We start from the raw sequence: 249,826 nt of genomic DNA, 5'->3' as shown, positions 1-249,826 counted from the left end.
CGACCATTACCGGTGTAGCCTACGAGAGGACGTTCGTCGTGAGCTGGCCTGCAGGGACACCAACCTATCCTTCGACCAGTTGGTGGACATCTCCATCCGTCTCGACACCCTGCTGGCTACCCGCGGACGTCCCGAGTGGGGGTCGTCCATTCCACCCTCCAGCACCTCCGAGCCGATTCCCATGGAGCTCGGAGGTGCTGGCGCTAGAGAGAGGAGGAGAGAGAACCCGAGAGGGGCCATCCCCTGCACCAACTGTGGCCGTGGAGGCCAGGTGCTGGGGAGGGTCTCCTGGGAGAGGAGACAACAGGTCACGCACTGGGGAGTCATTTCAGGTGAGTAGGCGCCCCACTTACCCAGAGCTCTCTGTTGGTCACATGAGTATACCTGTGAGATTTCCACAGGTGGCACCTCATTCCCAGCATAAGGCGCTAGTAGATTCAGGCGCAGCTGGGAATTTTGTTGATCGTGCATTTTGTTATAGGTTAGGCATTCCCCTTCGGCCGGTAGAAGCCCCCTTTCCTGTTCATGCCCTAGACAGCCGGCCGTTGGGGTCGGGGTTGATCAGAGAAGTCACAGCACCACTTAAGATGACGACGCAGGGGGGTCATGAGGAGATCATTCAGTTTTATCTGATGGACTCTCCTGCGTATCCCGTGGTGCTGGGGCTTCCCTGGTTAAGCACCCATGATCCTACCATTGCGTGGCAACAGAGGGCTCTTATGGAGTGGTCTGCCCAGTGTGTAGGGAGATGTCTAGGTGTTTCCTTAGGGGCGACCTCGGTAGAGAGTCCGAACCAAGTGCCCGCAATGCACATTCCCCCTGAATATGAGGATTTAGCACTTGTGTTCAGCAAAACGAGGGCAACACGGCTACCACCTCATAGACAGGGGGATTGTGCGATAGATCTCCAAACACGAGCGGCACTTCCACGGAGCCGTGTGTATCCCCTGTCTCAAGAGGAGACAGCGGCTATGGAGACTTACATAGCCGAGTCCTTGGCACAGGGATACATACGGTCCTCCACTTCCCCGGTTTCCTCGAGTTTCTTCTTTGTGAAGAAGAAGGACGGGGGTTTGCGCCCGTGTATTGATTACCGTAGTCTCAATCAGATCACGGTTAAGTACAGTTACCCTCTTCCACTGATTGCGACTATGACAGAATCATTACGCGGAGCGCGGTTCTTCACAAAGTTGGATCTCAGGAGCGCGTACAATCTGGTGCGCATTAGGGAGGGGGATGAATGGAAAACAGCATTTAGCACCACCTCGGGTCATTACGAGTATATCGTCATGCCATACGGGTTAATGAATGCTCCTTCAGTCTTCCAATCCTTTGTTGACGAGATTTTCCGGCACATGCATGGGCAGGGTGTGGTAGTATACATCGACGACATCCTAGTGTACTCTTCTACACGAGCCGAGCATGTAGCCCTGGTGCGCCGAGTGTTGAGGAGACTGTTGGAGCATGACTTGTATGTCAAGGCAGAGAAATGCTTGTTCTTCCAGGAGTCCGTCTCCTTTTTGGGTTATCGGTTGTCCGCGTCTGGTGTGAAGATAGAGGTTGACCGTGTGTCGGCCGTGCGTAATTGGCAAACTCCAACCACTGTAAAAGAGGTGCAGCAGTTTTTGGGTTTTGCTAATTACTACCGGAGGTTTATCCGGGGCTTTGGACAGGTTGCAGCTCCCATTACGTCCCTGCTAAAGGGGGGTCCGGTTCGCTTGCAGTGGTCAGCTGAGGCGGACAGGGCATTTGTCAAACTGAAAAACCTGTTCACCTCGGCTCCGGTGCTGGCGCATCCAGATCCCTCTTTACCATTCCAAGTAGAGGTAGACGCGTCCGAGGCCGGTATTGGGGCAGTCCTGTCGCAACGGTCCGGCACGCCACCTAAGCTCCGCCCCTGTGCGTTCTATTCTAAGAAGCTCAGCTCGGCGGAGCGTAATTATGACGTAGGGGACAGGGAGCTGTTAGCTGTAGTCCAGGCCCTAAAGGTGTGGAGGCATTGGCTTGAGGGGGCTCAACACCCTTTCCTCATTCTGACTGATCACCGTAACCTGGAGTACATCCGGGCAGCTAGGAGATTGAACCCTCGTCAGGCTAGGTGGAACATGTTCCTGACCCGGTTTGTTTTTAAGATCACATACATCCCAGGGTCCCAGAACGGTAAGGCAGACGCCCTGTCCCGGCGGTATGACACAGAGGAGAGGTCCATTGAGCCTACTCCCATACTGCCGGAGTCTTGTCTGGTGGCTCCGGTGGTGTGGGAGGTCGATGCGGAGATCGAGCGGGCACTGCGTACCGACCCTACTCCCCCCGAGTGTCCTGTGGGGCGGACGTACGTTCCGCTCGAGGTTCGTGATCGCCTTATTTATTGGGCTCATACATCACCCTCCTCTGGACATCCAGGTATTGGCCGGACAGTGCACTGCCTTAGTGTGAAATACTGGTGGCCAACGTTAGCTAGGGATGTGAGGGTTTATGTCTCCTCCTGCTCGGTGTGCGCCCAGTGTAAGGCGCCTAGACATTTGCCCAGGGTAAAGTTACATCCCCTGCCCGTTCCACAACGACCATGGTCCCACCTCTCGGTGGATTTTGTGACCGACCTACCCCCCTCCCAGGGGAATACCACCATTTTGGTCGTTGTGGATCGGTTTTCCAAGGCCTGTCGTCTCCTCCCGATGCCGGGTCTCCCTACTGCCCTACAGACCGCTGAGGCCCTATTTACCCACGTGTTCCGGCACTATGGGGTGCCCGAGGATATAGTGTCTGACCGAGGTCCCCAGTTCACCTCCAGAGTCTGGGGGGGCGTTCATGGAACGCTTGGGGGTCTCGGTGAGCCTTACCTCGGGGTACCACCCAGAAAGCAATGGGCAGGTTGAACGAGTCAACCAGGATGTGGGTAGGTTTCTGAGGTCCTATTGCCAGGGCCGGCCGGAGGAGTGGTCTAGGTATATCCCCTGGGCAGAGATGGCCCAGAACTCTCTCTGCCACTCCTCCACCAATTTAACACCTTTCCAGTGTGTTTTAGGTTATCAGCCGGTCCTGGCACCATGGCACGAGAGCCAGATCGAGGCCCCTGCGGTGGATGAGTGGATTCGGCGCTCGGAGGAGACGTGGGACGCTGCACATGTCCATCTGCAGCGGGCCATCCGTCAACAAAAGGCGAGCGCCGATCGCCACCGCAGTGAGGGACCGGTATACGCACCGGGAGATCGAGTCTGGCTCTCGACTCGAAACCTGCCCCTCCGCCTGCCCTGCCGGAAGCTGGGTCGGCGGTTTGTGGGGCCCTTTAAAGTCCTAAGAAGATTGAACGAGGTGTGTTACAGGTTACAACTGCCTATTGAGTACAAGAATATTAACCCCTCGTTCCATGTGTCTCTTCTCAGGCCGGTGGTAGCTGGCCCACTCCAAGAACATGAGATAGGAGAGACCCCTCCGCCCCCTTTGGACATCGAGGGGGCCCCGGCGTACAGGGTCCGGACCATCTTGGACTCGAGGCGCCGGATGAGTGGTCTCCAGTATCTCGTGTAGTGGGAGGGGTACGGTCCGGAGGAACGGTGCTGGGTGCCTAGGAGGGACATCCTAGATCCATTCCTCCTGACGGAGTTCCACCGTGGGCATCCCACGCACCCGGGTCTGCGTCCTCCTGGCCGTCCCCGAGGCCGGGGTCAGGGGGGGGGGGGGGTACTGTCACGGATTCTGCCGAGGCTGCTCCTCCTCCTAGTTCGGGCAGGCTTCGGCGTTCGTCGTCCCCGGAGTACTAGCTGCCACCGTTGAATGTTTCTATGTTTGATTGCTTTTGTCTGTCTGTTACACCTGTGTCCGTTTGTGTCTGATTACGTGTTCTATAAGTTGCCTGTGTTGTACTGGTTAGGTTGTGTGTTGTTTTCGCCTGTCCGTAGTGCTGCGTGTTTTTTCTCTGTTTTGTTGTTTTATTGTTTTACGCATGGTTTGCGTAATAGCTCGCCTCTGTTTTGTTTTGAGGCCGATCGTTGTATCTTTGCCTTGTAGTTCACAAGTAAACTTTGTTGGACTAAACTTCGGTGTCCTGCGCCTGACTCCCACACCACATACACCTCAGCCTTGACACACGTTCATCTGTACCAACAATAGTACGCAAGTATAAACACCATGGGACCACGCAGCCGTCATACCGCTCAGGAAGGAGACGCGTTCTGTCTCCTAGAGATTAACATACTTTGGTGCGAAAAGTGCAAATCAATCCCAGAACAACAGCAAAGGACCTTGTGAAGATGCTGGAGGAAACAGGTACAAAAGTATCTATATCCACAGTAAAACAAGTCCTATATCGACATAACCTGAAAGGCTGCTCAGCAAGGAAGAAGCCACTGCTCCAAAACCGCCATAAAAAAGCCAGACTACAATTTGCAACTGCACATGGGGACAAAGATCTTACTTTTTGGAGAAATGTCCTCTGGTCTGATGAAACAAAAATAGAACTGTTTGACCATAATGACCATCGTTATGTTTGGAGGAAAAAGGGGGAGCTTGCAAGCCGAAGAACACCATCCCAACCGTGAAGCACGGGGGTGGCAGCATCATGCTGTGGGGGTGCTTTGCTGCAGGAGGGACTGGTGCACTTCACAAAATAGACGGCATCATGAGGAAGGAAAATGATGTGGATATATTGAAGCAACATCTCAAGACATCAGTCAGGAAGTTAAAGCTTGGTCGCAAATAGGTCTTCCAAATGGACAATGACCCTAAGCATACTTCCAAAGTTGTGGCAAAATGGCTTAAGGACAACAAAGTCAAGGTATTGGAGTGGCCATCACAAAGCCCTGACCTCAATCCTACAGAAAATGTGTGGGCAGAACTGAAAAAGCATGTGCGAGCAAGGAGGCCTACAAACCTGACTCAGTTAGACAAGCTCTGTCAGGAGGAATGGGCCAAAATTCACCCAACTTATTGTGGGAAGCTTGTGGAAGGCTACCCGAAACGTTTGACCCAAGTTAAACAATTTAAAGGCAATGCTACCAAATACTAATTGAGTGTATGTAAACTTCTGACCCACTGGGAATGTGATATATAATAAAAGCTGAAATAAATAATTCTCTCTACTATTATTCTGACATTTCACATTCTTAAAATAAAGTGGTGATCCTAACTTACCAAAGACAGGGAATTTGTACTAGGATTAAATGTCAGGAATAGTGAAAAACTGAGTTGAAATGTATTTGGCTAAGGTGTAAGTAAACTTCCGACTTCAACTGTACATGTAAACCTAAACACAAATGTAAGGGGGAAATAACTTAAATAAAATAAACATAAAAATAAAATTCCCCAAGCTTCAATCAGTTAAACAACATTGTTTACTTGATTAAAAAGTGTAGCAAATTTAAGACAACAGAACAATTGTAATTCATGTTAAATAATAGACAACAAATAAACTCATTTGAGACCATACTTATGTAAATGATGAATGCATAACAAATCAGCATTCAGTATTAGAGTACAACAGACCTATAACCTCATTCTAGCGGTCCTCTCACTGAAGCTGTAAGTCTGGCTAAGCGAGATGAACTGAACTAAAACCATAACTCACCTGTCTGGCTCACTGATGATGATGATTATATTAGTCATTCTAATCTTTGCAGTAGTTAACTAGCAGTGTAGCAGTATAATACTATTGTTCTAAAGATGCTTGATGCTTCCTCTCTAAATTCTAGCTTCCTTGTCTCAGAGAGAGAGACAGAGAGAGAGAGAGAGAGGCAAAAGATAAGTGACTGTGCATCTCTGAGGTCGACCACAACTGACCAACAAGGTGAATGAGACAAAGAGAGAGCAACAGCAGCAGTGACAAAATACACACCAAGCCAGAGACACACCAAGCCAGAGACACACCAAGCCAGAGACACACCAAGCCACACCAAGCCAGAGACAGACCAAGCCAGAGACACACCAAACCAGAGACACACCAAGCCAGAGTCAAGGTATTGGAGTGGCCATCACAAAGCCCTGACCTCAATCCTACAGAAAATGTGTGGGCAGAACTGAAAAAGCGTGTGCGAGCAAGGAGGCCTACAAACCTGACTCAGTTACACCAGCTCTGTCAGGAGGAATGGGCCAAAATTCACCCAACATATTGTGGGAAGCTTGTGGAAGGCTATCCGAAACGTTTGACCCAAGTTAAACAATTTAAAGGCAATGGTACCAAATACTAATTGAATGTATGTAAACTTCTGACCCACTGGGAATGTGATGAAAGAAATAAAAGCTGAAATAAATCATTCTCTCTACTATTATTCTGACATTTCAGTGTTGACCCTTCTTTTTCAAGACCTCTTCAATCCGCCCTGGCATGCTGTCAATGAACTTCTGGGCCACATCCTGACTGATGGCAGCCCATTCTTGCATAATCAATGCTTTGGAGTTTGTCAGAATTTGTGGGTTTTTGTTTGTCCACCCGCCTCTTGAGGATTGACCACAAGTTCTCAATGGGATTAAGGTTTGGGGAGTTTCCTGGCCATGGACCCAAAAAGTTGATGTTTTGTTCCCCGAGCCACTTAGTTATCACTTTTGCCTTATGGCAAGGTGCTCCATCATGCTGGAAAAGGCATTGTTCATCACCAAACTGTTCTTGGATGGTTGGGAGAAGTTGCTCTCAGAGGATGTGTTGGTACCATTCTTTATTCATGATTGTGTTCTTAGGCAAAATTGTGAGTGAGCCCACTCCCTTGGCTGTGAAGCAACCCCACACATGAATGATCTCAGGATGCTTTACTGTTGGCATGACAAAGGACTGATGGTAGCGCTCACCTTTTCTTCTCCTGACAAGCTTTTTTCCGGATGCCCCAAACAATCGGAAAGGGGATTCATCAGAGAAAATGACTTTACCCCAGTCCTCAGCAGTCCAATCCCTGTACCTTTTGCAGAATATCAGTCTGTCCCTGCTGTTTTTCCTGGAGAGAAGTGGCTTCCTCGCTGCCCTTCTTGACACCAGGCCATCCTCCAAAAGTCTTCGCCTCACTGTGCGTGCAGATGCACTCACTCACACCTGCCTGCTGCCATTCCTGAGCAAGCTCTGCACTGGTGGTGCCCCGATCCCGCAGCTGAATCAACTTTAGGAGACGGTCCTGGCGCTTGCTGGACTTTCTTGGGCGCCCTGAAGCCTTCTTCAGAACAATTGAACCTCTCTCCTTGAAGTTCTTGATGATCTGATAAATGGTTGATTTAGGTGCAATCTTACTAGCAGCAATATCCTTGCCTGTGAAGCCCTTTTTTTGCAAAGTAATGATGACGGCACGTGTTTCCTTGCAGGTAACCATGGTTAACAGAGGATGAACAATGAAGCTCAGCTGGTAGAGCACGGCGCTTGTAACGCCAAGGTAGTGGGTTCGATCCCCGGGACCACCCATACACAAAAAAATGTATGCACGCATGACTGTAAGTCGCTTTGGATAAAAGCGTCTGCTAAATGGCATATTATTATTATTATTATTATTATTATTTTAAAGCTTCCAGTCTGTTATTCTAACTCAGTCACCATGACAGAGTGATCTCCAGCCTTGTCCTCGTCAACACTCTCACCTGTGTTTAACGAGAGAATCACTGACATGATGTCAGCTGGTCCTTTTGTGGCAGGGCTGAAATGCAGTGGAAATGTTTCATGGCAAAGAGGTATTTTGCAATTAATTGCAATTCCTCTGATCACGCTTCATAACATTCTGGAGTATATGCAAATTGCCATCATAAAAACTGAGGCAGCAGACTTTGTGAAAATTAATATTTGTGTCATTCTCAAAACTTTTGACCACGACTGTATATTTGGCCTGGCGAAGCTGTCAGAGACCGAGTTGAGACCGAGTACAAATGTATATGACACCAAGTCAAGACCGAGACACTTAATATGTGGTCTTGAGACCGGATTCAAGACCGAGACTGGTATCGAGTATACAACACTGGAATAAACAATCACGAATTGTTATAAAACATTTATAAATATACCCCTCAAATCAAGGAAGGGCTCACCCCCAAGGTTGGGAAAACCTGGACTAGAGGGTATTTATCCCAGGGGCGTTCCATTTATTTCAATAGACTAGAGGGTAGTTATCCCAGCAAACATGCTTATCCCAGAAAACATTCTCATCTTGAATAAAATATATATTGTGCAGTATTACGCAGTAACATGTAAATGTGACTATGTTTGAAGTGTAAAAACAGGTATATCTAATTGTAGCATTGAATTATCTCCTAGTTATTTCAGATAAGGCTTTATGATCAGCTGCAGTTTATCTGACATTCACTTGAAACGATTGGTTGATAACAGCCGAAGTACATTCGTTTGACCCAAGAAATAAAATGTGTGGTGAAAGTAATCTATTTAAAGGCAGTGCATCTGCTGTTAGATTACCATACATAAACAACGTTTTTAGTGCTGAAAAGTCATGAAGATGAGGAGCATGGCCTTTTGGAGGTTTTAAACACGTCGCTGGTGGTTTCTGTATCCTGCCATCTGGTGTTGTTTGTGTTGCGCTGTCCCCTAAGGAAAGCAGAGAGAGGCTTGGGTGAAAGATGTGAGCTATTGAGACAGGGATTTATTGGGAGTTACTCTGAAAATGTGAAGAATCATCATAGATGACCACCCAAAATTGACCTTTTTCTAAGTACATCCTTTCCTTATAACAAGGGGCCACATTCCCCCTTTGGACCACTGTTGAACCTTTGCTTTGGGCAGTGATGGGGACACTGTAATGGAAGACAGGTGTGCTTGCATATGAGACATCCTGATTATGACCCCAAAAAGGGTGTTGCTCAATAGCGCTATGTACCTCCAAATTAACAGCTCCCCCAGATTAAATAAATGTTTAAATTTTTATTCTGTAGGTGTTCTAATTTCATGACAATTTGAAAGCTCTGTCAGCTGTAAGCATAAGCTCTTCCAACATATTGTTCATTTTGTATTCAGCATGAAATATATACACTATTAAAAACAAAAAACAATGTTTTAAGTGAGAATAGGCAGTGGCAACCCATCATGCCCCCCCTCAGATTAATTTAAGGACCAAAGGATTGACAGCCGTCCAATATAGATAGCAAAATAGTTGGGAAGATATTTTTTGACGTATCGATTCCATGGCATAGTGTTTATGAACTGAAAATGCAAAACGATGCTGGATTCAAAACTTATAATTTTTCAATTTCAATTATTATACACAATTCCTGCTACCAATAGAATGTATCCCCCATATAAATAACAATCTTCCTAGCTCTGCAGATTTTGCTGCGAAGAGACAGAATCATTAGATCATTTGTTTTGGTACTGTCCATTTGTAGCTTGTTTTTGGTCACCGGTCCAGGAATGGCTGAAGGATTGCAATATTTACCTGGCGCTAACCCTGCAGATAGCACTACTGGGTGATCTGAAAAGTCATAGTCAATCGATCAATAATATAATAATACTTTTAGCAAAAATGTTTATTTTCAATTTACAATCTGTAGAAACAATGAGAATAGAAGGGTTCAGAACTTTTATGAAACATCACAGTACAGTTGAAAAATATATGGCATATAGAAATTCTATATGGATGGTGTTAAGAGATAGATGGGAGGTGTTGAATGGACTGAAGGATGGGACTAATAACAACTAACAACAACAAGATAACTAATGTAAAGCATACTGTGTCCATAATACGTTTATAGGTTATAGGTTGAGAGCTTTTGTGAAGGAGCATAGTAAGAAAGATATGGCATATAGAAGCAAACCAGATGGACATCATGAAAAAGATCGGAGAGGTTGAGGGTAGAGGAAGTTCAGGAGTAAAAACAAACCAAACAGAACTATTGTAAAATTGTCCATAAAATGTATATAGTATGTATAAGCTGGAAGTAGAGGCCTAAGCATTGTTGTTCACTAGTTTACTCCAAATAGGGAAGGTGTGGTGGGGTTGGAAAGTAATAAAGGGACATCTTTTTTTTTAAAGGATATATGTATGTGTGTGTGTGTATGTATATATATATATATATATATATATATATATATATACAGTGAGGGAAAAAAGTATTTGATCCCCTGCTGATTTTGTACGTTTGCCCACTGACCAAGACATAATCAGTCTATAATTTTAATGGTAGGTTTATTTGAACAGTGAGAGACAGAATAACAACAAAAAAATCCAGAAAAACGCCTATGTCAAAAATGTTATAAATTGATTTGCATTTTAATGAGAGAAATAAGTATTTGACCCTTCTGCAAAACATGACTTAGTACTTGGTGGCAAAACCATTGTTGGCAATCACAGAGGTCAGACGTTTCTTGTAGTTGGCCACCAGGTTTGCACACATCTCAGGAGGGATTTTGTCCCACTCATCTTTGCAGATGTTCTCCAAGTCATTAAGGTTTCGAGGCTGACGTTTGGCAACTCGAGACTGGCTAGGCCACTCCAGGTTCTTAATGTGCTTCTTCTTGAGCCACTCCTTTGTTGCCTTGGCCGTGTGTTTTGGGCCATTGTCATGCTGGAATACCCATCCACGACCAATTTTCAATGCCCTGGCTGAGGGAAGGAGGTTCTCACCCAAGATTTGACGGTACATGGCCCCGTCCATTGTCCCTTTGATGCGGTGAAGTTGTCCTGTCCCCTTAGCAGAAAAACACCCCCAAAGCATAATGTTTCCACCTCCATGTTTGACGGTGGGGATGGTGTTCTTGGGGTCATAGGCAGCATTCTAAGGGTAGAGCTCGACAATTCAAGCCCTTTGAGTGCTGCCATAGAGTTACATTAGAAGTGCCCATCCAAAAAGGCTCAAGGTCATTGGCCACAGATAAAAGGACGTCAAATCACGTTATATCTACAGCAGCTTTGATTGGACTGATCATTTCACATCATACCTTCAAAATCTTAGCTTATTTTGGTCTCATCTGACCACAACACTTTCACCCAGTTCTCCTCTGAATCATTCAGATGTTCATTGGCAAACTTCAGACGGGCCTGTATATGTGCTTTCTTGAGCAGGGGGACCTTGCGGGCGCTGCTGGATTTCAGTCCTTCATGGTGTAGTGTGTTACCAATTGTTTTCTTGGTGACTATGGTCCCAGCTGCCTTGAGATCATTGACAAGATCCTCCCGTGTAGTTCTGGGCTGATTCCGTTCTCATGATCATTGCAACTCCACGAGGTGAGATCTTTCATGGAGCCCCAGGCTGAGGGAGATTGACAGTTATTTTGTGTTTCTTCCATTTGCGAATAATCGTACCAACTGTTGTCACCTTCTCACCAAGCTGCTTGGCGATGGTCTTGTAGCCCATTCCAGCCTTGTGTAGGTCTACAATCTTGTCCCTGACATCCTTGGAGAGCTCTTTGGTCTTGGCCAGGGTGGAGAGTTTGGAATCTGATTGATTGATTGCTTCTGTGGACAGGTGTCTTTTATACAGGTAACAAGCTGAGATTAGGAGCACTCCCTTTAAGAGTCTCTCACTGTTCAAATAAACCTACCGTTAAAATTATAGACTGATAATTTCTTTGTCAGTGGGCAAACATACAAAATCAGCAGGGGATCAAATACATTTTTCCCTCACTGTATATACAAAATAGAAAAAAAAAAAAAAAAAAACTGGCTATTTACACGAGGACACTACAGAAAACACGACCGCACTCCTACGCCATCTTGGATCTTACAGCTGCTGGCTAGCTACATAACGTTAGCTAATCAAAATAAAACCACTTTCAGCTCACAACCGACCCATTCTTCATGTTGGACAATTATCTGTATGCATTTATTGATTAACCTCAGTTTGAGTACCAACATATAGCTATCTATAGTAGCCTAGGTTTGTCCTCAACCACTTCTTATCATGGCTGGCTGGTGCAGGCTGTGAGCTGTTTGTGTTGTCAAGTTGCTGGCCCGGTTTTATAGACCTCTGAGATCCAGCTAAAAAATATGTTAGCATTGTCAGAAATGCTACAAAAATGTAGCAAATTGTTGTTTCTTAATGGTCGGAAATGTGCACGTGAGAGCGATACATTATAAATTCAAGGAAAACTGTTGCACCTTCAAATTTAGTCAATCAGGTATTTATTAATCCAATGGTCACTTTATGGACGCTATAGTCTCGTTTTAATCCGACATCTAGAATTTGAGCTAGATACCCAGCTAGCAATGAGGAATCGGCCCAGAAGCTGCCCTCTTCCGGGTGGCCGGAACTGATTGAATCGGCCCGGTGTCGGACTCGGCCTGGAATCAAAATGAATGACTGCCCAGAATCGTCCCAAGTACATCGGACCGTTTCCGTCTACCGGAGTTCAGCCGACCTTGCCGGCATTTTACCAGAATCCCCCCAGAAGCGGCCCGATGCAAATTTTTATAAATGTATACAAAATTACCCGATTTAGTAATTTTAAATATTACTATTATACATTTTATACATACAAATTATACCCATTCACAAAGTTTTTAATGCTGATCAATTGCCTTGCACAAAGTATCAAAATACTAAAATACTACTTAAACAGGAAATACTCTTATTTTTTTTATCACAGAAACAATGAGAAGTAGTTTGATTTAGTCTATTTAAGCTTTCTTTCTATTTAAGCTCTGGTAGGCATTCCGTTTTCTCCATCACTCCTCCAAGGTCTGGTCACTTCTCACTCGCTCTCTCCTTTGTCTCCCTCTGTCCCTTTCAGGGGCTAGCTGCATCCCTCGTTTTATGTATTTTTCTATCTCCACATCAGGAACTTCAGAATGGCTGCGAGGCACAGCACCTTTGTAAATATCAGAAAGAGAGAAAATTGAACACTTATTGAAATACTCCCTGAAATATGACTCATAGTTTATGCAACTCCCCCATCCCTACAAAATAGTTTTATCAATGGCTTTTTGTGAAATACTTCCTGCCTTAAACTGTGTTGTAATAAAGAACTTCCCTGCTGACAATCAAATTGACATTCTGGCCTGTTTTATTTAATTAATAATTTCCGTGACATTATGCGCCTCTGCCCCATGCAGTGGCCTTGAAAGCAAACTTACCAATAACAACTATTTTATTTTAAGATGTTCAAAAGCCTGTTTCCGATTGGCCCCTCTCCAATTCGTTTTCATGGCCAGGCCATTTGTAAGGAGTTTTGAGAGGATTCTCCACACACTCTCCTTGGTGGGCATCTCTCCAGACAGTCACAAATATATAGTCTGAAAAACAAACTTGTATATGAAGAATATAATACTATTTTGAAGAAAGCTCGAATGGTACTCTGGGTCAGATTGTGGCTTGGTTGATTACTTTTCAGCAATACATTTAATGATATCTTGTCATACATGGTTATTTTTTAAGTCTTGATCTGAAAGTTGGCCCTCAACTCACCTCAAGCTTTTGCTGTTGCTTAATCATTTCAATGGAGATTAAGATCTCACAAATAATTGCTGCAAAAATACAAAACAGAACACAGTTGTGTTTTATCCCTCACATTCTTTCAGTAGTTAAAGTTATAAAGGATAATAAATATAAACAACATAATCAACACAATCACATTATAGATCAGGGGTGGGCAACTTTGATGTTGGTGGGGGCCACAATATGTACCTTACATGTAATACTTACGATCACACACTGGCTGCTGCTGTTGTTGAATGTTTGGCTCAAGCCTTGTTGGCCTATCAGAATTCCCAGGTGTCTCTCTTCTGTCCTCTGGAGGTCTGATAACTGGTGCAGGTGGCAAACCCTTAGAGGTGTTTGACTGGCCCTTTTCCTTTCAGTGGCACTGAATATTTGCGTATTTGTGCCCCTGATGTTAAAAATATAAGGTTATTGAACTCATAAGAACAACCAGTGAAGTAAACATATGTTGGATATTTAGGCCATCCACTGAGATGTAAAAAAAAAAAATCCTATTTGTTATAGTTATACCTTCCTTTTTTCTTCATATATGCGGGGCGGTCATCCTCCTCCTCAGTCTGAAGATCAGATTGGACCACAGCCATAGGAAACTTACGGCGAGCCTCTTCATATGTGTCTGTAAGGGAATATGAATGCATTGTGTTTAGATTGCAGATACATATTGTTGTCTCAGGAGGTTGATGTCAGTTAAAAATAATTGACTGCAAGTGTAACATTAACTCACCTGTAGTGTATCTGACGTTCACATCAAACAAACCCCATGTTTCGTCAGGTGCTTCTTGACGTTTCACTGCCCTTGTGCAGCGTTCTGTGGATATATAAGGGGACCAGTAGTTCATGCCATCCTGGACCCATGATGAAGGCACAACTTCAGTCTCCTTCTCCACGGATATAAAGTCCACAATGTGAAACATGCTGTGCAAATTGAGAATTAATATGCATCATTTATAGTATTGAAAGTAAGACTCTCATAAGAGGACTTGCTCTGCTGACCAGCCAAACGCAGGCTGTGGTGTTGATTGTAACCGCTGACCCCTCCCACATTTAGCCCACTAGATTGTGTATTGGTGTCATGGTAATTTTTGTGTTTTACTTTTCCATACTAGTTGGTGACTTATGTATGATCACAGGTTTGTAGTGTATATTAATTAATATTTCAATATGATATGAATGATGTAGTGCTCATTACTTTAGACACAAATTCATGCACTTTAAAATACACATTTGTATTTAGAATAGTTCAAATACTTATATATTTCACACTTTTTATACAACCATTTACATACTGATGTTACTAAAAACAATTTCTCAGCTCTGGCATCCAACCAAAATGCAGCAGTTTTATATATTATGTTTGTAAAATACAATCAAGTATCTGTCAATATCTGTTAGATTACATTTTAGTCATTTAGCAGACGCTCTTATCCAGAGCGACTTATAGTTAGTGAGTGCATACATAATTTTTTTATATATATTTTTTCCCATACTGGCCCCCCGTGGGAAACGAACCCACAACCCTGACATTGCAAACGCCATGCTCTACCAACTGAGCTACATCCCTGCCGGCCATTCCCTCCCCTACCCTGGGCCAATTGTGCGCCGCACCATGGGTCTCCCGGTCGCGGCCGGCTACGACAGAGCCTGGATTTGACCTCTGCGCCACTCGGGATTTACAGATTGCAGCTGTTAACCTTCAACCAAATGAAGAAGCGGCATACCCACAAATTAATTTTTAAATGGCAAGAGCACATACTTTAGAAGGCTTTCATCTACCTTGACACATTTCAGATTCAAAGACATATCTGACAGAAGGAAGACTCCCAACTGTGATTTCACTGGGTAGTCAAAAAAGTATTTGACAGAAGTGAACTCATTATATACAACATAGGGATCCCCTTTAATCGAAATTATATTTCTAACTAAACCTATACTGTCTTTGCTTTTGATGCACTTGTCACCAGTGACAACCTTGATGCAGAAATTGGCTTGATATATTTCCTTGTATTCTCTGACTGGACAGGTAACATGTTGTGGAATAGGACCATCATTGTGAAATTGTTTCACTTTATGGTAAGAAATGTCACTACAACCATCAGAGGTCATATGTTCCAACTCTGATATCCGTCTTATAACTTGTGCTACAGGAAAGTGAGGGAAAAAAGTATTTGATCCCCTGCTGATTTTGTACGTTTGCCCACTGACAAAGACATGATCAGTCTATAATTTTAATGGTAGGTTTATTTGAACAGTGAGAGACAGAATAACAACAAAATAATCCAGAAAAACGCATGTCAAAAATGTTATAAATTGATTTGCATTTTAATGAGGGAAATAAGTATTTGACCCCCTCTCAATCAAAAAGATTTCTGGCTCCCAGGTGTCTTTTATACAGGTAACGAGCTGAGATTAGGAGCACACTCTTAAAGGGAGTGCTCCTAATCTCAGTTTGTTACCTGTATAAAAGACACCTGTCCACAGAAGCAATCAATCAGATTCCAAACTCTCCACCATGGCCAAGACCAAAGAGCTCTCCAAGGATGTCAGGGACAAGATTATAGACCTACACAAGGCTGGAATGGGCTACAAGACCATTGCCAAGCAGCTTGGTGAGAAGGTGACAACAGTTGGTGCGATTATTCGCAAATGGAAGAAACACAAAAGACCTGTCAATCTCCCTCGGCCTGGGGCTCCATGCAAGTTCTCACCTCGTGGAGTTGCAATGATCATGAGAACGGTGAGGAATCAGCCCAGAACTACACGGGAGGATCTTGTCAATGATCTCAAGGCAGCTGGGACCATAGTCACCAAGAAAACAATTGTTAACACACTATGCTGTGAAGGACTGAAATCCTGCAGCGCCCACAAGGTCCCCCTGCTCAAGAAAGCACATATACAGGGCCGTCTGAAGTTTGCCAATGAACATCTGAATGATTCAGAGGAGAACTGGGTGAAAGTGTTGTGGTCAGATGAGACCAAAATCGAGCTCTTTGGCATCAACTCAACTCGCCGTGTTTGGAGGAGGAGGAATGCTGCCTATGAACACCATCCCCACAGTCAAACATGGAGGTGGAAACATTATGCTTTGGGGGTGTTTTTCTGCTAAGGGGACAGGACAACTTCACGCATCAAAGGGACAATGGACGGGGCCATGTACCGTCAAATCTTGGGTGAGAACCTCCTTCCCTCAGCTAGGGCATTGAAAATGGGTCGTGGATTGGTATTCCAGCATGACAATGACCCAAAACACACGGCCAAGGCAACAAAGGAGTGGCTCAAGAAGAAGCACATTAAGGTTCTGGAGTGACCTAGCCAGTCTCCAGACCTTAATCCCATAGAAAATCTGTGGAGGGAGCTAAAGGTTCGAGTTGCCAAACGTCAGGCTCGAAACTTTAATGACTTGGAGAAGATCTGCAAAGAGGAGTGGGACAAAATCCCTCCTAAGATATGTGCAAACCTGGTTGCCAACTACAAGAAACGTCTTACCTCTGTGATTGCCAACAAGGGTTTTGCCACCAAGTACTAAGTCATGTTTTACAGAGGGGTCAAATACTTATTTCCCTCATTAAAATGCAAATCAATTTATAACATTTTTTACATGCGTTTTTCTGGATTTTTTGTTGTTATTCTGTCTCTCACTGTTCAAATAAACCTACCATTAAAATTATAGACTGATAATTTAAAATGTAAATGTACATGTAATTTCTTTGTCAGTGGGCAAACGTACAAAATCAGCAGGGGATCAAATACTTTTTTCCCCTCACTGTAGGTGTGTCCAAACTTTTGACTGGTACTGTATTTCCGTTGCTTTCTATTTGTGTTGTGAGGAAGGCACAGAAATTGCAAGCCTGTTGAGTTTCGCAAAACATAGATTAACACACACACACACACACACACACACACACACACACACACACACACACACACACACACACACACACACACACACACACACTGAGGCTCTGTAACAGAGTGTGCTACAACCTGGAGCCCACAAGCTGATCTTGATGACAAGGGAGTGCTGGGGTGATTTACTCCCCCTACACTCTAGAGTTCACTTATCCATGTCACTGTTTGACTTTTGGGCTGTGGTCCAATGGTAGAGTTAACGCACAAGGGTATTTTAAACACGGCCAGGTACGTTCTTCCAGTCATAGCTCAACGGGTGTGCTGCCCCTGACACACACACACACACACACAAACACAAACACACACACACACACACACACACACACACACACACACACACACACACACACACACACACACACACACACACACACACACACACACACACACACACACACGCACACACACACGCACGCACACACACACACACACTCAGAGGACAGCCAGAGGAAGGAGAGCTGACTGAGCCCCCCTTTTACATGTGTCCTCTATTCCCCTTCTGGGTTAGACACAGCACAAGCCATGCACAGCTACAGCAAATTGAGTAATTTTACCTGGAACGGAACCATAAGAGAGATGGGTAACTACTCCTGCAGTGGTAAGCAAGATATGCATCCTTGATACAGTATGCATCCTTGATACTGTATGTCTTGAATGTGCTGCTGAAATCCCTCACATTTGACTTTCAAAGTTCTTGGTTTTGTGCAATAATATTGCAATAATATATATTTTTTGTATCAATGCAGGCATGGATCCCAGCATAGGTTTGAATTTCACAATGTTAGCTTGCATGCTACTTATATCTGTGATTCTAGTTCACTGATGGGTTCAGTTTTATTAGTCTGCATGCCATTGCCTCTCCCAACTTCTGTCTCCACAATAAACTGCAACCAGCACTGGTCTTGCAAGATGTTTAGCTTACTGAAATCTTCCCAATTAGAGTTAATTCCTTAATGAATGAGGTGTGTTGGAAGGTAGTCTTTTCTATAAAAAGCAAAGTTGTTCTTCATTGTCTTTCCTGTTACCTATAGGAACAGATTGATACTCTAAGACATACTGTATTAACAGGTTGAGAGCTTCAAGTTCCTTGGTGTCCACATCACCAACAAACCATCATGGTCCAAACACACCAAGACAGTTGTGAAGAGGGCACGACAAAGCCTATTCCCCCTCAGGAGACTGAAAAGATTTGGCATGGGTCCTCAGATCCTCAAAAAGTTATACAGCTGTACCATCGAGAGCATCCTGACTGGTTGCATCACCGCCTGGTATGGCAACTGCTCGGCCTGCGACCGCAAGGCACTACAGAGGGTAGTGCGTACGGCCTTGTACATCACTGGGGCCAAGCTTCCTGCCATCCAGGACGTCTATACCAGGCGGTGTCAGAGGAAGGCCCTAGAAATTGTCAAAGACTCCAGCCACCCAAGTCATAGACTGTTCTCTCTGCTACCGCACGGCAAGCTGTACCGGAGCGCCAAGTCTATGTCCAAAAGGCTTCTTAACAGCTTCTACCCCCAAGCCATAAGACTCCTGAACAGCTAATCATGGCTACCTGGACTATTTGCATTGCCCCCCCACCCCACCTCACCCCTCTTTTATGCTGCTGCTACTCTATTTATTATCTATGCATAGTCACTTTAACTCTACCCACATGTACACTACCGTTCAAAAGTTTGGGGTCACTTAGAAATTCTTGTTTTTTAAAGAAAAGCAAATTTTTTGGTCCATTAAAATAACATCAAATTGATCAGAAATAAAGTGTAGACATTGTTAATGTTGTAAATTGCTATTGTAGCCGGAAATGGCTGTTTTCTAGTGGAATATCTACATAGGCGTATAGTGGCCCATTCTCAGCAACCATCAGTCCTGTGTTCCAATGGCACGTTGTGTTTGCTAATCCAAGTTTATCATTTTAAAAGGCTAATTGATTATTAGAAAACCCTTTTGCAATTATGTTAGCACAGCTGAAAACTGTTGTGCTGATTAAAGAAGCAATAAAACTGGCATTCTTGAGACTAGTTGAGTATCTGGAGCATCAGCAATTGTGGTTTCGATTACAGGATCAAAATGCAAAACACCAGTCTCAACGTCAACAGTGAAGAGGCGACTCCGGGATGCTGACATAGGCAGAGTTGCAAAGAAAAAGTCCAGTGTCTGTGTTCTTTTGCCCATCTTAATATTTTCTTTTTATTGGCCAGTCTGAGATATGGCTTTTTCTTTGCAACTCTGCCTAGGTCAGCATCCTGGAGTCGCCTCTTCACTGTTGATGTTGAGACTGGTGTTTTGCGGGTACTATTTAATGAAGCTGCCAGTTGAGGACCTGTGAGGTGTCTGTTTCTCAAACTAGAGAGACTAATGTATTTGTCCTCTTGCTCAGTTGTGCACCGGGGCCTCCCACTCCTCTTTCTATTCTGGTTAGAGCCAGTTTGTTATTTTAATGGACAAAAAAATTGCATGTCCAGGCCCGTCTGAAGTTTACTAGAGTGCATTTGGATGATCCAGAAGAGGATTGGGAGAATGTCATATGGTCAGATGAAACCAAAATATAACTTTTTGGTAAAAACTCAACTCGTCGTGTTTGGAGGACAAAGAATGCTGAGTTGCATCCAAAGAACACCATATCTACTGTGAAGCATGGGGGTGGAAACATCATGCTTTGGGGATGTTTTTCTGCAAAGGGACCAGGACGACTGATCCGTGTAAAGGAAAGAATGAATGGGGCCATGTATTGTGAGATTTTGCGTGAAAATCTCCTTCCATCAGCAAGGGCATTGAAGATGAAACGTGGCTGGGTCTTTCAGCATGACAATGATCCCAAACACACCGCCCTGGCAACGAAGGAGTGGCTTTGTAAGAAGCATTTCAAGGTCCTGGAGTGGCCTAGCCAGTCTCCAGATCTCAACCCCATAGAAAATCTTTGGAGGGAGTTGAAAGTCCGTGTTGCCCAGCGACAGCCCCAAAACATCACTGCTCTAGAGGAGATCTGCATGGAGGAATGGGCCAAAATACCAGCAACAGTGTGTGAAAACCTTGTGAAGACTTACAGAAAACGTTTGACCTGTGTCATTGCCAACAAAGGGTATATAACAAAGTATTGAGAAACTTTTGTTATTGACCAAATACTTATTTTCCACCATAATTTGCAAATAAATTCATTAAAAATCCTACAATGTGATTTTCTGGATATTTTTTTCTCATTTTGTCTGTCATAGTTGACGTGTACCTATGATAAAAATTACAGGCCTCTCTCATCTTTTTAAGTGGGAGAACTTGCACAATTGGTGGCTGACTAAATACTTTTTTCCCCCACTGTAAGTGACCCCAAACTTTTGAATGGTAATGTACATATTACCTCAATTACCTCGACTAACCGGTGCCCCTGCACATTGACTTTGTACCGGTACCCCCTGTATATAGCCTCCCTACTGTTTATTTTATTTTACTGCTGCTCTTTAATTATTTTCTGTTCTTATTTTTTCTGATCTATTTTTCACTTAACACTTTTTTATATTTTTTCTTAAAACTGCAATGCTTGTAAGTAAGCATTTCACTGTAAGGTCTACACCTGTTGTATTCGGCGCATGTGGCAAATAAAATTTGATTTGATTTAAAGTATATATACAGTATGGTGTCAGCTATTATGCCTTCTTGGCAATATTTACAGTAACATCTGCTACTTAATTAACTTCCTGTTGGAACCCAAGATGTTGCACAACAGCAGTATAATTTATTAGGAGATACACTTCGGACTATATACAGAATCTCCCTCTAGCACGCTCAAGTATAATGGATATGAATGGAAATGTATATAATCTTATCCGGTATCTTTACAGGCCCATGCATTATAGGAAATATCCACTCAAAACTATATTTTGGTATTTTTTCATTAGTCCACTGTTAATACGCGCCCAAAATGTTTTGCATGTCAAGTTTTCAAGATGTAGGATTTTCAAAAGCACTTGCCACAGTTTTCCTTTTAAAGAGGCTTCTGTGAACTCATTTCACTTGGAACTCCGTTCTCAGATGCACCTGATTAGCAAGCTATCCACGTCAGGCTTTGCAATATAAATGCCCTTACTTCTCCTTTCCACCCAGTTACTCCTATGAGTAAGAGCGAGAGAGTGTGTGAGAGAGAATTGTTTCTTATTAATAGCAAATTATTCACAGGGCCATAGTTATCCCTCTGTGTCGTTCTGAGAGGAATCAGTTTGATGACAGATGGGTCTTTCTGGCACTATAAGACACAGGACCCTACGGTGTTCACAGAGCACTTTGTACACTAAAATGTCAGTCGGAACCGGTCCAGAACCACTCAAAGTCCGCCATATACAGTGCATTCGGAAAGTATTCAGACCCCTTCCCTTTTTCCACATTTTGTTACGTTACAACCTTATTCTAAAATTGATTAAATAAAACATTTCCCTCATCAATCTAGACACAGTACCCCATAATGAGGGTCTGAATACTTATGTAAATAAGTAATTTCAGTTTTTTATTTTTGCTTTGTCATTATGGGGTATTGTGTGTAGATTGCTGAGGATTTTTTATTTTTTTTAATCCATTTTAGAATAAAGCTGTAATGTAACATAATGTGGAAAAAATACTTTCTGTAGGCACTGTATTTCCTGTATCTCCAATACCAGGTTTCTATGACACTTTATCACAACAGATTACTCTCTTTTCATTGGATCGCCCTGTTATCTCCTGTCTCCTTTTAATGTCATTTTTTCCCTTTGAATAAGGGATGTAATTTGGCAAAGAATAGTTTAATATCAATCCACTCCCCTCAGGTTCATTGTAGGTTCATACAGGTTTCCTTGACGTGAGAAAAAGTGTAGCTGGCCTCCTTGATGTGAGGAAGAGCGTGTACCTGGTCCGTGCTCTAAAGGCTGCTTACGGTGTAATAAAGTTATATCTGATCCTAGCAGCTGGCTGCTCTCCTCTCTGGTTCCTTCTCGGCCCAGCCAGTTTCATCTCCCTGCCAGTGGGCTGCTGTCCTGGCTTGTGTCATCAACAGGGGTGCCAGGGTGAAAAAGGCATGGCTGACTTCTCAACCTCACTGGCATCTCCATTCTGACGCCACCAACATGTACAGTACAGGAGGCCTATACATCAAGCACATATAAGCTATACACTTACAAAAACACCTGCTCTCTCTCACACACACACACACAGACATATATCACCCTCTCTCTCCCCCTCTCCCTCAGATCCACACACGTTTTGGAGCTGGCCTTTCTTTGGCTCATTTGGCATTCGGCAGTGGCTCATTTCTTTTCCATCTGTTTGCCTTCATTCAGTTATTTTTGATTTATTGATGCATTTGCAAGTCAGTGGCTGGCGAGGTTACAACCGTGCACCTACCTTCCATTAAAGAAAGGAAATTAGCTCTTTATTTCATCTGATTAGCGGTTGCATTTCACGTTTATGTTTAGAAACGGCTTACAGCTAGATAATATTTCACAACAGCTTATGTGGTTTTTGAATATGTTAAAATGTGATGAATGGATTCTATATATAGGCCTAGTTATACACTGAGTGTACAAAACATTAGAGACACTGTTGGGAGTGAAAATCCCAGCAGCGCTGCTGCAGTTCTTGACACACTCAAACCAGTGCGCCTGGCACCTACTACCATACCCCATTCAAAGGTACTTAAATATGTTTTCTTGCCCATTCACCCTCTGAATGGCACACATACACAATCCATGTTTCAAGGCTTAAAAATCCTTCTTTAACCTGTCTCCTCCCCTTCATCTACACTGATTTAAGTGGATTTAACAAGTGACATCAATAAGGGATCATAGCGTTCACCTGGATTCACCTGGTCAGTCTATGTCATGGAAAGAGCAGTTGTTCCTACAGTTTTGTACACTCAGTGTATGTGATCTATGTACAGTAGAGTTCTATCCACCCTATTTCTTATTCATTCTTATTCAAGCCCTGTGTCCTGCCCTTCAGCCTGACCCCCTGTGGTCTTTGAAGCCTTGGCTCTCTCCCCTTCTTCCCTTTCCCACCTTTAATTGTTTGCTGTCACCCACCCAGCTTACTGCCAACTCTTTAGCCCATGAACTTCACAATGCCCTTTGCTTCCCCGTTAAAAGTTCACAGCGTTAATCCCAACCTGACATAATTTAACCCATTCTGTTCTGCCCAAGGAATCCTGTGTGTCAGAGTTTCCCTGCTATGGGTCCAACAGGCAGTTGGGATTGGTCTCTGAAGACAGTAAAAACATGGCTGTGGCTTAGCATAGCGGAGAGAGTATTTTAGCTGTGTGAATAATATGAACTGTATCTGTTCCCCTAGCAGCAGGTCAGCAGCACGTTGGATTTAGGGAGCTATCTTTGATGGGTTAGTTAGTTGAATGGTTCAAAATAAAAGGGGGGTGTTGTGGGTTATCCATTGTCTTTGGGACGAGTCTAAAAGGAGGTTGATGCAGGAGGCGGTGGGGGAGCTGTATACCCAACCCTGCTGACCCCAGCAAGGCCAGGAATTTCTCTGTACCGGATCATTTCGATCAATTCATATTAATTTCCTTCTAAGCTAAGCAGCAATATTTTTATATAGATTATAAATCCAGAGCCTGGATTTGAACCAGGATCTCTAGTGGCACAGCCTTAGACCACTGCGCCACTTGGGAGATAAGGCTAGAAATGCTAACGACAACTCTAATGGTGCATAGAGTTGTATGGTTTGTTAAACTTTTGCAATCAATGGTTTTTGTTTGGAATACATTTTGATACAAAGTGAAAATATGAGTCCATTATCGTGGAATTGCCCTTATGCTCTCCAATGACACATCAACAGTAGACCTATACACTGAGTATACAAAACATTTAGAACTTTGCTCTTTCCATGACATAGACTGGCCAGGTGAATCCAGATAAAAGCTATGATCCCTTATTGATGTCATTTGTTAAATCCACTTAAATCAGTGTAGATGAAGGGGAGGAGACAGGTTAAAGAAGGATTTTTAAGCCTTGAGACATGGATTGTGCATGTGTGCTATTCAGAGGGTGAATGGGCAAGACAAAATATTTAAGTGCCCTTGAACAGGGTATAGTAGTAGGTACCAGGCACACCAGTTTCTGTCAAGAACTGCAACACTACTGGGGTTTTCATGCTCAACACGTTCTTGTGTGTATCAAGAATGGTCCACCACCCACAGGACATCCAGCCAACTTGACACAACTGTGAGAAGCATTGGAGTCATCATGGGCTAACATCCCTGTGGAACGCTTTTGTAGAGTCCATGACCTGACGAATTGAGGCTGTTCCAAGGGCAAAAGGGGTGGGTGCAAGTGAAACTCAATATTAGAAAGGTGTTCCTAATGTTTGTTGTACTCTGTGTAGGTTGTTAGATATCTCAAGAAGTCAAAGGCTTTACACTCAATAAACTCAAGGCTAAATACTGTCCTCTAAATCCTCTCGCAACACTCAATAACACAGCAAATGTGAAAATGAGGGCACTGAAAGGTAGAAAGATAGTGAAGATGGTGGCATGCTAGTACGTTTCAAAGTGTCAATGCCTCCCATTGTGCCACATTTCATCATTTACAGTCAGGGCCGGTTCTAGGATGATATGTCTGGGTGGGCAGTTTCAAGCTTGCTCACTGTAACATGACATTTTGGGTGGGCAATGCCCAACCCTACACCCCCCTATGGTCCTGTTCTGGTTGTGTTTGTGTCCTAGGCCGGGTGAGTGGGACTTCCGTTGAACTGATACCAGATCAGTATTATCCCCAGAATTCCATATATTCCTACAGAACGGACACCATGTTCAATTCATCCATTATGGCCAGAAAGTTCCTCCTGACCTACCCTGCTGTCATCGCTCATAATTTACAGCCTCTCCTGTCCATCCTTTCTCTAATCCACATGGTAGAAATAGCCCAGCTCATACATACTCACTGCCTTACTCTGCCTTTCTCTTCACTGTGGGGTTTTGAGGAGGAATAGGGTCCATAACAGTGTTGTCATATGATTAGATGAAACACTGTCTTTATATGATCTTTTAATGAGTACTTAATAAAGATGAGCCAGGGCTTGGGGAGGATGGCCCATGTCAGAAGGATAAGATCCTCTTACTGTGGGCCTCTAAAGGGAGTTATTTTGGAAGAAGTCGGTGTGTATGATTTGAGGCAATGATTTCTGTGTTAGCCCACCAATTGGGCTTGAGTCTGCCTTTTTGGCATCAGGTTCCCTCCCCTCCCCTCCCCTCTCTCTACCCAGACTCTGCCCTCTTCACAAGGGTCTGAGCCAAAGACCTGTCAATCCCAACCACTATAAACATAAGGGAAACCTAAAGAAGAAGAGAGGATCAGTTTTCAAAAGCAAGGACACTTCATCTTTGTATGATCTTTCTCATGAGAGCGTGTGTAGCTCAGGCTTTCGTAACTGTATCCTCACTGATGTCCCTGCTGGCACTGACCACTTGTGGAACAGCATTTAGCACTGAATGTGTTGCTTGAAACATTTCTTAAAGCAGAAAGTTCTGTCAATTCCTGTGTGCGGCGTATTAACTGGGTCATTCCTACTGTGCGGTGCCTTTTCTGTTCCCAGGAAATGTTGCTTCTTATTTAGTGCCAAATGTTGATTCCAAAAGGCTTTAAATATAAGGTCAGGTGTCCTTTACCTTAAAAACAAATTAAATATGGATCTTGAAAGGGAATTTTATGCATTTTGAACACTTTTCTTTTTTAGTGGATGTAGGTGTTTTGCCATGTCCCTGGGTGTTATTCATCAACTTCCACAAGAAATATAAGCCATAAAGTAATACAATATTTAAAATCTTTCTTCATTGTTTTATAGTCCTAGTTAAATTCTCTCTCATCAGTAACGTATTTTCTTCTCATGATTATTGTGTTTATTATTATTTTATTTAAGATTTTCTGTGAGTGCCTAATTTCCACCCTGTTAGTTTGTTGTAATTCTCCATGTAAGAAATCAACCCCTTCCTACAATGACACCACATTCAGGAAGTGTCATAATTTATTTGGTGGAAAAACAATGGTGCAAAGTTAAATAAATATAAACACTCAGTTGTATCTATTTTTCCATGTTTCATGTTGATATTCACTCATACATTTCTGCCTTGTTAGGATAAATTACAGAGAAAATTAACAACATTTCAAAATGTTAAAATATGTTTGATAGAGAAGTTAAAATCCTGTTCAAGCGTTCACCATTATGTTAGCTCAATCTTGTTCACTCACAGAGCTATGGCTAATTTAGGCTCCAAATGTCCACCCTGTTAGGTACCACCCTCTGGCGTAACACAGTTTCTCTGGTCCCCCGCAAGGTTGGAATTCGCTGTCCATGGTGCTGAAATTGCGGCATGTCTATGCGGCTACATGCCTATCGAATCGATGATAGGCTTTGTGTTGCAAGTGCTTAGCTTTGCTTTAGCTAATTGATAAATGTTTATTGGTAGGCCTATTTGGTTGTCATTTTCTCAGTAATAAATGTTCAATGCAACAGCATACTAATCATCTACCATTTAAAAAATATATATACACCTGTCCTTTATAGGCTACCTGAACCTGCATGACATGAGCCATCCTCACACTCTCTCCCAGCTTGGATAGAAAGTTGTGTGTAAAACCAGTCCGCCCTCAAAACTCTAGCTTACTAGGGATTGTTTCAATTTGCAGTGTACTATCTATAGCTATATACCATATTTAGCTGCTATTTACAAACGTTTTATAAAAATGACACATGAAATAAAAAAAGTAGTAGACAGTCTTTCCTGAGACATTGTACATTATACTGTATGTCCATTGCGCTGCACACAATTTAAACTTAGTATTGAATGATGCATGTCAAGATATACCAGAGATAAGGGACTGTTGATATTGCAACCACACAAATCAAATGCCGGTTCACCAGTATGAACAAAATGGCAAACAGCTTTTTTTGTTCATGCCCTCAAAAACTGTTGTCTGCTAAAGATGATGATCTGTTTGCATCTGCCAATTTATTGGCTGCCGGCAACTAAGGAGAATGAGAGGCTCAATTAAAGCTGTTACAGAACTGCTGTATTTGAAACACAACTCCCTTCTGCCCAGTTTTCCTGATGTTGCTACGGCAATCAAGCTGTTTTTACCATCCCTGTAACTGTCGCTTCTGCGGACCGATCGTTTTCTAAACTAAAACTCATAAAGAACTAGCTAAGAAGCATTAAGCGCTCGGTCTGAAATGAGCTTTTGAACACCTGAGGAAGCTCCACTCATTGCACTGGCGCCATCGTAGCCTTGACCACGGCATTTGTTCACTGATATCTGATATCCCCTTATACTTTTAATTAGTTTATTTTTATTTTTTCACTTTTTCAGTCACATTCCTGAAGCACAAGAAACAGACACTTAGCTTCCTAGAACACATGGAAATTAAAAAGGTTTATGAATAACTTTTTGGAGGGTTACTGTCAATGATTTATATATAAAAATTGACATCAATGACAGGCGCATGGGCCCCCTGCCTTGCGGGGGCTGAGGGGGTGTCCAGTACGCCAGTGGTTCCACCCTGTTAGAATTATGTACCTAACAGGGTGGAAAATGCACCTAAAATAAAGTGCTTGACCAATATGTTTTTCTGAAAGTTAAACGTCTTTTTTTCTGATAGAAGGAACCGCATTACAGGTTGATACAAGCATATAACATTTGAATCAGGTCAAAGGAATGTAACACAGCAATGGAAAACAATATTGAGGAATAATTTTCCTTCATTGTTGATTTCCCCTACCTAACAACTATCTTTAATTTAAGCAGATTATTCATTTAATGAACTATCTGCTACCGTTATCGGATGACTGTCATTCATATTCCATTCACCCAGCTCAATGTAACATAGATAGGTTTAGGCTTCAATATGACACTAAAATGTTTCCTATACCCATCATGAGGTTTCTACAACCTGACCTAACGTAGGTGCACAGGTCGAGAGAAATTTTAGTAATCAAGGTGACAGACATTGACACATTCAATACCGCCTTGCACAATCTTGCCTGCATCTAGCTGATCTAGGGTGTAATCATTAGTCAACAGTTGCAAACGAGAGTTTCTATTGGACAAATTCCGGTGTGTTTATTCCTGTTTCGTTCCGTTTGCTTCCGTTTAAGAAACATTTTTCAACAGAATCGGCGGAATGAATACACCCCTGATCACACGAAAACACAGTTCACTTTCATAGCAGCCACATACAAACAGCATGATACCTTTGATCGTTAGATAATTCCTTCTCGCATCTACACGCTCTCATCCTCTCATCTTTTCCCTTTGCTTGTGGACTTCAGTGCACAACACATCAGCTGTATGTAACCAGGCGAAAAGACTTTCCAAGCCAAACCTTATTATAACCGCTAACCGCTACACACAGCCTACATCATTGTCACCATATTAGCTAACGTCAAGTCAGCATAGCTACTAGAACTAATGCGTTAGTATACCCGCTACAATCATGCAGTAAAGTGTTAACAAGCAGTTTAGCAGTTACACCGGCAGGTCCCAGTGGCAATAAATTAATAAAACCAAAAGCGTACCTTGACTTGGAAGAGTGCCAGTGTTGGATAGCCATAGCCAGCTAGGTAGGAATACCTGGGATAGGATAAAGTAATCCTTCTACCCCCCCTTACCCCACCCCCCCCAAAAAAAAATAAAAAAATAAAAAATAATAATATTGTAAAGTGGTTGTCCCACTGGCTATCATAAGGTGAATGCACCAATTTGTAAGTCGCTCTGGATAAGAGCGTCTGCTAAATGACGAAAATGTAAATGTAAATGTAGGTAACATAGCATCCCTCTCTGTTTGAGCCAGGTGTCTGAGTAGGCTAAACTAGCTAGCTGCATTCGCTAGCTAAGTAAGTGAAAGTAAAAAAAAAAAAAGAAATGTAGCTAGCTCTCGCTCTCTCTCTCATTCTCTCTTGCTTGTCCTTCATTTTTGAAGAAATTAAATTTGTTCAAAACTATTCAATTATTGTCTTTCTCTCTCTTTGAGTCAACTACTCACCACATTTTATGCACTGCAGTGCTAGCTAGCTGTAGCTTATGCTTTCAGTACTAGATTCATTCTCTGATCCTTTGATTGGGAGGACAACATGTCAATTCATGCTGCAAGAGCTCTGATAGGTTGGAGGACATCCTATGGAAGTTGTCATAATTACTGTGTAAGTCTATGGAAGGGGGTGAGAGCCACAAGCCTCTTAGGTTTTGTATTGAAGTCAATGTACCCAGAGGAGGACGGAAACTAGCTGTCCTCCGGCTACACCATGGTGCTACCCTACAGAGTGCTGTTGAGGCTACTGTAGACCTTCATTGCAAAACAGTGTGTTTTAAGCAATTATTTGGTGACGTGAATATATTAAGTATAATTTTATCTAAAAAGGGTAACTTTTTAAGTGTTTCACTATTTTTATGAAATTCACTGAGTAGGATGGTCCTCCTCTGAGGAGCCTCCACTGGTCCCTATCCCATTGAAGTTTACATTTAAAATGGTTGATATAAGGATAGGGTTAGGAAGGGTTATGGTTATGGTTAAGGTCAGGGTTATCGTTATGGTAGGGACGTCCCAAGAATCCCAGATAGCACTGACCCATTCGCTACGCCACTCTTTCCCCATGACGCCAATCACACTATGCAATATTTCCCAAACACAAACATCCCTATGCCAATGACACTATGCATGTGAAACATTTTAAATAATACTGCATGTGAGACATTTGAAACGCCATTATGCATGTGAGACATTTAGCCCCTGTAAGTGTGAATAGATCATTTACATCATTCTGCCCAAGAAGGCGGCATTGTAAGCAGTCAAATACCGAATGTGTTTCTTATGAATCCTCAGTGTGTTGGTTGTGTGCTGTTTCTTAAATATTTGTTACCACTGGATGTGTGTGACATATAATTCATACTGTAAGTGTTACAAAATGGTTAACAACACAGAAGCTTTTACCATAGGTTAAAAGTGAGAGGGTAGTTGTATTGTCTTTCATGTTCTTATTGTGTCATTCATGTTGACTTCTATAGTTACTAACCTACAGCCTAAAAGTTTTTCATCTGACGTAACACTAACAACAAAGATAGATGATGACACTCGTGTATTGTTTTGTTTCCCATTTGCCAGTCCAAATGTCCACTTCCTGCCCCCCCCCCCACACACACCCCTCCACCAAAACATAATACACACACCCACCCACTCCTCTCTCTAGCACCTGTGTGTTTCCCTAAATAACAATGGGCGGACTGTGGAGTGAGGGGCTCTGTTTTATCCCTGAGTCTTGTCACGCCCTTTTTATAGGAAACTCATCTCAACGTCCAGCAACAAATGGAATACAGGGATTTATCCGTGGAGATTGTCACGGTTCAGACAGACGACCAGAGGACCACAATTGCGTCACACCAGAAAGTTTATTAAACTTAAGGGAAAAGGGAAGTAGGGAGTGAATGAAGGCTCCAGGGGTAACAGGGATCCCGTCCAATGCGCTGGGTCTGTGCCCCCCCCAGTGGCAGCGATGCGTCCTATGAAGCCGGTGGTGGGTGGTCCAGAAGTCCTGGGGGGGGAGACACAGACACAACAGGGCGGAATGAAACCAGGCAGCAGTACAGTTCAAGGGAAATCCAAAATACGTAGTAGCGAGGCAGAAGGCTGGTCAGAGTTACCGGGATTGAAGAGTAGTCAGGAGTCGTAATGGCAGAAGCAGGTCTGGATCTCCTGAGGCAGATGAGTATCCAAAAAACAGGCAGGTCCGGGGTCACAAAACCAGGGTGAGCCAGAAGCGCGAGCAAACAGGTTCCGGGTGTGAGCTTTGCAGACGATCTGACACCGGAGAGCTGAAAGACAGGGCCTTAAATACTGGGAGAGGTAGTGGGTAATGCAGCGCAGCTGGCAGAGTAATTAGAGCAGAGCAGAGCAGGGACAGGTGGAGCTAGTTAGGCTGAGTAGAGAGAGTGGTGAGCAGAGTGGAAGAAAATTAAGGTGGTAACCCGGTGGAGTGAGAGGCCCATGACAGAACCCCCCCCCCAAGGGACGGCCCCAGAAGTCCCAAGAGCAACACCACGCCGGGCGGGAGGAGGGGAGCCGGAGGAGGGCTAGAACTCCTCCGAACGGTCCGAGTGAACGTCCTCATCCTCGGAGGAAGCCGGAGGGCCGTGGTCGGGAGATGGGACAGGTCCCGAGACAGGATCAGGCACAGGACAGGAAGCCGAGCGGGCCGGACGGTTAGGGACCCCTCTGGGGCGGCCCCTACGGATTGCAGGTTGATCAGGATGCCGTTGGTGGAAAGCGGTGATGAGAGTCCTATCCACAATCCGACTAGCTGGCACCCAGGTCCTTTCCTCAGGTCCATAGCCCTCCCAGTCAATGAGGTACTGGAGACCCCTACCCCTCCGTCTGGACCGAAGCAGGCGGCGGACGGTGTAAACCAGACCACCATCGACGAGCCGTGGAGGAGGAGGACCAGGCGCAGCAGGGACCAGCGGACTCTCATGGATGGGCTTAATCTTAGACACATGGAAAGTGGGGTGCACCCTCAGGGAATTAGGCAGTTGGAGCCGGACAGCAGTTGGGCTAATCACTCTTATGATAGGGAATGGGCCAATGAACCGAGGTGCCAGCTTCTGCGACTCCACCCTGAGTGGCAGGTTCTTCGATGACAACCACACCCTTTGACCAACATGGTAGGTGGGAGCAGGAATTCTCCGACGGTTGGCCCCGGTAGTGTAGCTGGCAACGGATCTGAGGAGTGTGGCTCGGGCTTGTGACCAGGTGCGGCGACATCGACGGGCAAAAGCAAGTGCAGATGGGCAAGTAACCTCCTCTTCCTGGCTGGCAAATAGAGGAGGCTGGTATCCATAAACACATTGGAAAGGGGACATACCGATGGCAGAGCAGGTCAGAGAATTGTGTGCGTACTCCACCCATGTCAATTGCTGCGACCAGGAGTGGGGGTTGCGTGAAGTCATGCATCGCAGTGCCTTCTCGAGCTCCTGATTAGCCCGCTCTGACTGCCCATTGGATTGGGGATGGAATCCGGAAGTCAGACTGACTGTGGCTCCCAGCAGGTGACAGAACTCCTTCCAAAAAGCGGAGGAGAATTGTGGACCACGGTCAGAAACTACATCCTTTGGCAGTCCGTGGATCCGGAAGACGTGTTCCAGGACCACCTGGGCGGTCTCCTTGGCGGTTGGGAGCTTGGGGAGGGGAATGAAGTGTGCCATCTTGCTGAAACGGTCAACGATGGTGAGAATGACGGTCATGCCACTTGAAGGGGGCAGCCCCGTGACAAAGTCAAGGGCGATGTGAGACCAGGGACGTCTGGGCACAGGCAGGGGCTGCAGCAATCCGGCTGGGGGCTGGCAGGACGACTTGTGTTGGTTGCAGATGGGGCAGGCTTGGACGAATTCCCGTACATCCTTCCTCAGAGAGGGCCACCAGAACCTCTGGGCGAGCAGGTTGTAAGTGCGGGTGGAGCCAGGGTGACAAGCTAGGCGGGAGTCATGTCCCCACTGAACGACCTGGGACCTCAGGTCTTCGGGGACAAAAAGGCGGTCAGCTGGGCAAGTGCTGGGACCTGGCTGGTTACGGAGAGCCTCCAGCACCTGTTCCTCAACAGCCCAGGTCAGAGCTGCAACGATGCAGGGACTTGGCAGAATCGACACAGGGTCCTTGGAGGGGGTGTCATCCTTCTGGAATTGACGGGAGAGGGCGTCTGGCTTGGTGTTGCGTGATCCAGGCCGGTATGACAGAGTGAAATTAAACCTGGTGAAGAACAGGGCCCAGCGGGACTGCCTGGAGTTCAACCGTTTGGCCGTGCGGATGTACTCCAAGTTCTTATGATCGGTCCAAACGAGAAATGGAATGGTGGACCCCTCCAGCCAGTGACGCCACTCCTCCAAGGCAAGCTTCACAGCCAGCAGCTCACGGTTCCCTATGTCGTAATTGCACTCAGAGGGGGACAACCGACGTGAGAAAAAGGCACAGGGATGGAGCTTCCTATCCTCCGCAGCCCACTGAGAAATCACAGCACCAACTCCCACATCCGAGGCGTCCACCTCCACAATGAATTGCCGGTCCACATCAGGCATCTGGAGGATGGGAGCGGAGGTGAACCTCACCTTGAGGGTACTGAAGGCTTTGTCGGCTGCTGGGGTCCAGGTGAAGGGTTGCTTGGTGCTGGTTAGAGCAGTGAGAGGGGCAGCAACGGTACTGTAGTTCCGGATAAACTTCCTATAGAAGTTAGCAAACCCCAGAAACTGTTGCAGCTTCTTTCTGTTCTCCGGAACTGGCCATGAAGTGACTGCTGATACTTTGGCAGGATCCATTTGGATACTTCCCTCTGCCACTATGTACCCCAGGAAGGCCACTGTCTTGACGTGAAACTCACATTTCTCTGCCTTGGCGTAGAGGGAATTCTCCAGAAGACGATGAAGGACTTGCTGGACATGGCGGGTGTGTTCAGACAGGTTTCTGGAGTAGATTAAGATGTCATCCAGGTAAACGAAGACAAACTTGTTTAACATGTCCCGCAGTACATCATTCACTAGAGCCTGGAACACAGCAGGAGCATTGGTGAGGCCAAAAGGCATAACCAGATACTCGTAGTGGCCTGTTGGTGTATTGAATGCGGTTTTCCATTCATCTCCCTCCCGGATCCGCACTAGGTGGTAAGCGTTTCTGAGATCCAACTTGGTAAAAACAGTGGCTCCCTGGAGCAACTCAAAAGCAGAGGTGAGCAGAGGCAGAGGGTAACGGTTTTTCACTGTGATGTCGTTGAGTCCCCTGTAGTCGATGCAGGGGCGAAGAGATCCGTCCTTCTTCCCCACAAAGAAGAAGCCAGCACCAGCAGGAGATGAAGATGAACGGATTAATCCTGCGGACAGAGAGCCATTGATGTAGTCCTCCATGGACTTTCTTTCAGGAGCAGACAACGAATAAAGACGACCCTTTGGAGGAGCTGTTCCAGGGAGGAGGTCGATGGCACAGTCGTACGGTCGGTGAGGGGGCAGAGATGTGGCTCTTGCTTTGTTAAACACCTCTCTGAGACCATGGTAGCATTCTGGGACATTGGAGAGGTCAGGAGCGGAGTTAGTAGGTACTGGCCGAGGGGGTAGTGCGGCAGCAAGCAGGCAGGTTCGGTGGCAGTCCTCTCCCCACTCCCTGATCACCCCGGTCACCCAGTCGAGCTGAGGATTGTGCCGGCGGAGCCATGGGTAACCCAGGATGAGGGGTTGGCCTGGAGAGGGGAGCAGGTGAAACTGGATAGTTTCTTGATGGTTTCCGGACAGACCCATCGAGACCGGGGCCGTGACATGAGTGACCGATCCGAGTAAGTGTCCGTCCAGTGCCCGGGCAGGAATAGGAGGTGTCAAACGGAGGTTCTCCAGTCCCAGTTGGCGTGCCAGCTTGATGTCCATTATGTTGGCTTCGGCGCCAGAATCCACCAGAGCAGCCAGGGTGTGAGTTGAGTCAGCGAGGCGGAGGTGAACTTGCAGCAGGGGTTTGCGGTCGGAGGACTGGATGGTCATTGAACTCAACCGGACTCCCCCTATGCCCGGTGAGCTTCGGCCCTTTAAAGGGCAGGTTACCACACGATGTCCATCACCTCCACAATAGAGGCAGAGGTTTGAGGTGAAGCGGCGCTGGCGCTCTGCAGGAGTGAGGGAGGCTCGCCCAATCTCCATAGGCTCAGACTGATCAAGCTGACCTGGGTGAGTGGCAGTAGATGACAGGAGCCCAGTCGGATCTCTCCGAATGCCGGTAGTAGGTGGACCTTGGCGCCCCCTCTCACGACGACGGGTCTGTATCCTTCTGTCGATCCTGACAGTCAGTGCGATGGCTTCATCAAGAGTGGAAGGCAGTTCATGGGAGACCAACTCGTCCTTGATATAGTCAGCCAAACTATGGAAGAACGCGTCCACCAACGATGGTGTGTTCCAAGAACTTCGTCTAGCCAGGGTTCGGAAGTCGATGGAATGGTCTGCGACTGTACGTCTGCCTTGTCGAATACTGAACAGTTCACGAGACGCCTCTGCGGTGGGTGAATCCAGGTCAAACACCTTCAGCATCTCCTCAGCAAACAGGTCGAAGGTTGCACATGCGGGGGTTTGACGTTCGAACTCTGCTGTTCCCCAGAGTCGAGCTCGGCCCGTCAGGTGAGTGATGGCATACCCAACTTTAGCCCCCTCCGTGGCGAAGGTCCTTGGCTGCAAGGAGAACTGAAGTCGGCAGCTAGTCAGGAATGGCCGGACCTGGGTTGAATCGCCGTTGAACCGCTCGGGGTTTCCAATCTTGGGTTCCGGAGCAGCGGCTGCAATGACCGGGGCAGGTAACTCGGGGGCTGGGCTGGTGGGCAGACTGGCTGGGGTAAGGTTGGTGAGGAGTTGAATGATCATGGCGAGTTGTTGTTGCTGCTGCTGGAACTGCTGCTCATGCTCATCGGTTTCCATGTCGGGGAAAGTGTGCGCTGAGTCCATAATGGTCAGATCGTACTGTCACGGTTCAGACAGACGACCAGAGGACCACAATTGCGTCACACCAGAAAGTTTATTAAACTTAAGGGAAAAGGGAAGTAGGGAGTGAATGAAGGCTCCAGGGGTAACAGGGATCCCGTCCAATGCGCTGGGTCTGTGCCCCCCCCAGTGGCAGCGATGCGTCCTATGAAGCCGGTGGTGGGTGGTCCAGAAGTCCTGGGGGGGGGAGACACAGACACAACAGGGCGGAATGAAACCAGGCAGCAGTACAGTTCAAGGGAAATCCAAAATACGTAGTAGCGAGGCAGAAGGCTGGTCAGAGTTACCGGGATTGAAGAGTAGTCAGGAGTCGTAATGGCAGAAGCAGGTCTGGATCTCCTGAGGCAGATGAGTATCCAAAAAACAGGCAGGTCCGGGGTCACAAAACCAGGGTGAGCCAGAAGCGCGAGCAAACAGGTTCCGGGTGTGAGCTTTGCAGACGATCTGACACCGGAGAGCTGAAAGACAGGGCCTTAAATACTGGGAGAGGTAGTGGGTAATGCAGCGCAGCTGGCAGAGTAATTAGAGCAGAGCAGAGCAGGGACAGGTGGAGCTAGTTAGGCTGAGTAGAGAGAGTGGTGAGCAGAGTGGAAGAAAATTAAGGTGGTAACCCGGTGGAGTGAGAGGCCCATGACAGAGATAGAGTTTCAGCCTACAGCTGAACGCCCCTCTCTCACAGCTCCACTGGGTTTCCTTGTTAAGTAAAGCCACAGGAAGACTGTGTCGATGCTGCTGCTGGTGGTCTCCTTGGCATGGCTTGATGGCTGTGTGTGTGGTTAAGGTGGGCTTGGCTCTAGTCTGATCTTCCTTTCTGTTTACCTCTGTGTGCCTCCAGAGCGAGTACAGCCCAGCATGGCAGCCCCTGGCAGCTCCAGCGGACTAGAGGTTCTCCTGTCTACGCTGCAGGTAGGAACGCCCAGGGTCTGGGACTGGGACTGTATGTGTGGCTGTGCCTGTGCTGTGTGACTGTGTCTCTGTTTATTAGGGTTCCCTGATAAGGCAGACTAAAATGGAATACTCCAAATAAAAGTGGGCAGCGGTGCTGCTGACGGACGGGACTGGGACGCTAGGCTAGCAACAGGCACTTCCTACGTAGAGCTGAAAGAGGAAGATAAAAGGTGATAAGTATTCTCTCAACACCCAGCATCTGGAAACATGTTTACAACTTTCACTTGCTGAACAGTTACTGTTCGACAGATAAGCACAGGGCATAGATCACTCTAGTATTACTTGGACAGCTAGTGTAATTGCTATAATTCCTTTTGGAAACAGAAGTGTATTCTTTCTGTCCCTGACACTAAAACTGAAACTAAATAATATAAAAACGAAATTGAAATGTTTTTATAAAAATTTACTCGTTTTTATTTAGTTAAAGTGGATCTGAAAACTAACTGAAACTAAACTGAATTTCAAAGAAAAATCTTAAAACTAATAGAAATGAAAACGAATATAAAACACCAAACTATAATAACCTTGCACCCAATGCCTTCCTTATGGTTCTTTGGTTTTTCCAGTTTCTGTGTGGTCCGTTTGTCTGCACCAAGTTTAGTATAGTTTTGTGTTTTTATATTCATTTTTATTTAGATTAGTTTTAAGATCTTTATTTGAAGTTTAGTTTCAGTTAGTTTTCAGATCCACTTTACTAGTTTTTATTTAGTTGAAGTTTTATGAAAACATTTCTATTTTGTTTTTATATTATTTAGTTTCAGTTTTAGTGTTAGGGACACAAAGTAGCCTATGTGTGGGAGGCTAGGAGACATTAATGTGTTGTATAATTGTTGTGTTTTTGAGGATGTCACTTCTTGCCACTGAGGGGCAGTAATGCATAAGCGGATGGGTCAGGTCATAAGTAAGGTTAGGTTTAAAGGTAGACTCAGCGAGATGACAGTAGTAGTGGGTCAAGTAAACAGTAGTAGTGGGTCAAGATCTTTTCTCCCCACAGAATGCAGGGGACATTGAGAGCGCCCTCAATATCCTCAACGTGCTGGATGAGCTGCTTTCAGCTGGTGAGTCTTCGTTGTTGATTCCGATTCATAGTACAGATTCATAGTCATTCCATGCAGATATATAATGCTACAGTCCTCTACTCTCCTTTGAGATCTACAGTCAATTACCCTTCTTTGGTTTAGTTGCCTTTAGTCAGTGTGTGTGTGTGTGTGTGTGTGTGTGTGTGTGTGTGTGTTCCAGGCACAGACAGACGGATCACCTACATGATCTTGAAGGGTGGCAGCGAGGCCCTCCTGAGCTCCCTGATGACCACAGTCAGGACTTTCTCCCCCAACTTCACTATCCTCCTCCCCGTGCTGTACCTCCTGGCCAAGGTCGGACACAGAGGTGAGGCTCCGACTGAATGATCGGAATGAAAATATAGTTTACAAGAACGTGAAATGTTACAAAAATAGAGGTATCGTAAGTGGGGTAATTATTTAGCTGTTGTTATATAAGTACAGTAAATGGCTATTTGTCTCAATTATATGTTGTAGTGAGAGGTTGTCAAATGGTTCGTAGATCCTAACCTTTCAAAACTGTGGGTAGCTTGATTTTCTTAGCTTCCATCTTAGAATGTCAACACGACAAATAATGGAGACCTCATGGTGTTCTCCTCATTGGCAGAGGTATCAGCTTTAAATAGAAAGGCCAGGCCAACAGGTCCATCTGACTAACAAACCATGTTATCCATTATGTGACAAAGCTTCCCTGACATGGATGCATACCCTCATATCTTCATTAGTGACATGTGGCCACTAGTAGGAATATACATTTTGCATTACATTTTAGTTATTTAGCAGACGCTCTTATCCAGAGCGACTTACAGCGAGTTAGTGCATTCATCTTAAGATAGCTAGGTGAGACAACCACATATCTCAGTCATAGTATGATAATGTTTCCTCAATAAAGTATAGCTATCAGCAAAGTCAGTGCTAGTAGGAAAAAGTCAAGTGTGAGTGTAAGTGTTAGTTTACAAAAGGCATTTTTTGTTGTTGTTGGGGAGTGAGGGGGGGATGCTGTGGGATAAGCTTTCTCCATTCATATTCATTGAAATGTTTATTCTAACCCACACTAATGAAGCATTTATGGTAACTGGTATCAGCAGCATAAGCTGGTCTCTAAAATATAATTTTGGTCTCAAGCTATTTCGACAAGAATGAGAAGCAACGGTCAAATTTCAGCGCTGGGTTGTTGTGACCTAAGTGATCTTTCCACCTAATTCATCAGCAAAATTAGACATCCGGGTCAAAGGTCCCCAGCTGGCTTTTGGGAAATACATTTGTGTTTCCACTTGAGAGCAAGGTCACATAGAAGCAACAGTCGATTTGATATGGTGCTGTGCGCTAAAATTGATTTATGAGCTTGCATTACTATTTGCATTAGATCCCAAATCACTTTATTTTATTGCTTTCATTATGTTATTGCTAAACAGCACATATTGTATTTATTGGTCTCATCTGCATTACAATGAAAGGAAAGCTTTGCTCCTTACTTCAAGGCCTGATGAGCCTGTTCTGTCTGCTCTCCAAAACATACAGTACAGTCATCTAATGAATGCCTTTGACGGGACACTTTATATTTAATGGGTGTCCTCCGATCATAAATTCCAGCTCTGAATATTTATGCACAAGGCATTATCCAATAAAGCCATTGAAGCTTTTTCCACACTAATTGCTGTGATATTTGTTCAAAAACTAGGATTGCTGTGCCTGGTTAAGCAATCTATTCCACTCCTCGGACCGACAGGCAATTCACATGTGTAAAAGCACCAAGAAATCATTCAAGCAAATTGACAATTTATGAGCATTGGCATTGCATATCATTCAGTGCAAAATTTGCCCTCATGCTACCAAGCAGCATTTATTAATGTGTTCATTTCATTATGGTAATTCTCACTGAGAAGTGTTTTCTTGTTATTTTAAGTGGCGGATGAAATATTCAAAACACATACACAAACTGTTTTAATTCCACTGATCAAATATTTATCTTAATTTGCTTGATCTCTTTTTCTACCTCATAGAATTTTCTCTGAAAAATAACTATGTGAACATTTGCACCGGTGCAAACAGTGTCAGTGGTGTTTTGTGTGTCTCGATCAGTCCGTCGTATTGGGATGAAGCCAGAGAAGGCGGAGGCTGTGCTGCTGACACTCACTCTGCTGAAACAGAATATAAAACATACCAGGAGGACGGCAGCCTGCCTTTGGGTACTCCAGGTCTTCTGCTCCTCTGGTAGGTAAACGGCCAAACTCCTTAAAGCTTCAATCACACTTTACTGCTTTGTCCATCTGATTTACTCTCAATGTCAACAGTATCCAGAAGTAATACAAATATTTCTATGGAACTCTGTGAGTTCAGGGAATATGGAGGAGGTCTACATTCTGACGAGGCACGAAACATTTGGCTTGAGTATTGACATGTGCTGGTGCCCTTAATTTAGGATAGTAATGAGGATTTATTAAAAACATACTCTATCTAAATGTTGACCAGTGAAATGGTAAAATAACATGTCTGAGGTCACATGGTCAGAGCTGAAGCAGCTTTAAGTCTGATCATTTTTACAATGACTATAAACTGTCAATGAAAAGTATCGTCTGTACGCATACTGTACCTAGTTTATGTGGTTGAAGTTTGAATTTTGGTTGAAGTCTATTGAAATTCCCATGAGGCCAGTAGATTTCCACTGTGGACTCGTAAGAGATCGGACAGGGAGAAACATCATCAACTAGCACTAGCCAGTAAAAATGAAATACTCAAAGGGCATTAATATCGACGTGAGACTTTGTTTACTTTTGTATCTTTCAGTCACCACTGCTACGCTGCTAGGATAAAACCGAGGCCTGGACGTTATATTCAGACTGATACCCCCTCATACTACGAGGCACATACGCACAGTGAAGTGAGTATCGTATATCATGTCTATCTGTCATTGGCTGTGCCAGAGGCATGCCACAGCTACAGCCAGAGCTCAACAGTGTACTCACCGCTGCATGCTCCAAGTGCTACACATAACACGGACGGATCAGCTCGCACTGAAAATGAGACTAACAAGTGCTGGGTGAATCAAATACCGCACTCTATGTGATTTATAGCCTGAGTTTTAAACATAATTTCTACAGAATTGTTGTAAATTGTTCTTTGTAGTTAGCCAATATTTAACATTCCTAAAGCCCATACCAATAGGCTTTGGCCTAATACATTTTTGTCGCACGAGGGGTATAATGTGTCCCATAAGATTGACTGGCAATCTTAAATGTCAATCAAACCACATGGAGACCACAAATGTGTCTTATTATCACTTTTTATCATCTCATTTGTTCACAGACACCAGTAGGTCTAGTACTGCTACAGTGAGGGAAAAAATAATTTGATCCCCTGCTGATTTTGTAAATTTGCCCACTGACAAAGAAATGATCAGTCTATAGTTTTAATGGTAGGTTTATTTGAACAGTGAGAGACAGAATAACAACAAAAAAATCCAGAAAAATGCATTTCAAAAATGTTATAAATTGATTTGCATTTTAATGAGGGAAATAAGTATTTGACCCCCTCTCAATCAGAAAGATTTCTGGCTCCTAGGTGTCTTTTATACAGGTGGTCCTCTGTAGCTCAGCTGGTAGAGCACGGCGCTTGTAACGCCAAGGTAGTGGGTTCGATCCCCGGGACCACCCATACACAAAAAAAATAATAATAATGTATGCACGCACGACTGTAAGTCGCTTTGGATAAAAGCGTCTGCTAAATGGCATATTATTATTATTATAACGAGCTGAGATTAGGAGCACACTCTTAAAGGGAGTGCTCCTAATCTCAGCTTGTTACCTGTATAAAAGACACCTGTCCACAGAAGCAATCAATCAATCAGATTCCAAACTCTCCACCATGGCCAAGACCAAAGAGCTCTCCAAGGATGTTAGGGACAAGATTGTAGACCTACACAAGGCTGTAATGGGTTACAAGACCATCGCCAAGCAGCTTGGTGAGAAGGTGACAACAGTTGGTGCGATTATTCGCAAATGGAAGAAACACAAAATAACTGTCAATCTCCCTCAGCCTGGGGCTCCATGCAAGATCTCACCTCGTGGAGTTGCAATGATCATGAGAACAGTGAGGAATCAGCCCAGAACTACACGGGAGGATCTTGTCAATGATCTCAAGGCAGCTGGGACCATCGTCACCAAGAAAACAATTGGTAACACACTATGCCGTGAAGGACTGAAATCCTGCAGCGCCCGCAAGGTCTCCCTGCTCAAGAAAGCACATATACAGGACCGTCTGAAGTTTGCCAATGAACATCTGAATGATTCAGAGGAGAACTGGGTGAAAGTGTTGTGGTCAGATGAGACCAAAATCGAGCTCTTTGGCATCAACTCAACTCACCGTGTTTGGAGGAGGAGGAATGCTGCCTATGACACCAAGAACACCATCCCCACCGTCAAACATAAAGGTGGAAACATTATGCTTTGAGGGTGTTTTTCTGCTAAAGGGACAGGACAACTTCACCGCATCAAAGGGACGATCGACGGGGTCATGTACCGTCAAATCTTGGGTGAGAACCTCATTCCCTCAGCCAGGGCATTGAAAATGGGTCGTGGATGGGTATTCCAGCCTGACAATGAACCAAAACACACGGCCAAGGCAACAAAGGAGTGTCTCAAGAAGACGCACATTAAGGTCCTGGAGTGGCCTAGCCAGTCTCCAGACCTTAATCCCATAGATAATCTGTGGAGGGAGCTGATGGTTCGAGTTGCCAAACGTCAGGCTCGAAACCTTAATGACTTGGAGAAGATCTGCAAAGAGAAGTGGGACAAAATCCCTCCTGAGATGTGTGCAAACCTGGTGGCCAATTACAAGAAATGTCTGACCTCTGTGATTGCCAACAAGGGTTTTGCCACCAAGTACTAAGTCATGTTTTGCAGAAGGGTCAAATACTTATTTCTCTCATTAAAATGCAAATCAATTTATAACATTTTTGACATGCGTTTTTCTGGATTTTTTGTTGTTATTCTGTCTCTCACTGTTCAAATAAACCTACCATTAAAATTATAGACTGATTATGTCTTTGTCAGTGGGCAAACGTACAAAATCAGCAGGGGATCAAATACTTTTTTCCCTCACTGTATTACATTTACATTTGAGTCATTTAGCAGATGCTCTTCTCCAGAGTGACTTACAGTTAGTGCATTCATCTTAAGGTAGCTACTGTAGGTGGGACCACCACATACCACAGGCATAGAAAGTACATTTTTCCTCAATAAAGTAGCTATCAGTAGAGTCAGAGCTAGAAGGACCGCAGACTATGGAGCTCCACTAAATTTGAACATGAACAGAGTTGAGTACGATACATGCATTTGAGTATACTTGGACAGTCCAATTAATGATTTAACACTAGAAGCGCCGAGGCACTCCGTCCATACCTTTTTCTAAATTATTCTATTTAACAGATATGTTGTTAAAATTTTGATATCACGAACAGAATTTGCGTTATAAGCAGTTTTAAGAGGACGTAATTTTTTTCTCAGAAGTGCCAAAAGGTGACTTTCAAATCCTCCTACAGTCACATCCATGTAAGACGTTTAGATTTTTATATAGTATCAGAAAGAGGTTTCCAAAACACTTACCTTTGTCAAATAACTCTCAAAATGTAAAAGAAATACCTGCTGTTCCTTTGCGCTCCACACGTGAGCACACGGCAGCAGATCGCCTACAGTAACATAAACTAATGTAAATGCTATTCTGTTCTTTGAAAAAAAGTATCTTCGTATTCTAATGTTACCCAAGACCTTCGTAAACACAACCAAAGGATTATTTTTCTATAGCATACACTGAGTGTTCAAAACATTAAGAAAACCTTCCTAATATTGACTTGCACCCCCCCCCTTTTGCCCTCAGAACTCGTCGGTCCATGGACTCTACAAGGTGTCAAAAGTGTTCCACAGGGATGCTGGCCCATGTTGACTCCAATGCTTCCCACAGTTGTGTCAAGTTGGCTGGATGTCCTTTGTGTGGTGGACCATTCTTGATACACACGGGAAACTGTTGAGCGTGAAAAACCCAGCAGAGTTTCAGTTCTTGACACAAACCGGTGCACCTGACATCTACTACCATACCCTGTTCAAAGGCACTTAAATATTTTGTCTTGCCCTTTCTTTTTTTTCTTCTTTTTTTTTTTGTTGGGGGGTAGATCAGCTTGAATATTGCAGATAGATTGTAACTTCCATAAATGTAATTGTCTGCATCACTTCCAATCCCCCATGTTTATATATACAGTGGGGGAAAAAAGTATTTAGTCAGCCACCAATTGTGCAAGTTCTCCCACTTAAAAAGATGAGAGAGGCCTGTACTTTTCATCATAGGTACACGTCAACTATAACAGACAAATTGAGAAAATAAATTCCAGAAAATCACATTGTAGGATTTTTAATGAATTTATTTGCAAATTATGGTGGAAAATAAGTATTTGGTCAATAACAAAAGTTTCTCAATACTTTGTTATATACCCTTTGTTGGCAATGACACAGGTCAAACGTTTTCTGTAAGTCTTCACAAGGTTTTCACACACTGTTGCTGGTATTTTGGCCCATTCCTCCATGCAGATCTCCTCTAGTGCAGTGATGTTTTGGGGCTATCGCTGGGCAACACTGACTTTCAGCTCCCTCCAAAGATTTTCTATGGGGTTGAGATCTGGAGACTGGCTAGGCCACTCCAGGACCTTGAAATGCTTCTTACGAAGCCACTCCTTCGTTGCCCGGCGGTGTGTTTGGGATCATTGTCATGCTGAAAGACCCAGCCACGTTTCATCTTCAATGCCCTTGCTGATGGAAGGAGGTTTTCACTCAAAATCTCACGATACATGGCCCCATTCATTCTTTCCTTTACACGGATCAGTCGTCCTGGTCCCTTTGCAGAAAAACAGCCCCAAAGCATGATGTTTCCACCCCCATGCTTCACAGTAGGTATGGTGTTCTTTGGATGCAACTCAGCATTCTTTGTCCTCCAAACACGAAGAGTTGAGTTTTTACCAAAAAGTTATATTTTGGTTTCATCTGACCATATGACATTCTCCCAATCCTCTTCTGGATCATCCAAATGCACTCTAGCAAACTTCAGACGGGCCTGGCTTAAGCAGGGGGACACGTCTGGCACTGCAGGATTTGAGTCCCTGGCGGCGTAGTGTGTTACTGATGGTAGGCTTTGTTACTTTGGTCCCAGCTCTCTGCAGGTCATTCACTAGGTCCCCCCTTGTGGTTCTGGGATTTTTGCTCACCGTTCTTGTGATCATTTTGACCCCACGGGGTGAGATCTTGCGTGGAGCCCCAGATCGAGGGAGATTATCAGTGGCCTTGTATGTCTTCCATTTCCTAATAATTGCTCCCACAGTTGATTTCTTCAAACCAAGCTGCTTACCTATTGCAGATTCAGTCTTCCCAGCCTCGTGCAGGTCTACAATTTTGTTTCTGGTGTCCTTTGACAGCTCTTTGGTCTTGGCCGTAGTGGAGTTTGGAGTATGACTGTTTGAGGTTGTGGACAGGTGTCTTTTCTACTGATAACAAGTTCAAACAGGTGCCATTAATACAGGTAAAGAGTGGAGGACAGAGGAGCCTCTTAAAGAAGAAGTTACAGGTCTGTGAGAGCCAGAAATCTTGCTTGTTTGTAGGTGACCAAATACTTATTTTCCACCAATAAATTCATTAAAAATCCTACAATGTGATTTTCTGGAATTTTTTTTCTCATTTTGTCTGTCATAGTTGACGTGTACCTATGATGAAAATTACAGGCCTCTCTCATCTTTTTAAGTGGGAGAACTTGCACAGTTGGTCGCTGACTAAATACTTTTTCCCCCCACTGTATGTATATACACTGCTCAAAAAAATAAAGGGAACAATTAAACAACACAATGTAACTCCAAGTCAATCACACTTCTGTGAAATCAAACTGTCCACTTAGGAAGCAACACTGATTGACAATAAATTTCACATGCTGTTGTGCAAATGGAATAGACAACAGGTGGAAATTATAGGCAATTAGCAAGACACCCCCAATAAAGGACTGGTTTTGCAGGTGGTGACCACAGACCACTTCTCAGTTCATATGCTTCCTGGCTGATGTTTTGGTCACTTTTGAATGCTGGCGGTGCTTTCACTCTAGTGGTAGCATGAGACGGAGTCTACAACCCACACAAGTGGCTCAGGTAGTGCAGCTCATCCAGGATGGCACATCAATGCGAGCTGTGGGAAGAAGGTTTGCTGTGTCTGTCAGCGTAGTTTCCAGAGCATGGAGGCGCTACCAGGAGACAGGCCAGTACATCAGGAGACGTGGAGGAGGCCGTAGGAGGGCAACAACCCAGCAGCAGGACCGCTACCTCCGCCTTTGTGCAAGGAGGAGCAGGAGGAGCACTGCCAGAGCCCTGCAAAATGACCTCCAGCAGGCCACAAATTTGCATGTGTCTGCTCAAACGGTCAGAAACAGACTCCATGAGGGTGGTATGAGGGCCCGACGTCCACAGGTGGGGGTTGTGCTTACAGCCCAAGACCGTGCAGGACGTTTGGCATTTGCCAGAGAACACCAAGATAGGCAAATTCGCCACTGGCGCCCTGTGCGCTTCACAGATTAAAGCAGGTTCACACTGAGCACATGTGACAGACGTGACAGAGTCTGGAGATGCCGTGGAGAACGTTCTGCTGCCTGCAACATCCTCCAGCATGACCGGTTTGGCGATGGGTCAGTCATGGTGTGGGGTGGCATTTCTTTGGGGGGCCGCACAGCCCTCCATGTGCTCGCCAGAGGTAGCCTCACTGCCATTAGGTACCGAGATGAGATCCTCAGACCCCTTGTGAGACCATATGCTGGTGCGGTTGGCCCTGGGTTCCTCCTAATGCAAGACAATGCTAGACCTCATGTGTCTGGAGTGTGTCAGCATTTCCTGCAAGAGGAAGGCATTGATGCTATGGACTGGCCCGCTCGTTCCCCAGACCTGAATCCAATTGAGCACATCTGGGACATCATGTCTCGCTCCATCCACCAACGCCACGTTGCACCACAGACTGTACAGGAGTTGGCGGATGCTTTAGTCCAGGTCTGGGAGGAGATCCCTCAGGAGACCATCCGCCACCTCATCAGGAGCATGCCCAGGCGTTGTAGGGAGGTCATACAGGCACGTGGAGGCCACACACACTACTGAGCCTCATTTTGACTTGTTTTAAGGACATTACATTACATTTACATTACGTCATTTAGCAGACGCTCTTATCCAGAGCGACTTACAAATTGGTGCATTCACCTTATAGCCAGTGGGATAACCACTTTACAATTATTATTATTATTATTTTTTTTGGGGGGGGGGGGGGGGGGGGGGGTTAGAAGGATTACTTTATCCTATCCCAGGTGTTCCTTAAAGAGGTGGGGTTTCAAATGTCTCCGGAAGGTGGTGAGTGACTCCGCTGTCCTGGCGTCGTGAGGGAGCTTGTTCCACCATTGGAGTGCCAGAGCAGCGAACAGTTTTGACTGGGCTGAGGGGGAACTGTGCTTCAGCAGAGGTAGCGGAGCCAGCAGGCCAGAGGTGGATGAACGCAATGCCCTCGTTTGGGTGTAGGGACTGATCAGAGCCTGAAGGTACGGAGGTGCCGTTCCCCTCACAGCTCCGTAGGCAAGCACCATGGTCTTGTAGCAGATGCGAGCTTCAACTGGAAGCCAGTGTAGTGTGCGGATGAGCGGGGTGACGTGAGAGAACTTGGGAAGGTTGAACACCAGACGGGCTGCGGCATTCTGGATGAGTTGTAGGGGTTTAATGGCACAGGCAGGGAGCCCAGCCAACAGCGAGTTGCAGTAATCCAGACGGGAGATGACAAGTGCCTGGATTAGGACCTGTGCCGCTTCCTGTGTAAAGCAGGGTCGTACATCAAAGTTGGATAAGCCTGTAGTGTGGTTTTACACTTTAATTTTGAGGGTGACTCCAAATCCAGACCTCCATGGGTTGATAAATTTGATTTCCATTGATAATTTTTGTGTGATTTTGTTGTCAGCACATTCAACTATGTAAAGAAAAAAGTATTTAATAAGATTATTTCATTCATTCAGATCTAGGATGTGTTATTTTAGTGTTCCCTTTATTTTTTTGAGCAGTGTATATACATACAGTGGGGGGAAAAAGTATTTAGTCAGCCAACAATTGTGCAAGTTCTCCCACTTAAAAAGATGAGAGAGGCCTGTAATTTTCATCATAGGTACACGTCAACTATGACAGACAAAATGAGGAAAAAAAATCCAGAAAATCACATTGTAGGATTTTTTATGAATTTATTTGCAAATTATGGTGGAAAATAAGTATTTGGTCACCTACAAACAAGCAAGATGTCTGGCTCTCACAGACCTGTAACTTCTTCTTTAAGATGCTCCTCTGTCCTCCACTCATTACCTGTGTTAATGGCACATGTTTGAACTTGTTATCAGTATAAAATACACCTGTCCACAACCTCAAACAGTCACACTCCAAACTCCACTATGGCCAAGACCAAAGAGCTGTCAAAGGACACCAGAAACAAAATTGTAGACCTGCACCAGGCTGGGAAGACTGAATCTGCAATAGATAAGCAGCTTGGTTTGAAGAAATCAACTGTGGGAGCAATTATTAGGAAATGGAAGACATACAAGACCACTGATAATCTCCCTCGATCTGGGGCTCCACGCAAGATCTCACCCCGTGGGGGTCAAAATGATCACAAGAACGGTGAGCAAAAATCCCAGAACCACAAGGGGGGACCTAGTGAATGACCTGCAGAGAGCTGGGACCAAAGTAACAAAGCCTACCATCAGTAACACACTACGCCGCCAGGGACTCAAATCCTGCAGTGCAAGACGTGTCCCCCTGCTTAAGCCAGTACATGTCCAGGCCCGTCTGAAGTTTGCTAGAGTGCATTTGGATGATCCAGAAGAGGATTGGGAGAATGTCATATGGTCAGATGAAACCAAAATATAACTTTTTGGTAAAAACTCAACTCGTCGTGTTTGGAGGACAAAGAATGCTGAGTTGCATCCAAAGAACACCATACCTACTGTGAAGCATGGGGGTGGAAACATCATGCTTTGGGGCTGTTTTTCTGCAAAGGGACCAGGACGACTGATCTGTGTAAAGGAAAGAATGAATGGGGCCATGTATCGTGAGATTTTGAGTGAAAACCTCCTTCCATCAGCAAGGGCATTGAAGATGAAACGTGGCTGGGTCTTTCAGCATGACAATGATCCCAAACACACCGCCCGGGCAACGAATGAGTGGCTTCGTAAGAAGCATTTCAAAGTCCTGGAGTGGCCTAGCCAGTCTCCAGATCTCAACCCCATAGAAAATCTTTGGAGGGAGTTGAAAGTCCGTGTTGCCCAGCGACAGCCCCAAAACATCACTGCTCTAGAGGAGATCTGCATGGAGGAATGGGCCAAAATACCAGCAACAGTGTGTGAAAACCTTGTGAAGACTTACAGAAAACGTTTGACCTGTGTCATTGCCAACAAAGGGTATATAACAAAGTATTGAGAAACTTTTGTTATTGACCAAATACTTATTTTCCACCATAATTTGCAAATAAATTAATTAAAAATCCTACAATGTGATTTTCTGGATTTTTTTTTCTCATTTTGTCTGTCATAGTTGACGTGTACCTATGATGAAAATTACAGGCCTCTCTCATCTTTTTAAGTGGGAGAACTTGCACAATTGGTGGCTGACTAAATACATTTTTCCCCCACTGTATATACATATATATACATACATATATACATACATACATACATACATATCCTTTAAAAATATATATATATTCCCCTTTATTACTTTCCAACCCCGCCACCCTTTCCCCAATTGGAGTAAACTAGTGAACAACAACGCCTAGGCCTCTACTTCCAGCCCATACCCACTATCTACATTTTATGGACACAGTCAATTTTACAATAATTACATTTTGTTTGTTCTTTCTCCTGAACTTCTTCTACTCTCAACCTCTCCGATCATTTTCATGATGTCCATCCGGTTTGCTTCTATATGCCATATCTTTCTAACTGTGCTCCTTCACAAAAGCTCCCAACCTACAACCCATACACTTATTATGGACACAGCGTGCCTACATTATTAGTTATCTTGTTATTGTTTGTTGTTAGTTGTTATTAGTCCCATCCTTCAATTCCATTCAACACTTCCCATCTATCTTTTAACACCATCCATATAGGATTTCTATTTGCCATATATATTTCAACTGTACTGTGATGTCTTACAAAAGTTCTGAACCTTTCTATTCTCATTGTTTCTACAGATTGTGAATTGAAAATAAACATTTTTGCTAATAGTATTATTATATATTGATCGATTGATTATGACTTTTCAGATCACCCAGTAGTGCTATCTGCAGGGTTAGCTCCAGGTAAATTTTGCAATCCTTTAGCCATTCCTGGACCTGTGTCCAAAAACAAGCTACAAATGGACAGTACCAAAACAAATGATCGAATGATTCTGTCTCTTCGCAGCAAAATCTGCAGAGCTGGGAAGATTGTATCCCCCATATAAACATTCTATTGGTAGCAAGAATTGTATATAATAATTTAAATTGAAAGATTCTAAGTTTTGAATCCGGTGTCGTTTTGCGTATCAGTTCATAAACACTATGCCATGGGATCGGTACGTCAAAAATCTCTTCCCAACTATTTTGCAATCTATATGGGACGGCTGTCAATCCTTTGGTCCTTAAATGAAATTGATATACCTTTTTATTTATCACAGTTTTCCTTAACCAAATATGTTCTTTAATGCAAGGCCGACAGACAAGTTCCTTACTTTCTCCTCCTTCCACTTTCCTCTTCCATTTTTGCGGCAAGGCTGCAATTATTTGCTTGTAATTTGGGGTAGAGCAGACATTTCCATATGTTTTTGTTAGCTGCATGTGCAGCATAACTCCACCAATCCTACCGATGATATCATTTACAAAGATTATACCTTTTTTAAACATTTTGTCAAAAGAAAAAGTTTTTTTGTCAGTTAGTATATTTGAGTTTAACCACAATATTTGTTGCATTATTTGTTCTGTCGTTTCTGGAGGATTAAATTGAAATTGCAACCAACTTTCTATGGCTTGTTTTAGAAATAGTGATCTCTGGGAGATGATTTCCTTTTCAAATAACTGAAAGTGAGTTGTTGTAATCTGAATAAAGGGAAAAAGGCCATTCTTGAACATTGGGTGAGACAATCTTACTAATTTGCTAGAGAACCAGTTCTGATTTAAGTATAACTTTTGTATGACTGAAGCTTTTAGTGATAGGTCTAATGCTTTAATATTTAATAATTTCTGTCCTCCGAATTCATATTCATTTAATAAATAGGCCCGTTTAATTTTGTCTGGCTTGCCGTTCCAAATAAAATTGAATATTTCTTCCTCTAAATGGCACACACACACAATCTATGTCTCAATTGTCTCAAGCCTTAAAAATCCTTCTTTAACCTTTCTCTACCCCTTCATCTACACTGATTGAAGTGGATTTAACAAGTGACATCAATAAGGGATCATAGCTTTCACCTGGATTCACCTGGTCAGTTTGTCATGGAAAGATCATGTTCTTAATGTTTTGTACATGCAGTGTATATGAAATGTAATTATTAGACCATTAGAATGTTGCAGTCAAAATGGCTGCTCATTGGCGTAGTAAAGAGGGTAGCGAGGCCCAGTAGTTTAAATGTTAACTAAGCTTATTGTGTCTCATGAGTTAGCATAAGTATTCAGACCCTTTACCCTTTATTTTGTTGAAGCACCTTTGGCAGCAAATACAGCCTCAAGTCTTCTTGGGTATGATGCTACAAGCTTGGCTCACCTGTATTTGGGGAGTTTCTCCTGTTCTTCTCTGCAGATCCTCTCAAGCTATGTCTGGTTTGATGGGGAGCTATTTTTAGGCCTCTCCAGAGATGTTAGATCGCGTTCAAGTCCGGGCTCTGGCTGGGCCACTCAAGGACTTGACTGTCTGGGCTACTCAAGGACTTGTCCCAAAGCCACTCCTGCGTTGTCTTGGCTGTGTGCTTAGGGTCGTTGTCCTGTTGGAAGGTGAACCTTCACCCCAGTCTGAGGTCCTGAGCACTCTGGAGCAGGTTTTCATCAAGGATCTCTCTGTACTTTACTCCGTTCATCCTGACTAGTCTCCCAGTCCCTGCCGCTGAAAAACATCCCCACAGCATGATGCTGCCACCACCATGCTTTACCGTAGGGATGGTGCCAGGTTTCCATCAGACGTGACGCTTGGCATTCAGGCCAAAGTGTTCAATCTTGCTTTCATCAGACCAGAGAATCTTGTTTCTCATGGTCAGAGAGTCCTTTAGGTGCCTTTTGGCAAACTCCAAGCGGGCTGTCGTGCCTTTTACTGAGGAGTGGCATCTGTCTGGCCACTCTACCTTAAAGGCCTGATTGGTGGAGTGCTGCAGAGATGGTTGTCCTTTTGGAAGGTTCTCCCATCTCCACAGAGGAGCTCTGTCAGAGTGATCATCGGCTTCTTGGTCAGCCCCCTGACCAAGGCTCTTCTCCCCTGATTGCTCATTTTGGTCAGGCGGTCAGCTCTAGGAAGAGTCTTGGTGGTTCCAAACTTCTTCCATTTAAGAATGATGGAGGCCACTGTGTTCTTGGGGACATTCAATGCTGCAGAAATGTTGGGGTACCCTTCCCAAGATCTGTGCCTCGACACAATCCTGTCTCGGAGCTCTACGGACAATTCCTTCGACCTCATGGCTTGGTTTTTGCTCTGATATGCACTGTGAACTGTGGGACCTTATATAGACAGGTGTGTGCCTTTCCAAAAAATGTCTAATCAATTCAATTTACCCCAAGTGGACTCCAATTCTGTTTTCGCTTTGTCATTATGGGGTATTGTGTGTAGATTGATGGGAAAAAATAATTTCATCCATTTTAGAATAAGGCTGTAACGTAACAAAATGTGGAAAAGGTGGCCTTATTTCTATTACAGCATATTGGATGACTCTCATTCATATTCCGTTCACCCAGTTCAATGTAACAGCAATAGGTTTAGGCTACTACATGATACTCAAATATTCCCTATACCCATAATGAGGTTGCTACAACCTATCCTATGAATGAAAGTTTAAAACATAGGTGCACACAGGTCGAGAGACACATTTGAGGTGACAGACAGTGACACATGGACAGACAGTGACATTCAATACCGCCTTGCACACTCTTGCTTGCATCTAGCTGATATAGGGTGTAGTCATTAGTCCAACAGTTGCAAACGAGAGTTTCTATTGGACAAATTCAGGTATGTTTATCCCCGTTTTGTTCCGTTTGCTTCAGTTTAAGAAACATTTTTCAACAGAATCGGCGGAATGAATACACCCCTGATCACGCGTAAACACAGTTCACTTTCATAGCAGGCACATACAGCAAAGTTGTACTCCTTCTCACATCTCTCCTCCTCTCACCTCTTCCCTTCGCTTGTGGACTTCAATGCACAACACATCAGCTGTATGTGACCAGGCGAAAAAATATTTCCAAGCCAAACTGCTACACACAGCCTACATCGTTGTCACCATATTAGCTAAATTAACGTCATAGTCAGCATAGCTAATAGAACTACAGTGAGGGAAAAAAGTATTTGATCCCCTGCTGATTTTGTATGTTTGCCCACTGACAAAGACATGATCAGTCTATAATTTTAATGGTAGGTTTATTTGAACAGTGAGAGACAGAATAACAACAAAAAAATCCAGAAAAACGCATGACAAAAATGTTATAAATTGATTTGCATTTTAATGAGGGAAATAAGTATTTGAGCCCTCTGCAAAACATGATTTAGTACTTGGTGGCAAAACCCTTGTTGGCAATCACAGAGGTCAGACATTTCTTGTAGTTGGCCACCAGGTTTGCACACATCTCAGGAGGGATCAACTCCTGAGTGGCGCAGTGGTCTAAGGCACTGCATCGCAGTGCTAACTGTGCCATTAGATCCTGGTTCGAATCCAGGCTCTGTCGCAGCCGGCCGCGACCGGGAGACTCATGGGCGGCGCACAATTGGCCCAGCGTCGTCCAGGGTAGGGGAGGGAATGGCCGGCAGGGATGTAGCTCAGTTGATAGAGCATGGCGTTTGCAACGCCAGGGTTGTGGGTTCGATTCCCACGGGGGGCCAGTATGAAAAAAAATATGTATTCACTAACTGTAAGTCGCTCTGGATAAGAGCGTCTGCTAAATGACTAAAATGTAAATGTAAATGTAAATGTGGATTTTGTCCCACTCCTCTTTGCAGATCTTCTCCAAGTCATTAAGGTTTCGAGCCTGACGTTTGGCAACTCGAACCATCAGCTCCCTCCACAGATTTTCTATGGGATTAAGGTCTGGAGACTGGCTAGGCCACTACAGGACCTTAATGTGCTTCTTCTTGAGTCACTCCTTTGTTGCCTTGGCCGTGTGTTTTGGGTCATTGTCATGCTGGAATACCCATCCACGACCCATTTTCAATGCCCTGGCTGAGGGAATGAGGTTCTCACCCAAGATTTGACGGTACATGGCCCCGTCCATCGTCCCTTTGCTGCGGTGAAGTTGTCCTGTCCCCTTAGCAGAAAAACACCCCCAAAGCATTATGTTTCCACCTCCATGTTTGACGGTGGGGATGGTGTTGTTGGTGTCATAGGCAGCATTCCTCCTCCTCCAAACACGGCGAGTTGAGTTGATGCCAAAGAGCTTGATTTTGGTCTCATCTGACCACAACACTTTCACCCAGTTCTCCTCTGAATCATTCAGATGTTCATTGACAAACTTCAGACGGGCCTGTATATGTGCTTTCTTGAGCAGGGGGACCTTGCGGGCGCTGCAGGATTTCAGTCCTTCACGGCATAGTGTGTTACCAATTGTTTTCTTGGTGACGATGGTCCCAGCTGCCTTGAGATCATTGACAAGATCCTCCTGTGTAGTTCTGGGCTGATTCCTCACTGTTCTCATGATCATTTCAACTCCACGAGGTGAGATCTTGCATGGAGCCCCAGGCCGAGGGAGATTGACAGTTATTTTGTGTTTCTTCCATTTGCGAATAATCGCACCAACTGTTGTCACCTTCTCACCAAGCTGCTTGGCGATGGTCTTGTAACCCATTCCAGCCTTGTGTAGGTCTACAATCTTGTCCCTGACATCCTTGGAGAGCTCTTTGGTCTTGGCCATGGTGGAGAGTTTGGAATCTGATTGATTGATTGCTTCTGTGGACAGGTGTCTTTTATACAGGTAACAAGCTGAGATTAGGAGCACTCCCTTTAAGAGTGTACTCCTAATCTCAGCTCGTTACCTGTATAAAAGACACCTGGGAGCCAGAAATCTTTCTGATTGAGAGGGGGTCAAATACTTATTTCCCTCATTAAAATGCAAATCAATTTATTAAATTTTTGAAATGCGTTTTTCTGGATTTTTTTGTTGTTATTCTGTCTCTCACTGTTCAAATAAACCTACCATTAAAACTATAGACTGATCATTTCTTTGTCAGTGGGTAAATGTACAAAATCAGCAGGGGATCAAATACTTTTTTCCCTCACTGTAACGCGTTAGTAAACCCGCTACCATCATGGAGTAACGTTACAGTTTACAGTCAGTAAGCAGTTACACCGGCGGGCCCTGGTGGCAAAGCTTACCTTGACTTGGAAGAGTTCCAGTGTTGTGTTGGAAAGTCATTGCCAGCTAGCTAACATAGCATCCCTCTGTTTGAGCAGTGTGTTTCAGTAGGCTAAACTAGCTAAGTACATGAAAGTGGAAAGAAATGACAGTCTCTCTCTCTCTCTCTATTTCTCTCTTGCTTCTCCTTCATTTTGGAAGAAATTAATTTGTTCAAAACTGTTCAACTATTGTTTTTCTCTCTCTTTGAGTCAACTACTCACCATATTTTTTTGCACTGCAGTGCTAGCTAGCTGTAGCTTATGCTTTCAGTACTAGATGAATTATCTGATCCTTTGATTGGGTGGACAACATGTCAGTTCATGCTGCAAGAGCTCTGATGGGCTGGAAGACGTCCTCCGGAAGTTGTCATAATTACTGTGTAAGTCTATGGAAGGGGTTGAGAACCATGAGCCTCCTAGGTTTTGAATAGAAGTCATTGTACCCAGAGGAGGATGGAAGCTAGCTGTCCTCCGGCTACACAATGGTGCTACCCTACAGAGTGCTGTTGAGGCTACTGTAGACCTTATTTGCAAAATAGTGTGTTTTAATCAATTATTTGGTGACGTGATTATATTGTAGTGTAGTTTTATCTAAAAGGGATAACTTTTTTAATGTTTTAGAATTAAAAAAATTATGAAATTCACTGAGGAGGATGGTCCTCCCCTTCCTCCTCTGAGGAGCCTCCACTGGTCTGAATGCACTGTATGTAAAACTTCAATTCATAGTGTGGGTGTTTATTTGCTTAAGTCACTGAAAACAAATGGTGATTATTAGATACTAGCTTCTCTTTGAGCCAGGCGTCTACTTCCTAATGCACACAGCTTTTGCTCATTTGCATAGTTAATTGCTTATTTCCAGCATTCACTTCCAGCATTTTAATCAATTACTTCATATCCTGCACTGTGTTTTCATTTATACACTGTGTCACGTTTCTTTTGTCTTAGTATGCCTCTATTTCAAAATATATCGATATTTTCCTTGACAATAATTATTCTCCTCTTTGACTGTGCATTTTCGGCAGGTCTTACGTTTGCCACTAGAGGGCGATCGGCCAATTTCTAGGGTTCTGTAGTCCCGAAGTGGTTGACTGTTTTTGTGCTTGCCAGTTAGCTAGCAGTTCTCAGCTGTTAGCAGCCAATGGCTAGCAGTTTCTTACTGGTGATAAAAACGGATGATTGCCATAATATTTTCGAATCTTTACTGAATTATTTAATGTAACAAATCAAACATTAAACCTCGTAAACAATTCATTTAGATCCGCCGTTTATTAATTTGAAACAGGCATTTATTTACTGAAATGTGTGCCGTTGTCCGGCTATTAAAAGGAACAGGTGGCTATTTGAGACTGCGTTTAATTGAAATTTTACGGTAGCTAAGAAATACCTATTTTCCCCCCTCCATGAGCAAGAGAGGTTTTCCATTTTCTAAAACTGAATTTCTTAAAAAGCGGAACTTTTTCAGGTCGGCAAAAATTGAACAATTTGCATAAGTTTGCCTGGCTCAGATTTGTAATTAAATGTGTGCCTTAAAGCGAGAGTCCGCCGGGCAGAGAGTGGAGGAACATGCTGAACCTGCATTCATCAGAACCTTCCCCAGCAGCTCATTTAGAAGGAAGTAGCTAGTTTACTCATGTTTAATGTAGTTGGATCACGGCAGGGGGCATATGTATAGGGCCTGTCTTACTGTGCAAATGGAAAGTAATTATTACTGCCGTTGGCAGCATGGGGGAGTTTGAACACCTGATGTTCTCACTCAATTTTACCAGCCTGAAGTCCTTAGTGGATTTCGTTGTACGAAAGACATTTGAACTAATCATAATATACAAAAACATGGTTTTATAATACTTTGTAAACACAAACACACACTCAGACACATTGAATCGCAGGGCCAAACGAGGACAGTGTGTGTGTGTGTTTGTGCGCACATGCGGACCTGCGTGTGTGCTTAATTTAGTAATAGTTTAGAAGTGCTTTTATCAACAATCCCAGCACCAGCCAGTCAGTGCTCTTCTTACTGAGTGGCATTTATTGTCCATCCATTGTTAAACAGAGTCTGACCCACAGTGACTCTGGTGGCATTTCCGACCCGGCGTTCCCAGCCCACATACTGGATTGCTGGCATCAGTTCTGAGCTGTGAGCTCTGGGGTCTAGGCTGAGTGTCTGTCTGTCTCCTGATGAAGGACAGTCTACTGCCCTGCGCCTGCTCTCAGACTCTGGAACCCTGGTGGTTTCACTGTCTCACTCCCATTCTCCTCCCATTCTGCTAGTGTCCAGTTCCACTGTTATCCTCCCTGTGCAGTCCTCCATTCCCCACATGAGCTATAGTTATGTAAATAGCTTGGGATATAGAACAGATGCAAACCAAGGCATCTTTACTTACCCATTTCTTATGAGGTTTAAAGAAAAGGGCCTAAACCCTCTCATTCCTCCGTATTACATTAATCGCTCTGTTGTTCGGCAAACAACTGTGAGATAATGAGATGACATGAGTGCCACGGAGAGAAACTGCTGGGAAATTGGACAGGTTCCATATCAACCTGCTGATAGCTACACATCCATGCAGGGTGAAAAACCACACAGTCAATTACAGAGCTCCCTGCTCCCAGCTTGGATTCTGATGAGAATTCGGAAACATGCCGTTATTTGATCACATGTGAAATAAAACATATGGGGAATAGGAAGAGGCTTATCAGTAATGTACAGTATGTAGTGAACTGTGCCCTCAAAGCCTTTCCCCAGCATGGTATTGAAAACGCAATACTGCCAGATTTCCCTTTTTGCTGCCTTTAGTGTTCAGACTGTGCACTATAGGCTGTTATTGCCCATAGGTAGATCTACAGTACTGTATGGCTGTATCGCAACCACATCACTTAGGGCTAACAATGACACACTCAGCTGGGTTTCAGAACAACAAGCTAGTTGATGAGAGGCGTTCCACAGGGCTTACCTGTGGTTATGAGCTGAGCCTCACAAAGGGCCTTAATATGACCAAGAAGCTTTTCTCAGAAGATAATTAACATGACTCTCTGTACCTCTGATGAGCCCCTCTGTGTGAGAGCGTGTGTGATCATTGATCTGTCCAGAGCCCTGCATTATATCCCACAGCAAAAACAACAGCCACAGCTGAGAGGAACAACTTTATGACCACTGTTAAGATGTGCTGAAATGAATCATATTTTTTATGTGAAATCGGAGAAGAAATCGGCAAGATCATTTATTTTTCACCACTCAAATCAGATAGCACCATGGGCTCTTTTGTATACAATACTGCAAGGTGCCTGTGTCTAACTGTTTTAGCTTAACTGTTTCAGTTTGAGTCTAAGATGGGATGGCGGTGTGCTGTGTTAGGAAAACAGAGCATGGTAACTGAAATAATTTGTTAGGCTACATGATACACTGTGTGAGTGGTATTGATGTGGAATCATCAGAGGGGAAGCACACACTGCTTATCCTTCATAATGGAGCATGTCACAGTAGCTGTGTCCTCTAAATGTGGATCAAAGACAAATCAACAGACAACAATTCACTGGCATGACATGTTCTGTGTTCCAGCGGCTGCATGCAACACCTTTGTTGTTGTGAATTGTTAGCTACTACTGCACTGTTGGAGCTAGGAACATAAGCATTTTGCTACACCCGCAATAACGTCTGCTAAAAATGTGTATGTGACCAATACGATTTGATTAGTTTTTGTTTGGCTTGTTTATGCCCTTCACCTCGGCTCTAGATCAACACAACACACTACTACATCGTCCTAATTTCGAAGACCGGAGATTTTGACATTACTATTGAAGGGGCCTCTGCTTATGTAAACTACAGTGCCTTCAGAAAGTATTCATTTAGGACCCCTTGATTTATACCACATTTTGTTGTGTTACAGCCTAAATTCAAATAAACACACAATACCCCATAATGACAAGTGAAACGTGTTTTTTTTTTGGTGCAAAGTTATTTAAAATGAAATACAGAAATATATAATTCACATAAATATTCACACCCCTGAGTCAATACTTTGGCGGCGATTGCAGCTGTGAGTCTTTTTGGGTAAGTCTCTAAGAACTTTGCACACCTGAATTGTACAATGTTCGACCATTCATCTTTTAAAAATTATTCAAGCTCTGTGAAGTTGATTGTTGATCATTACTAGACAGCCATTTTAAAGTCTTGCCATCGATCTTCAAGCTGATTTTAATGTCAAAACTGTAACTAGGCCATTCAGGAACATTCAATGTCGTCTTGGAAAGCAAGTCCAGTGTATATTTGGCCTTTTGTTTTAGGTTATTGTCCTGCTGAAAGGTGAATTTGTCACCCAATGTCTGTTGGAAAGCAGACTGAACCAGATTTTCCTATAGGATTTTGCCTGTGCTTATAGCTGTATTCTGTTTCTTTTTTATCCTAGAAAACTCCTTAGTCCTTCCAGATGACAAGCATACCCATAACATGATGCAGCCACCACCATGCTTGAAAATATGAAGAGTGGTACTCAGTGTCAGCGGCTGAATGTGGATGTGGTGTAGGAGTCAGGCGCAGGACACAGAACCTTCGTCCAACAGACTTTACTAGACGACAATAATACAAACTAACGGGCCTCTACTAACCCGGAGGCGAGCGATTATGCAACAGTGCGCAAAACACCAAAATACAAACAGATACGCAAATAGTGCGTCTGTACTCAAAACGTAGGAGCAAAATTTACGCGGCACCTAATGACAGGCGGAACAATTACACACAACACACGACAAACAAAACGAGAAACTTATAGGGGACATAATGAACACTAAAAGGAAACAGGTGTACAAGGAAGACAAAACCAAACAAACATCGATAACATACAACGGTGGCAGCTAGTACTCCGGGGATGACGACCGCCAAAGCCTGCCCGAGCAAGGAGGAGGAGCAGCCTCGGCCGAAACCGTGACAGTAACCCCCCATTGACGCGCGGCTCCAGCCGTGCGCCGACCCCGGCCTCGGGGACGACCAAGAGGACGCGGAGCAGGGCGCGTGGGACGACCACGGTGGAACTCAGTCAGGAGAGATGGGTCTAAGATGTCCCTCCACGGCACCCAGCACCGTTCCTCCGGGCCGTACCCCTCCCACTCCACGAGATACTGGAGACCCCCCATCCGACGTCTCGAATCCAAGATGGACCGAACTGTGAACGCCGGAGCCCCCTCGATGTCCAGTGGGGGCGGAGGAGTCTCTCTTATCTCACAGTCCTGGAGTGGACCAGCTACCACCGGCCTGAGAAGAGACACATGGAACGAGGGGTTAATGTGATAATCAATAGACAGTTGTAACCTGTAACACACCTCGTTCAATCTCCTCAGGACTTTAAATGGCCTCACTGCGGTGGAGATCGGCGCTCGCCTTTTGTCGACGGATGGCCCGCTGCAGATGGACGTGTGCAGTGTTCCACGTCTCCTCCGAGCGCCGCACCCACTCATCCACCGCAGGAGCCTCGATCTGGCTCTGATGCCATGGTGCCAGAACCGGCTGATACCCTAACACACATTGGAAAGGGGTTAGGTTGGTGGAGGAGTGGCGGAGAGAGTTCTGTGCCATCTCTGCCCAGGGGATATACCTCACCCACTCCTCCGGCCGGCCCTGGCAATACGATCTCAGAAACCTACCCACATCCTGGTTCACTCTTTCTACCTGCCCATTGCTCTCTGGGTGGTACCCCGAGGTAAGGCTCACCGAGACCCCCAAGCGCTCCATGAACGCCCTCCAGACTCTGGAGGTGAACTGGGGACCTCGATCAGACACTGTATCCTCGGGCACCCCGTAGTGCCGAAAGACGTGGGTGAACAGTGCCTCAGTGGTCTGTAGGGCAGTAGGGAGACCCGGCATTGGGAAGAGACGACAGGCCTTAGAGAACCGATCCACAACGACCAGTATAGTGGTATTCCCCTGAGAGGGGGGAAGGTCTGTAACGAAATCCACCGAGAGGTGAGACCAGGGTCGTTGTGGAACGGGCAGGGGTTGTAACTTCCCCCTGGGCAGGTGTCTAGGCACCTTACACTGAGCACACACCGAGCAGGAGGAGACATAAACCCTCACATCCCTGGCTAATGTTTGCCACCAGTACTTAGCGCTAAGGCAGTGCACTGTCCGGCCAATACCTGGATGTCCAGAGGAGGGGGACGTATGAGCCCAATAAATCAGACGATCCCGAACCTCGAGCGGAACGTACGTCCGACCCACAGGACACTTTGGGGGACTAGGGTCGGTACACAACGCCCGCTCGATTTCCGCATCGACCTCCCACACTACCGGAGCCACCAGACAAGACTCCGGCAGGATGGGAGTGGGCTCAATGGACCTCTCCTCTGTGTCATACCGCCGGGACAGGGCGTCTGCCTTACCGTTCTGGGACCCAGGGATGTACGTTATTTTAAATACGAACCGGGTTAGAAACATGTTCCACCGAGCCTGACGAGGGTTCAATCTCCTAGCTGCCCGGATGTACTCCAGGTTACGGTGGTCAGTCAAAATGAGAGAAGGGTGTTGAGCCCCCTCAAGCCAATGCCTCCACACCTTTAGGGCCTGTACCACGGCTAACAGCTCCCTGTCCCCTACGTCATAATTTCGCTCCGCTGGGCTGAGCTTCTTGGAATAAAAAGCACAGGGGCGGAGTTTAGGTGGCGTGCCGGACCGTTGTCATAGTACGGCCCCAATACCGGCCTCTGACGCGTCCACCTCTACCTGGAATGGTAAAGCGGGGTCCGGATGCGCCAGCACCGGAGCTGAAGTGAACAGGTCCTTCAGTCTCCCAAAGGCCCTGTCCGCCTCAGCTGACCACTGCAAATGCACCGGGCCCCCCTTCAGCAGGGACATTATGGGAGCTGCCACCTGTCCAAAACCCCGGATAAACCTCTGGTAGTAATTTGCAAAACCCAAGAACTGCTGCACCTCTTTAACCGTGGTTGGGGTTTGCCAATTACGCACGGCTGACACACGGTCAACCTCCATCCTCACCCCTGACGCGGACAACCGATAACCCAAAAAAGAGACTCCTGGAAAACAGACATTTCTCTGCCTTGACATACAGGTCGTGCTCCAACAGCCTCCCCAACACTCGGCGCACCAGGGCTACATGCTCGGCTCGGGTAGAAGAGTACACTAGAATGTCGTCAATGTACACGACCACACCTTGCCCCTGCATGTCCCGGAAGATATCGTCCACAAAGGATTGGAAGACTGAAGGGGCATTCATCAACCCGTATGGCATGACGAGATACTCGTAATGACCCGAGGTGGTACTAAATGCTGTCTTCCATTCATCGCCCTCCCTAATGCGCACCAAGTTGTAGGCGCTCCTGAGATCCAGTTTTGTGAAGAAACGCGCTCCGTGTAATGATTCCGTCATAGTCGTAATCAGAGGGAGTGGATAACTGTATTTCACAGTGATCTGATTGAGACTACGGTAATCAATACACGGGCGCAACCCTCCATCCTTCTTCTTCACAAAAAAGAAGCTTGAGGACGCAGGGGAAGTGGAGGGCCGTATGTAACCCTGTCTCAGAGACTCGGCTATGTATGTCTCCATAGCCCCCTTCTCCTCTTGAGACATAGGATACACATGGCTCCGCGGAAGCGCTGCTCCTGCCTGGAGGTCTATCGCATAGGACTCGGCTCGGAGGTGCTGGAGGATGGAATGGACGGCCCCCACTCGGGACGTCCACGGGTGGCCAGCAGGGTGTCGAGACGGATGGACATGTCCACCAACTGGTCGAACGATAGGTTGGTGTCCCTGCAGGCCAGCTCTCAACGAACGTCCTCCCGTAGACTGCATCGATAGTGGTCGATGAGGGCCCGCTCATTCCAGCCCGCATCCGCCGCTAGAGTCCGGAATTCCAGGGAGAACTCCTGTGCTATCCTCTTCCCCTGTCGGAGGTGGAATAGACGCTCCCCCGCCGCTTTCCCCTCAGGTGGATGGTCGAACACTGCCCTGAAGCGGCGGGAGAACTCCGCGTAGGTGATGGTGGCGGCGTCTATTCCCCTCCATTCGGCGTTGGCCCACTCCAACGCCTTGCCGGAGAGACAGGAGATGAGGGCGGAAACGCTCTCGTATCCCGAGGGCGCTGGGTGTATGGTGGCCAGGTAGAGAACCCCTGACACCCGGCTGTGGCGCCATCATACGCCCTCGGGAGCGAGAGCCGAATCCCACTGGATTCTGGAGCTTGGATGGTAGGACTGACCGATGGTGGTGGTAAGGTAAGAGGAGGTGTGGGCACTCCTCTGGTCTCCCATCGGTGCAGAGTGTTGATCACGTCCTGCAGGGCGGATCCGAGTTGAAGGATCCTGTCGTCTTGCCCGCTGACGCGCTCCTCCAGCGACTCGGGTGCTGCTGCTGCTCCTGCTGACTCCATTATGGTGTGTAATTCTGTCAGCGGCTGATGTGGATGTGGTGTAGGAGTCAGGCGCAGGACACAGAAGCTTCGTCCAACAGACTTTACTAGACGACAATAATACAAACTAACGGGCCTCTACTAACCCGGAGGCGAGCGATTACGCAACAGTGCGCAAAACACCAAAATACAAACAGATACGCAAATAGTGCGTCTGTACTCAAAACATAGGAGCAGAATTTACGCTGCACCTAATGACAGGCGGAACAATTACACACAACAAACAAAACGAGAAACTTATAGGGGACATAATGAACACTAAAAGGAAACAGGTGTACAAGGAAGACAAAACCAAACAAACATCGATAACATACAACGGTGGCAGCTAGTACTCCGGGGACGACGACCGCCGAAGCCTGCCCGAGCAAGGAGGAGGAGCAGCCTCGGCCGAAACCGTGACACTCAGTGATGTGTTGTGTTGGATTTGCCCCAAACATAACACTTTGTATTCAGGACAAAAAGTTCATTTCTTTGCCAATTATTTTGCAGTATTACATAAGTGCCTTGTTGCAAACAGGATGCATGTTTTGGAATATTTGTATTCTGTATATGCTTCCTTCTTTTCACTCTGTCATTAAAGTTAGTATTGTCGAGTAACTACAATGTTGTTGATCCATCCTCAGTTTTCTCATATCACAACCATTCAACTCTGAGCTGTTTTAAAATCACCATTGGCCTCATGGTGAAATCCCTGAGCAGTTTCCTTCCTATCCAGCAACTGAGCTAGGAAGGATGCCTGCATCTTTGTAGTGACTGGGTGTATTGATACACCATCTAAAGCCTAATTAATAACTTCACCATGCTCAAAGGGATATTCAGCTTCTGCTTTTAAATTTTGTACACATCTACCAATCGGTGCCCTTCTTTGCGAGGCTTTGAAAAACCTCCCTGGTCTTTGTGATTGAATCTATGCTTGAAATTCACTACTCAATTGAGGTACCGTACAAATAATTGTACTGTATGTGTGGGGTACAGAGATGGAGTAGTCATAAAAAAATTATGTTGACCACTATTATTGAACACGGAATAAGTCAATGCAACTTATTATGCAATTTGTTAAGCACATTTTTACTCCTGCCATAACAAAGGGGTTGAATACTTATTTACTCAAGACATTTCAGCTTTTCCTTTTTTAAAATTAATTTCCAACATTCTTTACAAACAAAATTCCACTTTGACATTATGTGGTATTGTGTGTAAATCAGTGACACAACATCTCAATTTAATATATTTAAATGCAGGCTGTAACACAACAAAATGTGGAAAAAGTAAAGGGGTGTGAATACTTTCTGAAGGCACTGTATAAAATGCTGACGGGGACATTGGAGATGTGCCCGTTTTCATGATTTTATTCTGCAGAAGGAGAGCTGCTCCTTAATCACTGGTGTATGAATTCCTCCGTTTAAAATGACTGTCTTTTTTGTTTTTCAGGGCAGCAATCGATGCACTGGCAGCACTTTTATGTTCAAGTAAGTATACTTCAGCCCCTCTTACTCATCATTTTCTCCCTTTATAAACTCTACCTCCTATGTATACTAGTAGTATGGAATAGTTATATCACAAATAGACTGTGCTATTGACTCTCTCAGATGATTTATTTCAAGGCCATGAGAGTAAATGGGGAGGAATATTGAGTGGTATTATGTGTTGGATAGCCTCGGCTCCAGCCCTTATTATGTGTTAGGTAGCCTCGACTGCAGCCCTTACAGTGAGGGAAAAAAGTATTTGATCCCCTGCTGATTTTGTACGTTTGCCCACTGACAAAGACATGATCAGTCTATAATTTTAATGGTAGGTTTATTTGAACAGTGAGAGACAGAATAACAACAAAAAAATCCAGAAAACGCATGTCAAAAATGTTATAAATTTATTTGCATTTTAATGAGGGAAATAAGTATTTGACCCCTCTGCAAAACATGACTTAGTACTTGGTGGAAAAACCCTTGTTGGCAATCACAGAGGTCAGACCTTTCTTGTAGTTGGCCACCAGGTTTGCACACATCTCAGGAGGGATTTTGTCCCACTCCTCTTTGCAGATCTTCTCCAAGTCATTAAGGTTTCGAGGCTGACGTTTGGCAACTCAAACCTTCAGCTCCCTCCACAGATTTTCTATGGGATTAAGGTCTGGAGACTGGCTAGGCCACTCCAGGACCTTAATGTGCTTCTTCTTGAGCCACTCCTTTGTTGCCTTGGCCGTGTGTTTTGGGTCATTGTCATGCTGGAATACCCATCCACGACCCACTTTCAATGCCCTGGCTGAGGGAATGAGGTTCTCACCCAAGATTTGATGGTACATGGCCCCGTCCATCGTCCCTTTGATGCGGTGAAGTTGTCCTGTCCCCTTAGCAGAAAAACACCCCCAAAGCATAATGTTTCCACCTCCATGTTTGACGGTGGGGATGGTGTTCTTGGGGTCATAGGCAGCATTCCTCCTCCTCCAAACACGGCGAGTTGAGTTGATGCCAAAGAGCTCGATTTTGGTCTCATCTTACCACAACACTTTCACCCAGTTCTCCTCTGAATCATTCAGATGTTCATTGGCAAACTTCAGACGGGCGCTGCAGGATTTAAGTCCTTCACGGCGTAGTGTGTTACCAATTGTTTTCTTGGTGACTATGGTCCCAGCTGCCTTGAGATCATTGACAAGATCCTCCCGTGCAGTTCTGGGCTGATTCCTCACCGTTCTCATGATCATTGCAACTCCACGAGGTGAGATCTTACATGGAGCCCCAGACAGTTATTTTGTGTTTCTTCCATTTGCGAATAATCACAACTGTTGTCACCTTCTCACCAAGCTGTTTGGCGATGGTCTTGTAGCCCATTCCAGCCGTGTGTAGGTCTACAATCTTGTCCCTGACATCCTTGGAGAGCTCTTTGGTCTTGGCCATGGTGGAGAGTTTGGAATCTGATTGATTGATTGCTTCTGTGGACAGGTGTCTTTTATACAGGTAACAAGCTGAGATTAGGAGCACTCCCTTTAAGAGTGTGCTCCTAATCTCAGCTCGTTACCTGTATAAAAGACACCTGGGAGCCAGAAATCTTTCTGATTGAGAGGGGGTCAAATACTTATTTCCCTCATTAAAATGCAAATAAATGTATAAAATTTTTGAAATGCGTTTTTCTGGATTTTTTTTATGTTACTCTGTCTCTCACTGTTCAAATAAACCTAGCCTCGACTCTAGCCCTTATTATGTGTTGGATAGCCTCGACTCCAGCCCTTATTATGTGTTAGATAGCCTCGACTCCAGCCCTTATTATGTATTGGATATATTCGACTCTAGTCTTTATTATGTGTTGGATACAGTGGCGGTCTGTGCCGTTTAAGATTGGGGAGGCCAATTTTTTTTGATTATTTCTATTACAGCATATTGGATGACTGTCATTCATATTCCATTCACCCAGTTCAATGTAACATCGATAGGTTTAGGCTATTATGATACTAGAATTTTCCCTATACCCATCATGAGGTTGCTACAACCTAGCCTATGAATGAAAGTATATAACACAGGTCGAGAGACAAATTGTAATAATCAAGGTTACACATTCAATACAGCCGTACACACTCTTGCCCGCATCTAGCTGATCTAGGGTGTAATCATTAGTCCAAAATGAGAGTTTCTATTGGACAAATGCAGGTAGGTAGGTCTATCCCCGTTCTGTTTGCTTCCATTTAAGAAACGTTTTACAACAGAATCGGCGGAATGAATATACCGTTGATCACCCGCACACACAGTTCACTTTCGTAGCAGCCACATACAAACAGCATAATCACTTTGCTCGTTGGATAATTCCTTCTTGCATCTATGCGCTCTCCTCCTCTCACCTTTTCCCTTCGCTTTTGGACTTCAGTGCAAAACACAACAGCTGTCTGTGACCAGGCGAAAAAACCTCTCCAAGCCAAACCTTCATATCATAACCGCTACACATAGCCTACATAGTTTTCACAATAATAGCTAACGTCATAGTCAACATAGCTACTAGAACTAACGCGTTAGTACCCCGCTACAGTCACACAGTACAGTGTACAGCAAGCAGTTTAGCAGTTACACTGGCGGGCCCCGGTGGCAATAAATTAATAAAACCAAAAGCTTACCTTGACTTGGAAGAGTTCCAGTTTTGGATAGCCTTAGCCAGCTACAGTAGCTAACATAAATAACATTCCTCTCTGTTTGAGCTGGGTGTTTGAGTAGGCTAAATTAGCTAACTGCATTAGCTAAGTAAGTGAAAGTGAAAACATTTCATGAAATATGGCTAGCTCTCGCTCTCTGTTGCTTGTCCTTAATTTTAGAAGAAATTAATTTGTTCAAAATTGTTAAACTCTTGTTTTTCTCTCACTTTGAGTCATCTACTCAACACATTTTATGCACTGCAGTGCTAGCTAGCTGTAGCTTATGCTTTTAGTACTAGATTCATTCTCTGATCCTTTGATTGATTGGGTGGACAACATGTCCGTTCATGCCTCAAGAGCTCTGATAGGTTGGAGAACGTCCTCCGGAAGTCATCATAATTACTGTGTAAGTCTATTGAAAGGGGTGAGAACCATCAGCCTCCTAGGTTTTGTATTGAAGTCAATGTACCCAGAGGAGGATGGATAAGAGCTGTCCTCCGGCTACACCATGGTGCTACCCCAGAGAGTGCTGTTGAGGCTACATTGTGTAATCAGATTTTTGGTGACGTGAATATAATTAGTATAGTTTTATCTAAAAAGGAGAACTCCTGAGGTGCTGACATGTTGCATCATCTAAAACCACTGTGATTATTATTTTACCCTGCTGGTCGTCTATGAGCGGTTGAACATCTTGAAGAACGATCTGGCCTTAATGACCATGTACATTTACATTTTAGTCATTTAGCAGACGCTCTTATCCAGAGCGACTTACAGTTAATGAGTGCATACATTTTCATACTGGCCCCCCGTGGGAAACGAACCCACAACCCTGGCGTTACAAGTGCCATGCTCTACCAACTGAGCTACAGGGGACATGTACTCTTATAATCTCCACCCGGCACAGCCAGAAGAGTAATGGCCACCCCTCAGAGCCTGGTTCCTCCCTAGGTTTCTTCCTAGGTTCCTCCCTTTCTAAGGAGTTTTTCCTAGCCACCATGCTTCCACCTCTGCATTGCTTGCTGTTTGGGGTTATCGGTTTTATAAATAAATTAGATTTCTATTTTTATGAAATTCCCTGAGTAGGAGGGTTCTCCCCTTCCTCCTTTGAGGAGCCTCCACTGGTTGGATCACCTCGACTCAAGGCCTTATTATGTGTTTTATTAGCCTGGACTCCAGCCCTTATTATGTTTTGGATAGCCTCGACTCCAGTCCTTATTATGTGTTGAATGGTCAGTGCCACAGGCTTTGTTTTGACCATACGGTTAATCTATTCTCTCGACATCAAACCCCTTAATTAACTGGTCAAATGTGGTAATTTTATCAAGTCTATTACGAGCCAGTGGGTAACTGGTAATAGTAATGAGTAGTTTTAGCAATTTTGCTAGCAGAGGCAATGGTGAAATACTCATATGACAAGAAATACTATTGGGATTTTAATTAAGTATTTTTCATTTGTACTTAGCTCACATCTTCTTGGATGTTTATAATACAGATTCAGTCCCCATGTCTGTGTTTGTACTCAGAGTGATCATCTTTATGAAGTGATTGAATTGATTTGTTTTCTTGCAGCACTTCTATTTCTAACAGCTTCTTCCCAGTCAGATTCACTCAGTTGAAACACAATCATACTCAGTATAACATGATTACACTGAGCTTCTCTGCAACTTTACAACTTGTCAGACAATGATTTAATATCACATCTCCCTCACAGGATATTTGCTCAGAACACAATCCATATTAGCTATTGATACTGTAGTAAATATCACTTTAAAATAGCTCCCAGTGTGCTTTAACAGCAGTTATTTCCTTTTATTGTCAGGGGGAATCCTTTTTTTCTCCAACAAAATCAAGTTACTGTTTTCTCCCGGCATTCAAAATGTGTAAAGGCATGAAAACACACAAGCTCAGCTATTAATCTGCCAGGGAGAGGTTGCAGTCATGCTCTCAGCTCTGTGAGGAGAGATCCTCTCTTATAACAGCCAGGCAGCTGTGTTTTAGTCTACCTGTAGGTGGCAGTGTGACTCTGTGCCTCACTCGGTCCCTCAGCGCTCTCTTTTGTGTATACAGGCTCTGCACCTGTTGATGCACTGCAGTTGCTTGCTGAATGATTCTGCTTGTAAATAACATTAGGATCCTGGTTCTCTCTGAAGCCTATTTTAAAGATGTGCACCTAGGCGGTGATGGTGCAATTAATTATCTTTCATTCAGCAGCAGTTTCCAGTGCAGTCGCTGCTCTTTGTCTATGCGGTTTGTGATGTTTTTTCTTTACGGTCCTGTTTTCCTGTTCTTTCAGGGGGATGTGAGTCAGAGGTAGTTGATAACCACCAAACAATTCAACGGGTTTTTCCTTGTGCTGTTTGACGATCAGATAGTTGTGCTTTTTATTTCAGTGTAACACATTTAGACGTTGAAGGATGGATGATGTTTCTGTAAAGCTGCTCAGACGACAGCTACAAAGATGGCATGAAATGTGAAAAGGAAGATCCCAGATGGATCATATTTTCATGCTGAATTTCCAATGTTTAACCGGTTAAACTAGGCTTGAGCTGCATCCACTCTTACGTATTAGTCCATGTGTTGATGCCTTATTTCTGGGCTGCTGTCATGACACAGTATCTCAATACAAATAATACCCCCATATCTCCATAGGATTAGAACATCAAAAATCAAAACATATTTTTAAAAATCTACTTTCTAGGATTTTCAGATGGGCCTACAGCAAGATCGATTACATACAAACATAACTGCCCCTGTGGTTATGATTGGATTAATGTGTATTAGTATGCGTCACCTGTGTAGTATGCATTACCTACATGCCCGCTCCTATACATCTGCATGCATCTCGCCACAAGTTGATCTCCAGTCCTGTGGGAGAGTGATAAAACCCATTGCAGTCATTCATATTTTAGAAAGCTGTGTTTGTGCTTAGCAGAGGGCTGGAGCTCTAAGAACCCTGAGATCTAGGGGATAGGGGAGAGAGAGTGTGTGGGAGAGAGAGACAGAGGGAAGGAGGGAGGGAGGGAGGGAGGGAGGGGGAGAGGGGAGCACTTGCACTAGTGAGAGAATCCCCAATCCTTTCTCATTTGTTTCCATATTCACACTACAATCCATCTCCTGTGATCATCTGTCAGACACTGTACTGGGGAGATACACTTGAGCACTTCCCATGCTGCCCCAGTCCAACATACAGTGCAGTACACACGTCCGATGACCTTCACAACACTACACTTGCTCAGTGCTCTATGGACTACTGCAGTGGCTCCATAGATTCTCTATCAGCAGCAGAGTGTAGCTCTGGCTCTGGCTTGGGTATTGGCCAGGCCCCAGCTTCTTCATCAGATACAAGGATGCATTCTGTTATAAGATCAGCAAGCTGTGTCAATGGGAGTGTGCACATCGTCCTCCCATTCACTGAACAGTAATGGGGTTCATGGCCATTGTGGATAGTAGATCTAGTTAGGCTTATGTCTATACCTAGCTAACTAAACAAAGCCAGAGCATGATTCCTCACTTAATTTTTATTCCACAAGTCCTGGCTGTACTAACAGTCTTTCCATCAATTATGTAGATGTTGCAGCACTCACTAGACCTTCATTATCATACCAGTTGACCTAAAGGGCTTCTTACCAAATTCTTCTGAAGCTTTTTGATACACACAGGTGTTCTGTGCAATGGTATGATCATGGAGCCTACATGTGTTATAACACAAACTGCCCTCATCTCATTGGGTTTCTCATCTTATACCCATTGGATCAGTCTTCCTGCATTCCACATATTCATCATTATGTCACCAAATGCCACATGTTTTTATTTCACTTCGCCATGTCAGTACATTATAGTATTGTTTTTTTGGCCTCTTAGTGCCAAGATGATGCATGCTCTTATTACATTTTTTATAATAAAATGCACGGTGAAGCATATCATGAAAAATAAAAAACGCCAGCCAGGATCAGTTTCAATATGAATAGCTAATACAGCTGCTTGAAGTAAACATTTACCCAGAGTAAACAGACAAGGGACTAATGCAAATGCAACACAAATTTTTCTTTAACACTAAGGTGGTCGCTAATACTTAAGTTGATGCAAAGGCCACATGTGAATAAATATTTGAAAAAGGTTTTTAAACTCCCTCATTTCTTTCAACCATTTAGCCTCAGCTCTCTGCTGGACATATGATGGATACTTCAGTTAGGCCTTGCCAAATTATCATTGACGAGAAGTAGAGGGGGTTCAGACTTCAGAGAGGTAGATAAAGTGATGCCAACAGGAGAAAGTGCTTCACATTTCCAAGTTTATTTCATTCTGTTGTCTTTCAGTGAGCTGGAAATGAGGATGCTTGAGTGTTTCTACTGCTATTAAACCTGGTAGAAAAGCTTTTCTGTGTCTAGAGAGCTGTGATAAAAGCTTACCCTGCAGATACGTTTTCACATGTCAACTGAATGTTATAGTGTATATTTTTCCGGCCTTGACATCTCATGCTGTGTGCAATGCAATATTTACATCTTCCAAGAAAAGGTAGCTCTCCATGTCAAAATAATAACAGTCATTGATCATCGGCTCTAGATCCTTGACATCACCACCATTGGCTTGATAAATAGGCGAAGGATGCATTGTTAAGCATAGCGGCTCAATAAATATATAATATAGCACAACTATATACTGTAACTACTGCTTTGTGAACATTAAAACCTCCACATTTCTCTCTTACTTTCAGAGGCCAATGTCAGGACTTTTTTCAATCTTTACTAATGACCTGCCACTAGCACTGAGTAAAGCCTGTGTGTCTATGTATGCTGATGAATCAACACTATACATGTCAGCTACCACAGCAAGTGAAATCACTGCAACACTTAACAAAGAGCTGCAGTCAGTTTCAGAATGGGTGGCAAGAAATAAGCTAGTCCTAAATATTTCAAAAATGAAAAGCATTGTATTTGGTACAAATCATTCAGTAAACCCTAAACCTCAACTAAATCTTGTAATGAATAATGTGGAAATTGAGCAAGTTGAGGAGACTGTCATGGTCAAAACATATTGATGCAACAGTAGCTAAGATGGGGAGAAGTTTGTCCATAATAAAGCGCAGCTCTGCTTACTTGACATCGCTATCAACAAAACAAGTCCTATAGGCCCTAGTTTGGTTGCATCTGGACTACTGTCCAGTCATATGGTCAAGTGCCACTAAGAGGGACATAGGCAAATTACAATTGGCCCAGAACAGAGCAGCACGACTGGCCCTTAGATGTACACGGTGAGCTAACATTAGCATGTCAATCTCCCATGGCTCAAAGTAGAGGAGAGCTTGACTTCTTCACTACTTGTATTTGTGAGAAGTATTGACATGTTGAATGCAGCAAGCTGTCTGTTTAAGCGACTAGCACACAGCTTAGACACTCATGCATACCCCACAAGACATGCCACCAGAGGTCTCTTCACAGTCCCCAATTTTCCTACTTTTTAACTCTTGCCTTGGCAGCAGCAAACGGGGATCCATAATAATATACAAATACAAAATATATAACTACTGCTTTGTGGACTTTAAAACCTACACATTTCTGTCTCAGAGGCCAATGTTAGGACCGCTGTAGCCAAGGGTTACGACTCTGCCCTGCTGAAGCTGTATGAGGACTGGCACAACAAGGACCCGGACCATAAGGCCATCCGCCTGGCCCTGCTCCACTGCCTGCACCCACTGCAACGCCGGCCGGGATGCCCTGGTGGCACAGGGAGGCATCATTCTCCTCTACCACACCACATAGGTATACCCTCACATACAGTGGGGTATTCACCCCCCCTTGGCATTTTTCCTATTTTGTTGCCTTACAACCTGGAATTAAAATGGATTTTTGGGGGGTTTGTATCATTTGATTTACACAACATGCCTACCACTTTCAAGATACAACATTTTTTTTTTTGTGAAACAAACAAGAAATAAGACAAAAAAACTGAACTTGAGCGTGCATAACTATTCACCCCCCCAAAGTCAATACTTTGTAGAGCCACCTTTTGCAGCAATTACAGCTGCAAGTCTCTTGGGGTATGTCTCTATAAGCTTGGCACATCTAGCCACTGGGATTCTTGAGGTTTCCCTCAAGAATTTCCCTGTATTTAGCGCCATCCATCATTCCTTCAATTCTGATCAGTTTCCCAGTCTCTACTGATGAAAAATATCCCCACAGCATGATGCTGCCACCACCATGCTTCACTGTGGGGATGGTGTTCTCGGGGTGATGAGAGGTGTTGGGTTTGCACAAGACATAGCGTTTTCCTTGATGGTCAAAAAGCTCAATTTTAGTCTCATCTGACCAGAGTACATTCTTCCATATGTTTGGGGAGTCTCCCACATGCCTTTTGGCGAACACCAAACGTGTTTGCTTATTTTTTTCTTTAAGCAATGGCTTTTTTCTGGCCACTCTTCCGTAAAGCCCAGCTCTGTGGAGTGTACGGCTTAAAGTGGTCCTATGGACAGATGCTCCAATCTCCGCTTTGGAGCTTTGCAGCTCCTTCAGGGTTATCTTTGGTCACTTTGTTGCCTCTCTGATTAATGCCCTCCTTGCCTGGTCCGTGAGTTTTGGTGGGCGGCCCTCTCTTGGCAGGTTTGTTGTGATGCCATATTCTTTCCATTTTTTAATAATGGATTTAATAGTGCTCTGTGGGATGTTCAACGTTTCTGATATTTTTTTATAACCCAACCCTGATCTGTACTTCTCCACAACTTTGTCCCTGACCTGTTTGGAGAGCTCCTTGGTCTTCATGGTGCCGCTTGCTTGGTGGTGCCCGTTGCTTAGTGGAGTTGCAGACTCTGGGGCCTTTCAGAACAGGTATGTGTGTATATATACTGAGATCATGTGACAGATCATGTGACACTTAGATTGGACACAGGTGGACTTTATTTAAGTAATTATGTGACTTCTGAAGGTATTTGGTTGCACCAGATCTTATTTAGGGGCTTCACAGCAAAGGGGGTGAATAAATACAGTGGGGAGAACAAGTATTTGATACACTGCCGATTTTGCAGGTTTTCCTACTTACAAAGCATGTAGAGGTCTGTAATTTTTATCATAGGTACACTTCAACTGTGAGAGACGGAATCTAAAACAAAAATCCAGAAAATCACATTGTATGATTTTTAAGTAATTAATTTGCATTTTATTGCATGAGATAAGTATTTGATCACATACCAACCAGTAAGAATTCCGTCTCTCACAGACCTGTTAGTTTTTCTTTAAGAAGCCCTCCTGTTCTCCACTCATTATCTGTATTAACTGCACCTGTTTGAACTCGTTACCTGTATAAAAGACACCTGTCCACACACTCAATCAAACAGACTCCAACCTCTCCACAATGGCCAAGACCAGAGAGCTGTGTAAGGACATCAGGGATAAAATTGTAGACCTGCACAAGGCTGGGATGGGCTACAGGACAATAGGCAAGCAGATTGGTGAGAAGGCAACAACTGTTGGCGCAATTATTAGAAAATGGAAGAAGTTCAAGATGACGGTCAATCATCCTCGGTCTGGGGCTCCATGCAAGATCTCACCTCGAGGGGCATCAATGATCATGACGAAGGTGAGGGATCAGCCCAGAACTACACGGCAGAACCTGGTCAATGACCTGAAGAGAGCTGGGACCACAGTCTCAAAGAAAACCATTAGTAAAACACTACGCCGTCATGGATTAAAATCCTGCAGCACACACAAGGTCCCCCTGCTCAAGCCAGCACATGTCCAGGCCCGTCTGAAGTTTGCCAATGACCATCTGGATGATCCAGAGGAGGAATGGGAGAAGGTCATGTGGTCTGATGAGACAAAAATAGAGCTTTTTGGTCTAAACTCCACTCCACGTGTTTGGAGGAAGAAGAAGGATGAGTACAACCCCGAGAACACCATCCCAAACGTGAAGCATGGAGGTGGAAACATCATTCTTTGGGGATGCTTTTCTGCAAAGGGGACAGGACGACTGCACCGTGTTGAGGGGAGGATGGATGGGGCCATGTATCGCGAGATCTTGGCCAACAACCTCCTTCCCTCAGTAAGAGCATTGAAGATGGGTCATAGCTGGGTCTTCCAGCATGACAACGACCCGAAACACACAGCCAGGGCAACTAAGGAGTGGCTCCGTAAGAAGCATCTCAAGGTCCTGGAGTGGCCTAGCCAGTCTCCAGACCTGAACCCAATAGAAAATCTTTGGAGGGAGCTGAAAGTCCGTATTGCCCAGCGACAGCCCCGAAACCTGAAGGATCTGGAGAAGGTCTGTATGGAGGAGTGGGCCAAAATCCCTGCTGCAGTGTATGCAAACCTGGTCAAGACCTACAGGAAACGTATGATCTCTGTAATTGCAAACAAAGGTTTCTGTACCAAATATTAAGTTCTGCTTTTCTGGTGTATCAAATACTTACAGTGGGGGAAAAAAGTATTTAGTCAGCCACCAATTGTGCAAGTTCTCCCACTTAAAAAGATGAGAAAGGCCTGTAATTTTCATCATAGGTACACGTCAACTATGACAGACAAAATGAGAAAAAGATATCCATAAAATCACATTGTAGGATTTTTAATGAATTTATTTTCAAATTATGGTGGAAAATAAGTATTTGGTCAATAACAAAAGTTTCTCAATACTTTGTTATATACCCTTTGTTGGCAATGACACAGGTCAGACGTTTTCTGTAAGTCTTCATAAGGTTTTCACACACTGTTGCTGGTATTTTGGCCCATTCCTCCATGCAGATCTCCTCTAGAGCAGTGATGTTTTGGGGCTGTCGCTGGGCAACACGGACTTTCAACTCCCTCCAAAGATTTTCTATGGGGTTGAGATCTGGAGACTGGCTAGGCCACTCCAGGACCTTGTAATGCTTCTGACGAAGCCACTCCTTCGTTGCCCGGGCGGTGTGTTTGGGATCATTGTCATGCTGAAAGACCCAGCCACGTTTCATCTTCAATGCCCTTGCTGATGGAAGGAGGTTTTCACTCAAAATCTTACGATACATGGCCCCATTCATTCTTTCCTTTACACGGATCAGTCGTCCTGGTCCCTTTGCAGAAAAACAGCCCCAAAGCATGATGTTTCCACCCCCATGCTTCACAGTAGGTATGGTGTTCTTTGGATGCAACTCAGCATTCTTTGTCCTCCAAACACGACGAGTTGAGTTTTTACCAAAAAGTTATATTTTGGTTTCATCTGACCATATGACATTCTCCCAATCCTCTTCTGGATCATCCAAATGCACTCTAGCAAACTTCAGATGGGCCTGGACATGTACTGGCTTAAGCAGGGGGACACGTCTTGCACTGCAGGATTTGAGTCCCTGGCGGCGTAGTGTGTTACTGATGGTAGGCTTTGTTACTTTGGTCCCAGCTCTCTGCAGGTCATTCACTAGGTCCCCCCGTGTGGTTCTGGGATTTTTGCTCACTGTTCTTGTGATCATTTTGACCCCACGGGGTGAGATCTTGCGTGGAGCCCCAGATCGAGGGAGATTATCAGTGGTCTTGTATGTCTTCCATTTCCTAATAATTGCTCCCACAGTTGATTTCTTCAAACCAAGCTGCTTACCTATTGCAGATTCAGTCTTCCCAACCTGGTGCAGGTCTACAATTTTGTTTCTGGTGTCCTTTGACAGCTCTTTGGTCTTGGCCATAGTGGAGTTTGGAGTGTGACTGTTTGAGGTTGTGGACAGGTGTCTTTTATACTGATAACAAGTTCAAACAGGTGCCATTAATACAAGTAACGAGTGGAGGACAGAGGAGCCTCTTAAAGAAGAAGTTACAGGTCTGTGAGAGCCAGAAATCTTGCTTGTTTGTAGGTGACCAAATACTTATTTTCCACCATAATCTGCAAATAAATTCATTAAAAATCCTACAATGTGATTTTCTGGATTTGTTTTTCTCATTTTGTCTGTCATAGTTGACGTGTACCTATGATGAAAATTACAGGCCTCTCTCATCTTTTTAAGTGGGAGAACTTGCACAATTGGTGGCTGACTAAATACTTTTTTCCCCCACTGTATGTCATGCAATAAAATGCAAATTAATTACTTAAAAATCATACAATGTGATTTTCTGGATTTCTGTTTTAGATTCTGTCTCTCACAGTTGAAGTGCACCTATGATAAAAATTACAGACCTCTACATGCTTTGTAAGTAGGAAAACCTGCAAAATTGGCAGTGTATCAAACACTTGTTCTCCCCACTGTATGCAGGCACCACCTTTTTTTAATTTATTTTTTTATTTCACTTCACCAATTTGGACTATTTTGTGTATGTCCATTACATGAAATCCAAATAAAAATCCATTTAAATTACAGGTTGTAATGCAACAAAATAGGAAAAACGCCAAGGGGGATGAATACTTTTGCAAGGCACTGTAGCTTCACGGGCTACCTGTCACTATTATAAGCCATAAACAATATCCCTTACTCTAATTGGTTTCTCTACTCCTTTTTGCTTTCTCTACTCCTTCAAATTTGAAATTCTTATTACTTTAATGATATTGGCATTTTATAATTGGAGTTGGTATTGCCTGGCAATTCTGATTGCCCTCTGCAAGTTATTTGCGTATAATACCGAACTTGATTGTAATGCTGGACAGGGCTGCTAATGTGACAGTTAAAATATAACAACAGCAAAAATCTATCCTGATTGCCTAGACACTTTAACCCCTACCTAAATGTAAATATTACCTCAACGACCTCGTACTCCTGCACATTGACTCCATACTGTTACTCCTTGTATATAGCCTCGTTATTGTTATTTATTGTGTTACTATTTTCTATTTTTATTAGCACATTCTTGTACGTTTTAACTCTGCATTGTTGGGAAAGGGCTCATAAGTAAGCATTTCACGATAAAGTCTACACCTGTTGTATTCGGCGCATGTGACAAATAACATTTTATTTTATTTGAACAATCTAGGAGGTGACTGTGTGTGTTTCTGTTGTTGTTTGAAAGACCTGCCTGGCCAGTAAAGGGCTGGAGTCTGGTGCAGCCTGCTGTCCAACACTATCCTAAATGCCCCTTTTTACTGACCTCCGATCAGAGTGTTTATACCTTCCCCCTGCCTAGGAGGACTACTGACACTGCTCCAGGACCCCAAGGTATTGTTTACCTTTCTCTATTTTCATCAGCCTCTCTTCCACGTACTCTCTCTCTTTCCTCTCTTGCCTGCTCTCTCTCTTTTGATCTCTCTGTCTCTTGATCTCTCTCTCTGCCTCGGTCTCTGTCTCCTCTCTGTTTCTATGTCCTATCTGTTTCTCTCTGTTTCTGTCTCTCTCTGTCTCGCTCTCTCTGTCTTTTTCTCTCTGCCTCTCTCTCTCCTCTCTCTCTCTCTGTTTCTCGCTCTCTCTCTCTCACACTCTCTCACTCTCTCACTCTGTGAATCCTATATATGAGAGGCATGTGATGTTTTTTTGCTGTTGCAGTAATTGATATAATATGATGAGCAACATTATCCCATTGTGTAAACATACTGACAGTGACCTGCAGTGAAAAATACTTCCTGCCATGTTTGTTATTCAGCGAGCTCAGGTGTGGTAACCCTGGCAACCCTGTAGCTACACTATATATACAAAAGTATGTTGCCACAACTTCAAATTACAGTTTTTCTCAATTGCTAAAACATCATTTCTGAAATCTTGCTCCATTTCCTGAAAACATTCAACACAAAACCTCATCTTCAAGCACTATTTGCAAAACCTCTGACTCCTCTCGCAAAATGAAACATTCGCCTCAAAACAGTTTTACCTGTGTTCAAAATCAAACACTGCTCTCAAATCATAAACAAAGTGATCAAAATGATATACACTCTTAAGCAGTCAGTAAACAATACACCGAAAAATAGAAAACACATTGTTCAAAACATACAGTTCTCAGGGAGAAGTAAATGTTTAATCTCAAAACAAATTTCATATTTTTCTGTCATTGTCTTTTGATGAACGAAAACATGTTCTATCATAGTAGCTCAAAATTGATCAGAAATTACTACTCTGCTTTGCTCTTTGCAATTTTGTTTTTTGTTCTTCCTCCTCCTTGTACCCCTATTTTTACAGTACTGTACCCTGCATCTCACAAACGTGTCCTTTGTCTCTGTGATACTGTAATTCTTGTTCTTTGTTGATATGAACCTGCAACCAGTCAAAATCTATTGAGCAGTCAGTACTGTCAACAAATGGAAAGCACAATGTTCCGGGCCATTCAATTTGTCCATTGTACAGTATACAGCCTACAATGCACTGTACTACAGTATACAATACTAAAAGGGACAAAAATCAAAGGAGTAAACATGTGATCAATGTGCTTCTTCTTGTCTTTGGGCTGGTTCAGGCCAGAGCACTTCGTCGACATCACAAGCAATATTGTCCCTCCTGAGGCAACTGTCACGGTTCTCTAAGACAGAACTCAGAAGCAGACCAGGACAAGGAGAGTTGAACGAAGGTGAGTGTTTATTTACAGATTCAAAAGGTGCAGAATAATCCAGGAGACGGAGCGGGTGGCGGAGATGAGTAGGTGGAGGTGAAGTGGCAGATTAAATGATGGCACGGCAGGGGTTGGGTGAAGGTTCCGGGAGAATGATGTTAATGGCTAACGATCCGGCAGGGAATGGATGTCAGGTCAGAGCTTAAGAAGGGGTGATGATCAGGACCAGGTGTGCCGAGGCTGATGAGAAGCAGGTGCGGGAAATCGAGAGATCACCCGCCTAGCAACGTCGCCCGGCAACCGGACAGGGTGCGTTCAGGAACCTTCAGGAAACAGGAGATACCGAGCAGAAAAACGGCAACAAAGGCAGGAACAGACTCAGGACGCAGGGTTCATGACAGTACCCCCCTCCGACGAACGCCACCGGGCGGACTACCCGGAGCGCCAGGATGGAGGCGGTAGAAGTCACGAAGGAGGTCAGCATCAAGGATCTGACGCCGAGGAATCCAACTCCTCTCCTCAGGACCATACCCCTCCCATTCCAAGAGATATTGTAAACCCCGGCCCCGCCGTCTGGAATCCATGATGCGGCGCACCGTGTAGACAGGACCTCCTCTGATCATCCGAGGAGGAGGAGGAGGAGGCGGAGGGGGCAACAGAGGGCTGAGGAGAACAGGCTTGAGGCAGGAGACATGGAAGGTGGGATGGACTCTGAGTGTCCTAGGCAACTTGAGTCGAACCACAACCAGATTAATCACTCTCTCCACCACAAACGGACCAATGAACCTCGGCGACAGTTTCCTTGACTCAGTCCACAGAGGAAGGTCCCGTGTAGCCAACCAGACCCTATCTCCGATGGCATAAGCGGGGGCTGGAATACGGCGACGATTCGCCTGGAGCTGATACCGGTCAGAAACCCGAAGGAGGGCCTTTCTGGCCCGATGCCAGGTCCGGTGGCAATGACGAATGTGGGCCTGGACAGAGGGAACCGAGAGATCCTTCTCCTGAGAAGGAAACAAGGGGGGTTGGTAGCCGTATAGGCACTGGAAGGGAGACATCCCAATGGCAGAAGTAGGGAGAGTATTGTGGGCATACTCTACCCAAGGCAACTGAGAGACCCAAGAGGTGGGGTTGGAGGAAACAAGGCAGCGCAGCGTGGATTCCATCTTCTGGTTGGCTCTCTCCGCCTGTCCATTGGATTGGGGGTGAAATCCAGATGTGAGACTGACTGTAGCTCCAATGGCCAAACAGAAGGACTTCCAGACAGCAGAGATGAACTGAGGACCACGGTCGGAAACTATGTCACTGGGCAATCCGTGAACCCTGAAAACCTCCCTAACCAGGATCTTGGACGTCTCGGAGGTAGAGAAGCTTGGAGATAGGCACAAAGTGGGCGAACTTGCTGAATCTGTCCACAATAGTCAGAATGACCGTGTCCCCTCAGAAGAGGGCAACCCAGTGACAAAGTCCAGGGCCAGATGCGACCATGGTCGCCGGGGGATAGGTAGGGGGTGAAGAAGTCCAGAGCTGGGCCGATTGGCACTCTTATTCTGCGCACAAACTGGACAGGCAGCAACAAACCTCAGAGTATCTTCTCCCATGGCAGGCCACCAAAATCGTCTGCGTAGAAGTGCCAGCGTCCGAGCCACGCCAGGGTGGCAAGCCATCTTGCTGGTGTGGGACCATTGGAGGACAGCCGAACGGACCGACTCAGGCACAAACAACCGACCGGGTGGACCGTTACCGGGGCCGGGCTGCGTCCGAAGGGCCGCCATAACCTCCTCCTCAATCCTCCACATAACGGCTCCTACGACAAGGTTCCGGGGAAGAATCGTCTCAGTCTTGGCCCCACTCTCCTCCGTCTTGGAGAACATCCGGGACAAGGCGTCCGCCTTGCCGTTCTTAGACCCCGGTCGGAACGTCAAGGAAAAATTAAAGCGTCCAAAAAACAACGACCACCTGGCCTGACGGGAGTTGAGACATTTAGCCGATTGCACGTAAGCAAGATTCTTGTGGTCAGTCCAGACAACAAACGGTTGTTCCGCCCCCTCCAACCAGTGGCGCCACTCCTCCAAGGCAAGTTTCACTGCGAGAAGCTCCCGGTTACCCACATCGTAGTTCCTCTCCGCAGACGAAAGACGACGAGAGTAGTAGGCGCAGGGATGGAGTTTACCGTCAGTGGAGCATCGCTGGGACAGGATGGCGCCAACCCCCACATCAGACGCATCCACCTCAACAACAAACTGACGGGCAGTGTCAGGTTGAGAGAGAATCGGAGCGTTGGTGAATCGCCTCTTCAAATCCAGAAATGCTCGGTCCGCCTCAGGATTCCAACTGAAGGTTCTGGTACTAGAAGTCAGGGCAGTTAAAGGAGCGGCCACACGGCTGTAGTCACAGATAAATCTACGATAGAAATTCGCAAACCCCAGAAACCTCTGGAGCTGCAATCTCGTACCGGGCTGGGCCCAATCCAGAACCGCCCTAACCTTCTCTTGGTCCATCCTAATCTCTCCCCTGGAGATGATGTACCCGAGGAAGGATGTAGTGTGGGCGTGAAATTCACACTTCTCGGCATTCACAAACAGGCGATTCTCCAACAATCGCTGCAGAACCTGCTTGACATGCTGGACGTGGCTGGAAGGCTCCTTAGAGAAGATAAGAATGTCATCCAGGTAAACGAACACAAAAAGACGGATCATATCTCTCAGGACGTCATTCACCATACTCTGGAACACTGCTGGAGCATTGGTCAGTCCAAACGGCATCACCTGATACTCGAAATGACCCATCGGTGTATTGAAACCAGTCAACCACTCGTCACCCTCTCTGATCCGGACCAGATGATACGCATTGCGTAGGTCCAGCTTGGTGAACACCATAGCACCCTGTAAGGAGTCGAAGGCAGAGCTCATCAAGGGCAGGGGATACTTGTTCTTGACCGTGATATCATTCAACCCCCGATAATCAATACAAGGTCGAAGAGAGCCATCCTTCTTACTCACAAAGAAGAATCCTTCCCCCAGGGGTGATGACGAGGGACGAATGAGACCAGCAGCTAGGGACTCCTTTATGTAGGTCTCCAGAGCTTCACGTTCAGGTCGGGAGATGCTGTATAACCGTCCCTTGGGATAGACAGCTCCAGGGAACAGGTTTATGGCACAATCATATAGTCGGTGGGGAGGGAGTGACAGAGCCCTCTGCTTACTGAACACCTCCCCCAAATCGTGATATGTTTCGGGGACCAGGGACAAATCTGAGGGGTTAGCCTCAATGACCTGACTGGGAACAGAATGGGAACAGGCAGTCTTGAGGCAGTTAGCATGACAATCAATGCTCCAACTAGTTACCTTGCCAGTCACCCAATCGAACGCGGGATTGTGTTCCTTCAGCCAGGGGTATCCAAGGACCAGAGGAACATGGGGAGAAGGCAGAATGAAGAATGAGATAACCTCAGAATGATTCCCTGACAACATCATCTTAACCGGTTCAGTCCTCATCGTGATACATGCCAGACTAATGCCGTTCAGAGTGGTAGCTTCAATGGCTTCCGGTAGTCGCTCCTTGGGAAGCCCCAGCTGTTCCACCACGTCGGCATCAATAAAGCTGCCATCGGCACCTGAATCGATGAAAGCGTTAATCGCTAAACTCTGATTCCTGTTCATGAGGGTAGCCGGGAAACGGGGTCTGACAGGGGTATTGAGAGGTTGAAACCGGCTCGCTAAAAGTCCTCCCAAACTTAGCGAGCCGGGCAGTTTGACGGCCGCTGGGAACAAGTGGAGATGTAATGTCCCGAACTACCACAGTAGAGGCAGCGGTTGGTCTCACGTCTATGTTGGCGCTCCTCCTTGGTTAACCCGTGCCGCCCCACTTGCATGGGTTCAGAATCTGGAGGCAGGACCTCTCCACTAATCCCGTGTGGTGGACAATGATCGACGCGTTCTGGTCCACCTCCTGACCCGACTGGGAACCGAGAAGCTGATTGATTGGACGGGCCCCATTGCTTCTCCCTCCTTCTCTCTCGAACTCTGTTATCCACCTGAATAGACAACGCGACCAAACTGTCCAGGTCACTAGGCTCCGGATAGGAGATCAGCTCATCCTTGAGTTGCTCCGACAACCCCTGATAAAAGGCCGCTTGCAGTGACTCTTCATTCCACCCACTCTCCACAGCCAATGTCCTGAATTCGATTACGAAGTTGGCCACTCTGCGAGCTCCTTGGCGAAGAGAAAACAGGCGCTTAGCTGCGTCCTTACCTCGGACAGGATGGTCAAACACCTGGTATGAAGCCATGCAGGTGTCCTGTCGTTCCCATACGGCTGAAGCCCACTCCAGGGCTCTACCACGCAGCAATTCAATGACAAAGGCTATCCTAGCCTTGTCTGTGGCATAAGAGTGGGGCTGTAGATCGAACACTAATCCACACTGCATAAGAAAGGAACGGCATCTTCCCAAATCCCCCTCATATTTATCAGGCGTCGGAACCTTGGGCTCACGGAAGGGCACAGCTCCAGAAGCGGCAGGCGAGATGGGTGAAACCGGTGGTGGATTCTCCACCGGCAAACTGAGCTGAGCCTGGATCTTCGTCAGACTGGTAGAAAAGTTCCGAACTGACAACGCTATCTCCTGTAGCGCCGTGCTATGTTGTCCCAACATCTTCTCCTGATGGGTAATGGCATGGCGAACAGAGTCCAGGTCCGCTGGGTTCATTTCTGGCCGGATTGTTCTGTCACGGTTCTCTAAGACAGAACCCAGAAGCAGACCAGGACAAGGAGAGTTGAACGAAGGTGAGTGTTTATTTACAGATTCAAAAGGTGCAGAATAATCCAGGAGACGGAGCGGGTGGCGGAGATGAGTAGGTGGAGGTGAAGTGGCAGATTAAATGATGGCACGGCAGGGGTTGGGTGAAGGTTCCGGGAGAATGATGTTAATGGCTAACGATCCGGCAGGGAATGGATGTCAGGTCAGAGCTTAAGAAGGGGTGATGATCAGGACCAGGTGTGCCGAGGCTGATGAGAAGCAGGTGCGGGTAATCGAGAGATCACCCGCCTAGCAACGTCGCCCGGCAACCGGACAGGGTGTGTTCAGGAACCTTCAGGAAACAGGAGATACCGAGCAGAAAAAACGGCAACAAAGGCAGGAACAGACTCAGGACGCAGGGTTCATGACAGCAACAGGGGAAGAAGCCTCTTGTGTGCCGTATCCAGCCCTGACATGATTCCTCACCTATATCACCACAGGGTAAATCCATGGCTTGCAGCAGATTTACTCTGGTGTAGGGTTGTCTATCATACACTTTCCATCTCCAACAGGAGAAAAACTCCTCAATCGGATTCAGGAAAGGCGAGTATGGAGGGAGGTACAAGTTCATAAACTGCCCATTGATGTTAAACCATTCCCTTACCTGAGCAGCTCGGTGGAAACTGACATTGTCCCACACTATCACATAGGTGGGAATGGGATTCTCACTTAGCTCTTGACCCTGCTGCTCTTGAACCTGCTGCTCAAATAAAATATCTCTTAGATTGGCAATAGATCTTAGAAGGTGCTGGGTGTTATATGGCCCGAGTGTAACATGGTGATGTAGAACACCATGGTTGCTGATACAGCACAGATTGTGACATTGCCACCTCGTTGACCAGGGACTTCAACAATGGCCCGCTGTCCAATCATGTTTCGGCCTCTCCTTCTCCTCTTTGTTAGATGGAAGCCTGCTTCATCGACAAAGATGAACTCATGGGGTCTGTCCAAGGATTCCAAGTCAAATATTGTCTGTGTAGAAATACAATATACTGTATGTAGGATTTTGTAAGTCGTACAGAGACAGTGCTGTACTGTAGAGTACAATTAGGCCTACTGTATGCACTTCTGATTCACATACATTGTATGTACTGAAGAGTAATGTCATTCACATAGTATGTGTTAGTACTGTAGACAATCTGGATTACAGTAAATGTTTCTGAATGTACACTTACTTGCACATACTGAGCTCGTAGTTCTTTCACCCTTGGTGAGTTGCGCTCAAAAGGTACTCTGTATACTTGTTTCATTCGCATCCTGTTACGATGGAGGACACGGTCAATTGTGGAAATGCTCACACTGTCGATTCCCTGGAAGTGTGTGTTGTCTTGTATCACTCGTTCTTGGATTTCTCTGAGTCGTATTGCATCATCTTGAAGGACCATGCCAACTACAACGGCCTCTTGCTCCCGAGTGAATATAGCTGTCCTTCCACCTGCATGTGGCAGCCTTGCAATTCTACAAAAAGTAGTTGTGCAGTTACAAAACATATTCATGCAGTACAATACATACAGTGATTAACTTTACAAATGTCTATTGAAACAGCTGCATATAGTGTAGTACAGTAAATTTGCAATTACAAAAATACAGTAGTATACTGTACCTGTTCTCTTCTCTGATGGACACAGAAAATCGGCTCAAATTGGGTTACACTCTTACAGTTTTTTTTGATTGCTTAAGCACGATTTTCAAAACAGGGCCCGTGTTTTCAAAACACTACACACAATTAGCACAACCACACACCCAATTAGCAAAACACTACAGATCCTTTGCAAAATTAAACACTCTTGTAAAAACTATACACTTCTTTTTAAAAACCACACTTTGTTACCATATGAAACACACACGTTTCACATTACTATACTCTGTTTGCACGAGTTACACTCTGCTGTGATAAACCTAAAACACTTTTAGCACTTCTACTTCCCTATGATTAGAGTAGGCTACTCTCAACAAAGTACAAATATAATGTAAATTCACCAAACACTACACAAGACCAATGTTGCAGACTGAAGAAACTCATTTATTTCTCAACACGCCCAAAATGTTGACATGGAGATTCATAATACTGTAACCAAACGTCACTTTAAGTTAAAAAAAAATAAAAATAAAATAACTAGACATTGTCTCTTCGCCTAGCTGGATCTGGCCAGAGAATTTCATCAACATCGCAGGCAATGTTGTCATTAGCAAGACACCTTGGAAAGAAACGTCTTGAATGACGAATCCATCCTTGCATTGCTGCTACCTCCATCTGGTCACAGGCCTCCTCCATGGCTTGGATGAGGGGTACCTCAGCCTGGAGACGGAGATCATATACCTTCCACCGCCATGCCAAGAAAAACTATTCTATAGGGTTGAGGAATGGAGAGTATGGTGGAAGATATAGGACGGTGAAATGTGGATGTTGCTGAAACCAGTTCTGAACCAGAGCAGAGCGGTGGAAAGACACATTGTCCCAGACAACAATGTATTGCATATGATCGATTTGATTTGCTGCTGTTATGTTGTGCAATTGGTCCAAGAATGTAAGTATGAGTGCTGTGTTGTAAGGGCCCATATGGGCATGGCGGTGGAGGACCCCATTCTGTGTAATGGCTGCACAGAGTGTTATATTACCCCCACGTTGCCCTGGGACATTGACTATAGCCCTGTGGCCAATGATGTTTCTTCCCCTCCTTCGTGTTCTCGTCAGGTTGAACCCAGCCTCATCTACGTAAATGAACTCATGCTGGATCTCCTCTCCATCCATTCGTAAAACTCTCTGAAAAACAGTGTCAGGCAAAATTGTGTAGTTCAGTGTAGATCTAGTATACATATTACAGTACAGTAAAAGATTATGAGACAGTATGCAAGATCACACTGCTAAAGTGAATACATACCTCTGCATAATCATGCCGCAGTCGTTTCACCCTTTCGGAATTGCGCTCGAAAGGCACTCGATAAATTTGCTTCATTTGAATATGTTTTTTTTTTAGGATGCGTGCCAGTGTTGATGTTGAGACCTGATGGATATCGTTGAAAATGGCGTGGTTATTGACAATGTTAGCTTGGAGCTGCTTGAGTGTTATAGCATTGTTGGCCAAAACCATGTTTACTATCTCCCTCTCTTGCTGTTCTGTGAACATAGGAGGCCTTCCCCCTTGTCGTCCCTGACCCTCAATCCTATGTAAAAAAAAAAACAGTATACAATAGTACAGTAATTTCACAGGAAAAGGTAACAGAAGTGCTGATAGCGCATAGAATATAGTACTGTAAGCAGTTACTGAAACCGTGCAGATGTTTTTGATATGATGATATTTTTACAATACCTATTTTCCAGTCGAAATGTTCTCATCACACTTGCCACTGTATATCGGCTTAGATTTGGCTGTACTCGCAGTCCAGCCTCCCTCAGCGTCAGGCCGTGGTTGACAATGTGGTCAACCAGTGTTGCGCGGATCTCATTTGTCAGATTCGGTCCTCTTTGAGCACCTTCTTGTCTTCCTCTTCCTCTTCCTCTTCCTCCCCTTCCTCCTCCTCCTCCTCCTCGTCCTCCTCGTTCTCCTCCTCGTCCTCCTCGTCCTCCTCGTCCTCCTCGTCCTCGTCCTCCTCGTCCTCCTCCTCCTCGTCCTCCTCGTCCTCCTCGTCCTCCTCGTTCTCCTCGTTCTCCTCGTCCTCCTCCTCGTTCTCCTCCTCGTCGTCCTCCTCCTCCTCCTCCTCCTCCTCCTCGTCTTACTCTTTCTCTGACTCTTTCCATTGTGCTTGAAGACCGATGAACTCACCTGCTGCTTTTTATAGTGCTTATACACCTGATTGGTGTGTCTACAATTAAGCAAACGAGTGTTTGCACACCTGATGACTGTGTTGAACCAATTGGTTGGACGGTGTGGTAGTTTGACAGTCAGTGCTTTGGTATTGCAAGGACGTGACTTCATGATAGATTTTTGTGTGTAATGTATGTTAAGTGTGTTTAGTGTTTTGCAAATCACTGTGTGTAGAGTTTTGCAACAAGTGTAAGGTTGACAATGTGCTTATAGTTGTGCAAATATGGGCTGATGTTTTGCTTCTTGAGTGTAAGGTTTTGCTAATAGTGTACTACTTTTAATTTTAGTGTGTAAGCAATCCAAAAAAACTGTAAGTCCTGCTTCCCTCATTGTCAGTCCATGGACAAGAACATGGTCTATGACTGTTGCTTGAATTTCATCAGAAATGTCCACTCTTTGTCTTCCTCTTCCTCTTCGTCCTCCTCTTCCTCTTTCTTGCCCTCCTCCTCCTCTTCCTCCTCGTCGCCCACCTCGCATACGCACTCGTCCTCGTCCTCTCACATTGTTTCTTCTATCCATTCTCAAACTTTCTCCTTCCCACCTTCAACAACCTGTTTGCTCTCTGAACTGGCTTATATTGGTTGTGTCGCATCATTTGAAACAGGTTAAATCAATTTTGAGTGGTTGTGTTCAATCAATGACATTTGTTCTCTATTTGTATTTGATTGTTGCCACTTGTGTTTACCAGTATGGATGACATGTGCATTAGAGTGCAGAATGTGTTTTGAGAATGAGAATGTGTTTAGAGTTTTGCTGAAAAGTCTAAGTGAGATCTGCAAATTGTGTTTTACCATGTGAAATGGTTTAAGGTATTGACAACAGACTGCATAATTAGCTAAATGAGTCCAGGCAACTGATAACTTTGTTCAGCCAATGGGTTTGAGTGTTTTAGCAATTGAGAAAAACTGTAGTATATTCGGCAGTTTCAGCCACACTTGCTGACAGTTGTATAAAATCGAGCACACAGCCATGCAATCCCCATAGACAAACATTGGCAGTAGAATGGCCTTACTGAAGAGCTCAGTGACTTTCAACATGGCACCATCATAGGATGCCACTTTCCAACAGGTCAGTTCGTCAAATTTCTGCCCTGCTAGTGCTGCCCCGGTCAACTGTAAGTGCTGTTATTGTGAAGTGGAAAGGTCTAGGAGCAAAAACGGCTCAGCCGCAAAGTTGTAGGCCACACAAGCTCACAGAACGGGATCGGCGAGTGCCGAAGCGCGGTAGCATGTAAAAATGGTCTATCCTTGGTTGCAACACTCACTAGCGAGATCCAAACTGCCTCTGGAAGCAACGTCAGCACAATAACCGTTCGTCGGAGCTTCATGAAATGGGTTTCCATGGCCGAGCAGCCGCATACAAGCCTAAGATCACCATGCGCAATGCCAAGCGTCGGCTGGAGTGGTGTAAACTCACCGCCATTGGACTCAGTGGAAACGCGTTCTCTGGAGTGATGAATCATGCTTCACCATCTGGCAGTCCGACGGACAAATCTGGTTTTGGCAGATGCCAGGAGAACGCTACATGCCTGAATACATAGTGCCAACTGTAAAGTTCGGTGGAGGAGGAATAATTTTCTGGGGCTTTTTTTCATGGTTCGGGCTAGGCCCCTTAGTTCCAGTGAAGGGAAATCTTAACACTACAGCATACAATTACATTCTAGACGATTCTGTGCTTCCAACATTGTGGCAACAGTTTGGGGATGGCCCTTTCAGCATGACAATGCCCCCGTGCACAAAGCTAGGTCCATACAGAAATGGTTTGTCGAGATCGGTGTGGAAGAACTTGACTGGCCTGCACAGAGCCCAGCCCTGTCTTCAACCCCATTGAACACCTTTGGTTTAAATTGGAACGCCGACTGTGAGCCAGACCTAATCACCCAAAATCAGTGGCCACATCACTAATGCCCTTGTGGCTAAATGGAAGCAAGTCCCCGCAGCAATGTTCCAAAATCTAGTGGAAAGCCTTCCCAGAAGAGTGGAGGCTGTTATATCAGCAAAGGGGGGACCAACTCCATATTAAAGCCCATGAATTTGAAATGAGATGTCCGACGAGCAGGTGTTCACATACTTTTGGTCATGTAGTGTATGAGGCAGACTCTTTAGATGCCCACCTCATTTCTCTTAATGGCGGGACACACTTCATCTGACTTGCCTATAAGCAGATGGCAATGAATAAGCAGACGGCAGTGAAACTCTGTGAGAACAGGGTAAAGTACAGGATGATCCATCCAAAGGAAATAATATAAATACTTTTCATACATATTTTCCAATCTGAGAAAAATCTGAAAAGCCATTGAATATCTATATTTACAGTTCCAACAACAAGGACATATTTCACAGCATTCAAAAGATATACTGTCTGCAACACGGCACATCTGCTATGTTGAAATTGACTGTCTCTAGTTACATCAACAGTGGCACACCTCTAGAATCAGTTAGCGGGCGATTGGTCCTTTAAGACCCCTGCAGCTACCAATTCCACACGGCTCTCTCAATAATGATCCTCTGAATTGAAATACTTTTATGGCTGCTGTTGCTGCGGGGCAGATTTCAGTTTGACATATTCCTAGCTCATTCTGGTGGAATGGGGGCCTTTTCTGAGGAGGTTCTGAATTCTTTCTCTTTATGAACCATCATTCTTTCCCCCATCTGTCTGCTGACATGACATGGACTTTAACTCTATCATCTGCCAGTCAAGTTAGCAGACTGGAACATCAGGGTGACAGGTCTACAAAAACAAAAGAAGATCAAGTTATTATTTTTCCATATGCGATAGAAGTGTTTGTCCTTTGTAAAATATAAAAGGCACAGGAAAAGACAAAAGCTCTCATATTGTGTGATTATTGATTTGGAGGTATGTCTTTTTTGGAGGTATGATTCTATTTGTTTTGGTCACTGCTACACGTCTGTACTGTGCATTTTACATTTCACATTTTAGTCATGCACACGTACATTACATGTCGGACAGAGACAGATTTCTCATGGACCAGTTCGTTTGATCCTACACAAATTGTTCAGAAGTCTGACACATCTTGAAATGTACGTATTAGTGATCTTGTATTTTCTTTTCACTAGATCTCAACTTTGAAGATGAGAGTGACGACGACATTGAAACTGAAGAGGCTGACTGCAGCAAGGAATATGTGAGTGATTTGTGATCCTTGCTCGGAGGTAGCACACATGCACACAGTAGTCATGCACACACACACACACACACACACACACACACACAAACGATACACACACACACACAAGCACACATTCACTCACTCAAGCACTCACTCGCATGGACACAGATATAATCTGACACATGCAATTTTCTTCCGTAATTTCTCCTAAATGTGTAAAATGGGAGCCTATTTGACTGATCCATTACTTGTGAAAAGGCTTGACCGAGGAAGTGCGTGCTGTGAGTTTGATGTGCAGCGATTTCTGCCTTCACATTACTTCAATAACAGGGCCTCTGATGCAGGCATAAATCAATGCCACCACCTCGCTGCCTCGTTCAAACACACACTGGGAAGAAGTCGTTCCGGAGCCCCCATTATCCTCCCCCCTCCTAATATACTTACTTTATTCTATGGGCCTGCTCTGATGTGACCCGGGCTAGGCACCGCATGGCTACCTGTGAATAACAACATTTGGCATGCTGCAACCCTTACTTGTTGTGGGTAGAGAGAGAGGAGGAGGGAAGAGCCATGGTACAGTGAGGGAAAAAAGTATTTGATCCCCTGCTGATTTTGTACGTTTGCCCACTGACAAATAAATGACCAGTCTATAATTTTAATGGTAGGTTTATTTGAACAGTGAGAGACATAATAACAAACAAAAAAAATCAAAAAAAACGCATGTCAAAAATGTTATAAATTGATTTGCATTTTAATGAGGGAAATAAATATTTGACCCCTCTCAATCAGAAAGATTTCTGGCTCCCATGTGTCTTTATACAGGTAACGAGCTGAGATTATGTCACGATCGTCAGGGAGAGAAGTAGACCAATGCGCAGCGTGTTGAACGAACATGTTTAGACTTTATTTAATAAAGCACGAACAAAACAATAAACGACTCGTAACGTCCAACAGTAACAAATACCGACACGGAACAAAAACCCACCAACACAAAGGGAAAACAGACAGTTTAAATATGGCTCCCAATCAGAGACAACCAGCCAACAGCTGACACTCGTTGCCTCTGATTGGGAGTCACTCAGGCAAACATAGAATACAACAAACTAGAATGAACACCACAGAATGAACACACCCTGGCTCAACATATAGAGTCCCAGAGCCAGGGTGTGACAGTACCCCCCCCTAAAGGCGCGGACTGCGACCGCGCCTCAACTAAAACAAAACAGGGGAGGGCTGGGCGGGCATACCTCCTCGGTGGCGGTTCTGGCTCCGGCCTTGACCCCCACTCCTTCTCTAACCCCCCAAAGTACCCCTGGTCCGGTCTGGCCCTGCTGACCAGAGCTGAACTGAACACTGGTGGAGCGGATTGCTCTAGCTCCGGCGTGACGCAGCACCTGACCGGTGCCGGAACAGGCACGGGCCGTGCCGGACTGACGACGCACACCACTGGCTTGGTGTGGGGAGCAGGAGCGGGCCGAGCCGGGCTGACGAAACGCACCACTGACTTGGTGCGGGGAGCAGGAGCGGGCCGAACCGGGCTGACGAAGCGCACCACTGACTTGGTGCGGGGAGCAGGAACGGGCCGTGCCGGGCTGACGACGCGCACCACTGACTTGGTGCGGGGAGCAGGAACGGGCCGGACAGGGCTGACGAAACGCACCACTGACTTGGTGCGGGGAGCAGGAATGGGCCGGACTGGGCTGGCGACGCACACCACAGACTTGGTGCGGAGAGCAGGAACGGGCCGGACAGGGCTGACGAAACGCACCACAGACTTGGTGCGGGGAGCAGGAATGGGCCGGGCCGAGCTGGCGATGCGCACCGTAGACTTGGTGCGAGTGGCAGGAACAGGCCGGACCGTACTGGGAACACACACCACTGGCCCTACATGGGGATCAGGAACAGGCCGGACCGGACTGGCAACACACGCCAGTACCTCTCGCCGTGCCTCTACATCTTCCACCCCCTCTTCGACCAGTGGCCCCCGTAACCTGGCGGCCTCCTCTGCCAATCCGCTGGGCCGCTCTGCCGCGGTCTCCTGCTGGCCCGTCGTCCACGGCGTTAGCCCCCCCCTAAAACATTTCTGGGGGTCTCTCTTCCCCGTGGGCCAGGCCTCTATATTTCTCGCCCAACTCTCGCTCTCCTGCTTCCAACTCCAGCCATTCTGCTCCTCCTTTGGCTTGACCCAGTCGAGACTCTACCTCCACTGTTCCCAAGTCCACCCTCTCTGCTCTTCACTCGGCTTAGCCCAGTCGAGACCCCTACTCCATCGATCCCAAGTCCTTCCTCTCTCCTCTTCACGCTGCTTGGTCCAGTTTTGGTGGGTTTTTCTGTCACGATCGTCAGGGAGAGAAGTAGACCAATGCGCAGCGTGTTGAACGAACATGTTTAGACTTTATTTAATAAAGCACGAACAAAACAATAAACGACTCGTAACGTCCAACGGTAACAAATACCGACACGGAACAAAAACCCACCAACACAAAGGGAAAACAGACAGTTTAAATATGGCTCCCAATCAGAGACAACCAGCCAACAGCTGACACTCGTTGCCTCTGATTGGGAGTCACTCAGGCAAACATAGAATACAACAAACTAGAATGAACACCACAGAATGAACACACCCTGGCTCAACATATAGAGTCCCAGAGCCAGGGTGTGACAGATTAGGAGCACACTCTTAAAGGGAGTGCTCCTAATCTCAGCTTGTTACCTGTATAAAAGACACCTGTCCACAGAAGCAATCAATCAATCAGATTCCAAACTCCCCACCATGGCCAAGACCAAAGAGCTCTCCAAGGATGTTAGGGACAAGATTGTAGACCTACACAAGGCTGGAATGGGCTACAAGACCATCGCCAAGCAGCTTGGTGAGAAGGTGACAACAGTTGGTGCGATTATTCGCAAATGGAAGAAACACAAAATACTTGTCAATCTACCTCGGCCTGGGGCTCCATGCAAGATCTCACCTCGTGGAGTTGCAATGATTATGAGAATGGTGAGGAATCAGCCCAGAACTACACGTGAGGATCTTGTCAATGATCTCAAGGCAGCTGGGACCATAGTCACCAAGAAAACAATTGGTAACACACTACGCCGTGACAGACTGAAATCCTGCAGCGCCCGCAAGGTCCCCCTGCTCAAGAAAGCACATATACAGGCCTGTCTGAAGTTTGCCAATGAACATCTGAATGATTCACAGGAGAACTGGGTGAAAGTGTTGTGGTCAGATGAGACCAAAATCGAGCTCTTTGGCATCAACTCAACTCGCCGTGTTTGGAGGAGGAGGAATGTTGCGTATGACCCCAAGAACACCATCCCCACCGTCAAACATGGAGGTGGAAACATTATGCTTTGGGGGTGTTTTTCTGCTAAGGGGACAGGACAACTTCACCGCATCAAAGGGACGATGGACGGGGCCATGTACCGTCAAATCTTGGGTGAGAACCTCCTTCCCTCAGCCAGGGCATTGAAAATGGGTTGTGGATGGGTATTCCAGCATGACAATGACCCAAAACACACGGCCAAGGCAACAAAGGAGTGGCTCAAGAAGAAGCACATTAAGGTCCTGGAGTGGCCTAGCCAGTCTCCAGACCTTAATCCCATAGAAAATCTGTGGAGGGAGCTGAAGGTTCGAGTTGCCAAACGTCAGCCTCGAAACCTTGGAGAAGATCTGCAAAGAGGAGTGGGACAAAATCCCTCCTGAGATGTGTGCAAACCTGGTGGCCAACTACAAGAAACTTCTGACCTCTGTGATTGCCAACAAGGGTTTTGCCACCAAGTACTAAATAATGTTTTGCAGAGGGGTCAAATACTTATTTCCCTCATTAAAATGCAAATCAATTTATAACATTTTTGATATGCGTTTTTCTGGATTTTCTTGTTGTTATTCTGTCTCTCACAAATAAACCTACCATTAAAATTATAGACTGATCATGTCTTTGTCAGTGGGCAAATGTACAAAATCAGCAGGGGATCAAATACTTTTTTCCCTCACTGTATCAGATCCATGCTGACACACACAAGCAGGCACATCTAACACACCTGCTGCTCAACATACAAGTACATATACGTAATGTGCAGTGGCGTGTATTCATGGATGCCAAGTGGAAAGCCTTCCCAGAAGAGTGGAGGCTGTTATAGCAGCAAAGGGGGGACCAACTCCAAAAAATTGACAAAGATGATTATACTTTTTTGAACGTTTCGTCTATCTGTGTTTTCATTATTTTCCTTCAATTCTCAAGAGGCTGAATGTATCTAACCGGAGAAAGCATCCAAGCGAGCAAAACAGCTTCCCTCTGTCTCTGTATGTGTAGGCCATCTATCTGATGCTGTCTGGTCATAAAGAGTATGACATTGTTGCCATCTGTAGTATTGAACGCAAAGGAAGCCAGTGAGCATTTGGCCTCCCTTGATAAAAAAGTATAAAATAATAGCCAATCGGTGTTGAGCTAAACTGAGTGAGCTCAATTGTGAATGGTCCTGGCACACCAAAAAAAGTGTCAAGGGAAGCCAGTTTGGATTTGGCATCACTCCTATCACAGAAAAATACATCATCGACAGAAACAACTTTCATTGTTGCATCTCGTTGGGTTGTTGTTCTCCGGTGGCTAGCTAGCTAAAGTTGTCTCTTTCCTAAATTAGCCATGGATGGAGATAGGGATTTGGACTTGTGGTTTTACTTAATTCTCCGTACTGGCCAATGATTATAACGGCGATTCTGAGCCAACAATAAAATACATTGTACCCCTGGACTGAGAGGATGGAAGTTCAATATGTAGCTTGATGTAGAAGGCTAATGTTAACTAGCTAACGTTGCCCATGAAAGGAAGTTAGGCTAGCGAACAAGCATTTTAGCCAGGTAGCCTAGGACAACAAAAAAAAAAGCGTGACTGTATGACAGTCATAGACTGTTTCGTCAACATGAAAGAGAATTAGGATGGCATTGGCGTTTCTCTACAAGTAGGGTGGGTCAACATGTTTTTTCTACTTGCACACACACACACACACACACACACACACACACACACACACACACACACACACACACACACATATCTGGGACTAAACACCTCCCTCTGCAACTGGATCCTGGACTTCCTGACGGGCCACCCCTAGGTGGTAAGGTTAGGCAACAACACATCTGCCACGCTGATCCTCAACACAGGGGCCCCTCAGGGGTGTGTGCTTAGTCCCCTCCTGTACTCCCTGTTCACCCACGACTGCGTGGCCATGCACGACTCCAACACCATCATTAAGTTTGCCAGTGACACAACTGTGGTAGGCCTGATCACCGACAATGATGAGACAGCCTACAGGGAGGAGTTCAGAGACCTGGCAGTGTGGTGCTAAGACAACAACCTCTCCCTCAATGTGAGCAAGACAAAAGAGCTGATCGTGGACTACAGGAAAAGGGGGGCTGAGCCCCTATTCACATTGAGAGCTTCAAGTTCTTTGGCGTCCACATCACTAACAAACTATCATGGTTCAAACACACCAAGACAGTCGTAAAGAGGGCACGACAACTCCTATTCCCCCTCAGGAGACTGAAAAGATTTGGCATGGGGTCTGAATACTTTATAAAGGCACTGCATTCGAAACAGTGCATTCGTTAAGTATTCGGAAAGTATTCAGACCCCTTGACTTTTTTCACATTTTGTTACGTTACAGCCTTATTCTAATCAATCTACACACATCCCATAATGACAAAGCAAAAACAGGTTTTTAGAAACGGAAATTACCATTTACATAATTATTCAGACCCTTAACGCTGTACTTTGTTGAAGCACCTTTGGCAGTGATTACAGGCTCAAGTCTTCTTGGGTATGACGCAACAAGCTTGGCACACCTGTATATGGGGAGTTTCTCCCATTCTTCTCTGCAGATCCTCTCAAGCGCTGTCAGGTTGGATGGGGGTGTTGCTGCACATCCCTTTAAATGTGGTGTACTATTAATTTGAATAGTTTTCGAAAGACTGGAATACATAGAGAGAATGGGTTCAGAAAATAGGAATGAATGAAAGAATGCCATTTATGCGTCTCCGTTTCAGCACCAACTGGTGGATTTAAAAATACTCTGATCTTGTAGATTATTTAGCCACAATTTTGGGTTAGGAAAGTATATATATGAATCATGAAGAAAAAAAAAAGGTTTGGAGAACCTTTATGCATGAAATATATTGATGAATAAAAAAATAGTGTGTTTGATTCATCCTGAAAGTTGTCAAATTCAAGTTCAATCCATGAAATATTGGAAGGTGGAAAAAGTGTACATTAGGGGTTGAACAATAGTCCTATAAATCTACCCTAATTCTCACTAATCATGGAACTCTATGACTGTCGTCATGAACCGTGCACCAGTCTCCAGGTTGATCCTGCTAAGTGTGGTTTGTGTTCCATAATGATTTAAATAGGCTACATGTCCCAAATTATTGCACAAAGTTAGCCTAATATGATCCATTAATGCTAGCGACCCTCAGGAACAATTTACACGGATGTGACAGATGCAAAATGTAACCTACAAATTGAAGAAAATGAACACTAAAGTGGCAGTTATAAATGTATGTGGGTATTACTGACGGTGGCTCCCGATAGTGGCTAATATCTTACATAATAGGCTACAAATTGTAAAATAAAACAGAGAAAAGCCCGGGCATAGGCGATCATTAAAACATTCTAAAGCGCATACATCAACTCGGCAGGTTCAGTCCTACAGAGCCTATAGCTTGGGTGTCCAAATTTCATCCATGAAAATTATGAGGGCACACAATTACAATTCTGAATAACGGCACAGCTATTTATAGCCTATTTCACTGGAAAAGGGACCGAAATACGTGTCATGTTCATATGATTTTCAGTTTGCTTCTATATGGCTGGTTTCACATTCGTCTCAGGGATCATAAGGAAACATAATCTAAAACAATTGCTATGTGTATTTACAATCCCCTTCTCCAAACTGATTACTCATTTACCTAGCTCTTATCAATAGCTCTTATCCATTTATAAATTACACTGCATGGAGAATGCTGTTATTTCCATTGAGTGGATGTTTTTTTCACTTGGAACCATAAACTAAACCAAAGCATGGATTGCTGTCATACCTTGTCCATAGACTACTTATAGGGTAAGGAAACAAATGTAATTTTGGTGAACTACCCCTTTAACTGCTGTTGCTGAAAAAAACGTATTCCCCAATTAATTTGCAGCTGTCTCTCTACTGATGTAGTAATTCAACATGCCATGAAACAAGAAGACAATTAGGTTAGTTACGTTCCCAGAATGCCCTCTTCAGAGGTGGGAGAGCAGCGATTACACAAAGGTCGAATGCATTTCACATTCATTGTTGACTTCAGAGTGTCCACATTTGATTGTAGTTTTAATTATATTTTGAAATATTGACTTTGAACACAGCATTGGAAGTTCATTTTCTCTGAAAAATAGATTTGTGTTTGAACAGAGAAAATCACTGCAATGCTTAGACAGGCGACATACAGTAGGCATAAATTAACAAACCTTGTTTGTTATTGGTTATACCTGACTGATTACATGTAATGAAGTTGTCGTGTCTGATGATCTGCATGATCAAATAAAGCATGAGAATAGGCATACAAAATAACTATGGTTCATGCATAATGCCTCGAACTGACCAGGGATAGTCTGTTTCATTATATATTTTCAATCTTGTAATACTTGATGAGGCCAAGAGATATTGGTTCCCTGCCCTGGGGACTGTAGTAGAGGAGTATGGGAGTGGAAGGCACTAGTCTACTCCCCCTTACAGATGTCTGAGGCTACTGCAGCAGCTTGCTTTGATCTGGGCTGCTTGTATAACACCTCTCAATGAGACCCTGGGTGTCCATTCCCTAACGTTATCCCAGGATCTTCAATGCAACCACTGCAGCACAACTCCCAGGTGTTCCTCTAATTATGTCTTTGAATATTGTGAGACGTTAGAATGTGAGTGCCGAGTTCTGTTCTGTCCTGCACCTGCATCATATCTACGCAATGTTGGGGAGTATTTAACAACATGCAATTCAACTAGTAACTACATTTTGCAGTAGCTTGGTGGTAGTTAAACTAAATTCAAATCTAGGTAGTGTTTTCAGTAGTTCATTTCTTCTTCTTTTTGCCATGTAGCAGTGTAGCGAACTACTGGAAATACACACTACTTTTTTAGCATTTTATATGGGTAAATTAGGCAATCATTTCCTTTCTTTTTCAATATCAGACCTGCCTAATTCTCACTTGAAACATCGTTTTTGTGTTTAATAGCCTAAATTACAAATTATGTTGACCCCACAGTGATCTGTTCTTGCAATCTGACATTTCAGATTTACATATAATAATTTTTCACAAAGTAACTTTAGTTAAGTAAACTATATTTTCCTTAAGGGTAGCTTTAGTGTATCTTAACTTCTTGTGAAGTAATTGTCGCTTGGTAAACTAGATTTTCAGAGTAGCTTCCCCAACACTGTATCTACGGTTTAATCAAAAGAGATTCTAATGATGATGATGTTCTGGAAATTGCAAACAACACAATCATGTTTTCACCAGTCTCTTTTCATTCGCTAGATTTAGTAATCAAATTGACCCTAGGGATTACAGTATATCTAAAGTGAGGGAAAAAAGTATTTGATCCCCTGCTGATTTTGTACGTTTGCCCACTGACAAAGAAAGGATCAGTCTATAATTTTAATGGTATGTTTATTTGAACAGTGTGAGACAGAATAACAACAAAAAAATCCAGAAAAACGCATGTCAAAAATGTTATAAATTGATTTGCATTTTAATGAGGGAAATAAGTATTTGACCCCCTCTCAATCAGAAAGATTTCTGGCTCCCAGGTGTCTTTTATACAGGTAACGAGCTGAGATTAGGAGCACACTCTTAAAGGGAGTGCTCCTAATCTCAGCTTGTTACCTGTATAAAAGACACCTGTCCACAGAAGCAATCGATCAATCAGATTCCAAACTCTCCACCATGGCCAAGACCAAAGAGCGCTCCAAGGATGTCAGGGACAAGATTGTAGACCTACACAAGGCTGGAATGGGCTATAAGACCATCGCTAAGCAGCTTGGTGAGAAGGTGACAACAGTTGGTGCGATTATTCGCAAATGGAAGAAACACAAAAGAACTGTCAATCTCCCTCGGCCTGGGGCTCCATGCAAGATCTCACCTCGTGGAGTTGCAATGATCATGAGAACAGTGAGGAATCAGCCCAGAACTACACGGGAGGATCTTGTCAATGATCTCAAGGCAGCTGGGACCATAGTCACCAAGAAAACAATTGGTAACACACTACGCCGTGAAGGACTGAAATCCTACAGCGCCCGTAAGGTCCCCCTGCTCAAGAAAGCACATATACAGGCCCATCTGAAGTTAGCCAATGAACATCTGAATGATTCAGAGGAGAACTGGGTGAAAGTGTTGTGGTCAGATGAGACCAAAATTGAGTTTTTCTGGATTTTTTGTTGTTATTCTGTCTCTCACTGTTCAAATAAACCTACCATTAAAATTATAGACTGATCATTTCTTTGTCAGTGGGCAAACGTACAAAATCAGCAGGGGATCAAATACTTTTTTCCCTCACTGTATGCTGTTTGTTTTTAGAGCCTTTTTCATTTTAAATGAAACTGATGTCACATTTTTCTGGTGCAGGGAGAGAAGCGAGCGTATTTGAATTGAAATACTATTTAGTTTCATTTTGTTTTCAACATTGCTTTGTTGAGTGCATGAAGTCAAACATGCATTATTAAAACATTTTACAGCAGTGGGCTAAATCAGGGTCACACAGAGTGAGTCATTCTTGGTAGTCTTAAACAAATCTTCTTTGAAACAAAAGTATACACCTCATTAAGAAGACACCTGTATCAGATATAGAGTTGAGTTTGCTTCCCAATATTACACTTTATATACATCACAGAAGACTGAAATATAACAAAACTGTTTGACAGAGAAACACTGGATTTTCGTCAGTAAAGAAAATAAAAAATAATATTTATGATGAAATTATTAGAAATATTAATAATATTCCACCCATGAGGCCAAAGAGGGCACTTTTGGTAATTGACTGCAGGAAAGGGCTACAGCCAAAAAAGTATAATTCCGAAACTTTTCCCTGAAACCTGCTACCCAGCTTTGACTGTATAGTGTCCAGAGTGATATGTCTCTCTCTTTCTTTTTCTCTCTGTCTCTTGCTCTCTGCTTTAATGATACCTACAGTATGCATTTATACAGTGCATATCCATTGGTAATAATTAGAGCTCTGCTTTTAATGTTAATGTGATGTGATTTTCAAAATGCAGTGAAACAGCAAGTGGTGCAGTGCAAACACTGAAAAAACTCCCATAATCTTTGGAGGTTTAGCATAACTGCTGAGGGATAGAGGTTATGAGTTCCACATTTACGTTTACATTTTAGTCATTTAGCAGACGATCTTATCCAGAGCAACTTACAGGAGCAAGTAGGGTTAAGTGCCTGGCTCAAGGGCACAATGACCGATATTTCATTTAGTCGGCTCAGGGATTCGAAACAGCGCCCTTTACCGGTTACTGGCCCAACGCTCTTAACCGCTAGGCTATCTGCTGCCCAGTTCCAAAGAACACACAGGAAGATTCTGGATTTCCAGATGATCCCACATGCTTTGATGAACCCTTTACATGCTAATCCATGCCTGCGCCATGAACACAAGCTTCAAGGAATTGGTCTCCTGACTCCTCTCAGTGGAATAATGGAACCATTATGCATAGGTTCTAAATTGGTATTTAAATGGCAAGGACTTGTCAGGGCCAATGAAGTAGCATATTTTCTGCTTGTCAGGTGCTGTAATTGGTAGACATAATCTGCTTTCAACATCAAAGGACAGAACACTGGGAATGGGACACTGAATATGTGCTCCTGAGATTTCTCTCTTTTTTACTATGAAATGCATTTCATTTTGATTTTAATGTTCCTTTTTAAAAAGCTATTCGATAAGATCCCTTGAGTTTATTATTTTAATTGAGTTGTTACGACGCATAGTATATTTAGCTAATCGTGGTTGTTGTGTACTTTAAACATAACCAGAGGCTAAGAGACACCCACGGCTAAACAGAAGGGTAGAAACAATCATCTACCCCATTGACGTTATAGAGTACTCTACATGTCTTTCAGGACTTGGACTCTGAGGTAGATTCGAGCTCAGATGAGGAGGGTCAACAGAGTAAGTCACAGAGATTCTCCATCCCATTCTCCTGTGGAACACCCAGTCTCAACAGTAGAGGAGGTAGACCAGGAAGGCCAAGGAAAACCTCCACAGAACCATCTGCAGGCCCGGGACTTCCACAGACACTTCCTGTCTAGCGCCAAGGTGAAGCAGGACGGCCACCCCAGCATGGTTGACAGGCTGCTGGAGAACCACGGAGCCTGCATCCCCCAACATGACCCACACATGTACACAGAAGCAGCAGCACTCACCAAGTCCATCCCTGGGTATTCTATACTAGCTTTTCCTGACTTCTGGTGACATCTCCCTCCACAGAGCAAAGAGCCAATGGCTGGAAGGAAACCCAATGTACAAAGGTAGGTATATATCTTCATATGTTAACCAATGGTTTTATAGTTGAGTAAGTTGAAGGTAAAATACCATGCAAGACATAAAAAAATAGCACTGGTGCAGCTACCCATAACTAAATTGAGTGTGTGAATGATTGGACCCAAAAAAATTATAGAAAAGTAAAACACGTAATAGTAAAAGTAATAAGAAATACAAAATAATTAACGATAACTTTGCTATATACACAGGGTATCAGTACCGAGTCGATGTGCAGGGGTATGAAGTAGGAATAAAGTAACAGATAATAAACAATAGCAGCAGCGTATGTGATGAGTCAAAGAAGTTAGTGCAAAAAGGTTCAATGCAGATAGTCCAGATAGCTATTTGGTTAACTATTTAACTAACTGTTTAGCGGTCTTATGGCTTGGGGGTAGAAGTAGTTCAGGGTCCTGTTGGTTCTAGAGTTGGTGCATCGGTACCGCTTGCCGTGCGGTAGCAGAAAGAACAATCTATGACTTGGGTGGCTGGAGTCTTCAACCATTTTTAGGGCCTTCCTCTGACACCGACTGATATAGAGGTCCTGGATGGCAGGGAGCTCGGCGCCAGTGATGTGCTGGGTTGTATGCACTACCCTCTGTAGTGCCTTCCGGTCGGATGCCAAGCAGTTGCCATACCAAGTGGTGATGCAGCCAGTCAAGATGCTCTCAGTGGTGCAGCTGTAGAACCTTTTGAGGATCTGACGGCCCATGCCAAACCTTTTCAGTCTCCTGAGGGAGAAGAGGCGTTGTCGTGCCCTCTTCAAGACTGTGTTGGTGTGTGTGGACCATGATAGGTTCTTAGTGATGTGGACACAGAGGAACTTGAAGTTCTCGACCTGCTCCTCCACAGCCCTGTCGATGTGAATGGGGGCGTGCTAGGCCCTCCGTTTCCTGTAGTCCGCGATCAGCTCCTTTGTCTTGCTGACGTTGAGGGAGAAGTTGTTGTCCTGGCACAACACTGCCAGATCTCTGACCTCCTCCCTATAGGCTGTCTCATCATTGTTGGTGATCAGGCCTACCACCGTCGTGTGGTCGGAAAACAATGATGGTGTTGGAGTCCTGCGCGTCCACGCGTTCGTGGGTGAACAGGGAGTACAGGAGGGGACTAAGCACACACCCCTGATGGGCCCCCGTGTTGAGGGTCAGCATGGCGGATGTGTTGTTGCCTACCCTCCCCACCTGGGGGCGGACCGTCAGGAAGTCCAGGATCCAGTTACAGAGGGAGGTGCTCAGTCCCAGGGTCCTTAGGTTAATGATGCGCTTGGAGGGCACTATGGTGTTGAACACTGAGCTGTAGTCAATTAATATCATTCTCACATAGGTGTTCATTTTGTCCAAGTGGAAAAGTGCAGTGTGGTGTGCAATAGAGATTGCATCATCTATGGATCTGTTGGGGCGATATTTGAATTGGAGTGGTGAGGGCTAGGGGTCTGGGCAGAAGTGATGTAGTTGATGTTTGTATGGTGTCATTTGTTTGTGTATGTTTTGTATTGTTAATAAAATATAAAAGTATATATATATATATAATCATATAAAGAAAAAGGATAAAAGAAAGCAGCAGCTCAGTGTGGATCTTGCCTTTAATCCACGGCTTCTGATTGGGATATGTACGTTGGATCACTTGTGGGGAAGACATCATCAATGCACTTATTAATGAAGCCGGTGACTGATGTGGTAAACTCCTCAATGCCATATTCCATATTCCAGTCTGTTCTAGCGAAACAGTCCTGTACCTTAGCATCCGCTTCATCGGACCACTTCCGTATTGAGCGTGTCACTGGTACTTCCGGTTTGAGTTTTTGCTTGTAAACAGGAATCAGGAGGATAGAGTTATGATCAGATTTGCCAAATGGAGGGCGAGGGAGAGCTATGTATGCATTTCTGTGTGTTGATTAAAGGTGACCTAGAGTTTATTCACCTCTAGTTGCACAGGTGACATGCTGGTAGAAATGAGTTAAGACGGATTTCAGTTTTCCTGCATTAAAATCACCGGCCACTAGGAGTGCCACTTTTTGTTTGCATATGGCCCTATACAGCTCGTTGAGTGCGGTCTTAGTGACAACATCGGTTTGTGGTGGTAAATAAACAGCTACGAAAAATATAGATGAAAACTCCCTTGGTAAATAGGATGGTCTACAGCGTATCATGAGGTATTATAAATCAGACAAGCAGAACCTCGAGACTTCCTTAATAGTAGAGATTGCGCACCAGCTGTTGTTAACAAAGAGACACACCTCCCCCCTTGAGCTTACCCGAGGCTGCCGTTCTGTCCTGCCGATGCATAGAAAAATCTGCTAGATGTACAGTGCATTCTAAAAGTATTCAGACTCCTTAACCTTTTCCACATTTTGTTACGTTACAGCCTTATTCTCTCTGGATTAAATAAATACAAATCCTCATCAATCTACACACAATACCCCACAATGACAAAGCGAAAACAGGTTTTTAGAAATGTTAGCAAATGTATTAAATATGAAAAACAGAAACCTTATTTACATAAGTATTCAGACCCTTTGCTATGAGACTCGAAATTGAGCTCAGGTGCATCCTGTTTCCATTGATTATCATTGATGTTTCTACAACTTGATTGGAGTCTACCTGTGGTGAATTCAATTGATTGGACATGATTTGGAAAGGCACACACCTGTCTATATAAGGTCCCACAGTTGACAGTGTATGTCACTGCAAAAACCAAGCCACGAGGTCAAAGGAATTGTTCGTAGCGCTCTGAGACAGGATTGTGTCGAGGCACAGATCTGGGGAAGGGTACCAAAAAATGTCTGCAGCATTGAAGGTCCCCAAGAACACAGTGGCCTCCATCATTCTTAAATGGAAGAAGTTTGGAACCACCAAGACTCTTCCTAAAGCTGGCCGCCCAGCCAAACTGAGCAATCAGGGGAGAAGGGCCTTGGTCAGGGAGGTGACCAAGAACCCGATGGTCACTCTGATAGAGCTCCAGAGTTCCTCTGTGGAGATGGGAGAACCTTCCAGAAGGACAACCATCTCTGCAGCACTCCACCAATCAGGCCTTTATGGTAGAGTGGCCAGACGGAAACCACTCCTCAGTAAAAGGCACATGACAGCCCGCTTGGAGTTTGCCAAAAGGCACTTAAAGGACTCAGACCATGAGAAACAAGATTCTCTGGTCTGATGAAACCATGATTGAACTCTTTGGCCTGAATGCCAAGCGTCACGTCTCGAGGAAACCTGGCACCATCCCTACGGTGAAGCATGGTGTTGGCAGCATCATGCTGTGGGGATGTTTTTAAGTGGCAGTGACTGGGAGACTAGTCAGGATCAAGGAAAAGATGAACGGAGCAAAGTACAAAGAGATCCTTGACGAAAACCTGCTCCAGAGTGCTCAGGACCTCAGACTGTGGTGAAGGTTCACCTTCCAACAGGACAACGACCCTAAGCACACAGCCAAGACAACGCAGGAGTGGCTTCGGGACAAGTCTCTGAATGTCCTTGAGTGGCCCAGCCGGATCCCAGACTTGAACCCAATCGAACATCTCTGGAGAGACCTGAAAATAGCTCTGCAGCGATGCTCCCTATCCAACCTGACAGAGCTTGAGTGGATCTGCAGAGAAGAATGGGAGAAACTCCCCAAATACAGGTGTGCCAAGCCTGTAGCATCATACCCAACAATACTCGAGGCTGTAATCGCTGCCAAAGGTGCTTCAACAAAGTACTGATTAAAGGATCTGAATACTTATGTAAATGTAATATTTCAGTTTTAAATTTATTAATTTGCCAAATTGAAAAAGAAAACTGTTTTTGCTTCGTCATTATGGGATATTGTGTGTAGATTGAAGATTACATTTTTTAAATAAAATATACATTTTAGAATAAGGCTGTAATGTAACAAAATGTGGAAAAAGTCAAGGAGTTTGAATACTTTCCAAATGCACTGTATATTATCCATGTCCTTGTTCAGCCATGACTCCGAGAAACATAGGATATTACAGTTCTTCAGGTCCCATTGATAGGATAGTCTCGAACAGAGTTTGTCCAGTTGTTCTCCAGTGATTGTACGTTCGCCAATAGAATGAAGGTTAGAGACGGTTTATGTACTCGCCAATGTAGTCTCGTCAGGTTAACTTTTCCAGGTGCAAATTGCAGATTGTGGGAAAGGACGTTTATTTAACTCATTTCACAATTCATTGTGTTCACCCTGGGGAGAGATAAGACTATGTTAGCTCTATTTAATGTCTTCTTCTCCGCAAAAGCCATTTTTGGGGGACTTAAAGTCTTTGACAGTCTGCAACATTTAGGTTGCATAGATGCAATTTGTCAAGCACTTTACTTTTTGGGGAGTCTGAGTTCACATAAAATGGTTCTGAATACTTTTAAATTCAGCTTTCACCAGAAGTGTATGTAAATTGTCCCAAGTTAAATTATGATTTCCCTTATGTAAAACTCAAAAGTTTTTTTCCTCTTCATGAAGAAAAACAAGTAGATTTATTTCATTTGGAGGGCGTCTGGTCTGCTGGGCCCTGCTTTCTTAGAGAGCGTGAGAAAGTGTTTTCAGCCTCTCTCTGACTCTCTCTGACTCAGTGGGATGGTTACTGGCCGTTCTGTCCCCTCAGGACTTGGTGGGGTAGATGCAGGGCAGTGGTCCTCACAGGCATGGCCTGATCAAACAGCCACACCCACAGGCTCCATTCAGCATGTGTTCCTCTAGCCTCCTGATGGTGGATCTCCCAGACTTTATTATTGTCCTCTGGTGTATTTCTTTAGAGTTCACCCTGCACAGGGATGAAGAAGGGGATGAGGAGAGCTCTGTGGCTGCAGTGGAGACATTTATCCAGCCCATCTTCACAGAGAGGAGGAAAGGAATGGCTGTCTGATGCAGTGCTCCTCTGTGGCCGGCGCCTCTCCTCTGAAGTTGGGGAGATGTGAGGGACCTTGGGGAGGCGGCGATGGGCTAGTTAGAGGAGAGGGGTAGAGAGAGAGCAGTCTCTGCACCACAGTCTCTCTCCAGCTACTGAGAGAGAGGAGGAAATATCATGGCCCTTTGCTGTGCTGACTCACCACACCACTATACAGAGAAACTAGGTCTGCAGGTGTTGGATGTATCCCACTGTTTATATTTAGTTGGGCAATATCTTGAAATGTCAAGTCGAATTGCCATATATGTTAACATGCAGGGTTTAGGCTGACTTCCAGGGTTTATGAAGTCAGCCATTCACTATAATATTACAGAACTCAAATGTACTTGTTTGTAATGATACCGTCCTAACATGCTTTAGATTACAAAATGCTGTACTATATGGCCAGTACCGGCGAATCTAAGAGAGTCATTGAAGCAAAATATGTACAGTATTTATTAAAGTAATTACAGAACCATAATTAATCAACAATATTAATGGTGATTGGTGTGTTATTGAAGTGTACGGTAGTGTAACTATATTACACTGGATTATCCTCATTGGATGTGTACTATACTCTGTCTCTAACAGTAAGAAGGTGTTTGAGGACATCCAGTGTCTCCCCTACACTGAGGACATTATTAATGAAGTTGTGTTTGATCTGGAGGACCCCAGGTAAGTGCTGACAAGTCAGCCACTCTCTCTGAATGATTCCACACGGGCAGTTATCATATGGCCCTATCCTTAATGGATGTCCGGCATAGCTGCTTAAAACATCTGCTACCAGACAGTGAAATACCCTTCTTGTTACAGACAAAATGTTGAAATAGCAAAGCACTTTGGTGGATAGGTGTGGGTATGTCTGGGATATTCTGGGCTCTGCTGCTCCAGACTCATCTATTGATGTGTTAGTTGAATGCAGTGGAAATAGAGGATGTGAATAACATGGATACTGTAAGAGCAACTACACCATCCTGACTGGTGCTTTCTTACTGCATGCCTGATAATCAGAGCATCGCCAGGCACACTCAGCTAGATTATGTGTATAATGAGAAACCTTGGGTGCCATTTTCTGTTTCTGGTCAGACTGTTAGTGGATGGGTCCGGACACTGAATTACTAAAGCTTGAAATTCAAAATGACCATTACTCTCCTAGTCATCTATACTTGTTGATGTAGTCAAGGTACTCTTTATTAATGAACCTCCCCCCAGCTCCCTGTGCTCTCTTGATCACTCCAAATCCCTGAGCTTCTTCTCCAAGTTTGAGTGCGGGAACCTGCGCAAAGCCGTTCACGTCCGCAGGTACGGTTCTTCCCTTGGTTCCAGCTCCTTCCTGCTTCCTTGCTGAGATCTGACTACAGGCAGTCCATCCCCCTCGGGGCTCATTTACGCTGCATTGGAAATCAAACAGCGTCTCTCTAACCTCTCCTTTTGGTTCTGTAAGGAAGGTGTCCCATTGACATATTTCAGATCAAATTAAAGGTTTAGCCTAGACCGGGACTGGAATGTCATTCAATAATATAGCAATTCTTTGTAAAACGGCTACGCTGTTGAGCAGTTAGAATACATCAGAGAGGGAAAGACGTCTTTCTTCATGATGTAGACTGTGTCCCAAATTGCACCGTATTCCCTTTATAGGGCACTACTTTTGACAGGCTCTGGTCAAAAGTATAGTGCACTATACAGGGAATATGGTGCCATTTGGGATTCAACTGTAATCTCTGACTTCAACCGCCTGCCTCCTCCTCAGTCATGAGTATGATCTGATCCTGAATGCGGACGCCAACTGCTCCCAGCACCACTAGTGGTTCTATTTCGAGGTCAGCGGTATGGCGGCCAACGTACCCTATCGCTTCAACATCATCAACTGTGAGAAAGCCAACAGCCAGTTCAACGACGGTAAGCAGAAATAAGTACTGAGGTAGATGATTTTCAAAATAGATATTTTAGTGTTGGCTGCCCACCCCCTGTGTTGTTGATCTCTGTATGTGTTGGGGTGTTGGGGGTGGGTTCCCTCAGTAGCTGCCCCTTAAAGCCTCCCTCTCTGTGTGGTGCCCCCCTCAGTCCCCATCACTGTGCTGCTCCGTCCCCCACACAGGGCTGTCCTTCATTCAGAACCTCTCCTTCCCCAGTTCTAAAGCTCAGCGGTGAGCCTGGCCACAATGGCACTTGCCAGAAATGTGAAATTGGCTCTATATCCTAGAAAAAAAGTACAATGGCATTCCCTGTACTGTGTGCTCCCACCTAATGGTAAAATGTTATGTGTAGTTTATGGTGTGTTGTTAGCAATCTGTTCATTAGATTTGTGACATACAGGGTATAGATACAGTGCATTCGGAAAGTATTCAGACCCTTTGACCTTTTCCACATTTTGTTACGTTACAGCCTTATTTTCAGGTCTCTCCAGAGATGTTCGATCGGGTTCAAGTCCGGGCTCTGGCTGGGCCACTCAAGGACATTCAGAGACTTGTCCCGAAGCCACTCCTCCATTGTCTTGGCTGTGTGCTTAGGGTCGTTGTCCTGTTGGAAGGTGAACCTTCGCCCCAGTCTGAGGTCCTGAGTGCTCTGGAGCAGGTTTTCATCAAAAATCTCTCTGTACTTTGTTCATCTTTCTCTCGATCCTGACTAGTCTCCCAGACCCTGCCCCTGAGACGTGACGCTTGGCATTCAGGCCAAAGAGTTCAATCTTGGTTTCATCAGACCAGAGGATCTTGTTTCTCATGGTCTGAGAGTCTAGGCGCTTTTTGGCAAACTCCAAGCGGGCTGTCATGTGCCTTTTACTGAGGAGTGGCTTCCGTCTTGCCACTCTACCATAAAGGCCTGATTGGTGGAGTGCTGCACAGATAGTTGTCCTTCTGGAAGGTTCTCCCATCTCCACAGAGGATCTCTGGAGCTCTGTCAGAGTGACCATCGGGTACTTGGTCCCCTCCCTGACCAAGGCCCTTCTCCCCCGATTGCTCAGTTTGGCTAAATAAACCGTCTCTAACCTTCATTCTATTGGCGAACGTACAATCACTGGAGAACAACTGGACAAACTCTGTTCGAGACTATCCTATCAATGGGACCTGAAGAACTGTAATATCCTATGTTTCTCGGAGTCATGGCTGAACAAGGACATGGATAATATACAGTGTATTTGGAAAGTATTCAGACCCCTTGACTTTTTCCACATTTTGTTACATTACAGCCTTATTCTAAAATGTATATTTTATTTAAAAAATTTAATCTTCAATCTACACACAATATCCCATAATGACGAAGCAAAAACAGTTTTCTTTTTCAATTTGGCAAATTAATAAATTTAAAACTGAAATATTACATTTACATAAGTATTCAGACCCTTTAATCAGTACTTTGTTGAAGCACCTTTGGCAGTGATTACAGCCTCGAGTATTGTTGGGTATGATGCTACAGGCTTGGCACACCTGTATTTGGGGAGTTTCTCCCATTCTTCTCTGCAGATCCACTCAAGCTCTGTCAGGTTGGATAGGGAGCATCGCTGCAGAGCTATTTTCAGGTCTCTCCAGAGATGTTCGATTGGGTTCAAGTCTGGGATCCGGCTGGGCCACTCAAGGACATTCAGAGACTTGTCCCGAAGCCACTCCTGCGTTGTCTTGGCTGTGTGCTTAGGGTCGTTGTCCTGTTGGAAGGTGAACCTTCGCCACAGTCTGAGGTCCTGAGCACTCTGGAGCAGGTTTTCGTCAAGGATCTCTTTGTACTTTGCTCCGTTCATCTTTTCCTTGATCCTGACTAGTCTCCCAGTCACTGCCACTTAAAAACATCCCCACAGCATGATGCTGCCAACACCATGCTTCACCGTAGGGATGGTGCCAGGTTTCCTCGAGACGTGACGCTTGGCATTCAGGCCAAAGAGTTCAATCATGGTTTTATCAGACCAGAGAATCTTGTTTCTCATGGTCTGAGTCCTTTAAGTGCCTTTTGGCAAACTCCAAGCGGGCTGTCATGTGCCTTTTACTGAGGAGTGGTTTCCGTCTGGCCACTCTACCATAAAGGCCTGATTGGTGGAGTGCTGCAGAGATGGTTGTCCTTCTGGAAGGTTCTCCCATCTCCACAGAGGAACTCTGGAGCTCTATCAGAGTGACCATCGGGTTCTTGGTCACCTCCCTGACCAAGGCCCTTCTCCCCTGATTGCTCAGTTTGGCTGGGCGGCCAGCTTTAGGAAGAGTCTTGGTGGTTCCAAACTTCTTCCATTTAAGAATGATGGAGGCCACTGTGTTCTTGGGGACCTTCAATGCTGCAGACATTTTTTGGTACCCTTCCCCAGATCTGTGCCTCGACACAATAATCCTGCAACAACAGGAAATGTGAATTATTATGTGGATTATAATTAATGGACATTTTTTGTTAGGGCAAATCAACTCTGACATTTTAAAGTGGAAAGTACAAACTTTAGAAGCCTTTTTAAACCACGACTACACTACGAGTTTGCATTTCCTGCTTTGCACCCTGCTGTGTGGATGTGTGTGTGTGTGTACATACACCCACACCAGCCTTGAGGTAGTCTTGACATTCTCCTTCCAGAGTATGTGTCCAGTGTGGTTATTATGTGTGTGTATGGGTGTTTGGGTGTGTGTGTATGTTGTATTTGAGTCAGCAATTATGCCCCATGCATTACGGCAGGTTAGTTTACAGTCCAGTGCTTATCACTGTGTTTCATAGTCCTCTGCAGGTGCTGCAGCGGTCAATGGACCCTTGCAAGGTGGCAGCAGAGTCTGTGTAGCACACTGGCTGGGAACGCCTATTCCATGTTCACTATCACCACCTGCCCCTCCTCCAAAAGCTGGAAGGACCTGCATCAGCTGTGTGAGTCTATGAAGCCATGTCCCGCTGCGCCTTTGTGTGTGTGTGTGGGTGCGCGTTACCTGTGTGTGTGTGTGCTTGCAACGTGTGTGTGTGTGTGTGTGTCTGTGCGTGTGTGTGTGTGTGTGTGTGTGTGTGAGAGAGACTCCTAGCATAAGATATAACACAGACACCTCCTATTAGAGCAGGAGTTGTGATGTGGAGAATGCAAGGTGATAGACTCACTGTCAGTGCCAATGGTTGACTCGCCGCATGATACATGCACTGCTGGAGTCAGAGGAGAAAATCAAAAATACTCATACATTCCTTTGAACCCAAGTCAAACTAATGGGCCAGATAGAAGGTGAGTGAGAGGACTTTGAGGTGAGACATGTAATCTCTCTTAAGGACAGCGTGTTTATGTCTGGACATTCCTCATGGCCTTGTGGGCTTTGTTAATAGGTTTAGGCTAATTCCTTGATTATGATCCTATATGAATGAGAGAGGAGCAGTCTGCGCTGCATGCCTAGCTTGGTAGAGGTTGAGACAGAGACAGAGGCTGGGTGATAGATGTGTGGGGTGAGGCAGGGTAGGGAGGGACATGCTGATCCAGCTGTGGGACACAACCAGGGCCGTGCTATCGGGGAGGGGGAGCGTTGTCCCCATCCCACCCCCATCATACCCCCACCCTTCCCAGCCTCCCCCGCCCCCCACCTCCCCTCCCTCCCAAGCCTCTCCACCCTTGCCAGCTCCATCGGCCTCTCCCGAGCCATTCTCCACTGTCCACCTCCATCACGTTTCACCCATCCGCCCCCTGTCCCGCCAGTTCCTGCTGATTAATATTTAGGGAAGACAGCTGCCCTGCCCTCCCCACAGCCAGCCTGCTACCATAAGGCACAGGAATGCCTTCTCAGATCTGCAGTATTAGTGCTCATAGTAGAAACCTCGAGGGGAGGAAGAATGTGACCCTTGATTTGGTACCTGCTGCCTTTAAGGTGATCAAAGGGAGGCTAGCTACTTCTGTTTACTAGTAGTTGCAAAGATAACAGAAAAGTAAGATTGTTGTAGTTACTATGTTTACTGCTACAGTGAGGGAAAAAAGTATTTGATCCCCTGCTGATTTTGATCCTTGGAGAGATCTTTGGTCTTGGCCATGGTGGAGAGTTTGGAATCTGATTGATTGATTGCTTCTGTGGACAGGTTTCTTTTATACAGGTAACAAGCTGAGATTAGGAGCACTCCCTTTAAGAGTGTGCTCCTAATCTCAGCTCGTTACCTGTATAAAAGACACCTGGGAGCCAGAAATCTTTCTGATTGAGAGGGGGTCAAATACTTATTTCCCTAATTAAAATGCAAATCAATTTATAACATTTTTGACATGCGTTTTTCTGGATTTTTTTGTTGTTATTCTGTCTCTCACTGTTCAAGTAAACCTACCATTAAAATTATAGACTGATCATTTCTTTGTCAGTGGGCAAACGTACAAAATCAGCAGGGGATCAAATACTTTTTTCCCTCACTGTACCTACAGAAGATGACATCATAGTAAGCCGCTTATATACAATGGGGGAAAAAAGTATTTAGTCAGCCACCAATTGTGCAAGTTCTCCCACTTAAAAAGATGAGAGAGGCCTGTAATTTTCATCATAGGTACACGTCAACTATGACAGACAAAATGAGAAAAAAAAATCCAGAAAATCACATTGTAGGATTTTTAATTAATTGATTTGCAAATTATGGTGGAAAATAAGTATTTGGTCAATAACAAAAGTTTCTCAATACTTTGTTATATACCCTTTGTTGGCAATGACACAGGTCAAACGTTTTATGTAAGTCTTCACAAGGTTTTCACACACTGTTGCTGGTATTTTGGCCAATTCCTCCATGCAGATCTCCTCTAGAGCAGTGATGTTTTGGGGCTGTCGCTGGGCAACACGGACTTTCAACTCCCTCCAAAGATTTTCTATGAGGTTGAGATCTGGAGACTGGCTAGGCCACTCCAGGACCTTGAAATGCTTCTTACGAAGCCACTCCTTCGTTGCCCGGGCGGTGTGTTTGGGATCATTGTCTTGCTGAAAGACCCAGCCACGTTTCATCTTCAATGCCCTTGCTGATGGAAGGAGGTTTTCACTCAAAATCTCATGGTACATGGCCCCATTCATTCTTTCCTTTACACGGATCAGTCGTCCTGGTCCCTTTGCAGAAAAACAGCCCCAAAGCATGATGTTTCCACCCCCATGCTTCACAGTAGGTATGGTGTTCTTTGGATGCAACTCAGCATTCTTTGTCCTCCAAACACGACGAGTTGAGTTTTTACCAAAAAGTTATATTTTGGTTTCATCTGACCATATGACATTCTCCCAATCCTCTTCTGGATCATCCAAATGCACTCTAGTAAACTTCAGATGAGCCTGGACATGTACTGGCTTAAGCAGGGGGACACGTCTGGCACTGCAGGATTTGAGTCCCTTGCGGCGTAGTGTGTTACTGATGGTAGGCTTTGTTACTTTGGTCCCAGCTCTCTGCAGGTCATTCACTAGGTCCCCCCGTGTGGTTCTGGGATTTTTGCTCACCGTTCTTGTGATCATTTTGACCCCACGGGGTGAGATCTTGCGTGGAGCCCCAGATCGAGGGAGATTATCAGTGGTCTTGTATGTCTTCCATTCCCTAATAATTGCTCCCACAGTTGATTTCCTCATACCAAGCTGCTTACCTATTGCAGATTCAGTCTTCCCAGCCTGGTGCAGGTCTACAATTTTGTTTCTGGTGTCCTTTGACAGCTCTTTGGTCTTGGCCATAGTGGAGTTTGGAGTGTGACTGTTTGAGGTTGTGGACAGGTGTCTTTTATACTGATAACAAGTTCAAACAGGTGCCATTAATACAGGTAACGAGTGGAGGACAGAGGAGCCTATTAAAGAAGAAGTTACAGGTCTGTGAGAGCCAGAAATCTTGCTTGTTTGTAGGTGACCCAAATACTTATTTTCCACCAAAATTGCAAATAAATTCATTAAAAATCCTACAATGTGATTTTCTGGATTTTTTTTCTCTCAATTTGTCTGTCATAGTTGACGTGTACCTATGATGAAAATTACAGGCCTCTCTCATCTTTTTAAGTGGGAGAACTTGCACAATTGGTGGCTGACAAAATACTTTTTTTCCCCACTGTAGCTGATTAAAGGCACCTGTATAGAATAGTGCTGGCGTTACTGCTTAAATCTAGGTGGTACTATTCTAGACACGGGCCTTCAGCTTTTTACGCAGCTTACTATGATGTAATCTTTTATATGAATTACATTTTTTCATTGAAAACATAATTTTGTTTTTGCATTCTGATGTTGCTACCAAAGCGGGTTGGTCGGTAGTTATTTTGTCATGTTTTGACCCAGTCGTTAATTCTAATCATTCTATTCATTCGACATTGCTATGCTTAACAAATCATTGGCATGCAGCTAGCTAGCAGAAATTCAATGATGATGAGAGATAAGAACTTATAAATAATGATTTAATAAATATCCAAAAGCCCAAAATAGGCCGCACTGCACTGGTTAATGAATTAATGGAATTCTGAGTGTTTACGGTTTCCATAGTGAATTATTAGTTTCACGTTCATTCTTGGGCTAGCTAGCCTACTGGCATGGGAGAGATCGCATTTGAAAAATAATACATTGTTGCACAGGTCATAGAGGCAGACAGGTAGGTTTATACATCCCCGAACTGTTGCAAACCAAATAGTAGTATGGAAAAATTGTGTAGACGAATTGCCTGCCTGAGCTGCGGGACAGTGGAATTATGACATTAACACGTCATGGTATTTTGCGGGAGTTATTGTTATAATCTAGAAAAATCTGCAATCTGATGGGCTGAAATGGGTTCCAAGCCATTGACAATTCCCTGTTATCCGCAGTAGCCTGGTCTCTCACTGAATGGGTGGCAGTTTTCAAAACTCTGACCAAATCAAAAAACAAGACGGACAATTTCTCTCTCCTCAGATCCATAACCAGTAGTAAACAAAAACTTCAATTAAGGTTATCTTAAAATAAAAAAAAAGGCTAATATTCCCGCACCCCAATACCATGGTTTGTCACTGAGGTGGACTAGCTAGCTAAAGCGCCTTCAGAAAGTATTCACACCAGCCCTTGACTTTTTCCACATTTTGTTTTTACAGCCTGAATTTAAAATTGATTAAATTGAGATTTTGTTTTCCTGATTTTCACACAATACCCCATAATGTCAAAGTGGAATTATGTTTTTAGAAAAAAGTCAGTGGTGTGGATATTTCTGTATTTCATTTTTCAATAAATCTGCAAAAATGTCTAAAAACATGTTTTCACTTTGACATTATGGGGTATTGTGTGCAGATGGGTGAGATAAAAAAATATATTTAATCAATTGTGAATTCAGGCTGTAACACAACAAAATGTGGAATAAATCAAGGGGTATGAATACTTTCTGACGGCACAGTAGCTACGTTTTCTAATAACACAGCTCAGCTAGCCTATGTGAAGTGCTAGTTCATGACGGGAAACACTCTTTCGTCGCCACTTCGATAACGAAGTTACTTTTTCGTAGCAGGTTAGGAGAACTTACTCAGCAGGTTAGGATAATTAATTTAGCAAGTTAGTTGACTGAGGTTAAGGTTAGGAAACGGGTTAAGGTTAGCACAAATATTCTCCTAACCTGCTACGAGAATCACTTTGTATCAAATAAAAGACTATGTTATTTGTGACATGCTTCGTAAACAACAGGTGTAGACAAACAGTGCTTACTTACGGGCCCTTCTCATCAATGCAGAGAGAAAAAAATAGAAATAATAGAACAATAATAACACAAGGAATAGATAATAGATAAATAAACAGTATCAGCAGCATAAGTGATGAGTCAAAAGAGTCAATGAAGATAGTCCGGGTAGCTATTGGTTAACAATTTAACTAACTATTTAGCAGTCTTATGGCTTGGGGTTACAAGCTGTTCAGGGTCCTGTTGGTTCCAGACTTGGCGTGTGGTAGCAGAGAGAACAGTCGGGTGGCTGTAGTCTTTGACAATTTCTAGGGCCTTCCTCTGACACCGCCTGGTATAGAGGTCCTGGATGGCAGGGAGCTCTGCCGCAGTGATTTACTGGGCCGTACGCACTACCCTCAGTAACGCCTTGCAGTTGGATGCCAAGCAGTTTCCATACCAAGTGGTGATGCAGCCAGTCAAGATGCTCTCAATGGTGCAGCTATATAACCTTTTGAGGATATCAGGGCCCATGCTAAATCTTTTCAGTCTCCTGAGGGGGAAGAGGCTTTTTCATGCCCTCTTCAAGACTGTGTTGGTGTGTGTGGACCATGATAGGTTCTTAGTGATGTAGACACTGAGGAACTTGAAGTTCTCGACCCGCTCCTCTACAGCCCTGTCGATGTGAATGGGGGCGTGCTAGGCCCTCTGTTTCCTGTAGTCCGTGATCAGCTCCTATGTCTTGCTGACGTTGAGGGAGAGGTTGTTGTCCTGGCACCACACTGCCAGGTCACTGACTTACTCCCTATAGGCTGTCTCATCGTCGTCGGTGATCAGGCCAACCACCGTTGTGTCGTCAGCCAGCAAACTTAATGATGGTGTTGGAGTCATGCGAGGCCACGCAGTCGTGGGTGAACAGGGAGTGCAGGACGGGACTAAGCACACCCCTGGGTGGCACCCGTGTTGAGGGTCAGTATGGCGGATGTGTTGATGCTTACGCTCCCCACCTGTGGGGCGGCCCGTCAGGACGTCCAGGATCCAGTTTCAGAGGGAGGTGTTCAGTTCCAGGGTCCTGAGCTTTGTGATGAGCTTGGAGTGCTCAGTCAATGAATAGCATTCTCATGTAGGTGTTCCTTTTGTCCAGATGGGAGAGGGCAATGTGGAGTGCAATAGAGATCTGTGGATCTGTTGGGGCGGTATATGAATTGTAGTGAGTCCAGTGTGTCTGGGATTATGGTGTTGATGTGAGCCATGACCAACCTTTCAAAGACTTTCATGGCTACAGATGTGAGTGCTATGGGACAATAGTCATTTAGACAGGTTAACTAGGCGTTCTTGGGCACAGGGACTATGGTGGTCTGCTTGAAACATGTAGGTATTACATACTGGGTCAGGGAGACGTTGAAAATGTCAGTGAAGACCCTTGCCAGCTGGTCAGCGCATGCTCTGAGTATGCGTTCTGCTAATCTGTCTGGCGCCGCGGCCTCGTGAATGTTAACCTGTTTAAAGGTCTTACTCACATCGGCTAAGGAGAACGAGATCACACAGTTGCCCAGAACAGCTGGTGCTCTCATGCATGGTTCAGTGTTGCTTGCCTCGAAGCGAGCATAGATGGAATTTATCTCATCTGGTAGGCTCTCGTCACTGGGCAGCTCGCGGCTGTGTTTCCCTTTGTAATCTGTGATATTTTGCATGCCCTGCCACATCTTACGTGCATCATAGCCGGCATAGTAGGATTCGATCTTAGTCCTGTATTGACGTTTTAACTTTTTGATGGCTCTTCGGAGGTCATAGTGGGATTTCTTAGAGTCCGTATTAGTGTCCCGCTCCTTGAAAGCGTTAGCTCTAGCCTTTAGCTCAGTGTGGTTGTTGCCTGCAATCCATGGCTTCTGGTTGGGATATGTACGTACGGACACTATGAGGACGACGTCGTCAATGCACTTATTAAAGAAGCCAGTGACATATCGGATGAATCCTGGAACATATTCCAGTCTGTGCTAGCGAAACAGTCATGCAGCTTAGCATCCTATTCATCGTACCACTTCCGTATTTAGCACGTCACTGGTACTTCCAGTTTGAGTTTTTGCTTGTAAGCAGGAATCAGGAGGATAGAGTTATGGTCAGATTTGCCAAATGGAGGGCGAAGGAGAGCTTTGTATGTGTTTCTGTGTGTGGAGTAAAGGTGATCTATAGTTTTTTCACCTCTAGTTGCACAGGTGACATGCTAGTAAAAATGAGGTAAGACATATTTCATTTTCCCTGCATTAAAATCACTGGCCACTAGGAGTGCCACCTGTGGATGTGCATTTTCTTGTTTGCTTATGGCCCTATACAGTTTGTTGAGTGCGGTCTTAGTGCCAGCATCAGTTTGTGGTGGTAAATAGACAGCTATGAAGAATATAGATGAAAACTCTCTTGGTAAATAGTATGGTCTGCAGTTTATCATGGGGTATTCTAACAGAAGCGAGCAAAACCTTGAGACTTCCTTAACATTAGAGATTGTGCACCAGCTGTTGTTATAATAATAATATGCCATTTAGCAGACACTTTTATCCAAAGCGACTTACAGTCATGCGTGCATACATTTTTTAACCCACTACCCTGGCGTTACAAGCGCCGTGCTCTACCAGCTGAGCTACAGCTCTATTAACAAAGAGACACACACCTCCCCCCTTAACCTTACCTGAAGCTGCCGTTTGGTCTTGACGATGCATAGAAAAACCAGCGAGATGTATATTATCCATGTCCTTGTTCAGCCACGACTCTGAAAACATAGGATATTACAGTTCTTCAGGTCCCGATGATAGGACAATATCGAATGGAGCTCATCCAGTTTGTTCTCTAGTTATTGTACGTTCGCTAATAGGGCTCCCGAGTGGCGCAGTGGTCTAAGGCACTGCATCTCAGTGCTTGAGGCATCACTACAGACCCCCTGGTTCGATTCCAGGCTGTTTCACAACCGGGAGTCCCATAGGGAGGCGCACAATTGGCCCAGCGTCGTCCGGGTTTGGCCTGTGTAGGCAGTCATTGAAAATAAGAAATGTGTTCTTAACTGACTTGCCTAGTTAAATAAAGGTAAGATGAAATAGAACGCCTCTCTTGCGCTGTCTCTTAGGACCTGGTCTGGGATGAGACATTTTCATCCAAATCGAGTTTAGTGACCGCTGTTCTGATGTCCAGAAGCTGTTTTGAGATCAGCGTAAAAAAACACACAAAATACCAGAATTGGTCAGGAGCCCGTAAGACGACAGCTGTCCATCTTTGCAGCGCCATCTTCCTGGGAAGTGGCGTGAAAAGATTGTGTCCCAGTTCGTGATGACGATAGCTAGCTAGCTAGATGCAGCTAGACATTCGGGAGCTGATGGCTACATGAGCCAGCTAGTTAGCTATGATTACACATGAGCAACAACTTGTGACTAGTTCATTTTCAGACACATTTGTTAAAGTCATAGATATTTTATCCACTGACCACGAAATTTAGGAGGATAACTGATTGAAATGTAGCTAAATACAGGCCGTCAGACAAGATCCGTGGGAGTATTTGACAGCACTTGCGTCATTAATGCATCACATTTTGTAAACACAGACGGACCTAGTATGCATGTCACTCACCATAAGACGCTGCAACAAAGATGTCTCTGCATAAACAAAATAATGCTAGCCAGCCAAGTTTCCCTTCGTTGGTTCTGCATTTAGAATGCACCTGGCCATTGAGCCACCTGGCCATTGAGCCGCATGCTTGCCATTGAGCCGCATGCTTGCTAGCTAACATTAAGTGAGCCAACTAATCATGAATGCATGATCAGCCCAAGAAGCACTACACAAATTGTAGACAATTTGCCCTGCTACTGTGGCTGGCTAGCCACATAGGTATAGCAGTCATTGCATTACTAGCTAGGCAGATGGAGTTTGCTCTCATTCCAGCTGTCAAGTCTCTACGTGACTCTGCTGTAATGTCAGGTTGCTAGCTAACGTTAGCTAGCAAGTGAAGTGACGAGCATTATAAGCCAACTTGCATAACAACCAACAGAGAGGAAGAGGCAGCTAATTTTACCTGCTAGTACTATATACAGTACCAGTCAAAAGTTTGGACACACCTACTCATTCCAGGGTTTTCATTTATTTTTACTATTTCCTACATTGTAGAATAATAACAAAACTATGAAATAACACATATGGAATCATGTAGTAACCAAAAAAGTGTTAAACAATTCAAAATATATGTTATATTTGAGGTTCTTCAGAGTAGCCACCCTTTGCCTTGATGACAGCTTTGCACACGCTTGGCATTCTCTCAACCAGTTCATGAGGTAGTCACCTGGAATGCATTTCAATTAAAAGTAAATTTGTGGAATGTATTTCCTTCTTAAAGCATTTGAGCCAATCAGTTGTGTTGTGACAAGGTAGGGGTGGTATACAGAAGATAGCCCTATTTGGTAAAAGACCAAGTCCATATTATGGCAAGAACAGCTCAAATAAGGATAGAGAAACAACAGTCCATCATTACTTTAGGACATGAAGGTCAGTCAATAAGGAAAATGTGAAGAACTTAGAAAGTTCAAGTGCAGTCGCAAAAACCATCAAGCGTTATGATGAACCTGGCTCTCATGAGAACCGCCACAGGAAAGGAAGACCCAGAGTTACCTCTGCTGCAGAGGATAATTCATTAGAGTTACCAGCCTCAGAAATTGCAGCCCAAATAAATGCTAAAGTAACAGACACACATCTCAACATCAACTGTTTAGAGGAGACTGTGTGAATCAGGCCTTCATGGTCAAATTGCTGCAAAGAAACCACTACTAAAGGACACCAATAAGAAGAAGAGACCTGCTTGGGCCAAGAAACGCGAGCAATGGACATTAGACTGGTGGAAATGTGTCCTTTGGTCTAGAGTCGATATTTGAGATTTTTGGTTCCAACCGCCGTGTCTTTGAGATGCGGTGTAGGTGAACGGATGATCTCCGCATGTGTATTTCCCACCGTAAAGCATGGATGTGTTATGGTGTGGGGGTGCTTTGCTGGTGACACTGTCTGTGATTTATTTAGAATTCTAGGCACACTTAACCAGCATGGCTACCACAGCATTCTGCAGCGACAAGCCATCCCATCTGGTTTGGGCTTAATGGGACTATCATTTTATTTTTCAACAGGACAGTGACCCAACACACCTCCAGGCTGTGTAAGGGCTATTTGACCAGGAAGTAGAGTGATGGGGTGCTGCATCAGATGACCTGGCCTCCACAATCCCCCGACCTCAACCCAATTGAGATGGTGTGGGATGAGTCGGACCGCAGAGTGAAGGAAAAGCAGCCAACAAGTGCTCAGCATATGTGGGAACTCCTTCAAGACTGTGTCAAGGCTGAGGTGTATGATATGTGGAAGTCAGGCGCAGGACACCGAAGCTTAGTCCAACAAAGTTTACTGTGAAAACCACCAGGCAAGGATACAGTAAACGGCCTCAACAAAACAGAGGCGAGCAATACGCAAACTATGCGTATAACAAATAAACAAAGAAACAGATACAAAAACATGCAGCACTACGGACAGGCGAAAAACAACACACAATCTAACCAATGCAAAACAGGGAACTTATAGGACACGTAATCAGACACAAACGGACACAGGTGTAAAAGACAGACCAAAGCAATCACACCAAGAAACATTCAACGGTGGCAGCTAGTACTCCGGGGACGGCGAACGCCGAAGCCTGCCCGAACTAGGAGGAGGAGCAGTCTCGGCAGAATCCGTGACAGTACCCCCCCCTTGACGCGCGGCTCCAGCCGTGCGCCGACCCCGGCCTCGGGGACGGCCAGGAGGACGCGGACCCGGGCGCGTGGGATGCCCACGGTGGAACTCAGTCAGGAAGGACGGATCTAGGATGTCCCTCCTAGGCACCCAGCACCGTTCCTCCGGACCGTACCCCTCCCACTCCACGAGATACTGGAGACCACTCATCCGGCGCCTCGAGTCCAAGATGGTCCGGACCCTGTACGCCGGGGCCCCCTCGATGTCCAAAGGGGGCGGAGGGGTCTCTCCTATCTCATCTTCTTGGAGTGGGCCAGCTACCACCGGCCTGAGAAGAGACACATGGAACGAGGGGTTAATATTCTTGTACTCAATAGGCAGTTGTAACCTGTAACACACCTCGTTCAATCTTCTCAGGACTTTAAAGGGCCCCACAAACCGCCGACCCAGCTTCCGGCAGGGCAGGCGGAGGGGCAGGTTTCGAGTCGAGAGCCAGACTCGATCTCCCGGTGCGTACACCGGTCCCTCACTGCGGTGGCGATCGGCGCTCGCCTTTTGTTGACGGATGGCCCGCTGCAGATGGACATGGGCAGCGTCCCACGTCTCCTCCGAGCGCGGAATCCACTCGTCCACCACAGGGGCCTCGATCTGGCTCTCGTGCCATGGTGCCAAGACCGGCTGATACCCTAAAACACACTGGAAAGGTGTTAAATTGGTGGAGGAGTGGCGGAGAGAGTTCTGCGCCATCTCTGCCCAGGGGATATACCTAGACCACTCCTCCGGCCGGTCCCGGCAATAGGACCTCAGAAACCTACCCACATCCTGGTTGACTCGTTCAACCTGCCCATTGCTCTCTGGGTGGTACCCCGAGGTAAGGCTTACCGAGACCCCCAAACGTTCCATGAACGCCCCCCAAACTCTGGAGGTGAACTGGGGACCTCGGTCAGACACAATATCCTCGGGGACCCCATAGTGCCGGAACACGTGGGTAAATAGGGCCTCAGCGGTCTGTAGGGCAGTAGGGAGACCCGGCATAGGGAGGAGACGACAGGCCTTGGAAAACCGATCCACAACGACCAAAATGGTGGTATTCCCCTGGGAGGGGGGTAGGTCGGTCACAAAATCCACCGAGAGGTGGGACCATGGTCGTTGTGGAACGGGCAGGGGATGTAACTTACCCCTGGGCAAATGTCTAGGCACCTTACACTGGGCGCACACCGAGCAGGAGGAGACATAAACCCTCACATCCCTAGCTAACGTTGGCCACCAGTATTTCACGCTAAGGCAGTGCACTGTCCGGCCAATACCTGGATGTCCAAAGGAGGGTGATGTATGAGCCCAATAAATCAGACGATCACGAACCTCGAGCGGAACGTACGTCCGCCCCACAGGACATCGACCTCCCACACCACCGGAGCCACCAGACAAGACTCCGGCAGTATGGAAGTAGGCTCAATGGACCTCTCCTCTGTGTCATACCGCCGGGACAGGGCGTCTGCCTTACCGTTCTGGGACCCTGGGATGTATGTGATCTTAAAAACAAACCGGGTCAGGAACATGTTCCACCTAGCCTGACGAGGGTTCAATCTCCTAGCTGCCCGGATGTACTCCAGGTTACGGTGATCAGTCAGAATGAGGAAAGGGTGTTGAGCCCCCTCAAGCCAATGCCTCCACACCTTTAGGGCCTGGACTACAGCTAACAGCTCCCTGTCCCCAACGTCATAATTACGCTCCGCCGAGCTGAGCTTCTTGGAGTAGAACGCACAGGGGCGGAGCTTAGGTGGCGTGCCGGACCGTTGCGACAGGACTGCCCCATGCCGGCCTCGGACGCGTCTACCTCTACTTGGAATGGTAAAGAGGGATCCGGATGCGCCAGCACCGGGGCCGAGGTGAACAGGTTCTTCAGTTTGACAAATGCCCTGTCCGCCTCAGCTGACCACTGCAAACGAACCGGACCCCCCTTTAGCAGGGACGTAATGGGAGCTGCAACCTGTCCAAAGCCCCGGATAAACCTCCGGTAGTAATTAGCAAAACCCAAGAACTGCTGCACCTCTTTTACAGTGGTTGGAGTTTGCCAATTACGCACGGCCGACACACGGTCTACCTCTATCTCCACACCAGACGCGGACAACCGATAACCCAAAAAGGAGACAGTCTCCTGGAAGAACAGGCATTTCTCTGCCTTGACATACAAGTCATGCTCCAGCAGTCTTCTCAACACTCGGCGCACCAGGGTTACATGCTCGGCTCGTGTAGAAGAGTACACTAGGATGTCGTCGATGTATACTACCACACCCTGCCCATGCATGTCCCGGAAAATCTCGTCAACAAAGGATTGGAAGACTGAAGGAGCATTCATTAACCCGTATGGCATGACGAGATACTCGTAATGACCCGAGGTGGTGCTAAATGCTGTCTTCCATTCATCCCCCTCCCTAATGCGCACCAGATTGTACGCGCTCCTGAGATCCAACTTTGTGAAGAACCGCGCTTCGCGTAATGATTCTGTCATAGTCGCAATCAGTGGAAGAGGGTAACTGTACTTAACGTGATCTGATTGAGACTACGGTAGTCAATACACGGGCGCAAACCCCCGTCCTTCTTCTTCACAATGAAGAAACTCGAGGAAACTGGGGAAGTGGAGGACCGTATGTATCCCTGTGCCAAGGACTCGGCTATGTAAGTCTCCATAGCCGCTGTCTCCTCTTGAGACAGGGGATACACACGGCTCCGCGGAAGTGCCGCTCCTGTTTGGAGATCTATCGCACAATCCCCCTGTCTATGAGGTGGTAGCCGTGTTGCCCTCGTTTTGCTGAACACAAGTGCTAAATCCTCATACTCAGGGGGAATGCGCATTGCGGGCACTTGGTTCGGACTCTCTACCGAGGTCGCCCCTAAGGAAACACCTAGACATCTCCCTACACACTGGGCAGACCACTCCGTAAGAGCCCTCTGTTGCCACGCAATGGTAGGATCATGGGCGCTTAACCAGGGAAGCCCCAGCACCACGGGATACGCAGGAGAGTCAATCAGATAAAACTGAATGATCTCCTCATGACCCCCCTGCGTCGTCATCTTAAGTGGTACTGTGACTTCTCTGATCAGCCCCGACCCCAACGGCCGGCTGTCTAGGGCGTGAACAGGAAAGGGGGCTTCTACCGGCCGAAGGGGAATTCCTAACCTATAACAAAATGCACGATCAACAAAATTCCCAGCTGCGCCTGAATCTACTAGCGCCTTATGCTGGGAATGAGGTGCCACCTGTGGAAATCTCACAGGTATACTCATGTGACCAACAGAGAGCTCTGGGTAAGTGGGGCGCCTACTCACCTGAAATGACTCCCCAGTGCGTGACCTGTTGTCCCCTCTCCCAGGAGACCCTCCCCAGCACCTGGCCGCGGTGTGTCCTCCACGGCCACAGTTGGTGCAGCGGATGGCCCCCCTCGGGTTCTCTCTCCTCCTCTCTCTAGCGCCAGCACCCCCGAGCTCCATGGGAATCGGCTCGGAGGTGCTGGAGGGTGGAATGGACGACCCCCACTCAGGACGTCCGCGGGTAGCCAGCAGGGTGTCGAGACGGATGGAGATGTCCACCAACTGGTCGAAGGATAGGTTGGTGTCCCTGCAGGCCAGCTCACGACGAACGTCCTCTCGTAGGCTACACCGGTAATGGTCGATGAGGGCCCTCTCATTCCACCCCGCATCCGCCGCTAGAGTCCGGAACTCCAGGGCGAACTCCTGTGCGCTCCTCTTCACCTGTCGGAGGTGGAACAGACGCTCCCCCGCCGCCTTCCCCTCAGGTGGGTGATCGAAGACAGCCCTGAAGCGGCGGGAGAACTCCGCGTAGGTGATGGTAGCGGCGTCTATTCCCCTCCATTCGGCGTTGGCCCACTCCAACGCCTTGCCGGATAGACAGGAGATGAGGGCGGAGACGCTCTCGTATCCCGAGGGCGCTGGGTGTATGGTAGCCAGGTAGAGTTCCACCTGCAGGAGGAACCCCTGACACCCGGCTGCAGAACCGTCATATGCCCTCGGGAGCGAGAGCCGTATGCCACTGGGTTCCGGTGCTGAGAGAGGAGGACTGGCCGTTGGTGATGGGATGGTGTGAGAAGGCGTGGGCACCTCTCCAGTAACCAACCGGCGCAGAGTGTTGGACACCTCGTTCATGGCGGCCCCAAGTTGCCGGATCATGGTGTCTTGGTCGCTGATCCGATCCTCCAGCGACTTGGGTGCCGCCACTGCTCCTGCTGACTCCATAATGGTGTGTTTTTCTGTCAAGGCTGAGGTGTATGATGTGTGGAAGTCAGGCGCAGGACACCGAAGCTTAGTCCAACAAAGTTTACTGTGAAAACCACCAGGCAAATATACAGTAAACGGCCTCAACAAAACAGAGGCGAGCAATACGCAAACTATGCGTATAACAAATAAACAAATAAACAGATACAAAAACACGCAGCACTACGGACAGGCGAAAAACAACACACAATCTAACCAATGCAAAACAGGGAACTTATAGGACACGTAATCAGACACAAACGGACACAGGTGTAAAAGACAGACCAAAGCAATCACACCAAGAAACATTCAACGGTGGCAGCTAGTACTCCGGGGACGGAGAACGCCGAAGCCTGCCCGAACTAGGAGGAGGAGCAGTCTCGGCAGAAACCGTGACAGACTGTTGGAAAATCATTCCAGGTGAAGCTGGTTGAGAGAATGCCAAGAGTGTGCAAAGCTGTCATCAAGGCAAAGGGTGGCTATTTGAAGAATCTCAAATATAAAATATATTTTGATTTGTTTAACACTTTTTTGTTTACTACATGATTCCATATGTTTTATTTCATAGTGTTGATGTCTTCACTATTATTCTACAATGTAAAAAATAGTAAAAATAAATAAAAACCCTTGAGTGAGTAGGTGTGTCCAAACTTTTGACTGGTAGTGTATAGCGTTACTAAATGTAACCCACTTAAAACAGCAATGAGTTTCCAGGTTGGGGAGACGGGCAATTGCAACATTTTTTGTCTTTTCTTCTATTGCTCAGAGGCCACTTGAACTAGGCCAGTCAATATTTGATATGAGAATCATTCATACCATTTATAGGTCTGTAAGTAAGACGGTCGGATCACAATATTGATTTTAATCTGAAGAATTCTGGATGTTACATTTGCCCCCGTTCCAGAGGCAATTGTCACAGTAGCTGGGGTCAAATGTAACACCTAAAAAATAAACAAAATAAATTAACTTAACTTCAAAAACATTCATGTTTATGAATTATCATAGACATACAGTGTATAATGATTTTGCAAGAAATATAATTACTTCTAAGTACGTAACCAATATTGGCTGTTCGGTTCCCCTCAAAACATTTGAATAGTCTGATGGTGACCAAATTATATCTGTTTGCAACTTATTTGACACTCCACAGCTATTTAAAGTTCTTAGAAATATATATATAATTCATGTATAATTTAAACAACTATTTTTTCATCATTTGGCTGCTTGGCTCAGGGTAATTTTAACACTGAGTTACAATTTCCCCCAACCCACCAGCCATGACAAAACCTCATGTGCCTAACATTAGATAACAATAGTGACACGCCAATCTTGTCAATGTTTAGCCAACATACACTGAGTGTACTTAACATTAAGAGCACCTTCCTAATATTGAGTTGCACCCCCACGCTTTTGCCCTCAGAATAGCCTCAATTCTTCGGGCATGGACTCTACAAGTTGTCGAAAGCGTTCTACAGGGATGCTGGCCCATGTTGACGCCAATGCTTCCCACAATTGTGTCAAGATGGCTGGATGTCCTTTGGGTGGTGGACCATTCTTGATACACACAGTAAACTGTTGTGACAAACCCAGCAGCGTTGCAGTTCTTGACACAAACCGGTGCACCTGGCACCTACTACCATACCCCATTCAAAGGCACTTAAATATTTTGTCTTGCCCATTCACCCTCTAAATGGCACACATACACAATCCATGTCTCAATTGTCTCAAGGCTTAGAAATCCTTCTTTAACCTGTCTCCTCCCCTTCACCTACACTGATTGAAGTGGATTTAACTAGTGATATCAATAAGGGATCATAGCTTTCAACTGGATTCACCTGGTCAGTCTGTCATGGAAAGAGCAGGTATTCATAATGTTTTGTACACTCAATGTATAGTTATGAAAATTATGCAAGTTTGAATTATTGGACAGTAATGCAGTATAAGAAAAATACAGCAGGTGGAAAAAGAACTACTTTCACCCCCAAAAAACAAACATTATTTGGCTGATACTTTTCAAGCAGGGAGAGAACCTAAATGGACATGTAATGAGTGAGTTTAATCAGTCTAGCTCATTTCTGTTTGGAGAAATTCAAGTTGTTACAATTGTCCCCAGTCTCACCTATCAGGGGTTTAGTATAGATTTGAGATACAGTACACTGCTCCTCTGTACATTCTGTCAGCCTGGGACAAATAATGGAACTTCTCAGTTGTTCCTCAGTGCAGTATGCCAATATTATGATGTACTGTGAGTCATCTAATAATGTAGCTACATGCACTATACGATAGTCCATGTTTTCAACATACAACATGCATTTTCTACTAATCAGTTTGTCCTCCCTCTGCCAGTCTGCTAACACATCAACCAGGGACCTGTCCGTTTGCAATTTAGTGTCTTTCTGTTATATCTTTATCAGTATATTAAGTCATTTCTGTTTTCGAAATTCAATGTTTTGTGGAGCTGCCATGCCATTTCGGTCCTGACTCCTGTATACACATTCATACACATGTTGTAACATATTAGAAAACTAATGTTTGATAATTAAGCCCCATTTAAAACTATGCAACTCAATTGCACTGCAGATCGCCTCTAGTGTTATAGTAGTTTAACTTTCAAATGCATTTGGTGTTTTTATTCAATTAGGGCTGATATTAAATCAATGTTAATATAATAATTATACTATTGTGTGTAGGTCATGAATAATTGCTTGCTGATTAATGTAATTAAGCCTTGTGTTTCCTCCTAAGATAGATGACTGTCACCAGTGTCATGGTGAGAAAGGGTCATTTAATTTTGTGACATGTCATGGAGTCGTGTGTGTGTTTGTGTGTGCTGAGAGAGACCTGTGATAAGAGCAGCTTGATGAGTATAAACAACGCTGGTAAGGCTAAAGTCTTTAAGCTCAGAGTTTAATTAGTTTCTTGTTTATTTGCCAAGTCATTTGAAATAGCTGTAAACACAGAGGATGATGTTGTTTCCATAGGATCAAATATGTTCTTGTGTTAGTGTGGGTGGAAAGATACCGTTGAAGTTACATTCGTTTGTTTTTGTCAACATGATTACTGTAGCCTCATTCCATATCTGATTGAAACTTCAATCTGATCAAATCTGGTTTAAAATATGCACAATGATTAAACAAATTAAGGCATGTACTGGTAAATAAATACACAATATTATTGTTGAGATTTGAATGTTAAAATGAATGTTGCCTCTGTGATACATTCTCTATACACTTGTATAGATATGTCTTGACCTTGGCATTTTCACCATCTGCTCTCTGATTCTCAGTATGTCTCTCCTCATAGTCGATGAGTCCATCATAACGCTCACATCTATCACACCCCATTGGTCAGATAGCCTGGTCGAGGTCCATTAGGTGAAGATAATGACTTTGATATCACATGAATGATAGGATTGGCTTCCCCATCACCCTCAAAACACACTGTTACCACTGTCAGCAGTGACATTTGGGGAACTAGCTTTGGTGGTGCTGTGTTTTAGTAAATGTATGCTCAGTATGTATTGAGCTTCTGATAACTTCCAGTCATTTCATCCACAAGGTGTAGGCTATACAATGGAGTGATACATGACTGATGAACTCAATCAAAATGGTGATTTCTGGAATGTCTGAAATGGGTTTGGATCTGAGCTTTGGGCAATGTTATAATAGCTCTTTGGATAGGTCGATTTCTTCTCCCTTTTTTCATCCTGTAGCTTGATCCAGATATGAATTGTGTGTTTAATACTGTACTGAACTCATACTGATGTTATAACTCATTACATCAACTACTATCTCAGCTGATCTGAATCTCTGTGACCCTGATAAGTAGACAAAGAAGAGGTTCTCAGGTCTGACTCATGGAAGCTATTGGAGTAAAACTAGTCTGGCTAAGGGTCCTAGAAATCATCACAAACAACCCCAAACAGGTACCCCAAATTACCCTAAACAACCCCAAACAGGTACCCAAAAGTACCCCAAACAACCCCAAACAGGTACCCAAGGTACACAGCCAGGTCACTGACCTCCTCCCAGGTACCCAAACAACCCCAAACAGGTACCCAAAAGTACCCCAAACAACCCCAAACAGGTACCCCAAACAATCCCAAAGTACCCCAAACAGGTACCCAAGGTACACTGCCAGGTCACTGACCTCCTCCCTGTAGGCTGTCTCATCGCTGTCGGTGATCAGGCCTACCACCGTCGTGTCGTCAGCATACTTGATGATGGTGTTGGAGACGTGAATGGCCACGCAGTCGTGGGTGACATGGAGTACAGAAAGGGTCTAAGCACACAGCCATGGGGTGCCCCCATATTGAGGGTCAGCATGGCGGAGTTGTTGCTTTACCACTTTTATCCTATGATTTTTTAAAATAAATAAAGCATGGATTTTCTGAGTGAAGCCTGTGCGTTATCTTTTATTGGATAATGCACCTCAACATTTGAGCCACAGGGAATATGTCAAAGATAATATGTATACTGTAAATAATATATACATTTGCATTTAAGCTTATATTCTTCCAATATATTCTTCCACCTATATTTTCACTACTTGGCTACATTCTCCTGGGTCAGATCTTTAGTGACTCGCTCCTGCAGGTTCATGATCCACAACAGCCGTAGAGTACGTGTCACGCCCTGGCTCGGGGGACTCTCGTATGTTGAGCCAGGGTGTTAGTTTCTATGTTTTGTGTTGTAGGTTGTGGGTCTAGTTTTGCTTTTCTATGTTGGCCAGGGTGGCTCCCAATCAGAGACGGCTGTAGCTCGTTGTCTCTGATTGGGAGTCATACTTAGGTAGCCGTTTGGCACTATTTCATTGTGGTTTCTTGTTCTTATTTGGTTTGTGTTCAACCGTAGACATCACGTTATCGTCTGTTGTTTTGTTAAGTGTGATCATTCTCTAAATAAATATGTTCACCTTCAACGCTGCGCATTGGTCTCTCCCTGACGATCGTGACAGAAGAAACCACCACAACTGGACCAAGCAGCGAGTCGAGGAGCCATCGCCAGGGAAATCCCTAGCAGATCTCCGTGGCAGCCTCGACTGGGTCAAGCCGAGTGAAGAGCAGAGGGAGTGGACTTGGGAACAATGGAGGAAGAGCTTCGACTGGGTCAAGCCCATTGAGGAGCTGAATAGCGGGAGTTGGAGACAGACGAGCGAGAGTTGGGCGAGAACGATAGAGGCCTGGCCCACGGGGAGGAGAGACCCCCAGAAATTTTTTAGGGGGGGGGCTCACGACGTCGGGGCAGCAGGAGGCTGCGATAGAGCGGTCCAGCGGGTTGGCAGAGGAGGCCGCCAGGTTACGGGGGCCACTGGTCGAAGAGGGGATGGAAGGTGGAGAGGCACGGCGAGAGGTACTGGGGTGTGTTACCAGTCCGGTCCGGCCCGTTCCAGATCCCGGTGTAGGGCCAGTGGTGTGTGTCCCCAGTACGGTCCGGTCTGTTCCTGCTCCCCGCACCAAGTCAGTGGTGCGCTTCGTCAGCCCGGCTCGGCCCGTTCCTGCTCCCCGCACCAAGTCAGTGGTGCGCTTCGTCAGCCCGGCTCGGCCCGTTCCTGCTCCCCACACCAAGTCAGTGGTGCGCTTCGTCAGCCCGGCTCGGCCCGTTCCTGCTCCCCGCACCAAGTCAGTGGTGCGCTTCGTCAGCCCGGCTCGGCCCGTTCCTGCTCCCCGCACCAAGTCAGTGGTGCGCTTCGTCAGCCCGGCTCGGCTCGTTCCTGCTCCCCGCACCAAGTCAGTGGTGCGTTTCGTCAGCCCGGCTCGGCCCGTTCCTGCTCCCCGCACCAAGTCAGTGGTGCGCTTCGTCAGCCCGGCTCGGCCCGTTCCTGCTCCCCGCACCAAGTCAGTGGTGCGCTTCGTCAGCCCGGCTCGGCCCGTTCCTGCTCCCCGCACCAAGTCAGTGGTGCGTTTCGTCAGCCCGGCTCGGGCCGTCCCTGCTCCCCACACCAAGCCAGTGGTGTGCGTCGTCAGTCCGGCACAGCCCGTGCCTGTTCCACTGGTGCCTGGTTCGGCACGGGTCAGCTGCTTCACGCCGGAGCTAGAGCAATCCGCTCCACCAGTGTGCATTCCAGCGCCGGTCAGCAGGGCCAGACCGGACAGGGGTACTTTGGGGGGTTAGAGAGCGAGTGGGGATCATGCCCGGAGCCGGATCCGCCGCCTAGGCGGAGTGCCCACCCGGTCCCTCCCCTGTTGTGTTTGGTTGGCGCGGTCGGGGTCCGCGCCTTTAGGGGGGGGTACTGTCATGCCCTGGCTCGGGGGACTCTCGTATGTTGAGCCAGGGTGTTAGTTTCTATGTTTTGTGTTGTAGGTTGTGGGTCTAGTTTTGCTTTTCTATGTTGGCCAGGGTGGCTCCCAATCAGAGACGGCTGTAGCTCGTTGTCTCTGATTGGGAGTCATACTTAGGTAGCCGTTTGGCACTATTTCATTGTGGTTTCTTGTTCTTATTTGGTTTGTGTTCAACCGTAGACATCACGTTATCGTCTGTTGTTTTGTTACGTGTGATCATTCTCTAAATAAATATGTTCACCTTCAACGCTGCGCATTGGTCTCTCCCTGACGATCGTGACAGTACGACCCTACCTCACACGGGAAGCGGCACAGGTCCTAATCCAGGCACTTGTCTTCTCCTGACTGGACTACTGCAACTCACTGTTGGCTGGGCTCCTCGCTTGTGCCATCAAACCACTGTAAATTATCCAGAACACCGCAGCCCACCTGGTGTTCAACCTTCCCAAGTTCAATCAAATTTCAATCAATCAATCAATCAAATTTTATTACAAATCCCTTTTTACATCAGCAGTTGTCACAAAGTGTTTATACAGAAACCAAGCCTAAAACCCTAGAGAGCAAGCAATTTGGATGTAGACGCATGGCTGGAACCTAGGAAGAAACCTAGAGAGGAACCAGGCTCTGAGGGGTGGCCAGTCTCCCATGTCACCCCACTCCTATGCACACTCCACTGGCTTCCAGTCGAAGCTCGCATCAACTACAAGACCATGGTACTTGCCTATGGAGCATCAAGAGGAACTGCCCGCCCTACCTCCAGGCTATACTCAAACCCTACACCCCAACCCGAGTACTCCGTTCTGCCACCTCTGGTCTCTTGGCCCACCCCTAACGCTCATCCCAGCCAAAGCTCTTCTCTGTCCTGGCACCCCAATAGTCGAACCAGCTTCCCCCTGAAGCTAGGATAGCAGAGTCCCTGCCCATATTCCAAAAACATCTGAAACACTACCTCTTCAAAGAGTATCTTAAATAATTAATAATTGGGGTACTTTGGAGTACTTGTTTGGGGTACCTGTTTGGGGTACTTTGGGGTACCTGTTTGGGACACTGGGGTTGTTTGGGGTACCTGTTTGGGGTACTTGTTTGGGGCACTTTGGGGTTGTTTTGGGTACTTATTTGGGGTTGTTTGGGGCACTTTGTGGTACCTGTTTGGAGTTGTTTGGGATTGTTTGGTGTAATTTATGGCAGTGGTTCTCAAACTGGGTGGCGCAAGGGGTCGGCGGGTCGGCCCCTCGCGCCCCCCACAATTACACCTTGTAGAATGCACAAGGTGCAATTTCGAAATTGGGTAGTGCATCATCAGTTTTTTCCCTCTTGTCAGACACTAGAGAGCTATTTATAACTAGCCCATGTCAGCTAACTTTTTTTAGCTAGGTTCCTTAGCCCATTGATTTTGTTGTAATGTTTGAGTCATTCAAATATCACATGAACACACAAAAGACATGGCACAATGTGTAGAATTGCAGGAAATGTGCTTTCAAACTGCATGATTTTCTCTGCACCACAAGAAGAAATGTGTAGAATTGAAGGAAATTAGCTTTAAAATGGCAAAAGAAAATCTCCATCCCATTGCAAAATGTATAGAATTGCAGGAAATAAGCTTTGAACCTGCAAAAGGGGTGTGAACAGTTTGTGTCATGAACAGTGCTTGTGCCCATAGATATACAGTGGGGAGAACAAGTATTATTTTTTTTTTTTATTTTTTTTTCACCTTTATTTAACCAGGTAAACCAGTTGAGAACAAGTTCTCATTTACAACTGCGACCTGGCCAAGATAAAGCAAAGCAGTGCGATAAAAACAACAACACAGAGTTACATATGGGGTAAAACAAAACAAAGTCAAAAATACAACAGAAATACAATTAATATACAGTGTGCAAATTTAGCAAGTTATGGAGGTAAGGCAATAAAATAGGCTATAGTGCAAAATAATTACAATTTAGTATTAACACTGGAATGATGTGCAAGAGATGATGTGCAAATAGAGATACTGGGGTACAAATGAGCAAAATAAATAACAATATAGGGATGAGGTAGTTGGGCGGGCTAATTTCAGATGGGCTGTGTACAGGTGCAGTGATCGGTAAGGTGCTCTGACAACTGATGCTTAAAGTTAGTGAGGGAGATAAGTGTCTCCAGCTTCAGAGATTTTTGCAATTTGTTCCAGTCATTGGCAGCAGAGAACTGGAAGGAATTGCGGCCAAAGGAGGTGTTGGCTTTGGGGATGACCAGTGAGATATACCCGCTGGAGCGCAGACTACGGGTGGGTGTTGCTATGGTGACCAATGAGCTAAGATAAGGGCGGGGATTTGCCTAGCAGTGATTTATAGATGGCCTGGAGCCAGTGGGTTTGGCGACGAATATGTAGTGAGGACCAGCCAACAAGAGCGTACAAGTCACAGTGGTGGGTATTATATGGGGCTTTGGAGACAAAACGGATGGCACTGTGATAGACAACATCCAATTTGCTGAGTAGAGTGTTGGAGGCTATTTTGTAAATGACATCGCCGAAGTCAAGGATCGGTAGGATAGTCAGTTTTACGAGGGCATGTTTGGCAGCATGAGTGAAGGAGGCTTTGTTGCGAAATAGGAAACCGATTCTAGATTTAACTTTGGATTGGAGATTCTTAATGTGAGTCTGGAAGGAGAGTTTACAGTCTAACCAGACACCTAGATATTTGTAGTTGCCCACATACTCTAGGTCAGACCCGTCTAGAGTAGTGATTCTAGTCGGGTGGGCGGGTGCAAGCAGCGTTCGGTTGAAGAGCATGCATTTAGTTTTACTAGTGTTTAAGAGCAGTTGGAGGCTACTGAAGGAGTGTTGTATGGAATTGAAGCTCGTTTGGAGGTTTGTTAACACAGTGTCCAATGAAGGGCCAGATGTATACAAAATGGTGTCGTCTGCGTAGAGGTGGATCTGAGAGTCACCAGCAGCAAGAGCGACGTCATTGATATACACAGAGAAAAGAGTTGGCCCAAGAATTGAACCCTGTGGCACCCCCATAGAGACTGCCATAGGTCCAGACAACAGGCCCTCCGATTTGACACATTGAACTCTATCTGAGAAGTAGTTGGTGAACCAGGCGAGGCAGTCATTTGAGAAACCAAGGCTATTTAGTCTGCCAATAAGAATGCGGTGGTTGACAGAGTCGAAAGCCTTGGCCAGGTCAATGAAAACGGCTGCACAGTACTGTCTATTATCGATCGCGGTTATAATATCATTTAGGACCTTGAGCGTGGCTGAAGTGCACCCATGACCAGCTCGGAAACCGGATTGCATAGCGGAGAAGGTACGGTGGGATTCGAAATGGTCGGTGATCTGTTTGTTGACTTGGCTTTCAAAAACTTTTGAAAGGCAGGGCAGGATGGATATGGGTCTGTAACAGTTTGGATCTAGAGTGTCACCCCCTTTGAAGAGGGGGATGACCGCGGCAGCTTTCCAATCTCTGGGGATCTCAGACGTTACGAAAGAGAGGTTGAACAGGCTAGTAATAGGGGTTGCGACAATTTCGGCAGGCTAGTTTTAGAAAGAAAGGGTCCAGATTGTCTAGCCCAGATGATTTGTAAGGGTCCAGATTTTGCAGCTCTTTTAGAACATCAGCTGTCTGGATTTGTGTGAAGGAGAAGCGGGGGGGGCATGGGCAAGTTGCAGCGGAGGGTGCAGAGCTGGTGGCCGGGGTAGTGGTAGCCAGGTGGAAAGCATGGCCAGCCGTAGCAAAATGCTTGTTGAAATTCTCGATTATTGTAGATTTATCGGTGGTGATAGTGTTTCCTAGCCTCAGTGCAGTGGGCAGCTGGGAGGAAGTGCTCTTATTTTCCATGGACTTTACAGTGTCCCAAAACTTTTTGGAGTTAGTGCTACAGGATGCAATTTTTTTTTGAAAAAGTTAGCCTTTGCTTTCCTAACTGCTTGTGTATATTGGTTCCTAACTTCCCTGAAAAGTTGCATATCACGGGGGCTATTTGATGCTAATGCAGTACGCCACAGGATGTTTTTGTGCTGGTCAAGGGCAGTCAAGTCTGAGGAGAACCAGGGGCTATATCTGTTCTTAGTTCTGTATTTTTTGAATGGGGCATGTCTATTTAAGATTGAGAGGAAATTACTTTTAAAGAACAACCAGGCATCCTCTACTGACGGAATGAGATCTATATCCATCCAGGATACCTGGGCCAGGTCAATTAGGAAGGCCTGCTCGCTGAAGTGTTTTTGGGAGCGTTTGACAGTGATGAGGGGTGGTCGTTTGACCGCGGACCCGTTACGGACGCAGGCAATAAGGCAGTGATCGCTGAGATCCTGGTTGAAGACAGCGGAGGTGTATTTAGAGGGTAAGTTAGTCAGGATGATATCTATGAGGGTACCCATGTTTACGGATTTAGGGTTGTACCTGGTAGGTTCGTTGATAATTTGTGTGAGATTGAGGGCATCTAGTTTAGATTGTAGGATGGCCGGGGTGTTAAGCATATCCCAATTTAGGTCACCAAGCAGTACGAACTCTGAGGATAGATGGGGGGCAATCAATTCACATATGGTGTCCAGGGCACAGCTGGGGGCTGAGGGGGGTCTGTAGCAAGCGGCAACAGTGAGAGATTTATTTCTGGAAAGGTGGATTTTTAGAAGTAGAAGCTCAAACTGTTTGGGCACAGACCTGGATAGTATGATGGAGCTCTGCAGGCTATCTACATTTACATTTACATTTACGTCATTTAGCAGACGCTCTTATCCAGAGCGACTTACAGTTAGTGAATACATATTTATTTTATTTTTTTATACTGGCCCCCCGTGGGAATCGAACCCACAACCCTGGCGTTGCAAACGCCATGCTCTATCAACTGAGCTACATCCCGGCCGGCCATTCCCTCCCCTACCCTGGACGACGCTGGGCCAATTGTGCGCCGCCCATGAGTCTCCCGGTCGCGGCCGGCTGCGACAGAGCCTGGATTCGAACCAGGATCTCTAGTGACACAGTTAGCACTGCGATGCAGTGCCTTAGACCACTGCGCCACTCTCTACAGTAGATTGCAACTCCACCCCCTTTGGCAGTTCTATCTAGATGGAAAATGTTATAGTTGGGGATGGAAATTTCAGAATTTTTGGTGGCCTTCCTAAGCCAGGATTCAGACACTGCTAGAACATCAGGGTTGGCGGAGTGTGCTAACGCAGTGAATAACTCAAACTTAGGAAGGAGGCTTCTGATATTTATGTGCAGAAAACCAAGACTTTTACGGTTACAGAAGTCAACAAATGATAGCTCCTGGGGAGTAGGAGTGATACTGGGGGCTGCAGGGCCTGGGTTAGCCTCTACATCACCAGAGGAACAGAGGAGGACTAGAATAAGGATACGACTAAAGGCTTTAAGAACTGGTCTTCTAGTGCGTTGGGTACATAGAATAAAGGGGGCAGTTCTCCGGGCGTTGTAGAAAAGATTCAGGGCATTATGTACAGAAAAGGATATGGAAGGATATGAGTACAGTTCAGGTAACCCTAAGCGTTGGGTAACAATGAAAGAGATAGCGTCATTGGAGGCATCGATTGAGCCGGTCTCGGCGTGTATGGGGGGAGGAACAAAGGAACTATATGAGGCAGTTTGAGAGGGACTAGGGGTTCTACATTGAAATTGTATAATAAGAACTAGGTACACTGCCGATTTTGCAGGTTTTCCTACTTACAAAGCATGTAGAGGTCTGTAATTTTTATCATAGGTACACTTCAACTGTGAGAGACGGAAACTAAAACAAAAATCCAGAAAATCACATTGTATGATTTTTAAGTAATTAATTTGCATTTTATTGCATGACATAAGTATTTGATCACCTACCAACCAGTAAGAATTCCGTCTCTCACAGACCTGTTCGTTTTTCTTTAAGAAGCCCTCCTGTTCTCCACTCATTACCTGTATTAACTGCACCTGTTTGAACTCGTTACCTGTATAAAAGACACCTGTCCACACACTCAATCAAACAGACTCCAACCTCTCCACAATGGCAAAGACCAGAGAGATGTGTAAGGACATCAGGGATACAATTGTAGACCTGCACAAGGCTGGGATGGGCTACAGGACAATAGGCAAGCAGCTTGGTGAGAAGGCAACAACTGTTTGCGCAATTATTAGAAAATGGAAGAAGTTCAAGATGACGGTCAATCACCATCGGTCTGGGGCTCCATGCAAGATCTCACCTCGTGGGGCATCAATAATCATGAGGAAGGTGAGGGATCAGCCCAGAACTACATGGCAGGACCTGGTCAATGACCTGAAGAGAGCTGGGACCACAGTCTCAAAGAAAACCATTAGTAACACACTACGCCGTCATGGATAAAAATCCTGCAGCGCACGCAAGGTCCCCCTGCTCAAGCCAGCGCATGTCCAGGCCCGTCTGAAGTTTGCCAATAACCATCTGGATGATCCAGAGGAAGAATGGGAGAAGGTCATGTGGTCTGATGAGACAAAAATAGAGCTTTTTGGTCTAAACTCCACTCGCCGTGTTTGGAGGAAGAAGAAGGATGAGTACAACCCCAAGAACACCATCCCAACCGTGAAGCATGGAGGTGGAAACATCAATCTTTGGGGATGCTTTTCTGCAAAGGGGACAGGACAACTGCACCGTATGAGGGGAGGATGGATGGGGCCATGTATCGCGAGATCTTGGCCAACAACCTCCTTCCCTCAGTAAGAGCATTGAAGATGGGTCGTGGCTGGGTCTTCCAGCATGACAACGACCCGAAACACACAGCCAGGGCAACTAAGGAGTGGCTCCGTAAGAAGCATCTCAAGGTCCTGGAGTGGCCTATCCAGTCTCCAGACCTAAACCCAACATAAAATCTTTGGAGGGAGCTGAAAGTCCGTATTGCCCAGCGACAGCCCCGAAACCTGAAGGATCTGGAGAAGGTCTGTATGGAGGAGTGGGCCAAAATCCCTGCTGCAGTGTGTGTAAACCTGGTCAAGACCTACAGGAAACGTATGATCTCTGTAATTGCAAACAAAGGTTTCTGTACCAAAAATTAAGTTCTGCTTTTCTGATGTATCAAATACTTATGTCATGCAATAAAATGCAAATTAATTACTTAAAAATCATACAATGTGATTTTCTGGATTTTTGTTTTAGATTCCGTCTCTCACAGTTACAAAAATTACAGACCTCAACATGCTTTGTAAGTAGGAAAACCTGCAAAATCGGCAGTGTATCAAATACTTGTTCTCCCCACTGTAGATGTGGCCGGGGAGTGGGGGGGGGGGGGGTGAAGAAAGTTTTGGAAACCCTGCTTTAGGGGTATCTGTTTGGGGTACCTTTTTGGGGTAAGCTGGGGTAACTGTTTGGGGTTGCTTGGAGTTGTTTGGTGTTGTTTGTGGTACTTTGGAGTTGTTTGGTGTACTTTGGGGTACCTGTTTGGTGTTGTTTGGGGTACGTTGGGGTGCTTTAGGTTTCCTGTTTGGGGTACTTTGCGGTACCTGTTCTGGGTTGTTTGGTGGTGTTTGGGGTGAGTAGTAAGACCCTTGGCTAATGATATTGGTACACAAGCCTAACAACCAGGCACATTACAGTATCACACAGAGAGAAGAGAATGAAAAAGTGACCTCCCTTTAGAACACTGTCATGCTAAATGAGATTATGTTTGATAATGAACAATCTCTGAAATGAGCCTGAGCGCAATTGGACTGTAACATATTTAATTAATACATTTGAAAATTAAAGCTGCATTGATTATAAATGGACAACCCTGATTTGTACTAATTAGACCTGATTTGCATATACAGGAAAGGATTACAGAGATAGGTTTTGATTGCTCAAGGCCTGCTTTGTACTTCTGCGTGTGCATGCGAGGCAGCCTCTCTCTGCCAATACTGTGTTTGTCTCACTAATTGCCATTTGATCAGTTATTTCTTCAATTTAATATTTTTGTAACTTTCACTCACAGCTTGTTGCCTCCTCCTCGCCTCAGGTGGTGCACAACATACAAGCTGGTTGTTTTGAGGGTTCGGTTGCTGCATCTGACAGCTATTTGGAGATGATTTTTAGGGTGTTGAAGATGAAACTGTGAGGAACGGGTCAACAGAGGTCTGGTTATAACTAAACCAAGGTTTCTTCCTGCATAGGAAACCACCTAAGCCCCCTTTTGAGCCAGGAACAACCCTGTAAACCAGTGTGAGGAAAAGGACCAGCCTTTTAGTTCTCCCTTTCAGCTGCAATCTTCCCTATTAGGGTATGTTTGATCTGTTATTGTGGACCCAAGTGATGGGGCACCATGGATGGAGTGGTTTGATCTAAAAAAGCCTTATGAGAATAGGGTAGACAGAGCTTTGAATCACAACACAAGGGAACATGGAACTAATGGAAAACCCAGACACTTTATCCAAACATGCGTTTCACTGTGATTTATCAATGGAAAGCTTGTCTTCATCTCAGTAACAACAAGTTCACACCAGAACACATATGGTACATTTTCCCCTTTGTTTTGGTTTAAATAGCAAGCGTTCCATGGCCAGATGAATTACTTGGTTGGATAGTCACCCAAAGGGACTAAAGTGTGGCACTTAATCACCAAGTTGCTCAGTGAGAAAGCCCTTGATGGAGACTCCAGCACCACTTACACCCCATGGGAGATGACGGATGCACCTGTCTAAGTGGGTGAGTGGCAGAGAGGGGAGATGGATCAACAACCACCATTAGTCAGTATATATAGTGGAAAGGGGCTGGGGGTTGGAGTGGGTTAGCAACCAGAAATGTTTATGTCAACTTGTTATCTTCACACTTCCACAAACAAGCCATTCCTCTCAGACATGTTCAGTCTAATGTACAGTCAATTCATAGCAATTCATCCCCAATATAAGTTGGATAGTAGTGCTGCTTGTGGTCCAGTGCATTATAATGTAAGGATAAGTGATCGTGGTAAAAGAGAGGCTAATGTTAACCGAAGTGAGGGGCTTGTACAGTGAATGTGTTTATTGTATTTTTAAAAGTGGTTATTTTCTGAATGTTTTTGTTGCTTATACTACAGGATGATAACTTACTGGCAATACATCATGAAATAAAACACATACTCTATAGTGGTCCAGGCTTTATAATAAGACAGTAATTGTCTTGAATTATACCATAGAGGAAGTATTCTGCAGATTAACACAGTACAGTACACCCATTTGAAAACATACAATCATGGGTGCACATGCACACAAAACACACACATTTCAGGGTATTGTAGATGTTGTCAGCAGGTGGTGCGTTTGCTCAGATAGCCAGGAAGCAGAAGGGGATAGAGAGACAAAGAAACACATTTCCAACCTGCTCTCTGTATGACAGCTTGGCTGATGATACCTGTGTGCCAGAGACATGTCCATATCAAAGGGAAAACACACATAGCCTGGCTGTGTGCATCTCTCTACCCACTGCTGAGAGTATAGGTAGCTTGCCTTGGCTTGTGTGGGATTGGCAAGGGGAACTGTTGATGAATCTGATCGCTCGATGCCTTTCAGAACACGCCTACACCTCTCCATACTTTACACTTTACATGTGCCAAGAGTAAGCATTATTAGGCTTTGAATAGAGACGATGAATGGAAATGGGGTCAAGATTACTGTAGTTATGGAGAGGAATGTGTGAAAGCCTACTATGTTGTTAGCCTGTTTGAGTTGCTCTCCAGTTACAAGTTCATCCTAGTGTTGCTGCTTGTTTGATTCATTTGTGCTGTTGCACCATAAGGAGATATTACAGTTCAGGAGCATAGGTTTGACTTGTTGAGGAATGGGAAAAACCCACAATGGATAGGCTACACATACTACTTCACACAGTGTGTATGAAAGAGACGCACGAGAACCCTTTTTCTTCCAAAATATAAATTATACATTTTTCCAGTTTTAAGCAGGCTGCTCTTGCAGGGAATTGAGTCCCATGCTTCTGGCTGTTGTGATATTTATTACTCTAATTTTATCTTCTGGACACTTCCATAAGATGCCTGCATTCCCACTCAGTCACTTTTGAAAGTTTAATCTATTTCATTTTTGCAAAAGACTCAAATTAATCTTGTGCTTTCCGATGAAGATTTATTTTCTCCATTCCATTTATATAATTTCACTCTCTGCATTGTTATGCATTCGGCTATACTCTCATCACGTATCATTGTTGTCAACACAGGACCACCTGCAGACAAATTATGTCTCGTTAAATTAAGGTGAAAGTATGAGATTTCTGCTATATCTCATTTTGTTTCACAAAAACAAATCACTTATTAATTCAACCTGATTGCTCAGGCTCACAAGGATTCAATTAAATATATAAATGAAATGAAGCATAAAGAAGGTATACACTTTATAGGCCTAGCAGAAACTCATTACTGAGTGATCAGTGCAGGAGTCAGATGAATTTGTCTCTTCTGTGGCTGTCTTTTGTAGAGTGGCAGCCCTGGCCACAATAGCCGGGCTAAATTAACATTTGATGTGCCTTTGAAAACATATCCATCTTCTCACTTTTTAAAAATAAAGTTTTTTTCACAGGACCTGCTGTATAGATGCTGCCCTATAGACTCGTGTACAGAATGTATTACATGCTTCAGAAATGGTATTACCTTTTTCAAAACAAGGGGGACCTGTATAGGACAGACACACATTTTGAGTAAACCATAACAATGCATGTGTGTTTAGATGTGGATTTATGATCTGTAGAGAGCCTTGTTCTGATTGGACATGACATTACATAACATAACGTGGAAGAAGTGGTGGCTAGAGGATTTACTGTAGAAAGTGTAACTAATACCTTCAGTGTGGAAACTATAGTGGCGGACTAGCGGTCATTGTGTAACCCTGTCTCCCTCCCTCCCCCTTCTACCCTCTCCCTCCACCTCCCCAGGTAACCGCCCGTGTGTGATGCTGACAGCGCGGGTCCACCCTGGGGAGAGTAATGCCATCTGGGTGATGAAGGGAACCCTGGAGTTCCTGTGTAGCAGTGACCCGATCGCCGAGAGCCTGAGGGAGGCCTACATCTTTAAGATTATCCCCATGCTCAATCCCGACCGGGTCATCAACGGTGCGTACGTACTCTGCACTCTGACACCCACCCTGACACCCATGTTAACCGGGACTTGGTCATTTAGCTAGGCAGTACAGGAAGCTAACCTGTATGTCCAGGTTACTGCAGGGTCATCTTACTGACACAGAGGGTATGCAATGTCAAGTGAGTCTGTGGCATCTTCATACTGTCAATAGAGGAAGCTTAATTAATGTGTAGGGAGTTTGAGCCACAGGGTTGGAGTCCATTCATTCCAACTCAAAATTCGGAATTGAATTCTGCAGTTTGGCACATCGCCATGATATGGTGTTGAAGTGTAACTCTCATATTTGATCCCATTCAGTAGTACACCAGTACTTAACAAAAGCTACAACATCATATTGATAGTCTTATTCATGGACTGGAGGTGACCGATAAGCCTCCACACCCCTCTGTACACATCACTGTACACATCAAAATCCCCAAACTCATTTGTTAATGCCGTTAGCATACATAATATACATGTTGGAAGAGTCATAACCCTTTCAAATAGAAATTGTGATTTGATATGTTGAAAGGTCACATTTGCTCATACCAGTTTCACCACAGATCTCAGGAAGACGTAAATGCACTTTACATGAATCAGAGCTAATCTGAGATCTGAGCTGTCTGACTATGTTAAACCGTCGTTTATATTTCCTCCTTTGTTCATAAAGCCATGCTATGAAGAAGAAGACACAACATTTACTTTGGCTTGAACATTGGACTTATTGAAATATGTACGCCTCTAGCATTTTCACAATCCATCTCCCTTGGCAACTGATTGTGCTGTCAACTTGTTTGCTGTATCGGGGAAGACAAATATAAACAAGTGCACTTGTTTCACTGTGCACTCGCTTGACTTTGCTACTATTTTCAGTGCACACATACCGCATGAAGTATTGGTTCTTAATTTCTACAGATGTAAGATCTTAATTGAATCACCCTGTTGCAGGATAACTTTTCTTTAAAACATTTAGTGTATTTTAGGTTTAAAAAGGCTTCTGAAGTTTGTAATTTTCCCTTACAAAAAATTTATCAACCCCTACAAAAATGGCAATGAATTATATTCCATTTAATAGTTCACATTTCCTGTTGCTGCAGGATTATTTTCCTGTTGTAGCAAACTGGCTCAAATTTAGATCCTACATATGTACGAGTCTGATAGCCCAATCTGCATCACAAGACTGGTCTCACCAGAGGGAGATGTAAACTGAGCTGACTTTTTGACTAACAGCCTTTTGCTTTGCTGTTATCTTCCTGATTGCAGAGAGAGGGTGATGACAGTGTGCTAGATGCTTGTATTTAGCAGGGGACCACACAGTAAGAGGTGAGAACAGAGTAGTGTGTGTCGGTAGGGAATCCACTAGTCTAAAACCAGGAGTACCACATGCACAGCCACATACCTATGTCTGACTGTGACACTAACTGACAGCTTTCATGTGAAATCCCCCGTGCTCTGTGCAGCAGCATCCTTCCCAGCTGTGCATGTCAGCAAAATTGACTATTTCTTTATATTAGACAATGCTGTGAAATCTAAGAAGACGGGGAAACCGAGTGTATATTTCTTAACTTCAGTGACTGGTTTTGGAAATGCATTTAGAGCACGCTGGAATTGGGCATTTGAGGGCAATGCTGTGAAAGACGAATTATTGATTTTCGCCATTATAGCTTATTGGACAAGCCATTTGAGGTTGGAGCATGACACATTGGAGTCCATTGTTGACAAAGGCAGCATGTGTTCAGTTGTAAACGACACTGCTCTGTAGGGCTATCTACTCAATGTGCCAGATGAGAACTAGTAAAACATAAATACTCCACAAGTGGGCTACTAACACCATGCACACGGCAGTAAATTGCTTGATGTATTTATCCCTTTGTTACATCTGTGTTCTGTTAGAGGAATTAAGCATCAATGAATAAACTGGGGCGGCAGGTAGCTTAGTGGTTAAGAGTGGTGTGCCAGTAACCGAAAGGTCGCTGGTTCTAATCCCCGAGCCGACTAGGTGAAAAATCTGTCGATGTGCCCTTGAGCAAGGCACTTAACCCTAATTGCTCCTGTAAGTTGCTCTGGATAAGAGCGTCTGCTAAATGACTAAAATGAAAATGTAAAACTCACTGAGAATTTGAGATATTTTACACAAAATCTCATTATTAGATCTGAGCAGTTAATTGTCCCTGAAATTGAATTAGTTTTCTGTGAGAGATGATAAAAGACGTTGGCATTGCACGGTGCCATATCACTTCGGTTGCAAAGCTACCGGTAATTTACCAAAGTTACGGAATCTTCAGTAATTTAGGTAATTAACAGAAAATATATGGCAATCTATCGTAACTATGGTGATTTTATACTTCACTAACTTTTAAAACATTTATTCATATATTATTCATTTCTTATATCTGTGTCCAAATTGTCTATGAGTTTCTTTTAGATAGACCATCTAGTTCAAGAGAAAATAGCCTAATTAATCAAAAAAGCATCTAATTAACAATGGAGTTATTATCAATTATCTCTGCAACTCTTCCAACTGTTGACTTTTCTTCACACCTGCCACCAGTTTGATGGCAAAACATTGACAACAAATACATATTGCCATAGTAAAAAAATAAAAGTATGTTCTTTCATATGTTTGGGGAGTCTCCCACATGCCTTTTGGCGAACACTAAACGTGTTTGCTTATTTTTTTCTTTAAGCAATGGCTTTTTTTCTGGCCACTCTTCCGTAAATCCCAGCTCTGTGGAGTGTGGGCTTAAAGTGGTCCTATGGACAGATACTCCAATCTCCACTGTGGAGCTTTGCAGGTCCTTCAGTGCTATCTTTGGTCTCTTTGTTGCCTCTGATTAATGCCCTCCTTGCCTGGTCCGTGAGTTTTGGTGGGCGGCCCTCTCTTGGCAGGTTTGTTGTGGTGCCACATTCTTTCAATTTTTTTATAATGGATTTAATTGTGCTCCGTGGGATGTTCAAAGTTTCAGATTTTTTTTTGTAACACAACCCTGATCTGTACTTCTCCACAACTTTGTCCCTGACCTGTTTGGAGAGCTCCTTGGTCTTCATGGTGCCGCTTGCTTGGTGGTGCCCCTTGCTTAGTGGTGTTGCAGACTCTGGGGCCTTTCAGAACAGGTGTATATATACTGAGATCATGTGACAGATCATGTGACACTTAGATTGCACACAGGTGGACTTTATTTAACTAATTATGCGACTTCTGAAGGTAATTGGTTGCACCAGATCTGATTTAGGGGCTTCATAGCAAAGGGGGTGAATACTAATAACACTTTTCCGTTATTTATATTTTAGAATTTTTTGAAACAAGTTATTTTTTCCATTGCACTTCACCAATTTGGACTATTTTGTGTATGTCCATTAAATTAAATCCAAATAAAAATCAATTTAAATTACAGGTTGTAATGCAACAAAATAGGAAAAACGCCAAGGGGGATGAATACTTTTGCAAGGCACTGTACAAAGGCCACATAGAGGGCCAGAGATAGTTACAGATGTGATAATCTGAAGTACCAAAGGGCCACTAGATGTCTTGTGATAGATTACATAAAATCCTTGAACGATACCAACATTCTGTTAGTTTACTGGTAAACTTTGAAAGATTCCAGTAATATACCCTCCCTTTTCAACCCTACTTCTGATACTCTGCTTTATTGGGAGATGGGAGATATTAAGACTTCTTGTTGCCACCCATCTTTTCCACGTGTCTGATCAGAGTGTGTGTTGGAGTAGCATGCTCTGTACCGCTCTAGACCAGTCTCCAGCTGTCTGGCTGTACCCAACCCATCCTGTCTTCACAGACAGCCTGAGCATTTTTCTTTGCCCTATTTTTTTTCCGTTGTCAAATAAATTCTGACTTGAATTCTGACCTGGCCATGCTCTGAAGGCAACCCACACATGTCCTGAATGCTTTGATGCTGCTGACTCTGCTTGGTTTGGAGGCAGACATTCGTTTTGAGTCACCGTCAAAATCAGCAATACCCTCGACTCAATAGAACATTTCCCTGAGATTCATGGGTTGTCACACATGTTGGATACTAGCACACTTTGGAATTGAACTTTGTTGGAACAGCCTGTGTGGATGTACCGTATGTGCGTACATACGTATGATTGCCCATGTGTAAGTGTTTAAGTGTGATAATATTCTGCTATTATAGCAGGGGGTTGCTCGGGAAAGACAACATGTTATTTTTAGCCTGTTTGATTTAGTGGATGATATTTACCCAAGACAGGCCTCCTCAGTTAAGTCTCTTTGACTGCTGGGACTCCTCAGCTCGGCTGATTTGAGAAGTCTGAGGCTGCGTCTCACATCTTGTCTTTGTCAGCCTGTCTCCATTGCCTCTGCACCATTGATGTTTATCACTGGTGTGAACAGATTGTTGTGAACAGATTGTAATTTACAGCACTGACCTTGGGAGTGGAGGAACAGAGGATTGCATTAAGTAGCCCCTGGGGAAGGAGGACTTCCTTTAGCCAAATCTGAGAACCTGTTAAAGTTCATAATCTTGATATCATGTAGAAATATGTCTCAAGGTTTTTTTTAAAATCACAACCAGAGATGGAGGCCATAACACGACATTGACATTTCAGTCAGGCAATATTAATTTGTACTTTCACCTTGAGGGATTTGTCTTGTAGTCCCTTATATGTATTTCTCTCTCATTCTGCCGTGCCCAGCGTTGAAGGGTTTCACATAAACATGACAGAGCAGCAGAGAGCAGGAGGATTCTACATTAGAGTTGACAGTTTAGCTGATCAGCTTTATACCAGTAATGTTTGAACAGAATGTCAGCACCAGGCAGCCCTTTAATTACCATTGTCAATGGTGCTATCACCGTAACACAGAGGACCTTAGGCTATGCAGATGCACAATGCGACAAAGGACACAAATGGATGGGACAAATGTTTTGACAGAATTTTTGCATTTCTGTTCCCTCTTTACATGCAGTGGGAGTGGGATCGCTGACCATAACATTGGAGGTCACATTTGAGCATAGTCCAATGCCCCAGAGAAGGGATGATTGTGTCAATGGCATCAGTTTGCCTCAATTACAGTTGAGCGTATCCAGATATTAGGCTCAGTAGGGTGCTCTCGGTCTTTCCATCTCTTGAACAAGGACTATCCTTGCCCCAAGCTCAGAGAATCAGAAAAAGGCCTGATCCCATTCCATGTTTATTGCTGACACAGAAAGAGCATTTATTCTCAAGGTAGAAGCTGGCCAGATCACATTGGAGAATAGTTTTCTTCCTGGACTGGAGCCAGTACAAGCCATTTTGTCTTATTGTGTTTTTCATTAGGAGAGAGGAGGTTTCTACCTACCTCTATAAACTGCTGTGTTTAGTATTTTTGTTTAAAATTTTTATTTAAGTAGAGTGGTACTTTCCAAAGTTTTTTATGATCCTTTTTCATCATGGAACCTGTTAAGAGTAATTTGGAATGTCTGCTGTTGTTTCTCTACTTGCCATATGTTGCCATGATGCAGTCTGTTTCCTCACTCCTTCACCCTCCATCAGCTACAAGTCTGTACAGGCATTAGTTTTGACTCAGCTTTTCTTTAGAGGTTACAGCAAATGTTCTACCCTCCACCTCCTGAAATTATGTAGCCAGTTTTTTGTATCTCTGTAAAAGATATTAAGGCACGTTTGTACAATTTGTATAAAACTGCATTGTTGGTTAAGGGCTTGTAAGGAAACATTTCACGGTGCAAGCATTGTATTCGGTGCATGTGACAAATAACATTTCATTTGATTTTGATTTGAAGAGTTGAAAGATGAATGTTCATGCCACTTCACGGTTTTCACTGCCTGTCGTTGATAAACCCAGGAGAGATAAACAGGTCAGCCACCCTCCCTGCCATGAACACAAGGGAGTGCAGGAGCTGAGCAGAGGAAGCATGGAGCTGAGCTGTTTTAAAATGTTTTGATGCATGGGGCGGTCCAGCATGTGACATTGACATAATGTGGAGGCCCCAGTAGGTTGGATTGAGACAGGCCCATGATGAATGGAGGATATTCCACGCTGTTCATCATTCCACAGCAGGGCTAACGTTGACCACAGCCAAGCCTGTCCACCTGCCCCATACCTCCCTCTCCTCCTCCCCCTCACAACCCTCCTCCCTCCGTCCAGTGTTCTGGCACAGGTGATGGCCACCTTGATCAAACGGGTCAAAGGATGAGAATTGCCCACGGTTCTCTTCTTCCTCTGAGGCAGGTTAATCAGTAGGCTCCTCTCCTCTCTGTGGGGGAGAGAGGTAATGAGTCACTATCTCCTGGCCTCCCAGGCTTTGTTATGCCTCTTCAGTCCAGATCAATACTCTGGCATTTGAGTCATGGAGAAATACAATAACAAGAATACAAAGCATCACAATTTGTGGTTGTCCATTTGGTGATGTATTCATTAGTGTGCTTACAATAGTAGCAAGGCACACATTAACTTGTACATCATAAACTTTATTGTTATTAGAGTGCTTGAAATGGCAAGGGCTCTCATGAAACTGCCCATATTCATTACTTCTACTTCTTCTTGTTATTGTATTTCATCCAAACCTGTCAGTGGGTGCTGTAGGTGGGTGTGGTGCAGGAATCAGATGCAGGACGCAGAAAGATAAGTCCAATAGACTTTAGTGAACAGCACACTCAAATTCACGAGTCAAACGCCCGGAGGCGAGAAAGTCCGCACACAGGCGAAAACCAAAAGGCGCACAAAACAGTGCGTAAATAACCTCCTAACACAGAGGAGGAAAATACGAAATGCACAAGGCAAACAGTAGCGCACAAAACACGACAGCGAAACAATAACACACAAACACAGACACACACAACGAGAACTAAATAGAACACTAACGAGGACTAACTAGACACAGGTGTACAACATCAAGACCAAACCAAACGAACATGAAACATAGATCGGTGGCAGCTAGTACTCCGGAGACGACGACCGCCGAAGCCTGCCCGAACCAGGAGGAGGAGCAGCCTCGGCCGAAACCGTGACAAAACCTTTCATCTACTGCTGAAGCTAGACATACAGTACAGCTCCAAACCTACTATTAAAAACAAATGACAATACCTCTAGTAGGGGACAGCCGGGACGAAAGTAACACAGGGCGAAAGTAACATGCCCATTTTCTCAGATAAGACAGAAGCTACAATGATGTAGTGAAGTCAGCTCCCTGCAAAAAAACAGCCCAGTCCAACCATGTTTTGTAGAGTTATCAACAAGAAGTGGTTTCGAGTAAGTACAGTAACCTTTCATACCTATCAGCCTTTGGGTGCCCTGAAAAATCAGTTTGCTCAGGCCAGTTGACTAGAGGAGATGGAGAGATTGACCACTATTTGTGAATGAAGTCTGTTGGCCACTATTCCTCTAACAGTTAATAGAGAGATTAATTGTTCTCATTGAAAGCCGTCCAACCTGTGTGTTTGCGTCAAGACCCATTGGCTGTACCACTGATTAGAGAGGCAGCTATTAAACAAATGCATGTCAGATTTGTGTAACATGCTGATCAGCTGTAAGGGTTAGAGGCAGTGGATGCGCCCCAAATGGCACCCTATTCCCAATGTAGTGAACTACTTTTGACCAGGGCCCATAGGGCTTTGGTCAAAAGTAGTGTACTATATAGGGAATAGGATGCCGTTTGGGATGCACACCGATACATTGGCTGTGTCGTCGGCTGGGCCGGGGTGTTGAAGTCACGTTAACTTTCCTGACCCTGGAACAGTGGCGGCTCCTCAAAGGAGGAAGGGGAGGACCATCCTACTCAGTGAATTTCTGAAAAATAAAAATAGTGAAACATTAAAGTGATCCATTTTAGATAAAACTATGCTAAATATATTCACACGTCACCAAGTAACTGATTAAAACACACTGTTTTGCGATGACAGTTTACAGTAGCTTCAACATCACCCTCTAGGGTAGTACCATGGCGTAGCTGAAGGACCGCTATTTTCCGTCTTCCTCTGGGTACATTGACTTCAATAAAAAACCTAGGAGGCTCATGGTTCTCACCCCCTTCCATAGACTTACACAGTAATTATGACTACTTCCGGAGGAAGTCCTCCAACCTATCAAAGCTCTTGCAGTAGGAACTAGTATGAACTGCAGTGCATAAAATGTGGTGAGTAGTTGAGAGGTAAAGACAATAGTTGAAAAGTTTTTAACAAATACATTCATTAAGGAGACACAGCAGAGAGCAAGAGAGAGAGAGAGAGAAAGAAAGAGAGCTAGCTAAACTTCGTTGTAGTTGTCTTCTTCTTAGTTTGCCTTTCATTTACTTAGCTAATGCAGCTAATTTAGCTTACTCAACAACCTGACTCAAACAGAGAGGAATGCTATTTGTGTTAGCCAGCTGGCTAAGGCTATCCAATACTGCAACTCTTCCAAGTCAAGGTAAGCTTTCAGTTTCGGAAACGGGGAGGGACCTACCTGAATTTGTCCAATATAAACTTTTTTGTTGCAAAACGGAATGGACTAACGGACTGTTTGGACTAATGGTTACACCCCAGATCAGCTAGATGCAGGCAAGAGTGTGCAAGGCGGTATTGAATGTGTCACTGTCACCTTGATTACTCCAATTTGTCTCTCAACCTAAGCACCTACTTTATAAAGTTTCATTTGTAGGCTAGGTTGTAACAACCTCATGATGGGTATAGGGCACATTTGAGTATCATGTAGGAGCCTAAACTTATCAATGTTACGTTGAGCTGGGTGAATGGAATATAAATGATATGCTGTCCAATATGCTGTAATAGAAATAAACCTTGCTCATAAAAACAATGGTCCTCCCTAATCTTGAACGGCACCAACCGCCACTGCCCTGGAAGTAGATTAAATTGACAAACACATTGGGACAGGGATCCCAGGGGACCACACATAGCCAAAAATAACCATTAAGCCAGTTACCTCATCATTGTTATTCAATCAGAGGACATTTTATGCACCCAGCCACTTTACAGTGAATTTCAGGCGTTTCTCTCCAGCTTTACTGTAAATGGAATTGCTTCAGTGTACATGGAGATGTATTGTGTTATTGTGATCTATTTATTAATGATCTATTGGAACAATACACAACTACACATATACATCATGACAAAACCCTGTTAGTGACAGTCCATTGCTGATATACCTTCCCTACACTAGGTACCTGGCCCATATTGATTCATGTGGGTGGTGAGTGCGCTTAGAAGGAACCAACCGACACGGAATACTACCAGATGCATTCCGATAACATTCAAGTGGTGTGGCAGATAATGGATTCTGTGGACACCATGACTGATTCCCTTCCTGCTCGAGGTTATACGGTCTCAGAAATTAGGGATTGCTTTGTGTGCCTGGAATGAAATGACTAGGCCACTTCCAGGCCCGGCCCTGTGGGAGCTGTGGGTAGAGGCTTACTCAAGCCTATCATGCAAGTCAGAAAGCATAATTCTGCACCATACCCTATTTACAAAGGCTTAACACGACCAGGCAGGAGAGAAGTTAGGCTCAGACGGCTCTTAGAATAAAAAATGCTAGGATGTAAGTGAAAAGGAAGGTATCATTGTAATGGCAGTCAAGGGCACACCTTTGTGCTCGCCATTCCAACTACTCACTGTTCTCCACTTCTGGTCCTAGACTGAGTCTGCTAGTTTATGATGCAGTAGAGCAGTTATATGAAAGACTTTAGCAACCAAAATAATCCTACCCTAAACATTTATAAAATACACTATATTTCACCTCTCACAGTTGGACATTGACTCATGGCTCTCTTCAATCGATCTCACATTGCAATATTCTCACAGTAGCTCTTTTTGCAATGGTCAACTACCGTAAAACTTCAATTAAATGCAGTCTCAAATATTTTATTTAACCTTTATTTTGACAGGGAAGGCATATTGAGATCTTGGTCTCTTTTCCAAATCTCTTTTCCAAATGTGCCCTGTATAATAAAAAAAAAATAATAATAATAAAAAAAAAATATATATATATATATATATATACACTACCAGTCAAAAGTTTGGACACACCTACTCATTCAAGGGTTTTTCTTTATTTTTACTAGTTTTTACATTGTAGAAAAATTGTGAAGACATCAAAACTATGAAATAACACATATGGAATCATGTAGTAACCCCTAACTTTAAGACATGAAGGTCAGTCAATCCGGAACATTTAAATAACTTTTAAAGTTTCTTCAAGTGCAGTCGCAAAAACCATCAAGCACTATGATGAAACTGGCTCTCATGAGGACTGCCACAGGAATGGAAGATCAAAGTTACCTCTGCTGCAGAGGATAAGTTCATTAGAGTTACCAGCCTCAGAAATTGCAGCCCAAATAAATGCTTCACAGAGTTCAAGTCACAAACACATCTCAACATCAGCTGTTCAGAGGGTACTGTGTGAATCATGCCATCTTGGTCGAATTGCAGCAAAGAAACCACTACTAAAGGACACCAATAATAAGAAGAGACCTGCTTGGGCCAAGAAACACGAGAAATGGACATTAGACCGGTGGAGATGTGTCCTTTGGTCTGGAGTCCAAATTGAAGATGTTTGGTTCCTTGTCTTTGTGAGACGCGGTGTGGGTGAACGGATGATATTGGCATGTGTAGTTCCCAACGTAAAGCATGGAGGAGGAGGTGTTATGGTGTGGGGGTGCTTTGCTGGTGAGACTGTCTGTGATTTATTTAGAACACTGAAACAGTATGGCTACCACAGCATTCTGCAGCGATACGCCATCCCATCTGGTTTGGGCTTAGTGGGACTATCATTTGTTTTTCAACAGGACAATGACCCAACACACCTCCAGGCTGTGTAAGGGCTATTTCACCAAGAAGGAGAGTGATGGAGTGCTGCATCAGATGACCTGGCCTCCACAATCCCCCGACCTCAACCCAATTGAGATGGTTTGGAATGAGTCGGACGGCAGAGTGAAGGAAAAGCAGCCAACAAGTGCTCAGCATACAGTGGGGAAAAAAGTATTTAGTCAGCCACCAATTGTGCAAGTTCTCCCACTTAAAAAGATGAGAGAGGCCTGTAATTTTAATCATAGGTACACGTCAACTATGACAGACAAAATGAGGAAAAAAAATCCAGAAAATCACATTGTAGGATTTTTTATGAATTTATTTGCAAATTATGGTGGAAAATAAGTATTTGGTCAATAACAAAAGTTTCTCAATACTTTGTTATATACCCTTTGTTGGCAATGACACAGGTCGAACGTTTTCTGTAAGTCTTCACAAGGTTTTCACACACTGTTGCTGGTATTTTGGCCCATTCCTCCATGCAGATCTCCTCTAGAGCAGTGATGTTTTGGGGCTGTCGCTGGGCAACACGGACTTTCAACTCCCTCCAAAGATTTTCTATGGGGTTGAGATCTGGAGACTGGCTAGGCCACTCCAGGACCTTGAAATGCTTCTTACGAAGCCACTCCTTCGTTGCCCGGGTGGTGTGTTTGGGATCATTGTCATGCTGAAAGACCCAGCCACGTTTCATCTTCAATGCCCTTGCTGATGGAAGGAGGTTTTCACTCAAAATGTCACGATACATGGCCCCATTAATTCTTTCCTTTACACGGATCAGTCGTCCTGGTCCCTTTGCAGAAAAACAGCCCTAAAGCATGATGTTTCCACCCCCATGCTTCACAGTAGGTATGGTGTTCTTTGGATACAACTCAGCATTATTTGTCCTCCAAACACAACGAGTTGAGTTTTTACCAAAAAGTTATATTTTGGTTTCATTTGACCATATGACATTCTCCCAATCCTCTTCTGGATCATCCAAATGCACTCTAGCAAACTTCAGACGGGCCTGGACATGTACTGGCTTAAGCAGGGGGACACGTCTGGCACTGCAGGATTTGAGTCCCTGGCGGCGTAGTGTGTTACTGATGGTAGGCTTTGTTACTTTGGTCCCAGCTCTCTGCAGGTCATTCACTAGGTCCCCCCGTGTGGTTCTGGGATTTTTGCTCACCGTTCTTGTGATCATTTGACCCCACGGGGTGAGATCTTGCGTGGAGCCCCAGATCGAGGGAGATGATCAGTTGTCTTGTATGTCTTCCATTTCCTAATAATTGCTCCCACAGTTGATTTCTTCAAACCAAGCTGCTTACCTATTGCAGATTCAGTCTTCCCAGCCTGGTGCAGGTCTACAATTTTGTTTCTGGTGTCCTTTGACAGCTCTTTGGTCTTGGCCATAGTGGAGTTTGGAGTGTGACTGTTTGAGGTTGTGGACAGGTGTCTTTTATACTGATAACAAGTTCAAACAGGTGCCATTAATACAGGTAACGAGTGGAGGACAGAGGAGCCTCTTAAAGAAGAAGTTACAGGTCTGTGAGAGCCAGAAATCTTGCTTGTTTGTAGGTGACCAAATACTTATTTTCCACCATAATTTGCAAATAAATTCATTAAAAATCCTACAATGTGATTTTCTGGAAAAAAAATTCTCAATTTTTCTGTCATAGTTGACGTGTACCTATGATGAAAATTACAGGCCTCTCTCATCTTTTTAAGTGGGAGAACGTGCACAATTGGTGGCTGGGTAAGCAAGGGCATTGAAGATGAAACGTGGCTGGGTCTTTCAGCATGACAATGATCCCAAACACACTGCCCGGGCAACGAAGGAGTGGCTTCGTAAGAAGCATTTCAAGGTCCTGGAGTGGCCTAGCCAGTCTCCAGATCTCAACCCCAGAGAAAATCTTTGGAGGGAGTTGAAAGTCCGTGTTGCCCAGCGACAGCCCCAAAACATCACTGCTCTAGAGGAGATCTGCATAGAGGAATGGGCCAAAATACCACCAACAGTGTGTGAAAACCTTGTGAAGACTTACAGAAAACGTTTGACCTGTGTCATTGCCAACAAAGGGTATATAACAAAGTATTGAGAAACTTTTGTTATTGACCAAATATTTATTTTCCACCATAATTTGCAAATAAATTCATAAAAAATCCTACAATGTGATTTTCTGGATTTTTTTTTTTCATTTTGTCTGTCATAGTTGACGTGTACCTATGATGAAAATTACAGGCCTCTCTCATCTTTTTAAGTGGGAGAACTTGCACAATTGGTGGCTGACTAAATACTTTTTTCCCCCACTGTATATCACAGTGTTTGTTTGGACTGTTCAAATCTATACTTCTGCTGACAGGTAGACTATCATGTTTCCAGTTTTTTGAATAAATTCGCCAGTGTAAAGTTTAAAAAACGATACAGTGTAAACATTCCTATGGCAGATTCGATTATATTCCATCCGAAATGGTACAGCCCACCAGGGAGAGCGCTGAGGTGTTTTAGCATTACATTTCTCCTCTGTAACACATCATCTGTTTTGGCCTGTGATAGGTCAAGACCCTGGGCCCTGGCTCCAGAGTGATTAGAACCAGTGGTCTAGTGATGTGATAATATGCCACTTGCTCCCTGACCTCTGACCTTACTCCCACACATCCCACCTGATGGCATCCCCAATCAACGCACCTCACTCACAGTCAACCATCCACACCTCATCCCCATCCCCCTCACTCACTCACTCACTCACTCACTCACTCACTCACTCACTCACTCACTCACTCACTCACTCACTCACTCACTCACTCACTCACTCACTCACTCACTCACTCACTCACTCACTCACTCACTCACTCACTCACTCACTCACTCACTCACTCCACACCCTCCTCACCTTGCATCATCCCTAAACAGTATACACCTCCTTTCCACCACACAGACACTTTGAAGTAGATCAACATGCAGCCAACTAATTTTCTGATTCCTCCACATTTCTTTCAGCAAGTCCCTTAGCAGGTGACTCATATTAGATGGTGAGGCATTTCAAGAATGACCTCGGGGTTACCTCAGAGCATAATAAGGAGACAGGATAATGAGTCTGATGTCTCAGATGAGCGGGCATAGAGTTGGTATTGATGCACACCACTGAATATTGCTTGTTAGACTACAAAATGTAACATGTCAATATGTTAACTTGTTTGACATGGATAACAACAGTAATCTGCAATAAGAATTCCATTTTCAACTGTATTTCTTTATCTTTTTCTTTATCTTTTTAGCTTTGTGTATAAAACAGTACCTATTTACAAGTAGCCAACAACACTGCTCCAGAGGTCTGTGATTGTCCCCTCAGCCAATATTTCTAAATGTACTGGAACAATAACAACGGCCTTGTTTATTTAACCTTGGTCTGTCAAGCTAAAGCACAGCCACTAACAATTCACATTATTTTTCTTCCTCCAAAGCTCCAATTTGATGCTGCATAAATGAAATACTTAGATGAGCCCAAGTTATTTCAGAGTGAAACAGGCCAATTAGGCGGTGGGGGTCAGTGCTGGGTCTGCAGAACTAGGCTTAGACAGGGCATAAATAAAGGAAATAGACTGTGTGTTCATACGGGAGCCTCATTGACATAAACCACGTTTCCGTCCAACCATTTCATACGGATGAATTACCTGACGTATGAAACAAGTCATGACCGGGCTAATGGAAACATGAAATGACGGTACAATTTTATATATGCCGACAGACAATTTGTTCGTTAGACATGGTGGGATCTTTTTGTGTCTGTAAAATTAATTATGCAAGAAATGGCAGTGGAAATGCCATCATATCGAAGTGAACCTGGAGTTGTTAATGCGATGATATGTTGTGTGGTCCTCCCACTACGACTCAGCAGTTTATTAGACTACAGATGAAATCAATTATGATGAACTTCACAAGGTGGTGAATTTGCAAGGTGATGAGCTTGATGCTCCTTTCCAATAAATATCAAGGGTCTTATTATGGTGACATGATGATCAATGATTGGCTGCCGTTTGACAAAAAATACTCTTATCCTTAATAATCTCACAATGTAGCCTACCCGCACCGTATCTGCGATCTGTTGGCTAGAGTGCATGAGCCAAGATCGGAGTGGGTATATTTTCTATATAACGCAACAGTTTTTGTGACAAAACCATCAGTAGAGTAGAAAATGTGATTGAAGCCCATTTAATTTGTATTTTTCATTCGGTACATGGAAATTTGATGGTAAAAGTAATTTTATGTGCACTTTTATCCGCAAAAGGACAGGTTAATGGAAACACATCTCTGGTGGCAAAATGTGCATATTGTTTTATGCAGATTTTAGAATATTCACATGTAAATCTGTCGCAAATTAGATGTAAACCTAGCTACTGACAGGAAAATGTCTGGTTCATTATGTACTTACAGTATGTGTCTCCAGGACAGGAGGTAAGCACTCTGTCTGTCTGTTGAAATATGGCCAGTATAAAAATAAAACAATAATGTATGCACTCACAAGTCGCTCTGGATAAGAGCGTCTGCTAAATGACTAAAATGTAAAATGTAAAAAATGTATTTAAATAACATATAAGCTAACTTAAGTGTGAAGAGAAATCACATGTAGAGAGAAGCTAGCTGCAAAACAGCACTTAACAGGCAGGCTAGGTGTCACGGTTTCGGCCGAGGCGGCTCCTCCTCCTTGTTCGGGCAGGTTTCGCCGGTCGTCGTCTCCGGAGTTCTAGCTGCCACCGCTCGATGTTTCGTGTTTGTTTGGTTTTGTCTGTTAGTCGCACCTGTTTTGTGTTAGGTCTCGTTGAGCACCCTATTTAGTTTCCTCGTTATTAGGTTTGTGTTGTGTGTGATTGTTCGTGTCGTGGTTGCGCTACCTGTTACGGTACGCTATTTTCCAGAGTTATCCTCCTTGAGTTTAGGAGAGATTTACGCACGTTTGTGTGCGCTTGCATTACGCCTGTGTGCGTCCTTTTGCCTCTGGGCTGTTTTGCTTATTTTGTGCTAGTAAAGTCTTGTTGGACTTACCCTCTGCTCCTCCGCCTGCCCTGCCGGAAGCTGGGTCGGCGGTTTGTGGGGCCTTTTAAAGTCCTGAGGAGATTGAACGAGGTGAGTTACAGGTTAGAACTACCTATTGATTACAAGAATATTAACCCCTCGTTCCATGTGTCTCTCCTCAGGCCGGTGGTAGCTGGTCCACTCCAGGACTTTGAGATTGAGGAGACTCCTCCACCCCCGTTGGACATCGAGGGGGCTCCGGCGTACACGGTTCGGACCATCCTGGATTCGAGACGCCGGATGGGGGGTCTCCAATATCTCGTGGAGTGGGAGGGGTACGGTCCGGAGGAGCGGTGCTGGGTGCCAAGGAGGGACATTCTGGATTCGTCCCTGATGACCGAATTCCATCGTGGTCATCCTGCGCGCCCTGCTCCGCGTCCCCCTGGTCGTCCCCGAGGCCGGAGGCGGCGCGCGGCTGGAGGCGGCGCGCGGCTGGAGCCGCGCGTCAAGGGGGGGGTACTGTCACGGTTTCGGCCGAGGCGGCTCCTCCTCCTTGTTCGGGCAGGTTTCGCCGGTCGTCGTCTCCGGAGTTCTAGCTGCCACCGCTCGATGTTTCGTGTTTGTTTGGTTTTGTCTGTTAGTCGCACCTGTTTTGTGTTAGGTCTCGTTGAGCACCCTATTTAGTTTCCTCGTTGTTAGGTTTGTGTTGTGTGTGATTGTTCGTGTCGTGGTTGCGCTACCTGTTACGGTACGCTATTTTCCAGAGTTATCCTCCTTGAGTTTAGGAGAGATTTACGCACGTTTGTGTGCGCTTGCATTACGCCTGTGTGCGTCCTTTTGCCTCCGGGCTGTTTTGCTTATTTTGTGCTAGTAAAGTCTTGTTGGACTTACCCTCTGCTGCCTGCGCCTGATTCCACCACCACACCTCTACACAGCACCGTGACACTAGGCTGGCGAGGGAATACATGTAATCAATTTACTTAAAAACTCAGATTTAAAACATGTCTGCAGAAAATACTTACAATACTAAAATACTAAAATAAATTATTTGTACTTACAAGCAATGCTTTACGAAGGCTTAACAAGAAGGATGGCAGAAGATAAACAGCAGTATTACGTCACTCTTTTCCAACAATGAGGCTGAACTGCATAATTTTCTATTTCCTGTTTTACCACCAACAAAGAAGTAGCACAGCATAGTACACGCTAGCTGCGGCTACACAAAACAGCCACTGGATGGTCGCCAAATCAAAAGGCGCTTGGCCAAAAGAATAGAAGGCAGAATACTAACGGACAACAATACTTTTACTGCTGCTTACAGCTATTTTCGCTCACGTACGGTACATGTAGGTCAATAATTATGCATATATTCCTAATTTCCTCTTTCTGCAAGTGCAGGATTTTCTCCCACAGCGGCCAATCCACCATTCATTCGGATCTTAACTCCAACCATCCAATGTCCACAGATTAACCCATCTTTCCCAGTATAATGCCATTTTACTATTTCCTTTTGCAATACATTCCTCCAGTTGACTGTGATGTCTTACAAGGGTCCTGAACCTCCCTATTTGTAACATTTCTACCGATATTGCCCTAAAAATAAATATTTTACCCAAGACTATAAGGATATTTCCCATTCACTGATCATGGTTTTTGAGATCCCCTAACAATACTGTTTGCAGGTCCATCTGAACCCTGATATTATGACATAACAGCCATTCCTGGACCTGACTCTAAAAGCGAGCCACCGATGGAAAGTACCAGAAAATGTGTTCTATTGATTCTGTTTCCTCATGGCAGAGTCTGCACAAGGCTGACTGCTTAGTGCCCCATATATTGAGCATTCTTTTTGTAGGAAGTATTTTATAAATACTGTAGCTTAAATTGAAACGGACGGACTGGTGTGTCAATTGTTGTTTTATACACTGCTCAAAAAAATACACTAAAATAACACATCCTAGATCTGAATGAATGAAATAATCTTATTAAATATTTTTTTCTTTACATAGTTGAATGTGCTGACAACAAAATCACACAAAAATTATCAATGGTCCTCTGTAGCTCAGCTGATAGAGCACGGCGCTTGTAACGCCAGGGTAGTGGGTTCGATCCCCGGGACCACCCATACACAAAAAAAACGTATGCACGCATGACTGTAAGTCGCTTTGGATAAAAGCGTCTGCTAAATGGCATATTATTATTATTTATTATTATAAATTTATCAACCCATGGAGGTCTGGATTTGGAGTCACCCTCAAAATTAAAGTGGAAAACCACACTACAGGCTGATCCAACTTTGATGTAATGTCCTTAAAACAAGTCAAAATGAGGCTCAGTAGTGTGTGTGGCCTCCACGTGCCTGTATGACCTCCCTACAACGCCTGGGCATGCTCCTGATGAGGTGGCGGATGGTCTCCTGAGGGATCTCCTCCCAGACCTGGACTAAAGCATCCGCCAACTCCTGGACGGTCTGTGATGCAATGTGGCGTTGGTGGATGGCGCGAGACATGATGTCCCAGATGTGCTCAATTGGATTCAGGTCTGGGGAATGGGCGGGCCAGTCCATAGCATCAATGCCTTCCTCTTGCAGGAACTGCTGACACACTCCAGCCACATGAGGTCTAGCATTGTCTTGCATTAGGAGGAACCCAGGGCCAACCGCACCAGCATATGGTCTCACAAGGGGTCTGAGGATCTCATCTCGGTACCTAATGGCAGTCAGGCTTTCTCTGGCGAGCACATGGAGGGCTGTGCGGCCCCCCCCAAAAATGCCACCCCACACCATGACTGACCCACCACCAAACCGGTCATGCTGGAGGATGTTGCAGGCAGCAGAATGTTCTCCACGGCGTCTCCAGACTCTGTCACGTCTGTCACGTGCTCAGTGTGATCCTTCTTTCATCTGTGAAGAGCACAGGGCGCCAGTGGCGAATTTGCCAATCTTGGTGTTCTCTGGCAAATGCCAAACGTCCTGCACGGTGTTGGGCTGTAAGCACAACCCCCACCTGTGGACGTCGGGCCCTCATACCACCCTCATGGAGTCTGTTTCTGACCGTTTGAGCAGACACATGCACATTTGTGGCCTGCTGGAGGTCATTTTGCAGGGCTCTGGCAGTGCTCCTCCTGCTCCTCCTTGCACAAAGGCGGAGGTAGCAGTCCTGCTGCTGGGTTGTTGCCCTCCTACGGCCTCCTCCACGTCTCCTGATGTACTGGCCTGTCTCCTGGTAGCGCCTCCATGCTCTGGACACTACGCTGACAGATACAGCAAACCTTCTTGCCACAGCTCGCATTGATGTGCCATCCTGGATGAGCTGCACTACCTGAGCCACTTGTGTGGGTTGTAGACTCCGTCTCATGCTACCACTAGAGTGAAAGCACCGCCAGCATTCAAAAGTGACCAAAACATCAGCCAGGAAGCATAGGAACTGAGAAGTGGTCTGTGGTCACCACCTGCAAAACCAGTCCTTTATTGGGGGTGTCTTGCTAATTGCCTATAATTTCCACCTGTTGTCTATTCCATTTGCACAACAGCATGTGAAATGTATTGTCAATCAGTGTTGCTTCCTAAGTGGACAGTTTGATTTCACAGAAGTGTGATTGACTTGGAGTTACATTGTGTTATTTAAGTGTTCCCTTTATTTTTTTTAGCAGTGTATATCACTTCATAGACCCTATGCCAAGGTATTGGGACATCAAAGACCTGTTCCCAATTGACTTACATTTTATATGGCATTGCTGTCAAACCTTTTGACTTTAAGTGAAACTGATCCTTTTAAGACATTTATGATTTTTAATGGGCGGCAGACTAATTATTTAATTTCTTCTTTAAGTAATTGTGAGTTGGTTGTAATTTTGTATTGAACATACACCTCCATACACTGGCGTTAGTTGCTTGTGTGACATAATTCTACCATCCTTGTTTACAATGTCCTTCATAAATATTATACCCTTCATGTACATTTTTTCCAAGTAAAAAAGTCAGTCCATTGGAGTTTAGCCATAATATTTGCTGTAATATTATATCTGCCTTTTCTGGAGGATGAAATTGAAATTGTAGCGAACTGTGTATGACTTCATTTAAAAAATGAAGTACTTAAAAAAAAAAAAGGATACTTTAAAAGTCAATCCACCAAACCTGTAAGGTTTTAATCTGCAAAAAGGCAAAGAGCCAACTCTTAAACATAGGATGGACCTCTCTTAGTAGCTTGCTAGAAAACCATGATTTGAAAAAGGATTATCCTGGACTTGGTAGCCATGAATATATATATATGTAAACTGCGATATCACAAGATAATTAATCAGGATAATCTTCTCATAAATGGATAAGTGTTTCCCTCTCCACGGTTTCAAGATTCTATCTATCTATTTTGCTAAGTTTTCTATCAAAGTTATTGGTTGCAAGGTTGCTAAACCTTTCCAGGATATTTACACCAAGCACATCGATTTCACCATCTGCCCATTTAATTCGGGAATTTAAAGTCCGTAATATAGTACACTTATCATAGTTGGGTTTTAGTCCAGAGATACTGGAAAAATTATCCAGGTCCTCAATGAGGTCCTTCAAGGTTGAAGATCGAGGTCTCATGAGGGAACTTGAATCATTGGTGTACATTGATACTTTTGCCTCTAATCCATAATTTTTTTTGCCCCTTAATGTTATCATTAGATCAACATTTTTTTCTGACAGTTCAATGTCTGATCGTGATGAAAATGTCCATTAGGACCTTTTTTCATTCAATGAGCAATCCATTATTCCAATTTTTTTGCATCGCAACTTTGAAGGGTGAGGGGCCACCAATTTTTTGAAGAGACTGGGTCTTTGTACTGCCGCCCTGGCTCCTGCTTCAGTAGGAGAGAGATCAGCCCCTCTTTTTGTGTGTCCGACACTTTGAAAGGAATCAATTGCCAACCATAGTTTGTGTAATTAGGCCTTCAAGATTTATTTGTGTCTCAGATAGTTTAACATAATTTTTTGGGAGAAGGATATCACAAAACTCATCAGGGGAGGTTGGAGGAACTTGACAAGATAACATTTGTTTAAAATATGTATATATTTTTAACGGTCTTAACCGCTACTTATTTAAACTATGTACTAATCGTACTAAATACTATTTAGAATGTAATGTTTAGTAAAAAGGAATGCAGTAAGCAACAAATATCAGCATACTAGGCTCATCCTACAGAGAATGCGTCATATAATGTGTAATTACATTGATTCAAACCATTAGTTCATTTTGAAACACACAGGAGTCTCGAAAGACGATTCTCTCCCTCAATAGTGTGCAGCGAATTCTACTAGATAAAAGTCTAAATGAACACTTGTGGGAAATATAAAAAGCATATGCATAATCATGGTAGCAATTTGAAGGAGATAATGGGAAAATCAACAGTTCACCTGACACAAGACTGAATCCAGATATTACACTGTTGATTTTATGTGCATTTTACATTTACTGTACTTTCCCCCGCAATTGTTGATAAAGAAATCAGAAAATACTCTGGATACATTCAGTAACATGATCAGAATATTCCTGGAAAACGTGGGGTAGGTGCAACATAAGACAAAACAAAATGACAAGGGTTTGAGTGAGAGGACTAACTGGTGTCTCCAAGTGGCCACACACCTTTGCACAGTTCCGAAGTAATTTCAATACACTTTTATGACTCAAATCAAATCAAATTTTATTTGCCACATGCGCCGAATACAACAGGTGTAGACCTTACAGTGAAATGCTTACTTACAAGCCCTTAACCAACAATGCAGTTTTAAGAAGAAAAAAATAAAATAAAAGAAAAAAGGCTAATAATTAAAGAGCAGCAGTAAAATAAAATAACAGTAGGGAGGCTATATACAGGGAGTACCGGTACAGGGTCGATGTGCGGGGGCACCGGTTAGTCGAGGTAATTGAGTTAATATGTACATGTTGGTAGAGTTAAAGTGACTATGCATAGATAATAAACATTTACATTTACATTTACATTTTCGTCATTTAGCAGACGCTCTTATCCAGAGCGACTAACAAATTGGTGCGTTCACCTAATGATAGCCAGTGGGACAACCACTTTACAATATATCAATATTTTATTATATTTTTGATATTACAAATTTTTTTGTAATTGTTTTTTAAATGTAATTTCAAAAAAAAATGTGGTGGGGTAGGGGGAGGGTAGAAGGATTACTTTTATCCTATCCCAGGTATTCCTTAAAGAGGTGGGGTTTCAAGTAGCAGCAACGTAAAAGAGTGGGTGGGGTGGGGGGGGGGGACAATGCAAATAGTCCGGGTAGCCATGATTAGCTGTTCAGGAGTCTTATGGCTTGGGGGTAGAAGCTGTTAAGAAGCCTTTTGGACCAAGACTTGGCACTCTGGTACCGCTTGCCGTGCGGTAGCAGAGAGAACAGTCTATGACTAGGGTGGCTGGAGTCTTTGACAATTTTTAGGGCCTTCCTCTGACACCGCCTGGTATAGAGGTCCTGGATGGCAGGAAGCTTGGACCCAGTGATGTACTGGGCCGTACGCACTACCCTCTGTAGTGCCTTGCGGTCGGAGGCCGAGGAGTTGCCATACCAGGTGGTGATGCAACCAGTCAGGATGCTCTCGATGGTGCAGCTGTATAACTCTTTGAGGATCTGAGGACCCATGCTAAATCTTTTCAGTCTCCTGAGGGGGAATAGGCTTTGTCGTGCCCTCTTCACGACTGTCTTGGTGTGTTTGGACCATGATAGTTTGTTAGTGATGTGGACACCAAGGAACGTGAAGCTCACAACCTGTTCCACTACAGCCCCGTCGATGAGAATGGGGGCGTGCTCAGTCCTCTTTTTCCTGTAGTCAACAATAATCTCCTTTGTCTTGATCACATTGAGGGAGAGGTTGTTATCCTGGCACCACACGGCCAGGTCTCTGACCTCCTCCCTATAGGCTGTCTCATCGTTGTCGGTGAAGTTAATGATGGTGTTGGAGTCGTGCCTGGCCATGCAGTCATGGGTGAACAGGGAGTACAGGAGGGAACTGAGCAGGCACCCCTGAGGGGCCCCCGTGTTGAGGATCAGCGTGGCAGATGTGTTCTTACCTACCCTTACCACCTGGGGGTGGCCCGTCAGGAAGTCCAGGATCCAGTTGCAGAGGGAGGTGTTTAGACCCAGGGTCCTTAGCTTACTGATGAGCTTTGATGGCACTATGGTGTTGAACACTGAGCTGTAGTCAATTAATAGCATTCTCACGTAGGTGTTCCTCTTGTCCAGGTGGGAAAGGGCAGTGTGGAGTGCAATAGAGATTGCATCATCTGTGGATCTGTTGGGGCGGTATGCAAATTGGAGTGGGTCTAGGGTTTCTGGGATAATAGTGTTGATGTGAGCCATGACCTGCCTTTCAAAACACTTTGTGGCTACAGATGTGAGTGCTACGGGTCGGTAGTCATTTAGGCAGGTTATCTTACTGTTCGTGGGCACAGGGACTATGGTGGTCTGCTTGAAACATGTTGGTATTACAGACTCAGTCAGGGAAATGTTGAAAATGTCAGAGAGCGTGATCCGGAACAGCTGATGCTCTCATGCATGCTTCAGTGTTGCTTGCCTCGAAGCGAGCATAGAAGTGATTTAGCTCGTCTGGTAGGCTTGTGTCACTGGGCAGCTCGCAGCTGTGCTTCCCTTTTGTAGTCTGTAATATTTTGAAAGCCTTGCCACATCCGACAAGCGTCGGAGCCTGTGTAGTACGATTCAATCTTAGTCATGTATTGACTCTTTGCCTGTTTGATGGTTCGTCACAGGGCATAGCGGGATTTCTTATAAGCGTCCGGGTTAGAGTCCCGCTCCTTAAAAGTGGCAGCTCTACCCTTTAGCTCAGTGCCTGTAATCCATGGCTTCTGGTTGGGGTATGTACGTACGGTCACTGTGGGGACGACGTCATCGATGCACTTATTGATGAAGCCAGTGACTGATGTGGTGTACTCCGCAATGCTATCAGAAGAACATATTCCAGTCTGTGCTAGCAAAACAATCCTGTAGCTTAGCATCTGCGTCATCTGACCACTTCCTTATTAACCAAGTCACTGGTGCTTCCTGCTTTAGTTTTTGCTTATAAGCAGGAATCAGGAGGATAGAGTTCTGGTCAGATTTGCCAAATGGAGGGCGAGGGATAGCTTTGTGTGTGGAGTAAAGGTGGTCTAGAGTTTTTTTCCCCTCAGGTTGCACATTTAACATGCTGATATAAATTAGGTAGAACGGATTCATGTTTCCCTGCATTAAAGTCCCCGGCCACTAGGAGCGCTGCTTCTGTATGTGCGTTTTCCTGTTTGCTTATGGCCTTATACAGCTCATTGAGTGCAATCTTAGTGCCAGCATCGGCCTGTGGTGGTAAATAGACATCTACGAAAAATATAGATGAAAAGTCTCTTGGTAAGTAGTGTGGTCTACAGCTTATCATGAGATACTCTACCTTAGGCGAGCAAAACCTCGAGACTTCCTTAGTATTAGATTTTATGCACCAGCTGTTGTTTACAAATATACACAGACCGCCACCCCTTGTCTTACCAGAGTCAGCCGTTCTATCCTGCCGATGTAGCGTATATATCCCACCATCTATATGTTATCCATGTCGTCGTTCAGCCACGACTCAGTGAAACATACAGTGAGGGAAAAAAGTATTTGATCCCCTGCTGATTTTGTATGTTTGCCCACTGACAAACAAATGATCAGTCTATCATTTTAATGGTAGGTTTATTTGAACAGTGAGAGACAGAATAACAACAAAAAAATCCAGAAAAACGCATGTAAAATTTTTTATAAATTGATTTGCATTTTAATGAGGGAAATAAGTATTTGACCCCTTCTCAATCAGAAAGATTTCTGGCTCCCAGGTGTCTTTTATACAGGTAATGAGCTGAGATTAGGAGCACACTCTTAAAGGGAGTGCTCCTAATCTCAGCTTGTTACCTGTATAAAAGATACCTGTCCACAGAAGCAATCAATCAGATTCCAAACTCGCCACCATGGCCAAGACCAAAGAGCTCTCCAAGGATGTCAGAGACAAGATTGTAGACCTACACAAGGCTGGAATGGGCTACAAGACCATCGCCAAGCAGCTTGGTGAGAAGGTGACAACAGTTGGTGCGATTATTCGCAAATGGAAGAAACACAAAATAACTCCCTCGGCCTGGGGCTCCATGCAAGATCTCACCTCGTGGAGTTGCAATGATCATGAGAACGGTGAGGAATCAGCCCAGAACTACACGGGAGGATCTTGTCAATGATCTCAAGGCAGCTGGGACCATAGTCACCAAGAAAACAATTGGTAACACACTACGCCGTTGTTACGGATACAGGTATCCTGTGTCTTTTTGTGTTTTTCCTCTCCTTCTGCCCTAATCACAGGTGTCCTGATTGGTGGTCGTTGGGGTGTCTGCTGATTGCTGAGGTGGACCAATCAGTGGACAGTCCTCTGCATTGCACCACCTGTTTCTGGTTCTTCAATCACACATCCCATTGTTTAAAAACCAGTCAGTTGTGTTTGTAGAGAGAGACTATTTCCGTATGTGAGTATGGACACTGTGGTGTCCTGTGTTTTGTGTACTCACTCATTTGCTGGTTACTCTGTTTGGAAACTTTGTTGTGTGTTTCTGGGAAAAGGGGAATTTAAGCAAGTTGCCCTTGGGCATACATTACCCGTAGGAAGTAAACTGTCTAAAAACACTAGTTAGACCTGAGCGGACCACCCACTGTAATTTTTGTATGATTAGCAGTAGTTTAGCGGTTCTTGAGGCAGGCAAGATCAGTTTAGTTTTTTTTTACACTATTGTTTCATTTCATGGGTCCTGCTCAGACCTTTTTCCCAAACATTTACCGTGTGTTCAAAAATAAACAGTTTATGTTTGACGGTAGTTTATGGTTGTCGTGTAGTTTTTGTTCTCAGTGTTCCATGTCACGATTCTAATTTGCATGAATTATGTTACGGGTCTCTTGTCCATCCACCCTAGACGTTTAACGCCACGGGGTTCGTAACAGCCGTGAAGGACTGAAATCCTGCAGCGCCCGCAAGGTCCCCCTGCTCAAGAAAGCACATATACATGCCTGTCTGAAGTGTGCCAATGAACATCTGAATGATTCAGAGGAGAACTGGGTGAAAATGTTGTGGTCAGATGAGACCAAAATGGAGCTCTTTGGCAACAACTAAACTCGCCATGTTTGGAGGAGGAGGATTGCTGCCTATGACCCCAAGCACATCATCCCCACCGTCAAACATGGAGGTGGAAACATTATGCTTTGGGGGTGTTTTTCTGCTAAGGGGACAGGACAACTTCACCTCATCAAAGGGACGATGGACGGGGCCATGTACCGTCAAATCTTGGGTGAGAACCTCCTTCCCTCAGCCAGGGCATTGACAATGGGTCATGGATGCGTATTCCAGCATGACAATGACCCAAAACACACGGCCAAGGCAACAAAGGAGTGGCTCAAGAAGAGGCATATTAAGGTCCTGGAGTGGCCTAGCCAGTCTCCAGACATTAATCCCATAGAAAATCTGTGGAGGGAGCTGAAGGTTCGAGTTGCCAAACGTCAGCCACAAAACCTTAATGACTTGGAGAAGATCTGCAAAGAGGAGTGGAACAAAATCCCTCCTGAGATGTGTGCAAACCTGGTGGCCAACTACAAGAAACGTCTGACCTCTGTGATTGCAAACAAGGGTTTTGCCACCAAGTACTAAGTCATGTTTTGCAGAGGCGTCAAATACTTATTTCCCTCATTAAAATGCAAATCAATTTATAACATTTTTGACATGCGTTTTTCTGGATTTTTTTGTTGTTATTCTGTCTCTCACTGTTGAAATAAACCTACCATGAAAATTATAGACTGATCATGTCTTTGTCAGTGGGCAAACGTACAAAATCAGCAGGGGATCAAATACTTTTTTCCCTCACTGTAAGAGTCTTCAACTACAACTTCTTGTTGCGCAAGGTGCTCAAGTACAGAATGGCTGTCAGTCAAAACCCATACAGCTCTGTGAAGTGCAGAGCCAGAGCTCTGACTTCATGTATAGCATGTTACTGTACAGCCACTGCGTTCCAATTTAGGTGTTTATCAGTACCCAAATCTGCCATTTTCAACTTGTATACAGGTACGAGTGTAAAGGGCTACAACATACTCAATTTTAGAAATTTCACATACTATAAAACTATTTTTTTTCTCATACCCAAAATGCCTACTATTTACAATGCAAGTATGGGTATTCGGACAAGGCCACTGTCTTGACTTTTGACAAAATCGTTCACGGTATCTGGCTTCAGCTACCTTTGCTATTCTGGGCAGAGAAAACAAATGAGCAACAACAACTGGACATAAATGAACACACAGCAACGCAAGTGCAATACATTATTTCTCTGAGACTGTGGTTAGTCAATAATATGTTGTTCATCCTCATTCGTTTCCCTTCCCATACATGTTGTAGAAAATATTCTGGAGGTAATCTCTCTGCATGTGTTTTCTCTCATGCAATAATGATGATGATCAAAATAAAACAAATCCATTGGATACACAGATAGTTAGAGCCATGTTGACCTTTAAAAAGTTGTAATAGTTGTTTCACTCTTGCTGAAATGTATTCATTTTCCCTGCTGCCTGGTCTATAGTACTGAAATAGCCATAGCTATGTCACCATGGTCTTCCTAGTGAGAAGCAGTGAAGACCAAGGGCATTTACATTCATCAATACCACAGAGCACATTCCCTTGGCTCTCACTGCTCAACACTCTCCATAGAAATGCCTCTGCATGCCATTCAAATATCTAGCAAGCTGTTCTTGTCTATTAATGTTCTGTATTATATCATGTTTCATGTTTTGTGTGGACCCCAGGAAGAGTAGCTGCTGCTATCGCAACAGCTAATGGGATCCTAATAAAGTACCCACCAAAAAATAAAGTTAATTTCTTTGCCAAATGTTTGCAGTTTTACTTTAGTACCTTATTGCAAACAGGAAGCTAAGTACATACAGTGGGGAAAAAAAGTATTTAGTCAGCCACCAATTGTGCAAGTTCTCCCACTTAAAAAGATGAGAGAGGCCTGTAATTTTCATCATAGGTACACGTCAACTATGACAGACAAAATGAGAAAAAAAATTCCAGAAAATCACATTGTAGGATTTTTAATGAATTTATTGGCAAATGATGGTGGAAAATAAGTATTTGGTCAATAACAAAAGTTTCTCAATACTTTGTTATATACCCTTTGTTGGCAATGACACAGGTCAAACGTTTTCTGTAAGTCTTCACAAGGTTTTCACACACTGTTGCTTGTATTTTGGCCCATTCCTCCATGCAGATCTCCTCTAGAGCAGTGATGTTTTGGGGCTGTCGCTGGGCAACACAGACTTTCAACTCCCTCCAAAGATTTTCTATGGGGTTGAGATCTGGAGACTGGCTAGGCCACTCCAGGACCTTGAAATGCTTCTTACGAAGCCACTCCTTCGTTGCCCGGGCGGTGTGTTTGGGATCATTGTCATGCTGAAAGACCCAGCCACGTTTCATCTTCAATGCCCTTGCTGATGGAAGGAGGTTTTCACTCAAAATCTCACGATACATGGCCCCATTCATTCTTTCCTTTACACGGATCAGTCGTCCTGGTCCCTTTGCAGAAAAACAGCCCAAAAGCATGATGTTTCCACCCCCATGCTTCACAGTAGATATGGTGTTCTTTGGATGCAACTCAGCATTCTTTGTCCTCCAAACATGACGAGTTGAGTTTTTACCAAAAAGTTATATTTTGGTTTCATCTGACCATATGACATTCTCCCAATCCTCTTCTGGATCATCCAAATGCACTTCAGACGGGCCTGGACATGTACTGGCTTAAGCAGGGGGACACGTCTCGCACTGCAGGATTTGAGTCCCTGGCGGCGTAGTGTGTTACTGATGGTAGGCTTTGTTACTTTGGTCCCAGCTCTCTGCAGGTCATTCACTAGGTCCCCCCGTGTGGTTCTGGGATTTTTGCTCACCGTTCTTGTGATCATTTTGACCCCACGGGGTGAGATCTTGCGTGGAGCCCCAGATTGAGGGAGATTATCAGTGGTCTTGTATGTCTTCCATTTCCTAATATTTGCTCCCACAGTTGATTTCTTCAAACCAAGCTGCTTACCTATTGCAGATTCAGTCTTCCCAGCCTGGTGCAAGTCTACAATTTTGTTTCTGGTGTCCTTTGACAGCTCTTTGGTCTTGGCCATTGTGGAGTTTGGAGTGTGACTGTTTGAGGTTGTGGACAGGTGTCTTTTATACTGATAACAAGTTCAAACAGGTGCCATTAATACAGGTAACGAGTGGAGGACAGAGGAGCCTCTTAAAGAAGAAGTTACAGGTCTGTGAGAGCCAGAAATCTTGCTTGTTTGTAGGTGACCAAATACTTATTTTCCACCATAATTTGCAAATAAATTCATTAAAAATCCTACAATGGGATTTTCTGGATTTTTTTTTCTCAATTTGTCTGTCATAGTTGACGTGTACCTATGATGAAAATTACAGGCCTCTCTCATCTTTTTAAGTGGGAGAACTTGCACAATTGGTGGCTGACTAAATACTTTTTTCCCCCACTGTATGTTTTCGTTAGTCTCCTCCGTCTCCACTAACCGAAGTTAATCAAATAGATTTTTTAAATTTTAATAATGGAAGATTGTACAGAAAGACTCATTACAGAGGAGGAACTTCTTGATGCAATTAAAGCCTTTAAGTCCGGAAAAACTCCATGGCTGGATGGCATACCAGTGGAGGTATACCAAACCTTTTTTGATATACTCAGAGGACTGTTATTAGCATGTTTTAACCACTCCTATAAAAATGGTAGATTATCAGATACTCAACAAGAAGGTGACAAATATAAAGATCCAGTCTATTAAAAAAATCGGAGGCCCCTTACACTTCAGTGTTGTAATGGAAAAAATTCTAGCAAAATGCATAGCGCATTGAATTAAAAAAGGTATTGTTGGATATTATTCATCCTAATCAGACAGGTTTTTTACATGGACGATACATTGGAGATAATATAAGACAAGTACTGGAAACAATAGAACACTATGAACAATCTGGGAACCAGGCCTGGTATTCATAGCTGACATTGAAAAGGCTTTTGATGAAGTATGACTGGAATTTATATATAAATGGAGTATCAATTTTGGAGTATCTCTTATAAAAATGGATTAAAGTTATGTATAGTAACCCTAGGTGTAAAATAGTAAATAATGGCTACTTCTCAGAAAGTATTAAACTGTCAAAAGGAGTAAAACAAGGTTGTCCACTATCGGCATATCTATTTATTATGGCCATCAAAATGTTAAAATCAAATCCAACAATCATATCTAGGGGTTAGAAAACCCGGGCTTAAAAACCAATGTGTCACTGTACGCTAATGATTCATGTTTTCTTTTAAATCCACAATTTGGATCCCTCCACAGCCTTATAGAGAATCTAGATACTTTTTCTAACCTCTCGGGATTACAACCAAATTATGATAAGTGTATTATATTACTAATTGGATCGCAAAAAAATACAACTTTTACATTACCGTGTAGTTTACCAATAAAATGGTCTGACGGTGATGTAGACATACTCTGTATACATATACCGAAAGAAAGAAATGATCTCAGTACAATACATTTTAATAGAAAGTTAGCAAAAAGAGATAAGATCTTGCTACCATGGAAAGGAAAATACCGGTCTATTTGTGGAAAAATCACCCTGATTAACACTTTAGTCATATCCCAGTTGACCTATTTGCTTATGGTCTTGCCTACACCTAGCGACCTGTTTTTTTAATTATATGAGCAAAAAGTATTCCATTTTATTTGGAATGGCAAGCCAGACAAAAATTTAACGGGCCTATATATATTATGAATATTAATTATGAGGGCAGAAATGATTAAATATTAAAGCATTAGACCTCTAACTAACGGCTTCAGTCATACAAAAGTTATACTTAAATCCGAACTGGTTCTATAGCAGATTAGTAAGAATGTCTCACCCCATGTTCAAGAATGGTCCTTTACCCTTTATTCAGATTGCAACCTCTCACTTTCAGTTATTTGAAAATGAAATAATCTCCAAAATATCGCTACTTTTAAAACAAGCCATAGAAAGTTGGTTGCAATTTCAGTTTAATCCACCAGAAAAGACAGAACAAATAATACAACAAGTATTGTTGTTAAACTCAAATATACTAATTGATAAAAAAGAACATTATTTTTCATCAAAATAAATACTCCACCATAAATAGACTGGTGGAGTTATGTCACACTTGCAGCTAACAAAAATAAATGGAAATGTCTGCTCTACCCAAAATTAAAACCAACTAATTGCAGCATTACCGCAAAAATGACAAGTGGAAGGTGGAAAAAGTAAGGAACTTGTCTGTTGGCCCTGCATTAAAGACCAAAATTGGTTAAAGAAAAATTGTGATAACTAAAACTAAAAAAGTATACCAGTTTCATTTAAGGACCAAAAAATGTACAGCTGTGCCATATAGATTGCAAAATACTTGGGAAGAGATTTTCGATGTACCGATTCCATGGCACATGGTTTATGAACTGATATGCAAAACGACGCCGTATTCAAAACTTATAATTTTTCAGCCAATAGAATGTTATATACAGTGGGGAGAACAAGTACACTGCTCAAAAAAATAAAGGGAACACTTCAACAACACAATGTAACTCCAAGTCAATCACACTTCTGTGAAATCAAACTGTCCACATAGGAAGCAACACTGATTGACAATAAATGTCACATGCTGTTGTGCAAATTGAATAGGCAACAGGTGGAAATTATAGGCAATTAGCAAGACACCCCCAATAAAGGACTGGTTTTGCAGGTGGTGACCACAGACCACTTCTCACTTCCTATGCTTCCTGGCTGATGTTTTGGTCACTTTTGAATGCTGGCGGTGCTTTCACTCTAGTGGTAGCATGAGACGGAGTCTACAACCCACACAAGTGGCTCAGGTAGTGCAGCTCATCCAGGATGGCACATCAATGCGAGCTGTGGCAAGAAGGTTTGCTGTGTCTGTCAGCATAGTGTCCAGAGCATGGAGGCACTACCAGGAGACAGGCCAGTACATCAGGAGACGTGGAGGAGGCTGTAGGAGGGCAACAACCCAGCAGAAGGACTGCTACCTCCGCCTTTGTGCAAGGAGGAGCAGGAGGAGCACTGCCAGAGCCCTGCAAAATGACCTCCAGCAGGCCACAAATGTGCATGTGTCTGCTCAAACGGTCAGAAACAGACTCCATGAGGGTGGTATGAGGGCCCGACGTCCACAGGTGGGGGTTGAGCTTACAGCCCAACACCGTGCAGGACATTTGGCATTTGCCAGAGAACACCAAGATTGGCAAATTCGCCACTGGCGACCTGTGCTCTTCACAGATGAAAGCAGGTTCACACTGAGCATGTGACAGACGTGAAGAGAGTCTGGAGACGCCGTGGAGAACGTTCTGCTGCCTGCAACATCCTCCAGCATGACCGGTTTGGTGGTGGGTCAGTCATGGTGTGGGGTGGCATTTCTTTGGGGGGCCGCACAGCCCTCCATGTGCTCGCCAGAGGTAGCCTGACTGCCATTAGGTACCGAGATGAGATCCTCAGACCCCTTGTGAGACCATATGCTGGTGCGGTTGGCCCTGGGTTCCTCCTAATGCAAGACAATGCTAGACCTCATGTGGCTGGAGTGTGTCAGCAGTTCCTGCAAGAGTTCCCCAGACCTGAATCCAATTGAGCACATCTGGGACATCATGTCTCGCTCCATCCACCAACGCCACGTTGCATCACAGACTGTCCAGGAGTTGGCGGATGCTTTAGTCCAGGTCTGGGAGGAGATCCCTCAGGAGACCATCCGCCACCTCATCAGGAGCATGCCCAGGCGTTGTAGGGAGGTCATACAGGCACGTGGAGGCCACACACACTACTGAGCCTCATTTTGACTTGTTTTAAGGACATTACATCAAAGTTGGATCAGCCTGTAGTGTGGTTTTCCACTTTAATTTTGAGGGTGACTCCAAATCCAGACCTCCATGGGTTGATACATTTGATTTCCATTGATAATTTTTGTGTGATTTTGTTGTCAGCACATTCAACTATGTAAAGAAAAAAAGTATTTAATAAGATTATTTCATTCATTCAGATCTAGGATGTGTTATTTTAGTGTTGCCTTTATTTTTTTGAGCAGTGTATTTGATACACTGCCGATTTTGCAGGTTTTCCTACTTACAAAAAAATCCAGAAAATCACATTGTATGATATTTAAGTAATTAATTTTGCATGTTATTGCATGACATAAGTATTTGATACATCAGAAAAGCAGAACTTAATATTTGGTACAGAAACCTTTGTTTGTAATTACAGAGATCATACGTTTCCTGTAGGTCTTGACCAGGTCAGCACACACTGCAGCAGGGATTTTGGCCCACTCCTCCATACAGACCTTCTCCAGATCCTTCAGGTTTTGGGGCTGTCGCTGGGCAATACGGACTTTCAGCTCCCTCCAAATATTTTCTATTGGGTTCAGGTCTGGAGACTGGCTAGGCCACTCCAGGACCTTGAGATGCTTCTTACGGAGCCACTCCTTAGTTGCCCTGGCTGTGTGTTTCGGGTCATTGTCATGCTGGAAGACCCACCCATCTTCAATGCTCTTACTGAGGGAAGGAGGTTGTTGGCCAGGATCTTGCGATACATGGCCCCATCCATCCTCCCCTCAATACGGTGCAGTCGTCCTGTCCCCTTTGCAGAAAAGCATCCCCAAAGAATGATGTTTCCACCTTCATGCTTCACGGTTGGGATGGTGTTCTTGGGGTTGTACTCATCCTTCTTCTTCCTCCAAACACGGCGAGTGGAGTTTAGACCAAAAAGCTCTATTTTTGTCTCATCAGACCACATGACCTTCTCCCATTCCTCCTCTGGATCATCCAGATGGTCATTGGCAAACTTCAGACGGGCCTGGACATGCGCTGGCTTCAGCAGGGGGACCTTGCGTGCGCTGCAGGATTTTTATCCATGACGGCGTAGTGTGTTACTAATGGTTTTCTTTGAGACTGTGGTCCCAGCTCTCTTCAGGTCATTGACCAGGTCCTGCCGTGTAGTTCTGGGCTGATCACTCACCTTCCTCATGATCATTGATGCCCCACGAGGTGAGATCTTGCATGGAGCCCCAGACCGAGGGTGATTGACCGTCATCTTGAACTTCTTCCATTTTCTAATAATTGCGCCAACAGTTGTTGCCTTCTCACCAAGCTGCTTGCCTATTGTCATGTAGCCCATCCCAGCCTTGTGCAGGTCTACAATTTTATCCCTGATGTCCTTACACAGCTCTCTGGTCTTGGCCATTGTGGAGAGGGTAGAGTCTGTTTGATTGAGTGTGTGGACAGGTGTCTTTTATACAGGTAACGAGTTCAAACAGGTGCAGTTAATACAGGTAATGAGTGGAGAACAGGAGGGCTTCTTAAAGAAAAACTAACAGGTATGTGAGAGCCGGAATTCTTACTGGTTGGTAGGTGTTCAAATACTTATGTCATGCAATAAAATGCAAAATTAATTACTTAAAAATCATACAATGTAATTTTCTGGATTTTTGTTTTAGATTCCGTCTCTCACATGTGAAGTGTACCTATGGTAAAAATTACAGACCTCTACATGCTTTTTAAGTAGGAAAACCTGCAAAATCAGCAGTGTATCAAATACTTGTTCTCCCTACTGTATACACTAACAGTGAAAAAATGTGACACATCTACTCATTGAAGGGTTTTTCTTTATTTTTACTATTTTTTACATTGTAGAATAATAGTGAAGAGATCAAAACTATGAAATAACACATATGGAATCATGTAGTAAACAAAAAGCTGTTAAACAAATCAAATAGCCACCTTTGCCTTGATGACAGCTTTGCACACTCTTGGCATTCTCTCAACCAGCTACACCTGGAATGCTTTTCCAACAGTCTTGAAGGAGTTCCCACATATGCTGAGCACTTATTGGCTGCTTTTCCTTCACTCTGCGGTCCGACTCATCCCAAACCATCTCAATTGGGTTGAGGTCAGGGGATTGTGGAGGCCAGGTCATCTGATGCAGCACTCAATCACTCTCCTTCTTGGTAAAATGGCCCTTACACAGCCTGGAAAAACAAATGATAGTCCCACTAAGCCCAAACCAGATGGGATGGCGTATCGCTGTAGAATGCTGTGGTAGCCATGCTGGTTAAGTGTGCCTAGAATTCTAAATAAATTACAGACAGTGTCACCAGAAAAGCACCCCACACCATAACACCTCCTCCTCCATGCTTTACGGTGGGAAATACACATGCGGAGATCGTCCGTTCACCCACACCGCGTCTCACAAAGACACGGCGGTTGGAACCAAAAAGCTCCAATTTGCACTCCACCCGTCTAATGTCCATTGCTCGTGTTTTTTGGCCCAAGCAGGTTTCTTCTTCTTATTGGTGTCTTTTAGTAGTGGTTTCTTTGCAGCAATTCAACCACGAAGACCTGATTCACACAGTCCCCTCTGAAAAGTTGATGTTGAGATGTGTCTGTTACTTGAACTCTGTGAAGCATTTATTTGGGCTGCAATTTCTGAGGCTGGTAACTCTAATGAACTTATCCTCTGCAGCAGAGGTAACTCTTGGTCTTCCATCCCTGTGGCGGTCCTCATAGCGCTTGATGTTTTTTCCGACTGAACTTGAAGAAACTTTCAATGTTCTTGAAATGTTCCGTATTGACTGACCTTCATATCTTAAAGTAATGATGGACTGTTGTTTCTCTTTGCTTATTTGAGCTGTTCTTGCCATAATATGGACTTGGTCTTTACCAGATAGGGCAATCTTCTGTATACCCCCCTACCTTGTCACAACTCAACTGATTGGCTCAAACGCATTAAGAAGGAAATACATTTCTAGAAAGCACACATGTTAATTGAAATGCATTCCAGGTGACTACCTCATGAAGTTGGTTGAGAGAATGCCAAGAGTGTGTAAAGCTGATCTACCCCCTAAAAAACAACATTAAAAAAACAGGATGCATGTTTTGGTATATTTGTATTCTATACAGGCTTCCTTCTTTTCACTCTGTCATTTAGGTTAGTATTGTGGAGTAACTACACGTTGTTGATCCATCCTCAGTTTTCTCCTATCACAGCCATTAAACTCTGTAACTGTTTTAAAGTCACCATTGGCCTCATGGTGAAATCCCTGAGCGGTTTCCTTCCTCTCCGGCAACTGAGTTAGGAAGGACGCCTATATCTTTGTAGCGACTAGGTGTATTGATACACCATCCAAAGTGTAATTAATAACTTCACCATGCTCAAAGGGATAGTCAATGTCTGCTTTTTTATTTTTACCCATCTACCAATAGGTGCCCTTCTTTGCGAGGCTTTGGAAAACCCTTGTCTTTGTGGCTGAATATGTGTTTGAAATTCACTGCTCAACTGAGGAACCTTACAGATAATTGCATGTGTGGGGTACAGAGATGAGGTAGTCATTCAAAAATCATGTTAATCACTGTTATTGCACTCAGAGTGAGTCCATACAACTTAGGATGTGACTTGTTAAGCAAATATTTAGTCCTGAACTTATTTAGGCTTGCTATAACAAAGGGGTTGAATACTTATTGACTCAAGACGATGTGCAGTGTGACAGCGATTGCGTCATCGGTGGATCTTTTGGGGCGGTATGCAAATTGTAGTGGGTCTAGGGTGTAGGGCAAGGTGGAGATGATATGGTCCTTGACTAGCCTCTCAAAGCACTTCATGATGACAGAGGTGATTGCTATGGGGTTGTCGTGGAAATTCTTACACAGGGACACTCGAAGTCAATCTTAAATGAATCATTGTTTATTATCAGCGCCCTGGAGAGGTTCCAACCAACTCAATGCACCAAGTACACATGTTGATCAGGAGCTCCACCCGGGGCTGTCCCGTTAGTTATCTTATATACAGACAAGTTATATTTGCATGATTTAGCTTATTCATCATTCATAATGAATTCATCATTAACGTTTGCTTCCGTCATGTGACCGACCAATACTGGGTCATGCATATGACAAACCAATACCTCACAAGGCTTCTTCTCTCTAAGCTGAGACCTTGAAACTGAGATATCCCTTTCTCAAAACAAGGTTCTGGGTGTACTGCCAAATTGCAGATACTGATAGTGAGGATTTGTTTAATCAGTCACTTGCATGAACACAGAAATCGGTTATTAGAAAAGCACATGAATAGAACACAGAAAGTGGTTATTAGAAAAGCACAAACATAAAATTGTCCATCACAGGGTATAGTCATTTAATTAAGTTACCTTAGCTTGCTTGGGTACAGGAACAATGGTGGACATCTTGAAGCAAGTGGGGACAACAGACTGGGATAGGGAGAGGTTGAATATGTCCGTAAACACTCCAGCCAGCTCGTCTGCGCATGGTCTGCATTGGTATGCCCACCGGGCCGGCAGCTTTGCGAGGGTTAACACGTTTGAAAAGTCCTACTCACCTCGGCTACAAAGATTGGAAGTACACTGCCCTCGTGAGTAGCGGGGCCCCACGAAGGTGGCTCTGTGCTGTTTTCCTCGAACCCGGCGAAGAATGTGTTAAGTTTGTCTGGGAGTATGGTGTCGGTGTCCGCGATGTGACTGGTTTTCCCTTCATTATCTGTAAGTGTCAGAAGTCCTGGAGGTCATAGCTGATCTGATTTGTACTCTTCCATGTTCCCAGTCACCTTGCCGTGGTTAATTGCGTTGGTTCACGCTTTCAGTTTTGAGCGAATGCTGTCATATATCCACGGTTTTTGGTTTGGAGCAAGGGAATGTGGTAAGATATCTCACTCATAATATCAGAGAACTGGGGTTACGCAAGTAACACTAAATTCTATTTCAATTATTCCTTTCGATATCTCACGTGGGGATATGGCCAACTCCCGCATCGCAAAACATGCTCTCTCCGAAGTGAGGGATGTCTCAAGACGCCAGGTGAAAAACCATAGGCTCCAAGGTGCAACAATGGGAAAAAGTCGACCTGGGCCAAATATGTGGTTAGGTACATTAACCTGAAAAACCCCTGGGCAGACTGTAGGCGCGAACAGTGGCTGGTAGAGCACAGTCCACACATACAGTTGAAGTCGGAGGTTTACATACACCTTAGCCAAAAACATTTAAACTCAGTTTTTCACAATTCCTGACATTTAATCCTAGTAAAAATTCCCTGTCTTAGGTCAGTTAGGATCACCACTTTATTTTAAGAATGTGAAATGTGAAAAAGAATAGTAGAGAGAATTATTTATTTCAGCTTTTATTTCTTTCATCACATTCCCAGTGGGTCAGAAGTTTACATACACTCAATTAGTATTTGGTAGCATTGCATTTACATTGTTTAACTTGGGTCAAACGTTTCGGGTAGCCTTCCACAAGCTTTCCACAATAAGTTGGGTGAATTTTGGCCCATTCCTTCTGACAGAGCTGGTGTAACTGAGTCAGGTTTGTAGGTCTCCTTGCTCGCACACGCTTTTTCAGTTCTGCCCACTCATGTTCTATAGGATTGAGGTCAGTGCTTTGTGTTGGCCACTCCAATACCTTGACTTTGTTGTCCTTAAGCCATTTTGCCACAACTTTGGAAGTATGCTTGGGGTCATTGTCCATTTGGAAGACCCATTTGCGACCAAGCTTTAACTTCCTGACTGATGTCTTGACATGTTGCTTGAATATATCCACATAATTTTCCTTCCTCATGATGCCATCTATTTTGTGAAGTGCACCAATCCCTCCTGCAGCAAAGCAAATCAAATCAAATCAAATCAAATTGTATTGGTCACATGCGCCGAATACAACAGGTGCAGACATCACAGTGAAATGCTTACTTACAGCCCTTAACCAACAGTGCATTTAGTTTACAAAAAAAGTAAAAATAAAACAACAAAAAAAGTGTTGAGAGAAAAAAGAGCAGAAGTAAAATAAAGTGACAGTAGGGAGGCTATATATACAGGGGGGTACCGTTGCAGAGTCAATGTGCGGGGGCACCGGCTAGTTGAGGTAGTTGAGGTAATATGTACATGTGGGTAGAGTTAAAGTGACTATGCATAAATAATTAACAGAGTAGCAGCAGCGTAAAAAGGATGGGGTGGGGGGGGGGCAGTGCAAATAGTCTGGGTAGCCATGATTAGCTGTTCAGGAGTCTTATGGCTTGGGGGTAGAAGCTGTTGAGAAGTCTTTTGGACCTAGACTTGGCACTCCGGTACCGCTTGCCGTGCGGTAGCAGAGAGAACAGTCTATGACTAGGGTGGCTGGAGTCTTTGACAATTTTGAGGGCCTTCCTCTGACACCGCCTGGTATAGAGGTCTTGGATGGCAGGAAGCTTACCAGGCGGTGATGCAACCAGTCAGGATGCTCTCGATGGTGCAGCTGTAGAATTTTTTGAGGATCCTGAGGGGGAATAGGCTTTGTCGTGCCCTCTTCACGACTGTCTTGGTGTGTTTGGACCATGATAGTTCGTTGGTGATGTGGACACCAAGGAACTTGAAGCTCTCAACCTGTTCCACTACAGCCCCGTCGATGAGAATGGGAAGCACCCCCACAGCATGATGCTGCCACCCCCGTGCTTCATGGTTGGGATGGTGTTCTTCTGCTTGCAAGCTATACCCTTTTTCCTCCAAACATAACGATGGTCATTATGGCCAAACAGTTCTATTTTTTGTTTCATCAGACCAGAGGACATTTCTCCAAAAAGTACGATCTTTGTCCCCATGTGCAGTTGCAAACCGTAGTCTGGCTTTTTTATGGCGGTTTTGGAGCAGTGGCTTATTCCTTGCTGAGCGGCCTTTCAGGTTATGTCGATATAGGACTCATTTTCCTGTGGATATAGATAATTTTGTACCTGTTTCCTCCAGCATCTTTACAAGGTCCTTTGCTGTTGTTCTGGGATTGATTTGCACTTTTCACACCAAAGTACATTCATCTCTAGGAGACAGAACGCGTCTCCTTCCTGAGCGGTATGACGGCTGCCTGGTCCCATGGTGTTTATACTTGCGTACTATTGTTTGTACAAATTAAAGTGGTTCCTTCAGGCGTTTGGAAATTGCTCCCAAGGATGAACCAGACTTGTGGAGGTCTACATTTTTTTGGCTGATTTCTTTTGATATTCCCATGATGTCAAGCAGAGGCACTGGGTTTGAAGGTAGGCCTTGAAATACATCCACAGGTACACCTCCAATTGACTCAAATTATGTCAATTAGACTATCAGAAGCTTCTACAGCCATTACATCATTTTCTGGAATTTCTCAAGCTGTTTATAGGCACAGTCAACTTATTGTATGTAAACTTCTGACCCACTGGAATTGTGATACAGTGAATTATAAATTAAATAATCTGTCTGTAAACAATTGTTGGAAATATTACTTGTGTCATACACAAAGTAAATGTGCTAACCGACTTGCCAAAACTATAGTTTGTTAACAACAAATGTGTGGAGTGGTTGAAAAAACGAGTTTTAATGACTCCAACCTAAGTGTATGTAATCTTCCGACTTCAACTGTATATACTGAGATCATGTGACAGTGGTAGGAATATTACGTCTCCACGCTTTTCAGCGGCTCTGAAAGGATTTTGAGCACATTAGACACGTCCCAGGACGAGTTAAAAGCTCATAAACTGAACGTGAACAACGTGACCCCCTTAGACTACATAACAGTTATGGATAAACTGTTTCACTGTCGGGGCCAAGAAAGCGGCTAAAGGACCTTAACAAAGATGAACCTTCTCTCCTTCCAAAAAAGGAACATAGGACCAAGGATAACTGAGTGTAGGGAGAACGATCTGTATAGTCACACCACTTCTCCGAGTCAAAAACGCACCAACTGTAAAAATGGAGAGCATGCATAAGGCGCTGGCAATTTTTTCCAAGGCTTGCTAGGGGGACTGAGCATTGCCTGTTGTAAGTACAATGTGTAGATGGCATATGCTAGCTAGTTAGAAGCCTTGCTGCTGGTGGCTAGCAAATAGTAGCTTGTGTAAACAGCGTACCAAGCTAGCTAGTTAGTAGCTTAGTAGCTAACAGCTAGCAATATTGAGCATCGTATAATGCCATAGCCGCAAGGCTAGTGGGATGTTAGCTAGCTAGCGGCTACCTCATGGTGAAGGTGTGCCGTGGCTAGCTCAGTGCTGACTGAAGGAAACCGTGTGACCGAGTTAGCCTTCAGAAAGAATGCTCCCGCAACCGACGGAGCCGTGAAGGCTGAGAGGGTCGGTTTTCTTAACACAACGGGTGATCGTAGGTTAAACTAGACAAGAGAAGGGAGCTAGAAATTCTACTGTGTTGAAGGTAGAGTATTCTAATGAGGTTAGCTTGCCTCTCAGCAAGCAAGCCAAGTTAGCCTTGCAGTGTGGGTTAGCCAAGTCTCAATAGCTCGCAGTGACACTAGCTACCAACGTTGACTGAGAAGTAGAAAATGAATTTCTACACGAAAACCAAAACCTTCCAGTTAGTACTCAACCTCTTGACAGGGTCTGAAGACCTACGCTCGGCAGCGATATCCTTCATGGTTCAATTGTGAGCACTTAAGCAGGCAAACAGGTATCAAGTCGATATGAGGAGAGCTAGAGTAGTGACACTTCGTGAGGAGGAGAAGCGAGAATAGGAAGAGAGTGGCTCCCTTTATGGAAGTGAGGGTCTCACCTCATTTGCCATTCTACATGTCTGTCTCCAACAGACACTTTTGATAGGTACTTCTGAGAGAGTAGGCTGTCCTAGCGAAGCAAATAATTGAAAGAAAACTTTGCAGACAGACACAAGGAAACCTATGCTTCATATTGGCACTTTTTTTAATGAAGAGATGCAGTCGATAAGACCCCTAGTGATAGACAAATACCTGGAGAGGTTCTCATAATAATCTCCTCCAGATTGGTTCTAGAAGGGATCCCTCCCATCCCACCTCCTACTTGCCCCTATGGCTAAGCTGTTTCAGTAGGAGGAGAGTGGAAAGGGGTCAGAGATAGGAGGTGGAGGGTCTCAACACCCTCCAAGGTTGTTTGACCTATAGCTCCATCACTGTGTTGACATGATGGTGGTCTCCTGAGGCACAGTTAATGAGTGGTGGGATCAGATCCACTGTCAGTGACAAGCACCATCAGAACCACCAGGCAATCTTAAAGACAGGGAGGACCATCCTCAATCAGCTCAGCCCATGGGACTGAAGCCAAGACCAATCACTGTGTATGCTACAGGTAGTGCACTATTTGTTTGAAATAGTCATGATTTCCCTGTAGGTAAGAGCCCTCATCTACACAATTCCTTGTATCTCGCCACGCCAAGGATAAAAGAGAACATGTGTATGCATTTACTACATGCTAATGGAGAGAGTGTTATGCATAGTGTTGTTGTGCCTCACCACAAACAGGTCATTATAAAGGTTAGATAATGGTCCCTAGAGTGGTCATTAGGGTTTATCCAGCCCAGCTACAGTATAAACTAGCACCTCCCTTTTGTTGCTTTAACAATATGCACTTTTCCCCTGACGAATGGACAAATTAATTATGTTATTTCAGTCATTGATGGCAGTATCACATAGATCCACACAATAATAATAATAATATGCCATTTAGCAGACACTTTTATCCAAAGCGACTTACAGTCATGTGTGCATACATCTTTACGTATGGGTGGTCCTGGGGATTGAACCCACTACCCTGGCGTTACAAGCGCCATGCTCTACCAATTGAGCTACAGAGGACCACAAAATAGGATTTTATTTCAATGAAGAGACTGATGAATGATAAGATCAATCATTAGAGCTGCTCTCTCCATTTCACGAAGCCACAGCCCACAGAGAAGAGCCCTAGAATGAGGCTGACCCCTCTACTAGTTTTGAAGCCTTTGCACTTACATTTTTTATGATCTGGATATTAATCATTTGTTATGAGTCATTCATTCTACTTCCTGAATCATTTCTCATATTTTTAGGGCTTTCGTTTTAATTAAACTGTAGTGTTTGACTAAACTAAAGCAAAGTAAAGTGCTAGCTGTGCCCCTAGAGATCCTGGTTCGAATCCAGGCTCTGTCGTAGCCAGCCGCGACCGGGAGACCCATGGGGCGGCGCGCACAATTGGCCCAGCGTCGTCCAGGGTAGGGGAGGGAATGGCCGGCAGGGGATGTAGCTCAGTTGGTAGAGCATGGTGTTTGCAACGCCAAGGTTGTGGGTTCGATAAAATAATGCACTAACTGTAAGTCACTCTGGATAAGAGCGTCTCCTAAATGACTAAAATGTAAATGTAAGTAATAACAAAACAAAAGTTTTCAGACAGACAGAAAAAAATGCTTTTTGGTCCTCGTCAACAAACGATATATTACGGTTCTACCTGGCCTACATGCAGCCACCTGCCTCATTGCCATGATGTGTTTGGCATGAAGCTAAAAGCCTGACAAGCCTCCATGCTGGATGTCAATGTGCCGTGTGACTGTGGAGGGAAGCAGACAGACAGCAGCTCTCAGATGAGCAGCAGTACCATACCTCACCATCAGCAACAATACAGACCTGCTCAGGTGTCTTCAGACAGAGCCCCTGACAGCATGGGAATGTGAATATGCATGACTTCTCTCTGGCCAACTGCTTGGAGCATGTTTTCTCAGACACTAGAGCCATCCTGAGGAGAGGATTCTGAAGTGTTGAAGATTAATGATTTAATATATTTTGAAATATTATGGGGTGAGAAAAAATGCTATTTGTACAATAACAGTTTGACTTTGCCTTCGGAAGAAAGATGTAAGGATTAATAAGAACAAAAATATGAATAAATAGTGAGTTAAAAGCTATGAATTTTCTGGGGACTATAATGAGATTTTGAAGGGCAGAGAATAAAACTTAATTCACACGATAAAGTACAAAAATAGGCAATACGACTGAGACACATACTGCTATTACTTTCAGCTCTGAAATTCATTTAATTTACATCGTATTGCTTTGGTAGGATAAACAGCCTTTGCTGTCCCTATTATTTCAGAGGGAATGGAAGCTACTCAGGCACAGGCTGTGTGTGTGTGTGTGTGTGTGTGTGTGTGTGTATGTGTGTGTGTGTGTGTTTGTGTGTGTGTGTGTGTGTGTGTGTGTGTGTGTGTGTGTGTGTGTGCGTGTGTAGGACGGAGGTGGCCATGTGTGTTGAAATGAGGATGTGTATTCCCAGAGCCAGAGTGAGCTGCTGCTCATGTTGTGTTCAGTTCATTTTCCTCTCTGTCTGGAATAACACACAGATGAGCATGTTATGTGAGACTACTGTAGCCACATACTGTAGGTATCAACTTTATAGACCAGAGAGGACCACTCAACCCTCATCTAATGTGCTCTCAATGTGAGGGTAATTTATAGATTAAGACAATGTGATGTTTAGGTTTCCATTTTTTAAACTGCAATTTATACTCTATGCGTATTTGACAAAAGTAAAGCATATAACATGATATAACAGGGCAATTTTATTAGTTTATCACATGAATGTAGATCTTAAAATGTGACCCGTTTTAAGAAGCTAGGTGTATGTCACACATCATCTACTTCACAGAAGAGGAATTTTAATGTTTTTATATTCAATATAGTAAACAAGGTGGTGTATAGGAGAAGACAAAAAATACCTGTTTACTTGTATATTCAAAAAACAAGACTTGTTGTATTAATTTATTGAGTACAATGAGTCTTGTTTATTTGAATATACAAGTAAACAAGTATTTTTTGTCTTCTCCTATACACCACCTTGTTTACTATATTTTCCTCCAAGCTCCACAACAAAGGAGATATTAAACAACCTCCCATGACTTTTCCCTCAGCAGAATGATTGTGCCCAGCAGGCATGATTGAGTAAACATATGAATATTAAAAACAAAGCCATCCCCCATCTCTATGCTATGCACACAGGTGATAATACAGTCAGTCCAACCCAGCCATGCACAACAGAGAACTTCTACATGAAAACAACGGACAGGCCCTGCTTAAAATCCACACACACACAGGGAGAGAGAGAAAGAGAGAGAGACTTATCACAACTCAACTGATGGCTTCACGCTTTATTCAGGCTTGTTGTTGTGGTGAAATGTGGGACGGCAGTCACTACTGTAAATAACCCATGAGCACAGGCACAATGGTAGACAGAATGTGAATCTAGAGTGCCAGGAAAAGCTGTAGACTGAATGGCTGTAGAGTAAAGCGATAGGATGTGAGGGGATGGGTGTTACTGCAATTACTGGCATAGCGCTACTGGGTGAGGTTGCCTGGTACTGCTGATCGGCACAGCTGTCACATTGGTGTTCTAGATGGTTTGGAGATCCAGTGCCAGAAATATCAGCACTATTTACCTATTTGAGCTCTCAGAGCACGTCAATGTAAGACAGAGTCAGTTAGAGGATCAGAGGGTTTCTGAGATGGCTTTGAACTCAAACATGGAGGAGACGCTGGATCCTTTAGTTTAACGGAGTACAGTGTTTTGCATTTAAGAGCATTTCAAAACTAACTATCTTCCCAGCATCTGTCGTCTGCACTTATGTCTCTCCTCTCAGACATCCTGAGGGACATGTCAATCACACAGGCAGAAAGTAACAGGAGCCAGAGTTCTTTGGGGGCTTTCCATTGGCATCAACATCTGAAGAGATGAATGCCTGAGTAGAAAATGGTGTTTAGCTATCATGCAATATTATGGAAGGACACGCTTTATGTAACAAGCTGGTGCCTTTTTATCATCATCTTTCTCTCAAGGTAAATAGAGGGCATTATACAAAAGAGGATTTAGGATTTTTCAGGTGTCTGTTTTCAGCGAGGTAAGAAATGACCTAATTTCTTTTTTTCTTCTGTCGACAGTAAGCCTGGTCTCTGATTATTTGGTTATGCAAGTTTCCCTCCTTGGCAACATCACAGAGTTGAAACACCAGGCAACTGTGTCAGAACCAATCAGCTCCAGTCTTTCCACAGAGGTGACAGATCATTATTAATTATCCAAATCATACTGAGTCACAAATACATAATTAATTAGGTTAAAATGACCTTTTTATCTGAGTCATTGAGCAGAACGTTTTAACATTGGATGAATAACTTAATTTATCTGTATACTGGATCAACAAGGGGAATGTGATTTCCGCAATTGGAGTAAAATAGCTTTGATGATTTCCTGCCACGCGTTGAATGCTCTTGATGTTCAGATTTTAACATCAAGTTGTGAAAAGCCTCCATGCACTTCAAACAAGTTACGATAGTAGCTATCATAATTTTTAGGCCACTGATGTGACAAATAGGCAATAATTATTAATGATCTTGTGTTGATACACAAATGTTAATATATTTGTATGGTGTGGTTGTATCTGTCAAGCTATACATCCTCTCTCATTGACCTGAATATGAATTGGCATTTTGTTCTCTTTGAGTGCGTTAACCATCAATTGTGTGATCCTCTTCCACCTCTCTCCTCCTCTGCACTCTGTGTTGTTGATGGATAGAACATGTGTAACCTTTGTGATGCTTTCTACTGTGCAGAGGAGCCATGTGTCATGTGTGTTCCATAGCACAGACAGGACATTGATGTGTCAGATCATTCCGTGATGGATGTCCCTGAAAGAGCCCATGGGCTTTTCTCAATTGGATTTGCTCAACTCCTGCGTCCTCTCTCCTCCGTCCTCACTCGCCTCTTTTTGAAAAAGGTCAAAGATAATCGAGGAGAGGTGGCGAGGAGAGGGAACATGGACGAAAATGCGCTTGTATGAAATGACTCTCCTTCTCCACTCGCTTGTCATCGGGCAAATTACGTTTACAGGGATGGATTCCAAAATAATTGTATAAAGTGATCAAAACAAATTAAGTTAGTTGTGCAAGACATTTGATAGATAAAATGATAAGTAGCAATTTGTTTTTGAACGTGTGCATGCTTTTCTCCTCTGACAAAACAAAAGCTGATTCAAAGGGGGTGTGACAGATTTAGAAGGACTCAGATAGGATACACATGACTATTGTCGTATATGATGAATGGTGGCCATTATCGCTGTCAACAAAAAGTCCGTTATGCTGCATCGTGTCAGAAGTTTTTATTCATATCACGAGGTTACAGCATAAATTACAGACACGCGTTGCCTGGAGAACGACTTCCCAGATTGATATGGTCGTTCTGCCGTCTAATCGTTTACCCCCTATTTATAAACAATGCAAAGGGAGGGGCTACTCCCTTCTTCTGGCCAATCACCAGTCTCCCCTCGGGCGTCACCCTCCAAGCGGCACATTTCAAATAACATCATAAAACATCCCCCCTTTGGCCTGAACAACCAACATTCCATTTCGTCATGAAAAACATTTAACAAAGGCATAATCTTCAGATACGATATTCCCCCCTTTCGAGACGAAATAAACGTCTCGAAACCAAACAGAATAAGATTATGACTATTAACCATTTATCTCATTGAATATTCTTAACCTTAAACCCAAAAACATTCTCCTCTAGAGTGTAAATACCTTTCTATGAAATACATGTTTATGAAGTGTGAATACATTACTATGACCTATGAAGAAATCTCTATGGAGTGTGAGAGCGAAAAACTGTCCAGCAGCCATCCATCCATATCAATCAAGACAGTAAAATTCTCTCACCGTCCCTCTGCCCCAGGCAACCACCGTCGGTACTCCAGATAACCTCATAACTCATGTAAATGCATTTGAAACTATGATGTAATTAAATACCCATGTAAACAAAATCCTATCCATAAATATCCACTCTCAGGCTGGTCAACCCATAGGACCTGAAAGGGAATCTCTCCCTGCTTAAACCTTCTGTCCCTAACCCCATCGAAACAAACAAAAGCATCTAAGATCCTCATCTGCATTCAATAACATCAAACATCATTCTACTAAAATCAATACCTAAGAATATGACACAATTATGCATTACACATCAAATATGTCTATATTTCATTGCAGACATTGGAATGTAGTCCACTACACTTCATCTTCCTGTAGTGTCCTCTTCCAATGGACTTGTTGATGATGAAATCAGCCACACCATCCTTGTTTCATCTCCTCCAGTCATATTGTCTTTGTTTGAGTATTCCAATCTCCACATGTTCTCCCACATGCTTCTGGAATGACAAGAAAATAAACGACCAAACAGTATCCTTTGCAAAACAACCACTTTCAAATTAAACCTCCATTTCACCTAAGAATTTAAAAAATGATACATAAATGATGCATGAATCACATTATCCATTCCCCCCTTTGATTCATAAATCATACTAAAAATCATACTAATATTGAAAAACCAATTTGAAAAATCATAAAATAATCCAAAATGATATTTATCCCTCAGTTCCACTTGTCCATCTTTATCCAGATCAGGAACAGTCCACACCGGCATCTGAGTGTTGTCTCCAGGCACCACTTCTCCAACCTATCTCAATCTCATAACTTTCTCAAAAGTCAGTACAACATCACACAGTGTTATCAAAGCTTAAACTAGAATCTGACCCATCACTGCCCCTACTGGCCTAATTGATCTTGCAACCAAATCCTTTCAAATGCATCCCTTACAATGCATCTATAACCCCAGTGATATTATCTGAACTATCTGGACTCACAGTAATACACTAATATTTATCAATATTATCTTCCCAAATGTTACACCATACCATGAATGAAGTCCCCCCTTCTCCCTTAAACTTATTCTTCAATGATAGGCTTGAAGACTATGACATGTCGCCATGTGTCTGCTAAATGACTAAAATGTAAATGTAATGTCACCCTTCCAACCCTAGATTTGGCTGTGTCCAATGCTATCCCTCTTATAATGGTAAAACCTCATATGGAAGCTTCAACGTTGACCTGTAACAACATCCTATCCCCATAGGGTAAGAATATACTCTATCATAATTTCCCCTTATCCTCTAAAATTCCCATAGTCACATTGTCAGTCAAAAGCTAATCTTTTAACCATCAAAGTCCTGCTCTTCTTACTACCTGATATATAAAAAGTAACCTATTATTTGTCATTACTACCCTTAAGGTCATGCTTATTCAAATTTATCATACAACATCACCCTGATCTTCCCATAAACATACACCTTACCTCATATGTTTTATTAGAGCAAAAACAACTTTTATCCCTCAATATTTCACCTGAATACTTCAGAGTTTGCAATTACCTGATTTTACTCTCCCTCTAACCAATGCTCATAGGGTAATCCCTTCACCCAAGAACACTTAAACCCTACTGTTTTGACAACTACATTATTTTATCTGTCAATGACTGTTGCCAATTCCACAGTCATGACAAAGCTCAAAACTGATCCACACCTGACAGAGGCTGCGCAACCGTCTAACAGGTTCGGGATGGAATTCCCAACAGACATGGACCCTCAAGATTCCCCACTGACCCCACAGAATGAGTTAATCTATCTCTAATTTCCACAACAGAGGAACGAGCAGCACTGATCAGATGCCCCCCCCCTCTGTCATCAAAATCAAAAGACCCCATACTGTAGCTTCCATGACGAATCTCTATTCTCCATTTCAGATTAATCTATATTGTTTCTATCTGCTCTATTTTAACCCCATTCGTACCATAACCTCCTGAGTCCCTCTTGCTACCTCTTTAATTTCAGAACAATTGTTGTCAGTATCATACTCCTATATTTGCTATTGCCATAGTATCATTAATCCCTTCCAAAGTTACCCTTAAAGTAGTTGATTTAGCTGCTGTATCAACCCTAATTACTTCTAGTGCAAAGCTACCAACATCCTATTCGATTATTCCCTGTTGGAGTGACTACTGTAATAAACTTATCCTTAACTCCCTCTGTGACTGTGGAAAGTTTTACAGACTTCAAATCTTCCGTTATAAGCATCACCTTACAAATTACATAGCCCTTTAACCAATAATTCTTAACCAGAACAACTTCTAATGCTTGCACTAGATAAGTACACATATATTCTCCCTGACCTTTCTCTGTAACATTACGCAACATCAGTGAACAGTCCCTCCTAACCCTCTTCTAAACTATACCTCCTTTTACTCCTGGTCCTGATAACAATACTTATTCTCCATAATTATCTCTCCACATGAGAGAAACATCCCCATCCTAAACCCTAATAAGTGTTTTCCCCTAAAATTGGTGCTGTATTGGTTCCCTTATAATCAAATGCAATATATTTATGCCTTTAATACCTATCAATGTTGAAAGAGTTAAACTGCTTCTCCCTGTTGTTCTAATATACTGAAGTGTTAATGTCCTTATTTACTCCTAGTTTTCCCATAAGACTTTGAACTCCTTCCTTGTACTTCCATCCATCCCCACTAGTGTCACTTTTTCCCCTTTTCAGTTCTACCTCTAAACTTTAAACCTCCTGATTATAACAAAATACACCTATAATGACCTTGATCTCCCTACTGGACAGTGTCATTCACCATTGTTCTCTCTCTTACTACTAGCTTTAAAACTTAACTTACTGTCTCAAAGTTCCTTCACCCCTAGTTCTCCTAACCTATTTTAATCTAATCTTTTCTCTCATAACATTTAAAACCTTTTCCCCTGACTTATTGACAAAATCTCTTACCACCAAATTTTTAGAATATGTGATTGGGAAAGTTCCCCACCTGCTTCTGACTCATTACACACAGACTTGGCAAAACCGACTAAACACCTTTTAGCCTAACCTCAAATCTCTTAGTGTAAGAATGTAACCCAAAATAACAGTCACCCCTATTAACTTTTCCCAGACAGATTGTCTAACAGGCAATCTAATACATTATCATCCTTCCTATGATATTTATCTTTTAAGCAAATGACTCCCCAAAAACCCTACTTTTTAAAATATGCTACCAGACAGTCAGTCGTCTAGTGTACATCTTTATTGTACGCTTCAATTCTCTTCCCAACACTACAATAACAGTATCTTCTAATATTAGTATTTTAAGAGTAAGTACTACCTCAAATCCCTATCCTAATTAGTTATCAATTAGTGAGATGTTTAACCTCTTTAGGCTGAACACATAAGTTTTCCCCTATTCACTATCACTTCTAATTGTCGGTTGTTTCAACTGTTAGCTATTTTCTCTTCTTCTCTAATCGATGCTCTCAGCAATGCACCCCCCTTCATCTCTTCTAGAACAGGTGATCTTTTTCTCCTTCATCTTCCTCTGTTTCTTCTTCTCCAATTCTGTGTCTGTCCAGAAACTGACAGTCGATATGGAACATCTCGTCCCCCCTTGGCTGGTACAATTGCCTTTGATATTGTTCAGTTAAAGCTGTAACAGTGATTGTTGATTTGATTCACTCTGATTCTTCATAACCCACACTTATTTTCTTCTTCTCCACCACCAGTTATAAGTTGTATTTGATAGAGTTTTCTTCGTCCGTTTCTTCTCGTTGTGGACCTATCAGTATTCTTCAAAAGGTTATCTTCTAAGTTCTGTTCTTGAAATATCATCTTCTTACCAGTGGCCTTTCCTTTAGCCTCACTGTATTATTATTTTCCTTCAATTCTTGAGGTCTTCATCCAGTCGTGTTACTTCTTCCATTTCTCCTTTCCTCTCTTGTACCTTCAACTTTCATCAGAGATCAAATCTCTAGTATCCATGTCTTCTTTCCTCTCTTGCCACTTCCTTCTGATCACAGAGTCACTTCCTTCTGATCACAGAGTCACCTCCACCCCTGACCTCTCATCATCATCATCCTCTTCTCCTTAAGTTCCCAGACATCTCGGTTTTCTTCCGTCTTCTGGATTCATCTTCATCGTTGTTTCTGCTCGTATTCGTCTTCATCTCTGATGCCACAATCACCATGCTAGATAATCACTGAAAGCTTCCTTCTCGTAAGGTGGGTGTCTTTCTGCTGAATCCATATGTGAGAAAGGTGTACTAACTTCTGCCATTAGTCTCTCCTAACACTTCTCTAACCCTACTTTGATTACTTTGATTAAAAAATGACTATTTCAATCAATTTTCCCCTATATCAAGCCCTTTATATTCCCTTATTGTGAACTATCCTATTTTAGACTATTTAAGTTATATAGGCTTCCCCCTGTAATTCTTAATATAACCTAACAACTCCAAATAAATCCAAATAAGTCAATTAAAAATCCTGAATAATTAAAACCAATTTTTATTCCTATATCCTATGTCACCACCTTATCCATTAGTGTTGAGTATATTACCACAGCCCATCAACTGCCAGTAAATGCAAGTTAGTCATCTTCAGACTAAAATACCCCTAAACAAAGCCTTTAACCCCTTGCTCTATAACCCCTAATTATCATAAATTTAAAGAATAATGTCAGTACCTGATTTCCAATCGAACTGCAATCCAGCCCAGTGATGCACATAGCTTCCAAAATGTAACTTTTATTGAAATAGAATTTGCCAAGCCCCTTGTAAAATCGTCATAACATCACATATCCTGTTAGGGAAAGATTTTGTAACCATAATCAGTACCAAAACCTTTTTTTTTGACTTGATCCTCTGCCACGTGACGTGATCACTTCCTGTATCTCCTCGCTCCTCTCACTTAGCGTTCCTCTCATATGACAGAAGAACAAAGACACAACATAACATTTTAGTCGTTAATGCAGTCACTGAGTATTTCCAACCATTCAATATTCGTTTGTTCTACATGATTCACTGTAAGACTTTAACTCAGGACTAATTATAGATCGCCCAAAAACCTTTTTATTTTATTTTAATCCGTTATTTAATTATTTAATTAAATGTATTATAATCCGCTACCATATATCTAATTTATAAATTCAATAGGCTACAAAACAAGTTTCATCTTTAACCAATCTTTAAACTAGAATACTCGTGCTAAAATCTCTCTGTCTGTGTGTTTCTCCGTCTCCCTACAGCCCCCATGTGTTGTTTTGCAGAATCCCACGCATGCGCAAATATCATTTTAAAATTAAACGCATCTTCATACATTTACTAACGCCACCATTTTGTTTCGTCGACCGCATGTCGTAGATTTAGTGCCGTAAACCAAAGCGTGTCCTACTCTCGTGTCATAAACTCCCCCTTTCTGTAGTGTAGTGTCGCAAAATTAAACGCATGCGCATCCCCATTCCTCAATACAATTTCACCGTGGAAGGAAGATTCTCTACCCTCTCTCCCCAAACATAATAACAGTCCAGCTGTAATTCCCCATTTCCCCCTTATAATCAAACAACATTTACCAGCGCTCACAAAACATACAACCTGACTTACAGACAGTGACAAATTTAAGAGACTTTAATCCATCGCAATGGAATCTCTAAGGATACGTTAACATGTAGCACGCAACACAATTAGCCTGTAGCATAGCCTAAGGTACACCATAGCATGATTCACACTTTAGCCTTACAAAGATTAGCCTGAGCAACGATGTACCACGTGGCCTGAAACAATACAGCCTTAGCTTCAGCCTCTAGCCAACAGCGGCCTACTACACAAATCAATATCCTGCACCGTGGCCAAATAAATAATCGTCCAATTCTCCCCGTCTAACTTTATGCTGCCTTGAAAGATGAATCTCATATCAAGCGGTTATCCCCAAACCAATTTCCCGTCGACCAGAGGAGGAGTATAACATAGCTACAACCATTCACTTCATAATTCCCGCTTAAGAAATCAACCTGATTCAGTCTAACTAAGCCCAGGATTTGTAGCCCACTTAATAATAATAATAATAATTATTACAAGTCGCCTCGTTTCGAGGTCTTTTCCGTATTCCCGGTGCCCTAATTATGCAGATATCTCCCAACATATATTCTCTACCAATCCATTTGTACAATCCATTGTTGTAAACAGCGTTTACACATCAACCAAATTTAAAATATTTTCGTTCAGACTCCCAGTTAACAGCCATAACGCCACCTGAGGCCAGGTCATAATGGAACATCTCCTCAATGTACACAAGTCATATCCAATCTAACAACCTCCGAAGCGGTAAGAACACTCACCCTTTTCCCTCAGAGAGAGTTAGGCCGGCGGTTGACTGAAACAAGGAGGAGACGCAAACCCAGGCCCCACGTTGGGCGCCATTATGTCGTATATGATGAATGGTGGCCATTATCGCTGTCAACAAAAAGTCCGTTATGCTGCATCGTGTCAGAAGTTTTTATTCATATCACGAGGTTACAGCATAAATTACAGACACGCGTTGCCTGGAGAACGACTTCCCAGATTGATATGGTCGTTCTGCCGTCTAATCGTTTACCCCCTATTTATAAACAATGCAAAGGGAGGGGCTACTCCCTTCTTCTGGCCAATCACCAGTCTCCCCTCGGGCGTCACCCTCCAAGCGGCACATTTCAAATAACATCATAAAACATCCCCCCTTTGGCCTGAACAACCAACATTCCATTTCGTCATGAAAAACATTTAACAAAGGCATAATCTTCAGATACGATACTATCCTCGATTAAACGTGGCTATCGAGGAAGGGAGGACACTCTTCCGTTCGCCTTTTAATAAATTGACATCTCCTCAACCGCTCAACCACTTATCGGTTTCCGGGTCATGGAGGACAGAGGACTGAGGAGAGAGGGTATAGGACAGACTTTTGCCCAAATGAAAAAGGCTCATGACTCTCTGGCATGTCAGCCGTATGTACAATCTGCTTTAGAGCCAGCCCATCCTCCATAGTCATGGCTGCGGCCATGGACGGAGGTCGAGACGGAGGGGGGACGGGGGTGTCAAGGCTGCTCCCTCCCCTGTTCACCTGAGCTGCTATCCTCTATCTATGGAGCCATCAGAGCACTCCAAACAAAAGGAAAATGAATTTTCATTTTCCAATTCCCCCAGTTCATGGGAGTCACCCGTGTGCTGCCAGACAGAGCTCTTCCCCCTCCAAATAGTGATAAGAGCGCCAATATCTGCTGAATGTTTTCCATTAGTTTTAAATGATAAAGATGAACTCTGTGATACAGTAACTGTGATTTTCCATCCTGGCAATGCTTAATGTTTATATCCGAATCACTGGCGTGGTGGGGTGCAGTGAGTTTTTGTCTGCGCCTGAACTAAATGCTACTTATTGTGCACATCCATGTCTGATGGAGATTTGAGGGGGAAAGTAGGATATAACCCCATTAGACGAGGCGTAGAAAGCTATTCAGCCCCTGAACTGGCGGCTCCCTGTACCCAAAGGACTAAATTGAACTGTCTTCGTCTCTGCTGTAAAGTTGACCAGACGTAAGATTGCTTTGTTTGTAAAGGACAGGAGGTAGAACTTTTGTGTCCAGGTGTCAAAAGACAATTTGAATTAATTCATTTTTCATTTATTACTAAAATTAATTCCATTTAACGCTAAAAATAGATCACGGTGCTTTTTGTACCCTGACATCTGTTATGGAGACTGAATAAATATCAGACTGTGTGAGACTAAGCGAGATAGCAGTGCAAGTCATGGACCTCATGAATTGGCAGCAAATCAGGCAACTGAGATTATAGATTTTTTTGTACAACCTAAAAGTGACCCAAATCAATTCCAAGCAGAATATAAATGATCCTTTTCAATCACACTCGGCACCAAACAATATCAGCTAGATGAGTGGACAATAACAAGTTAAGGGTTAGGGGCAGAGGCAGAGCAGTGAGAATAGCTGTGTTACTTCCAGAGATCATTGTTGAGCAGTGAAACCCAAACCAAACACAGAGAGATATATAAAATCTTGGTAATTTAGAGGGATGTTGCATAGATTATTATTTAGTATGATTTTGCCTCATAGTATTCATTAATGACCATTATATTCCAATCCATTCACACTTGATCAACTCTGTTCCTAATTAGATCCTATAAGAACATCTCTCCCACTGGGATACAAATCTGTTGGAGCTCAGTCCTGCACTGATGAATTTATATACAGTGCCTTAGGAAAGTATTCAGACCCCTTGACTTTTTCCACATTTTGTTACGTTACAGCCTTATTCTAAAATGGATTAAATACATATAAAACCTCAGCAATCTACACACAATACCCATAATGACAAAGCAAAAACAGGTCTTTAGAATATGTATATAAAATTAAAATAAATACTTTATTTACATAAATATTCAGACCCTTTCCTATGATACTCGAAATTGAGCTCAGGTGCATCCTGTTTCCTATGATCATCCTTGAGATGTTTCTACAACTTGATTGGAATCCACTTGTGGTAAATTCAATTGATTGGACATGATTTGGAAAGGCACACACCTGTCTATATAAGGTCCCACTGTTGACAGTGCATGTCAGAGCAAAAACCAACCCATGAGGTCGAAGGAATTGTCCGTAGAGCTTCGAGACCGGATTGTGTCGAGGCAAAGATCTGGGGAAGGGTACCATTTCTGCAGCATTGAAGGTCCCCAAGAACACAGTGGCCTCCATCATTCTTAAATGGAAGAAGTTTGGAAAGACCAAGACTCTTCCTAGAGCTGGCCGCCCGGCCAAACTGAGCAATCAGGGGAGAAGGGCCTTGGTCAGGGAGGTGACCAAGAACCTGATGGTCACTCTGACAGAGCTCCAGAGTTCCTCTGTGGAGATGGGAGAACCTTCCAGAAGGACAACCATCTCTGCAGCACTCCACCAATCAGACCTTTTTGGTAGAGTGGCCAGACGGAAGCCACTCCTCAGTAAAAGGCACATGACAGCCCGCTTGGAGTTTGTCAAAAGACACCTAAAGACTAGTCTGATGAAACCAAGATTGAACTCTTTGGCCTGAATGCCAACCATCATGGCTGGAGGAAACCTGGCACCATCCCTACGGTGAAGCATGGTGGTGGCAGCATCATGCTGTGGGGATGTTTTTCAGCGGCAGGGACTAGGAGACTTGTCAGGATCAAGGCAAAGATGAATGGAGCAAAGTACAGAGAGATCCTTGATGAAGAAGACCTGCTCCAGATTTAGTCTTAGTTTTAGTCTTAAATTACCTTTTAGACTTAGTCACATTTTAGTCATTTCATTCTTCGTTAGTTTTAGTTATTATCAGTCGACTAAAACTCTGGACAATTTTAGTGTTGTTTTATTCACAGATATTTTAGTCACATAATGGTCAGTGCATTTTTTTCTATTAAATAATGAACATTTAAGCTGCCTCTAACTTCCATCATGTGCACATTCAGATAGCCCTGTCCAGCTAGGCCTACTATCCCCTCGTATACCTTAGCTGGCAACATTGATATTGTGGTAGATTGTAACCAATGCCAGACATCATAAAAAAAAAATGATTTTACATTTTAGTTATTTAGCAGACGCTCTTATTCAGAGTGAGTGCATACATTTTTCAACTTTTTCATTCATTAACCATATAGGCTATAAAGCCTTGGCTACAGGTTAAACAATTTACAGCTCAGATTTTCTCCCTATCATAACCGTCAAGGGGGGTAAATAACAGTGGTTTCCTTGAAAATGGGAGAATTTGAGCTTTACATAAGTGCCAGAAGTATTACTGTACTCCAAATATTCAACAAATAGCATTTGTTTTTCCCATAGGAAAAAAGCAACAGCAACTCGCATTTGCGGACCGCAGCGCGAGAGCAGCAACACAAATGAATGAATAACAGCGCACATGGGAAGATAGAGCTTCTGATGTGATCAAAGCAAAAATTGCCTATAGAAAGTAAGAGAGAGAGTAAACATTGTTTCTTGTTGAGGTTAGTTACACGTCAAGTGTCCTGTCTTCGCATCAGTTCAAAAGATTGATGAGTGACTGAAGTGACTGCTTGGGAGCTGTGTGGGAGTGCCGGGCAGATCAGCTCAATCAGACCACGCAACTGAAAGATGTCAATTCTGCCAATGAGAGGATTGCATTAAATATTCTGCATCAATGCATGCTTAAGATTGGACAAAACAGTTGAAAATGAGCTTCATGTAAAATTAAATGTCCATTAGTCTCAGGTGGAATTCTCGTCTCGTCACATTTTCATTGACTAAAATGAAAAGTAATTTGTAATATTTATAGTTCTTTTCCCAGGGCATCTCATCTCATTATTGTCATAGTTTTAGTCAAGAAAAATAGGTCGTAATAAATGTTTTTCACCATAGTTATTGTTGACGAAATTAACACTTGTATCTGGGTAAAGTTTATTAGAGATGATAGGAAGGCCAGGAGTACAACTAGTCCTCACAAAACAGATTTGTCAGGTCTTTGGTGTAGTAGTTGGCTCTTTCATCCCCACCCTTAAATGACAACATATTCATATTCTGTATTAGATTGATTTCACATACAGTAGTTTATATGACTGGATAGATTTAAGAGATGCATTTTAAAATGTACTTCAGATGAAGAGTTCACCGGTCAAAACCCTGACAGATATTTCTATAACAATTCTGGCTTCAGTGTATTAGATATACTGTACGTCATGACAAGATAGACCGAGCAACATTCATCTTTAGCATACTGTACATCATGACAAGATAGTCTGAGCTACATTCATCTTTAGCATACTGTACGTCATGACAAGATAGACCGAGCAACATTCATCTTTAGCATACTGTACGTCATGACAAGATAGTCTGAGCTACATTCATCTTTAGCATACTGTACGTCATGACAAGATAGACCGAGCAACATTCATCTTTAGCATACTGTACGTCATGACAAGATAGTCTGAGCTACATTCATCTTTAGCATACTGTACGTCATGACAAGATAGTCTGAGCTACATTCATCTTTATCATACTGTATGTCATGACAAGATAGTCTGAGCTACATTCATCTTTAGTATACTGTACATCATGACAAGATAGACATCTTGTCCATCACTCTTACGTATTAGATCCATACCCACACACTTCTTTTTCATAGTCATCCAGTTTGTTGCATTTGTAATCATAATGTTGGATGTCTGGGGGACATCTTGCAGGCTGTGAAACAGGGACTGGCTGTCAGGCTGTAAAAATAAACAGTAAATGGAAACAAAATGCTCTGCCACCCTCGCTCCTCAATGAATGGGAACTCTTCATAAATTATTACTGTCATAAACAAAGCAGTGTTTAAAAATGAAGCATATAGTCTTTCATTTATTTGTCATTTTTAGCAAAGCCTGTTCGATTATGAAACATTTATAATCAAAATGCTTGGCAACAAATAGAGGCTTTGCGATCAGATTGAATTATAGGTGAAAAGGCAGTCCGAAAGGATGATTCGCCAAATGGAAACGTTCCCTTAACAGTAGGCCTACTCTGTGTTTGGGAATGCTTTTTTGTGTTTGCATATACATTGTACATAACATTATTGGCTTCTGTACCGCAAGTGAATGGACAGAACTTTTATGATATTGCAGTTTATCTGTCAGATGTCAGTGTGCAGCGGTAGGACAGAGTCAGGCGCAGGACACAGAACTGAGTAACAGACGAACTTTACTCGAAAAGAAACAATTCTAATTTCCACGCAGGGAAATACACCAGCTCACAGCAGTCGTAAACACAAAACAAAGAACAATCACGCACAAAACCATGAGGGAACCAGAGATTTAAATAGGGAAATAATCATAACGTGATGGGAAACAGGTGTGTACACTCAAGACAAAACAAATGGAAAACAGAAACGTAGATCGGTGGCAGCTAGAAGGTCGGTGACGACGACCGCCAATAGCCGCCCGCACAAGGAGAGGCACCAACTTCGGCGGATGTCGTGACAGTACCCCCCCCCCCCCGCCCCCCCCCTTTACACGCGGCTCCAGCAGCGCGCCGACCCCGGCCTCGGGGACGACCCGGAGGACGAGACGCAGGACGATCCGGGTGGAGACGGTGAAACTCCTGCAGTAAGGAAGGGTCCAGGATGTCCTCCACCGGCACCCAGCATCTCTCCTCTGGACCGTACCCCTCCCACTCCACGAGGTACTGAAGGCCCCTCGCCCGATGCCTTGAGTCCATGATGGCTCGCACCGTATACGCTGGGGCCCCCTCGATGTCCAGTGGGGGTGGAGGAACCTCCCGTACCTCAGACTGCTGGAGCGGACCACCCACCACCGGTCTGAGGAGAGACACATGGAACGAGGGGTGAATACGGTAATCAGGGGGAAGCTGTAACCTATAACATACCTCGTTCAGTCTCCTCAGGACTTCAAATGATCCCACAAACCGCAGACCCAGCTCCCGGCAGGGCAGGCGAAGGGGCAGGTTTGGGGTCGAGAGCCAGACTGCGGTGGCGGTCGGCGCTCGCCTTCTGTCGCCTGATGGCCCGTTGCAGGCGCACATGGGCAGCGTCCCATGTCTCCTCCGAGCGCCAAAACCATTCCTCCACTGCAGGTGCCTCGATCTGGCTCTGATGCCATGGTGCCAGGACCGGCTGATAACCTAGTACACACTGAAACGGAGACAGGTTAGTGGAGGAGTGGCGGAGGGAGTTTTGGGCCATCTCTGCCCAGGGGATGAAAGCCGCCCACTCCCCTGGCCGGTCCTGGCAATAGGACCGCAGAAACCTACCCACATCCTGGTTAACTCTCTCCACCTGCCCATTACTCTCGGGGTGAAAACCTGAGGTCAGGCTGACCGAGACCCCCAGAAGTTCCATGAACGCCCTCCAGACCCTCGATGTGAACTGGGGACCCCGATCAGACACTATATCCTCAGGCAACCCGTAGTGCCGGAAGACATGGGTAAACAGAGCCTCCGCAGTCTGTAGGGCCATAGGGAGACCGGGCAAAGGAAGGAGACGGCAGGACTTAGAAAACCGATCCACAACGACCAGGATCGTGGTGTTACCTTGTGACGGAGGAATTTTAGTCACGAAGTCCACTGATAGGCGTGACCACGGCCATTGTGGAACGGGTAGGGGTTGTAATTTCCCTCTGGGCAGGTGTCTAGGTGCCTTGCACTGGGCGCACACCGAGCAGGAGGAAACATAAACCCTCACGTCCTTAGCTAAAGTGGGCCACCAGTACTTCCCACTAAGACAGTGCACTGTCCGACCGATGCCAGGATGACCAGAGGAGGGTGACGTGTGGGCCCAACAGATCAATCGATCGTGGACTTCAGACGGAACGTACAGACGTCCAACTGGACACTGGGTGGGAGTGGGCTCCGTATGTAACGCCCGCTTGATGTCCACGTCAACCTCCCATACCACCGGTGCCACCAGGCAAGAAGCCGGAAGTATGGAAGTGGGATCCATGGACCGCTCCTCTGTGTCATACATCCGGGACAGAGCGTCTGCCTTAGCTTTCAGGGAACCTGGTCTGTAGGATAGGGTGAAAACAAAATGGGTGAAAAACATGGCCCACCTTGCCTGGCGAGGGTTCAGTCTCCTCGTCGCCCGGATGTACTCCAGATTGCGGTGGTCAGTCCAAATGAGGAAAGGGTGTTTAGCCCCCTCAAGCCAATGTCTCCACGCCTTCAGAGCCTTGACAACAGCTCCCGGTCCCCACATCATAGTTGTGCTCCGCCGGGCTGAAAATAAAGCACAGGGGTGGAGCTTTGGTGGCGTACCCGAGCGCTGAGACAGCACAGCGCCTATCCCAGCCTCGGACGCGTCCACCTCTACTATGAATGCCAAGGAGGGATCAGGATGAGCCAGCACGGGAGCCGAGATAAACAGAGCCTTCAGTTGACCAAAAGCCCTGTCCGCCCCAGCTGACCACTGCAGTCGCACCGGTCCCCCCTTCAGCAAGGAGGTAATGGGAGCCACTATCTGACCAAAGCCCAGGATAAACCTCCGGTAGTAGTTGGCAAACCCTAAGAACCGCTGTACCTCCTTTAACGTGGTTGGAGTCGGCCAATTACGCACGGCTGAAATGCGGTCATTTTCCATCTCCGCCCCTGACGCGGACAGGCGTTACCCTAGGAAGGAGACGGACTGTTGGAAGAACAGACATTTCTCAGCCTTGACGTACAGGTCATGCTCGAACAGTCGACCAAGCACCTTGCGCACCAGGGACACCTGCTCGGCGCGTGTAGCGGAGTATATTAGAATGTCATCTATATACACCACTGCACCCTGCCTGTGCAGGTCCCTGAAAATCTTGTCTACAAAGGATTGGAAGACTGATGGAGCATTCATCAACCCGTACGGCATGACGAGGTTCTCATAGTGCCCAGAGGTGGTACTAAATGCCGTCTTCCACTCATCCCCCTCCTGGATACGCACCAGGTTGTACGCGCTCCTGAGATCCAATTTGGTGAAGAAGCGTGCCCCGTGCAATGACTCGGTCACAATGGCTATGAGAGGCAGCGGGTAACTGTACTTCACCGTGATCTGATTTAGACCTCGATAGTCAATGCACGGGCGTAAACCTCCATCCTTCTTCTTCACAAAAAAAGAAACTCGAGGAGGCAGGTGAAGTGGAAGGCTGAATGTATCCCTGTCCCAGAGATTCGGAGACATATGTTTCCATAGCCGCCGTCTCCTCCTGTGACAGAGGATACACGTGACTCCTGGGAAGTGCTGAGTCTACCTGGAGATTTATCGCACAATCCCCCCGTCAATGGGGTGGTAATTGAGTCGCCTTCTTTTTACAGAAGGCGGGAGCCAAATCGGCATATTCGGGGGGGATGTGTATGGTGGAGACCTGGTTTGGACTCTCCACCGAAGTTGCACCTATGGAAACACCTACACACCTCCCTGAGCACTGACGTGACCATCCCTTCAGAGCCCTCTGTTGCCACAAAATAGTGGGGTCATGATAGGCCAACCAGGGAAGCCCCAACACCACAGGAAACGCAGGAGAATCGATCAGGAAGAGACTAATACTCTCCTCATGACCCTCCTGCGTTATCATACATAGTGGAGCTGTGACCTCCCTAATCAGGCCCGACCCTAAAGGACGACTATCTAAGGCATGTACAGGAAAGGGCACATCAACAGGAACAATAGGGATCCCTAATATAAGTGCCTGTCACGATCGTCTGGGTAAGGAGTAGTAGACCAAGGCGCAGCGTGTGAAATAAACATGACTTTATTTAATTAAAGTTACTAAATACAAACAAAACACGATTCGTGAAGTCCACGGTTAAACATACCGACACGGAACAAAAACCCACAAACCCAAAGTGAAACACAGACAGTTAAATATGGCTCCCAATCAGAGACAACCAGCAAACAGCTGACACTCGTTGCCTCTGATTGGGAGTCACTCAGTCACACATAGAAATGACCACCCTAGAACACCCAAACAAAGAAACAGAACACAATGAATGAACACACCCTGGCTCAACATATAGAGTCCCAGAGCCAGGGTGTGACAGTACCCCCCCCTAAAGGCGCGGACTGCGACCGCGCCTCAATAAGAGCTAAACAGGGGAGGGCTGGGTGTACCTCCTCGGCGGCGGTTCTGGCTCCGGCCTTGCCCACCACCCTCCAATCAACCCCCCATAGCGCCCCTGGTCCGGTCTGACCCCGCTGGCTGGATCTGGACTGGACATTGACGGAGCGGATTGCTTACGCTCCGTTGTGGAGCAGCTGACCGGTCTTACCAGGCTGACGACTCGCACCCCGGGCTTGGTGCGAGTAGCAGGAACGGGCTGAACCAGGCTGACGACTCGCACCCCTGGCTTGGTGCGAGTGGCAGGAACGGGCTGGCCCAGGCTGACGACTCGCACCCCTGGCTTGGTGCGAGTGGCAGGAACGGGCTGGACCAGGCTGACGACGCACACCGTAGGCTTGGTGCGTGGAGCAGGGACAGGCCGGACAGGGCTGGCGACGCACCCCGTAGGCTTGGTGCGTGGAGCAGGGACAGGCCGGGCTGGGCTGACGACGCACACCGTAGGCTTGGTGCGTGGAGCAGGGACAGGCCGGACAGGGCTGGCGACGCACACCGTAGGCTTGGTGCGTGGAGCAGGAACAGGCCGGGCAGGGCTGTCGACGCACACCGTAGGCTTGGTGCGTGGAGCAGGAACTGGCCGGACTGGGCTGGCGACGCACACCGTAGGCTTGGTGCGTGGAGCAGGGACAGGCCGGGCTGGGCTGGCGACGCACACCGTAGGCTTGGTGCGTGGAGCAGGGACAGGCCGGACAGGGCTGGCGACGCACACCGTAGGCTTGGTGCGTGGAGCAGGAACAGGCCGGGCAGGGCTGTCGACGCACACCGTAGGTTTGGTGCGTGGAGCAGGAACAGGCCGGGCAGGGCTGGCGACGCACACCGTAGGCTTGGTGCGTGGAGCAGGGACAGGCCGGACAGGGCTGGCGACGCACACCGTAGGCTTGGTGCGTGGAGCAGGGACAGGCCGGACAGGGCTGACGACGCACACCGTAGGCTTGGTGCGTGGAGTAGGGACAGGCCGGGCTGGGCTGTCGACGCACACCGTAGGCTTGTTGCGTGGAGCAGGGACAGGCCGGACTGGGCTATGGAGACGGATAGGAGACCTGGAGTGAAGAGCTGCCACAACCCGTCCTGGCTGAATGCCTACCTTCACACACTCTGTGTGAGGCATCCGCACAGGACGTACAGGGCTGTGTACCCGTACTGGCATAACAGCACGTGATACTGGCGCAGGATATCCGGGACCGAGGAGAGGCACTGGAGGCCCCGAGCGCTGAGCCGGCACACTCCGTCCTGGCTGCATGCCCACCTTCGCACAACACGTGCGGGGTGCTCGCACAGGACGTACCGGACTATGCCGGACCACTCGTGGCACAGTGCGCAGCTCCGCATACCGCGGAACCTGCCCAGTCTCATGCTGCCATGCCTGAGTACGGGGAGTTGGCTCTGCTCTCCATCCAGGCTCCGCCAACCTGCCTTCTGGCCCCCAAAACCCGGTGGCCTTCTCTCCTCTTCTCCTATTTCGCCCTGTGGCAGCCTCCTGCTGCCCAGTCGCCCATGCCGTGTGCCCCCCCCTAAAAAATTATTGGGGGTGCCTCTCGTCCGTCCGACGATGGCACTGCTGACGCCGCTGCTCCTCTCCTGCCTGGGTCTCCCCCTTCATTGCCCTCCGGTACCGGACGGCCTCCTCCTCGGTAATCTGCCCCCAACCGAGGAGGACATCCACCAGAGTCACCTCCTGCGTGTGTTCCTGGACACGCTGCTTGGTCGTTGTATGGTGGGTTTTTCTGTCACGATCATCTGGGTAAGGAGTAGTAGACCAAGGCGCAGCGTGTGAAATAAACATGACTTTATTTAATTAAAGTTACTAAATACAAACAAAACACGATTCGTGAAGTCCACGGTTAAACATACCGACACGGAACAAAAACCCACAAACCCAAAGTGAAACACAGACAGTTAAATATGGCTCCCAATCAGAGACAACCAGCAAACAGCTGACACTCGTTGCCTCTGATTGGGAGTCACTCAGTCACACATAGAAATGACCACCCTAGAACACCTAAACAAAGAAACAGAACACAATGAATGAACACACCCTGGCTCAACATATCAATCAATCAATTTTATTTTATATAGCCCTTCTTACATCAGCTAATATCTCGAAGTGCTGTACAGAAACCCAGCCTAAAACCCCAAACAGCTAGTAATGCAGGTGTAGAAGCACGGTGGCTAGGAAAAACTCCCTAGAAAGGCAAAACCTAGGAAGAAACCTAGAGAGGAACCAGGCTATGAGGGGTGGCCAGTCCTCTTCTGGCTGTGCCGGGTGGAGATTATAACAGAACCATGCCAAGATGTTCAAAAATGTTCATAAGTGACAAGCATGGTCAAATAATAATCAGGAATAAATCTCAGTTGGCTTTTCATAGCCGATCATTAGAGTTTAAAACAGCAGGTCTGGGACAGGTAGGGGTTCCATAACCGCAGGCAGAACAGTTTAAACTGGAATAGCAGCAAGGCCAGGCGGACTGGGGATAGCAAGGAGTCACCACGGCCGGTAGTCCCGACGTATGGTCCTAGGGCTCAGGTCTCTCAGTTGGCTTTTCATAGCCGATCATTTAGAGTTGAAAACAGCAGGTCTGGGACAGGTAGGGGTTTCGTAGCCGCAGGCAGAACAGTTGAAACTGGAATAGCAGCAAGGCCAGGCGGACTGGGGGCAGCAGGGTGTCATCATGCCCGGTAGTCCTGACGTATGGTCCTAGGGCTCAGGTTCTCAGAGAGAAAGAGAGAACGAGAGAATTAGAGAGAGCATACTTAAATTCACACAGGACACTGGATAAGACAGGAGAAGTACTCCAGGTATAACCAACTAACCCCAGCCCCCCGACACATAAACTACTGCAGCATAAATACTGGAGGCTGAGACAGGAGCGGTCCGGAGACACTGTGGCCCCATCCGAAGAAACCCCCGGACAGGGCCAAACAGGAAGGATATAACCCCACCCACTCCGCCAAAGCACAGCCCCCGCACCACTAGAGGGATATCCCCAACCACCAACTTACAATCCTGAGACAAGGCCGAGTATAGCCCACAGAGGTCTCCACCACAGCACAAACCAAGGGGGGGGGGGCGCCAACCCAGACAGGAAGATCACGTCAGTAACTCAACCCACTCAAGTGACGCACCCCTCCCAGGGACGGCATGAAAGAGCACCAGCAGGCCAGTGACTCAGCCCCTGCAACAGGGTTAGAGGCAGAGAACCCCAGTGGAGAGGGGAACCGGCCCGGCAGAGACAGCAAGGGCTGTTCGTTGCTCCAGCCTTTCCGTTCACCTTCACACTCCTGGGCCAGACTACACTCAATCATATGACCTACTGAAGAGATAAGTCTTCAGTAAAGACTTAAAGGTTGAGACCGAGTCTGCGTCTCTCACATGGGTAGGCAGACTGTTCCATAGAAATGGAGATCTATAGGAGAAAGCCCTGCCTCCCGCTGTTTGCTTAGAAATTCTAGGGACAATTAGGAGGCCTGCGTCTTGTGACCGTAGCGTACGTATTGGTATGTACGGCAGGACCAACTCGGAAAGATAGGTAGGAGCAAGCCCATGTAACGCTTTATAGGTTAACAGTAAAACCTTGAAATCAGCCCTTGCATATAGAGTCCCAGAGCCAGGGTGTGACAGTACCCCCCCCTAAAGGCGCGGACTGCGACCGTGCCTCAATAAGAGCTAAACAGGGGAGGGCTGGGTGTACCTCCTCGGCGGCGGTTCTGGCTCCGGCCTTGCCCACCACCCTCCAATCAACCCCCCATAGCGCCCCTGGTCCGGTCTGACCCCGCTGGCTGGATCTGGACTGGACATTGACGGAGCGGATTGCTTACGCTCCGTTGTGGAGCAGCTGACCGGTCTTACCAGGCTGACGACTCGCACCCCGGGCTTGGTGCGAGTAGCAGGAACGGGCTGAACCAGGCTGACGACTCGCACCCCTGGCTTGGTGCGAGTGGCAGGAACGGGCTGGCCCAGGCTGACGACTCGCACCCCTGGCTTGGTGCGAGTGGCAGGAACGGGCTGGACCAGGCTGACGACGCACACCGTAGGCTTGGTGCGTGGAGCAGGGACAGGCCGGACAGGGCTGGCGACGCACCCCGTAGGCTTGGTGCGTGGAGCAGGGACAGGCCGGGCTGGGCTGACGACGCACACCGTAGGCTTGGTGCGTGGAGCAGGGACAGGCCGGACAGGGCTGGCGACGCACACCGTAGGCTTGGTGCGTGGAGCAGGAACAGGCCGGGCAGGGCTGTCGACGCACACCGTAGGCTTGGTGCGTGGAGCAGGAACTGGCCGGACTGGGCTGGCGACGCACACCGTAGGCTTGGTGCGTGGAGCAGGGACAGGCCGGGCTGGGCTGGCGACGCACACCGTAGGCTTGGTGCGTGGAGCAGGGACAGGCCGGACAGGGCTGGCGACGCACACCGTAGGCTTGGTGCGTGGAGCAGGAACAGGCCGGGCAGGGCTGTCGACGCACACCGTAGGTTTGGTGCGTGGAGCAGGAACAGGCCGGGCAGGGCTGGCGACGCACACCGTAGGCTTGGTGCGTGGAGCAGGGACAGGCCGGACAGGGCTGGCGACGCACACCGTAGGCTTGGTGCGTGGAGCAGGGACAGGCCGGACAGGGCTGACGACGCACACCGTAGGCTTGGTGCGTGGAGTAGGGACAGGCCGGGCTGGGCTGTCGACGCACACCGTAGGCTTGTTGCGTGGAGCAGGGACAGGCCGGACTGGGCTATGGAGACGGATAGGAGACCTGGAGTGAAGAGCTGCCACAACCCGTCCTGGCTGAATGCCTACCTTCACACACTCTGTGTGAGGCATCCGCACAGGACGTACAGGGCTGTGTACCCGTACTGGCATAACAGCACGTGATACTGGCGCAGGATATCCGGGACCGAGGAGAGGCACTGGAGGCCCCGAGCGCTGAGCCGGCACACTCCGTCCTGGCTGCATGCCCACCTTCGCACAACACGTGCGGGGTGCTCGCACAGGACGTACCGGACTATGCCGGACCACTCGTGGCACAGTGCGCAGCTCCGCATACCGCGGAACCTGCCCAGTCTCATGCTGCCATGCCTGAGTACGGGGAGTTGGCTCTGCTCTCCATCCAGGCTCCGCCAACCTGCCTTCTGGCCCCCAAAACCCGGTGGCCTTCTCTCCTCTTCTCCTATTTCGCCCTGTGGCAGCCTCCTGCTGCCCAGTCGCCCATGCCGTGTGCCCCCCCCTAAAAAATTATTGGGGGTGCCTCTCGTCCGTCCGACGATGGCACTGCTGACGCCGCTGCTCCTCTCCTGCCTGGGTCTCCCCCTTCATTGCCCTCCGGTACCGGACGGCCTCCTCCTCGGTAATCTGCCCCCAACCGAGGAGGACATCCACCAGAGTCACCTCCTGCGTGTGTTCCTGGACACGCTGCTTGGTCGTTGTATGGTGGGTTTTTCTGTCACGATCGTCTGGGTAAGGAGTAGTAGACCAAGGCGCAGCGTGTGAAATAAACATGACTTTATTTAATTAAAGTTACTAAATACAAACAAAACACGATTCGTGAAGTCCATGGTTAAACATACCGACACGGAACAAAAACCCACAAACCCAAAGTGAAACACAGACAGTTAAATATGGCTCCCAATCAGAGACAACCAGCAAACAGCTGACACTCGTTGCCTCTGATTGGGAGTCACTCAGTCACACATAGAAATGACCACCCTAGAACACCCAAACAAAGAAACAGAACACAATGAATGAACACACCCTGGCTCAACATATAGAGTCCCAGAGCCAGGGTGTGACAGTGCCAATGAACGGTCAATAAAATTCCCAGCTGCGCCTGAATCTATTAGCGCCTTATGCTGGGAATGCGGGGAAAACTCAGGAAACTCTATACAGACACACATGTGCGCAACAGGGAGCTCTGGGTGAGTCAGGTGCCTACTCACCTGGGATGATCCACCAGTGCCCTGCCTGCTGCCTCGACTCCCTGGGGAACCTCCCCAGCACCGACCAGCAGTGTGCCCTCTGCGGCCACAGGTGATGCAGGAAACGCCCCCCCCCCCCCCCTCCGGTGACCCTTAGAGCAGCACCTCCGAGTTCCATAGGTGTAGACTCGGAGGTGCTAGGGGATGGAACGGACGGACCCAATCCAAGCGTCCGCGGGTGGCCAACAGGTTATCCAGCCGGAAGGATAAGTCCACCAGCTGGTCGAGGGTAAGGGTGGTGTCCCTGCAACTGAGTAACAGACAAACTTTACTCGAAAAGAAACAATTCTAATTTCCACGCAGGGAAATACACCAGCTCACAGCAGTCATAAACACAAAACAAAGAACAATCACGCACAAAACCATGAGGGAACCAGAGGGTTAAATAGGGAAATAATCATAACATGATGGGAACCAGGTGTGTACAATCAAGACAAAACAAATGGAAAACAGAAACGTAGATCGGTGGCAGCTAGAAGGCCGGTGACGACGACCGCCGATAGCTGCCCGCACAAGGAGAGGCACCAACTTCGGCGGAAGTCGTGACAGCATCCTGTATTTCAAACATATTATAGCTGGTCATATCACATCTTATCTAGCATTGGTACCAGTTTGTTTCTGCTCTAGACAGTCATTGTCATGGTCTTCATAGGTGGCTTCATTATGTGTACAATTATTTTTTTATTTATTCCCCTTGAAGTATCGTAAAGTCTGGAAACTAACATACTAGTGAATATTACTTGACCCAATTTAATACATTTGATTGTCTAGATAAACACTTTTGTGCCACTTTGTTCCACCTTTTCACTGTGTGTTTTGAAGACATTCTGTAAAAATCCCAACCAACAGTTTTCATTCATTTATAAAATAAAATTGTTATTTGTCACGCGCCGAATACAACGGGTGTAGACTTTATCGTGAAATGCTTGCTTACGAGCCCTTCCCAACGATGCAGAGCTATACAGCATCTTTACTAGATGCTGTTCTTCTACTAATCTCACTGCAACTCCCGTCCATGTCTCCGACCACTACTTTGTATCCTTTTCTCTCTCGCTCTCCTCCAACACTACTCATTCTGCCCCTACTCAGATGGTAATGCGCCGTCGCAACCTTCGCTCTCTCTCTCCCGCTACTGTCTCCTCTTCCATTCTATCATCTCTTCCCTCTGCTCAATCCTTATCCCTCCAATCTCCTGATTCTGCCTCCTCAACCCTCCTCTCCTCCCTTTCTGCATCCTTTGACTCTCTATGTCCCCTATCCTCCCGGCCGGCTCGGTCCTCCCCTCCTGCTCCGTGGCTTGACGACTCATTGCGAGCTCACAGAACAGGGCTCCGGGCAGCCGAGCGGAAATGGAGGAAAACTAGACTCCCTGCGAACCTGGCATCTTTTCACTCCCTCCTCTCTACATTTTCTTCCTCTGTTTCTGCTGCTAAAGCCACTTTCTACCACTCTAAATTCCAAGCATCTGCCTCTAACCCTAGGAAGCTCTTTGCCACCTTCTCCTCCCTGCTGAATCCTCCTCCCCCTCCCCCCTCCTCCCTCTCTGTGGATGACTTCGTCAACCATTTTGAAAAGAAGGTTGACGACATCCGATCCTCGTTTGTTAAGTCAAATGACACTGCTGGTCCTGCTCACACTGCCCTACCCTATGCTTTGACTTCTTTCTCCCCTCTCTCTCCAGATGAAATCTTGCGACTTGTGACGGCCGGCCGCCCAAGAACCTGCCCGCTTGACCCTATCCCCTCCTCTCTTCTCCAGACCATTTCCGGTGACATTCTCCCTTACCTCACCTCGCTCATCAACTCATCCTTGACCGCTGGCTATGTCCCTTCCGTCTTCAAGAGAGCGAGAGTTGCACCCCTTCTCAAAAAACCTACACTCGATCCCTCCGATGTCAACAACTACAGACCAGTATCCCTTCTTTCTTTTCTCTCCAAAACTCTTGAGCGTGCCGTCTTTAGCCAACTATCTTGCTATCTCTCTCAGAATTACCTTCTTGATCCAAACCAGTCAGGTTTCAAGACTGGTCATTCAACTGAGACTGCTCTTCTCTGTGTCACGGAGGCTCTCCGCACTGCTTAAGCTAACTCTCTCTCCTCTGCTCTTGTCCTTCTAGACCTGTCTGCTGCTTTTGATACTGTGAACCATCAGATCCTCCTCTCCACCCTCTCCGAGTTGGGCATCTCCGGCGCGGCTCACTCCTGGATTGCGTCCTATCTGACAGGTCGCTCCTACCAAGTGGTGTGGCGAGAATCTGTCTCCGCACCACGTGCTCTCACCACTGGTGTCCCCCAGGGCTCAGTTCTAGAACCTCTCCTATTCTTGCTATACACCAAGTCACTTGGCTCTGTCATATCCTCACATGGCCTCTCCTATCATTGCTACACAGACGACACACAACTAATCTTCTCCTTTCCCCCTTCTGATAACCAGGTGGCGAATTGCATCTCTGCATGTCTGGCAGACATATCAGTGTGGATGACGGATCACCACCTCAAGCTGAACCTCCGCAAGACGGAACTGCTCTTCCTCCCGGGGAAGGACTGCCCGTTCCATGATCTTGCCATCACGGTTGACAACTCCGTTGTGTCCTCCTCCCAGAGTGCAAAGAGCCTTGGCGTGACCCTGGACAACACCCTGTCGTTCTCCGCTAACATCAAGGCGGTGACCCGATCCTGTAGGTTCATGCTCTACAACATTCGGATAGAGTACGACCCTGCCTTACACAAGAAGCGGCACAGGTCCTAATCCAGGCACTTTTCATATCCTGTCTGGATTACTGCAACTCGCTGTTGGCTGGGCTCCCTGCCTGTGCCATTAAACCCCTACAACTCATCCAGAATGCCGCAGCCTGTCTGGTGTTCAACCTTCCCAAGTTCTCTTACGTCACCCCGTGTCATGAGCCTCTCACTCCACCGGGTTACCACCTTATTTTCTTCCACTCTGCTCACCACTCTCTCTACTCAGCCTAACTAGCTCCACCTGTCCCTGCTCTGCTCTGCTCTAATTACTCTGCCAGCTGCGCTGCATTACCCACTACCTCTCCCAGTATTTAAGGCCCTGTCTTTCAGCTCTCCGGTGTCAGATTGTCTGCAAAGCTCACACCCGGAACCTGTTTGCTCGCGCTTCTGGCTCACCCTGGTTTTGTGACCCCGGACCTGCCTGATTTTTGGATACTCGTCTGCCCCAGGAGATCCAGACCTGCTTCTGCCATTACGACTCCTGACTACTCTTCAATCCCGGTAACTCTGACCAGCCTTCTGCCTTGCTACTACGTATTTTGGAGTTCCCTTGAACTGTACTGCTGCCTTGTTTCATTCCGCCCTGTTGTGTCTGTGTCTCCCCCCCCCCAGGACTTCTGGACCACACACCACCGGCTTCATAGGACGCATCGCTGCCACTGGGGGGGGCACAGACCCAGCACATTGGACGGGATCCCTGTTACCCCTGGAGCCTTCATTCACTCCCTACTTCCCTTTTCCCTTAAGTTTAATAAACTTTCTGGTGTGACGCAATTGTGGTCCTCTGGTCGTCTGTCTGAACCGTGACACCCCGCTCCTCCGCACACTCCACTGGCTTCCAGTTGAAGCTCGTATCTGCTACAAGACCATGGTGCTTGCCTACGGAGCTGTGAGGGGAACGGCACCTCCGTACCTTCAGGCTCTGATCAGTCCCTACACCCAAACGAGGGCATTGCGTTCATCCACCTCTGTCCTGCTGGCCCCCCTACCTCTGCGGAAGCACAGTTCCCGCTCAGCCCAGGCAAAACTGTTCGCTGCTCTGGCACCCCAATGGTGGAACAAGCTCCCTCACGACGCCAAGACAGCGGAGTCACTCACCACCTTCCGGAGACACTTGAAACCCCACCTCTTTAAGGAATACCTGGGATAGGATAAAGTAATCCTCTTACCCCAACCCCCCCAAAAAATTTAAAAATATTGTAAAGTGGTTATCCCACTGGCTATAAGGTCAATGCACCAATTTGTAAGTCGCTCTGAATAAGAGCATCTGCTAAATGGCGTAAATGTTAATGTAAATGTTATAAAATAGTAATACAAATAGTAACACAAGGAATAAAATATACAAGAATGAAGCTATTGTCGGGCAGGCTTCGGCATTCGTCGTCCCCGGAGTACTAGCTGCCACCGTTTGATGTTTCGACGTTCGTTTGGTCATGTCTAGTTTAGTGCACCTGTTTCGTATTCTGTCCTGATTATATCACTTATAAGTTTCCCTGTGTTAGGTTTTGGAGTTGTGTGTTGTTGTCTGCCTGTCGTTTGTCTGTTGGTTTATGTTGTGCTTTAGTGTTTTACGCGTTGCGCGTAGGTTTTCGCCTCCTGTGTTTTGAGGCCATTTATTTTCTGTATTGTGTATTCAGTCAAGTAAAGCTGTTTGACTTATCCGCTGTGTCCTGCGCCTGACTTCACCACCACATCCACAAGTACATCGTTACAGAACAACACACCTATTACTATGGAGTCAGCAGGAGCAGCGGCGGGAACCGAGTCGCTGGAAGATCGGGTCAGCTTCCAGGACGCCAGAATCCAGCAACTCGGGTCCGCCATGCAGGAGGTCATGGACACCCTGCGCCGATGGGAGAGAGGAGGTTTGCCCACACCACCTCCTACCTTACCACCACCATCGGCCAGCCCCACCATACCAGCTCCGGAGTCCAGTGGCATTCGGCTCTCGCTCCCGAGGGCATATGATGGCACCGCAGCCGGGTGTCAGGGGTTCCTCCTTCAAGTGGAGCTCTACCTGGCTACCATACACCAGGCGCCCTCGGGATACGAGAGCGTTTCCGCCCTCATCTCCTGTCTCTCCGGCAAGGCGTTGGAGTGGGCCAACGCCGAATGGAGGGGAATAGACACCGCCACCATCAGCTACGCAGAGTTCTCCCGCCGTTTCAGGGCTGTGTTCGATCATCCCCCTGAGGGTAAAGCAGCGGGAGAGCGTCTGTTCCACCTTCGACAGGGGAAGAGGAGCGCCCAAGAGTTTGCCCTGGACTTCCGGACTCTAGCGGCGGATGCGGGGTGGAATGAGAGGGCCCTCATCGACCACTATCGGTGTAGCCTGCGTGAGGACGTTCGACGAGAGTTGGCCTGCAGGGACACCAATCTCACCTTCGACCAGCTGGTGGACATGTCAATCCGTCTGGATACCCTGCTGGCCACCCGCGGACGTCCATAGTTGGGGCCGTCCATTCCATCCTCCAGCACCTCCGAGCCGAGCCCTATGGAGCTCGGGGGTGCTGGCGCTAGAGAGAGGAGGAGGGAGGCCGTCCCCTGCACCAACTCTGGTCGTAGAGGACACACTGCGGCTAGGTGCTGGGGAGGGTCTCCAGGGGTTCGAGGCAGCAGGTCGCGCACTGGGGAGTCATTCCAGGTGAGTAGGCGCCCACCTCACCCAGAGCTCTCTGTTGTTCACTTTTGTATACCTGTAGTATTTCCTCAGGTTGCATCTCAGTCCCAGCATAAGGCGCTAGTCGATTCAGGCGCAGCTGGGAATTTCATTGATCGTAATTTTTGTGTTAAGTTAGGGATTCCCCTCCGACCAGTAGATGTGCCTTTCCCTATCCATGCCCTAGATAGTCGTCCGTTGGGATCTGGGTTGATTAGGGAGGTCACAGCGCAACTTAAGATGAGGACGCAGGGGGGTCGTGAAGAGATTATTCAGTTGTATCTGATCGACTCTCCTGCGTATCCCGTGGTACTGGGGCTTCCTTGGTTAATCGCCCATGATCCCACCATCTCGTGGCAACAGAGGGCTCTCAAGGAGTGGTCTAACCAGTGTGTCGGGCGATGTTTAGGTGTTTCCGTGGGGGCGACCACGGTGGAGAGTCCGAACCAAGTGCCTGCAATGCACATTCCCCCCGAGTATGAGGATTTGGCACTCGTGTTCAGTAAGACCAGGGCGACGCGTTTGCCACCTCATAAACGGGGAGATTGTGCGATAGATCTCCTGGCGGGTGCGGCACTTCCGCGGAGCCATGTGTATCCCTTGTCTCAAGAGGAGACGGCGGCTATGGAGACATACATAGCCGAGTCTCTGAGACAGGGATACATACGGTCCTCCACTTCCCCTGTGTCCTCAAGTTTCTTTTTTGTGAAGAAAAAGGATGGAGGTTTGCGCCCGTGTATTGATTACCGTAATCTCAATCAGATTACAGTTAAATACCGTTATCCTCTGCCTCTGATTGCGAGTATGACGGAATCATTACGCGGAGCGCGTTTCTTCACAAAACTGGATCTCAGGAGCGCTTACAACTTGGTGCGCATTAGGGAGGGAGATGAATGGAAGACAGCATTTAGTACCACCTCGGGTCATTATGAGTATCTCTTCATGCCATATGGGTTAATGAATGCCCCTTCAGTCTTCCAATCCTTTGTGGACGAGATCTTCCGGGACTTGCATGGGCAGGGTGTGGTCGTGTACATTGACGACATTCTAGTGTACTCATCTACACGAGCCGAGCATGTAGCCCTGGTACGCCGAGTGTTGGGTAGGCTGTTGGAGCATGACTTGTATGCCAAGGCAGAGAAATGTCTGTTTTTCCAGGAGTCCATCTCCTTTTTGGGTTTTCGGTTGTCCGCGTCAGGGGTGGAGATGGAGGTTGACCGTGTGTCAGCCGTGCGTAATTGGCAGACTCCAACCACTGTTAAAGAGGTGCAACGGTTTTTGGGTTTTGCCAATTACTACCGGAGGTTTATCCGGGGTTTTGGACAGGTGGCAGCTCCCATCACGTCCCTGCTGAAGGGGGGCCCGGTGCGTTTGTAGTGGTCGGCTGAGGAAGATACAGGGCGTTTAATAAACTGAAGAACCTGTTCACCTCGGCTCCGGTGCTGGCGCATCCGGACCCCGCTTTAGCGTTCCAAGTGGAGGTGGACGCGTCAGAGGCCGGTATTGGGGCAGTATTGTCTCAACGCTCAGGCACGCCTCCTAAACTCCGGCCCTGCGCTTTTTATTCAAAAAAGCTCAGCCCGGCGGATGAAATTATGACGTAGGGGACAGGGAGCTGCTAGCCGTAGTTCAGGCCTTAAAGGTGTGGAGGCATTGGCTTGAGGGGGCTCAACACCCTTTTCTCATTCTGACTGACCATCGTAACCTGGAGTACATCCGGGCAGCTAGGAGACTGAACCCTCGTCAGGCTAGGTGGAACATGTTTCTGACCCGATTTGTCTTTAAGCTTACGTACATCCCAGGGTCCCAGAACGGTAAGGCAGACGCACTGTCCCGGCGGTATGACACAGAGGAGAGGTCCATTGAGCCCACACCCATACTGCCGGAGTCTTGTCTGGTGGCACCGGTGGTGTGGGAGATCGATGCGGAAATCGAGCGGCCGTTACGCACCGACCCTACTCCTCCGGAGTGTCCAGTGGGGCGGACGTACGTGCCGCTCGAGATCCGTGATCGTCTCATATATTGGGCTCACACGTCGCCCTCCTCTGGACATCCAGGTATTGGCCGGACAGTGCACTGCCTTAGTGTAAAGTACTGGTGGCCAACATTGGCTAGGGACGTGAGGGTTTACAGTGGGGAAAAAAAGTATTTAGTCAGCCACCAATTGTGGGAGTTCTCCCACTTAAAAAGATGAGAGAGACCTGTAATTTTCATCATAGGTACACGTCAACTATGACAGACAAAATGAAAAAGAAAAATCCAGAAAATCAAATTGTAGGATTTTTTATGAATTTATTTGCAAATTATGGTGGAAAATAAGTATTTGGTCAATAACAAAAGTTTCTCAATACTTTGTTATATACCCTTTGTTGGCAATGACACAGGTCAAACGTTGTCTTTAAGTCTTCACAAGGTTTTCACACACTGTTGCTGGTATTTTGGCCCATTCCTCCATGCAGATCTCCTCTAGAGCAGTGATGTTTTGGGGCTGTCGCTGGGCAACACCGACTTTCAACTCCCTCCAAAGATTTTCTTAGGGGTTGAGATCTGGAGACTGGCTAGGCCACTCCAGGACCTTGAAATGCTTCTTACGAAGCCACTCCTTCGTTGCCCGGGCGGTGTGTTTGGGATCATTGCCATGCTGAAAGACCCAGCCACGTTTCATCTTCAATGTCCTTGCTGATAGAAGGAGGTTTTCACTCAAAATCTCACGATACATGGCCCCATTCATTCTTTCCTTTACACGGATAAGTCGTCCTGGTCCCTTTGCAGAAAAACAGCCCCAAAGCATGATGTTTCCACCCCCATGATTCACAGTAGGTATGGTGTTCTTTGGATGCAACTCAGCATTCTTTGTCCTCCAAACACGACGAGTTGAGTTTTTACCAAAAAGTTATATTTTGGTTTCATCTGACCATATGACATTCTCCCAATCCTCTTCTGGATCATCCAAATGCACTCTAGCAAACTTCAGACGGGCCTGGACATGTACTGGCTTAAGCAGGGGGACACGTCTGGCACTGCAGGATTTGAGTCCCTGGCGGCGTAGTGTGTTACTGATGGTAGGCTTTGTTACTTTGGTCCCAGCTCTCTGCAGGTCATTCACTAGGTCCCCCCGTGTGGTTCTGGGATTTTTTCTCACCTTTCTTGTGATCATTTTGACCCCACGGGGTGAGATCTTGCGTGGAGCCCCAGATCGAGGGAGATTATCAGTGGTCTTGTATGTCTTCCATTTCCTAATAATTGCTCCCACAGTTGATTTCTTCAAACCAAGCTGCTTACCTATTGCAGATTCAGTCTTCTCAGCCTGGTGCAGGTCTACAATTTTGTTTCTGGTGTCCTTTGACAGCTCTTTGGTCTTGGCCTTAGTGGAGTTTGGAGTGTAACTGTTTGAGGTTGTGGACAGGTGTCTTTTATACTGAAAACAAGTTCAAACAGGTGCCATTAATACAGGTAACGAGTGGAGGACAGAGGAGCCTCTTAAAGAAGAAGTTACAGGTCTGTGAGAGCCAAAAATCTTGCTTGTTTGTAGGTGACCAAATACTTATTTTCCACCATAATTTGCAAATAAATTCATAAAAAATCCTACAATGTGATTTTCTGGATTTCTTTTTCTCAATTTGTCTGTCATAGTTGACGTGTACCTATGATGAAAATTACAGGCCTCTCTCATCTTTTTAAGTGGGAGAACTTGCACAATTGGTGGCTGACTAAATACTTTTTTCCCCCACTGTATGTCTCCTCCTGCTCAGTGTGCGCCCAGTGTAAGGCGCCTAGACACCTGCCCAGGGGGAAGTTACAGCCCCTGCCCGTTCCACAACGGCCGTGGTCTCACCTCTCGGTAGACTTTGTCACTGACCTACCTCCCTCCCAGGGGAATACCACCATTCTGGTCGTTGTGGATCGGTTCTCTAAGGCCTGTCGTCTCATCCCAATGCCGGGTCTCCCTACTGCCCTACAGACCGCAGAGGCTTTGTTTACCCACGTCTTCCGGCACTACGGGGTTCCCGAGGATATAGTGTCAGATCGAGGTCCCCAATTCACCTCTAGAGTCTGGAGGGCGTTCATTGAACGGTTGGGGGTCTCGGTTAGCCTTACCTCGGGTTTTCACCCTGAGAGTAATGGGCAGGTGGAGAGAGTGAACCAGGATTTGGGCAGGTTTCTGAGATCGTATTGCCAGGACCGGCAGGAGGAGTGGTCGGGTTATATCCCTTGGGCAGAAATTGCCCAGAACTCTCTTCGCCACTCCTCTACTAACCTGACCCCTTTCCAATGTCTGTTAGGGTATCAGCCGGTTCTGGCACCATGGCATCAGAGCCAGATCAAGGCTCCTGCGGTGGATGAGTGGTTTCGGCGCTCGGAGGAGACGTGGAACGCTGCACACGTCCATCTGCAGCGGGCTATCCGTAGACAGAAGGCGAGCGCCGATCTCCACCGCAGTGAGGGTCCAGTTTACGCACCTGGAGATCGAGTCTGGCTCTCGACTCGAAACCTGCCCCTTCGCCTGCCCTGCCGGAAGTTGGGTCGGCGGTTTGTGGGGCCATTTAAAGTCCTGAGGAGATTGAACGAGGTACAACTGCCTAATTATTATCGCATTAACCCCTCGTTCCATGTGTCTCTCCTCAGGCCGGTGGTAGCTGGTCCACTCCAGGACTGTGAGATAAGAGAGACTCCTCCATCCCCACTGGACATCGAGGGGGCTCCGGCGTACTCAGTCAGGTCCATCGTGGATTCGAGACGTCGGATGGGGGGTCTACAATATCTCGTGGAGTGGGAGGGGTACGGTCCGGAGGAACGGTGCTGGGTGCCTAGGAGGGATATCTTAGATCCCTCCCTCCTGACGGAGTTCCACCAAAACCATCCCACGCGCCCTGCTCCGCGTCCTCCTGGCCGTCCCCGAGGCCGGGGGGGGGGGTACTGTCACGAATACCGCCGAGGCTGCTCCTCCTCCTTGTTCGGGCAGGCTTCGGCGTTCGTCGTCCCCGGAGTACTAGCTGCCACCGTTTGATGTTTCGATGTTCGTTTGGTCATGTCTAGTTTAGTGCACCTGTTTCGTATTCTGTCCTGATTATGTCACTTATAAGTTTCCCTGTGTTAGGTTTTGGAGTTGTGTGTTGTTGTCCGCCTGTCGTTTGTCTGTTGGTTTATGTTGTGCTTTAGTGTTTTACGCGTTGCGCGTAGGTTTTCGCCTCCTGTGTTTTGAGGCCATTTATTTTCTGTATTGTGTATTCAGTCAAGTAAAGCTGTTTGACTTATCCGCTGTGTCCTGCGCCTGACTTCACCACCACATCCACAAGTACATCGTGACAGCTATATACAGGGAGTACCAGTACCAGATCAATGTGCAGAGGTACGAGGTATTTGAGGTAGATACTGTATGTACATAAAGGCAGGGTAAAGCAACTAGGCATCAGGATAGATAATAATAAGAGTAAAATAAAGAACAGAGTAGCAGCATATCAGTGGCGGTCAGTGCCATTTTTAAGATGAGGGAGGATGATTTTTTTTTTAATGAGCATGGCCTTATTTCTATTGCAGCATATTGGACTCTCATTCATATTCCATTCACCCAGCTAAAATGAACAGCGATAGGTTTAGGCTACTACATGATACTCAAATTTTGTTCTGTTTGCTTCCGTTTAAGAAATGTTTTTCAACAGAATCGGTGGAATGAACACACCCCTGATCACGCGTAAACACAGTTTCACTTTCATAGCAGCCACGTTGTATTCCTTCTATGCGCTCTCCTCCTCTCACCTTGTCCCTTTGCTTGTGGACTTCAATGCACAACACTTCAGCTGTATGTGACCAGGCGTAAAAAACATTCCAAACCAAACTGCTACGCTATCGTTGTCACCATATTAGCTAAAGTAACTTCATAGCTAAGAGAACTAACGCGTTAGTAAACCTGCTACAATCATGCAGTAACGTTAGTGTACAGTCAGTAAGCAGTTACACCGGCGGGCCCAGGTGGCAATAAATTAGTAATACCAAAAGCTTACCTTAACTTGGAAGATTTACGGTGTTGTGTTGGATAGTCATAGCCAGCTAGCTAACATAGCATCCCTCTGTTTGAGCAGGGTGTTTCAGTAGGCTAACATTTAATAGCTAAGTAAGTGAAACTGAAAGTGAAAAAAAAGGACAATCTCTTTATATCTCTCTTGGTCAGTGGTGTAAAGTACTTAAGTAAACATACTTGAAAGTACTACTTAAGTAATTTTGGGGGGTATCTGTACTTTACTTTACTATTTATATTTTTGACAACTTTTACATCACTACATTCCTAAAGAAAATAATGTACTTTTTACTCCATACATTTTCCCTGACACCCAAAAGTATTCGTTACATTTTCAATGCTTAGCAGGACCGGAAAATTGCCTAATTCACACACTTATCAAGAGAACATCTCTGGTCATCCCTACTGCCTCTGATCTTGCGGACTCATTAAACAGTGTGAGTGTTGGATCGTGCCCCTGGCTATCGGTAAATTAAAAAAACAAGAAAATGATGCCTTCTGGTTTGCTTAATATAAGGAATTTGAAATGATTTATACTTTTACTTTTGATACTTAAGTATATTATAGCAATTACATTTACTTTTGATACTTAAGTATATTTAAAACAAAATACTTTTAGACTTTTACTCATAGGATTTTATTGGGTGAATTTCACTTTTACTTGAGTCATTTTCTATTAAGATACCTTTACTTTTACTCAAGTAAGACAATTGGGTACTTTTTCCACCACTGCTCTTGCTTCTCCTTCATTTTGTAAGAAATGAATTTGTTAAAAACTGTTCAACTATTGTCTTTCTCTCTCTTTGAGTCAACTACTCACCACAATTTATACACTGCAGTGCTAGCTAGCTGTAGCTTATGCTTTCAGTACTAGATGAATTATATGATCCTTTGATTGGGTGGACAACATGTCAGTTCATGCTGCAAGAGCTCTGATAGGCTAGAGGACGTCCTCCGGAAGTTGTCATGATTACTGTGTAAGTCTATAAAAGGGGGTGAGAATCATGAGCCTCCTAGGTTTTGTATTGAAGTCAATGTACACAGAGGAGGACAGAAGCTAGCTGTCCTCCGGCTACACCATGGTGCCTCCCTACAGAGTGCTGTTGAGGCTGCTGTAGACCTTCTTTGCAAAATAGTGTGTTTTAATAAATTGTTTGGTGACGTGATTATATTTAGTATAGTTTTATCTAAGAAGGATAACTTTTTAAAAATGTTTTACAATTTAAATGTTTTGGAAATTTACTGAGGAGGATGGTCGTCCCCTTCCTCCTCTGAGGAGCCTCCACTGCAGCATATGAGGAGTGTGAAATTGCGTGTGTATGAGTGTGCATAAGTCCAATAGCTCTGAGGGTCCAGAAGTCAGTAATGAATCGTCATCTTCCCTGCCAGGTCAGTGTTCTCTGACTTGGCAACTCTATGACAGCCTGTCAGTAAAGATCCTGCCCCTTTGATTGGAAATGCTGCCCTCTATTTTGGCAAGCAATCACACGTTAAACACCAGCCATTTGCCCCGCTCACAAGTCATAGAAGACGATCAAGTTCCTGACACATACAGTTTTGCTTCTGGTGTAGCTCTTCTCTGCTTAAAGCTTATTTTCATGTTAGTCTGCATAATTTGGGTGGATTTAAAGGTATTTGTTTCATTAGTGCATTGTTGACGTAGTCCCAAGTTGTCAAGATATGTAATTTTCAAAATACAATAATTCAAAATAATTATTTAAGATACTTTTTGAAGAGGTAGGGTTTCACGTGCTTTCCGAAGATGGGCAGGGACTCTGACGTCCTAGGTTCAGGGGAAAACTGGTTCCACCATTGGGGTGCCAGGACAGAGGAGAGCTTGGACTGGGCTGAGTGGGAGCTGTCCTCCCATAGGGGTGGGAGGGCTAAGAGACCAGAGGTGACAGAACGGAGTGCTCGGGTTGGGGTGTAGGGTTTGAGCATAGCCTGAAGGTAGGGAGGGGCAGTTCCTCTTGCTGCACCGTAGGCAAGCGCCATGGTCTTGTAGTGGATGCGAGCTTCGACTGGAAGCCAGTGGAGTGTGCGGAGGACCGGGGAGACATGGGAGAACTTGGGAAGGTACTACAAAGATACAGGCGTCCTCCCTAACTCAGTTGCCGGAGACGAAGGAAACCGCTCAGGGATTTCACCATGAGGCCAATGGTGACTTTAAAACAGTTACAGTGTAATGGCTGAGATAGGATAAAACTGAAAATGGATCAACAACATTGTAGTTACTCCACAATACATACCTAATTGACAGAGTGAAAAGAAGGAAGCCTATACAGATAAAAAACATTCCAAAACATGCAACAAGGCGCTAAAGTAATACTGCCAATAATGTAACTTTTTGTCCTGAATACAAAGTGTTATGTTTGGGGCAAATCCAATACAACACATTACTGAGTACCAATCTCCATATTTTCAAGCATAGTGGTGGCTGCATCATGTTATGCTTGTAATCGTTAAGGACTGGGGAGTTTTTCAGAATAAAAAAGAAACAGAATGGAGCTAAGCACAGGCAAAATCCTAGAGGAAATCCTAGTTCAGTCTGCTTTCCACCAGATACTGGGAGATGATTTCACCTTTCAGATTAACAATAACCTAAAACACAAGGCCACATCTACACTGGAGTTGCTTACCAAGAAGTCGGTTACAGTTTTGACTTAAATCTGCTTGAAAATACACTATATACCCAAAAGTATGTGGACACCCGTTCAAATTAGTGGATTCTGCGATTTCAGCCACACCTGTTGCTGACAGGTGTATAAAATCGAGCACACAGCCATGCAATCTCCATAGACAAACAATGGTCGTACTGAAGAGCTCAGTGACTTTCAACGTGGCACCGTCATAGGATGCCACCTTTCCAACAAGTCAGTTTGACAATTTCTGCCCCGGTCAACTGTAAGTGCTGTTATTGTGAAGTGGAAACATCTAGGCGCAACATAGGCTCAGCCGCGAAGTGGTAGCCCACACAAACTCACAGAACGGGTCCGCCGAGTGTTGAAGCGCGTAGCTTGTAAAAATAATCTGTCCTCGGTTGCAACACTCGCTACCTCTGGAAGCAACATCCGCACAATAACTGTTCGTCGGGAGCTTCATGAAATGGGTTTCCATGGCCGAGCAGCCGCACACAAGCCTAAAATCACCATGCGCAATGCTCAGCGTCAGCTGGAGTGATGTAAAGCTCGACGCCATTGGACTCTGGAGCAGTGGAAATGCGGTCTCTGGAGTGATGAATCACTCTTCACCATCTACCTGCCCGAATGCATAGTGCCAACTGTAAAGTTTGGTGGAGGAGGAATAATGGTCTGGGGCTGTTTTTCATGTTTCGGGCTAGGCCCCTTAGTTCCAGTGAAGGGAAATCTTAACACTACAGCATACAATGACATTCTAGATGATTCTGTGCTTCCAACTTTGTGGCAACAGTTTGGGGAAGGCCCTCATGACAATGCCCCCCTGCACAAAGAAAGGGACATATTAATGCTCATGATTTTGGAATTAGATGTTCGACGAGCAGGTGTCCACATACTTTTGGTCATGTAGTGTATCTCTGTTGTGTTGTTAACAGTCACCGCTGCTCTGAACGGTGAGGATCTGAACAGACAGTGGATAAAGCCTGATCCTGAGCCCTACTATCTACCACGCCAAAGGCTTCCTCTACTACCTCAACAGCATCGGCAGGACGCCTCTGGTGAGAGGTCACTCAACAAACAGCTTCACCGTATCTGTAGAACAAATAGATTCCTCTCTCTCTCTGTTTCTCTCTCTCTCTCTCCCTGTCTTTCTACCTCACCCTCCCACATAAACACTCAGTGACACGCATATAGTATGCATACACAACGTTTTGAACATAATATGTATGCACAAATCACCCCTGTTGTTCATTCAGATAGGTAATGCAACGTCCCTTGTCAGTCTGATTCACCTCCCCTGAACTTGTGAACTCTCTCAACTCCAACAACCATTTGCTTTGTTTCCAGAATGTCAACTCAGGGAAACATCTACAGTACAGCTCCAGTTGTTCAGCCCTTCTAACCATACAGTAGACTTGATAGAACTGTTTTAGAAAATGTTTTACTAATTTAGCTAACTCACTTAGGCCTATATACTATTGTTATAACAATCGGACAGGTTTATTTCTCTAACTGAAAATGTGTTGTGCGTCTCTTCAACCTTGATGTGAAGGAAAACCATGTTAAATCCAAGTTCATAATGAAACAAAGGCTTTTTACTACTTGCCATCAGTGTAAACATAAAGAATAAGAAACTATCCCAGCTATGGGTTTGATTCTATATTTTTCCTGCAGTGTGAAATGAAGAAGTAAATTGTGTGGCAGCAATATCATGAAGTAATTAGCTTGATTTTCAAATGAATTGATCTGTTATTAACAGTTTATTATTTTATAATCACCCAGTGTACCTGCACATAATTATGAGCATGAAACTGTATTATTATCACAGAACAAAACAATTGCTTAATGCATGTAATTGATTGAAACAGATGTAGGATCTTAATTTGATCACTCTTTTAGTGCACCGCAGGAAATGCAAACTTGTAGAGTATTTGAGTTACAAAAAATCTTCCTTTTTTTTTTTTTACCTTTGAAATGTCATACTTGATTTGCCCTAAGGAAAAATGTATCAACCCATATAAAAATGTCCAGTATTAGAATCTGCTGCAGGATTATTTTCTTGCTGTAGAAAACTGGCTCAAATTAAGATCCTACGTCTGTAGTGTTTGACTTCTCTTTGTTGTAAGTGCCTGTGATGTTAATTGATGCGGTTAATGCCCATTCTGACTAGACAGTCGACTGCATTTGTACTAAAGTTACATAATTATTATCTCACAATGGCTCTCAAAACATTGTCATTTGTGTGATCACTGTTAGATTAATGAGGTTCAATCAAGCCCAGAACCTTGTGTTCCTTTAAGGCCATCATCACAGCTAGAGGCCGTTCTCCTCTCTGACATTAGACTTCTCTCTGGGCTCCTCTGTCCCCCTCTACAGTATCTCTGTCATGTTGCCTCCACAGGTGTGATTACCATGGCCACTCGCGGAAGAAGAATGTGTTCCTGTATGGCTGTAGTGTTAAGGAGACTGTGTGGCAGTCAGGTTCTGCTGTCAATACTGCCACTCTGAAGGAGGACCCAGGATATAGGTTAACTATTAGTGGATATTTGAAGTAGAATTACTGTTAAGCTTGGTCATTACCCAACTACAGTATCAAGCTTTGTTTAGGGGAAGAAAATGTGCTGCTGTCTTGGAAATGTTATAATGTAGTTAAAACTATTATTATTATAAAACTATTAATTCATATAGTATACAGCATGTATCTATCATTTATTAGAGCCTCAATGAATCATGATGGTAATCAACCTTTCTTTACCTACATGATTTGGGCTTCAATGGCTAAACAGTGTAAAGAATACCCACCACTGTATTAAAGCCCATTTCTTCTCCCTCTGTCTTTGTTTCTTGACCATCCCTAAGAGTCTGGACCGGATAGCCCCGGTGTTCTCCTTCAACAGCTGTAACTACCTGGTAGAGAAGTCCCGAGAGGCCACGGCCCGGGTGGTGGTCTGGAGGGAGATCGGCGTGCGCCGCAGCTACACCATGGAGAGCACCTTCAACGGCTGTGATCAGGGCATCTTTAAAGTATATCTTACACACCACTCTTTACAATGTTATTTATGCTGTGTTGGGGCCAGTTCATAGATCAATTCTCAACTACTTTGGTGCCGTAGGCCTATACTGTGTAGTCTTTGTATCTGATGAAACCAGGGAAATATATTTTGGGGGCGATTTGAATATAATTGAATATGTCCACTGAGGAAAACGCTTCTTTCTGTGGCCAATGTATGTTTTTTTAATTTTTAATTTAACCTTTATTTAACTAGGCATGTCAGTTAAGAACAAATTCTTATTTACAATGACGGCCTACCAAAGGCAATAGGCCTCCTGCGGGGACGGGGGCTGGGATTAACTTGACTGATTATGTAACCTGACTGAAGTTATGACACTACCAACCAGAATGTTCACTAATAGATCCGGTACCACATCATCAACCTCTATTGATAATATTTTTACCAATATGGCTGAACATTGTTCTAAGGCTATATTATTGGCACTAGGTTGTAGTGATCATAACTTGGTGGCACTCATGAGAAAAACCAAACTAGCAAAGGCTGGCCCTAAAGTAATTTACAGAGGTCCTACAAGGGGTTCAACCAGGACTCATTTGTGGATGAGGTTAATAGTTGCTTGATCTGTAGGGTGTGTCCAGAAGTCTGGAAAGAGTGAAAGGTTATTCCACTACCTAAAGATTTTTAAAAAATCAGCTTTCACTGGTCCTAATAGTCACCCTATAAGCTTGCTGCCTGTGTTAAGTAAATTCTTGGAAAAAAATGTATCTGTACAAATCCAGGGTTATTTTTCATGTAATGGTCTGATAACGGGTTACCAGCATGCCTACAGAGAAGAGCATTCTACGAGTACGGCCTTAGCGCAAATTAAGGTGTTCCTAATGTTTTGTATACTCAGTGTATTACGCTTGCTGGAGACCCACAAGTAAATGAGTTGATGAATGGGATGCCTGTAGAACAAGTTAAAAATACCAAACTACTTGGCATCACGTTAATACCGCTCTATCCTGGTCTGAACATATAGATAATTTGGTAACAGTTTACTTGACACCCAGCGTCATAACACGTTATGACATGGTCATAACCATGTCATAATATGTCATAGCTGCTGACATATCCTGTCATAAACTGTTATAATATGGTTATAACACTGTCCTGACTCATATTTAGACCTGTTGTGACATATTGCGTTATTTTATGGCTGGTTATGACACCTTCATAAGAGTGTACAAACCCACAAAACCTACCACGGTAGTTATTTTATGGCTGGTTATGACACCTTCATAAGAGTGTCAAAACCCACAAAACCTACCACACAAGGCAAAACATTCCATTACACCATAGCCTACTTGTCAACAGTATGTTTATGTTATATATATATATTTTTAATTGATCATATTAAATTATCATTGTAATTGCGCACACATTGATGTCAGACATGTACCTACACCAATGCTCTGTTGCTTATGACTGGGATGAATGCAGGAGCTGATTTCAGGAGCAGGACAAGACACCCTCTTTTTGACTGATGACTGATATAAGGGCATGTACGTGATAGGCCGGTCATAATGCTTCTTGACAGTGTCATAAAGTGTATTTTCTTAGTCCAAGTAAAGTGACACAGGATGGTCATAATACTTCATGACAGTGTCATACATTTGTATTTTCTACAAGTTATTGAAAATATTATGAAAAAAACATGACTGTAAAGAATTCATTACAACAACAACAAAGTATTTAAGAAAGCAAACTTCTTGGCAGGGAAAAAACTAATTTAAATAAATGTGGGTTTTGACACTCTTATGTACAGTAGGTGTCATAACCAGCCATAAAATAACGAAATATTTGTCACAACAGGTGTAAATATATGGGTCATGACAGTGTTATGACATATTATGACATGGTTATGACCATGTCATATCGTGTTATGACACTGGGTGTCAAGTAAAATGTTACCGATAATATTGTAATTAAAATGGGTAAGGGCATTGCTGTAACAATAAAAGGTTATGTGCACTGAATTAGGTGATTCAACCTCTGGTTTTATCACACCTAGAGTACTGTCCAGTCATATGGGCATCTGCCGCAAAAAAATACCTAAAAAAGCTCCAACGCTCTTCTCTATCCGAATGAATGTCAACCAAATGCATCAGAATATCTCATGGCTTCCTGTTGAACACAAATTACTATTGAGTCTTTTGACTGTCTTTAGGGATGTTATATTTTTCAAGATACCACAGTATTTCACATACCAATTAGTGTATACTAGCAACTAAAACAACCACCAAACCAGACAGGCAAATTCAGGGCATCTGATAACCCTCAGGCCAAGGACAAATCTCCTAAAATCTACAGTTTTGTACCGAACCATCACTGAATGTTTTACCAACTCACATTACTCAGGCAAAAAGTAAATCTACCTTCAAGAATTCAATAAAATAACATCTAATGTGATCGACCATATGACCGGACTGATACTAGAGGCCATCTACTGAATGTTAAATATATTACCTGTCAGGTATTTTAATTGTCTGTAAGGTCTACTTGTTAAATGGTTGTAATGTCTTAATGTAAATTGTAATTGTTTGTAATGTCTTTTTAGTTCTGTGTTGGACCCCAGGAAGATTAGCTAACGTTACGGTATCAGCTAATGGGGATCCTAAAAAAAAAAAACTCCCCCTACCTCCCCCTACCTCCCTCTACCTCCTCTACTTCCCTCTACCTCCCTCTACCTCCTCTACTTCCCTCTACCCCCCTCTACCTCCTCTACCTCCCTCTACCTCACTCTACCTCTTCTACCTCAGCCTACCTCCCCCTACTTCGATCTACCACCTCTAACTCCCCTACCTGCCCCTACCTGCCCCTACCTGCCCCTACCTCCCCCTACCTCACCCTACCTCACCCTACCTCCCCCTAATTGACAAATTAGATATAATGTTTAGACCATCAGAGATAAGAGACATTAAATTGGGCTGCAGAGGTAGCCAGTGGATATGGGGGCACATTGCCAGAATACCTTCCCCTTTTGAGATGAGTGCCATGGGTCCGTTTGTGCACCCCAGTTAATCTTGACCTTGATGGTAATGTTTTACTCTACAGGGTATATTTATGATATAACTTTCTATAGCACCGTTTTATTAAAATGTGGTACAGGCTCTTCCATAGCAAAGTGATCCTGTTCCTCCATGCAGATCTCCTCTAGAGCAGTGATGTTTTGGGGCTGTCGCTGGGCAACATGGACTTTCAACTCCCTCCAAAGATTTTCTATGGGGTTGAGATCTGGAGACTGGCTAGGCCACTCCAGGACCTTGAAATGCTTCTTACGAAGCCACTCCTTCGTTGCCCGGGCGGTGTGTTTGGGATCATTGTCATGCTGAAAGACCCAGCCACGTTTCATCTTCAATGCCCTTGCTGATGGAAGGAGGTTTTCACTCAAAATCTCACGATACATGGCCCCATTACTTCTTTCCTTTACACGGATCAGTCGTCCTGGTCCCTTTGCAGAAAAACAGCCCCAAAGCATGATGTTTCCACCCCCATGCTTCACAGTAGGTATGGTGTTCTTTGGATGCAACTCAGCATTCTTTGTCCTCCAAACACGACGAGTTGAGTTTTTACCAAAAAGTTCTATTTTGGTTTCATCTGACCATATGACATTCTCCCAATCCTCTTCTGGATCATCCAAATGCACTCTAGCAAACTTCAGACAGGCCTGGACATGTACTGGCTTAAGCAGGGGGACACGTCTCGCACTGCAGGATTTGAGTCCCTGGCGGCGTAGTGTGTTACTGATGGTAGGCTTTGTTACTTTGGTCCCAGCTCTCTGCAGGTCATTCACTAGGTCCCCCCGTGTGGTTCTGGGATTTTTGCTCACCGTTCTTGTGATCATTTTGACCCCACGGGGTGAGATCTTGCGTGGAGCCCCAGATCGAGGGAGATTATCAGTGGTATTGTATGTCTTCCATTTCCTAATAATTGCTCCCACAGTTGATTTCTTCAAACCAAGCTGCTTACCTATTGCAGATTCAGTCTTCCCAGCCTGGTGCAGGTCTACAATTTTGTTTCTGGTGTCCTTTGACAGCTCTTTGGTCTTGGCCATAGTGGAGTTTGGAGTGTGACTGTTTGAGGTTGTGGACAGTTGTCTTTTATACTGATAACAAGTTCAAACAGGTGCCATTAATACAGGTAACGAGTGGAGGACAGAGGAGCCTCTTAAAGAAGAAGTTACAGGTCTGTGAGAGCCAGAAATCTTGCTTGTTTGTAGGTGACCAAATACTTATTTTCCACCATAATTTGCAAATAAATTCATAAAAAATCCTACAATGTGATTTTCTGGAAAAAAAAATCTCAATTTGTCTGTCATAGTTGACGTGTACCTATGATGAAAATTACAGGCCTCTCTCATCTTTTTAAGTGGGAGAACTTGCACAATTGGTGGCTGACTAAATACTTTTTTCCTCCACTGTATATCAGGAGGATTAGGGTGTTGATTGAATATTGAAATACTCTATTTCACCCCCCCCCCCCCCCCCCCCCCCCCAAAAAAAAAAGACGTTTCTTGTAGTTCGCCACCAGGTTTGCACACATCTCAGGAGGGATTTTGTCCTACTCCTCTTTGCAGATCTTCTCCAAGTCATTAAGGTTTTGAGGCTGACGTTTGGCAACTCGAACCTTCAGCTCCCACTACAGATTTTCTATGGGATTAAGGTCTGGAGACTGGCTAGGCCACTCCAGGACCTTAATGTGCTTCTTCTTGAGCCACTCCTTTGTTGCCTTGGCCGTGTGTTTTGGGTCATTGTCATGCTGGAATACCCATCCATGACCCATTTTCAATACCTTGGCTGAGGGAAGGAGGTTCTCACCCAAGATTTGACGGTACATGGCCCCGTCCATCGTCCCTTTGATGCGGTGAAGTTGTCCTGTCCCCTTAGCAGAAAAACACCCACAAAGCATAATGTTTCCACCTCCATGTTTGACGGTGGGGATGGTGTTCTTGGGGTCATAGGCAGCATTCCTCCTCCTCCTAACACCGCGAGTTGAGTTGATGCCAAAGAGCTGTGCTGCTAATCTCAGCTTGTTACCTGTATAAATGACACCTGGGAGCCAGAAATCTTTCTGATTGAGAGGGGGTCAAATACTTATTTCCGTCATTAAAATGCAAATAAATGTATAACATTTTTGACATGCGTTTTTCTGGATTTTTTTGTTGTTATTCTGTCTCTCACTGTTCAAATAAACCTACCATTAAAACTATAGACTGATCATTTCTTTGTCAGTGGGCAAACGTACAAAATCAGCAGGGGATCAAATACTTTTTTCCCTCTGTAATTCCTGGTTTGAGTGATATTGAAAGTTCCATAAGCAATATAACTGTCTCTGTAGAATACAGCAAGCTAATTTTGACAGCAATTTAAGCTAGTCATTTGAAAACATTCAGACTTTATACCTAATTTTCTCACTATAGCACAGTCAATGACTCAGAAGACTCAGTCCAGCTGGCTAGAGTAGCGCCCACTGGGTGTTGCTATGTTGGGTATATGATCAGAAGCTGAATGTGGGGGGATATGGACTAATGGATGAGAAAATCAGACTTTTCATTAGGATGGCCCAGCAAGTAGAACAGGTGGTGGGCCAGATGTTTGCTACATGCACTTTAGGGTTGGGCAAAAGCCTGAATGTTTCTTGATTAAAAAGTCTGTACTAATATCGTCAGGCAGTGTCAGACGTCTGGCAGACCATTAGACTGTAAAGTGAATTCAAGTGGGCCCTCTCTCTCTCTCTCTCTCTCTCTTTCTCTCTGCTGCTCTTTATGTGCTGCCTGAGCAGTCGGTGAAGAAACGACCTCAGTTCACCGTTAATTCATGCCAATTAGTGGTTTGTGTGAGACTTGGTATTGGCTATGGGATTCATCAGTGAGTAGAAGCTTAATTATCCTCTAAGACAGTCACTGAATCAGAGAGTTGGTCATTGTTGGGAGCAGCTTACCACTGAGTTAACACTATGCTGGGTTTGGTGTGCAGGCTTGGAGAAATAAGGGGTGTTTTATACTAGTAGGATAATATTTTAAACAACTGTGTCCAGAAATATTCTGCACTTCATTCACACATGGATTTCTTTCCTTTTTTATATCCAGAACTGTATTCAAGGGGGATTCCTGGGACTGACCTCATTACATCAGCTAATTCTATTCTATTTGTTTTCTGAGTGATAGCCTGTCAAAATATGAATAGATTTATGTGTTTTCGGACCAGACACAAGCCAGAAACTGGCTCAAATTGGGACAAATGCATATTGGAAGCCATATTGGCTTTAGCCTTTGCACTGAAGCTTTCCATTCACTACCATGCCTCTGGGTTTTCTATTTATTGATGCAGTAAGATTGTTAATTCCAAAAGAAGGGAAATCATGAAAGGAATCTAATTTGCATCACCAAGATTTTACCTCTAATCACCTTAGCTTTGCAATTCCAACTAGAAAGGGAGAATGTCTGCTGAGTTGTCTTTTGTTTTTTACGCGCAAATGAATTGTCTTATTTTTCTTAAGGACACACATGAATTAAGAAAAACGAGTACCAAAATAAATTATCACCAAATTATTTGATTAGGTTTCTGGAGTTTCTTGCTTCCTCACAAACTATCGGTTGTATTTCTCTTTTATGGTACTTCATTCTAAATATTGTCATAAACTGAAGAACTTGTGGTCCTCTGTAGCTCAGCTGGTAGAGCACGGCGCTTGTAACGCCAAAGTAGTGGGTTCGATCCCCGGGACCACCCATACACAAAAAAAATTTATGCACGCATGACTGTAAGTCGCTTTGAATAAAAGCGTCTGCTAAATGGCATATTATTATTATATATTATAAGAAGAGGACAAATAGTTTACTTAATTAATTCATTTTTTATGTAAACGTTTTTCAGATTGTGGAGAGGTGCCAAAAGGTCACAGGGCACTCCACTAGAGCTGAGTTTAATAACTACAACTTAAAATACATATGGGGTGACTTTACAATAAGGATATACTGTATATCAAACTTCCTCAGACCTAGCTTTCCTATTGGGACTACATACATATACAGGAGAAGAGAGCCAGCACATCAACTTCAAACATCAGGGCAGTGACCTCAGAATACATGTTCTTAAGGTCAGTCTTTCACTGGGAAAGGCAGACTCCATCCAATATTAATCAGGATCTACGGTAATACCAAATGAAAGAGTCATGACGAGAGAGCCTTTTAAAAGCAACACCAAATGTCAAATCCCAGACACAGTTACGCCTACGCTACATCAATGTTGCAGGGTGTCTGTGTGTGTGTGTGACTGTGTGTGTGGGTGTGTGTGTGTGTGTGTGTGTGACTGTTTGTGGACTGTTTGTTGTCCTGATAGAAGTGCGTGAACCTGTTAACAAGACCATTAGGGAGTTATTGTTTTCAATGAGTGGCCACCACAGTGTGGAGGCACAATCTGTACAAAGTATAGACAGTGATTTCTACAGGGACATTAGAGGATAAATTAACCAGCATCAGTAGACTAGACACATGGGCTCCACAAACAAGGGTCCAAGAGGCTCCAGACAGTGCTGTTTGCTTTGTATCACGTATTTCAGGGAAAAATGATGTGTTCAAACATGGGTATTGAAAGGAGATATGATTTACAAGTGGCTGAAAATGAGAGGAGGCTGGTCATAATCTAAGGAAATAACCCCCTTACCGTAAATCCCCAAAAGAATGTTCACAGAAATGTAAATAGAGTGGGCGGTACAATACAGACTACATAGTGTGTTGGGAAATCTGGCGGTAAGATTTGAAACCATGGTGTCTCTATGGGCTGGAGAAGCCATGTTGAGATGGTGGAGATCTGTGTGCATGGCTAGGAGTTAATTAAGATCTTCTTCAAAGCCAAGAGATCTGGCACCTTCATTGCGTTAATAGACAGTACCAGTCAAAAGTTTGGACCCACCTACTCATTCAATGGTTTTTCTTTATTTTTACTATTTTCTACATTGTAGAATAATAGTGAAGACATCAAAACTATGAAATAACACATATGAAATCATGTAGGAACCAAAAAAGTGTTAAAGAAATCAAAATATATTTTATATGTGAGATTCTTCAAAGTAGCCACCCTTTGCCTTGATTGACAGCTTTGCAAACTCTTGACATTCTCTCAACCAGCTTCATGAGGTAGTCACCTGGAATGCATTTCAATTAACAGGTGTGCCTTGTTAAAAGTCTCTATTGCACTCCACACTGCCCTTTCCCACCTGGACAAGAGGAACACCTACGGGAGAATGCTATTCATTGACTACAGCTCAGCATTCAACACCATAGTGCCCTCAAAGCTCATCACTAAGCTAAGGATCCTGGGACTAAACACCTCCCTCTGCAACTGGATCCTGGACTTCTTGACGGGCCGCCCCCAGGTGGTAAGGGTAGGTAACAACACATCTGCCACGCTGATCCTCAACACGGGGGCATCAGGGATGCGTGCTCAGTCCCCTCCTGTACTCCTTGTTCACCCATGACTGCATGGCCAGGCACGACTCCAACACCGTCATTAAGTTTGCCGACGACACAACAGTGGTAGGCCTGATCACCGACAACGATGAGACAGCCAATAGGGAGGAGGTCAGAGACCAGGCCGTGTGGTGCCAGGATAACAACCTCTACCTCAACGTGACCAAGACAAAGGAGATGATTGTGGACTATAGGAAAAAAAAGAGGACAGAGCACACCCCCATTCTCATCGACGGGTCTGTAGTGGAACAGGTTGAGAGCTTCAAGTCCCTTGGTGTCCACATCACCAATGAACTATCATGGTCCAAACACACCAAGACAGTCGTGAAGAGGGCACGACAAAGCCTATTCCCCCTCAGGAGACTGAAAAGATTTAGCATGGGCCCTCAGATCCTCAAAAAGTTATACAGTTGCACCATCGAGAGCATCTTGACTGGTTGCATCACCGCCTGGTATGGCAACTGCTTGGCCTCTGACCGCAAGCACTACATAGTAGTGCATACGGCCCAGTACATCATTGGGGCCAAGCTTCCTGCCATCCAGGACCTCTATACCAGGCGGTGTCAGAGGAAGGCCCTCAAAATTGTCAAAGACTCCAGCCACCCTAGTCATAGACTGTTCTCTCTGCTACAGCATGGCAAGCGGTACCAGAGCGCCAAGTCTAGGTCCAAAGGGCTTCTCAACAGCTTCTACCCCCAAGCCATAAGACTCCTGAACAGCTAAGCATGGCTACCCGGACTACTTGCACTGCCCCCCCACCCCCACCCCATCTTTTTTACGCTGCTGCTACTCTGTTAATTATTTATCCATAGTCACTTTAACTCTACCCACATGTACATATTACCTCAACTACCTCAACTAGTGAGTGCCCCCGCACATTGACTCTGAACCGGTACCACCTGTATATAGCCTCCCTACTGTTATTTTATTTTACTTCTGTTCTTTTTTTCTCAACACTTTTTTGTTGTTGTTGTTTTATATTACTTTTTTATTAAAAATAAATGCATTGTTGGTTAAGGGCTGTAAGTAAGCAAGTAAGTGGTAATGTCTACACCTGTTGTATATGGCGCATGTGGCAAATACAATTTGATTTGATTTGAGATCAATAAATATAAACGTGCACGTTTTAGCGCCACCGTGTGGTCGATATGAATGTTCTTGCATATGTTGAGTCTTGACAATGTTTGCAACATGTGTACCAAATTTTGTTACAATACGAATATCATTAACTAATTTATGTGCAAGACCACGCCCACGTTAACGTTGTTTTAGGTACTAGTCTGGAAAGTATTGCGTTCAGAGACCTTTGTCCATAGATGCCACATATTACGTTTCTTGTAGATCGGTCATTCGATGCCAGAGGAGAAGCGGTTTAAGTGTGTTTCACAAAATTCTAAATGGTGAAAATCCATCATGGTGGACCAACTTTGTTCCTTGGGAGGAGAGGGACCTATGTTCCGAAGTTCATTACTTTAGGTCAAACGGGATTAGTGGCGTGACCTTTCTATGTTAGCATTTTCACTCACTTGTTATAGCTCCATCATCTGGCCAATCAGTGTAATTTTGTAAATGCCGGATCTCAATCGCAAGACACATCCTTCACCCAAGTTTTGTCAAAGTCGTGCCAGTGCTGTCTGAGATATTGCATGTGACGAACGAACGTACTAACGGACAGAGACAGATCCACTGTCCCCTCCCCAATTTCATCGTGGGGGACAACTTAATGATTTGTGAACCATGTAATGTCATACGACCCTGCAGTTGAACTGGAGGGGGTAGAGGGAGCCAGTGGTCCAAACGGTGAAGCTGTCTCTCAAGTCTCTCTCTCGATGTAATTGGCACTTGGTAGCTCATAGGCTATTATTTTGTAGATATTAACCAAACACTCTGTTTGTTGTGGGCTTGTTGGGTTGTTCATATTGCTCTGTCTAATGTGGATTATGTGGGGTATTGTCATTTCGTTATTCTCAGATAGAGAAGGTATTTTGTCATTTAGAAAGCAGCTTGTGCTCACAGACATATCAGATACTTCCTTTTTTTGATTAGCCATTTTACATGTTCGCCACATTTCCATTTCACATATCTGTGGTCCTTCTCTAAATACCATGTTCAAATGTGCCAAAATGAGAAAAGGAAGAGCGGTTTAAATACATCCTCGTGCAGAGCATGAAGCAAGGCAGCAATTGAAATGGTCGATGTTGCCTCCACATGCAAACAGGGGAAGAATAGATTTTCCTCCCCAAGCAAACAGCCAGGGCTCTATGCATTCTGCACATGTAACCCTCATCTGCGGTCTAAATTATTGAACAGCTATCCCTTGCACACTATGTACCACTCATTTTGAAAGGGCTTGGTCTGCTTTCCACTGACGAGTGTTATTGGTGAAATATATGCTGTTTCTCAGGGGGTATGGCGGGTCCAGACACACAAACACAATACACACAACGCGCACGCACACACACACACACACACACACACTTCCTTGTGTCATGGCTTTAGACAGAGTCTCCTCCCGTGAGTCATGGAGCTGCTGTGGCCACAGCACCCAGCTCTCCAGCTCTCCTCTCTACCCTGCTCTCTGTGCATGTTGAGCAGTCATTCCACTTATTTGCTCTGACATGGAGGAAACAAGGATACTGGATGGAAAGAAAACATGGCTTCAACACAGGATTAAAGAAGAGGAAAATTGCTACACTATTTGTTCTGTCATGAAGGCGATTCTGGATGAAAACATCACTCCTGCTCTAAAGAGACTGCATGAGAGCAGAGGATCTGTTTCATCGTAGTCCTATTGAGTCCTATACTAGAGCGGGACGCCATCACTCCATTTAGGCTAAATAGATGCATGGACATAGTATAGCAGGCTGAGAGGCACTTGCGACTAGCGGTGTTCTCAAGGCTGCTTCAAAACATGTTTCATCATCATGTCATGTGTCAACAGTATTTGCTCTTATATTTGCATAACCATGTCCCTTTGTAAAGCACGCCACGTTTCATCAGTTTGGTGACAGCCGCAGAGAAAAACAAACAACCCTGGTGAATGACACCCTCTGTGGATCTGCTACTGGTGGTCTCCTCCTCATCCTTAGAGGAGTAGCTTCTAATGTGCTTGTGCTAATAAGACGGTTGAGTAAGCAGGTGCAGTTGCCTGTAGAGCAATTATCTGCAATCATTATGACATTCCCTGGAAAAACATACAAAAGCTAATGTCCTGAAGGTGCAGTTTCTATGCATACAGAGCCCACAGGCTAATGAGCAGATCACAGATGTAAAAAGGGATCTAGTTCATAGCCTATTTCTCCATGGGTCCTCTGTAGCTCAGCTGGTAGAGCACGGCGCTTGTAACGCCAAGGTAGTGGGTTCGATCCCCGGGACCACCCATACACAAAAATGTATGCACGCATGACTGTAAGTCGCTTTGGATAAAAGCGTCTGCTAAATGGCATATATTTTTTATTTTTTTATGTGAGTACAATTATCAAGAGAGGCTTTCCATACAGCACAATGGTTATGGACCGTAGGCTAAATACTCCAATGGTCCCAGTATCATTACCACTTATACAAGTCTAATGTATAGCTGCAGCAATCCTACTTGTCAGACAGGAAAATATTAGATAGATATTGATTAATTAGTTTGCTTACATACCGTTGTAGGCAGTAATGAGTAGGCTATTTATCTCCTTTCTTGCTAATGAATGACTGAAACCTTTTCTAAAGACATGTCATATCATATCCTGATGCTCCTGTGTTTTGAATGGCCTCTGTTGTGTGCTATCTTGTGTGTTCCAGGGCATGCAGACTGGCACGGGGATTTTGGAAGAGATGTGGGTGAAGTTCTCTCAGTCGCCTCTCTCCTTGAGGAGGAACACAATGCTGTATAACAGGAGAGTCATCAGCCAACCAACCCTGCTCGACCTGGATGACAATCTCCTGAACCACAAGTCCCACAAGTAAGTCCTTTTCCCGACAGCCCATACTGTAGGTCTCTCTTTCCCCTGCCTCTGCTCTTTGGACCTGCCCCTGCTCAGACTCTCTCTCTATATAGGATATTTTTGCAGAATTCTGCATGCAGTCTCAATTTGGTGTTTGTCCCATTTTGTGAATTATTCTCTCTCTCTCTCTCTCTCTCTCTCTCTCTCTCTCTCTCTCTCTCTCTCTCTCTCTCTCTCTCTCTCTCTCTCTCTCTCTCTCTCTCTCTCTCTCTCTCTCTCTCTCTCTCTCTCTCTCTCTCTCTCTCTCTCTCTCTCTCTCTCTCTCTCTCTCTCTCTCTCTCTCTCTCTCTCTCTCTCTCTCTCTCTCTCTCTCTCTCTCTCTCTCTCTCTCTCTCTCTCTCTCTCTCTCTCTCTCTCTCTCTCTCTCTCTCTATTCAATTTAAGGGCTTTATTGGCATGGGAAACATATGTTTACATTGCCAAAGCAAGTGAAATAGATAATAAACAGAAGTGAAAAAAGAAATTAACAGTAAACATTCCAAAATAATAAAGACATTTCAAATGTCATATTATTGTGATGGGTGATTTGAAGGAGTCAGGCGCAGGAGGGTAAATCACAGAATAACGGGATTTATTCAGGAAAACAAAGTCCAGTACGCAAAACAGGCGCACTGGAACCAACAAGGCACATGGGGAAAATTACCCTGGCGATAAAAAATACAAGGAGCTCCACTGAGCTTCACTATCCTCACAATAAATAATCACGCACAAAGACAAGGGGGCAGAGGGAACACTTATACAGGTACTGATGAGGGTATATGAACCAGGTGTGTGTAATAAACTAGACAAAACAAATGGAATGATGAGATGAGGAGCGGCAGTGGCTAGAAGGCCGGTGACGACGAACGCCGAAGCCTGCCCGAACAAGGAGAGGAGGCAGCCTCGGAGGAAGTCGTGACAGTACCCCCCCCCCCCCCTTGAAGCGCACCGGCCTCGGGGACGACCAGGAGGACGCGGAGCAGGGAGAGCAGGATGGCGACGGTGTAAATCCCGCAACAGGGAGGGATCGAGGATATCCCTCACTGGGACACAGCACCGCTCCTCCGGACTGTACCCCTCCCACTCCATGAGGTACTGAAGGCCCCCCACCCGACGCCTCAAATCCAGGATGGAACGGACGGAGTACGCCGGGACACCCTCGATGTCCAGAGGGGGTGGAGGGACCACCCGCACCTCAGACTCCAGGAGCGGACCAGCCACCACCGGCCTGAGGAGAGACACATGGAACGAGGGGTTAATACGATAATCTGGCAGGAGTAATAACCTATAGGTAACCTCGTTTATTCTCCTCAGAACTTTGAACGGCCCCACAAACCACGGGCTCAGCTTCCGGCAGGGCAGGTGGAGGGGCAGATTCCGGGTCGATAGCCAGACCCGATCACCTGGTATAAAGACCGGGGCCTCACTGTGGTGGCGGTCAGCGTTGGCCTTCTGGCGACGCACGGCGCGTTGGAGGTGGACGTGAGCAGCGTTTCACATCTCCTCCGCGCGCCGAAACCAGTCATCGACCGCAGGAGCCTCGGTCTGGCTCTGATGCCACAGTGCCAGAACCGGCTGATAACCTAAAACACATTGAAATGGCATTAGGTTAGTGGAGGAGTGGCGGAGAGAGTTCTGGGCATATTCGGCCCATGGCAAGAACACCGACCACTACCCGGTCCGGTCCTGGCAGTAGGACCGCAGGAACCTACCCACATCCTGATTCACCCGTTCCACTTGCCCATTAGACTCGGGGTGAAAACCAGAGGTCAGGCTGACCAAGACCCCCAGACGTTCCATGAACGCCTTCCAGACCCTGGATGTGAACTGGGGACCCCGGTCAGACACTATGTCCTCTGGCACCCCGTAGTGCCGGAAGACGTGTGTAAACAGGACCTCTGCGGTCTGCAGAGCCGTGGGGAGACTGGGCAGAGGAAGGAGGCGGCAGGCTTTGGAAAAGCGGTCCACAACGACCAGGATAGTGGTATTACCTTGAGAGAGGGGAAGATCAGTAAGGAAGTCAATACTCAAGTGGGACCATGGCCGTTGTGGAACTGGTAAGGGCTGTAACTTACCCGCTGGGAGGTGCCTAGGTGCCTTACTCTGGGTGCACACCGAGCAGGAGGAAACATACACCCTCACGTCCTTAGCCAAGGTAGGCCACCAGTACCTTCCGGTCAGGCAGCGCACTGTACGAACGACACTTGGGTGACCAGAGGAGGGTGACATGTGTGCCCAATAGATCAGACGGTCACGGACAAGAGACGGCACGTACTGCAGCCCAGCTGGACACTGAGGTTGAGATGGCTCTGTGCGTAACGCCCCCTCTATGTCTGCGTCCATCGCCCATACTACCGGCGCCACAATGAATGAGGCCGGGAATATGGGGGTGTTGTCTATGGGCCTCTCCTCTGTGTCGTACAGCTGTGACAGTGCGTCTGCCTTCACGTTCTTCGTACCCGGGATGTAGGATAGTGTAAAATCAAACCGGGTGAAGAATAGGGCCCACCTGGCCTGGCGAGGGTTCAGCCTCTTCGCTGCTCAGATGTACTCCAGGTTACGGTGGTTCGTCCAGATGAGAAAAGGGTGTTTCGCCCCCTCGAGCCAGTGCCTCCAGACGGTCAGGGCTCGGACAACAGCCAACAGATCCCGATCAACAACGTCTTGGAGAAGAAGGCACAGGGGCGGAGCTTGGGTGGCGTGCCCAAGCTTTGAGATAGGACAGCGCCTATCCCTACCTCGGACGCATCCAACTCCACTACGAACGGTAGTGATGGATCGGGATGGGCCAGTACCGGGGCTGAGGTGAACAGAACCCTCAGGTTACTGAAGGCCCTGTCAGCCTCAGCGGAGCCGGTACGGCCCACCCTTCAACAGAGATGTGATGGGAGCTGCGACCTTGCCAAAGCCCCGGATAAACCTCAGATAGTAGTTGGTAAAGCCAATAAAGCACTGCACCTCCTTTACCATGGTTGGAGTCGGCCAATTACGCATGGCTGAAATGCGATCTCCCTCCATCTCCACACCTGAGGTGGTAATGCGGTATCCGAGGAAGGAGACGGACTGTTGGAAAAACAGACACTTTTCTGCCTTGGCATAAAGGTCATGTTCCAACAGTCGGGCCAGCACTTTGCGAACCAGGGACACATGCTCGGCGCACGTAGCGGAATACACCAGAATGTTAACGATGTAGACCACTACAGTCGTGGTCAAAAGCTTTGAGAATTACACAAATATTACTTTTCACAAAGTCTGCTGCCTCAGCTTTTATGATGGCAGTTTGCATATACTCCAGAATGTTATGAAGAGTGATCAGATGAATTGCAATTAATTCCAAAGTCCCTCTTTGCCATGAAATTGAACTTAATCCCAAAAAGACATTTCCACTGCATTTCAGCCCTGCCACAAAAGGACCAGCTGACATCATATCAGTGATTCTCTCGTTAACACAGGTGAGAGTGTTGATGAGGACAAGGCTGGAGATCACTCTGTCATGATGATTGAGTTAGAATAACAGACTGGAAGCTTTAAAAGGAAGGTGGTGCTTGAAATCATTGTTCTTCCTCTGTTAACCATGGTTACCTGCAAGGAAACATGTGCCATCATCATTGCTTTGCACAAAAAGGGCTTCACAGGCAAGGATATTGCTGCTAATAAGATTGCACCTAAATCAACCATTTATCGGATCATCAAGAACTTCAAGGAGAGAGGTTAAATTGTTGTGAAGAAGTCTTCAGGGCGCACAAGAAAGTCCAGCAAGCGCCAGGACCGTCTCCTAAAGTTGATTCCGCTGTGGGATCGGGGCACCACCAGTGCAGAGCTTGCTCAGGAATGGCAGCAGGCAGGTGTGAGTGCATCTGCACGCACAGTGAGGCGAAGACTTTTGGAGGATGGCCTGGTGTCAAGAAGGGCAGCGAGGAACCACTTCTCTCCAGGAAAAACATCAGGGACAGAATTATATTCTGCAAAGGGTACAGGGATTGGACTGCTGAGGACTGGGGTAAAGTCATTTTCTCTGATGAATCCCCTTTCCGATTGTTTGGGGCATTCAGCTTATCTTTGTGGATCTGCAGAAAGGCACACAACACAATGGCCAGTTCTTTATGAATTGAAAGACTAGGTGAGCGCTACCATCAGTCCTGTGTCATGCCAACAGTAAAGCATCCTGAGACCATTCATGTGTGGGGTTGCTTCACAGCCAAGGGAGTGGGCTCACTCACAATTTTGCCTAAGAACACAGCCATGAATAAAGAATGGTACCAACACATCCTCCGAGAGCAACTTCTCCCAACCATCCAAGAACAGTTTGGTGACGACCAATGCCTTTTCCAGCATGATGGAGCACCTTGCCATAAGGCAAAAATGATAACTAAGTGGCTCGGGGAACAAAACATCGAAATTCTGGAATCCAGGAAACTCCCCAGACCTTAATCCCATTGAGAACTTGTGGTCAATCCTCAAGAGGCGGGTGGACAAACAAAAACCCACAAATTCTGACAAACTCCAAACATTGATAATGCAGGAACGGGCTGCCATCAGTCAAGATGTGGCCCAGAAGTTAATTGACAGCATGCCAGGGCGGATTGCAGAGGTCTTGAAAAAGAAGGGTCAACACTGCAAATATTGACTCTTTGCATGAACTTAATGTAATTGTCAATAAAAGCCTTTGACACTTATGGATGCTTGTAATTATACTTCAGTATACCATAGTAACATCTGACAAAAAACACTGAAGCAGCAAACTTTGTGAAGACCAATACTTGTGTCATTCTCAAAAAGTTTGACCACGACTGTACACCGCGACCAAGCATATCCCGAAACACCTCGTTCACAAAGGACTGGAAGATGGATGGAGCATTCATCAAACCGTAAGGCATCACCAGGTATTTGTAATGCCCCGTGGTTGTGCTGAATGCTGTCTTCCACTTGTCCCCCTCTCGGACACGCACCAGGTTGTACGCACTCCGGAGATCTAATTTTGTGAAGAAGTGCGCCCCATGCATTGACTCGATCACAGATGGAATGAGGGGTAGAGGATAACTATAACGTATTGTCCCCTTGTTCAGTGCTCGGTTATCAATGCAAGAGCGCAGACATCCGTCCTTCTTCTTCACAAAAAATAAACTTGAGGAGGCGGGCGAAGTGGAGGGACGTATGAACCCCTGGCGCAGGGACTCGGAGACGTATGTCTCCCTAGCCTCCGTTTCAGCCTGCGACAGGGGATACACATGACTCCTGGGAGGCACAGCGTCTCCCCGGAGGTTTATCGTGCAATCCCCCGTCCGATGAGGTGGCAATTTGGTCGCCTGCGTTTTGGAAAATGTGTGCGCCAAATTGAGGTATTCGGGGGGAATGCGCATGGTTGAGGTAGTGTCTGGAATTTCCACCGTGGTTGCACCAACGGAAACACCTAGACACCTACCCTGACACTCTCGCGACCACCCCATGAGAACCCTCTGCGGCCATGAAAAGGTAGGGTTGTGTATATCTAACCAGGGAAGACCTAACACAGCAGGGAAATCAGGAGACTCAATAATAAAATAAAAAGTGACTTGCTCTCGATGAGTCTCGTGCGTAATCATAGTGACTGGTGCTGTAACTTCCCTAACGAACCCGGACCCTGATGGTCGACTGTCAAGTGCTCTGATGGGGAGTGGAATGGATAGGGGAACCAATGTAATGCCTAGACTACGTGCAAATGACCTATCCATAAAGTTCCCAGCTGCGCCTGAATCTACCAGTGCCTTACACTGGGGAACTACTGTGTAATCAGGAAAGTGAATGGGTAGGGTACAGTGCGCAGCAGAGGGCTCTGAACGAGTGTGGGTGTTCGATACCTGGGGTGACACGAGAGTGCCCTGCCTGCCGCCTCCATACCCAAAAGAATGTCCTCTAGCAGCCAGCAGGTTGTCCAACTGGATGGTCATGTCCACCAGTTGGTTGAGGGACAACATGGTGTCCCGGCAGGCTAGCTTCCGTCGGACGTCCTCTCGTAGATGGCACCGGAAGTGGTCGATGAAGGCCCG

At 45.0% G+C, this 249,826-nt stretch overlaps 1 pseudogene across 1 annotated transcript; it reads left to right on the top strand.

Annotated features, from left to right (window-relative positions):
- Window positions 1-17,772: 17,772 nt before the first annotated feature.
- On the top strand, window positions 17,773-243,783 carry LOC311137544 (cytosolic carboxypeptidase 4-like; annotated as a pseudogene). The gene is made up of 21 exons: window positions 17,773-17,848; window positions 36,592-36,662; window positions 37,699-37,762; window positions 37,944-38,090; window positions 39,845-39,976; window positions 40,550-40,643; window positions 65,250-65,287; window positions 73,491-73,685; window positions 78,870-79,015; window positions 92,015-92,110; window positions 103,131-103,625; window positions 109,100-109,183; window positions 109,721-109,810; window positions 110,259-110,407; window positions 110,607-110,655; window positions 113,189-113,332; window positions 145,155-145,335; window positions 229,242-229,369; window positions 230,708-230,833; window positions 231,153-231,330; window positions 243,619-243,783. The product of its transcript is annotated as a cytosolic carboxypeptidase 4-like (transcript).
- The last annotated feature ends 6,043 nt before the right edge of the window (window positions 243,784-249,826 follow it).

The sequence above is a fragment of the Coregonus lavaretus genome, assembly GCF_964263955.1.
Source record: "Coregonus lavaretus genome assembly, chromosome: 11".
NCBI classification, from domain to species: domain Eukaryota; kingdom Metazoa; phylum Chordata; class Actinopteri; order Salmoniformes; family Salmonidae; genus Coregonus; species Coregonus lavaretus.
This window is presented reverse-complemented; position numbering and strand designations above follow the sequence as displayed.